Below are 288,358 nucleotides of genomic sequence, written 5' to 3' on the forward strand. Positions count from 1 at the left end.
CTGCTTTTCCCAAGAACTATTTCTGCTTGGTAAAAACATCTTTTTTGTTTGTGGTCAACATATTGTTCTATTCATAAAACCCTCTTCCAACTCAACATTTGCTTTTTTAGTTGTCCAGTAATGACTGGCTCAGCAACTGTCAATTTAGATATCTATTTTCTTCTATATCAAAATTTGTTTCCATCTCTATTCCACTCTCAGGAATTCAGAGAGCTTTCTGCCAAGCATAAATATCTGCTGAAATTTCCATCTTTCAAAACATCCACGCCTGGTCCTGGTGGGCACAGCACAGCCCAGCTGAGCTCCCAGGGATGTGAATGTTCCCAGTGAGCTGCAGGATGTGCAAAATCCGAGCAAGCCAGGGTCTGAACACAAACATCTGAGAGCTCACAGGAACCAACACCTGCACCAGGATGACTCTGCTCCGTTTATTCCCTTCTATTCCATGGTGATTTGATCTTCCTGCTTTTTACCTGGGGCTTTGGGATGGGCTCTGTTGGGGAAGATGAAACAGGAAAGCCTTATAAATATGATTGCCTGGCAAAAGATTTTGAGAATATGGAAACTATAAGGGAGATTGAAATGAAAGCAAGCTTTGAGATCCCTCAGTTACTGAACAACTGGAAAACAATGGCATGGCCAGCTGAAGGTGATCCCCTTTGGATCAAACAATCCCCTCTGCTTGCAGACAGGCCCAAGGCTCAGAGCAGACCCTCCAGCTTGGCAGAAGGGGCCCAAAGAGGAGTTTTTAGGGTTTAAAATGTAACCCAGTGTGGTAATGTAATGATTCTTACAGGCTGTATGGAAATGCTGTAGGATTTGTATCTTGTGCTAGATTGGTTAGTGAGAATGAGAACATTCAACACAGAAGAACGTTTATGGTATTGTAATGGGAACTTCACACTCTTAGCTTTTACCTCTTGTCTCTTAAGTCTTGCCTTTTACTCTCTTACCCCTTTTACTCTCTCACCCTCTCATCCTCTCTCCCCTCTCTCCTCTCAGGCCTGCTCTGAGCCATGGCTGGCAGCTCCCAGCAGGGCCCTGCACCCAGGCCCTTTGCAATAAACCACAAGTTCCAAGACCAGAAGAAGATTTATTGTATTGTAACGGGAACCTCACCCTCTGATCCTCTCTTTTACTCTCTCATTCTCTCTCTTTCCCACTCTCTTTATCTCTCTCTCCCTCTTTGGGGCCTGCTCTGAGCTGTGGCTGGCAGCTCCCAGCAGGGCCCTGCACCCAGGCCCTTTGCAATAAACCACAAATTCCCAGCCCTGGCTGCAGAGATCTCTGGTCTCTGTCCATCCTGACCATCCTACCCCCCTGTCAATCCTACAGGCTGCACACAGCAGGGATGTGAAATGCGTCAGAGCAGCCCTGCAGGATGGGCTCCCATAAGTGACATTCCCTGGGCAGGTTTAATGTTCACATCCAGCTCCTGGTCCTTCCCCAAGCCCCCAACACAGCCCAGCAGAGCTGCAGGAGGGGTCAGTGCACCTGGCAACAGGTGAGCAGCACCTGGGCTCAGGAACTGCCTCCCACCAGGTCTCTGAGGGCTTCACCAAGGAATGAAACCCACAGGGGAGTCAGAGGGAGAATCAGTCAAATGGATGGAAGTGTGGGAGTGGAGTTTAGGTTAAGAAAGGCCAATCTCAAACCTTATTTTTAATTAAATTGGGGGAAGTTCTTAACTGATAAAAACATCTTTAGTTGGACTTAATGGCATTTAGCTGCTTTAATTGGGATGTCTATATTTGGTGTTTGTAGACAGAAACAGATAATAAGGCAACAAAAACAGATCACAGGGGCTTAAAATCCTGGCATTTGCATAACCCAATTGTTCACATTATGAAACGGAAACCCTGTTATCAGCTTGCATAAAACAGCTTGTTTTGGTAGATTGCAAATACTGTGTTTAATTAACCAAGCTTCAGGGACAGTGAATCTTATTGTTACAAGATACCACTCTGTGGAAATAAAGGCATTTTCATTTAAATAAAACAAAAGGGGATGTTTATCAGGATGTTACTTAATTGTCAGCATTGCTAAAGAGTTTTGTTCCTGCTACGATTTATGAACTGGAATTGATCAGTGAAGCAGGGAACCAGACGCCTTTGTCCTGTACAATTACAGTTCTGTCATCTTAAATCCTGGCATTAATGATGCCAGCAGCCAAGAGGAAAGGGGGAAAAATCTGCAAGTGCATTGGAAATCCTGGGTTGGGCATTAAATCCAGTTTTAACCAATTGCCCCCTCAAAGGACCTCAGTAAAATTTACCTCTGGCTCTTCTAGAAAGTTCATTCCAATATCACTGAGGTCCCATCAGGTTCCCCACCAAAGAACAGGGGAGGAAGCTGAGGATATTTGCTGCTGACATATTCTTTGCCACCTCCTCCCTCAGCATTCAGATCCTTATCTGAAATCCAGGAGCAGTCCACGGAGTGAGATGGAAAATAACTGAGCTGCTGTGAAGAGAATGATTGGGTTTTCCTTGCAGAAAACACTGCTGGGAATGGAAAACATTTATTTTGAGCTTAAGACATGATATAAACTAAACATTTCTCTATCTGGATGTATATTCACATTTCCAGTATGTCAGAAATCATTTTTCTTTAGGGGAGGAAAAAAAAACTACTCAGACATCTCCAGAAATGTTGTTTGCTGTGCTGCAGCCTCATTGGGAGCAGCTGTGCCACAGGGGCATGGCAGGAGTGAGAGTAAAAGGTTTTAAAATCATAAAATTCGGGAAATCAGAAAGAAGCTAGACTTAGTGGGGCCCTGGAAAAATGTTAAAAATAGACTCTGAAAATGTTAGGCTTTGTGTTTGCTAGATCATGTGAAATTGCACCTGCGTAAGCAGTATACGATAAATGATACAATTGTTAGATGTGATGATTGTTTAGTAATTAAATATAATTATTGTTTAATCGTAAGAAGAATCATGAGAAACTCTGTTAGAAGTTTGAGGGGGACCATGAGGAGCCTATGCTTGGGTGAAATCTATGTATACAGTAGAACAGTATAAGTTTAATAATTAACATGAAACGACAGAATATAAAAACATGTTCATCCTGAACCCATGTAGGGGTCAGATTTGACACCTAGAGCTCTTCAATAAAAGCACCTGCATATAATCATTCTCATGCTTATGTGTTTCTGAACCCTAACAGGAGCATCCCCACCCTGGGAGCATCCCAAGCTCTGGGAAAAGCAAAGGATGCTGTGTGCACACAGGACAGTGCTGTCCACATTAACACAAATGCAAAGTACCAACCACAGGGTGTTTCTGTGAAATGTGCAATTGTGTTTGAAAGGACACAAAAGCTGCAGTTGCTGAGCTGATTCCAGCAACAAATGTATCCTGTGGCATGAAAAAAAATCTTATTTGTATGCTGTATTTTCCTGTGATTGCTAAATATGCTTATCAGACTGGTCTTGCTGCCATGCAAGGCCACTGAATTGCTTCTGTTCTGACGTGGCAATGTGCAACATCTGATTTCTAACCACAGCCAGACCCCCCAAATACCTGGAGGCGTTGGGGGTTCAGCCAGGGCAGGAGCTGCTGGTGAACCCAGCAAGGCAGAGAACCAAAGAAATGTGCTGGAGTAATTGGAGGGGAGAGCAGATGCTGCTGGCAATAAAAGCCTGTGTGAAACCCAGCTGAGAAGCCAACTGTGAGACCCACAGGGGCAAACTTCCCCGTGCTGGGACAAAAGAGACCCGGTGAGTGAATAGCAGAAAAATCTCTTGCAAGGTGCCCATTATCAGGCAGCAGCCAAGCTGCAAAAAGGAGCAAATTGGATTTGAGGAGAGAAGGGAAACAGGCACCCTGCAGACACAATTACAGAGCCAGCTCAGGAATTGCAGGGTGTGTAAATGCAGGAGCAGCTGATGGGACAGGACTGAGCATGCACTGGGAGCCCTCTCCTCACACGTGCCCAGGAATTGTCAGCTCCTGCTCCTGTCCCTCCACACTGCCCAGTGCCACCAGCTCCTCCCTCTGCCTCTGTCCACACCTGTCACCATCATATTTTCTGAAAAATCCTCTTTGCCCAGGATTCTTCTCCTGGGAAGCCGAGAAGCCTCAGAGAAAAATGAAAACAATATTATCTGATTGCTTCTCCTGTGTTTTGCTGCTTTGGACATTGTTTACCAACTGGTCATTGTTTGATTGGTTTCATGTGAATTGTTTTGACTTAATGACCAATCATGTGTGGCTGTGTCAGGACACTGGAAAGAGTCATGGGTTTTCATTTTCATTCTTTGTAGCCTTCTGTCTGTATCCTTTCTCTATTCTTTAGTATAGTTTTAGTATAGCATAGCATAGCATAATATAATATAATATAATATAATATAATATAATATAATATAATATAATAAAATAATATAATAAATATAATATAATATAATATAATATAATATATAGTATATAATAGTATATAATAGTATATAATAGTATATAATATAATAATAAATTAGCCTTCTAAGAACATGAAGTCAGGTTCATAATTTCCTCCTTCATTCTGGAGACCCAGCAAGTACCCCACACCCCATGGCAGCTCCATCCCCTCCAGTTCTCCAGTGCTGCCAAAGGCCACTGGAGCTGTGCCCCAAGCACAGGAGGTGCCCAGCAGCAGGGCAGGACCCCACCAACACTCTGGGATTCTGCTCCCAGCTGGGATCCAGTGAGGAGAATGTGATGCTGTGACTTCCACTGGAGGAGGATCTTGTAACTGTGGCTGCCAGGGAGGTGTGGGATAAGGGAGTAATTAAAATAAAATAAATCAAATCCTGTCCCATTGCTGACTGCAAAAATCTGCTGGGAAATGAACCCCTGGGCTGTATTTGGGGGGTGAAGGTTTGCAGAGGGTTGCAGGAGGTGGAACAGGGTGCAGAAACACCCTGGTGTTGGTGTGTGAATTACCAGCAGTGCCATTACCTGCCCAGTGAGGTGTGAACACCCAAAATCCCAGATCAGTAAGGTTGGAAAAGCCCTCCCAGGTCACAGAGTCCAAGCTGAGCCCAATCCCCACATTGTCCCCAGCCCAGAGCCCTGAGTGTCACATCCAGACCTCCTTGGACACCTCCAGGGATGAGATTCCAAACCTCCCTGAGCAGCTCCAATCCCTGACCACCCTTTCCATGCAGAAATTCCTCCTGGATCCACTGCACAGCTTTACCCTACCCCAGCGCTGGAACCTCCCAGGAAAACTTCCCAGCAGCCAGGCTGCTCTTGGAAAAGGTGAACCTGCTGCTTGAAAGGCACTGAATCCTTTAATCCCTGCAGCCACTTTAACCCTTGGCCTCCAGAGCCTCGCTGAAGGATCTGAGAGCTTGCTGAAATCCCAGAGTATCACAAGGATCATTGTACATCCTTAAATAAACCTCCTTTCTTTAGCTCTCTCCCTTTGTGAGGATTTGTGCTGCAAGAGGCACAGCTGCTCCTGAGGAAATGGCTTGAGGTTCCAAACCCCCTCCTGGTTTTCACTCCTTGCCTCTGGAGGGTTAACAATCCTGGGGAGAGCACAGCAGCCTGTCTATCCACTTTGGTAATTGAAATCAATTTCTCTGCCTTATCTGTAGGAAACCTATATAGTCAAGACACTAATCTGCTGGCTCTGGCATCTTTTAAATGAAAACCTATTTTAGAAAAGAAAAAAGGTCCTTTCCCTGCCTGCTGGTGCTCCTTCCTTCAGCTTCTGAGGGTGGGGACAGACAAAACTCCAGGGTCTGGATTTATTTTAGGAGCTCACACACTGGCCAAGAAGACACCCAGCTGGAGAAGGATGCCAAGAACATCTGGGAGAGGGGCTTTCAGCTGGATTTCTGCCTGCTGCAGCTCCCTGCAGTTACCCCAGGCTCTGTTCCTGTCACAAAATGGATTGGAGTCACAAAATGCTTGTGGCATCCTGATTTTGTGGCATCCTGATTTTGTGACCCTTCTCCTACTGCATTAGGGTCACAAAATCAGGATGCCACAAGCACAGATGTGAGATAAATCCCCCCAGGCTGCTCTGCTGGGATCAGTGCCTTCCTTCACAAACCTTGTCAATCTCCAGTTACCCAAAACCAATCCAGCAGAGAAAGAGCAGCCCCAAACCATGTTCTCTCCTAATCCTGGTCATTAGGAGTCCAGCCAAGCCAATAGATTTCTATTTTGCAGTCAATCAGGCTTGAAATCCCCGTGGTTTTGATTGTAATTACACAGATCAAGTAATCAATAGAGAATCACACCTTCCTGAGCTTAAAATATGGGAATGAGAACCCTCAGAGCAGGGAAAGTGGGACAAAGCAGAGAACTGGGGCTCCCACAAGGAGCAGAGGTTGAAAAGACCTGAATTATTACTGACCCAAGAGCTTTCTGTGTATTTCTGACCCTTCCCAAACACCCATCCCACTGCTGGCTGCACAAGGCACCAGCTCTCACCATCCTCTAGTGAGAAATGTGCATTTACCAAAAGTTAACAATTTGTACTTTCCTTCAAACTAAGTGCACTTTTTGAGCAAGACAATATAATTAAATGAGGCACATTAATACTGTGAGATAAGCATCACTGACCACATTTATGACAATATTAAAGAAATTCACAGAGAAAAGGGACTTATACCCTATAAATCAAAGCATTTGGGTGCACATAATTTGGGAACACGAGTCTATGAATTGTAATAGAGCATGACAAAGTCTCATCAGCAGAAGTAAATATTAAGCCCCTGATGACAAACAGACACACACATCCTATCTGAATGTTTTTTCAATTTAAAGCAGGTCCCTGATTCTTATTTTCTTAATTGAGGTAATTTGCTTGAAGTGTCCCCTTGCAGCTGAGAAATTACAATTGCCCCTTTAATATTCTGGTAATTCTAACTGCATTTTCCCCATCTGATCCTAATCCTCATGTTCCTCTGAGGAGGAATCCTCTTTGGGTGAAGAAAGCTTGATAAGAGGCCAACATGCACATCAGAAAATGAAATGTCTGTCAGTGATTTGACTGCATAAGGGTAGAGGAGGGAATGGCCATTTCCCTGGCCAGTTATCCATTATGGGAAATTGCCATTATATTCCTTTCAGCTCCCTGAGAAGTCAATAGAACATAATGAAGTTATCACAAGATGCAGCTTCCTGAGCTAATTTGGTGATGGCAATATAAACCAGCTCTGGGTAAAGGTGGGGAAGAGCTTTGTTTGCAGAAGGGAACACGAGAATTGTTGGGGTTATAGAGGACAGAGAGAAGTTTTTTCCATCCTCCTCTCCCTTTCAGACCAGCCCTTCTCACCCAGGGTCCCTGTGCTATTTAGATTATTACTAAATTCTGTGTACAAGCACCCCTGGGAAGTTTTTTCAGCCTCTTGCTGTAGCAAGTCACCAAGGAAGGAGGGTGGTGTTTAGTTTGGGTTTTTGCAAGAAGAATTACCAGAATGAAGGTCAAGGAGCAGCGTGGGCTGACCTGTACAAATGTGGCATTTTTCCTCCTGTCTCCAAGCACCATGATAAACCACTCTGAGCACAAACCTGCCTCAAAATGAATCACCAAGTGCTCCACAGAGCAGGAAATTGCAAAGGGGACATTGGGCATGGAGAACAGATATTCTCTCAGCATTTCTACCAGTTTTCCTTCCCCCTCAAATTTCGATAGGCCATGTCTAATTATTGACTGACACGTGTTCCCCTCACTCACACCAGGGTATTGTCAGACCACGTCACTTGTGTCAGTCCACAGAATTAGCAGCCATAATTGGGCCCTTTTAACAAGGTACACAACACATTTTAAATTAAATTGCATTCCATAAATCAGGTTAACCTTTTCAACGTTGCTCTAAGAAAATTAATTACTCATATCGAAGCACATGACCTTTTCACAGTGCTTGGGATTAGCTTCCACATTTCTTTTATTTTCCCTTCTCTCTGCTCCTCCCTCCAGCCCAGATTTCTTTTTTGACTTAAAAGCATCAAAGCCCAAAAAGCATCAAGGCTGAGCACCTTGCTTCAGCTCTCATAACTCCAGCCTGGCATGATTTAATTGCTTAATCTCCTCTGCTAAGAAAGCTGCCCCTTGTCCCCCTCCCCTCTCTCCTGCCCTGTGCCAACACTCAGTTTTATCATCAGACCCTTCACTTGTGTTTCATGTTTGCTCAAAACACCAGGGAACCTTGTTGTGTGAGGATCTCCATTTCCATCACCAGCAACTGGCAGTGTTTCTGCTTTATTAGCCTCACAGCCGTAAATAAAGTGTGGATGAGTGCCTAAAAAGCTCAGAGGAAAGGAAAGGGAGAAGTGCTTTGTGTTATTAAAGTTTGCCAGAACTTTCCACAACATTTCTGCAGGGTTAAGGGCAATAAATGTCAGCAGAGTCCCATCAGGGCATCCTCCAACCCCGCCAGGTGGGAGAAACCCAAACAGGTACAATCCCATCACCTGCACTTGATCTAACCTGTAGTTTCCATGTGATTTGGGGTCTGGGAGCTTCTTTCCACCTTCCACAGTGAGTTCCAGAGCTGTGTTGCACTTACAGGTAACAAATCTCAGTTTTAGTGGGGAGAATTGGACAAAGCTCTCAGGGAGCAGCTGCAGTTCAGGTGAGCTCAGCCTGTCCACAGCTGAGCAGCTGCCCCAAAATCCTACAAATTCTTATTGGGCTTTCCAGCAGTACTGGGGTATTCAGTGGGAGTTAAATAAACTAAATGCTCACTCTGGAGCACGAGTGAGTGCCTGCATCCCTTCAGCCCTGTGTGTCATCCCAGAATCGCCTTTGGGATAAACCCAGGTGTTGGTGTCTCTGTCCTGTGAGACCCACAATGGTGGGGATTGGTGTCAAACTCCACACAAATGTGTGACTTATGGAAGATCCTCAGTAGTTAAAAACATCTGTTGTGCTGTTTCTCCCCTGAAATAGGATAATCTATGTAGTTTTACTATAGACTGTATTTCCCAGCTGCCTTAATTTCTTTAAATTGCTCTGTGAGTTGCTGAAGTCATCAGCAGAAATGCTGGAGTCAGCTGGATTTTAAACATTTAAAATGATATAGTGCCATTTTCCTTCAGAAAGAATCTTAAAAAATTTAATTATTCTTTTTCTTTTTCCCTATTTCTTTCCTTTTCATTTAATGATGGTGTTGTTGAAACCTCTCATTAAAAGTGCCATAAAATAAAACAGACACAAAAAAGCTTAGAGCAGAATCTTAGAGTGTGACAAAGTTTTGTTGAAAACACCAGGCATTTGCTGCTGCTTTAGTGCCTTTTTTTTACACAGAGAAGCAAGGAATGAGGAGGAGGGGGGTGATTGAAGGTGGCTCCTGTGTTTTATGCTGAAGTTGATGCTTCATATTCAGCCTTGCAGTGTGGTACCTGCTCCTTGGAAAGCAGATATTGAATAGAGAAACGTGTTAATGACCTAAGCACAATTAAAGCAGCTGTTAGAGCCTGGCCAGGCCCATCTGGCCTCAGGGTGAGGATGCTGAGTACTCTGAGCATGTGTAGACCAAAGGATGGTGATGCAGGATTAAATTCTAGCCCCCTTAAACTCATTGGGAAGACTTATTTCTTCCATAATTTCCCAATTAATCAACCTGCTTCAGAGTTTTAAGTTGGAGACAAAGGCAAAACTAAGAGCTGATTTGGAATGAGGAAACAAACACAGGTTTTCCCCTTGTAGTGTGCTTAAACTGTGTTTGTTTTTGTTCCTGTGTACCCAGACACACATTAAAAAGATTGAACATAATAAGTTAATTGTTTGCCTAATCCTTAATGAAGATTGCTATTTCCTCTCCAGAATTGCTGCTTGAAGTAAGATGCATTAAAGCTCCCTTGGAAGCATTGGGAGGTGCTGGAGCTCAGAGGGAGTTTTTGTCTTTATTGCTCAGAGTCCCCTCCCAGCAGGGGGATCCTGTCACTGCTCTGCTCCTCGAAGGCAGATTCCCCAAAAGCTGCACGATTTTTATTCCTGCAAAATCCTGGCAACATTAAAATAGTCCCATCAGCCTCAGTGTCCTGCAGCAATTGTCCAAGATTACCTTGAGGGTCATTTCTGGGCAAATACCTGTAGTAAATGTTTGCTGGTTGGTTGTAACAGTGAGGAGCCCCTGAGGGGTCTGGGGACTCTTTTTTGTCCCTTGTTTCTATAAAAAAATTGAGTTTTTGAGGTTGTTCTGAAGGCCTTTTTCTGTGGTTTCTTCTCTTCTCCGCGGCAGTGCTGGCTACCCCAGGCTTCTTGTCATTTATAATAATTATGATGGTTTTGCTGGAGTGATTTTGCATCAATCCATCCATTCCCTGCCCTCCAGTTGTAATTATGCTTTTTGATGCCATTGAATTGCAAAGATCTGGGGAAAAAAAAGCTTTCAACATCTTTGATAACAAAATGTGATCCATCACTCAGTGGGGCTGGGGCAGTGACTCCTCCAGCTTGCTCTGAGCATTAAATCAGATGTTTTGATGGAAATGTCTCCTTGCAGATAAACTGAGTCCCTCAAATCCAGGAGTTGAAGCCAGAGCCCTGTCCATGACATTGTGGTGCTGATGCCTGAGCAGAGAGTGTGAACTCAAACAACCCAAACCAGCACCAAATCAAATAAAAGCAGATTTGCTTCTAGGAGATGTGTTTTGTCCTAAAGTTCCATTTGCTGCATTTCACTTGTTTCAGATGTTGCTCCAGCAGCTCCTTCATTACAGCAAATCAAATAAACAAATGAAAAATTAAAGCTATTGTTATCCAGCCGTTCCCTGGGGGGGGGTCTGTGGTTCTTTGCATATTTATGATGTTTTTTGGGCTGTGTGTGGGATGAGAACAGATGGCTGATGGCTTCCACTGCCTTACCTGCTCCAGCAAACTGGCAGGTGTCCACACCTCCAGCAAATGCAAACCCACAGAGCAGGTTTGGGAAGAGAAGTACATTGTATTCATTGAAAGCTGCTTCCAATTGCTTATTGTGGTTTTTTTTTCCTTGTGGTCTCTTCTCCTGTGCTGTTCATTAGCCCTTCTGGAATTTAAATGGCACATTTTATGGATGAGAGTTAACTGGGTTTGCCAGATAGAATTGCTGCATTGCCATTGCTTCTGTGCATGAAAATAGAGATGTGGACATTGATAGCAATGCAAGTCCCTCGGAATGTTCTCACTGCTAGAATATTTCTTTTCCCTCCTTATTTAATTTTGCTGTTTGGAGTGAAAGGAACACATTTAAATAATAAAAAAGAACCACAATGTGCCTGCTGCTCTATTCAGGGAGTTTTTCTAATTTCAGTCCTTTCTGCAGAACTGCTATAAATACCCTGACATGAGAATGCCTGAGAAATAGGTCACAAGGAAAACTGCTAATGTGTACATTTGATAGAAGTCCTTCCAAAGTTGATTTCTTTCAGAGTGTTTCATAAAGCAAATAATGTGAAGATTAGGCTGGAGTTTTCAAGAATACCTGCCTGAGGATGGGAACCAGATGAACTCTGCTTCTGTTCACCCCCAGACATGCTCTGAATAAGAGACAGGTGAAACTGCTGCAGGCTGGAGTCCTGCAAGAGCATCAATAAGGTGATCATCTTCTCTTAGGACAGTTTTCTTTTTGAAATGAGCATATTTTGCTTTTTGAAATGACCATTTGGCAGATGCTGCTCCTCCCAGGGCTGGTTACTGGGCTGTCTCCTGCAGGTTGCAGAGCTGGAATGGAGCCCTCTTCTTGGAGTTCTTGTAGCTCTCTTCACTTAGAGAAAACCTTCACCATCTTTGCTCAGAGAAAGAGGTGACAAACAAAGCATCAATGTGCCCAGTGCCAGAATGAGCAGCAGTGGGGAGAAGCCCTGCAGCCCCCAAGCTGAGCAAACCTGGCAGGCAGGGCTGGGGCTGGGCTACCTGGCTGCTGGAGCGTGGGGTTGTGAGGGTCCCCAGGTTGAGGTGAGAGATGAGAATTTGACTCCATGTTTTCAGAAGGCTGATTTACTATTCTATTCTATTCTATTCTATTCTATTCTATTCTATTCTATTCTATTCTATTCTATTCTATTCTATTCTATTCTATTCTATTCTATTCCATTCCATTCCATTCCATTCCATTCCATTCCATTCCATTCCATTTTAAACTATACTAAGGAAAGAGAAAGGATACAGACAGAAGGCTAGACAAGAATGAATAATAAAAACCCATGACTGACCAGCGAGTCTGACACAGCTGGACTGTGATTGGCCATTAAAAAAAACAATTCACATGCTGGGTAAACAGTTCTCCAAATCACATTCCAGAGCAGCAAAACAGGGAGAAGCTGAAGCTTCTCAGGAGAAGAAATCCTGGGAAGGGATTTTTCATAAAATATTCCTGGTGAAGGGATTTTTTCATAAAATATCACGGTGGCACTGGAGCAGGCTTATCTTGTGTCACAGAGGTTCCAGTCCTGTTTTATCAGGTTGTCCCCGTGTGTGTCAGCATGTGGCACCTTCCCCCAGGTGCTGCTGTCACCTCTCTGGGAGGCCCCAACTGCTGGACAGGCTCCTAAACAAAAAAAATCTTCTGGAAATGACTGATTTCTGTAAGCAAAGCAGAAAAAAGGCATTTAAGTCCTCCTTGACTTAATGTGTGACATAATAAAATTCTAAACTGGCTTTGGCATCAGACTAAGCAGAATTTTTGGCTGGGATTCTGGAGGTTTTGGTGTGATGTGAACAGTCAGGCTGGAGCTCCAGAGGAGGGTGCTGGGCACTAACAGGGATCAAAGCCCAGTGTGTTTGCTGCATTTTGGCAAAAGAATTGGAATTCTGAAAATCTCTTTTTAAGCTTTTCTCCCAGGGCCTGGGAGCTGGATCTTTTAAGAGACACAATGCACACTGGGCTCAATCTGATTTATTTTTTTTCCCCACAGCAGTTTGGAGGAACTTCAGATAATCATCAGAATGTGTGGACACTTATTTAAACTGAACAGAACTTCTTTAAGCTGTGGAAAGTTGCTTAGAAAAGCTCTTCTGGGAGGAAGAGTAATCTTAAAAGACAGAATGGAAATATGCATTTTATTTTAAAAAATTCTTTGTGGTCTTCTAAGTATTTTTGATGATAAGGGAATTCATGGGCATGGTTGAACCTGAGTAGAAAATCCAGGCTGAACTTGGGTGTTTTCAGATTATGTATTACGCAAAATCAAATTAAATTTTAGATTTTCATTAAGGTAATCTGTGTATGTTATTTACACTAATATAAATTAACTGCTTTGATCTAAGACAGTTAATAAACCAAATATGTCCTGAGGTTTTCCAAAGGGATAACAAGGCTGGTATGCTTTAGGGGATGCAAATAAATCTGGAAGCATTGAATAAGGGAGGAAAAGGAAAACATGATGCAAGCAGAATACACTGAACATTTCTTGTGGCAGCATAAATAAATGTTTGGAATGTTGGAGCCTGAATTTGAGGCAATAACTGGTAAAAGAAACCAGTAGGAAAAAACCATGCGATAATGGCAGAATGGAAAAGTTAAAATTTCATTCCAGCACCAGAAGCAGAGCTACAACAATGATTATTTTCCATGGATGCTGATCCCCTGGGATGCTGCTGATATTCCCACCAGGATTAGGTGTTATAAATGACCTTTTATACCATACATTAACAGCATGTATTATCCCTACCATACATTACATTAAGGAGGCTGAGGGGTTCCCAGACTGTCTGTTGGCATTTTCTGGGGTCCCCCTGCTCTGCCCAGCCCGAGTGTGCAGAGTGGGCACAGGCATTTGGTGTTTAATTACTGCTCTGCTGCTGTTAATTCTTAATATACTCACAGCAATAAGTGCAAGATGATCTATCCTAGGCTTCCAATGTTTATCATTAATAGAGAATGAACATAAAAGCTTTAAGTATCTCTTTCCCTTTCTGTAGTGAGTAAAAATTTGATTTCCTTAACTAATAGATTGCTGTCGGTGTAACAGGAACTGAGTTTCCAGCCTGTAGTTAAAGAAAAAAAAAATCACTTGCTCCATTTACTTCATAGAGCAAAAAAACCCAACCCCAGAACGCCGAAGAGCTCGTGCTTTGTGTGTGAAAAACCCCGTGTTTTGGAGGCAGGGATGGCATTAACATTCTAATGGTGGCTGCTGAAGTGCAATCAATGTATTGCAGGTGTTGGACAGATCCCGGGCATGGAGCTCTCCTTGTCTGAAGCTGGAATTGGCTGCCTGCCTCCTGCTCTCTGGGGGCTGATTCAGTTTGTCTGTTTGCTCATATTTTACAGTAAATTAGAGACCTGTGACCATCATATTAATACTTAGAACAAAAGCCTTTGAGTGCTTTTATCTTTAGAGTAAATTATACTGACTCGAATTAAGAGACGTTTGGAATTTTCCCGTTGAAACAGGAATGTCAGCAGAAGGAATACGTAAATCTCTTTTGCCATTTTTTTCGGTATCAAAGCCTGACATCCAGCACCAGGTTGGATCTCAGGAGATAGAAAAAGCACCAATGGCTGCTCTGTTGCATCTCTTCGGGGTAATATATATTTTTTATATTGCTTTGGTACAGCATGAGCTGCAGGAGTGCTCCTGGCTGGGCTTTCCTGAGCTGCTCTTACACCAGCACACAGCTCATAAGAATCCAGGTTTGGACAAAGCCAGGAAACTGCTGATCCTCCCCTACCTTGGGGCTGCATTTGCTCAGCAGAAATGGTCCCAGCTGGAGTGAAATGTAGTGACCAGAGTGATACTGGGCTGGGGCACATGGATAAATTATTTATACCAGTGACTGGTGGTGTTTTGTAATTAAAAAAAAAAATTACAAAATTTTTCCAATTTTTACCAAAGAAAAATTTTGTAATTTTTCTCCCTTGGGCACTTGTGGCCTTATTTTCAAGGATGTTGATCCATTTATACAACTAATAATGAAACAGGGTTTTAGAGAGGAAAAGAAAACCAGAATTTCTGTGTAGATTTTAATGATGACCATGTGAGTTTTGGGGTCTGGTGCAGAGCATTCTGCTGTCAAGGGAGTCCTTCAAGTGGCTGATTGGGCAGTAGAGCCACAGAAGAACAAAAATTGGCACAGCAGCAGAGAACCCCCAAATATCTGGGCTCACTGTGGGCACTTAACTGAGGGCAAAGCTTTTGTCAAACTGGGGGTGACTGGGGGGCAGTGGCACCCCCAGGGAAAGGAGAACAGGCATTTTAGAAAATGAATGTGTTCTTTCCAGCCCAATAGTCCCTGTGGACCTGGGGAATGAAGAGCAATCTCATTGTAAAATATTCATAGACAGCTGCTCTATAGCATTTATCCCAGTGTTACTTCAGTCTTGAGCTAGTCTATAATTAAAGCATTTATGTTTCAGATGCTTAACAGGGTGTTTTAAAATGTTTAGGTCTTGTAAATGATGTTTATTTATGGTTAGCTAATTAAGCCAGCAGAGTTCAGCTTGGTCTCCAATGCAGCCCAAAAGACAAGCAGTGACATACAGTGTTATTTCAGAGGCAGCTGATCCAAAAGTGATGCCCAAGGTGATGCCTTAATTTTTAGCTTCATATTTTTCAGATTCTGTGCTGCTTTAGTGTGTAGTTCTGAGCTTCATATTAAGTGTTAGCAAGTTCTCTTCACAGGGTAGGTAGACAAAAATAATCCTTTTCCAGCATGACCGAGGACAACCATTGCAAGCTCCAGGCCCAAAGAAGTATAAACATATAATAAATAATATTATAAATAAACAGTGAATTGAAGAGAGAAAAACAAGAAGGATGGGAGCTCATAACCTAAAGCTGTAACTGGATGATTAACTCCAGTATGCAAATGGAGCAGAACTTAGAAAAGTGAGGGACCCCATGACTGGTTGTGCATTTTGTGACCATTTTGGTTCATCTTGGGTTCATTTTGTGACCATTTTGGTTTATCCTGGCTGCAGCCCTGGCTGGGCTCTTGTGCTGCCCAAGGCGCATCCATTGAGGACTTTAATAAATCCCTGCTTTATTCTTTAGCTCTGCCTGGTCTCTGCTCTAGCTCAGCCTCATCCCTGAGCAAGGGGGGTTTGGTGGCAGCTTTGCTGCTCTTCAGAGAGGTTTTGGTTCTGGGAGGGGAGAGTAAAAGTGTCAGGTGAGTGCTGCTGCTGCCTGGATCAAGGTGAGCTTTGGGACAGTGTCCTGCTGCTGCTTGGCCCTGGCCCATGGCATCCATGGCACCAAATGGAGTTTGGGCTCTTGAAATGGAAGTGAAAGTTTGCAGCCACACCGCTGACAGTGAGTGGGTTTGGGGCCAGCCCTGCCTTGCACAGGGATGCAGAGAGCCCAGCCTTTACTCCCAGCTGCAGGAGCCTGGGGAGAACACTCAGCCTGGAGAGTGTGAAAAATGCATGTGTTTTATGATTGGCTTTTCGCAAATATTAAAATGAATATTATATGGGTTGTGTTAGAAAGTAATGCTGTACTAATTCTCTTAATTACTGTGTTAAATATAGTTTTAAGTTACAAAAATTGTTAAAATAGAAACGATGCTATGGAAGAGAATTTTTTAAAGAAAGGACTTGCAGCGAGATAGCAGCCACAAGACACCTAAATCTTTCAGAGAAAAAGAATTTATTGCCCTCTTATCAGAAGAAACGAACTTCTTCCCACCTCGAAGGTGCTGTTAGGATACAGAGGAAGAAGTTGACACTGACCAGACAGAATCCCGTGTTTGAATGGAATCTATGCATCATGTATGAGGTGTATGAATATGCAATAGTCTATTGCTTTTAAGGGTTAATCCTCTGTTAACGTGGGTCCTTTATGGGGCTCGTGCTGCCCAGAAAAAGGTACCCAGACGTCTGTAACTCTTTGTATTTGTTTACTCATATTGTCCTAATTCAAATGGTCTAAATTATTATTACTCTAATTGTATCACTATTTTTATGACCATTTTATTACTATTAAACTTTTAAAATTTTAAAAACAAGTGATTGGCATTTTTAACAAGAGGAAACCTGGTGCCCGCACTGAGCTGGGTGCTGCGGGCTGGAGCTCACTCTCCAAACGCACTTCAGCGTTTCTCCAGCGAACAGTTAATTATCTTCCCTCTTTTTGTGAGTGTGAACTCCCAGGCTTTCAGGGCAGGAATCCTGTCTCTGCTGCTGGCTGGATGCTGAGCCCTGCTGGCTGCTGTGCGGTCTCGGTGCTATTGTGATGCAAATACCAATAACACGAGGCAACGAGAAGGTAAAGAGCTGCTGGCACCAGCTGGCAAGCTCGGGTGCATTTTGTTTCCACCAGATAATCCTGCAGGGCTCTGATACCCTGTCACTATTTCTCAATTTCTTTTTTTATGCAGTATTACTGTGAGGGGTTGGCCTTTAGCATCCTTAAGTTCTTGCTTTTAATCTTTGACTCCTTCTATTAATGTAATTATTTCCATCCTCTTTCTCCCCACTGTGAAGTTCTGCTTTCAGAAGAATTCTACCTTTAAAGCAGCAACTATATGAGGTCAAAAAGTGCATATATGGAAAGACTATCTTGTCTAAAACATGCCAGTTATGGTTCATCAGCCTCTTGGCTGTGTTCAAGTGGATATTAGCAATAGCATGTGTAACCTCCCGTCGCTTTACTACCCGTGTTTTTTACTTTATGCTTTATCCACCAATGCAAAAGCCTCTGCTCAATGAGATTTGCTGATGGACTGGTCCTATAAAAAAATTCCTGATGGTGATCAAAGCACAGCTCAGACATTGCCCCCGAGGCTGTGATGCCCTGTGTGCTCTTTACAGGGGCCAGATGGTTGCTACGTGTGCCAAATGCCACATAGAAATTCATGGCATCTCCGTGGTGAACCAGTACATTTTAGTTAGTGTAAATCAAAACACAGCCCCAAATTACTTCTTAACCAAATTGTAACACTTTAATGTAACTGCTCCCAGGCCGGCTGGAGTGGGGTTTGCTTTTGTTCATTTCGGGAACCATCTGTGCCTGCGAGCACAGCTCCAGTGCAATAAAAATAACTCCAGAAAGCAGAGTGAACATACAAAGTGGGCTAAATCGGGTTAAATTAGCTTCAATATAAAAACTGGTAGAATTCCTCACTTCAGCGCTGCCTGGAAGAGAAATGTGTTGCCCCCTTGTGCAGGTTCATCCAAATCCTGCTCATTTCAGGTGACCACAGAGGGAGGAGAAATGCAGGTGGGACTGAGCCACATTGAGTGGTTTCACCTTTGTGTCTCCCCCATGAGCTGCCCTGGTGTGGGACAGACAGACTCCACTGCACAGACACCACCAGGGTTATTAACCAGGGATGTATTCTCCAGTGCTGCACAGGAGGGGGAATTCTGGGAGCAATGTAATTCAGATTGGAGCTGTGATTCAGCTCCTGAAATTCATTGAAGCAGCAGGTCTAAAGCTGAACGATTTTACCTGGATCTATGCAAATTTATGGCATAATATAACATGGAAATGTATGTAAATGTTGTCAATTATTGTAAAGCAAAGAAGCACATAGATGGAATATTCCATAAAATGTTTTATACAGCATTTTTTGAATTCCTAAAAGAGAAAACCTGAGAAATAGCAAATGAACTGGAATTGAGTGTGGATGTTCCAAGCCCATTACATTGGGACATTTTCTTTGAACTGCTTATTAATCTCACCTTCCATGTAGGTTTTCAAGAGCTCACTTCTTTCCACTGCTACATTATACCTTTACAAATCAGGGAAATGTCAACTCGTGATTTACTGACAAAGCCGACAACTGACATAATTTATCTCACTTGAGATCAGTTCATCAAACTTGGGAACATCTTGGCTGCTGTAAAATCCAGGCATTTGATACAATCGTGGCTGCTTAAAATGCAAAGGCTAACCTACATTTTTAAAATGCTGTAAAAAGAACAAGAAGTGATGCCAGGATGAAAATTTATGAGGCACGGAGCCGGGATCTGAATTTAGCGTTTGCTGCGTTTGGAGTGTTGTTACTATCTTGTTTGCACAGTTGAAAACGAGTGTTAATGGGAGGATGGAGCTTTAAAATTCGAGTCCAGCACTGGCTGTGACCTGGTGCTATGCAGGAATTTTAAATGCTCATCCTTGATTTAATATTACATTGTTTGATACCAGTGGCTCCTTGTTAGTGAAGCTCTGATTAGAGCAGCACGTTCCGGCAGTTTGAGCACTTGCTGCATTCAAATTCAGAGATAAACCTATGAAAACATAGATGAAAGTGGAGGGATATAGTTTAATATCAACTACTCTGATAATATTAAAATGGAATTAGCTTTTGCTCCTTCTATCAGAAGGTGTTCTGTCTGATGTACCAGCCTTGTAAGGTTTTGGGGGTGTAAGGTTTGTTTTGGGTGTTTGCACAACGAATGCTCTGACAAACAACAGTTCCTGCACTTCTCAGCACCGGGGTGAGAGATTTCCTAGGATATTAAAACACAGAGCTTCAGATTAAAGCCTGATAGCCCCTTTCTGTTATCTCCAAGTGCCTCGGTAATGGCCAAACTATTGGTACAAATTGGTACAGATTCCTCTGTGGGGACTGAGAGCAGAATAACTGCTGTGGGAGATGAGTTCTGGTGTTGTAAAACAACTTCGGGGAGCACTTTGCTCTTAAATATTCATGACCAAGCCATCAACTGATGTGCCAAGAGCCGTGTTGACACAAAACCTGATCCAAGGGTAAGCCAAGGCTCAGTCTCGATGTTTAGCTCAGATTTTGCACCCCAAATGTGTTGGATGCTTCTGATCTCTTTTGAGCCTGGGAAGAGCAGGGCTGGGAGTGTCTGGGGCTTTCTGCAGCTCTGCCCGGTGATGTGTGTCCTGCTGACACCGAGAGAGCTCTGCAGGTTATGAGGAGAAGCAGAGCTCGGGTTAACATTTATCTCAACTGTCATCGCTATTTGCAACACTAAATCTTCCTCATAAATAAGTGCAGAAATCTTCGCTTCAAAGTGAAAAATTCATGCTCCAGTTAAACCTCAATTATATTTCCAAACAATATTTATCAGATTTTCGGATGTGTGCTTAGCGCAGTTCAATTTTGTGCTATCAGTCAGGAGTGGCAGTGCTTGAGAAGGGGGGCTGGGGGTGTTTTTCAGGTGGGAAATGGAGCGTGCAGAGAGGAGGAGGCAGCGCTGCCAGGGCAGGTGAGAGGGGCCCGTGGCTTGGGTCCACTTCTAATGAAATATCAGTGCATTAAAAAAGAAAAAAAAAAAATCTCTGTAATGTTTCTCCCCTTGTAATGTTTCTCCCTGCAGAACAAGGGAAGTGGATCTGAATGTTAAAGTCTGCTCCAGGGGCTTGGAATGGGAAGCTATTGTTTCATCCCATAATTCTGGGGAGGTAAAAACCAAGCACCTCTAATTTCATGACTCTCTGAATTTATTTCACCTAATCTTTTTTTCTACAGCTATTTACCACATTAATTTAGCAAAAAACCTGACAAGTGTGCACATGCAGAACTTAAGCTCTGTCCTTAGGTACACATTAAATAAAGATTTAAGGTTTTAAATATAAGATTAATTCAACTCTTGCTTACAGTTCCATTGCAAAACTGTTGATTATGTAGAAACTCATGTTTCTTGTTCATGTGAATCTGACCATGTGTAATTCATTCTATGTATAGTGCTAACACTTATGATCAGAGAAGCAAAACTCTGGGGCTGAATGGGAATGAAGTGTGTGTGTTTTGAGGCTGCAACATGGAAGTGTTGAACAGATTCTTCTCAAAGTTTTGAGAGGAAACTTGTGGGCTGGAGCTGTGACAGGCTGCATACGTGAGGTGCTGGCTCTCAGCTCGTGTTTTAGGCAGCGTCCCCAGAATCTGGAGCCTCCCTGAATGTTCCTACTCCCACTCACCCACCCATTTACACCTGGAGCTGCTTCTTGAAGTCATTTGTGCTTCTTCCATTGATGTACTAAAATTGGGCTGTTCTCTTTGTTCTAAGGGAGCTTATTCTTTGGTCCTGTCCTCAAGGCAGGAATTAAACATTCATTTCAAAAGGGATTTGCTTTGGGCATGGGTAAATTTGATTCTTCGTAGGTTTGTGGGAGCACAAATTACAGCTCTGTGAAAGGAGGAATGGTAGGATGTTTCAGAAAGTCTCTGAACATGCAAGGCACATATTGTTGTTTATCTTTGATCTGTGCTTCAGAACGGGGCATTTTATATAGAAAAAGGAGGGACTGAGACAAGTGTTGGAAAAAACCACCAGTACCCAGCGACCAGATTCCAAGATTCCCATTTCAGATACATATAAAGAGGGGAGCTATAGCAGTATCATTCAAATGTGACAGCAGTCACTCCAACCTTTGCTATTACGGCACAAAATTACATGTTCTTGCCAGAGAAATAGGAAGGGCTGATAGGGACGACAGCTGGGATTTGCTTTCTTATCTATATTTTACACACATGCTCTTTCATTTCCCTCTCTCTCCCTCTGTTCCAGGATCCAGGCTGGCTCTTAGAGCTGCTGTTAGTTTGCAAACAATGGGACAGCTTTGTATCCTTTCATCCTCAGCCCCATAGATCCAGGTTGAAAATTAAATTACTTAATTCCTGTGCTTTGTAATTGGTAGCATGAAGAGTGAAGCTCTGCCTGCAATGGGCTGTTTGTCCTGAAATGTCTCCAGAGGTCCCTTCCTGAGCTGTGGGTGAGGGATCCAGCTCTGGGGAATCGATGTGTGGTGGGTTTAACTTGGCTGTGAGGAAATGGGAATGGCAATCTCAGCCTGCACTGCTTCATGGCATGTGGAGAGAAAATGCTGAGCTGAAAATCCTCAGCAGAAGAGATTCTGGGAGCTTGCATGACCTTGCTCTGCTGGAGTTAATGGCAGCTATTACTTACTGCTAATAGCTCATCAAAGCACTTTAAATTATCCACCTCTTGGGTGCATATTATAGATTCCATAAGTTGTATGATGTGTAGTACCCTCTTGTCTCTGCCTTCCTGCTTCTTTTCTTGATCTCTGCAGCACCTGCTCGTGTGTTCACCCACCAGTACCATGGAGAAGTCCATTCCCATGTTCCATTAGAGATTATGAGGGATTTTTGCACGGGGAGACCCCTGTGCCAGGGCTGTGCAAACTGAGGGCTGTGGGAAAGATGATCCAGCAGTCACACTGGAGAGGAGTGATTCTGAGCTATATTAAATGTAAAATCAAAGCAAGGCAAGGGGCGCTGATTTGATGGATTAATAGAAAAGTTAATTGGCCTTCCCCAGAATGATTATCATTAACAAAATGCAGCTGCTAACCTGCCAGAACCAATCTGTGCAGACAGGGTTTGGGGCTTTTTGTTGGGCTGGTTTTTATTCTGCTCATGACTACTTGGGATAAAGGTGCTTTTTTCAGTCTTTGCATTCTCTCCTGATGGATCTTGGCGTGGGCAGCTTCAGTGGTGGCTCTGGGAGTGGGTGAGCTGCAGCTCTGAGGATGGCCACGAAGCTGGATCCATGCCTGTGGTTCAGGAAACTTGAACTGACAGGCACTGTGGGCTGGCTGTGCGAATGCAGGGAAGTTTTCTGTGCCAAGTCACTTCCATTAATCTTGGGGCTGTGACATGTCTGTGCTCTTATTGATTTCCCAGCAGGCTGATCATCACCACGCTGATCACGTTAGGAGCCAATATGGAGAAGGCACAGGGGGGAAATGGGGCTGGTGTGTTTATCTCTAGGGCACAGGATGCTCATAATCAATGCCACTTGGAGACAAAGCCAGATGGGCTCAGATAATTGATGAAAAGTGCCTTTAAGTAGGAGAGCTCCTACATAACTTACAGGGAGGGGGAGAAATGTTTTGGTTTTGTATTTTTTTTTAAGGACAGCAGATATCTGTGTAGCCCTGGTAGGCAGAGCTGGTCCAGGGGGCACTGACCACACCTGGCCAGCCCCATAGGCCAGGTGGGCACCAAGTGTGGTTTGTCCTAGGCTGTGCCCATGGGGAAAGTTCCTCTCCTTCAGCTGGACACAGCTGAAAAGGGTAAATAACAAACAGGAGCAGCAAATCTGTCCCATGGTCTGCACAGACACCACCCAGCACCACAGAACCACCCTCAGCTCCTGCAGCACTTGTGCAATTCTCTTGCTGTGCCAAAATCCACAAACTCCCCCCTGAGTCCTTCATTTGGTCTCTGAAACTCTCCTCAAAGTAGTCTCAAAACGTATTTTTCAGGAACTTAATTATTTCTCCTCTACTCAATCAATAATGAGCTATCCCAGTCAAGCCCTACATATTAAGTTGTTTTCTTGTTGTTCTTTAAGACAGCTGCTTGGAATTAAAATAGCTCTTAGGCAAATCTTAGAGAAACAATTAAAAGCCTGGTGCTTGGGAGATTTTTGCAATTATGAACTGATCATGGTTTGGTCCTGGAAACACTTGTGCCTCCGGCAGTAGTGGATGGGAGCTGTGTGCAGAGATAAGCACAGGAATATTTTTTTTCCCCTTGATTGTGGTCTGAATGCAAACTTGGAGTTGCTGTTTGTTTATTTAGTATCACTTAATTTATCTTGTTGTCAGTTTTGCACATCCTGGAGTGGCTTTTGGCCGGGGGAGTGAGGACTGGGACAGGTCAGTCCCTGGCAGAGCTGCCTCAATGATCAGGTGTGCTCTGCAGAGGGCAAGGCTGGTGGTGAATCCTGGCTTTTATCTGCAGAGAAATTACAGCCCAAATCTGAAAATTCTTTCCTTTAAGAGCTCAAGGAGGGTGAGCTTCAGGTGCAGTCCCAGGTGTGCAGTGGCCCAGCAGAACCTCATCTCAAAGGCAGAACTCTGGACCTTTGGCCTTGCAGGGAAGGGAGGAGAGTCAGGCTGTGAGGACCTGAATGGTGCACTTGGAGTTCTTGTCTTGTCTCTCTCCAACTATTATTTAAAGGAAACAAACCTTGAACAGCACCACCAAAAACCAAAACAAACACAAAAAAACCCCAACAAAAAAAAAAACCCAAAAAAACCCCAAAAAAACCACAAAAAAAAAAAAAAGCTCAAAAACCCCCACAAAACCCCAAAAAACAAAACAAAAACACCCCAAAATATTTGTGTATATAGAATCCCAGAATGGTTTGGGTTGTAAGGGACATTAAAGCCCATCCTGTTCTACCCCCTGCCATGGGTAGGGACACCTTCCACTATCCCAGGTGGCTCCAAGCCCCAATGTCCAACCTGGCCTTGGACACTTCCAGGGATGGAGCAGCCACAGCTGCTCTGGGAAATCTGTGTCAGGGCCTCACCACCCTCACAGGGAACAACTTCTAATTATCTTTCTTTTATATATATATATTATTTATATATACCATATATATATGTATATTTGACCTCACCTCGCTGATGGGAGCCAGAAACTTGAAAAAAACCAGAACAGGTTCCATTTTCAAAATTAAATTATTGTCTGGGTGTTATAACAATTTATTGTTTCATGTTTCTGGATATCAAAGAGCTTTTTCTACCTACATAGAGTAGAGGAAAGAAAAATCTAATTTATTTTCTGTAGCTCATAAAAGGAAGCTCCTTTCCCCATGGCAGGACTTCTTCCTGTCAGTTAATAAGCTCCTACAGCCAAACCTATTAGGAGCACTTTTAAGTGCTTGCCAGCATGGTTTAATTTGCAGTGCCCCAGTGTCTGTTCCCACCCTCTGACAACTTCAGGTTGACACAATTGTTAAACCTTTAAGCTGCAAATAATTACAGTTAGTGTCTGATCAGGGACACATTTATATACCATCAATATCAAGAGTCTGTGCCATGGGGAGCTGCTGAGGGAGCTGGAAAGGGGCTCAGGCTGGAGAAAAGGAAGCTCAGGTGGGACCTTCTGGTTTTGCACAACTCCTGACAGGAGGGGGTAGTTTGGCTCTGCTCTCATTGATGCCTTAGGATTTCAGCTTGTATATTTTTAAATCTATTTGTAATCCTGCAGTTCTTTAGTGTATAACTCTAAACTCCACACACAGTGTGAGCTGCTGCTTTCCCATTTTGGGCAGACACAACAATTCCTCTCCAAGCAATCAAGGACACCTCACTGCCTCAGGCCTTGAAAAATGTAAAACAAAAGTGAGTTGGGGGCAGCAAACTTGCGGTAAATGACTTCATTAGCTGAAGCTGTATTTGGAAGATGAACCCCCAAAATGCAAATGGCCCAAATTTATAAAAGTGTGAAAACCTGTGACCCATTGTCTATTTTGGGTGTAACCCCTGGAGGACTTTGTCTGTCCTATATATACCTGAAGGTATTCAATAAATATAACTGAAGGATTCAATAAATAGAACTGCTTTTTATTCCCTTAATTTCATCTGGTCTCTGTTTTTAGGTAGCCCCAAAAAGGAATCCCAGGGAACAGGGACATGAGAAGAGGAAACAGCCTCGAGGGTCAGGCTGGACACCAGTAGGAATTTCCCCATGTAAAGGGGGTCAGACATCGGAATTTTGGAGTCCCCATCCCTGGAGGTGCCCAGGGAGCACCTGAACATGGCACTCAGTGCTCTGGGCTGGAGATCAGGCACAGCTTGGACTCGATGCTCTTGGAGGGCTTTTCCAGCCTTAATGATTCTGTGATTTTTCTGCACCTTGGAGGGAAATAACAGTGTAAATTCTGTCATCCCTATCCAGTGTCAGAGCTTATGAGAGAGAGCTCTGTAATTAATGTATTTCTTTCCCAGCTGTATTTCTTTTCTTTCCCTTTTTATAAAAGACTCTCATTCCCAAGGTGGGCACAGCAAAAGGTGGGCTTATAACGTGTCATTAGAAGCTTTAGACCTTGTGCCTTGCAGGCTGTTATTACTGTTCAGTGTGGGAGAACAGATGCTATTTTACTGGAAAAGCAAAACTGCATTAAATTGACAGCACTTTAATTTTTCATGGTAGTAGCAAGAATCCTTACTTCCCATTTTATTTGCATTTTTATTACTGAGGAGCACGGTGACTGAGCTACCTGGTGGTTTTGTCAGTGCTGCTCATCTAGTCTGGCTCTGACCATCCAAGTAGCAGCTGGACTATGAATATGTATCATTTATTCATGTGACAAAGTTTTGGTACAGGATGCTGAATAGATGGAGGCTTCCTGCAGTTAGTGACCTGTGGAGCAGAGGGCAAAATGAAGCGTTCTGAAGTGGAACACTCCATCAAGGCATTCATTTTTACCTAGAAGTGGTTCTTCTCTTGTTGACATTCTTGCCCAGACCATTATTTGCTGATTTGGAGCAGTGTTCAGGCAGTGTTTGATGTGGGTTATTGAAATCAAAGATGCTGCACTGAAAACCACCAAGATTTTGGTGTTTTTCTGGTATTCTCCAGCCAAGAGTCCTGGTAGGCTTCAGAAAACTCAGGGATTTTACTTTTCCTTTTTAAATATAGCTTACATTAAAAGTTACTAGGGTATCTGATGCCCTCTGACCCCCTTCTACAAGGGACATAACGCTGATTTATATATAAAGGTGATATTGCTGTTGTTCAGTCTGGAAAAGATTGGCTGGAATGTTCTTCAAATGTGCAAAAAACCCCCCAAACAAACCCAAAAAACTCCTCAAACTATAGAGGGAAGAAATTCTCTTGTGTGTTCTAGACTGGGCTAGGAGAAATGGTGTTAAAAAGCAAAGAATAGAGGTTTAATTAATCTTGTGCAAAAGCTGTCCATGATGAACCAAGTGAAGCATGGGCTTGTCATGGCTGGGGAGCACAGGGTGCCTGACACTGGGGGTTCTTTAAGAAAGTTGAGCAGGGATTTGCTTGAAATTTTTCCCTATGAGGGTGGTTACTCTTTCCAGCATGGATATGTTTAGCTGTGTAGTTATTTATAGCCAAAATGTCTGTCCTCCTGTGAAATTGTGACAGGAATCAGTAAAAATAGAAAAAACTTGTGATGCTTCAGGGCTGCATGGAGAAAAAAGTCTGGAAAGCCACGAGTGTGATCCCTCAGTTGGGTGAGCACCATCTGGAAGGGTCAGTCCCACTTCTCCTGATGTGGCTGATGATCCTCTGGGGCATTGCTGACTGGTTTCACTGGAGGGGCAGGTGGGTGAGCTGCAGCAGCCTGGGGTGTGCAGGAGTTCAGAGTAAATAATTGAAATGTCTCATGGCCTTAAACTCTGTGAACCTGTGAAGGATTCACTTTGCTGCTGATGGGAGCACCAGTGCTCTGGAGATGTTCATCCCTGTGCCTGGAGGGTGGCCAGGCAGTTCCAGCCCCTTGGTCTCTTTGCTACAACTATTTATATTTATAAAAAGAGTGAAGTGCCTGCAGCACTTTGCCAAAAATGGTAATAAACACTCCTCAACAATGCAAAAGACTTTCTTTTGATAAGATCATTTTAAAAGGTAACTGCTTATGATAATACAATTTATTCGTAATGGCTTGAGGGCAAGCTAGGATGGAAATGAAGCATGTCTTCCATTAGAACCATACAGAAACAAACTAATAGGCTGCAGAGAGAACCATTTGTAATGTTACTATAATTCACATGATTCATTAAACTGAAATGGAAAATGATAGCATTTCCCCCTGAAAAAAAATCCGTATGGAATTACATGCTGAGATCACTTAGCTGAACTATTTTATTGACTAAGCATCTTGTTGTGCTGATGTGGAGATTATAGAGGCCTGCAGCCATTTATTTTTCTGATTTCTAAAATTAGAACTCCTTTTTCCTATGGGATTGTTGGGATTTGTTTCCTCTCTGGCTGCGGCTGAGGGGCTGCTCTTGGGGCATTTCCTGGCAGTGGGAATTACTGGATCCTTGGAAATGTGCTGCTGGTGCTCACCCTCGCAGGTCACTGCAGGGAAATGAAGGATTGAAGGGCTTTGAGGCAGTAAAAGGCGCACAAGTGATGGGTTTTTAGCAGCCAGAGATAAAAACACAGTTGCTTTCCAGGTGATTCATGTCTTTGGGATCTGGAGAAGTTTCTCTTGACATGCACACTCAGCCCTCCCTAGAATGTCACCCGTGATTAATGTCAGCAAACACGCTGTGCCATTTAAAGGATTTTTGGAAAACAGCACATTGAGCAGGTTTTAATGCTGATTTTTTGACAGCCTTCACGTTTGGCCCTGACATCCTGCAGAGGAGACTCTGTCTTCCACTGGCCATTTATCAGAAGTATCACAGGACAGAGAAAGAATATTTTAAATGAGCTCAGGACGACCTCAGAGTGGATTAATGTATTTGGGAGGACTGATCAACCTGACAATCTCACATTCATCAGTGTGAAATCAATCTGAAAGGTACAATGGATTGTATCTACTTAACTGTTGATAGAGGATGCCAGAACTGACAGAATAACCTGGCACTTGCTATTTATTGCATAGGGATGCAGAATACTTGCCTGTATACATAAACATCTCTTCCCTCTTTTGCAGCACATTGTATGGCAAGAAAAACTAATGGCAGTCTGGGATAACTGGGCATTTTCTGACAGACCCACACATCTCTTCAGTCATCTGTAATTCCAGTGAATTCCCACATCATGCAACAAAGGAAAGCAGGAGCTTTCCTTCATTCCAGTGATGGAATGTAACTCTTGTGCCAGTGTCATTTACATTTTGCTTTATTAGACAAAAGTCAAGTAATTAATCAGTTGATTGCTTAATTCAAAATTCAGTCGATTGCAATTGAGGCTTTATCACTCTGCTTTCCACATGATGAGATCTGGTTGATAAATTTGATTCTGTTTTGGTTGCCTGGCTCTAAATAAAGTGAGTTTGGGTACAGGCAAGCCAGGGGCTTCAGGTTTTGTGTGTGAGTAGAAATTGAAAAATTGGGCTGTGAGCAACATTCCACAGGGAGGCTTTCAGACAACCCAGTTGGATTTCAGAAAGTGCACTCAGGGTTGTGTTTTCAGAAATGCTGAGCTGATGCTGGAGAGAGGGAATCCCATCAATCCACACAAATAACTCCACGGGTGCCAAGAGGATGGTGCCAGACTCTTTTCAGTGGTGCCAGTGACAGGATGAAGAGCAATGGCCATAAACAAAAATACAAGATTTCATCTCAGCATGAGGAAGAGCTTCTCTGCATGGAGTGTGGCTGAGCACTGGAACAGGTGTCCAGGGAAGACATGGAGTCTCCCTTTCCAGAGACATTCCAACCCCACCTGGACACCTGCTCTGGGTTCCTGTGGTTGTGTCTTGGTAGGAGATTGGACTGGGTCATCTTCAGGGGTTCCTTCCAACCCCAACTATTCTGTGATTGTGTTTGCTCCATTTCTTTCAGCTCACTTTGGGTGAATTTACCTGTGAAAGGTCAGATCCTGTGTTTCCAAGTGGGTAAAGCTTCCCTGCTCTAGACAACACCCACACATTATAAAATACACCTGAGCCCCTGTTCAGTCCCACAGGGAGGAATCAGGGCTCTTATCCAGAGCTACTTCTGGGCAGAATTTCTGCCTTTGTGCCAATGCCCAGAGGTGCCTCATGCTGTGAAGGAGAGCACTGGGAGCAGTGGGTGCAGGCAGAGGGGGGAGCATGAGGGGCTGTGAATTCCATGGATGTGCTGGGTCCCTCTCAAATAGTAACTTGGCCATCAGTGCCTCTGAGCAGCCTTGAAGCAAGAGCAATACAGAAGAGACTTAAATTTCTGCTACAGAGGAGACCTAAATTCCTGCTTTTAAGCAAATTGAAGTATGAGTACAAAGAACAACCAAATGTGTGGCTTTGGAGATGCTCAGTTCCCCGTGAAGAATATGCATTCAGTGGTCTCCTACCTGCAAAGTCATAAATCTGCACTCCAGCCTGGATTCCCCCTGTAAGCTCCAGCAAAGCTGTCATTTCTTATTGTCTAAACAATTTACAGCTGCCTTAAAAGGGTGTCTCAGCAATCTTGACATCTCGACTTGATCATAAATTCAGAGCTATCGTTGAAGGAAATGCTTTTCCCTTTAGATAAGCAGGGCAGTGGAAATCTCCCCAGCCTGAGCTGCAGGAGAGTGGCTGTGTCTGCCCCTTCCCTGGGCTCTGCAGTGCCAGGCCCATGGGGTTTGTCCCCTTCCCAGGGCCAGGGGCAGATACAGGGCTGCTGCTCTACCAGCAAGTATTTCATTATCAGCTTGTATTGCTTTAAGAAACTCTCCACAGTGGAATTGTAATCGGGTAAACCTGGGGCCCATGAAATGAGATTTTCAGTTCTGTGAGTTAGCAATAGGTGTGATACATTAAAGCAGATTTACTCCCCAGGTGAGGGAGATTTTTATGAGGAATCTGATAAATTAAGCACAGAGATTTCTGGTACAGAGCACAGCTCACCTGCTGACCCACTACCCTCGTTTGGCTTTTTCATCTGCTGGCTGTGTTTGAGGGAGTGCTCCACAAATAAAATTAGCCATAACATTACTGATACTTTTCTGCAGTGGCAAGGCTGGGAAATTTATTCCTGAAGATGTGTGAGGTTGTAAGAAGGTGAAACTGCAAGGATGTGTTCATTCCAGGGATAAAAATGGGGGTCTGGAGCATCCTGCTGACATCAGGAACATCTGCTCAGGCTGCTTGGCACTGGTAGAGCAATTCATTCTGGATCCCTGGTGCTTCCCCAGCCCTGCCCCTGCTTCCCAGGAGGCAGGAGAGGTGCCAGGTGTGCCAGGGCTGTGGGCTGTGGTGCAGGGAGCAGGTGTGACCTTGCCCTGATGCTGCACTGGGTGTCCTGGGGCAGTGCCAGCCCCTGTGTGGGTGAGTCCCCACTGCCAGCCCCGTCCTGCTGCTCCTGTGGGGACAGCTGGTGCCTTTTCTGGCTACCTAAAAACAGAGGCCAGGCAAAATTAAGACAATAAAAAGCAGTTCTATTTATTGAAGGGCCTTCAGGTACATTTTGGGCAGACAAAGCCCCCCAGGGGCTATACCCAAAATGGACAATGGGTCACAGCTTTTCACACTAAGTTTGGTCCATTTGCATTTTGGTGGTTCATCTTCCAATTACAGCTTCAGCTAATGAAGTCATTTACCCCAAGTTTGCTGCCCCCAACTCACTTTTGTTTCCATCTCTCAGGGCCTGAGGCAGTGAGGTGTCCTTGATTGCCAGGCCTGGAGAGGAATTGTTGTGTCTGCCCAAAATGGGAAAGCAGCAGCTCACAGTGTGTGTGGAGTTTGGAATTAAACACTAAAGAATTACAGGATTCCAAATATATGAAAAATAGGAAAGCTGGAATCCTAAGGCCTCACAGCCAGATACACCTGGCACCAGGACTGGCCCAGTGGGGCATCAGAGAGTGCAAAGGCCCAGTGACATCAGTGAATTTCTGCTCATCATCCAAAAAAACACTGGGCTTTCTGGATTTTCCACAGTTTTCTTTTCTTCTTTCCCTTGCTGTTATTACAAATTTTCTTCTTAATACAATTTTTCTCTCTCTCTTAGCCTTCCTGGGCCCTTGTGCCCTTTGCCAGGTTTCTCCAGCTGTGGCACAGATGGGGTCAGGGGGTTCAGTGTCCAACAGCCAGGGTCAGGCCAAGCCCATCTCTGGTATGACACCATGGAGACAGCTCCAGTGTTCACCTGTCAGCCTGTTTGGCCCTGCAACCACCTGAAATAAAGGGTCAGGAAGAATAAAGTGACTGTTTTGTGCTCTCTGTGCTGCCCTCCTTGCAGGAGGGTGGCTGTCCTGAGGCACTGGCAGAGCTTTGGTGTGGAATTGCTCCATGCAGAGGGAACTGAGCAGGAATCTCCAGCTGCACTGGGTTCCATGCAGCTGAAAAGCATGTTCCTCACAGAGAATAGCTAGAAATTCTATTTCTGTGAGGAGTTTTCACAGCCCTCTGGGTGAGATTCACAGCTGGGGTGGCAGTAAATGCAGATGGAAACAGGATGGTGCAATATTGACCACAGTGACAAGTGTCACTGGAGAGAGCTGGCAGGAGTGTGACCATGGAAAAGTTATGAGGGCCAAAGTTATAGGATTCTTCTTTCTATTCACCATCGGAGGACTAACAGGAATCGTCCTAGCAAACTCCTCACTAGACATCGCCCTACATGACACTTACTACGTAGTAGCCCACTTCCACTACGTCCTGTCTATAGGAGCAGTATTTGCAATCCTGGCAGGCTTCACCCACTGATTCCCCCTATTCACCGGCTACACACTCCACTCCAGAGGCAGCAGGTCATGGAGAATCCTTGCAAGCATTTCTGTGTGATTCCTGAGGGAGAAATGAGCCTTGTGTGTCTGTGAGCTGGGTACAAGGGTACCTGTAATTACCCTGTGCAGGTGGGGCTGTGGCACTGCCCCTCCCAGCTGTGACTGTTTGTGCTCTCTGCACACAGACCACTCCAGCTACGTTCATTTATTCCAAGTTTTTAATAAGATGTAATTGGAAAGGACTTCTACAAGATCTGCATGTGGATTTGACATTTAAGGATATGATTAAGTGAAAGCTGCTGAGGTCATTGCTCGACTAAATTGGCTTAATGAATGTTGATTACACTGTACAAGTTAATTTAATTTAGTGAGATTTTTATCTTCTGGATTGTGTATCACCTTCTGTTCTGTTATTGATTGAAATATGGGAGGATGCCAGGGCTGGTTGTGTCTGAGTTGATGGGTCACTGCAGCCCTGGCTGCTCAGCATGCCTAGGAGCAGGGGCTGTGTGTTCCAGCAGAAAGCCTTTTTCTCTCAAAAAAATTCCTCCAGGACAAGGAAGGGCTGATGCAATGCTCAGATTCTCACAGGAGCTGCCCACGCAGACGTTTTTGGGCTGTGGTTTGTGAGTGTGTCACTGATGTGCTGCTGCCTTTGGACAGCTGTGAGAACAGCCTGGCCAGAGCTGCCTCTGCTCATGGAACTTTCCTGGCTGGTGGGCAGGAATCTGTCTGTACAAGGGAGTGAAGAGAACAAAGTCGCCTCCACAAAAAGGCTGCAGGAAACTTTAGTCATGAGGAGATGAATTTGTCTGAGTGTGTTTTGTGCAAGGCTGTGCTGCCCTGGCCAGAGTTTCAGGGTGCTGAGGCTGGAGCTTTCCTGGCTGACACGTGTCCCTCTGCTGTTTTGGGCACTTCTTTCCCTCCATCTCTTCGCATTCCCATGTTTCTAGAGCCTGCCCTGTCACTCCACACTGTGATAATTCACTTGTGGGGAATTTTGGAGGGAATTTGAGATGAGACCTCTGAATTGTTTTTGATGATGTGGTTTATTTTCTTATCTTCTACATAGGCAGGAAGGGTGAATTCAGCTCACATCTTTACTGCATGGTTCAGAAGGTCTCAAGACCCTTAGTTAAAAGACATTTTAAGGAGTTATTGACCAACAAAACACTGCTAACAAGGATGTTTATGCTTTTGACCCAATCCTTAAATATTCTGTCTTATGGACCCATGCAGTGTAAGCTTTCTTAGCCAATCATGTTATGACCCACAAAGCTACAGTGCTGCATTCTAAGTTTCTTTTTTACCTCTGTAACTACTTTTATTTTTTCTATATCTTAAACTCTAAAACTCTGAACTTTACTTAGCTTAACATGTCTCTCCTTTAAACTATAAATCCACATTCTCACTTCTAGCACCTAAGTTTGGAAGCCTTTTCCAAGGTCTCAGATCAAAATCCTGTGTTTAATTCCAAGCTTTGGCTTCCAGCCCCAAAGTTCTGAGAGTTCCCTGCACTTTGGATTCCAGCACAGCCTGGGATGGCAAAGGAGCCCAGGGAGCCCAGGGTGTCAGGGCTGTGACACTGCCAAGGAGCCCCTGCCCTCAGCACAGTGCTTGGGGAGCTGTGCTGGTGCCTTTGGAGAGAGCAGCTCCTCAGGGAGCCATGCTCCATATGGAATGTTTCAGTGGCATATGCCCTTAATCCTGTGTGCTGAATTATTCAGCACTTTGGAATAATGAATCACTGAACAAAGCCTGCCTGTGCAGCTCCACGGGCCTTGGGCTGCCTGCTGCATCAGTCCTGGCCAGTGCTTCTGGGTGGGACTCTGCTGGAGCTGTGATTCCAGGGAAAAATTTGGATTCCAGTTTTTTGGGCCATTGCTTGTGGCTGCTAGAGCAGCACCTTCCAACTGGCTGCCCAGGAAAGCTCAGAGGAGCAGCTCTGGCTCAGGCTGCTCCTCTCTGCCATGTAGATCTGCTAGAAGGTTGTTTGGTTGGAAAAACCATCCAAGATTGAGCCCCCCTGCACTGCCAGGGCCACCACCAACACACATCCCCTAGTGCGACATCCACATGTTCTAAATCCCTCAAGGATGGGGACTCCAGCTCTGCCCTGGGCAATCTGTGCCAAGGTTTAACAATCCTTTTGTTGAAGAAATTGTCCCCAGTATCCAACCTGAACTTCTGATGGTGCAGCTTGAGGCCATTTGCTCATATCCTGTCCCTTGTCCCCTGGGAGCAGAGCCCAACATCCCCCTGGCTGTCCCCTGTCGCAGACATCTTTTATGGAAAATCCTTTCCTTAGGATTTTTCCTCCTGAGAAGCTGGAGGCCTCAGGAACAAATGTAAACATTGATTATCTGCTGCTGTGGAATGCAACAGGTGCATCTGTGATTGGCTCACGTTAGTTTGTTTGTAATTAATGGCCAATCACAGTCAGCTGGCTTGGACTCTCTGTCCAAGACAGAAGCTTTGTTATCATTCATTCCTTTCTATTCTTAGCTAGCCTTCTGATGAAACTTTTTCTTCTGTTCTTTTAGTATAGTTTTAATGTAATATATATCATAAAATAATAAATCAAGCCTTCTGAAACATGGAGTCAGATGCTTGTCTCTTCCCTCATCCAAGAACCCCTGTGAACACCGTCACAGTCCCCTCCTGTCAGGAGTTGTGCAGAGCCAGAAGGTCCCCCCTGAGCCTCCTTTTCTCCAGGCTGAGCCCCTCGAGCTCTGACCATGTTTTCAGAATATTTTACTCTATGTAAGTATTGCCATTCTTGTGATCTTTTAAGATTCCTGTAGTTGTACTGCTCATGAACTGAATTTGGAATTCCTGCCCACAGGCCAGCACTGGTGTCACAGGCGTGGCGCTGCATGGAACCTCACCATGAATCTTTTGGGTGCTCAGAGGTGCCACAGGATGGATAAGGAGGGCAGGCAGCCCCTGCTGCAGGGTCCCCTGCTCCTCCCCTGCCTCTAAACCATCATGTCCCAGGCCAGGCAGGTGAGGGGTCCCTGAGGAGCAGCCCTGGACAAGCTGGGCAGTGCTGGGCTCTGCAGAGCACAGCAGCCCCTCAACCCAGGCACATTTCCATGCAAATGCAGGCTGACCCCCTGACCAGGCTCTGTGCAGCTGGGCAGGATTATTCTGGATGTGTAAAAACTATCATATAAAACTGTAATACCTTGGGGGGAAACTGCCACCCATTTGTCCTCAAATCCCAGCCTTGGTGGGGCTGCTGAAGCTCAGGGGGAGTTATGCATTTTCTGGCTTCATGTTCCTCTGTCCCTTGCCCTTCATTCTGCTCCTGGAATGGTTTTATTGTGATCTATTTGTGCTCAGAATTCCTTTGCTCACTTGCAGCAGGTCTGAAGTGTGCTCCAGGACAGGCTGGGCACTGCTGGTGCCAGGAGCTGTGCTGGTTCTGCTTCCCCCACACGTGACGCACAGAGCTGAAGGGAAACGCTCAGGGCAAGGATTAAATTTAGATTTTTATCCAAGTGAAAACTTTGTCATCTCAGCAGATGTTATGTGCTCCAAAGCAGTAAAATCGCTGTTATTCATAGGAGAGAAGAAGAAAATGGATCTTCTAATCTCTGTTCAGAGCTCAGCAATACACTTTGTCTTCAGTTAATATCAGGCTAGCTTTCCAGGCAAAAGCAAAACCAAGTTGAATTTGGCTAAAAAGTTGACCTCAAAAGTGTGGACTGCCTTAAAGGTTGAACTCTTTTGCTTTGTTTGACAAAATATTTTTAACAAGTAATTTTGGCATTTTAATAACAAGATTTCTCATTTCAGAAATGTGTTTATTTTGATAGTACTGCATTTTTCCTTTTAATTTCAGTGGCATTTAAAAATTAATGTTAAAAAAAAAATACAGTTCTGCTTAGTATCTTTCCACTTGTTTTCCAAGTTGTTTATCTCCACTCTCCAGAGCATCCAGTGGTTCTGAACTGGTATCAGTTGCTGAACATTAGATTGCTCAGTGTAAAAAATGCTGGAGCTCTCTGGGGTGCTTCAGCAAAAATGTGATCAACACTTAAAAATGCTTAAAGACCAACCACCCTGGAACTTTTTGGGATGATGCTCTGACACTGTCTGACTTCTGCACTGATAGGTCTCATCACCCACCACAAACCCTGACCCTGCAGTCATGGACTGTGTGTGAAACAGAGAGAAAAAAACCCAGAGAATGTAGGGCTACAATTCATAATAACTTCCAAAATAAGTTAAAGTCCCACAGCAACCCATTTAATGAGGAACTGAGCTGAAATACACTACAGTGGAATTGCTGACGTTCTGATGTTGTTCCCACAGAGCCCATTAAACCTCTTTATGTAACATTGCTGCAGCCACACGTTGCTGAAGATTTCCTCATTGTGCATTTTGCTCGATGGTTTCACGGATTTTAATAATTCTTCTTTTTGTCCTTTCAATTTAAAAAAGGGAAAAACACAGTTCAACAACTTAATAAGGGGCAAATGAAATGTCTCATTTCTTTTGAAGGCAAATTCTGGTGTTTCAGGTTTTAGCAGCACAATTCCACCCTAGAAAATAAAAAGCAGTGTTTGTTGCCAGCCCTGAGAAGCTGAGCAATAAGAAAACTGTCAAAAGGAAAACATTCAGCACAGCATTCTCCAGCAAGCCTATGAAAGTTGCCACAGCCTGTTTATTGAAAGGAATGGGTTTAGCTTTGCACTGTTGCATGGGGAAGTGGTGGCCATGGCTCTTTGGGACCAGAGATTTTGAATGGGAAATCGAAGGCCATGCATGCTTAGCAGGGATTTTGGATGGAAAACTGGTGGCTGTGGCTCTTTGGGTGGGATTTTGAAAGGCACAATTACACCAGCCTGGAATTACTGTGGGCTGCTCCCCAAAAGGCTGAAGGGGGAGTGGCTGCTGTGTGGGTGCTCTGCTGCCTTTGAGCACCCCAATAACACGTCTGTGCTGCTGCTGGAGGTGGGGACTGGTGCACAGTTCCTTAATCACTCTCTGACAAACACTGTTAAGCCTCATTAATGCAAATTACTACATGATCTATTTTTGCAGAGTCTCAGTCCCATCACTTGAACTTGCACTACACAGCAACTTTAGAAAAATCAATTTTTAGTCCTTACTACAAATTGATTTATGGTTTCTTCTGCTTGGAGCTGCTGGGACCTTGAGCCCTGATCAACCAGGCTGCATGTTCCCCTGTGTGCCCCTGTGGGGCAGAGGGGGAACAGTGGCATGAGGGAAGTGTCTCTAGAAGAAAAATGAGTCTTGAGAGTTGTTTCTGAAAGGGTGTGTAAAATCTTACAGAATCACAGGGCTGGAAAAGCCCTTTAAGGCCATTGAGTTCAGCTGTTCCTCCAGCACTGCCAAGGCCACCATTGACCCATGTTCCCAAGTGCCACATCCACATGGATTTTAATTCCCCCCAGGAACGGGGACTCCACCACAGCACTTTGGATGAAGAAAAGTTTCCAAATATCCAGATGTGCAAAAAGAAGGAAAGGATTTGTGGTGGTCATATTTGACTACTCTGCAATCCATTCCTTGAAGTGTTAGAGTAAAAATGTTCAGATTAGTGACTTGTTTGGTTACATCCCTGCTGATGCCTCGTGGTTATCTTGGTGACAAGAATCCTCAACTGAAAGCTGGAAATCACAATCACTTCACTTGAAAGTGGTGTGGTCTCCTGGGCTCTGACCAAGTAATTACGTTTCAAACTTGAAATGAAATGTCTTCCTTGAAATGAGAATTTAAATGAATTAGCTGCATCTCTTGGCAGGCACTGGTTTAATTTAAACTCCAGGTATAGTCCTGGCTTGGCACACAGAGCTTAACTGCAACCACTCCTAACAAATCAAAACAAGGGGAGAGCAGAGCCTGGCTGAGGCTGTGCTAGGGTTTGAAGTTTTTTACAACTATTGAAATTGCTCTCTAATTAATTAACCTTGACATAATGGTTTGCCTGTTGAAGGATGTTCACTTGAGCCCACAGATGAATTCTTATTTGCCACTCAAATGTGAACCATCAGGGCAGGGCTGAGGGAGCTCCTGCTGGTTGACAAGGTGGGGTTTGGTCACAGGTTGGACTCAATGATCTTGGAGGTCTTTTCCAACCTGGCGGATTCTGAGAGGCTGCAGAACTCATTGCTGTGGGGGAGACTGTCCTGGTGCTGGTTTTGGGGTGTAAGAGTTGGCATTTCTCCCAGTGAGAGGTGGCAGGAGCCCTGGGATGGCAGCAGGCTTGAGCTGGGTGGTATCTGGGGATGGCTGTCTCTGTGATGGGCAGGGTGGAGTAACTGGGGCAGTGGGAGTCAGCATAAAAATAAGTGCATTGGGAAATGGGAAATGTTTTTAAATGTACTGCACCCCTAAAAGAAAGGGAAGATTATACCCCAAATGCCAAAGCAACAAAAACAATTTCATTACTCCTGACGTGAAATTGTTGGGGGAACACCACGGAGCTTCCCAAAGAGAACTCTTAGCTAATCATGAAGTCATTTGTTGATACACCTCCTAATTTTGCATCTGATATTTATTTAGCAGCCTAAAATGTTTTAGTCACGTCCTGGAAGGCACCTCATTAGCTCTGTTATTTGTCCCATTAGTGCAGTTGATCACACGTTGGCGTTGGCGGCGCGTGCCTCGGAGCACGGGCTGGTGTGGAGGCAGATGTGTTTCACAGGCCTGAGTATGAGCTGGAGCTGGCAAAACAGGGAGTGATTTAATGAAGTTTTGATACAGCTCATCAGATACTGAAATGGGAAGATGCAATATTAATTTAGAAACGCATTATCATTTCAATTGTAGTCGTTCCAAAGAGTATTAATAACAGGGGAGCTTGTGGCGGTTTGGGAGGATGATGTATTATTCTAAAGGCAAAAATATTCTTCAGAATTATGTTTCATTTGACACCTAAACATCTAGCATATTCCTATTATCACTGTGTAATCAATTTTTTTTTGCTGTGTCTTCCGTGCTTACAAACATAATCACTGGAGGCATTTCAGCGCTGCACAGGAGGTTCTGGAGGGGGGAGGCAGGATGAGCTTAAAACACCAGGCTGACAACTTCTATCTTTTAATCCTCAATTCTTCTGTGGATTTAAATGACTTGAAATTCTTTTTGACAGCAGGAAGTCCTTTTGCTGTCACAAGCGAAAGAAAGAGAGAATGCAAATGTCATTTAAAACTTGTTCCATCTGTGTCAGATCAGGCCATGTCCCACGGGAGGGACTGACCACCTCTGAAAGCTTTGATCCTTCTTACATGGAACTTGGTGGATCCTGGGATGAGTGAGGGGTGTCCCAGTCTGCTGAAACAGATTTGGCTCAACCAGAGCACCATTCCTGGCAATGAGAGATATAAAAAACATATCCTGATTTTTCTGACCTCAGGAGATCTGACAAGCCTGATTTGGACAAACCTGAATTAACTGTTGTTTGGTAATCTATGAAACCACTCTCCTTTTTACTGTGACACTTGTTCAGGGCATAGCCCCACTCTAAGTGCCCAGCCTGAAGTCCTCATGGAACCAAAAACTTTGAGGATCATTGAGTCCAACTGTGAATTGTGCAAATGGTGAGCTCAACCTCTGAAGAACAGTCAGGAGGAGCTGGCTGGAAGGGATGTGCTTTAAAAGTCTGCTTGGGGATGTCCCTCCTGCTATGCCTACCCCTGTAGCATGTCCCTGCTCCTCAGCTTTCTGAGATGAGATAAAAAGGAATGTTCTGGAAAATACTTAGATGGAACTGTGCATTGTACTGTTGAAGCATGGAAGCATTTAAGTGGCTCTCACTCTGTCACTAGTAGGAGCCCTGCCATCCTGCATTTGAATAATCCAGATCCTCCTGTGATGTGGGGATGTGACCAAGGCCATCAGTGTCATCTGTTCCTGCTTCCTCTTGGACCCATCCCAGTGTGGCAGCTCTGGAGTTTATGAAGAATCTGGGGTTTCCTCTATGGCTCGGGTTGTAATCAAGGCCTATTCACACCCTGATGGTGCTTTGGGAAAATGTACAGGTTCTCTCCAAAAACCCTGCTCATGGCTTGGGTGAGCTCCAGCCCAAACAACCACTTAATTACCACAGTCTCCTGGCACTTGTGTACGAGCAAATTCCCAGATAACTGCAGAACAAAGCGATATTTTGTGTTCATTTGTAGTCACAACCATTTAATGTGTGAATTCTTGAAAGCCTAAAGCTTCACAATGAATCCCAGCCTGCTGCCTTCCTGCCCAAGATGCAGGGCTGGGTGCTGGGCTGCTCCAGGCTGATCTGGCTCAGAGGGCTCTGGGGGATTGGGGCGGTTGTCCAGCAGCCACACCAGCTCTGCACAGCAGGCACAGCATCCTCGGGCATCCCAAAGGGCTCATCTCACACCACATGTCATCTTCTGTTTCCAGCTGCTCCTGAAGATGCCTTTCTGGCAGTGTCCCAGGAAGTTCCTGAAGATCTTACTGGGTCTCTGGACTTCAGCTTTTCTGCCTGAGTTTTAATAAACCCGTTACTGCTGCCTAGCTGGATGCTTGGCAGCTCTGCTGGGCTCCAGCTGCTCACACTGCAGCGCCTTCCATAATTTTCCTGACACAGGCAGCAAAACAACCTTGGCTGGTTTCTCCCAGCCTGTGGGACCTGTCATTTCCCCAAGAAGGCTCTCAGAGCCTGCTGGCTTTTTTTTTTTTCAGCCAGCCAGAGCTCTGGTGGGGACAGGCAGGTGATGGATGAGCAGTGTTCCCTCAAGTGTGCAAGCAGCAGTGCATCATCTCGGCAGGCAGAGACAGCTGGGCACGAGGCAAAGCCTGTTTGCTCAGAGCACACTCAGGCTCAGAAATATGTTTGCTGGACACTGTTCCCCCAGGGAGAATGCTGGAATTGAGCTTTTCTTAGGGAGCTGTGAGCCTGCTCTTACAGGCAGGGTAAGTCTTTCCTGACACTGGTTTTTAGTGGAAATACCATCTAGTGATTTCCTAGTTCTGAGACTGTCACTGTGGGGGCTCAGCTGCACTGCTGTGCCCAAGGACTGCCATGGTGGGCACTGCTGGTGGCTGGTTTTTGGGAAAGGAAGACATTTCAAACTGAATATTCTAGTAGAATATTAGGAAGAAATTCTTCCCTGTGAGGGTGGTGAGGCCTTGACACAGGGTGCCCAGAGAAGCTGTGGCTACCCCTGGACCCCAAGGCCAGGCTGAATGGGGCTTGGAGAAACCTGAGATAGTGGAAGGTGTCCCTGCCCATGGCAGGGAGTGGAACTGAATTGGATTTAATGTCCTTTCCAACCCAAACCATTCTGGGATTCTCAGTCTGTGCTCAGGCCTGAGGGATTGTGAAGGACAGAGTCACGGGAGGAAGATCTCACACACCTGATCCAGGTGTAGATGAGAAAATTGCTTTGATGGTTTATGCAGAAGTTCAGAGGCAGCAGCCAGACATGTGTTGCTGCCTCCACCACCTCATGGAATGAGAAGGCACCCGTTGGTTAAAAAGAACCAGATGCTCCAACAGCTGCCAGCAGACACCTCCTCCTCCTCTTAGGGTGTCTGCTCTTGGAACAAGGATTTTCCCCTGTTGTGTGCATATATATACAAAAAGCAACCAAGGATGAGCAAAGGTAAATCTGCCACTTCAAATGAAATTACAAAATTCAAATTTAAGGGAATATTTCTGTTAGGTAGAGATTCAGAAAAATAATTTCCTCAGTAATTTCTTTATTTGATTCCCAAACCAGGGCAAAAAAGAGGGGCTCAAACATAGCTTTTACAGTGGTTTTCCTCATTGGAGACTGTGTTGTGCTGCCCTCTGAGTTGGACTTTGAGCCTGACTTGAGTTTCAAATTTTTTGCACATTTGGGTGCTCTGAGAGTGCTGGAGCCTGAGTGTGCTGCAAGAGCCCATCACACAGTGCTGGGCCTGAGGAGTCACCACAGGTCACAGCAGCCTCGGGGACAGCTTTTGGCATGTTCTCATTGAATCGAATCTATAAAAATAAATCTTTGTGTTATACTGCTGGTTTCACAATAATTTAAATCAACAAAGGCCTGAGCTCCCTCTCCAGTGGCTGCTGCTCTTGCCATGTGATGGGGGAAGACAAATAACCAGGCAATATTTTACTCCTCAGGCTCTGCCACTGGCAAACACTTCCAAACATGCTCTGTGAATTTATGCTGCTGGTGGCAGACTTCCCTGGCAATCCTGGTAATTAATCACTCTGTTTAACAATGAGGAACATTTCACTGCTCTGATTAGCACCAGGTGAAGTGATCAGCACAATTAATCAGGTGCAGGCAAGGTCTGGCATTGGATTTGGGCAGAGAAAGTTTCATTTGAAACCAAAGAATTTTCTGTGTCTGGTGTGAGAAGAACCTTGGCACTCAGTTGTCCCCCAGACTGGGGGCAAGGGTAGAATAAAGGGAACAAGGGTAGAACAAAGTGCATCTGGGAAAAAATACCCCAAATATGGCACCAGCTTCATCACTCAGGGAATCTGGGAAGTCCAAGTGACTCACATGAGCTGCTCACAATTATCCATATTTGCACATTCCCCTGCGAAAAACTCCAAAACTTCCACAAGTCCCAAAACACTTCCTAAAAATATATTCTTTAAAGACACTTTTCCTCTTTTTGCTGTTTATAACAGCTTTCCACTGCCTGCTCTTTGACTGTAAGACTCTGGTGAATATTTCATGCGGCTCAGTTGCCAGCAGCTGCTCTGGAGAGCCCTGAAGGAGCCGCTTGTAGCCGTCACTGCGGTGCCAGGTGATGTGACAGTCCCTCCCACGCAGCTCTGCCATCAGTGCCACAGCTCCTGTCCTGTCCTCACCTTCTGAATTCATCCTCGAGCCACAGTGCAGTGTTTGAATTGCAGCTCTGGCCCCTTTCTGTGCCCCACAGAGACTCAAGCTCAAGGTTTTAGGGTTGTAGGATTGAACAGCCTTAGGGAACCACTGTCGGAACCAAGAGGCTCCCGGCGATGATTTGAATCTGTTGGTGAATTACAACATACATTTTTCAGATGTTCCTGTGTTTATCCTTTCCCATGGTGCTGTGTTTCCTTTGGATAGATGTGCTGATGAATTACCATCACAGGACAGCTTTCCTTTGAGCCAGATGATGTGGGCAGCCTTCAGAATCACTGAAAATAACAGAACAACTTGAAAACAAGGAGAAATACCTTGATCTGTGCTTATTCTCTTACCCTGTGCTACCATGAAGCTTTTTTACATGTTCCCAAAGCTGGGCTGGCAGCAGAGGGGTCTGTCAGTGAACATCCAGAGGTGGAATCATAGAATCCTGGAAAAGACCTTTGAGACATCAAATGCAACTATCAACCCATATTCACCACAAAATCATGTCCTCAAGTGCCATATCCACATGGTTTATGAACACTTCTGGGGATGGAGATGCTACCATTGCCCTGAGCTGTCTGTGCCAATGTTTTATGACCTTTTCTGGGAAAAAATGTTTTCTAATATCTCATCTAAACCTCTCCTGGCACAGCTTGGGGCATTTCCTCTCCTGCCTGCAGCTCACGCTCTGCTGAAGCATTGCTGGCTGGGGGTGATTGTCCCCTGGGATTCCTTGCTACCTAAGCAGGGGTTTTCCTTTCTGGGTGGCTGAGGTGGGAGGAAGTTTTTCCTGGTCATGCTCTGCCTGCTCCAAGGATCAGTTCACACCTGACCCACTTTCTGCCTAGCTGTGGCTCCATTGAGTGCAGCAATGGGATTCTGAGGGAGGAAATATTAAAAAAAAATTCAATTAGAATTAGAATTAGAATTAGAATTAGACCTGGTTGTGCCTGTTGCACCCTCTTTGAGGACCTTGAAGCAAGTAAGATACAGACACCCCTTATGGTTTCCTCTTCCTATTCCAAACATTCCATGTTTCCCAAAGGCAGTGGGTGAGCACGTGCAGGATGTGGCAGCACATGCAGTAATTTCTGTTAGGCTGGAGTTTTATTTTTAAGGTTTTCAGTGCATACCAACATCTCCCCATGTTGCTGGTCCCCTCTGGAGTAAGAGGGAGGCTCTCCCAGGAAGAGGCAGCAGCAGCTGCAGAGCTGTGGAGCCTTTGTCAGCAAGTGGCAGAGGGGATCTGAAACATGGACAGGGTGATTAATCTGGATTACGGCAGGAAACATGTTTTCCTGTGTCAGATCCATCTTACAAATCCCAAGGCAGCTGCTGCTCTTCATCAGAGTTCAGTGAATCTTTCACTGAAATTAAACAGTCCAGTGACAGGAGAGATGCATGAAATGGCTCTCATTGCCTTTAAGCTGACTGCTCACATTCCTTGCTGCCTCTGTTTGCCTTTTCCAAAGGTAAGACCAACCATTAATTTAGTAATTTGTGGGCCCGACAGACTCGGAGGCTTTCAAAGGTTATTGCTCGCACAGCCTCGTCTCCCAGCCTTGTGGGACGTGCTCTGTGAAGTGCTGGAAATGGTGCATGATGAGGGGGATGCCCTTTGGAAAAGGTTAAGCCTGCTGCTGGCTGATCAGGGCCCTGGAGCAGGGGGAGGCCGGAGGGAAATCAGGGAGAGCAGAGGGAGGAGGCCGGGACTGAGCTCGGGCCCAGGCGTGCAGGGAGGAATTCAGAGTGATGCCTTGGGATTTCAGCTTTTATAGTCTTCATAAATGTGGAATCCTGGAATTCTTTAGTGTATAACTCCAATCTCCATGTGCAAGGGAAAGAAGAAAACCAAAATGGTGGAAATCCAGGAAGCCCAGTGGTTTTTTGGATGATGAGCAGAAATTCACTGATGTCACTGGGCCTTTGCACTCTCTGATGCTCCACTGGGCCAGTTCTGGTGCCAAGGTATCTGGCTGTGAGGTGTTAGGATTCCAGCTTTTCTATTTTTCATCTATTTGGAATCCTGTAATTCTTTAGTGTATAACTCCAAACTCCACACACACTGTGAGCTGCTGCTTTCCCATTTTGGGCAGACACAACAATTCCCATCCAGGCCTGGCAATCAAGGACACCTCACTGCCTCAGGCCCTGAGAGATGGAAACAAAAGTGAGTTGGGGGCAGCAAACTGGGGGTAAATGACTTCATTAGCTGAAGCTGTAATTGGAAGCTTGAATATGCAAATGGCCCAAAGTTATAAAAGTGTGAAAACCCATGACCCGCCATCCATTTTGGGTGGCCATGGCTTTGTCTGCCTGAAATGTCCCTGAAGACCCTTCAATAAATATAGCTGCTTTTTATTCCCTTAAATTTGTCTGGCCTCAGTTTTAGGTAGCCCCAGAAAAGGCGTCAGGATGGATGGGATCAGATGAACCCTGTGACTGCCCCTGCTGCATTTCAGCCCCTCAGCAGTGTCCTGGTGAGGGGATGCAATGACATTGTGCCAGCAGCTTCTGCAGCCCCCCAGCTCCAATGGGGTTCTGCTGATTTTGGCTCTGTCCTGTTGGTAACCAACAACCAAATACTCTGTCCATGCCAGTGGCTAGGCTTGGTTTATTTTATTTTTTTAATGCAGAAAATCACAGAATTGTTGAGGTTGGAAAAGGCCTCCAAGGTCATCGAGTCCAACCTGTGGCTGATTCCCACCTTGTCCCCAGCCCAGAGCACTCAGTGTCACATTCAACCCTTCTTTGGACACCTCCAGGAGTGGGGACTCCACCCTGAGCAGCCCATTCCACTGTCTCACCACCCTTTCCATGGAGAAATTCTTCCTGCATATACATAATTGTACATTTGCAAGTGAAACAAGCCACAGACATATTTTGGGCAACTGGAAGGAATGAGAACAGGAGCTGATATTTAGCTATTGAAATTTTATACTCCAGCATTGTCTACTTAATAACTTCATTATTGCTGCCCCCAAGCCTCCATTAAACCACAATTGCAAAACTGGTTTTAGTCTGTGTTTTTGGATTAATTCTGATTGTTCCTGTTTCCATCTACTCGGTTTTTCTTTCAAATCAGAGAACTGAAAGCTCCCAGCAGCCAACACAAGGAGAAGGGGAAGAGGGGAGAAGAAGGGGAAGGAGAAGGGGAAGGGGAGAAGAGGAGAAGGAGAAGGGGAAGCCTGAACAGAAAATCCCAGAATTTGCAGCCTCATCCAGGGAGTTGAGCTGGGCTCTGTCACTACTCCCTGTCCCTGCTGTGTCTGCAGAAGGGAATTCTGTGGGTTCCCTCCCCACAACCTGCCCTGGGAGAGAACATTCTGCAGCTTTTTCAGCTCCATTAGGTGGTCCAGCTGAAATGGATGGTGCTAATGAACACGTGCACAAGCTGGATGGTTCAGGAGCTGGAGAGCCTGGGAGCAAGTGAGGCAGAATTAGGCAGGTAAAGAACCTGATTGTTTATCAGGTGATAAAAGATTGGTGTGAATTGCAGGAGACACTGGAAATTTGGAAGATATGTAGATCTAAATGGGTACATTTGTTCCAATTAAATAAGGGTAAGAGAGCAGAATGCCTGTTCAGAAGCATCACAGACTGAGGTTTTCATCTTATTTACTCTGATTCCTGGAAGAACAATTAATGGGAATAGTCCTGTGGCTGGGAAGCCCCAAGGTGCTGGTCAGAGCCTCCCTCACATGTCCTTGAGAAGAGAAGGGATGGCAAACCAAGGTGACATGGAAACCCCTTCTGATAAGTTGTTTTTAGTGAATCTGAACCTTCCGCTTTGTTATGAGGCTTGGTTTCTTCTCTGTAAAGTTTTGTTTGGTTTTGAAAACAATTTTTAATTGGGAATTTTACCAGGTTCATTTCCTAAGCTGGTATTGCTTTTTTTTCCAATTACAAGTGTTCTTCCTGCAGCCTTTGGAAAACACAATATTTCTGTGAAGGTTTTGGGAAGCATCTCAAAGAAAATTTTGATTAAAAACCTGCGAAGTGAAGCATGTGAGAAGTGTGTTGTTACGGGCAGCCTCCCCAAAGTAATCTATTTTTATGAAAAACTGGAATGTGTTCATTTACACCCATTGCCCCGAGGGCACAGATCTCTCTTGGGAGGGGGGGGTAAGGATGTTTCCAGAGGTTTTTGATACAGAGAGAAAACTCAACCCCTTGAATTTCTCTTCTTCATGTCCCATCTTGAAGCTCCTGCTGTTCCTGTCACCCCTGTCCTGTCACAGCTGCTGGTGCTGAATGTAAACACAGAGATTTCCCAACCCCAGAGCCCCCTGGAAAATCTCCTGTCAGGTTCATGCAGCCACTGCTTGGCACCTTCCTCCCATTCAGGGCTCAGGATTACTGTGGCATTGATTGAACAGGAAATTCATGGAGGAAAATTAAGCCTCCAAAAGATACAATAATTTAAATAATTGGCAATTTTTTGTGTGTATGTGAGAACATGAGAAATGCAGCTTGTTCATTCACTGTCAGTTCCTCCAGGACCGCATTACAGGAGCAGATGAATTCTTATGAAACAAAGATTCTATTTTCATGCAAATATCCCTCAGTAATAAAATACCCAGGGAATAAAAATGACAGGAAAATGTATGAGGTACAAGCAGAGCTGTTTCCAGAGCAGTGTGCTGCCCACGGAGCCTCAGTGGCTCCTCACACCCCAGGCTGTGCTGGGACAAGGTGCTGGGCAGGATCAGGCTCTGGGAGCACAAGGCTGCACCTGCTACTCATGGAATCAGGGAACCATTCAGGGAGGAAAAGATGCTGCTTCTGAGCTGCAATTTCTGGGCAGAAATGATCTTTTCTGCTCCCATATTGTGACAGGGAATACCCTTTTGTACAGGGTTAGAAGAGGGTGCCTGAACTACTGTGAAGGGAGATTTTCAGAGTTACAAATGTGAAGTTTTTCTTCCTTCTATTTAAAATAACTTTAAGTTATTCTGTCAAAGCAAAAATCTTTTGTTCAGAATTCCTTTGAATGCCAAAGCTGATAACGAATTCTTAACACCTCTGTTGTGATCCAAGTGTGAGGAATTTACCTGGAATGGCAGCAGAATGGTGGGATGTGGGACAGGCTCAGCCTGTCCATACCTGGGTGGTTCCCAAAGATAATTTCTGCATATTCTTAATTGGTCCTCTCTTCTCTTCCCTTTGGGAATGCCATGTCCATCTCTCAGGCTGCTGGGTGTCCTGTCAGCCTGTTGCAACATTAATCAGTTTATTTCCTGCTGTATCTCCGGCCTTCCAAGCATGGATTTAAACATTAGATGAAACTAAATTAATCAATGTATAAATTAATTACCAAAAATGACTTCGCCTCAGAGGCTGAAGCAGGGATGGGTGAAAGAGAGAAACCTAAATACCCAAATTAAAATCTCGATCAAACTTTAAAAATAATGGATAATTACAGGGCTTTTTTTTTTTTTAATGTTCATATTAAATTGTAAGGAATTATTAGATATTTAACTGACATTTATCCAGATAGCCCACAGCAAGTTAGGTAGCGCTTACATGCTGTAATAAATGTCAGCATTTAAAAATTAATTGCTGTGCTATCTAACTTGCTGTGGGCTGTCTCGTTAAATATTAATGGGATGTCTAAAAATATGTTATGAGCTGAAAGGATTATTTGGATACGAGATTGTGGAGTTCTAAAGCCTAGAGGGGAAAGCTGTGTTTGAGCATCAGCAGTTCCTTGGGATTGCTGTGTGATGAGGCAGAGCTCGGGCTGTGCCCTCTCCAGCAGGAATGGGGTCTGGGAGAGCCCAGGGCTGTGTGGAGAGCTGGGCTGTGGGAGGAATCCTTCCCTGGGAGGGTGGGGAGGCCCTGGAACAGATTCCCAGAGAAGCCCCTGGATCCCTGGGAATGTTCCAGGCCAGGTGGGACAGGGCTTGGAGCAGCCTGGGACAGTGGAAGGTGTCCCTGCCCATGGCAGGAGTGGAATGGGATGGGTTTAAGTTCCTTCCAACCCAAACCTGTCTGGGTTTCTGTGATCCTTCCGCTCCTTTGATTATGCATTAAAGGAAACCAGTCCTGGTAGAGATGGATCAGCTCCTCAGCAAGGAGATAGGATCCCCCTGCTCATCTGGAGGAGAATCAGGAGCTGTGGGTGCCCTGGTGATGCCTCAAGTTTTAACTTTTATATTTTTCAGATTCACTGCTGCTTTAATGTGTACTTCTGAGCTTCATATGAGGGGATGGTGAGCTTTCTTCACAGAGTAGGGAGACAAAACAATTCATTCTCCAGCTGAGGACCAAGGACCAATGATCCAAATCTCAGGCCCAGGAGCAGAAACAACATGGACTGAAGAGAGAAAAACAAGAAGGATGGGACTTCAAGCTGTAATTGAAAAATTAACTCAGAACTTATAAAAGTGAGAGACCTTGTGACCAGTCGTGCATTTTTTGACCATTTTGGTTCATCTTGGTGTGGCCCTGTCTGGGCTCTTGTGCTACCCAAGGTGGATCCATTGAGGGGATCCTTTTAATAAATCCTGGCTTTATTCTTTAACTCTGTCAACTCTTTGTTCTATATCAACCTTCTCAAGGCATCACTGGGACCCTGCTGGAGCAGGAAGAGCCAAGCAGTTCACACCTGACCCAGCTCTGCCTTGCTGTGCTTCCACTGAGTGCAGGAATGAGATTATGAGGGAGGAAATACCAAAAAATTAGAATTTAAGGCCTGGTTTTTCCTGTTGCACCCTCTTTGAGGACCTTGAAGCAAACTCAGGGTTGCTGTTTCACTTCTCTCCTACTCCCACATCTCCAGGGTGGGGATGGCCCTTGAGGTCAGGCTAGGAAGGAGGAGGAGGAGGAAGGGAGAAAGTCTGAGCGTGGCCTCGGCTGCTCCCTGGCAGGAGGAGATAACACACACAGTGGGGAAGACAAAAGAGAAGGAAGGGAGGTCCTGTCCAACACGAGTACTGGTATTTATTATTTATTTTGAGCAAGCCTTGCCAAGTGCTTTGCAGGGAACATACAGTGTGAGGGGTTTGGTTTAAAGAGCAGCACAAGCACCAGGAGGGAAAAGTCTTTTGCAGCTCAGTGAAAAACTGAAGGGATATTTCTGTCCTGAGTCAGTCTCCCCTATGAATTATGCATGCTGGCCTCCCAGAAACACAGGGTAATCAGGAATAGCTGTGCCCATGATAAACACAATGCATGTTGCTGTAATAGAGCTAAAGACCATTCCCAGCCACACTTACTATTACAGCTAAGAAATGTGCAGTGTTTTCCCACTCAGCCACCACTTTAACTCCAATGCTCTGCTATTCCCCAAACACTAATAAAGTGTTTAGAGTGAGTGAGAGTTTCTGCATGCAGAGGAAAGGCTGCTGGATCAGACTGTGGGATGGTTCTTCCTGTGGCTGCAGGGTTTGGAGCCAAGACAGGTATCTGGTGGGGTTCCCTGGTGAGCTCCTCCCTGAGGGTTCACTCACAGAGTGAATTAGCCCTACAACCAAAGAACTCCCAGTCCTGGGATCATTTCTGAGCATTTCTGTCGCCTGAGTCCCCCATGCTCAGGCAGGGAGTGGGGTCAATCCCAGAGGAGGATCTGTGAGTGTCCCAGGTGCTGGTGCTGCAGGGGAGCCACAGCCTGGTGGGGTGAGCTCAGGGGCTGCATCACCTCTCTCTGCCTCATTTCCACTTCTCTTGTTTTTGTCCATATTAAATAAAATCCAGCAAAATTTGGACTTGGTGATCTCGGAGGTCTTTTCCAATCTAAATGGTTCTGTGATTCTCTGATTTTGTAGCCTCTGAGACAAAATCCACCATGATGTAGCTTTGCAGTCAGCTGAAGCACGTGGAACAGATCTACATGGATTTTGGAGAAGTGGCACCTTGGAAATAGAATTGGTGGGATTGCTGAAGGAACACCTGCTGATCCCTCCACCCACCTTGAGCAGGAGAAGACAAAGCATGTCCTGCACAATTTCTGTCCTTTCCAGCCTCAGCCTTTTCCCAACATGCTCTGGAATGCCCACACGAAGTAGAACATTCTCTGCAAACACTCATCCAGCACGTTGATTTGGATTAAAAAAAAACCCAGCAGAGAATTGAATTGAAGATGATTCAGAATTCCCACTGCCTTTCCCCTGAACAGACCAAGGAATGTGATTTCATTCATTGTATACTCAGTTCAAGGCACCATTTACTGCTAAAGGATCGAGCAAATATAATTTAAAGTTCCACTGTGCATGTGACAGATTTAATTAGTGTACTTGGGAGCTCGAAGTAACTCAGAAAGTATTTGTTTGCATAAAACCAGGCTATGTCTGCAATTTAAACTGGAATAAAGTAATGCGGTTATGGAGGATTTAATGAGTTGTTGCGTAAACACCATCCTGGATGGGGAATTAGATTAGGAAATAAAACTGGGTTAGTAAGTGCACCCAAATCCAGCCTGCCATATTCTCCTGCCCACAGAGGCTGTTAATGCCATTCAGCAAACATGGATGGAACTGTGTGGCTGTGGGAGGAGCTGGGGTGAGGATTCCTTGTGTCATTATCCTGTCTGTGCATCCACTGGAGCATCACTCCCCTGGCTGGAGTGACAGTGGTGAAGGCACTGATGGGATCAGCTCCTTGACAGGAGGAAAGTCTCACAGATAACTTCATCCCCTGTGGGCATTGGGAGGTTTGTCCTAAAATACCCCAATGTTTTGTGCAGGGCTGTCAGAAACAGGGTGAGGCAGAGATAGAGCCCAATCTGCTGTTCCTGCCTTGTACAATTCTGTCCATCACACTCACAGGCTGGGCTGGCAGCCTGCTCAGAACCTGCCTGTGAAGCTGGTGAGGATCCAGGCTGGAGGGAAAGGTGATGGCACAGCCCAGATATTGGAACCCTGGGTGCTGAGAATTTGAGACTTTCTGTGTTTTTAGGCGCAGACACTCAAGAGAACACTACATTTGACCTGAGGTCATGGAGAAGGCTTCCAAAATTGAATGGTAGAACTGGGATTGTGGCATTACCCAGATTTATGTGAGGAGCAGAGAAAATGGATCACAGGGGTGGGGAGCAGGGTCACTGGCCGTGGGCAGGATGAGCGATGCTCCGTGAGCCCTCAGGGAGAAACCCTCAGGTATTGATTAAAGCCAGCACGAATTGCAGGAATTGCAGGCAGATGGTTCTCTCTGCCCACTCCCCAAAGGAATTTCCATCCTGAATTTCACATATAAAACCCATTATCTCCTACAGCCCCGAGCTGCAGTGATGAAATTGGGGGAGTGAACTCTCGTTTCCGACTTGGAAACAACTTTCAGTTGTTACCTGGTACCTCTGGAGGTCACTATAACAAAGAAAAATACAGATACTGGAAGAGGGTTTTAAGGTTTTGATTTGACTATTTGCTCTCGAAGTTATTTTTTGTGTTACAGCATGTGCATGTGTGAAACCTGATCAATTAATGTGGCTGTTTCAATTAATTTCTCTGTGGAAAGTTCTTGATCCTGCAAGATTTTGATTTGTTTGTCTGTCCTTGCTACCTACAGCACTCAATGCCTGCTGTGCCTTCCCAGTTTGAAGACTTTCCCGCTGGTCAGAACTGGAAGATCTAACCTGGCACCCCACATCCTGCTAATCTGTGCAGACCCTTCAAAAATCTGAGATGTGAGGAAGGTTTGATGTAATTTAAGGTTTTTCACACTGATGCCAGAATTGCAACATGGGGTTCTTAAGAGACATTGTTTTAAATGGGAATAGCTTTAAGGCAAATTAACTCAAGTAGCACCTAATCCCATGTCCAGCAGGTCATGTTCCACCACTGGAGTGTCAGCTGGCCCTTCTTAATAAAGCAAAAAGCTTTATTAAATAATGAAAAATAAAGGTGGCAAACTGCAGTGGAATTTAATAGCTGCTAATTGTCTTTTTTTGGTGACGTATACCAAACCAATAAAGGACTCAATACAGTCATTATTGTTTCTCTAATGCTTCTCTAAACTGCAAAGTGGTCAAAAAGACCTTTGACAACACAGGAGTAGTAATTTCTCCTTACTCCATCCTGCATCCCGCCTTATTCCATCCCACATCCCTCCTTACCTTGTCCCCCATCCCTCCTGTCCCCTGGAGGTTCTCTGGTGTTTGCTGGAAGCTCAGAGCACAAGCTAAAGGCTCCCACCCTGTAGTACGGCTGCTCTCTCTCCTCTCTCTCCTGAACCCTCTCAAGGAATTTGTTGAAACAAGACTTTGACATCTGCACTCTGCCAGATGTGGCAGAAACAGGCCAGGAAATGAAGGGGTTACTGCAGAAAGAGGGAATGAAAACAGACTCCCCTGAGGCAGTGTTACCCTTTTTCCCTTAGCAGAAAAAAAATAGTACAGAGGACCCTGTAAGGAGCCACCCAGCCCTGGCTCTCATGTCTCTGCTGCTGACAGTGCAAATGGCCTGAAGTTTGGAAAAAAAAAAAAAAAAAGAAAAAGAAATATCCCTGCAAAGGGAATTTTTGTTAATGCCATCATTTAAAACATTGTTTGTTTGAAAGAAAGATGCTGATGGAGCCATTTCCATTGGTTTCTGTTCTTAGTCCTTGCTGGTAGAGATGGGTGCTCATATCAGCAATTTCACACCCTGTGTTGTGTCTTTATTTCAGGGTACACAATTGCAGCATCACTCACAAGATGTGATTTGGGAAGGTTCCAGGAGAAATAAGAATTTTTCATCCTGGTGATATGCAGCATGACCTTCAACTCCCAACACCCTAAAATAAAGTTTGTCTGAACTTTCCCATTGATGTATGCAGGCTGTAGGATAAAGCCTGAAGGTTCCTCCTGCTTGGAAGCTTGTGCTCTCCAGTAGTTTATCACCTGGAAAGTACAATGTCTGTTCCCTGATATGTCAGGATAGAGACACTATTTTTTGTTTGATGGCTCAGCTTGACTTTTCAATGACTAAAATTTACATCGTGGGGTTTCAATCATCTGAGTTAGTTCTCGAAAGCCTTTGATCATTGCCCGTGGGTTAACTGCTCTGAGGAGTCTCAAAACTGTTGGTATTGTTAAACAGACAACATATTTTTCTTTTGATTAGACACCGAGGCCAGCAACACTGTCTGCTGTGCAGAGTTATCTGAGCAGTCTTCTCAAGTGCTGCAAGTTTACCCTTGAATATGACAGATATAAACCACCTTTTCTGTGTCTGTGTATCTTTCAGTCAAGTGATTGATCTGCCACATTAGTGTGAGCTCCAGCTTTGTCACCCTGGCACTTGCAGGCTGAGCTATATATTCTGCAAGGGGAGCTTGCCAAGGACACTCCTAGGATGGAGTAATCACCAGAAGAAACCTTTGCATCATTTGCAAATATATGAATTTGGTTTGTATACTAGCAGGCACAGAATGTCCCTAACAGAAATTGTTTTCAAGGACAAGCACAGAGCCCAGAGAAAATTCTCCTGCAGCTTCCAGCCTCAGTCACATCACTTAACATCTTAACTTTTCAGAGGTGCTACCAACCAGCTGGTTAAAAACCTCTGCTGAAATTATTTCAACAGCTCTGTAAGGACATACAGGAAGGACACGAAGAATGTGGCATGAGCTCTGATTCATAATTTTTCTTTAAATTAATTTTTGGAAATGAATGCAAAAAAGATGAAGATGCATTACAGAACTGGGACAGAGCATGGCAAATTCAATCACTTTATTCAGGACACGGATAATTCCTAATGACAGTAGGCAGGACAGCAAGGCCCTATCAATTAGTGCCAATCAGGTGCTAAGTGTAGCTTCTGTTCCAGGGTAAATGTGGGCAGGAGATGAAGCTCCTTCCTTTTGCTGGAGAAGCTTTTGGAGGAGCTGCACTTTCTCAGTGCTGTCTTGCACAAAAATCACCAGGAAAAAGCCCACAGTGTCATCCCTTGGGGATTCCTGAATTTCAAGGGCTTTAAGTGTGGAGTAACATCCTTTGGTGAGAGCAGGTACAGTTCAGAGTGAACAGGACACATTCAGTGGGGGAGAGGGTGTGCAAAAAAAAGGGAAAAGAGCTCGGTAAGAGTTAAACAACAGTCTTAAAGCCTGCAAAGTTAGGAAACTGTAAGTAGCAATTAAAAAGGATGGGTTTTACAGTGGCTTTGGAAAGTGATTTTTTTGGACATGAACATTTAAGACAAGCAAACTTCTTGTGTGATAATGGAAATGGGATTTTGTACAAGAGTCAGCACCTATGACCTGATGAACTGGGCAGCAGCAGGTCCAGGGTGTCCTTCCCACCCTAAAGGTGACATTCCTTTACGATTTGGGACCTTTCCTCTCCAAGCCTGTTGGTGCCACAGCAGTGGGTGGCATTGACCTGTGGGGAGCTCAGCAGAGTACAAACTGTCAGATGAAGTTGGGGAGAAAAGAACCCTTGGAAGTTTGAATGGCAGCTGTCAAATGTGCAACCTCTGTTTAATTTGCCTCAAGAGATGAGAGATTCCTTGGTGACATTTAGCTCTGTCTCCAGAGGTGTAGAGGTGAGGGGTTCTGGAGACCACTTCTCTGAAGTGCTACAGAATAAGTATTCAGTTCTCTTTTCTTCTAAAAGACTCTGGGCATCTCGTTGAAATACCAAGGAGAGAAAGGTAGAAAGACATAAAAAGGTCATTAGAAAAATTTAAGAAAGTGGCATTTAGCAGATGGAATGGCCCTGTGATGGTTGCAGTGCCAGCCTTCACCCTAATTGTGGCTCAGAAAGATCAGCAGGAATGGTTTTCAGATGAATCTCAGAGAAATGTTCCAAGTCTCATTTGTCAATAGACTTTACTAAGGGACTGTTGATGGAGTATAACAGAAAGCAACACATCCCTCTTCACTGCAGGAGCTAGAAGAAATGATCTCTTAGAAGTTACTGTAGAAATTGCAAACACCAACGGGTTGTACCTCCCAGCTCAGTTTCGGGCAGTCTCAGTGGGGATGTGGAGTCCTACCCTGCTCCTGACCTCCTGGAAGAATGAAAAACTGGACATTCAGTGGAATCACTGAATTGTGGGATGGCCTGGGTTGGAAGGAGATTAAAGATCATGTAATTACACCCTCCTGATATGGGCAGGGACACCTTCCACTAAAACAGGTTGCTGAGAGTCCCCTCCAACCTGGCCTTGAACACTCCTAGGGATGGGGCAGTTCCTGGAAGAACTGGTGGAGATTTGGTCGTTCCTGGGTTGTGTTTGTTTGCTTTCAGAATAATCTCACTGCTGAATTTTTCATTAAGAAACCAAACAGGTATTAAAAGGAATATAGGGTATTTTGGTCTGGTTTTTTTTTTTTTTTTTTTTTAATTAGCATTTTAGCATGAACACCCCCCACCCCATACCAAGTCCAGGCTCTCTATCCAGGGGGGAATATTCCCACACAGGATTATTCCCTGGTGCTGATGTTCTGACTGGCTGGGAGGAAAGCTTGTTAAGAGGATTTTTTTCCCCAGTTCCTCCAGCTCTCCTCGTTGCCTTGTTTGATGTGGGCAATCTGATATGAAGGCAAACACACCTTCAAGTGCTCAGGAAGTGCCAGGATCTGTGGAGATAATGAATTAAAACGCTGCCATGGAGCTTGTTCCACCTCAGATGTGCATGTTTAATTATGTGACAGGTTTTGATAGAAAGTACAATGTTTAAGTGTCTGTAAATTCCAAGCATCCGGTTTGATGAACTGATCTTTATGTATTCCTGCCTCATAAATGGCTTTGAATGCACTTCTAACAAGGGACTGGATTAGGCATAATAGGACAGGGACAGCACGGGGAGAACGTTTCAATTGGCATCTAAAAGGCATCAGTTTCTGTGTGGGGTGAGAGTGTGAAAGTGCCTTTTAGAATAACCCGTGAAAAATGCAGGAGATGAGTTAAATGTGAACCCAGGAGGAAGGTCTTGAAGATTGTGCTTGCAGCAAAAATGTGATCAATGGGGAGCGAGAGCGAAACAATGCGGGGCTGCCGGCGAAGTAGGTCACCCGTTAACGAGGCACTGCCTCACGCAGAGGGAGAATTTAATTTTTAAACACCAGATCCTGCATTTGCCTGAAATAAAACCTAGCTAGAAATTTAGCAGCTGGCCAAATAAGAAAAGAAAAAATAATTATGTTTCATTCTGCTGTGTTCGGTTTTTATTAAATTTACTTATATAGTGGTTTAATAACTTTTAAGTGTTATTAGATGTGACTCCTTTGTGTTGCTGCTCAGGATTCCCATGAACCAGGAGCTGTTGAACGATGGTGGTTGTTGGGGTGGTGCATTTCTTGCACTTATGCTATGGGAAGTTGATAAATTCAAGTTCTTTGTGTGCTGTCTGTTCACAGAAATAATATAAAAATCAATGTGTGGGTATGAAAAGCATGAGGTACCCAACCTTTGAGAAAGCAGCTGCTGTTGGAGTATCCTTTATGTAACTCCAGGGCTGTATAAAGTGTGAGTAAAGTGACATAATTCAGATTAAGGCTTTCCCAGCATATTTGCTCTCCATGAACAGCCCATAATTTAACACATTGCTGTTCCTCCAAGAGCAGCTCCACATTCACTTGAACCCTTCCTGTTGTAATTAGTATTTTATCTTATTGATTAATAGAGAAAGATCTATAAGGCCAGTCTTAAAATCATTTAGCAGTAAAACACTGTGCAATAATAGTGTCTCTGTAATCCCTTTAATAATGACACTAAGGAGTTATTATTTCTTCTCAGGTGTCCACACTGGATTTATTTCAATGAGAGGGAAATTCCTTGTGGGTCAGGGTGGTCACAGGCTGCAGTTTTGGAGTGCAGCTGAGCTGTGTGCAGCCAAGGCTCAGAGTTTAATAAATGCTGATAAACCACTAATCTATAATATTTAACCCTTCTGTCTTCTTTCATCTGCTACAATTTTGTGTTAGTGGAAAAATATCCTGTTTCATGGCCATACATTTTCCGCAGAGCAAAATTTTTTTGAGAATGTTATTTTTAATTGCTGTTTTTGCTGGTTAGCAGAGGGTGTAAGGGAAGGTCCTGGAAAATGCCCAGAGCCCTTTGTCAGGGTGATCTGTTCCAAAACAGCATGCACTGAAGGCAGGATGCTCCACTTTTGGGCACACACCAAGTCACTTTTTATATTTTGGTCCCAACTGAGCTGAGTTAAGCCCACACCATCCCATTTAAAAGAAAGTATAAAATATCCACATGAAGCCATGCCCTGATTTAATGGGAACAGCTCTTGTGAGCTGCAGAATTCTAAATTGCAGCTGGTGACTAAAGGTTGAATTTTTGCCATTGTGCTTGGGCTTCTGCATTATCCAGAGCAACTCATCCTCACGAGGTATTTAAAAGTAGCCTTGAGAAATGAGCACAAATTCTAGACAATGGCCGGCATTCAGCTGGCAGAAAAATGTTTTATGTCTGGAAAATATTTGAAAAAAGAGATTTGAAACTTGCCCAGGCTTCATTAGGGGATGAGCTCCCTGAAGAAAACTTCAGTGGAAGGAATGAAACAGGAATTGGAATAATGATTAAAACAAAAGCAGAGTAATGTCCCCTTCTCACCTAAGAATTCTTTTCCCACAGAGCCAAACCTGCCTGTCTGTCTCCTTGGAGCAATGATGCTCCTTTGGACCGTGGCAAAGGCCTGAAGGAATTGGGGGGGAGTCTCTGTGCCTTCATTTCTGGTGGGTGTTTTTACAACTGTCTGCTCCTAGGCATTGGTCTAACATAATGAAATGCACATGTATTTTTAGAGGTGATATGAATTTTGGATTAATTAAGAATGTAAGTCCCAGGCTCCTTCTTTAGATGTTAGCTCTTATTAATATTTATAAAAAACCAATTCCGTATTAATACATTCATAATACATCAGATATGTGGCACTACCCTGTTTAATAGATTTCTTTTAGAACATCATTGTAACTGTGAGGATGTTCTCCTCTGTCCTTCTCCGAGTTGAAAGAGTATTCATATGGATTTTTCTCCCAATGTTTAGACAGGATTTTTCTGAAAAGCCTCCTTTTTAATTACCTCACCAGTCCATCAATAGAGGCCGTAGGCAACGTAATTTCAGCAGCGAGCAGAGGTATAAACTGCAATGGGAACAGTCAAGGAGCAGAATTGCTGCAGGTGTGGATTGAATCACATCCAATACCTGGCACTGGTGCTGGGGAATGTGAATGGATGTGGGGCTGGGGGGCTTAGCCCTGCTCTGTGGTGTATCCCAGCTGTGTCCCCCTCCTGGTGCCCACTGAGGGGCTGTCCTGGGTCACCCAGGGCCAGGGGCTGCTGTGGGGGCACTGCTGGGGCTGGCACATCACAGGGACCCCACAGGGCACCAGGGGTGTCCAGCTTAAAACTGAAAACTGTGTGTCAGTGTGACCGTGTTCACAGGGGTTCTTGGGCGAGGGAAGAGATGAGGATCTGACTCCATGGTTCAGAAGGCTTGATTTATTATTTTGTGATATATATGACATTAAAACTATACTAAAAGAATAGAAGAAAGGATTTCATCACAAGGCTAGCTAAGAATAGAATAGAAAGGAATGAATAACAAAGGTTTGTGGCTCAGCTCTCTGTCCGAGCTAGCTGACTGTGATTGGCCATTAATTAGAAACAACCACATGAGACCAATCACAGATCCACCTGTTGCATTCCACAGCAGCAGATAATCAATGTTTACATTTTGTTCCTGAGGCGTCTCAGCTTCTCAGGAGGAAAAATCCTAAGGAAAGGATTTTTCATAAAAGATGTCTGTGACATGCCAGAAATTGCTTTAGACTAGGGCTGGGAGCGAGGCACATGGAGGAAGGAGCTGCTGGTTTTGAGTCCTTCACAGAGCTGTAGAGTCATGGAATGGTTTGGGTTGGAAGGCACCTTAAAGATCACCCATTGTACCCCTGTCATGGGCAAGGACAATTTCCACTGTCCCCGGGTGCTCCAAACCCTGTCCAGCCTGGCCTTGGACACTTCCAGGGATCCATGGGCAACCACAGCTGCTCTGGGCACCCTGTGCCAGGGCCTACCCACCCTCACACACCCAGGAATTTCACGCTGGGTTTTTCTAACCCAGGATATTCTAATTCTTTCACCTAACCCTGCCCTGTGGCAGTGTGAAGCCATCACCCCTTGTCCCGTCACTCCAGGCCTTGTAAACTCTCTCCCTCCATCTTTCCTGCAGCTCCCTTCAGCCACAAGGAACTCACAAGGCCACAGTGAGATTACTCCAAAACTTCTCCTCTCCAGGCTGAACAATCCCAACTCTCTGGGCCTTTCCTCATGGCAGAGAAGCTCCAGCCTCTGATCACCTTATATTTAACCATAAATCAGTGAAGGTGGGGCCTTGTGGCACCGTTTCCTTTCTCTTTTGTGCTGCTCCTGGGCTCAACTTCCCCCAGCTCCTTCCCCTGCAGTAATTAGGATTCCATATTTTTTTAAAATCTTTTTAACATTCCTCATTTCAAAGTTAATTTGCTTTGAGAACAACCCAATTAGAGGTGAATCACTCTCTATATGTGCAATTCTGCACTAATTGCTTTATTTGATCATTTTATATTTATAAGCTAAATGCCTTATTTTCTTTAGGAGGGAGCTCTTGCTGCCTCCCACCTCTCACAGCTCAAGGTCTTTTCCATTTGTGGGTGGCTGTTGGCAATAAAGAACAATGTTATTATACCGTTGTTCAGAGAATTATGTCATTTGCAAAAGAATCACAGCTCAGACCGTGTGAGGGGAGCTGCGTGGGGGCTTGGGGGAGCAGCGTGTCCTCCTTGACATCACAGGCTTGGAGGCTTGGCTTGAATCCCTGGCCCAGGAGCTGGAGAAAATACAAAATTTGAGACAGTTTTCTGTGGCACTGGGGGAGATCTGATAGCTCGTCATGCCAACAGTTGCTGAGGGTTCACACTGAAATTTAACCACACATGAGCCTGTGTTCTGGTGATGCCTCAGGATTTCAGCTTTTCTATTTCTCATATATTTGTAATCCTGTAATTTAGTGCATAACTCCAAACTCCACACACACTGTGAGCTGCTGCTTTCCCATTTTGGGCAGACACAACAATTCCTCTGCAGGCCTGGCAATCAAGGACACCTCACTGCCTCAGGCCCTGAGAGATGGGAACAAAAGTGAGTTGGGGGCAGCAAACTTGGGGTAAATGACTTCATTAGCTGAAGATTTAATTGGAAGATGAACCACCAAAATGCAAATGGCCAAACTTTAAAAAGTGTGAAAACTTGTGACCCATTGTCCATTTTGGGTGTAGCCCCTTCTGGGAGGGCTTTGTCTGCCCTAAATGTCCCTGAAGGCCTTCAATAAATAGAACTGCTTTTTATTGCCTTAATTTTGTCAGGCCTCTGTTTTTGGTAGCCCCAAAAAAAGCATCACTGGGACGTTATTTTTTGGGGTTGAAATGGGTGTCTACAAGTTTGTAGTAAAGACAAATCAATAATTATCCTTTGTTTTGTTACATCTATTTAGGATTGATTCTGAATTAATCCACAGTGGTTTTTAATAAAACTAGCTGTAGGACATTTTGCTGCTGTTAGCAGGAGTGTGAAGCCAGGCCTGGGGGAGCCAGCTCAGGGCAGCAGCTCCAGCTGCTCACAGCATTTCCTCAGGCTGGGTTAATGTCCATCAATCCTCACTGCCAGATTAACACCCAACATTTGCAGCTGGGATCTTTATTACCCAAGTTCCAGCAATCTTGTTGGAAATGTGAATTTTCCCAATCCTGGTTTTCCCTTGGAGGGGGTTGTCCTGACTTTGTACCCATCACTGTCATCCAAATCTATAATTTCCAAAAAAGAGTGAGTATGCTGTATGTACAGATCTAGAAATAGAGAAATTCTGAATGTAAAATATTGAGGAGGAGGGTAAAGGTGAGACAGAGAATGGGTAAAATTCCAGAATGAGCAGTGGGAGCAGCTCATGAACCAGGCCTGGCAAGAGCCAGGTGACTGTGCCAATCCCTATTTATGTGGCAATAAATATATTTATCTCCTTTAAAAAACACCCAAAAGACCCCCAAAAACAAAAAACAATAACAAAAAAACAAAAACAAAAAACAAAACAAAAAAACCCCAAGGAAAAAAAAAGGCAAAAAAAAAATAAAAGCAAAGAAAAACCACAGTAAAGGATCATGTTATGTTTTGAAGGTTGGAGAAAATTTTCAACTGAGAGAAAGAAAGTTCTGTTTGTTAGTTTTTTTAATGTAATGAATAAATCAATATTAAGGTGAGTTTCCTGGTGGTATTTACAACACTGACATGTGAACTCTTGGTTTATTTATAATTCCAAGGATCCTGTATCCAACTTAGTAATACAAAGATTGTCACCTTGTCCCATTTCAGAGCTGCAGGCAGCACTCTCCATCCCTATCAGAATCCCATCTACCAGCCCAGCAGCAGGGAAAGAAATTGGCACCAATTCAATTTATTCAGGCTGGAAATAAGATTGGGAAATACCATCACCTTAATTCATTATTATTTTCACTATGTGAGTTGTAATCTTGTCATTATCCTTTCTGCCAGCCTTAAGATCATTCAGTTCTCCAGGGAGTTTCAAATGTTTCTTGCCAGGTAGCAGTCCTGGAACCCCAGCTGGCACTGAGCCCTGGGGGAAATCAGGGGTGCCTGGTGTGGGGCTGGGGAAGGTGCTGTGCCCCTTTGTGCCACCCTGTGTTGTTCCACAGGTGTGTGTTAGACCAGGCTGGTTGTTAATTTGTTAATTCCATTCCTGACAATCACAACTCTGGGCACAGAAAGCCCCGGGGATGTGGTCAGGCCATAAATGTGCTTCCTTACCACTGGCTGTGTTTGAAATGAGGAGCTTTGGTGAGTAATTTCCAAAGCCACTGGACCAAGCAGGCCCAGGGTGAGACCCTGCAGCCTGCACAGCCAGGACAGCTGAGGAACACATTGGGAACACACTGGGGACACATTGGGAACACATGGGGACATGGGCAATGCTGGTTCTTCTGGCCTTGGTCCAGGGAAGTCGTGTGTGTTAAATGGGGTCTGGGACAGAGTTTGTGCCCCTGGCTGGGACAGGAGGAAGGGAGCTCTGTGTGGAACCTGCCTGCCCTGCCCTGAGCAATCCCTGACAGTTCTGCCCTACTTTTGGCATCCTTGGGACTTCTGTCCTGCCCTCAGCACCCTGCCAGTTCTATCTCAGCCCCTGATCAGGCAGACTGTCACAGACATCTTTTATGAAGAATCCTTTACTTAGGATTTTTCCTCCTGAGAAGCTGGGAGGCCTCAGGAACAAAATGTAAACATTGATTATCTGCTGCTGTGGAATGCAACAGGTGGATCTGTGATTGGTCTCATAGACTTGTTTGTAATTAATGGCCAATCACAGCCCAGCTAGCTTGGACTCTCTGTCCAATCCACAAACCTTTGTTATCATTTTTTGCTATTCTTAGCTTAGCCAGCCTTCTGATGAAATCCTTTTATTCTATTCTTTTAGTATAGTTTTAATGCAATATATATCATAAAATAATAAATCCAGCCTTCTGAAACATGTAGTCAGATCCTCATCTCTTCCCTCAACATAAAACCCCTGTGAACACTGTCACAGCAGACTGGACAGCAGGATGGGGAACATGTACTGATATGTAGGACAAAATCACTGTAATGCAGAGGGAAAATAAACCAAGCCCTGAGAGGTGCACAAGGCCCTGTGGGTGCTGCTCCTGAGTCCCCAGCAGCTGCCACAGCCCCAGCAAACACGGAACTCCTGCATCCTGCAGGCTATAAAAACCCATGATGGGAAATATCTGCAGGAGCATCAATCTTCGTGAATGAGGAGAGGAAGGAGCAGGGGAGTCACGAGTGAGTTATCCTGTCACTCCTGACAAATGGAGATAAATGGTGTGACACCAGCTATTTATTTATACACTTTGCTGGCTTTGCATATGGGTGTGAGCAGGAGGAACAGCATGGTGGCACATGTGCCACTGCTGCTGCAAAGGGCTTTGGTCAGGGTGTGTGGATGCCATGGGACACAGAGAGAGAAACAGCAAGCATTTCTCACAGTGGCTTGTGAGAATTTTTAGGGAGTTGTAAGGATGTGATAACTTGTAAAGTATAAACAGTCTACAATCGGTGTTTTTCTGCTTCATCTTTCTGTTCTTCTCAAGAGCAGTATGTGAGAAAAATGTTTTTGTTAGTTAGCCAATCAAATAAAATCTATCATATCACTCTATAAAAACGTCAGTTCTCTTAAATAAAACCTTCTTTGCTCTTTCTACAATCCTACCTCCTGCCTGTTCCTGTGTCATTCTTGGCACAAGAGTAACAAGGGTGAGCTTTGGGAGGTTTTCGCTGTGTGGTCACAGCAGGCAAGGACTGGGCTCCACAGAGAGAGATCAGAGAAGAGCTTTTCCAGCTGATGCTGTCTGGGCTGGATCCCTTTGTTTCCTGAAGCCCAGAGTGCTGCAAAGATTGAAATCTGTAATTTTTAGAGCTCTGTATTGTTGGAACAAGGCCCTGATGGGGGTAATCCCTGATGCTTTGCAGTGCTTGAAGCACAGGTCTGATGGAAGGAGCTGGGAAGCTGTGGGATGTGCATCATGCACTTTGCATTATGCATCTTAGAAAAGCAAATTTATTTTCATCTTAGCCCTCAGCTCAGTGCAATCCTGCTAATCCTTTCACAAAGGCATGAACTGCTAATCCAAGTGCTGCACAGGTCTTGGAGATCTCTGAGCAGTTTCCCAGATTCCTCTCCATGCTGAAAAGGAAATTTGTATTATTTGGATATCAAGAGTGCAGCTGGAATTGGGGGTGAGTTCTGCTTCTCTGGAGAGGTTTCCTGGGAGTGAGCTGGTGTGAAACCTTCCCTCCTTCCAGCTGCCTGAAACAAGGAGCTGCTGCAGCTGAGTCCTGCTTCTCCTGGAACTCCTTCTGATGGAGTTGGACTAACACAAAGTGACAAAGAATCAGACAAACTGACACTGAATTTAGGGGGCTGTGGAAGCCTGTGTTGCCTGTACTTGGCCTTGTTAAGGAACAGGAAATCTGAGTGGGTTTAAATGTGTGTTCATTCAGTGACTGATTCGTGAGCTGGTTTCTGTGCTAAAAAAAACCCCATCATTTTTGTTTTGGAATAAATTCCATACACAAATGTAATCACCCAGAAAAATATTTACTGCGACCAGCACAATCAATTCCCTGACCCCTTTATCTTTATAAAATCCCCCAGCGAGGCTGCTTTATAATTTACTATTGTTTTATTAATTTTATCTCACTGTTCTTTCAGCAATCATTCCTGTCACAGTCAGGGATTTGTGATCCAAGCCAGCCAGCCAAAAACCCAAACCAGTTTGCAAACACCCAAACAGGAACATTAACAGGGCGATGCTGAATGTGCATTGCTGGTGTCTCAACTCTGCTGCCAGCCCCATGGATGCTGGGGGTCCTGCAAGGCTGGACATGCTTCAGTCACCCCTCAGAGCCTCTGATATATTGTGAGTGAGACATTAAAGGTCCCATGAGGTTAGGAAATGCTGCCTTTGGGGAGAGAGGGAAGGAGCCCATTGCCAGCATGACAAAATTGCTGCCCCTCCTGCCACCCTCCCCTCTCTCTGTGCATCAAGAGTTTCTCTAACATTTCTGGCTGGAGGGTGTGTGTGTTCAGATTTCTTTATTTATTTCATATTCCACGGACACATGAGATGAGACCAAGCTGTATAATTTTCTTCCCACTCCCTGTGTGCAGCCACTGAATTCATCTTAATTTCCTGCACCAGTGCCCATGGACTGGGAGCTGCTTTCTGCCCCCCGAAGTGAATGATGCTGTTCAGGAGCTCAGGTGATTAAAACAGGCAGACTCCAGCTAGGCACAGAAAAGGGCATTTGCTCATGTGTGCTCTTGGTGTAATGCAGCAAAAAGCTGAGGGATTGTGGGGTGGTGCAGAGGGATGGAGGGTGCATTGAGGTGCCACCACTCTTTTGGTCTGTCACCACATGGAGTCATGGCAAAGCTGAGCCCCAGAGACCCCCTACAAACCACAGCCTTCCACCCACCCTTGGCTCTACTTGAGTTTTTGATTTTTCAAGCCCTTTTTCCATGTTCTGGTTGTGTATTTGTGGGGACTCCCAGGGTGTTTTGTGTAGGAAGTCAGAACAAGGCTCCTGCAACCCTTGCACACTGTGGAAAGAGGTGCTGGCACGTTGTGGCTCACAGCAGGGCAGGGATAGAGGGAGGTAGGTAGGATATTTCCCATTAAAGGAAATTTTGCTTCCCTCTTCACCCACAGGCTCCTCCTGCCCAAACAGAGCCCCTTGGAATGTCTGGGCCTTGGAAACTGAGCTGCTGTCTCCTGTGTAGAGTTAGAACTTCACAGAACCACAGAATCATGGAATGGCTTGGGTTGGAAGGACCTTATAACTAATTTTCTTCATGGCAGGGACACCTTCCACTATCCCAGGTTGCTCCAAGCCCTGTGAACCTGGCCTGGAACAATTCCAGGGATGAGGCAGCCACATCTTCTCTGGGTAACCTGTGCCAGGGCCTCCCCACACTCACAGGGAAGAATTTCTCCCCAATATCCCATCTAACCCTGCCCATGTCAGTGTGAATTCATTCCCCCTTGTCCTATCACTACATTCTCTTGCAAAAAAATAAAAGATTAATAGAAATAAATAAAGGAAACAAAGAGTATTTCACGGGCAGCTGAAAGGTTGGCAGAGGTCACACCAGATCATTGCTGATTCTCAACCATGCATTTCTGGCTCCTTGTTCATGCCCAGACAGAGAAGCCACAAGTGCAGGAGCTGTGTCTGTGCTGCCCCAGGGCCAGGGCCTGTCCCTGCTGTAACCAGCCAATGCTCCCACCTGCTGCAGGGGATAATTTTTTGTTTATAGAAAAATCCATAAGGTTTGAGTTATCAAAAGCTGTGTGCACTAGTGAGAAGGACACAAAATCAATGCTGAAATATTGTCTTATTTAATGGCCGCTGTAAATAGCTCTGTTCTGATTCTTTAGTAGCAGTGAGTTATAGCAGGGAGTGGGGGGCAGTGGGGTGGGCTGGTGTGCAGCCCAGAGCACCACGAGCCCCACCTGGCCCTGGGGAAGCTGAGGCTGTGACAGAACAGGGGGAATGGCTTCACATGGCCAGAGGGCAGGGATGGATGGGATATTGGGAAGGAATTGTTCCCTGGGAGGGTGGGCATGCCTGGCACAGGGTGCCCAGAGCAGCTGTGTCACTCTAGGACAAGAAATAGAAAGATGTGGACACTGGAATCTCCAAGGTAAAAAAGAGGGCAGTTTAATTTCTGGCTCCAACATTTATAGATTTCCAAAAGTGACAGTGGATTGAAGGGTGAAAGTGCCACCTCTCCAATGATGCTGGACAAACCAACAGTCCATCTAATTTCTCCTCCTCCAGAAAAGAATGCAAAACAATTAATTATTTATATAAAGTCCGTGAGAAAGTTCGTTGCAAGAATGTAAATATCAGAAGGCTTAAAAGAACTCAAAAGAACAGAGCAACAGAGCTGTGGCTGACTCTGGATGCCTGAAAGTGCCCACGGCCAGGTTGGATGGGGCTTGGAGCACCCTGGGACAGTGGAAGGTGTCCCTGCCATGGCAGAATTTGGAACAAAACAGGCTCTAAGGTGTCTTCCAACCCAAGATATTTTGGGATTCTGTGATATCTTAGTTCATGGGTTCATGGGAGTGAATTTAGCAGAATCACAGATGCCACCTGCAGGGGCAGTTTCCACTAGACCAGGCTGTTCCAAGCCCCTCCAACCTGGCCTGGAACAGGGATACCCAAGGGATGTGACATCCATAACTTTTCTGGACAACCTGTGGCAATGTTTCACATGTGTCCTCTCCCCTTCTCCTTTTGTAAGAGCTGTTTTTAGAAACATCACTGGAGCTTATAAATGAGGCTTTTAAAACTGTTTAAATACCTGTCAAATTTATGGTTTGTTTCCATGCCATTGCATGCAATTATCTGCTGGAGAAGTTCTTTCTAGAATATATTCAGGTAATTTGGAAACCACTGGTATTTTCCCCCTTTCTGGAAAGGCCTGAGGTCTGGGTTGGGGATTCTGGAGTAACCCAGCTGTGTTTCCAGCAGCAACAGTAATCACTACAAGTGAGAAGAAAATAATATTGCAGAGTTCTTTGCTTGAAAGTCAGAAGGAATTAGGAAATCCTGCTCAGCACCGCTCCTTGAAGGTCAGGCAGGCATTGCTCAGTCCAATCACATGTGCAAACTCCAGCATCTGAGGGCTCCCAGAAGCTGATAAAGAGTTTTCCCTGAAGTCCTGCCGCAGCCAGCGGGATCGTGCAGGCATCACCTCTGTCAATATTTAACTCTGGGTCAATACAGCTTGATGTTTGGCTTAACAGAACTTAATATCTGCTGAATGTCAGCCAAGTTCTTGCAAGTGCAGGAGCTGCCTGGTTCTGTGGGGAAGGGGTTCCTGGCTGGGGAGTGGTGGGGAAGGAGCCCAGCTCTGCTCACAGGTGAGGGCTGGGGTGGCTCCCGCTCCTCTCCAGCCCAACAGCCAGGGCTGCTAACCCAGGATGGGTTATTGGGCTGTGCAGGGAGCAGGGAGCTGAATTCCAGGGGATGAGCCTGTCACTGGTGCACGGGGCAGTCACCTCCTCAAGGAGCAGCAGCTTCTCAAGGCATCTGCCCCTTTCTGTGTGAGCTGCTCGGGCTCATGGAGCTCCATCTGGCACAGGAGAGAATCATAGAATGGTTTGGGGTAGAAAGAACTTAAAGTCCATCTTGTTCTAACCCCCTTCCACAAGACCAGTTCTTCCACTAGACACCTGGTCCCATCGACATCCCCAACATGTTGTGAGTGCTGCTGTTTCTCCCTGGATCTTTTGTTCTCATGAGTTTTTCCATTCACCTGCCTGGCAGTGATGCCCTGAGGCTGCTGGCACCTGCAGTAAGGCCATGCTGTCCCTCTGCCCTCCCTCATCTTGGCACTGTCCCCTCCTCCCCACAGCCCACGTCTTTGGGCAGCACTTAGCCAGTGCCAGGGGTTTCTTTTTATCATGGTTTTAATATTCATGCCACATGCAAATGAAGGAAAAAGGTAATTGTCCCAATTAAGACTAAATAGGTTTTTCTCACACATCTTGAATAATTCGATGCTTCTGCTTATCTCATAAAAAGTTTCCTGGTGGAGCTGCCTCAGCCTCGGTGTTCCTACAGGAGCCTGCTGAGCCTTGGTAATTAAGCTGTGATTAGCCAGCTATAAATACATGGGGTGGAATTCTACATTGCACTCGTAGGGCACCCGGAGATGCTAATAAAGTGATCAGATCAGTGAGCACCTCAGGTACCGCAGCAGTGCTGGGAGGAAGCTTTTGCTGTTAATGCAGGTCAGCTGCCATGGCTCAGCTCCTCGGGGCTCTGAGCTGTGGCTGAGTGCTGGACCAAGGCTGGTACTTGTCAGAACTCAGCACATCCCTCTGGGTGTCCAGAGTTGCCAAGGACCCCGCCGGGGGGCTCAGAGACCCTGGCACACAGCCCAGAGCACCTGGGGATTTGATTATGACCCCTGGAGCAAGTTACCAGCTTTGTATGAGGACCTGAAAGTCACACAGGTTTGAATAGTGTAATAACAAAATGATCACAGGGTGAAAATGTAGATTTTAGGATTTTCGGTATGGGGGTTATGGGGACAATCAGGGTGTGTCCAGCCTTTCTTCTTCTTCTTCTTCTTGTCCATTTTCTTCAGTGATTTTGGCACTTTGGGATTGGTTTAGAGTAGAAGTGCACTGTCTAACATAGGTGATAGGTATTGGGAATTAAGTGTAAATATGTTATACGTAGTTTGTAGTATAAAAGGACAACACAGAGTGCCTGTGGCTGCCCTGCTGAGCAGATCTCGGCTGGGCAGAAAGAAAATTTTATAGATAAGAATTAATAAACAACCTCAAGACTGAAAAGTGAAGAGTCCAGACTCGTTCTTCAGCCATGTGGGCTGACGCAGAGACATCCTGCACATTTCAGGGCAGCAATGAACAACCAAAACCCGAGAGTGCTGGTGGATCACTTCCACTGGGAGCACCAGCATTTCCTCACAGAAAGGGAGGTCTGTCACCCTGTTCTTCTAAGTTCTTCTAAGCCTTCTAATGTTTACATTTTTGTAATAGAGTTCTCACACACTTTTCATGTAAATAATGATTGTTTTGCATTCCTTTCTAGAGGAGAAAAAAATTGATAAACTGTTAGTTTAACCAGTGTAACTAAAAAAAGTAACAAATTCATCCTCCAATCCAGGGTCACTTTAAAAATTCTCTATATATCAAAGTCAAAAAATAAGCTTTCTTCTTTTTGCCTTAAAAATCGCAGCGTGTGTGTCATTCATTTTGTGTCCTATTGCAACAGAAGTCAGGCATTGGAATGGCTGCCCAAGCAGGTTTGGAGTCCCCATCCCTGGAGGGGATCAAGGAATGAATGGACATGGCACTCAGTGCAGTGAGTGACAAGGTGGGCATGGGGCCACCTGGATGATCCTGGAGGTGTTTTCTGACCTGGGTGATTCTGGGATTCTGTGATTCTCATGAAGGAGACAGTGGTAGTGAATTGGCTTTTTGAGGAGGTGGCTTATTGGGTTCCTCTGCTCCTCCTGCCCACTGGGGTTTGGGCTCCAGAGATGTGATGAGGGGCCCAGTGAATGAGATCCTCCTCCCACCCACAGCAGAGGACAACTCCTGGGCTTGAAACCAAGTGCCACGAGATTGTGCTCATTCAGCCACAGACATGATGGATCTCAGGGCCTCTGGAAGCAACTGCAGCTGTTTGTGATGTCAGGGGACTGCTCTCCAGTGAATTACAGCTGATACTTCATCACACACATTATTCTGTAAGGAACAAACTGGAGGAAGCCAGGACAATTTGGAGAAGAAAGTGAACTGACAGTTCCCCAGTAAACGATTCATTATTCACTCAGCTCTGGCTGCTTATTGCACTTGCCCCGACTCCTGAACAGAAGTTGGCTCGTTTCAAACCCTGCTGCATTCCTATTTCTCTGCTGTGACATGACCTGGCAGCTGAAATGTTCATGAACACATTTATGAATTAAAACTTCTGTCAAACCTGATTCTGTGAACTGCTCACAGGAAATTCATATCAGCTGCTAATTTCCATCCCTTTACGTCTCAAATACCATTTGTGAGCTTTCTAACTCAATGCTATTTCAGTTTTAAAAGCACTTCAGGAAAACAACGTGGGATTATTTGGCAGGAGGCAGTTGTCTAAAGCACTGTCAGAACAAGCACTTTCTCTTTAGCAGCCTCTTTCCTCACCATTACAGCTCCTGCAGGGGCTGCTACAGACTCAGCCCCTTTGGGCCCGGCACTAGAGGAACAACGTGCACAAAATCCTGATGATTTTGTAGAGCTTGACATACTGTCGTGGAACTGTTCCAGTCATGTGAATGAGGAGGCAAACAGGGAAATCTGAAACTTCAGAACACTGTGCAAGAGCAAAGGGTTGGATGCAAAGGAGTGCAGCGCCAGGAAGGGAATGGGCAGAGCTCCTGTGCCCAGGTGAGAGGAGAAACAGAGGTGGAACAGAAAACAGTGAACCAGTTTGTGTAAAATCAGAACCAAAAAAAAATATTCACAAATGTCACTGTCATATTTTCTGAAAAATCCCTTTGCCAGGATTTCTTCTCCTGGGAAGCTGAGAAGCCTCACAGAAAAATGCAAACAATAATTATCTGATTGCTTCTCCTGTGTTTTGCTGCTTTGGAATGTGGTCTGGAGATTGTTTACCGACAGGTCATTGTTTGATTGGTTTCATGTGAATTGTTTTGACTTAATGACCAATTACAGCCAGCTGTGCTGGGACTCTAGAAGAGAGAGTCATGAGTTTTCATTATCATTCTTAAGCTTTCTGTCTATATCCTTTCTCCATTCTTTTGTATTGTTTTAGTATAGTATTCTTTAATATAATATAATAACATAAAATAATAAACAAGCCTTCTAAGAACATGAAGTCAGAGTCATCATTCCTGCTTTGTCCTGGGGACCCAGCAAATTCAACACACAAAGAAGATCCCAAGCAAAATATTCAGAGAGAGAAAAATAAAGGCTCAGCCAGGGGCCTGCACTCTGGACTGTCTTAGGAAAATTAATCCACAAACACCAGAAGTTTATGTCCAAAAAGGAGACAGGGGAGTCCTTTATTCCAATAAAGGCAGAGGCCATGGGGCATTCCCCCTGGGATGTCTCCAATTTTTGGAGGACGCAGCCTCCTTTTTATGCCAATTTCCCAGCTGCATTTCCCTTCTTTCTCTCCCCATTTCTGAGGTACCTGAGAGGTTCAGACTTCCCAATGCACCCGATTCCAAAGATTCCCCTCTAATGTACAACCCTGCTTTTTAATTTTTAATTCCTATGGAATTTAGGGGTTTTTCTTCCCCATTGTTTCTTTCATCTTTCAATGTCTAATTTCATTTATCAGTAAACCTAAAGCTAATTTGTAAAAGCAAATATCTTTTTCCATTCACCAATCAGTGGAATCCTTCCCATTGTTTCTTTTATCACCCAGTGCTGGTTTTATCTCCCAGCAGACCCACAGCTGGTTTGGAAAGACAAATCTGCTATTCCTCTCAACCCTGATGTGTGGGTGGATGTGGTGTTTTCCACATCCAGCCAGCCCTGGATGTGAATGCAGATACCTGTGAGCATGAGATCCAAGCTGCCAGCAGGAACCTTCATGCAGAGGGCTGTGAATGCATCCCACGTCATCCCACACCTCTGCTCGCTGTTCTAGCCCCAGGCAGTGTTAGAATAACCACAGAGAGCTTCGGTTTGGGCTGTTTGGCACAAAGCACCGTGTCCCTGTACGTGCTCATTCAGGCTGGGAGGGGAGATGGAAGCGCTGCCTTTCATTGCTGATTTCTCCATCTGTTTTGTGTCTCTGCTTTGTTCGCCTGCAGCGCTGCGTGGGTGCTTGTTGGGGAAGGGCGTTCCGGAGCCCTTGCACAGTTTTCCTGGTAAACACGGTTTGATAGTCACTTCAAGTGTGGCTTTTGCAGTGCTCTCACATTTCATTCCTTTATGCTCTGCCAACCCGAGTCCTGCTGCTCCTTTTGTCCCTCTGCTATTCCAGCCCAGCCCTGCCCCCAGCCATGAATGCAGCCAGAAGTATTTTTTCCAATTTAACGCTGACCAATTTTTATGTGTAGCTGTAAGTGGGTCCATTAGCGCCGGTCAGAGGAAAGCTGAAGAACATTTGGCAGATAATTGGGCCTGGATCCATCAGAAGGTCCTGATGTGGAGCCTGCATCTCTCTGTGCTGGTGAAACATCTGTGTAAAGAGCTCTGCAGCTGAGGCTTCGTTAGAACTGCCCGTCACCACAGTCCTCTTAAAGCTCTCAATACACCAGGGACTCCTCTGGGTCTACCCAAAATAGCAACTCTCCACTTAGGCAGCCGTGTGTGAAACAGGAGTCGTCTCATTTCAATGTTCCCGGCTGCAGGCACGACCTGAGCCTCTTTGTGGGATGTGCTGAGCTATCAAAGCCTCACTCTTCACAGCTCCGGAGGACGTGGGGCTGGAGATGGCACCCAGCTGTGTCCCTGAGCTGAATGTGTAATTTTCCAGCCACATCTGGAAAGGGGCAGATGTGTAATTGCATGCAAATGGTCATTTGTCACAGTGAAACTGTCTTTTCTAGTAGGATTATCCTCGAAAAGAAGGCTGTACCTTAGGATGAGGAGATAATTGTAGTGTTTATGGAACTGAGTGACAGTCACATAAAATCTGGGCCACTTTTCTGTTAAAATTCTGCTCATTCTCAGCCTGGCACATCCTGCTGCTGCTCTGGGCCCCTTGGCACTGTCTCATGCCTGAGCCTTGCATTTTCCAGCTGTACCTGTGCCCACATCTGCTGGGACCTGCTGCTGGCTCGGGACCTTCTGCACCTCAGCCCTTGTCCATGGCACAGCGCTCAGGGTGTGCCTCCAAAACCAACATAAAGTTCATTTAAGTGACTGTCAGGGGATCACAGTGTTATCTGGACCAACAAAACGAATCTTCCATGAGTCTCTTATTCAACACTGACAGAAGATGCAGAATGGACCCAGCACATCTCTGCATCTCTTGCACAGGGCGTGATGAGCTCCTCCAGAGTCTCCAGTCTGTTACACCCTGACTGATAAAAATGAGAGCACACTCCTGGTACTAAAGTGATTTCAGCATTTATTATAATAAAAGAAAGGCCTAAAGCAAGAAGTACTAAAAGTGATTTCAGCATTTATTATAATTAAATAAAGGCCTAAAGCAGAGGTCTGGGCTGAGCAGCAGCGTTCCTGTCGAGGATGGAGCAGCGCTGGTGCTGGGGCTGCTCAGCAGTGATGGCCCCGATGGTCCAGGGGGAGCAGCACAGCTTCCCTGGGTCAGATCCCCCTTTTTATCCTGTTTTTTGTCCCTCTGGATTGGTTTCTGTTTGGATCTTTCATTTGCATGAAGTTTTAAGGCCTTGATTGGCCCATTACAGCTCTGTCCAGGCTGGCTTGTGGTGCACTTTACTGAGGTGTGTTAAGGTACATTGAGTACCTTATTTCTTATAACTCCCCTTCTAACCCCTTTTACAATATAACAACCAAACTAACAGTACATGATTAACGACCTATTAACTATTTAACAACAGTTTCTAACCTATTTTTAACACTGTTCATCTCAACTGTCCTGGGATCCTCCAAAAGCCCTTTAGAGTCATCCACCAGCTGTTCTGTTCTGCTGCCTGCATTCCTGCCCTCTCCATCAGCACAGGGCAGTGTGCCATGCTGATGGGTCCCACCTCCTTGTCCTGCTGATTAATCCGGAAGAGACATTATTTAAGATTATTGTTGCACCACTGAGATGGAGTCAGAGGATGCTGTTGGCTTGCTGGCATGTGGGATGGCTTCGTGCAGGATGAGCACGCACCCAGGGTGATGCTGTGCGGGATGAAAGCCAGCAGAGCAGGGAGTTTTCAGACATGCAGATTTGTTTTGTGGATCATCATCTGTTCCTTCTGTGTGCTACTTAAACTGGCTGTTGTTATGCAAATCCTGTAATGTATTTAGGAGTGCTCTCCAGAGATTTTAAATGGCATCTAATCTGGTTAGCAGATCCATTCTGCTAGAGACCTGGCTAATGTGTTCAGCTAAAGATGAGATATTGGTATTTTATGCATGTGACTAGCACAGAGGCTGTTTTATCCCATTCACCAAGCACTTACAGCACTCTGACTGACCCAAAACCCGTGTAACTGCCAGGGAGAAGAATAAACACACCAATAATGTGAACAAGCAAGTACAACGTATTTACAGCTCCTGACAGTACCTCGGAGTCGCTGCAAACTCGAACTTGCCTGTTCTGAGTTAAACAAGGCTGGGCTGAGTCTGTACCTGGATGGGAAATCCAGGAGCTCCCAGAGCTCCTGATCTTGCCCTGCCTATGTCACTGTCACTTCAGGCCCCAGTGCCCCTTCCCTCTGCTCCCTGGATTTAGTTGTTACCAGTTTGATTTGCAAACAACCAGGGAATTTTTTGTGCCTCCAGACTGATGAAAGTTCCACGCCCAAGCTTCTTCCTGGTGTCCTTCTCTCTATCCTTGGGCTGTGGGATGTCCAACAGGAGATTCTTGTCAAATCTGTTTTTAATGCAATTATTTTCATGCAAATAAGTGTTTCTATTTTACTGATTGAACTTAAAAACTGTGTGTATCCTCTTGGAATGTTCCAATGAAACCACTTCTTTCTAGCCCAAATGACAACCCAGACTTTTTGACCAAATGTCACTTTACTTTCTGCTAGTTAAAACAAATGTTTCTGATTTTTCTTTAAATGCTACATTAGAATTGGATCGAGATAAATCAGCTCGAAAGTACCTCATTGAAATAAAAAATGCTAATTGAAAAAGTTTTTACTCAAAATTTAAATTTAAAAGGCAAATGCCTTCAACAAAGCAACGTGAACGATCAAATAATTTGGACGTACATGAAACACTTTATCAAATTAATCTTTCATTTGAAGATTATAAATACATTAACATTCACATTTGTGTATGCTGAACACGCAGGGTTTGGTGGAGTTCTTGTTCCTGGTTCCATGTAGCTCTGGGCTGGCTCCTCATTCCCTTCTCCACCATCTGCTCCGTGTCTCCTACCCCAGAACTGTCCCACGTGCCACTGTAATGTTCCTTGTCAGATGACAGATTTCGGGGAGCTTTGGTAATTAGGAACTCCACTCTCATCAAGGAAAATAATTAGTGTGAATGCTTGTGGTTTACTAAAGCAGCTCAATTAAAGAGAGTAACAAGCTTTTTACAGCAACAAAGGAGGGACTAAGCAGGCCTTGGTGAGTAAATAAAGCTGTAATCAGTGTGATTAATTTAAAGTCTTAGGAAGGCAGGAATTGGATTGATATTCCAAAAGTTTCACGTGTCTCATGAGATCTCAGAAGAAATCATTCCACATTTTAGGGCTAACATGAGGCCTCGCTAATTGTGAACAAGAAGTGGTAAAAACCTGACAAATGTAATTTGCTATTAATTTCCTCTGAAATGAGTGTTTTCATGGGGCTCCTAAGAAATTCTGTGTATATTTCCTGGCTAAAATAAATTCAAGAAAGGTTTAGGAAGGGACTGGATTTTAACCAGGATCCTTGCATTTTTCCTCCCTGGCACTATCATGGGGACTCCCTTGTGCTGTTTTTGTTTTCAAGAAATCACTGCTACTGCTCCTTCTCTTCCACCTGAAATTTGGCATCCCTCCACAGTTTATTTAGGGATACAACAAACCCTAAACATCTGGACAGGAACTGGGTCTGTAAATTGTAACCAGCTTTAATTTCATTCATTTCCCACTGGTGACTGATGGTTTTATGGTGCTTTACTGCACTTCATAATAATTTAAAGCAGATATTTAGTATGTCTATAAAATCTCTTTCACGAGCTTCTGGGGTAGGGAAGGGAAATACTCTGAAGGTTTTTGTTTGAGTTACAAACTGTTGACAAGCCAATCTACAAAATAAGTCATTCCTGGGGGTGGAGGAGTTACTGAACCCCTTTGCTTACAGGAACCTGTTTATGGGGGATTCTCAGCTTTTCTGATTAAATCCAGACAGGCTTAATGCTGAAATCAGTCTTTGAGCCTGGGAAACATCCTGATAATGCTTCAGTCTAGAAATGTCATCTCAGACAATTCTTGGGTCTTGTTTTGCTACAGAACAGAAGGATTGAATAATTTCCTTTGATAAGTATTTTCAATTCTTTCTCATTTTTCTAGTGTTTCCAGCATTCTCAAATTTTCTCCTCAGCGTTTTTTAGTGGAGAAAGAAAAATCCTTAGAGTGTCTTATAACTGACGATTTCCATGACAATTATCTGAGAATAAGCACCTCTGATTGATGGCTGGGTCTTTCCCTTTGTAAAAGGGAGGTTCTGAGTGATTTAGCACAAATCCAGCAGCCCTGACAGTGAAACCCTGGGTGCACCCGGCTGGGTAGTGAGGTGAAATCTCCTTTTCGAATTACAGCTCGGGTGCTGCTCATTCAGTTGTATTTTTCTGAGTTTTCTCCTGCTGAAAGTGGTGAAATTGTGTCTCAGCTGATGAAAATAAACACTCCAGCGCTGTGTCAGTCTGCTGTGGCACCCTGAGAGGGATGTGGCATTTCCAGCAGACAAAGCAAAACAGACCCTGACTGAGACTGCAGCTGGATGAGGACAGCCCTGATGTGCTCCTGGCAGCCCCTGGAGATGTGGAAATGAGGAGGGTCAGCCCCTGCATGAGCACAGGCAGGAGTGATGGTAATGACAGGGCTTGGGTGTTCTCTGGAGAGACTCTGGTCACACCAAGGTCAGCCTCCAGTGGGATAAAAACCTGCAGAAGAAGCATAATTCTCTATGCTAATTCTAAAATTTATTAAGCTGTCATGATACTTTAAGTTTTAACTTCTGTATTTTTCAGATTCTTTGCTGCTTTAGTGTGTGGGTCTGAGCTTCACATTAGGGGATGGTGAGCTCTGTGCACAGAGCAGGGAGACAAAACAATTCCTTCTCTAGCTGGGCACCAAGGCCAAATGATCCAAATCTCAGGCCCAAGAGCACAAACAACGTGGACTGAAAAGAATAAAACAAGAAGGATGGGACTGCATAAGCTAAAGCTGTTATTGGACAATTAACTGCAAGATGCAAATGGACCAGAACTTTTAAAAGCAAGAGATTCCATGACCATCTGTCCATTTTTGTGACCATTTTGGTTCATCTTGGGTGCAGCCCTGGCTGGGCTCTTTTGGTGCCCAAGGTGCATCCATTGAGTACTTTAATAAATCCCTGCTTTATTTAATTCTGTCCAGTCTCTGTTCTAGCTCAGCCTTCTCAAGGCCTCAGCCACTTTGCAGGGTTTTCTGGGCTGGCTGTGGCTCCTGAGAGCATCCTGCCCATGTATTGCCAGCTCATCCTCCATGGATGGACCCAGGGCATCCCCACGCTGCCACTTGCCCTCCCTGGCACGTTCCTGAAATCACATCCTCCTTGAGAGGGAATTTCATTTGCAAGTCTCCAGGTTTTGGATTATCCTTCCCAATCCCCTGCAGTATTATGAATTATTTTCGAATTTAACTCGAGTGTTTCTGTGAACCCTGCCCGTGAACTCTGCAGTAATTTGTATTGTAATGGGAAGGGCAGCACGGCATGGAAAGAACCTTTCCATAAATAAATGCTGAGTGCTGGGGAGCACCTGCAGCAGGAATGAAAAATCAGAGGCGATGGGGCTATTTCAGCAAGTTCAAATTCCAACCAACCTCCTTTCAGCAGAGGAAAATACCATTCCAATACCTGCCCTGGTGTTCATTTGCACTGGAGAAGGATCAGCTTTTGCATTAGGTTCTCCAAATTTTGATAACCTCATTTCCCCTGAGGGAGTTTTTGGGCAGGATAATGTATAGCCCCATGTTGTGTGTTCCGAATTCCATTTGTGAGAGATCAGGATTTTATTGCCAGAGCAGCATTTAAAAATTGCTCTCTCTTTTCTTGGCTTTGTGGGAATTTGCAGGCCCAGAGCGGAAAGAAAAGGATTTTTTGATAAGATGTAGGCTTGATTTTTATTTATTACTTTTGATGGGAATCTTTACCCCATGGATGAATCTTGCTAGTTATAAAAAGCAGTTGCTGAAAATGCCCAGCTCCTTCCTGCAGTGGTGTTGGAGCTGCCAGTGCAGGAAGGACTGGTCTGGAGCTGGAACACCTGGTGGTCTGGGTGCCCAGCCACCAGCATTGCCAGGCAGGCAGCTCCAAGAGTGAATTCTCAGCTTTTCCTAAAAATAGGACTTCTTTGAGGTGTTTTAAGTCTTTTTTCCTTTTTTCTTGCCTTTATGCCGTCGCTGAGCAGCTGCTGGGGCAGCTGAGTTGTGCTCTGATACCTCCCTGCAGCTGCTTGGATTTCTGCAGCCCCTCCTGCTTCTCCTGCAGAGAGATGAGTGCCTCAGTGGCTGGAGCAATCCCCTTCTTCTTCTCCTCCTTTTTACCCTTTTCCTCCTCCTCCTCTTCCTCACCCCAAGTGCTCTCCTGCCTCCCTGCTCCCTTTTCCCTGGGATGCCCAATTTTAGGGAGCAGGTTTGATCTAGGAATTGGCACCTGTGCCTCAGTGAGGCTGGAGGTGTCATAGACACTGTCCAGATCATGCTGAGCTCCTGATCCAGCCCAGATCCATTCTGGGGTTCAGGAGATGTGACAGACACTGTCCTGTGCATGCTAGGCTCCTGTTCCAACCCAGATCCATTTTGGGGGACAAGAGATGTCACAGACACTGTGCTGTGCTTGCTGAGCTCCTGCTCCAGCCCAGATCCATTTTGGGGGTCAGGAGGTGTCATAGACACTCTCCAGTGTAGGAATGTTTCCTCTGTTGACATTCTCTCCTTTGTCTCCTTAAAAAGGAAATAAGCCCAGAAGTTTCTCTCCTCAATTAGGTAAAAAGACACCTCATAGGACTTGAGGGACTTCGCCTCAAACTTAAGGATAGTCAATTGAACAGAAGCTAAAAAGTCTTGCCTAAGCAATTTACTAGAAAAAGAAGAGAACCAAAAAAACTATTTGCTTTTGTGAGGTGTTTTACAAAGAGCAAAAACCTTTTGCACCTAGCTCAGTTTTTCTCTACAAAGAGTTCTGTTATTTTGCCTTTTATTAAAACTTTTTTGTTTCCAACTCTACCAGAGAAGCCCTCCTGCTTATTTTATGCCTTCTAAAGTAGCTGAGCTATCTTAAGTGTGATATAGATCTCCAAAAGCTTATGAGACCTGACTTAAAAGACCAAATATCAGTCCAGTGCTTGCTGAGCTCCTGCTCCAGGCCAGATCCATTTTGGGGTGTCTGGCTGCTCCCCATTGCTGGGTCAGCTCTGTCTCCAAGCTTGGAATGTGCAGCGACTTTCCCCACTGAGTTTTCCACTTGTTTTTTATTTAATTGAGCATCTCTCAGCGTGTCTCCTGCTTGACTGGGCTCCTGAAGGACTGAGGCATTGATGCAGATCATGGGAATTATTCCTGGGACAGTGGTTTGGGCTGTTCCACTCCAACCCAGCTACGGGCTGAGATCCTTTAAATGCACATATTCCTTTCCTGAAGCATTAGCAGAGGAACTCATTAATTCCTAATTGCTGCTAATTAATCCTCTGTATGGTTTCTCATGTTTATGAGCAGATGAAGTAGAACCTTCCCTCATCGACGCCTTGAGAACATTTAAGCTTTTTGTGTGGCTTGTTAAATCATCACATTTCAAACTTCCCAGTTCCCAAAGCAGTCAGTAATTAATTGATATCCCCGTGGTATGAGGTAACTGTATGTTGGTTTTCTAGTCCTGCTTTACTTTGTGTATTTTCATGTCATACGGCAAATTAACTTCCAAATTTTTCTCTGAACACTTTCAGGGCCATGGTCCCTGTGAGGCTGCTCTCTGAGGTCCCTTTGCCCACACAGGTGACCTTTTAAGAAGTCTTTATTCCAACCCTTCTCCCCTCAAAGCTCCATTCTTCTAACCCAGCCAAAGAACAGCAGCACTGGCTCCACAAATCTCATCCAACTTGTTGCTTCTTGGTAGCAACTGGAGGTAAATGGATATTCCCTTCCCTCTGGGGGTAATGATGGTTTGAAACTCCCTGTCCTGCCTCCACTTCCTTCATTTGGCATGTCTTTGGGAGTTTATATAATCTGGCACTGATCCTCCGTCTAAACCCTGTCCAGCATTTCATGCAATAAACTTAATGAACTTTTCCATCTTGGAACAGCTGAATTCTTTCAGAGCAGCTGCTCTGGTTTATTGATGGGCTCATTAGAGCACTGCCACTGGCCCAGGAGGGGCTCTGTGCACATCCCAGTGTGGAACATAAACTGGGCATTTCCAGATGATGCTGCTTGAAGGCTGGGAGGGCTGGGATTGATGTTTGGGACTGCAGGAGCTCAGACAGGGAGCTGAGATGGAACTGGGAGTGCAGGGAAAGCCAGAGGGAGTGTGCTGAGCCCTGGCTGGCTGGCAGGATGCTGTTCCACAATTTTCTGTGGGATTTGTGTCTTTTTAGGGTAGGAGATTGCATTGAGAGACTGAGCTGTGGGTCCCCACAGCCCTGCCAGGGAAAGCGGCACTGCTCTCACTACTACATTTGGAGAAAATCTAAACAATTTGAGATTGTTTTTAAATTTTCTTTGGAGGGTTTGTAATGAAAGTGATTCCTCCCCAAGCAAGAACATTGCCCTTTCCACACAGCTCTGTTGTTTACTTCATCCATCATCCTTGCTCGGGAGCTCAATTCATAGGAGTGCCCTGACTGCTTGCCTGGGTGTGAAAATTGAAATTTCAGTTCTTGTCCTTGTCTACAGAAGCCACCTGGCCTGTGTCCATCTGTGAGCTGGTCCAGGCCGTCTCATCAGACCTCAGATTTCAATGGAATAAAAATTCCAGCTTTATTTTATTTTATTTTTATGGGAATAAAAATTCCAGCTTTGTTTTCTGAGACTGTTCTGCAGCATCCACCTCAATCACGCTGCGGTAGAAAACATTCAGGATTGTTTACAGGGCCTTTCTAGTGATCAGCATTTCCTGAGAAAAAAGCCTCAAAGGAGTAAAAATAAACCCAAAGGGTTTCCAGATCTTGTATTTAACATTCATGATAATTTTAATTGTTCTTTAGGTTCTTTAGACCTGCAGAACAGCCCTGTCTTGCTGAGCTGGAGGAGATGAGAGAGAGAGGAAAAGCCTCAAGCAGCCAGTCTGGAAGGGACAGGTCCTCTGAGGAGCATTTGGAGCACAGGCTTTAGGATAATTAGGCTTTTGTTTGGGTGAGCAGGTGCCAAAGGCTGCTCTGTCCAAACTGCCCCTAACTCAGACCACCGTGTGCTGTAAATCCTGTTGGAAATAAATAACTGAGCCCACAAAGCGGTGATTGAGCCCTCAGAACCTCAGACGGTTTTGTTTGTGTTATTTCCATTTGCCTGGGTAATCGAATTTGTTGGAATTAGGGGTTTGTGCAGATAATAAGGTTTTTCTCCCCCTCTGGCAGGGGAGGGGGATGTGGTGAATGCTGGATTGGAATAAACTGGCCCTTGATAGCATCAATTACCCACTCCTGATGGATGGCTGAGTGCAGGCTGCCAGCTTTGGATTGCACAGGATCAGCCACATTTCTCTCTGATGGAAATGCTCTGAAAAAAATGCAATTGCAGCATCGGTGGAGACTGTGTGGGGGGACCCCACAGCCATGCTGGGGACGAGGACTATCACAACATTTCTCTTCACAGAGGAAAGCAAGGCACAATTCAGCCCAAGAACATTTCTGGATTTCACATTCTCTGAGCCTCAGACAAAGGAAAAATAATTCTTATCATTTGCTGTGCCTGTGTTTGTGCAAAAGTAGAATGAAATATGGAGATTGCTCACCCACAGTGATGGGGTTTTGGTTCCTTGGCCTGTCAGGGCCAGGTGTGTGTGTGTGTGTCAGGACTGTTGGGTGACAGTCACGAGATTCTGTGCAGTGTGAGCAGAGTTGAGTTCTTGGCAGATTCAGTTTAGATGCAATGTAATATCATATAATATAGTATAATTTAGTAATGATAGTGTAATATAGTGTGACGGTGTTCACAGGGGTCCCAGGATGAGGAAAGAGATGAGGATCTGACTCCATGTTTCAGAAGGCTTGATTTATTATTTTATGATATATATTACATTAAAACTATACTAAAAGAATAGAAGAAAAGGTTCTCATCAGAAGGCTAGCTAAAAATAGAATAGGAAAGAATGATAACAAAGGTTTGTGGCTTGGGCTCTCTGTCCGAGCCAGCTGACTGTGATTGGCCATTAATTAGAAACAACCAACATGGGCCAATCACAGATGCACCTGTTGCATTCCACAGCAGCAGATAATCGATGTTTGCATTTTGTTCCTGAGGCATCTCAGCTTCTCAGGAGGAAAAATCCTAAAGAAAGGATTTTCTATAAGAGATGTCTGTGACACTATAGTGATATAGTATAATACAGTATAGAAAAATACAGTATAATAAAGTAATTAATTTGCCTTCTGATATCAATGGAGTCCTCCTCATAATTTCCTCCCTGCCATGGGGGTTGTCTTGATTCAATACAAGGACAGCCTGGCATCCCTTAGTGTCTGTGGGCCCTGGACTGTGGCAGCCTGGCCAAACCCACACTGGTGACACTGGTGACACTGGTGAGTTTTCTGCTGCACTCTGTGCCAGGCCACTCAGAAATTGTCCCTTTGCTGGTGTTCCATGGGATTGCTGGAGCCAGGCCCTGGCAGAGCTGTGGTGACAGTGACAGGAGCACCGGGGATGGCTTGTGGAGCACTCAGAGGCTGTTCTCTATCACCGGCCAGGGTCTCTGTACAAATCACAAACAGGATGGGACTGCTGGGGAAGGCACCTGGAGCTGTTTTATTTTCCAGCATCAGTCTCATTACATGATTATGACAAGGGGATAGCTGATAACAGCTATTGAATGTCCCTGCATGGCTGATAAGAACTACAGCATCCCAGAGGGAGGAGCCAAGCATTCCTACCCGGATAGAATCTGGAGATTCTGGAACACCAGCACGGCTTCTGCACTGGATTGCCCAGAGGAACAGCAGCTGCCTCTGCCCCTGGATCTCCAGAGGCAGAGACTGCACCTTTCTCCAGGATCCCTGCTCCAGCAGAACCAGCCCTGACACTGCAGGAGGGCTGAGCCACAATTCCAATGGGACTGCTGCCAACAGCCTGACCCACAGGGTGTCAGGCTGGGTTCTGACTCTGGCAGTGTTGGTTTAGTTCACTGCATTGTTTATTTTATCCTTTTATTTTCTTCCCTATTAAAGAACTGTTATTTCCTGCTCCCATATTTTTGCCTGAGAGCCCCTTAATTTAAAATTTATAGCAACTTGGAGTGGTGGGGAGGGTTTACAGTCTCCATTTCAGGGGATGCTCCTGCCTTCCTTACAGACTCCTGGCTTTCCAAACCAAGACACTGCACACAAGAGAAACTATCCCACTTGTATTACCTTTGGTAGCTGCATGATCTGCAGGATGGATTGGGATTAGTGTTGTAGCACCAACCTGCTGAGCAGCCCCTTTTCCTCCAGCCTCTCTAACACTGCTGTGAGCCAAAGGAGCTGTGTGTGTCCCCATGCTCTGCTCCTGTGAGGAGACAAGAGTGGCAAAGCCATTAGCTTGGAGCACATTCCTTAATGTGGCATAAGCAGCTAAAGAAGACGTATTTATGCTCCTTCATTTGCAATTGATAATCTCAAGAGTGAGAACTGGTAATAAATTCCCTCACTGGGGCTCCTCTCCCTCCAGCCCCGCCACAGAGGGGAAGAGCAGCTCATTTGCATGAGATAATGAAACTGCAGTGAAATAGTAAAATTGCAAAGCAACTTTGTTTTAATAATGACAGATGCTTCTTAAACACTTCAATTATGTCTCCCTGAATTGTTTTAGCAAGGCCACAGAAAGGGAGAGCAGTATTCCTGAAATACTTGGAATAAATCTCATTCCCTTTCCACAGCTTCTCTGTGAAAAACGCCAATCACTTGTTTTTAAAATTTTAAAAGTTTAATAGTAAAATGGTTATAAAAACAGTAACACAATTAGAGTAATAATAATTTGGACCATTTGAATTAGGACAATATGAGACAATAGAAACAAAGAGTTATGGACAGTCCTGGTACCTTTTTCTGGGCAGCACGAGCCTGAAAAAGGACATCCGTTAACAAAGGATTAACCCTTAAAAGCAATAGCCTGTTGCATATTCATACACTTCATACAAGATGCATAAATTCCATTCAAACACAGGATTCTCTCTGGTCATTATCAACTTCTTCCTCTGAATCCTAACAGCGCCTTGGAGGCATGAAGAAGTTCGTTTCTGCTGATAAGGGAGCAATAAATTCTTTTACTCTGAAAGATTTCAGGTGTCCTGTGGCTGCTATCTCACTGCAAGTCCTTTCTTTAAAGAAAAGTATCCTACATAGCATCGTTTCTATTTTAACAATTTTTATAACCTAAAACTATATTTAACACACTACTTAAGGGAATTAATATAGCATTACTTTCTAACACAACACATATAATATTCATTTGAATATTTGCGAAAAAGCCAATCATAAAATACATGCATTTTTCACAATCTCCAAGTGGAAACTTTTCCCCTTTGTTCAAATGAAAGCATTTGGCTTTTTCCTGGCTCAGGGCTTGGCTGTTTCAGGTCCTGAGAGGGGACAGGTGAGTGATGCCAGGCAGGTCACTCTCCCCAAGGTGTGGGCTGTAGGCCCTGGGGTGCTGGGAATTACATTTCCTTGTGCTGTCCCTATGGGAATTGTAAAAATGGTGCCAATTTCCACAGTTCACGACCCTTCAGTGACACAGCGTCAGCACCAGCCTCAACTTCCCCCAGCAGAACCGGCTCCCGAGGTGCTGCAGACACTTTGCCATAAAGAAGCAGCAAATGGTGCATCCAACAAAGCACAGGGAGCAAAGATAAACACATTAATGGAAAAAAAGCCATTATGGGAGCACGCAGCGTGCATGGAGAACAGGGAGAGAGATTCTGGGCAGCAGGGGAGGGTGATGAAAATCAGACAACAAGTGCTGAAGGGTAAAAAGCCTGAGAAACAGGGATGCTCTGTGCCTGAAATCTTTCTGCAGCACGATTTTGTGTTTTCTGCAGTGATTCTCCAGCCTGCTCTCTGCTGTGTGCCCCTTCCCTCCTCTAATGGTGCCCTTTTCCTTTCTGCTGGGGGCTGTGCTCTGCTCCCTCCTGCCTCCCTTTCAAGCCCATGAAAAGAAACCTCTTCAGTCCCGCTCCTCCCCTGAGCCCGAGCAGCTCCGAGGTGTTACCTGTGTCACATCACTTTGCTAATTTACGACAACCATTTCAAGGCACATTATACCCAGAGCCCATATGTCACCTCGGCGCTGCCAAAAGAGTTCTTGTTTACTAAGCCGATGCTTTTCAGCGTGCTCAGAGTGTGCTAAATAGCACCATCGATACTACTTAAAATAAAAGGTGTCAGCACCTTGTCTGCCCCTGCAGATTGCTCGGAGCTCTCAGCTCTGAAACGTCCCTGAGGCTGCGCTGCTCCTGCTCTGCTCCTGCCCCATCCCTGCAGCTCTGCCCTGCCCCAGCTCCCCACCAGCAGCTCCAGGGCTGTGACAGGAGGGCAGCTCTTGGTTTGGGGCAGGATCACACACTTTTGGTGTTTTTAATGTTTGGGGTTCCCAAGGAAAGCCAGGGAACCCCAAACAGCTGATGGTGCTGTCCAGCTGTAGCAGAGGAGGAATCCTGGGGTGTGCAGAGCCTGTCCCTGTCCCTGTCCCTGTCCCTGTGCCTGTCCCTGTCCCTGTCCCTGTCCCTGTCCCTGTCCCTGTGCCTGTCCCTGTCCCTGTCCCTGTCCCCCAGTGCATCTGCATCCCTGGGATGTTCCCCAGTTCCCAGCACAGTCCTGACAGGAATAGTGGATTTGTCTTTACAAACCAGCTGTGGGTCTGCTGGTAGATAAAACCAGCACTGGGAGATAAAAGAAACCATCGGAAGGATTCCACTGACTGGTGAATGGAAAAAGATATTTGCTTTTACAAATAAACTGCAGGTTTGCTGCTACACGAAATTAGACATTGAGAGATGAAAGAAATAGTGGGGAAGAAAAACCCCTAAATTCCATAAGAATTAAAAATTAAAAGGGAGGGTTGTACATTAGAGGGGAATCTTTGGGATCAGGTGTTCTGGGAAGTCTGAACCTCTCAAGTACCTCAGAAATGGGGAAAGAGAGAAGGGAAATGCAGCTGGGAAATTGGGATAAAAAGGAGGCTGAGTCCTCTAAAAATGGGAGACACTCCAAGGGAATGCCCCATGGCCTCTGCCTTGATTGGAATAAAGTTCCAGGACTCCTCTGTCTCCATTTTGGACACAAACCTCTGGTGTTTGTGGATGAATTTTCCTAACATGGTTGTGCTGCAAGTCACTTCAGTTTCTCATCTGTGGAGCCAGAGATGGAGGTGGCATGAGCTGGGATCAACCTGTCATGCTCAGTAAGCTGGGCTGGGATGAGATAATGCCATTTGTGAAAATCTCAGGAAGATCCTGGTGCTGGACAGACAAGAGTGTTATTAAATGGAAAGTTATTATATGCAGGTGCTGCTCCCCATTTCCATGGTTGTTTGGGCTTTGTGATAGTGATGCAAACACAGTTTTTATACCAAGCAGGGACTGTCCTGCCCAACCCATTCTGGCAGGCACTAGAGGAGACAATGGATTTCCTGCTGCCATCATTCTCTCTGTTCCATCCCCAAATTTCCATTAAGGAAATCAAGTGTAATTTACCTGTGAAAACATACAGATCCAAACTTGCCTGAGTGACAGAGATTTTGTGTGGTTTGGTTTGTGGAGAAGGAAGGAATTGGTGCTCACAGAGAGCAAGAGGGCGCAGAGGGGTCGTGGTGGCCCATGTCAGCTGCCTGTGAGAGGGCACAGGGATGGATCAGAGCATTGACACCCAGGGTCAGCAAAACACCTGCTCACAGATGTACAATTACTGCTTTGAAATGGGATTTTGCTGGAAGAAATCCAGGATAAAAATTATTCTCTGCTGAGCCGACAATCTAAAACGTCTGAAGGTGCATGGCTGGGTGGTGGGAGGGTGGGCAGACACCACTCACCATTCCCTGATTTTCTCCATATTTTGCCCAGAGGGATTAATTGATGCTTCAAGGGAAAGGGAACCGCTGTTTTATGAGTGAAATCTGTTGTCTCATTCATTATTCATTGGGAGGTGATTGGCAGCTCGCAGGCCGTGGGTCACAGGCACTAAAGGGTGAGCTGCTGACTGACAAGGTTAATTGCTGCCTGCCGTTAATGCTGATAACGATTTATGTTGACAATTCCTGGTGTTCCTGGCGCAGCCGGAGGTTTGTCATGCGGGGTCAGCCCCTGCTGGCCCTGCTGTCCCCTGCTGTCCCCGCAGCTGGGAGCTCCCATTCCCTCAGCACGAGGGAAGGGAATTCATTCCCTGAGAAGGTCTCTGTGAAAAATGCATGTATTTTATGATTGGCTTTTTCGCAAATATTCAAATGAATATTATATGTGTTGTATTAGAAAGTGATGCTGTATTACTCTCTTAAGTAGTGTTTTAAATATAGTTTTAGGTTATAAAAATTGTTAAAATATAAATGATGCTATGCAAGATACTTTTCTAAAGAAAGGACTTGCAGTGAGATAGCAGCCACAGGACACCTGAAATCTTTCAGAGTAAAAGAATTTATTGCCCTCTTATCAGAAGAAACAAACTTCTTCCCGCCTCGAAGGCGCTGTTAGGATTCAGAGGAAGAAGTTGACACTGCCCAGAGAGAATCCTGTGTTTGAATGGAATTTATGCATCATGTATGAAATGTATGAATATGCAACAGGCTATTGCTTTTAAGGGTTAATCCTTTGTTAACGGGTGTTCTTTTTCAGGCTCGTGCTGCCCAGAAAAAGGTACCAGGACTGTCCATAACTCTTTGTTTCTATTGTCTCATTTTGTCCTAATTCAAATTGTCCAAATTATTATTACTCTAATTGTATTACTATTTTTATAACCATTTTATTACTATTAAACTTTTAAAATTTTAAAAGCAAGTGATTGGCGTTTTTCACAGTCTCTCATGCTAAGTGATGCAGAAGCAGCTTTGCAAAGGCATCTGCTGCTTTTACCTTTTTCCCTTCTTCTTTTTTCGCTGTGTTCTTTGCATATTGATCAGGGTTCAGAGCATAAAAGTGAGGCTGGGCTTGGCTCTGCTGATCCCCCTCAGCACCAGCCTCAAAGCTTTGCTTTTCTGGGGGCTCAAGCGAATAGAGATGTGAAAGATTTTTGAGGGTGACCCTTAAAAATGCTTTAAAAACGAGAAGGAGTTGTCTTTATTTCTCAGTGTGCAGAGTGGGCTGTGCCACTGAAGCCCAGAGCCGCCCCTGGGGCTGTGCCTGCACTTTTTGGGGTTTGTTTTATCTCTGTAGAAAGGGCACAGCTCCAACAGCACTCCCTGCTTCCATCCCAGGAACCACAGATGTTTCCTCCCTGCCTGGATATAACAAAGCGGAGCCATAAAGATTCAGACTAATAAACACTGGCCTTTAGGGTGCTCTCAGCTTTTATGGGGCTAATAAGATTTTTGACTTACATGGGAGGGAAGAGGCAAACAGAGCCTTTATGAACCTGGAGGCCTTGCTGGGGCTCCTGCACCTCTCTGTGATGAAAAGCTGAGGCAGCCTGCAGGCAAAGCACGGCAGAGAGAGCTCCTGTGGATGGATGGCTCTAATGGAATATCCAGGTTTAATTACCTGTCTGATACCAAGCTGTGAGGGCAGGGAGAACTGCTCTGTCTGAGCCTCATTGTCTCTTCCCTCCCTCTGGCCAAAATTGGGACCTTCCCTTCCTCTCCTGAGACCATCACCACTGCCCCAAATGTGCCTCAACCCCCTTGGTGAGCACCTTGGAAACAGCATTTCCCAGGTGTTTGGGTGCAGTTGGGAACCGGTTTTATCATCACTGGCTGATAAAGTTGGGATGTTGTTAAACAGTGGGAGTCTGGGACAGAATCTGAGCAAGAAGGGACATGTTAAGTATAAACAGGCACAAACTTCATTATTTTCTAGAAATTATTTATTTAAAATTTAAAACCATATTACTTCATACAGCAAACTGTGCACTTTGATATATCACAGTGTCTTAAAAAGGAAAATAATCAGAATTTTTTCTTTTTTTTTTTTTATTTTTTGGAAATTGTATTTACATCGGCCTAGAATGATCAGCAAGTAACACAGTTACTATGAAACCAAAATTGTTACAAAATGTTTACAAAAAACTATATTCATAGAAATTCTGCATGTCCACAAAGGAAAATCCCCTGAATGTCACGGAGAATATTTTTTCCTTTTTCCCACTCTTTTCTGTTTATTTTTTTTTTTAATTTTTATTTTATTTTTTTTTTGTTTTTTGAGAAACATGTCAAAGTAAGGTACAGAGCAGAGGGCTCATGATGCCAATGCCTGGGGATGCCCCTGCCCTGCCAGCCCCGAGCTGGATGCTGGGGTGAGCACTGGGTGAAGCCACCAGGCCCCACAATGTCCCTTTGCTGTCCCCTTCCTGGAGAGCCTCTGTGCTGGCACCCAGGTGGAGCAGTGGGTGCCCAGAGCTGGCTCCCCTTTGCATATTCCATCTCTCTGTGGGTCTGTCCCCTCCACACCAGACCTGGCACGTGCTGTTGGTTGACTCCAAACAGAAATTCCACCCCGGGGAAGCTGCTGGCCATCCCTGCTCTGTCTCACAGGAGAGTTGGAGGGAAAAAGCAAGTGATAAGGGGATGGTGAGCCGAGGTGACGACAGTTTAGATACAGTTTAATAACCCAAACCTGCTTTTTCTGTATTCCTGCTCAGTTTTCCAAGCGAAGGAAGGAACAGCGTTGGAAGTCCGATGATTCCAGACTGAGTTGTCGCCAGTCACGGACGCGCTCACGGAAGGCTTTGAGGCTTTGTCATTGTGTCTGTCCCTTCCCAAGCCTCCAAGGACGTGGCTGTGAGGCCCTGGGCTGGCTGCTCCTCCTCTGGCATGACCAGAAATGGCTTTGGAGCACACGGGGAGGCTCTGGGAGCTCTCCTGGCCAAGCTGCCCCCGGTCCCGCAGGAAGGCTGGGGCTGAAATCCTGCATTTCCCCTCGGGTCACAGTGAGCGGGGCCAGGGGCAAGGCTCTGCACCAGCCTGGGGTCCCTCTGCATTTTTTGGGTGCTGCAGAACATTCCCTTGTTGGATGTCAAGCGTTCCAAGAGATCAGCACAAAGCCGTGGTGTAGATGCAGGAATTTGGCTGCAGTTCGCGGCTGATTTAGGGGTGTAGGGATGGGAGGAAAAAGGGTTTGTACACCAGTAATTCCAGATGCTCACCTGTTACATTTGTGAGTAAAATCAAATCAGGCTGGTGTCAATAAATAAATGGGGTTTGTGGTGTTAGCAATATTTATTTATTTTTTAAAAAATCTGCCAAGAAGCAAAACGAATGCTGATTTCTGTGGTATTTTACTCTCTGGACATTTAAAGCCAGTTTCAGGCTTTGTTTGCATCTCTGCTATTTTTTTTTTTTAGAGCTTAGAAATCCGCAAGGAAAACATAAAATCTACTGCTCTGAGAAGCCTAAGGATTTGCAAAGGAATACAGAAAGCATGTCATTAGCTTTGGGAAGCTGCCCCACACTTCAGCTTGTCCTCTGCTCAAGGTATTTGTGCAGCAAACTGGTAAGAATCTGATGCCCATTGCATTGGCAACTTTCATCCCTAATTTTTCATGTTTTTTGTGAAAAGGTGAAAATGAATGTAAATTCTTTGCATATCTTTACTTGAGTCAAAATATGACAAATCACCTGGCTTTTCTTGGGGTCACTCTGTTGTTTCTTTACATCATGGAAGAAGCAAAATAAGGACAAACTGTGCTCCATGGTGGGGTGGGGGAACAGCTCTTCCCCCTTGAGCTGATCTGCTAATTCTGCTCAGCTGGAGACAACCTTCCCAACTGAGCATGGAGAGGGAGAGGTGGGGAAAAATCCAAAATCAGTCAGGTTTTGTCCTTTGGGCAAGGATAAACTTTCCAGAATGGCTGTGAGCTCAGGAGGGCTGTGGTGGCCTCAGCACCCTCTGAGCCAGGGCTCGGGCACTGCTCCATCCCTGCCCTCCACACAGGTGGGGTCCTGCAGGGTCTCTGTCCCTCTTACCCCTGCAGGGGAAGGGTGTTGCTGTTTTCTACACCACCAGTGGTTAAACCAGAGCCTTTAAGCACCTTTGCATCACATGTGTGACATCCTGGGTTAAGGTGGGCAGAGGAATTTCCGTTTGTTTGATTTTGTGAATGAATCCCACTGGCTGCCAGGTCCCCTGGCAGGGATGGAGCTGAGGGAAGTAACTCGAGTGTTACCTTAGGTCAGCAGAGGGGTCTTTGGTAATTCTGCCTAAATTCATCTGCAGGACCAACCTTCTGGGTTAAGCAACCTGAAAATAAGAAGTCAATTCATGGAAGATTTCCTAAAAACAATTTAGTGTGTGTTTGCTTAAATCCCATGGAGAGGCTGCCTGAGGGGTGGCAGTTCGTGGTCAGAGCAGGAGGAATCCCAGGCTTGGCTCTGCTTCTCCCAGGTCAGCTTTGGCTGAGATTCATCTTTCAGGTCCTTGATGCCATGGAGAGCACTTAGTCCTCAACCAGGCCCACAGTCCCTCCCAGTGTGGAGCTGCAGTTCAGCACTGCTGAATTTCATGGAAATCGGTATTTTTGGCTCTTGGAAGCAGCTCTGCTCCTGCTGCTGCTGCTGGAGCCTGTGGACATGGTTGCTTCCCATGCTTCTCTGCAGGAGAGACTGAGCTTTGCAGGAAGAGCAGAGGCAGAGCTGAGAACCTGGAGATCATGGTGTCACCCTGGGCTGCAGCTTGGCTTGGGGAGCGTGGTTGCTGTCACTCGGAGGTGCAGGATGTCCTGTGCATGCCACGCTGTGCCCTCCCTGGCCCAGAGCTTGGGTACATTTCAGGCTCACCTTCCCCTTCCCAGCCAGCTGCCCTGGGTCTGCTGAGGAGCTTGTGTCACCTTGTGCCACCACGCTGCTGCCACGTGGCTGTCCCGCTCCGGGGGGCTGCGGCCAGCACAGCCGCGAGGTGAGGGCCACCGCCAGCTGCTCTGGGGCAAGCACAGCCTCCCCCATCCTGGGGCTTCCCAGATGCCTCTCCCATTCCAAAAATGTGCTGTGTGTGTCGGTGTGGGCCAGGTGCTCACACCTGACCGAGTGTTCCTGTTTATTGCCGTGCTGATGGAGCCACGCTCGCGGCTCCTCCTCACCCGCTCGGGGTTGGCTCAATTCTGCTTCACCTCCGCCTGTTTGCAGTGTGTAAACATCAGACTCCTGGGTGGTGGTTGGACTCCATGAGGCCTGGAGGATCGAAGCATTAAAAAAAAAAAAAAAGGAATGAAAAGTAACAAAACAAATGCAAAAAGCCCCAAGACCCATGTTACTGTCCGTGCTTGGAAGTTCTGGCTCCTCTGCGGTGATGGATGCAGCTGGCTTGCAAAGGCCTTGTTCTCGAAATGAACAAACCAGGCTTTTTTTTTTCTTTTTTTTTCTCTCATGTTTTTTAATCCATTCTTCCCTAGTTCAGGGTGCATCCAGCCGTGTCTGCCGCCATTCCTTCCCTCCCACCCGCCCCAGTGCCATTCCCTAGGGGAACACAGGTGCCAGTCCGGTGTTGCAGGTCATGCTGTCCTTGCCGGGCAGCCGGCGGTCGTTGAAGGTGTGCATGTTGATCACGGCGTCCGTCTTCACCATCACGGGGGGCTGGGGCTTGTGCTTGACCCGGCGCTGGCAGGTGAGAGACAGCCGGATCTCGTCGGCCATGGCGCTGCAGAAGGAGCGCTGGGGACAGTGGGGGTGATGCCTTAGCATTTCAGCTTTTATCATTTGCTTTTGTAATCCTGCAACTTGTTAGCGTGGAACTGTAACGCTCATCAGCCACTGTTCTCCCACTTTACTGGGGACAGTGAGGGTAATGCCTTAATGCCTTAGCATTTCAGCTCTTATATTTTTCAGATATTTGTAATCCTGCAGTTTGTTAGGGTGGAACTGTAAAGCGCCTCTCAGCCACTCTTCTCCCATTTTATTTGGGACAGTGGGGGTGATGCCTTAGCATTTCAGCTTTTATCATTATTTTTTTGTAATCCTGAAATTCATTACTATGGAACTGTAAAGTGCCTGTCAGCCACCTTTCTCCCATTTTATTTGGGATAGTGGGAGTGATGCCTTAGCATTTCAGCTCTTACATTTTTCAGATATTTGAAGTCCTGCAATTTGTTAGAGTGGAACTGTAAAGCATCTCTCAGCCACTCTTCTCCCATTTTATTTGGGATAGTGGGAGTGATGCCTTAGCATTTCAGCTTTTATCTTTTTTTTTGTAATCCTGCAATTCGTTAGGGTGGAACTGTAAAGCTCATCAGCCACTGTTCTCCCATTTCGTTTGGGACAGTGGGAGTGATGCCTTAGCATTTTAGCTCTTATATTTTTCAGCAATTTGTTAATGTGTAACTGTAAAGCTCCATAGCCTGTCAGCCACTGTTCTCCCATTTTATTTGGGACCGTGGGGGTGATGCCTTAGCATTTCAGCTTTTATCATTTTCAGATATTTGTAATTCTGCTATTTGTTAGTGTGGAACTGTAAAGCTCCATAGCCTGTCAGCCACTGTTCTCCCATTTTACTAGGGACAGTGAGGGTGATGCTGAGACATAAACTTTAAGGAATTTAGAGATTTTAGAGGAACTCCTGCTACTGGGCAGCTTTCCTTTCTCTGTCCAGTCCATCATGAGGGCAGCTCGCCTTGGTTTCTGGTCATGCACACAAGTGCACGTTCCACTTACTGCACTGGGACACCCAGGGCAGGAGAAGGACATAAAAGCAGTTCTGTTTTTTCCTGAACACTGATCAGCAATGATGGGCTGTGTCTGTGAGTGTGGCTGAGTTGTGAGACAGTGTGAGGCTTCCTGGTGAGCCCTGACTTGTTCCTCTTTGAACAGAACTGGGGAGAAGGCATGTATAGTCACACCTGGAACGTGCAAGGTGATTTCAAGAGGGTGCAACAGCTGAGAAACACCCCTCCTAGGGACTTCTGCCTATGTTTCAATGATTTATTTGTCAGCTTGCTCTAAACCACCCTACCAATGTGTCCTGCTCTGGCTGCAGCAGCAGCAGCAGACTCTGATCAGAGCAGATGTGACTTTGCCCCGAGTGGAGGCCATCAGAGGGATAGCCCAGTGAGCCTGTGGGGATGGCATTTTATGGGTGCCAGGCTGGATCCCTCTGCCCTCTCCCTGCCTGTCTCTGGGGTCAGCATGCACACCTGGGCTAAGGGGACACAGAGAATCAGGGGAATCAGTCAGTACCTGCTCTCGCTCCGCCGTTTTGCGCAGCTTGTAGATGAACTCCACCATGGCCACAAAGACAGACAGCACCAGGCCTGCTGCCAGGACAATGAAGATGCCCCCAATGTTCTGCACGCCCAGAGCACTGGCCTCCTTGTTCTCATCCTCAGGGCAGCCATTCCCCCGCCACCACTTCTCCTTCATGACGTGCAGCTTGTCCTCCTCCTGGAGCTGCAGGATGGCGATGGTGATCTTGTCCCTGTATGGTGACCCTGGGGGTGGGGACAGCGTTAAACACAGAGGGAAAGGGGGACAAAAATCCCACCCAGCAGGGAAAGTGTCCGTGTTAAGCAGTGCAGTTCAGACCTCTCTTCAACGGGCAGACAGTGGTATTTGGAAATTTGCTGCTGGGAGTGAATTATCTTAATCACTTATTGGAATATTTACCAATATAGCCAGACGGGACGTGCCTGAGCTTGTCTGGCCCTTGCTGCTTGACCAAATAGTGGCAGCTGTCGTGTTTTCACCCCACAGACACTTTGGGCTGGCTGGGTGTGTGGTGTTTCACCCCACAGACACTTTTGCCTGCCTGGGTGCTGCAGTTGGCATGTGAAGACAAGGCCAGGCCTGCAGGAGCTCTGGTGGTGCTGGGATGGAGCTTCCCCCCATAACAGGGGCTGCTCCTCAGGTTTCCCTCTGGCAGAGAAGCTTTAAGGCGATGGTGAAGGAAAGGAGTCGGTTCTGATGGAGGGTTTGGATGCAGAGCTTTATTCTGGCCCACAGGCCTCTGAATGCAGCAGCAGCTCCAACAGAACTCCCTGAGCCCGTGGTTGCTGCTCCTTTGAACCCCGGGGAGAGGGGCAGGGAAGGGGCAGGGAGCCACCAAGCAGGGACAGGAGGGGAGGGACAAAGGGACAAAGGACACTTGGATGGCCCAATGCCCCCCAGGGGTAGAGGGCATCCTTTGAATCTGCCAATCACTCGGGGCCCTTCTGAAATGCCAGGAGTGACAGACAGTGCTGGGAGGGCAAAGGTGAGGTGACTGACACACCTGGGAGGGAATCATCAGGGGAGGAACTGAGTTTCTGAGGTAAATGCTGAAATCACAATGCAACAATCACCTGCGTTGTGTTTGTGGTGACCAGCTCCCCTCAGGGTCACTGCAGGACTGTCACTTACCCATGGGTGTCCCAATGCCATAGCCTTTGGTGTCGATGAGCCCTCCGATCTGGGTGAGGTTGCAGTTCCTCTGGGTGATGTACTCGATGGTGGTGGATTCCATCAGCAGAGCATAATCAGCGGTCAGGGTTCGCTGGATCCCCTCCTCGTTGTTCTTCACCAGGGCTGTGGGTTTGCTGCTCATGAATGCCCACATTTTTTCAAACGTGGAGATTTTGGATTTCTGGAAAAACGATACCCCCCCCATCATCAAAATAAGAATGAATTCTCCATTTGCAGAAAGCTGATAACTTTTCATTAAATAATAATAATAGTAATAGTGATAGTAATAGTAATAGTAATAGTAATAATAATAATAATAATAATAACAATAATAATAGTTGAGAGCAGATCACACAATGGAGCAACCATGAATTTTACTTTGTCTTAAATCCCTTCACCTCCCAGCATTGTTTGGATTTATGTTGCCTTAAAGAGACACAAGGGTGGCAGCAAACACCCCACTGTGCATGTGCTTCAGGTCCTGAGGTGGAACTGAACCTGCCCAAAGCCCTGCAGCCCCCTTAACTCCCAGGCCATTGGCTTAAACGTATTCACTTACATCTGCTTAAATGTGTTCACTTCCTACCCAGCATTTGTTTACCCTGTAATGTTTCTGCATGCAGAAAGAACAGAGAGTTTTGGAGGATGTGGTTTTCTCTACACACACTCTGATATTTTTGTCTTTCCTCAAGCATGGCAAGGAAACGAGTCTCCTCTGAGATATGTGCAACTGCCAAACAGATTTAACGTACCCACGTAAACAGAAGCACAGAGATATTCAAGAAGATTGTCTTACGGCTAAAAATAAACATGGATATTCTTCCACTATCAGCAGACATTCTGTTGCAAAGGATGGAATATGTTTTCTAGCTTGCTATTCATGTGAATGTTTTTTTTTCTTACAGAAAATGTGTTGAGTGAGAAGAAATATGGTTATTTTATGTCTTGCCATAACATTTGAAAAGTACCATTTATCTACGAGCACCTTCTGAGTTGTCCCTGTCAGTCATCACAAAAGGCACAGATCTCAGAATCACAGAATGGTTTGAGCTGGGAAAAAAGCTCATCCTTAAAGCTCATCCTGTCCCCCCCTGCCATGGGCAGGGACACCTCCCACTAGACCAGATTATGGTCAGAACTGGCTTTAGTTCAGGAACATTTCCCAGACAGGCAGAGCAGTGTTCTCTTGCCCTTTGCTGGTCCCAGTGCTCCTGTGGGTCAGTGCTTCTCCCTCAGACCAGCCCTGGGACAACACTTGGATATTCAGGCTTGTGTTCCCACTGCTGCCAGCTCCTTTATGCACCGTTCTTCTTTCCTGCCCCATTTCTTGTTTTACCTGGATCTGTTTTTGCCTTCTTATTTCATAAGAGGCAGCTTAGGCAGGCAAACCTCTTCATCCCCTGTACTGCTCGGTGAGCCTGGAGCTGGCTGATAAGTCAGGGGGCAGATAATTCCCTGTGCTGCGTCTGGAATCAGGGTGGCCTCTCAGTGGCTGCTGCAGAGCTGTGATTTCAGCCTCGTTTATCTCGCCACAGGTCTCTGTCCTTCCATGAGAAAGCAGGAGATGGAGCCCAAGCCCAGCCCAACTGCTGCCGCCACAGCTCCCCATCATTTTGTCAGTATCACCCAAAATGTGCCAGCACGGGTTCTTCTGATAAAACCATAATAAATAATGGTGAGGCAGCTGAAAGTCCCTTGTAATGCTTCGTTTTCCATGTGCTTTGCCCATCCACCTCCTTTATTCCAGCGTGTTTAGCCAAAGTTAAACAAAAGCTCATCACCCCGAAGCTGGGTAGTGCAGTGCTGTTCAAACAAAGGCTGTTCCTCTGCCTTTAACCCTGTGGGCCCCTTCTACTGACTGAAATACTCAGGGATTCATTTCTTCTCCATTAAAGCTTGTGCTCGTTATAATCCACTTGATGAATGCTCAGCAGTGGATGTGCTGGAGCAAACTTCATTCAAGAGGCAGGATAATCTCCCTCGCCTGAAAACCTGGACCAGTGCCTGTAAGGTAGATTTGTGGCATCTATCAAACCTCAAAGAGCAGCAAGAAATGTAGCCTCCAAAAGGATTATTAAATATCTGTACATTACAATGGGTAATTGAAATGAATCGTGTGCTCGGTTGGCTGATAAGGACTTGTTTAACATTTATATAGTTCACATCAGAGGCCTCTGGATTCCTTGGCTCTCCCTCTCTCTTCTTCTCTTTCTGCATTTAATGCTCCTTGAGTGTTGACACAGAGCTTTTAACATCAGTGTTCTCCCAGTTTAGAGCACAGAGCAAAATAAACTGGCAAAAAATCAATAGGCTGCATTTAGTGAAGCAAATGGGACTTGCATGAGGCACTGGACCTCTTCAGGCAACTGAAATTACACGAGACAGGGCTCCCTGGAAGAGAAAAACCACTTTTCTCTTCTTCTCTTAAATCACTACTCCTGACCAGCTTGAAGGGACTTAATTGTGTTTGGGATGCCAGGAAGAGCTCAGGTTTGTCACTTGTGGCTGTGCTGCTTTGAGCCCAGCTCAGCCCTGCCAGGGGTGGAGCACACCTGCAGCAGCTGGGGCACACCTGGGAAGGGCTGGCAGGGAGGATGGAGCTGCTGCCACTGCTGCCACTGCTGTCACTGCTGTCACTGCTGTCACTGCTGTCACTGCTCACTGTGCCCAAAGAGAGCGGGGACAGAGATCTGGGCTCGGGGCTGAGACCTGTGACCGCGTTCACAGGGGTCTCAGGATGAGGGAAGAGATGAGGATTTCACTCCATGTTTCAGAAGACTGATTTATTATTTTATGATATATATTACATTAAAACTATACTAAAAGAATAGAAGAAAAGGTTTCATCAGAAGGCTAGCTAAGAATAGAAAGGAATGATAACAAAAGCTTCTGTCTTGGACAGAGTCTAAGCCAGCTGACTGTGATTGGCCATTAATTAGAAACAACTCTATGAGACCAATCACAGATGCACCTGTTGCATTCCACAGCAGCAGATAATCAATGTTTACATTTTGTTCCTGAGGCATCTCAGCTTCTCAGGAGGAAAAATCCTAAGGAAAGGATTTTCCATAAAAGTTGTCTGTGACAGAGACCCAGCAGGGCAGAGGAGCTGGGGGTCCCTCCAGGAGGCCATTTGGTGCTGCCAGGGCAGCTCACACCCAGCCCTGCTCAGGGCAGCCTCAGGCTCTCAAACCTGATGAGAAAACTGCTTTTCCAAGGGAAAATTGCCCAGCTGTAATTCCCAGCCCAGCCCTCACAGAGTGATGGTTTGCTACAAACCCAGAAGCAGCTGTGGGAGTGATGTTGGTCATCAATCCCCAATCACAGGAGCAGCGAGGGCAGGAGTGGCCCGGCTCCAGCTCACACACAATTAAGCCACAGAACATGTTTAGTAGTTTTTAAGGAAAAGTTCATTTCTCCCCTTCCTCCTCTCAAATACTTGGGGCACACTTCAAAGCTCTTGCTTATTGATGGGAATTTGGATGTTGTCAGCCAGGACTGCAGCGCAGAAATAAGCAAAACCATCTTAGTAGTAATTTAGTAATAAGGAATGACTTAAATTGTATTTATTTTGCTGATGTTTTTTCTGTATTCTTTATTTGTGTGTACATTTAATTTTGCTACACCCCTGGTTTTACCATAGTTTAACTTTAATAACTGGAATTAGTTACTGGTCTGATGTGGTATTTGCTGTGCTGTGGCTGGGTGCTAATTTCTTCTCAAGAGATTCACCATTTACTTATTTGTGGGCTCATAAAAGAAGCATATCTCATGATTGTGGGTAAAGGGACCCTCCTCTGCCCTCACATCCTCTGAGATGTCCCCAGGTCCCACTCAGTGACAGCTTTGCTGCCAAAGGTAGATGAGGAGCTGCTTGGGTGCTCTGAAGCATTAAGACAAATGATCTGACACTGGCAGAGAAGTTCCTGTGTCAGGAGCCCTGAGATGTTGGGAATGATGGAGATATTGCTAATTATCAAGGGCTGCTGCTGCTGCAGCCGTGGCTTGTCACAGACATCTTTTATGAAAAATCCTCTCCTTCGGATTTTTTCCTCCTGACAAGCTGAGAGGCCTCAGGAACAAAGTGTAGGCAATGGTTATCTGCTGCTGTGGAATGCAACAGGTGGATTTGTGATTGGCCCATGTTGGATGTTTGTAATTAATGGCCAGTCACAGTCAGCTGGCTTGCACAGAGAGCAGAGCCACAAACCTTTGTTATCTATCCTTCTTATTCTATTCTTAGCTAATCTTTTGATGAAATCCTTTCTTCTATTCTTTTAGTATAGTTTTAATGTAATATATATAAAATAAAATAATAAATCAGCCTTCTGAAACATGGAGTCAGATCCCCATCTCTTCCCTCATCCAAGAACCCCTGTGAACACGGTCACAGTGGCTCACACGGCGGGCTCGAGTCTCACTCCTGTTCACACGAGTGGAGCTTCTCCTTGATTTATTCAGGATAAATAACACCAGAATCTGCTCTGTTGTGCTCTGCATCTTAATCAGCCCGTGTTGGAGCTAAATGAGATGTGTGTGTGAAAGCAGAGTGCCAGCCCCTGCGAAGGCAGCGACGCCGAGAACGCCTCCGAGTTCATTCTTCAGAGTCACAGCTCAGGAGCCACCTTTAATAAGCAGTTCTGCAGGGCCAGCCACCCAAATCAATTAATGGAATCGTTTAGAGGAGCCCCTACCAGGCATCTTGCCAAGACATATACGCTTTTTTATCAGCCAAATTGGCAAGAAAGGAACTTTCAGGCTTAAGATTTTCAATTCCAGCCTGTATGAAAAAAATAAATTGATTTCCACCAAGTGAAGATACTTAGTCTTGAGGATTTAACATTTCTCTATGAGTATCTGTGTACACACACTCACAGCCAGACTCCAAACTGCACATGAGATCTGGCTTTCCATTCAGAGAGGCAGCATCCTCTGCAGGGTGGGAAGGATTTATGAGTTATAATGAACTCTAGATGCTGTTCCTAAATTAATTGATCAGTGTTTATTCCTGTAACCCAATCTGCATTGCCAGGGAGTAAAGAGCTTCTCAAAAGTTCTTTCCATGAAGTCAGAATGTGCCAATAAAGCTCTCTCTTCTTCCATCTCTTGGTTTGCTTGGCTGCATGGGGCCAAATTTTGTGGGAGCAGAATCCCTCACTGTGGGGCTGTTCCAGAGGGGTCTTGGTTCCATTTGGAACTTCTATTTGGAACTTCTATTTGGAACTTGCATTTAGAACCTCCATTTGGAACTTCTGCAGTGTCCCTGGTGAGCTCTGCACAAGCTCTCAGGCCTGAGCACAGGTCAGTGCTTTGGGATCCATCTCATGGAACAGCATGCAAGGCTTCTGCCTTCCTCTTCCTCCCGTTGTCCATTCTCAGGGTCAGGGTGCTGCTCTCCTCCTGCACTCCTGGGGGGATCCAGCATGGTCAGGATGGGCTCTGACAGAGGGGCTGCAGGGCCCAGGCATGCTCAGGGCTGGTGTGTGCAGCTTGCAGCTGATTGAACAGGGAGAAAGGAAGAAGTGAGACCCTGCTGTGAGGGTAATGAATTTGGGGAACAGCCACACTAAGAGCCAGGCAGCAATTTGGGCCAAGTATAGCTAAATATACTAAAATATATAGGTAAATAAAATATACTAAAATATATAGGTAAATAATATAATAAATATACGAAAGTGTACTAAATATATAGGTAATCCACAGAGCAGGTAAGATCCTCATGGGTGTGCTGCCATCAGTCCTTTGTCCCAGCAGTGACAGGGTGTTCAGAGCTGCTGGGATGGTGTGTTCAGAGCTGGGATGGTGTGTCCAGAGTTGCTGGGATGCTCAGGCTCTCCAGGAATGATTCAGGAGCCCTGGCTGATGTGGGCTGTCTGTGCTGGAACCCCTGGAGCAGGGCAGAGGAAGGCAGGGAAGCCAGGTGCTGTTCTTCCAGTGGGAGGGTGGATGCTCAGCTGGCACCTGGAGCTCTGTGTGTGACAGTGTCCCCATGGAGGTGGCACTGACAGAGCAGCTGAGCCAAACCCACCACAGGAATGACCCAGGTGAGAACAAAGCCCTTGCTGGAGCTGGGAGAAATCCTGTCTGTCCCAAATCCCTCTGTACAGGAAGGACCAGTGAGCAGAGCTCCCCACGTGGGAGCTCCCACTGCTCCAGTAATGGAAATGCTTGTCAGGAGGGACATTCCTGAGAATTCATCTCCATACAACAGTGATAATAAAAAGGGAAAGGAAAATGCTCTGCATCAATAAACCATGCCAAGGCAGTTAGAAGCCTGAAGTATGATTCTGATGGATAATGATATGAAGCAATAAATATACTGTGTCCTGATGATTGTTAAAAGAGACAGTTTCCTTTTATTCCCATATAAAACTCGTATTGGAAGGCACAGTTAAAGCACACAGTTACAGCCCTGCTGGTTGTTCCAGGGTTATTTGGCTTTGGAAAACACCACCACACATCTGCCTATGCCATGGACAGAACTGCAGCTCCATGGCAGGAGGCAAACTGGGCATTTCCAGAACCACTGAAGATCAAACCACCCCTTCTGTGGCTCTTTGTCAACTGCAAACCACCCCCCCTGTGGCTCTTTATCCACCTCTGCTGCTGCCTGTCAGAGTCAGGACACACATCAGGGAGGACAGTGCCTTCTCAGCCAGATCAGAGTCAGAAGTTGCATGGGAACAATGCTCCCTCTATTATTAAAATCCAGCACATTGCCTTCCTTTAATGAGTCTTGCCAATTAAACTGCTGAGGCCTCATCAAGCGGCCATCGCCGTGTGCCTGCTCAGATTTTGCATCACAAACTGCTTGGTAAAGGCTGAACTGTGCTAATCACATGGATTTCCTTCTGCATTAGGGTGGTGGAGGGGGAAGGAGCCAGAGGTGAGGGGGGGAGCCAGCTCCCATTCCTGAGCCAAAGCCTGGGATCTTCCTTCGGGCCTCTTTCCTTGCCAGGGTGATAATTCCTTAATCACCCTTCATTTCTATCCCTTTATTCTCTCTCTTTTCAAACTGGGTTTTTACAGGCCAGCAGTGGTTTTAAAGGTCATTTTACATCTCTCAGTTTCTTTCTATTTTTGAGGCTACGGTGGAATCTGACTGACTTCTGAATTTAATTATGCTTTAAATAGACGAAATTAATGCAATTGGATTGTGATGCACTGGTAGTGTTACCTTGCCCTGGATCTCAGAGGTTAATAAAACTGGATTACATTGATATGAATACCTGAAGGACAAGGAAGATATTTCAGCTGTAAAAAATACAGGTCAGGGAGGGCACTTTGCAACATCTGTCCAGCTGTGGGTTTCATTTGGGCTCTCCTCTGTCCCTGAAGCCTGGCTGGCTCAGCCTGGGGGCTCCATGGGGCAAGGAAGGAGCTGGATGGGTCAGATGTGGAAATTGTGAAGATGCTTTAAAGAATGTAAGATCTTTCTGCAGGGTTTTAATAGAAGCTGCACTTTGGCACATGCTGCATTTTAGGGTGTCAGAGCCAATATTGGGTAGAGCCTGCAAAAGTGTAAAATCAGTTTAATTTTGTACCTGTGACTTCAGTTAACAACAGGGAGGGGGATTTAGCCTTGGTGGGACTCAGGTGAGTGACAGTCTCAGTCTGGGCAAGATGTGAGACTGAAAGAAGCTGCAAGAAGGAGCAGCAGGGGTGGCTTGGGAGGATTTCTGTCTTTGGATCTTTGTCCTGGCTCCCGTTGGCATCTCTGCCTGGAAGGCAGAAAGCCTCTGCCTGGTCTCACCTTGAAGAAGGTCATGGTAGCTCCATCCTTCACTGCTCCATACTCTATTTTTGTCTGCTTTGCCAAGTCATCTGCCGAGTCGATGGGGGACTCCATCCTCTCCACGGTCAGGAAGGCGGCGAGGTTGGCCGTGTAGGACGAGATGATAATGAGGGTGAAGAACCACCATATGCCACCAATGATCCGTGTAGACAGGGCTTTGGGCATCAGCTCCGAGCCTGGGGGACAGGGGAAGGAGGACAGAGGAAATAGAGGGAAAAAACCAATTTTATATATCCATATGTACATTTTATATACATACATACATACACACACACACACACACACACACACACACACACACACACATATATATATATATATGGTCGGATTTCACTGTCAAAACTGTTACAGCCATGCAATTAAAGCCAACTGGTTTTGAGGCAAATTATCCAGACATCTTACATGCAAGGACATCAGTGGGGTTTTTGTAGTATTTGCAGAAAAACCCTCTTCCTTGATTACTGACCTTGGGTACAGTGCCCAATTTACAGGAAACATCCAAACTGAAGTAATTAACTGGGCTGCTTTTATGAGATTTAAATAGCAAGCTATTTATGAACTTTTATGAGTGTTTTATTCTGCCATTTAAAAAGGGCTTTGCTTTTATACAGATTATTTTCAAAAGACTCACTCTGGGGAGTGTGTTCAAATACACAAGGTTTTAAAAAAATCAAACACCAAGAGAAAGGCACTATCAGGGTCCAGGGCTTTGAATGCCAGTCAGAAATGGGGAAGCAGGAGATGTTGCAGCATAAAAGGTGTAGTGGGTCTGGAATGACTTTTATTGAGCAGACATGAAGGGCTAAATGGGTTGTGCTATTTTTGTAATCACCCAAAACACCTTTTAAAGCCAGGCAAGAGCTTTGGGTTTGAAACAGCTGTGCTCAGAGGATTTATCAGCCTGGAAAGTGCAACAAAGATTGGGCTTTGCAAAGCAATTTTAGGCAGTGTGGCATCAAAGCAGAGCATGGGGTGTAGTTTTCCTCCCTTCAGAGTGCAGCAAGGAGACACCAGGAAGAGGAGGAGTCCTGGATATTGAGGGTGCTTTGGTTCTCCTCAAGATCCTTCTTCTTCCCTCTTCCATCTCCGGCCCTTTGATGCATTGGATGCTGTGACATCAGTCTGGCTTTGAAATATTTTTCTTCTCAGATGCAGAATTGAGTTAAAAAGAATATAGCTCTTTTCATTTATCAGCATCTGATAAGAGGGATGATTCATGCTGCTAAACCGCCTTGCTGGGAACTGTCACTGTCCACGAGGGCAGCTGAGATCCAGGAGGAATCTCTATTACAGGCAGCAGCGGAGCTCAGAGCAGCCCTGTGCCTGCCACTGAGCCAAGGCTGTGCTTCTTTTGCTCTCTGGATGTAACCACTGGTACATGGTAAATTAAAGTGTGACAAATGTTTGACATTTTCCACTTATTTCTATTCCTGGATTTTCTGCAATTAGATCGCAGCTGAATTTCGTTCCTTATTCAGAGCGGCTCCCTGCTGCCTTCTGAACAGATCTATTCTGTTCATTGCATCTCTCTATTCCATTCACACACATAGGGGTGTAATCCCACCCCTGCCCCATTTCTGGGCTCCCTGTGGCCACTGGAAGCTCTCCTGAGGGGCTGATGGGCACAGGCTCCCAGGGCAGCTCCTCCAGACTTAGGGAGCTTCAGGGCATCTCACACTGCTCAGAATGACCAGGGGAAGGGAAAAATGTGGATGGAGCAGAGGGCAAGGCACCCTGTCTGCTGGAAAAGTAGATTTAGAACAGACAGAGAGCCAGGTCAGAGATCCTGAAACTGAACAACATTTCCACAGCTGTGTTCCCCCACACAAGGATGTCGTCAATATACTATAGGTGTTCTGGAGCCTCAACCTTTTCTAGTGCCCCACATTGGGCGCCAAATTTAGTCCTGGTTTACGACAAATTTGGGAGAGAATCTCCAAAGTGGGGCTCCATCAAAAAAGCAAATCCGCGTGGCCCCTCTGCTCAACTGGTTCGGGAAGAAATGGTTGGAATTAACAGAAATAGGAATTTGCAGTCTGTGGGATGTGGCGGAATGAAGCAGCTGAGGGAGATGAAGGCAGTGTTCCTCCTTGGAGCTGCAGGGGCCAGGAGGTGCTGGGAGGTTGTATCCAAACCAAATTTTGAATTTAAAAAGCCCTAAGAGCAGGTGGGTGGCCTTACCTTGCTGCATCAGTGCTCCCATCCCAAACCAGAAGCTGTTCAGGAGGGTGAAGTTGTTCTCTATGATGTCCGAGCCCGGGTTGCAGGGGTGGAAGGTTGCCACACAAAACAAATTCTTGGGGTTGAAGAATAGTCATTAAGAGAATAAGGGGGATGTTTAAACCTTCTGATCACCCTCCAGCCAAACCAGGAACCTGGTTCAGGAGGGTGAAGTTGTTCTCCACGATGTCCGAGCCTGGGTTGCAGGGGTGGGCATCATACCACTCATATGGGCTGAACCTGCAGCACAAAGGGAAACAGAGCTACTGATGGTGCCTTGGAGGGGCTCCCTAGGACAGACACTAGTCAGGATTAAAATAAGAGTAGGTATTTATTAAAGGCCTTCAATAGATACACCCTGGCCAGCCAAAGCCTCTGAGGCTACACCCAAAATGGTCACGAGTTTTTCATTCAGTTATGAGTTTGGTCCATTTGCATATCAGGGGTTAATCCTTAATTACAGCTACAGGTAATGAAGTAAAATACCCCCAGTTTGCTCCTCACATTTTGCTTTACCTTATATTTTTCAGGCCCTGAGGCTGTAGGGTGTCCTTGGATGTCAGGCCTTGAGACCAAACGTGAAGATAGTTAGCCAACACTTCTCTATGGAGTTATGGACTAATGCAGCACAGGATTTGAAAAATATAAAGGCTAAAATATTAAGGTGTCAGTTAGTTGGGATGTGGCAGGACAAGACCCTCAAGAAGCTGGAAAAAAGGAGTCTCAATGCCTCTGGTGTGCAGGGGCTGCCGACCTGGTGCACAGCTTTGTAGAGAAAAAGGCAAATTCAGCCCAAGTCACCCACACAGCTGTAAGTCTGTGTCCTGCATTCTGGAGAGCAGAGACCTGGGAAGCCAAGTCCTCCTGAGGTGTCTCAGATGGCTTCCCCAGAGCCCTTGGTCACTTTGGATCATTTTGTCAATACTATGTCCTACAACAGCATCCAGAGCATGTGATGGTGGGATGGGATGGGATGGGATGGGATGGGATCCAGACACATAACTTCTTGTATGTAACAGTTTGAAAATGTGGGGGGAAATGACATTTTTGATTGATTAAGGAGAAGCCTTGATCATTCTGCAGTAGTAGCAGGGACAAACTGGTATTTTAGGAGATTCTCCCACCAATGCACATGGGAATTGGTGGGATTTAGGTCACCGAGAAGCAGAACCTTCCATCATCCTGACAAGCAGGAGTTTGGCCCTGTCAGGGCACTGGCAGAACACTGGAATGTGGTGGCAGTTTGCTGTGGACAAACTTATTCCCTGTGGGGATGATTTTCCATGGATAGCCCTGCAGTTCTTGAGCAAGACTGAGGGAATTTCCAAGGAATATCTCTGCAAATTCTGCCCAAGATTGGCAGGCAAGCACTGCTGGGAATGAGCTCGTTTAGCCAGGATCTGGGGAGGATGCTAAACAGGAGAGATGTTAATATTTTTAGAGCTGTTTATTTACATTTTTCTGAGAGTCCCAAATTTTGCAGAGATTAAATTAAAAACATAATTGGTATAATTGCTTTTGAACCAGGCATTAATTATCATCTCCGCTTCCTTCTGGAATCCCTGGAGATTCACAACAGCCCCTTCTCAGAGCCCAGCCCACAGCCTCTATCAGGAGATGCTTCCCTCTGTAATTCCCCACCAGATGTGCCACCACCCAAGTAGAGAGTTCGTGGCTCCATTCCAGGGTGGCCTCGCTCAGACAGTTGGATTTGTTTGGAGAAGGGCCTCAGATCCCTGCCAGGAACCTCCTGGCACTGAAACCTGCCCTGGGCACATGGCAGTGCAGAGCTGGGGTCCTGGCAGTGCCAAGAATGGGAGGGATCTGGGGGAAAACCATCCCTGAGGATGGACAAAACACAGCCCACACTCCTGTGGCTTTACAAAAGGTTACCCTGAGCACAGCTGTGCCACCTTTTGCTTCTGTTTTCCATCTCCAAGGTACAGTCCAATGAGCTCTCCTTTCCTCTCTGGTTTTTCTCACCTTCCTGCAGCTGTTCCCTGGGCTGGGTTTGGGGTGTGGAACCTGCTCAGGCTGCACCCTGGCATTGCCGCTTGTTCATCCAGGTTGGGCTCTCCTTGCTGCTCACCCTCCTCTGCTCTCTAAATCAGAGGAAATCAGCAAGAACCAGGCTGAACTCAGACCTGGCTTTACATGCTGCTTATGCCTTGGAACTTGCTATAGATTCACACCAGAGGAGGATAAAGGATGGTGTCTTGGTCCTTTCTGTCAGATAAAGCCAGAGTTCAGGAATTAGATTAAAACTTTCTTGGGCTGCCAATGAAAGATTATGAAAAAAAGAAAGGGAACGGGTGAGATCAATGAGCCTGGCAAGATGACACGCTGGAGAACTTCAAGGCCTGAGCAAAAACCTACTGGTGCAGCTCAAATGACAGAGAAATATTCAGAAATCTGCAAAGCAGCCACAGCCTCCAGAGCAGAGAAACCATTAGTGGAAGCAAGAGGTAACGAAGGAAGGAGGGAGAGGAGCTCATTGACCCCAGAGCTCAAATCAATTGGGGAATTCAGGATCCTCTGTGGCTGGCTTCCCTCATCCTCACATGCACTCTGAGCTCTGAGAAATATTTCATCAAACCCTAGCATCATTCTCCTGCCTCTTTCAGCTTTTTGGGCGGGAAATTGAAGCATTTGGAAGAAATTTGAATGATCTAACACAAAATACTTTTGAGTCTAAATTGTGTCTCCAGAGAAATATTCAATGGATGACCCAGGCTATTTTATTTGCAGGGAATGCCCTGATGAAGGCAGGAATATGCATCTGACTCCATGAAGAGCTAATTTTATTTTTTGACTCCAGAAGGCTAATTTATATTTATAATATAGTATTAAAATAATATAACATAGTACAATATAGTATTCTAAAATATTATTATTTTAGAATACTATATTATATTAGAGAATACTATACTATACTATACTAAAGAATGCAGAAAAGATACTGAATGCTAAAAAGATAATAATAAAAACTCATGACTCTTTCCAGAGTCTCTACACAGCTTGGCCCCAATTGGCCAAAGAGCCAAAACAACTCACAGCAGAATCCAATTGAACAATCACCTGTGGGTAAACAATCTCCAAACACATTCACATGACAACACAGAAAAGCAATGAGATAGAATGTCTCTTTTAAATATTCACATGAGCACAACACAGGAGAAGCAAATGAGATAAGAATTGGTTTCCTTTTTCTCTGAGGCCTCTCAGCTTCCCAGGAGAAAAACCCTGGATGAAGGGATTTTTTCAGAGAATGTGAATGCCACACCAGACCTTGCTGCAATAATTAGGATAAAGATTAAACCCACCCACTCACCCTGCCATGCAGCCAAAGGGGTTTGGTGTAATTTGGAGGCTGTGTGAGCCCAAGAACTGGCACCAGAGCCTCCAGACACAGCATCCCATGGAGCTGTGGGGACAAACCAGTGTTTGTGGCTCTCTGGGGGCTGGGAGCTCCATCAATAGTGAAGAAAGGCTGATTAAAATGACAGATGAACCAAATCCATCCTTTGCCTGCCTCTAAATAGTTCCTGAGTCTGTTTTAAGTGGCATTGACCTATGGTTATGGCATGAACAGAGGACTCCGGTGCCTAGTTCAGAAGAGTCATGTCTCTGAATTAAGGCTTTTCTATTTTGATTGTGGTTTTCTGCTGAGAATTGGATTTCAGAGGCCTTGCTGGGGTCAAAAGCAGATATTGTTTCCATTACTTCTGAATGCAATAAATATTTTCCCTGTGAAATCTCTTGCCTTCCATCTCTATGTGTTAAACAAAGATCATTCCAGCAGAATTTTAATTACCCTGAATACTTGGTGTTATTTGAAAAATAGGATGACAGAAGAAATGTCAGGAGCAAAATGTAAAAAAGGAACTGTAATTGCAATATTTTATGTGTTGAATTTAGTCCAAAAAAATAGCCTGATAGGGAAAAATTGTTCTACAACATTAAATTGATGTGATGGAGTGAGATGCTGAGGTTCATGTCAAAATAAAACCTGAGACAAAGCCACAGTTCTTCAGGTTTTCAGCCAAAAGCCAGGCAATGCTGCCATGCTTGGACAGACATCCCTGTTTGTGCAACGTGGTGACTGAGGGGTCTGCCCCAGCATTTCCTTCAGCCTTTCTGCAGCATTTCACATGCAGATACAATTTGCACATTTAACATGCTTTGAAAGTGGAATCTGGACAATTTGGGCTGGATTTGGTCATTATGAGCTGAGAAAAATAAGCTCCAAAATGTAAAATTTTGTTTGGATTGTGACTGCAGGCCACAGGAACAGGCTGTGCCATCAAAGCCCACTCAGCTGTGCCCTGCCTGGATGGCAGGGGCAGACAGACAAGGACAGACAGACAAGGGCTGTCTGTCAGCCACCACAGGATTTTCCTTCTCTTGGTTACCTTGCACATCCTCAGAGGAGAGTCCTGTGATGCTGAGAGCCCTGGTTATCCCTGACAGGTTGGATGGGGAGGGAAGGCAAAGACAAGGCAGGAGGGTGATTGCAGGATCTGGATCAGGGAGGGCCCTCCATGTCCTCTGAGAGGAAAACTGTGGATGCTGACAGTCTGGTCAGGGAGAAAGCCAGATAAACTTGCCCAGGCATTGCTCTGAGGGAGCTTTGAGAAAGCTCAGAGAAAGAATTAAAATAATCTTTAATCTTTGCAGCTGGTGTTGTGAACTTGTTGTTTACTTGTAAGATGTGTACAAGAAAGGTGTTCCTAATTAGCCAGCGAGGTGAGGGGTGTTGATTGAGGACCAATCAGGCTCAGCTTTCTTGGAACAGTCTATAAAATAATGTGGAATTTAATAAACTTCTGAGAAGACCTTGTGTTGCTTCATTAAGCTGTCCCTAATACAAAAGTGACAGAAAACAAATGTCCAGCTCTGCCCCTGTGCAGAGGAGGGGCCAGAGGATGTACCTGCCTCACCATGCATGTTTAACATGCTTTGAAAGTGGGATCTGGACAATGTGGGCTGGATCTGGCCATTATGAGCTGGAAAAAACAAGCTCTTAATGTGAGCCCTGCAGGTGCTCACAGCACTCGTGCCCAGCTCACTCTGCTGTTCTGTGTAATTAGGATATGACAGAGTGAATGCTGGAAATGTGCTCTAAATGCCCCCCTGGACTGAGGGATGCTGAAAATTGTAGATTTGTTGTACCATCAGGGTTAATGGAGTCTGTTTGCTCCAGCTTTGTGTCTGATCTTTCCTGTGAGTCTCTAATGCCAGTGGATGAGGGGGGAATGTTTCTGATGGAAGCTCCCAGGGAGGTGCAGCACAGCAGGCCTTGGGGAAAAGGGTCTGCATGGACCCCCAGACCAAAACAGGGAGGGTTCTGAAATCCCCACAGGTATAAATTCAACTGGGAATAATGAGAAATGAGCGTGAAACTGCAGAGTGGGCTGAGGACTCTTTCCTGGACGAGGTTTTTATGCAAAATATCCCATTGAGGGCTGTGTGTGGTCATGGAGGGCACCTGCCTGCAGGAGGGGCAAAGTGCTTTGTTTTGATTTGAAAAGGTGGGATCGTGGATTGAGAGCAACCCTGGACTGTGTCTCATCAAAGGCCCTGTGGAATTAACAAGACATGCAAATGTATGCAAATTCTGCCTTTAAACATAGAGGATTTAAACATGCTAATTAGATGCATATTAATTTTGTAAACAGACACAATGTCTGATCCGTAGCAAAGGCATCTCCATTCTTTTGGTAGAGGGAAAGGTTTGTGTGAGCTTTACAGAGACAGAAGTGGGAAATGGTGGGGGAGATGGGAGCTCAGGTCCCAGCAGAGGCTGGGAAGGGTGTGAGCAGAGAGCATGAATGGACAATGATACAGAAATACATCTCTTCATACACCAGGAGGTGCTGACAGAAAAGCTGCAAAACTCCTGAAATCTTTAAATTCTTCCATGCTGTGAGTGTGTGAAAGTGAGCAGCCAGCCCATGGTGATGGACCAGGGGGCATCTCAGGGGTGACAACGGTTTTCATCAGAAAATGCCAATTCTTATCTCCAAGTTCTCAGTTATCTGGGAGACGTGGCCTGTGGGCCAGGACAGCTTTTGATGCTGTAGCTGCCAGCAGGGAGCCCTTACCTGGCTATGACAAAGAGCACACAGCTGACCCCCAGGTAGGCCAGCAGGATGTACATCCAGATGTCAGGAGAGAGAGGGTTGAGGAAGGAGAACACGCTGGGGTTGGTCCCGTTGGGCTTCCTGTAGAGGATGCTGACCCCCAGGGTCATGAAGGGCTTGGAGAAGTCGATGGCTTTCTCCCGGACGTGAGTGATGGTCAGAGGAGCCACGGCCAGGTCAGCTTTCTGCAAAGAGGGAGGGGAAACAGGCAGGGAGAAAGGAGGAGTCACAAACCGAGGTGTTTCCATCCCCTTGGAGACACCACAGCTCTCACACAGCAGAAACAGGCCAAGAACCCCCAAAGTGCAGCCCTGAGGTTCCCCCAGGGGGAACATGTGGTACATATTTGGTATGAAATACAGGTGTTGGAGATACAGTGCTGTGAAGTACAGATATTGGGGGTACAGTGTTTGCAGTGAAATACAGATGTTGGGTGTATAATGTTCACTGTAAAATACAGATGTTGGGGCACAGTGTTTGCTGTGAAATACAGATGTTGGGGGTACAATGTTCAATGTAAAATACAGATGTTGGGGTACAATATTCACTGTAAAATACAGATGTTGGGGTACAGTGTTCACTGTAAACTACAGCCCAACCAAATGGATTTGGTCCAACCAAATTTCAGCTGAGCATATTCCTTATCCTGACAGCTTGTATGAATTTTGTTTGTTTCTATTATTTCTGTTGTTTACTAATTTGTGTGTTAATTCAACAAGCAGCCACATTCACCCTCTTTCTGTTGGTTAAGAGCTGCATTCATTCCTCTCACTAAACATTCATCCAGGTTCTCAAAAGCCACAAGTAAACACATCCAAGGTTTCCTCAATATCACCCTCCTTGCCTGAGCTTAGCAAATCATTCTTTGGGATTGTGAACTCAAAGAAACACAGACACATAAATTACAGCTCTGAAGCTGAGCAGAACCTCCCCCCATGCCAGGAGCCCGGGCGAGATTTATTTAACATCTGGTTCTGAAAATTAAAATTCTAAATTACCCATGGGTGATAATTACCTTGAGATACAGTAGATTTGTCATTATTCATGGACTTTAAATCAATACTGGCTGGAACATACTTTGCTTCAGCAGGAACTGTAGGAACCAGAGCAGGCCTGTGCTGGGGGTAAAGGTTGTACTAAAGGTTTCATTCAACCTTGCCAATCTGTGATCAAGTCAGTGCAATATTTATAAATAAAGGAATTTGGGTCTTTTATTGTAGCAAGAATCTTTACATGAGCTTTTGTCCATTTGTATGTGTATGTGTGTAAGGGACCCCCTCCTATAAGTGCAGCCTTAGAGCTCCTGAACAGAGGCCTTCAGGAATGATGTAACAAGGGCAAAAATGATGTGGTTTTGTTCTAACATGGCTCTCCAGCTGCTCCCTGGTTTTCCTTCCTTCTCACTTTGCAGATGGAAATTCATTTTTACGTCAGAGCTCGTTTCAGTCACTGCCATTTGTCAAAACCTGTGGAAAATGGGGACAATATTTTCCCAGTGAGCCCATTGTGCCAGCTGTGCTTGTGGTGACATGGACAGAAGCTGAAGGGGGTTGGAGGTGGCATTGGTGTTCTGCATCCTGGGGACCATCCTGGCAGCTTTGGAGCTTGGCTGCTCCCACCACCTCACAGCACACCTGGAAATTTTGGCTTAGCACTCCACACAGTCACAAGGCAGAAATGGCAAAAGAAATGCAGCATTTTCCCTCCTCCATCACTCCTGTGTGGGTGTCCTGACTCACCAGGGAAAGGCAAAGAAGATGTGGAAGGATTTGGCTATGGGTTTTTCTGAAGGAGGCAGCAAATGTTCTGTGGTCAGAGCTCGCTGGCAATGGCCAGGCTGGGGGAACCTCAGCCAAATTTGTCAGAACAATGCAGTGAGCTAAAGAACAGCCTGGAGTTTGTGCTTTGCCACAGAAAATGAAGAGAGAGAGCTCTGCATGGATGCCCAGGGATCCAACTGCTTTTAGCACAGAAATAAAATTTTACTGTGTGTCTCCAGCAGCTCCTGTGATGTGCTCCCAGCCCCGTGTCCTTGCAGGGAATGTCACATTCAGGCAGGACAGAGCAGGGATCCTGGAGCCTGGGCTGGGGTGTGTTCTGAGCAATTAGAGGCAGCACAGGGCTGCACTTCCACATCCTTTTTATCAATGCAGATTTTTCTGAAGGTGGCCTCTAATTAAGGCTTTGCTGACAGAGAGGATCTAAATCAAACCCACCAAGGGTGAAGCTTTGATTTGTCGTGCTCTGACATTCCAAACTGGGCAGTCAATTACCAGACTCTGGCTGCTTCCTTTACTCAGCCCTGGCTCGTGTGCTGTTGCACAGTCAGGTGGGTTTTATTAAAGATGAGGAATTAGAGCAAGTGCCAGTGGCTTAAAGACCCTTGTCCAGCAAAACCACTTAAGCCTGCACCTCTGTTTTACTGGAGCTCACACGTCTTCCAAGTCTTGTGCCTGTTCTTAAGTGTTCTGCTGAATTGAGGCCAAAAAGATGAATTCTGCCAAGGCACATCAAACACAGACACTTCTCCTACACACCTCCAAGGGTTTGGATCTCCTCATTCACCTAGTTCCAGCATTTCACTTGGCTGGAACAGCTGTGAGTTCACCACAGGGTGTTCAGCACAGGGATGACTGTATTTGCTGCAGAGATATTTGGTTTTCATCAGAAAATGCCAATTCTTATCTCCAAGTTCTCACTTATCAGGGAGATGTGGCCTGTGGGTCAGAACAGCTCTTGTGCAGCCGTGGTCACTGTGGGAATCCTGCAGTGCCTGACCTCAGCCAGAGCCAAGTTGCAGGCAGTGGCTGGTCATGGCAGAGCCCACCAACAGCATAAGCACCAAGATAAATATTTATTCAGGAAAAGAAGCTGCCTCTGTGCTTATTTTGCCAATCTGCGTTAGGTATTTACATAAACTAATCATGTGTGTGTTGCCTGAGAGACAGAAATAGTGTGTGTGTGTGTTTTACTGATTTAATTGTTACCCAGGTCTGGCACTGTCATCCCTCGGTGTCTCTTGCCACTGCCAGCACTGGGGCTTCTGCCTTGGGCCCTGCCTCTGCTCCCTACTCTCCTTGCCTGGCTGCTGTGTCCTGCTCCTGCTCCATTCTCAGGTTTCTGTGGTTGAGATGACCTCTGAGCTATCAGAAAGTCTATTTTTCCCAGCCCCATGACTGAAGAAGAAGAGATTTGTCAGTTCTGCTTTTCAAGGTTGTTTATTTTCTCTTATCTATAACATTCTCTCTCTGACCTGCTGAGGTCTGTCTGGCAGGTCAGTTTGTGGCACAGTCCCTGCCCTTGGGGTGGTGTTGGCTTTTTATACTAAGAACTACATGTACTTTATTTATAATAATTTTCCAATACCCATCACCTATGTTAGACAGTCTGTCTCTAGTCTAAACCAATCCAGAAGTGCCACCATCACTGCAGAAGATGGAGGGCAAGAAGAAGGAGAAGAAGGACAGGACATGCCGAGATTCCTCCATCTTGCCCTCTTGAACCCCCATTCTAAAAACCCCAAAATTCTACATTTTCACCCAGTGACAAATTAACTATCATTCTACTCAAACCCTTGTGGCTTCACACAAAGTTGGTAGTTTTTTCCATGGGCTAAAATGGAAGGCACAGGTGTTTGTGACTCTGTGCCAAGGTCTCTGAGCCCCCTGCCAGGGTCTGGAGTCACCCAGGGCAGCCACAGGAATTTCCTGGGTTCTGACACTGCCTGTCCCAGGGTGTGCTGGGCTCACACCTGCCCAGCAGCAGAGCATGGCTCAGAAAGGAGGGGCTGCTCCTGCTGGGGCAGTGGTGGGGGTCTCAGAGCCCTTTGCCTGCCCAGGGGCAGGGGAGCACTCTCAGAGGATGCTCAAGGAGAGCAGGGTCAGTGCCAAGTGTCTGACTCCTGCTCTTAATGGCTGCTCTTTCAGTCTCAGTCCTAACTAGACATCATTTTTGTCAATGGATTTATTCAATATTGGGGTGAGTTAAGATCAGATGTTAGCTGGAAAAACCCAGCTGTGAGCTGAAAAGAAGGAATGAGTGCCATGAGGTCCTGTTGGGGCTTTTGTAATCTTCACTTCAAGGAAGATCTCCCAAGTTGGAACTGCCATTAATTGTTCCTGAGGGATGTGAAGAATGGAGGACTCAGGTGAGAATGGCCCTGCTGTGAGAAACAAGCCCCGTCCTAAGGATTCCTGACAGGTGAACCAACCAGCAAAGGGCAGGGACACCTGCAGAGCACACAGAGAACCTGAAATCCCAATACACTGATCCTTCACCTGGATCTCTAAGCATGACCCAATCATGAATCCACCCAATAATGATCTGAGCACAAAAGGAAAAGCTCTTCTGGTTTATTTCCATCCTGTGACCGTGTTCACAGGAGTCTTAGGATGAGGGAAGACATGAGGATCTGACTCCATGTTTCAGAAGGCTTGATTTATTATTTTATGATATATATTATATTAAAACTGTACTAAAAGAATAGAAGAAAGGATTTCATTAGAAGGCTAGCTAAGAATAGAAAAAGAAAGAATGATAACAAAGGCTTGAGGCTCAGACTCTCTGTGCGAGCCAGCTGACTGTGACTGGCCATTAATTAGAAACAACCACATGAGCCCAATCACAGATGCACCTGTTGCATTCCACAGCAGCAGATAATCAATGTTTACATTTTGTTCCTGAGGCGTCTCAGCTTCTCAGGAGGAAAAATCCTAAGGAAAGGCTTTTTCATAAAAGACGTCTGTGACACCATCCTGTCCCTAACACTGAGGTCCTGCAGTGTCTAAAAGGTGGAGAACACATCCAATTAAATTATTTGCTCCCTATCCCTGGCCCAATGACATCCAAATGAAGCCCCAGTTCATGACAAGTGAGATAAAACATCCACCAGTGTAGGAGCATTAATGGGGAGCTGGCAGTGTGGTGCCATATGTATTTCTGCCAGAATTTACTGTCAGAAAATGCCCACTTATTGTGGAATTGTTAAATCAACTGTCAAGAATAGTCCCTAAGGATGGATATTACAAGTCCTCCACAGTTGCCATTGGCAGGGATTTCCATCAGAAACCCCAGTATTTGCCACATCTCTTTTATTCCCACCTGAAGTTTCAGATTGAATGGCAATGTGATGTGCACTGTCGCAGCAGAAGACAAGTTTTATTTGTGAACAAGTTTGTGCAAAATGTCCAGAACAACTCATTCTGCTGGTTTTATGGGATTCTGCCCACAAACAATAGGGAAGATTTGCAGACATTGCTTTGCCAGACAACTGGAATTTATAAATCAGAACGGATGGGCCACGGTGTGCAGTGGAGCTTTGCTTGTATCAGTAATAATTTCTATGAATAAACATCAATAGCAGCTCACTGTTGCTGAAAGGAGGAGGTTTGGCAGTTGTCAGGCTCCCTGTTTGTTATGAATAAAGGGCTCAGGAGCTTCTCTGCATCACCTGGGTTGCCCAGACCTCCCTGAATACCTGAGTTCAGCTCTCGTGGCCCTTCTGATCAAGGCTCCTCTGCGGGAATGGCCAGAGGGGTGACAATAAGCAGTGGGCTGAGGTTACTTCTCCAGGGAATGAACTGAACTCCTCAAAACAGGGACTTTTTGTGCTGGGGATGAGCAGCAGATGAAAGGCAGCAGGGCAGGGCTGTTGCACGAGGCTGCATGAGGCTGTTGTCTCTGGATCTGCTACTGGGGACCTGTCAGAGACAGGGTCGTGCTGTGGCTGCTCTGATTGCTGTTGCTTTTCCTGTTTATGCTTAAGGCCAGACTAGAAACACAGGGATTTTACAAAGGATCATAGCCTGAGGCATCCCTGCCTGTGGCCAGGCACGTCTGGATCAGAGGGAGAGGAGGGGGAGGATTCGTGACTGCAGCCAGCTCACTGTGTAAACACCTGTCCCAGAACATCCAGCACATTATTCACCTTTGGGGTGCCAACTTCTGGGGATTTACCCCTTTGGTGACAGCACCTTTGTCTCCCAGACACTGCTGTCCTGCACCTACCCAGCTCCTCTGATGCCATCTCCAGCCCAGGGAACAGGTGCCCCTTGCTTCTCCTCTCCAAATTTCAGCCTCAGCTGAGTTGGCTGATTCCTGGGATGCAGAATCTGCTGATTCCTGGTATTCAGAATCTGCTGCTCCCACAGCTCCCAGGCCCTCTGAGCAACAATAATCACCATTTTAGCCTCTCACCTCACCCCCTGCTCTGCCCAGGTCATTCAGGGAGCCCACACCAGCTCAGCCCACCTGTGTCACAGCAGCCCAGGGGGCTAAGTGGGTCTTCAGCAAGGCAATGGCTTTCTGCACTGAATTAATCCTGACCTGAGTATTTAGACCTCACAAAATCCTGCCTGCTTTATGCTCCCACCTGAATGATTCCAATTTATATATGAGAAGCAGACACAGAGGAACACCAACTCAGATAACAAACTCTGGATGTGGGCAGCCCTGTTTCCATCACCACCACTCGATTTGAATGCTGCCTCTAACACTTTTCCTCCTGGGTGTGAAATAAGCTCGCTCTGGCCTGTTGCAGTGTCCATGGGTTGTGCCTTTCCCCACACCAGGGGAAGATGCTGCTCAGGAAGGGCCCATCTGGCTGCCATTTCACTTCTGAAGGCTTTACATAAACACTGCTATAAAAAGCAATGGCATGCAGATAAAGGAGCTAATGGCTTCATGTGGGGCCTGGGCAGTGTCCCTGCAGGCACAAACTCAGCCATGCAGGACAGAGCACAGAGCTGCATCTCAGAGCTAAGAACTCAACTTGCCTTGGAAGAGGATGTTTGGCCCTTTCCTGCTGCTGTGTGTTGGTTTGCTTTGTAGATAGTTACCCAAGAAATGTTACAATGCAGGTTTGACCATGAATTTTGTGTTATTTAATGAGATTGCTCCTCAAATCTCCTTCTTGTCTATCTCAGGTAGCTGACCACAGCTTTGGGAATGGCTGAAGCCTCCTGAGGGCCTTGTGGTGTCTTGCAGGACACTGGAAGTGACATGGTTTGGGCTGAATGATTGTCTGGCTTCTACTCCCTTGGGAGGGATTTGTTCCTTGTGAGCTCTGCAGTGCAGTGAGAGCTCCAGAGCCCAATCCCAGCACTGAGAGAGCTCCAGAGACTGCTCCCAGCAGTGGGTGAGCTCCAGAACCCATTTTCCACAGTGGGAGAGCTCCAGAGGCTGCTCCCAGCACGGAGAGAGCTCCAGAGCCCATTCCCGGAACTGAGAAAGCTCCAGAGAGCATTCCCAGCAGTGAGTGAGCTCCCGAGGCTGCTCCCAGCACTGAGAGAGCTCCAGAGGCTGCTCCCAGCACTGAGAGAGCTCCAAAGGTTGCTCCCAGCACTGAGAGAGCTCCAGAGGCTCCCAGCAGCAGGGCCAGGCAGAGGAGCTGTGTCCCAGGGGGCTCTGCCGAGGGGCACAGCTGCCACTCGGTGTCAGCTCTGATCTGTGTCACTCACATCACTCGGAGCAGCAGAGCTTCCACTGGGACACTGCCACTCGTCTAACTCGGCAGGGCTGTTGTGTAAGAGGCTCTAAAATCTGTGGTTTGAGCTGCACGGAGTTTTCCAGAAGGAAAAGCACCGAGGCAGGTTTGCAGAGCTCCCACATGCGATGGAGTCCTGCTCCCCAGGGCTGTCCTTGCCTGCCCTTGCTGCTCTCCTGCTCCCTGGGCCAGGCCAGCCCAGGGCTGCAGCGCTTGTCATAAACTGATTAAGCATCACTCTGTCCCTATAAAGGGACATAATAATTATCATCTGCATTTTACAGATGGAGGAAGCAGTGCACAGAAGCAACTTGTCCAATGTCATTTAGGGCAGAGAGAGCAGATTGGAAGCCCAGCCCAGCTCCTGAGCCACTCATCAGTCCCAGCCAGTGCTTGACTCTCCACACACCACAGTGACTCACCCAGCAAACTCATTCTTCTCCCATGAATGGTAAGAGCATCACAGCTCTACAGGGGATTATTTTTGTGTTTTTGCTGCTTGGGCTGTGGATTCAGAATGTAGCCAGGACCTGGGGGTGATCAAGGGCTGCCCCACTTGAGCAGGATGCTCAGGAGGAGAGCACTCTGCACTGCCTGCGCTGCTGCCTGTGCTGCAGAGAGCAGCATTCTTTTTGTCCTTAGCTTTTCTTCCAGAGGCCTTCTCTGGGAATCAGATATTCATAAAAACACCAGCTTTCCTCACCTCCATAACTGGGCCCTTGGGATCACAGGATGTGCTGGAGGCAAGATATCTAATTAGCAAACTGAGCAAGCTCTGGCCGCGAGTGGCCGTTTCAGAGGCGGTGGCGCTTTGGCGGCTGCGGGAGCAAAGCTGCTGCTCCAACAGGTTCCCTGGGGCTTAAAGAGCTCCTGGAAGTGGCCATGGAAGGAGAAGCACAGCTGCTGTGTGGCAGAGGGAGCTCTGTGTCCCAGGAGAATTTAGTAAATAAGTTGCTCTTATAGAAAATAAAAAATGAAACTGTCCAGGGCACACCTGCTCTGGATGTCTGGATGTCTCCTCTGGGCTGGGCTGTGTCTGGGACATGCCTGGGCTGCCCAGGCTGCACTGGTGCTGTGCCCTTGCCTGTGTTTGTCCTCAGGGGTGAGAGCAGCTCCTGCTGCCAGCCCAGGACACCCCATGTGCCCCAGGCCCAGGGGAAGGCTCTTCCCTGTCCCCACACCCAGCCTGATTCCCACTGTGGGACAGGCTCTGCCTGGAGCCACTGAGCCCATTTCTGTGCTGGGAGAACAGCCCTTTTCAGGAATTTCAAATTAATATTTGGAAGAGCCAGACACAGGGGAATTCTGGCAAGCAGTGTGACAAGGAGCAAAGCAGGGTCAGGAGCTCGCTGTGGGTATTCTGGGTCACCAAGAAATTCACCTGTCCCACCTCAGAGAGCCAGCCCAGGGATGTTGGGAAGGATGAAAATTTGACAATAAAGCCTCACAGATATGTGTGCTTGGTAGAAAGATTTTTGACTGTAGAATCTGAAGGAGAAATTGAAATGAAAGCAAGTTTTGATATAGAAGTAAAGAATTGCTGAGCCAATCTTACTGGATAACCAAGGAGACAATGGGTGTGTTAGTTAGAAGGGGTTTTCATGGCTTAGAGCAAAGGATAAACCCACCCCAAACAAGAAGATGTTTTTACCAAGCAGAAAGAGAGCACAGGCAAACAAGTCAGCAAATATGGCAAGTAGAAAAAAGGTCTCAGAATTTTCCACTGCAAGAAAACTGAAAACCAACTTCTAGCTTAAACTGTAATGTACTGACTTTTAGTGATTGGAGAACAGTAACATGAATATGGTAATTATAGTAGTTATGATAGGCTATAGATAAAAGTTAAGGTATAGATCAGTTCCACTGTATAAAGGTGCTCAGCAAAGAAAAGTAAATAATGCATTGTGACCAAAAGAAAAGTATATAATGCATTGTAACCTAAACTAAGGGTCTCCAGGCCTGCCTGCAGCTGGAGCTGACAGCTGTAGGCACAGGCTCTGTCACCCACTATTCTGGACTCCTGTAACATCTTGAGTGTAATAAACTGAATTTTGGAGAGCAGTCCTGCATCCCTCATTCAGGCTCTTACAGTGGCAGGCACTGCCTGGCACAACCAACCCTCAGCAGCCACCCATGGGCTCACTCACGTGGTCGATGAGCTCCTTGATCATGCCATTCCACTGGCCCTTCTCATCCTGGGCCCCGTATTTGCCGTCCTCCACCAGGCGGATCTCGTAGGAGAAGCCCAGGATGATGGCCAGCTCCTTCAGGAGGTCGATGCAGTAGCCCTCGAAGCGGTCATTCCCAAACAGCGCCGTGTCAGATTTACGGAACATCACAAAAGGCTCCTCCTGCCCAGGGAAAGCAAAAAGTCCCAGTTCAGGGTCAGCTGGAGGCAAGGCCACCTCTGCAGGTCAGCCCGAGCCGCCAGGCACCAGCTCTCCAGGCAGGGCTGGCACTGTGACATGTTGGGAATAAATTAACTTTGCACAGCGCATCAGCTAATTAGCAACCTTGTTTACCCCACAAAATTTAATTTTGTCTCTTCTGAGCAGCCAACTGTTTTCCATTTGGTAGGATTTCAGGGAGAAAAATAACCATTTCATGCTCTGAAAATGAAGTGTTAGAAACAGCAAAAGAGGGGGAGGACAAACACCCCTGCGCCCTGCGCACGGTACCTGCCATTCACCACAGGATTGTGGTGGAAATTCAGGGTTTGAGAGCTGTGCATGGCTGGGGCCACCCCAAAACCTCCCCATTGAGCTCACTCTGTGCTGGCACTGCCTGATGGACACTGCCCAGCTGCTGCCCAGGGAAACTTTGTGCTGTGTGCTGCTCTTCTGGCTGCCTGGGAGAGCTGGGGGTGTGTGACCCATAGCAGAGCTCCAGCCCAGGGGACAGGAGCTAAAGCACCTGTGGATCCCTCCCCTCGAGCAGGGGCTGGCAGGTGGAGTTGAAATGGACACAAAGAGAAGTCCAGCATCCTTTGGTGCCTCTCAGGCTTGGGCAGCCACCGAGGACGAGCAACACTGGGGAGCCTGAGGGAAAAACGTGTGGAGGACAGATGGAAATGGAAAAGGTGGTGGGCAGCAGGCGAGAGCTGGAAGGCAAGAGGAGGTGAGGTACCTCCAGCGAGTCCCTGGCTCAAACTGGGGGAGTCTGCAGGGCTTCTGTCCTTGCTGTGGGGTGGCCAGAGAGGGAGGGTGAGGCAGGACTATGCTTTGTGCTGGAAAACACCCTCTGTGATTTTGGCCAGGCATGGGGGCTCTTGAAGAGGTGGGAGGGCAGGTGTGCAGCCATCATTAGAGCCCTGTCACAGTGCCTGGTTTGGGGTGGGGTGCTCTGAGGAGGGGGCTCAGGTGATGCTTGTCTTTGCCCACCTGCCAGCCCCAGCTCTGCCCTGGGGCTCTGTGCTCCCACAGAAGGACAGGGGATGCTCCTTTGACCCAGCAGCAGGGTCAGGAGGGGACGTGGCAGCACACGGAGCCCCATTTGCAGAGTTCTAAAGCCCAGCTGATCACATCACGCCCATGGAGTTTAGCTTGGCACGCGCAGCTCGGCTCAATGCTGCGCTCCCCCGCCGCCTCCTCGGCTTTCTGCTCTGGAATTAGTGCTTTGTTTGTGAATCAGCTGAATCTATGGATCTCGATATAAATCCATGGCTCCAGAGCAGCCATAAAGCACTATTAATTTTGGGAAGCGCTGTAGGGATTACATACATATTTAACAGCCGAAGCACTGAACATTAGGACGCCGCTCGCTTCAGTAATGTATCTCCAGGTCTCAAACATTTCCTAGGGGGTAATTCTGAACTCTGTGAACCACTTATTCACGGACTATTTCACAATTTATTACTGAAAATAGCCAGACATCCAATTCACAAGCTCTCTCAGTTTGCTAATCGATTTCTCAGTGAAGGTGCCCTCAATTTCATAACTTCACAGTTCCCATATTGCTTGGGGAGAGCGGCACTGGCTGCTGGGGTAATATTTCTCTTCCAACAAGTCACTGCAATATGAGCAAAAGGGGAAAAAATAGCCTTTCATGCTTTTTCTTTTAAAGGCTCCTCCTATGGCTCTTCTCTCGTCATTTACAGCAGTGCAGAACTACAAAGGGGTGTTGCAAATGCAAATAACATCCAGGGCTCTATTTTATGTTTCAGACTCCGGCATACGCAGTGCAATCACTGCAGAACTCAGGTCTGAGCGCATTCCCTCCTCCCCTGGGCACAGGGATCCAGGACAGCCCCAGTTCCAAGGTGGAAACCCCCTGGCACGTGTGCAGGCCCATGGAGTGGCACAATTAATGGGAACTGATATCACCCCGTGCCTTATGTAATTCCTACGTGCTCGCAGAGCTCGAGATGGAAATGTTGCCTGAAAAAAAGCCTGTCAAAGGCAGATGGCTGACAGTCCCCTCCTGGCTCCATCATTTTGCATTATGCCATGGCCTTTGAGGTATGGTGGGAACCATGGCCTGGACCCAGATAATTCCACAGCCATGGAAATGTTTAATGGGAAAAAATGTCATGTGGTGGATGGGAAGTTCGTCAGGAGGAGTGGCTGATTTGCAAGGAAAGCTGCTGCAGCATCTGTCTTTGGCTTATGTTCAGCTTCCACCCTGCTAACCCCTTGCTGAGGGATACAAGACCTTTGGTTCCATCCCTTCTGCTCTAGACCAGGTGTCCCCTGTCTCTGTTCCCCTCTGGGCACCTTGGTCCCGTCCTGTTATGATACAAATCCACACTATATCCAGTCCCATCCTTTTAAAAGGCACTGGGGTGCTGTGAGCTTTCAGAGACATTGGGGGTCCCTGGGATATCCCTGGGGTTGTGGGGAAGGACAGTGACAGGCTGGCAGTGCCCTACCAGCACCGTGGTGACAATCAGAGATCTGTTGCTCAGCGAGTCCGTGACATTGGGCCCTCGTCCTTTGGAGATTTCTGTGATGTTCAAACCATCTGAAGGGCTCCATGCTCCAACCTGAGAGGAAGCAAAGCAACACAGTGAATCCCCCATCTCCAATTCCTCAATCCCTTCCTGCATTCCTTAATTCCTACCTTGCATTCCTCACTTGCTCCCAGCATCCTACTGGCCTGGAAAAGAGAACTTCCTTCTTTTCTCTGCAGCAAACAGCAGCAAAACTGGAATTACCATGAATTAACCCTTCAGCTGCAGGTCAGTCCATGTTCCACACGTGGCACATGTTCCACAGCCCCTGTGCTGCTGCAGTGGATGAAGACTGTGGGGGCTGGAATTTAGGGGCTGAATGAATGAACAATTTGCAAATGCACCGCATAGAGCAACAATCAAACCACGCTAAAGAGTCAAATCTGGGCAAGGATAAAGCACAGCGAAAGAAAAATAACCACAAATCAGAGTCCATTTTCTTTCTTTTCCATTTCCCCACCAATTTGCTTTGGTGGGGGGGATTAAAAAGGCTCGACCAGCTCTGCAGATCCCTGATAGGGCCCATTCCTGCTCTCTGTGCCGTGGCAAATCAGCTGGAGGTTTCTAACACATCTCTAGGTGTGCCCTGGGCCCCCCTTTGGGAAATCCCTGCAATAGGGGAGTCTCAATCCTGGCTACAAACCTGGAGGAGGGGGTGGCACAGCCATGTCAGCTCTACTTCAGGTGCTCTGTTTTCTCAAGCTGTCAAATGTAATAAATTATTAGACTTCAATGAAGTCTATTGATCCAGAAATGGCAAAGCATGTCTCTGTTTAAGGAAGTCATCTGGGCGAGGCTAAGCCTGTTAACCTGATCTCCACGGTGCAGGGGAGCCTTTGGGACAAACTTTGAAGGCAGGAGTGGCTAAAGGACTGTGACAGAGAGATAAAATGTCAGGAAAGCTGCAGGAATGTGGGAGTGCTGCCAGAAAATGGAGCAGGGTGGCCATGGAGCCAGCCTGGCAGGGAGAAAAAAACAAACCCCACCTGGAAATGGGAACAGAACGATCCATCTGTAGGGTCAAACTGCAAGGTGGGACTCGGAGAGAAGCCAAAGGCAGGCAGCTCAATCCACCCGGGAGCCAGCAGCTTCCCATCTTTTATTTATTGCTGTTTTTAAGATTCTTCAGCCTCTTCAGCAGTCCAAGGGGAGAACTTGGTTTTACTGCATCCCCAAAAAGAGACTTTGTAATGAGCAATGCTGCCTGGCAAAAAAAAAATTGTCATAAATTCTGGAAGAGTTTCCGTGAACTTTGTGAAAGGTTTTAAATATTTCAGGTAAAACTGAAGCGATCCCCCATCTCTGCCTTGGATCACACAACAGCTGCAATGTCAAAAATTATTATTATTGTGGATGGGAAAAAAGCAAGCCTGAGAGGCCCCAGTTTGCTGCACTGCAGCCCAACTCACTTCTGCCTTGCCACGTTTTCTTTAAGAAAATTAAATGCATGGCACTTAAGACTGAATTAATCAGTTTAAAATATTAAAAAAGGAAGAAAAAGGAAAAAGTGCTTTAAGAGAACTGTGTGAGTCAGATAGTCAAACTATATGTAATTAGGATTTGGTAATACTCCTGTAATCCCTGGAACATCCAGGAGGTATGAGGATCAGGGGGTTCAATCCTAAAGCTCAACAAACATAAGCTGTGATACATAAAGCACAATCCAGCTGGGATTTGTTTGTAGTTTGGTGTTTTGTTAGTTCAGATTAACTATTGACAGAATTCTGGCTTCAACAGAGATTTGACATCGATACTTTAAAACCCCTCTGGAGCTGACACGAAGCTTTCAGAAGAATAATGGTGGGAACTGTGAAATCTCTGAATTATTGGCGACAAAAGTTGATGGGGTGTGCAGGGGACATGTCGAGGTTTGGCAGCTTCCAGTGGGCTTGATGTGACAGAGAACTGCAATAACTCCAGCTGGTGCCAGCTCTGCTCAGCCCACCTGAGAGGTGCTGGTTTGACAGGTGATTCTGTGGCTGTGCTTAAACATTTGGATTCATGTGGTACAAAAAGCTGGAATGTTTTCTATTATCTGCCCAGCACAGCTCTCCAGCAGTGCCTCGGTGCTGCTGGACTTCAAAAAGATGTGTTGTTATTTTTGGGTTAGGCTCTATAAACAAAATATTTTGTGAGGAAATAAGGCTACAAAAGTCAGCTGCTGCTCAGTTCTTGCGAGCACCAGCACCTTCCCCAGCTCTGTGAGACTGAAGGTCACTGGGTTGATTTGAAACATTTCCTTTATTCCTTATTTGACACCAAAATCTCCCCAGCAGGAGAGAGCTGTGGTGACCTTGAGCTGTGTTACCTGAGGCACAGAGCTGCTGCTGTGGTGGGGAAATGTGGCTGCCATTCATTTCAAATCCCAGGAAAACCAAACGGTGAGGAAAGGGGATGTGGCACGGGAGCCTCCCCTCCAAACAGAGAATGGATCCATGGATGCCTCCAGCCCTGGGGCTGCCTCCCTGTGCTGAGTGATTAAATTGAAATCCCTCCCTGCTGCCAGCCAGGTGTCCTGTGGGTTCAGAACCTGTCCCCCTGCCCAGAGGGACAGAGCCAACAGGCTCAGAACCTGTCCCCCTGCCCAGAGGGACAGAGCCAGCGCCGTGCCCGGCTGCCACGGGCACCTGGTACCTGTCTCAAAGCAGACTCTGCTCTAGAAAGTGCCTTGCTGCCCTGCCAAATTCCTCCCGCACAGGTGATAGACACCTGTAGCAGGACAGGGACGCAGAGCTGCTCACAGAGTAGTCAGAATCATGGAATTTCCTGGAAATCACAGCTCCCTGTGTTGCAGCCACCCGCTGCTCTGTTTGTCATCAGCTGATCTCACCTTGAAACCTGCATTCTAAGGGTTTTAAGGCTGTCTGTGTTGCCTTTTTATTTCAAGTTTGCTTTTTTTAAGTAATTGAAGAGAAGGAAATTAAGTCCCCAGGCACACCTGGGATCAGATTTGCACATCAGCATGGTTTTACTGTGCCCAGAGGAGATCTGCACTAATTTGGAGGACCTAAGGCTGCAGACTTCATGCTCTTGACCCTCATGACACCCCCAGCCAGCCAGGCAAGGACACACTTCTCTTTTTTCCTTATTGTCCCTTAGATAATAAACAAAATACCCAGTGCATTGTCCTGCAGATTCCAGGCTGTAATAAAATGGGGCTGTTCCCAGCCTTGGGCAATTTCATAGTGGGAAATTACTCCAGATGATGATCTCCAGTGCTGAGAAGAGGAGAAGAACTGAGGAGCCAGGCCAGCAATAGGGAGTGGGACAGGCATCATTCCTGCCTGCTCAGGACAGGGAGGGGTTAATGGATGCTCAGAAAGTTTCTTTTGCCTCCACTATCCCAGGAAAAGTGCCACAAGCACTTCTGCAATCTGTAATCCCACGCACTGGCTTCAGGGCGAGTGAGTCATGGTTGAGCATGGAAAAGGATCTGAGAAATCCCACAAAGTGAATATCCTTTTATATAAACCCCAGAAACCTGGAATCAATACAGCACCAACCATCTCTCTGTTGCTGAGCACCAGCGTTATCCTCAGCCACATGCAGATAAAACAAACCCTGCCTACCTTTTCAAGGCCGTCTTCTTTGAGACTGATGATATCCAAATCAAAATCTGTCCGTAAACCACTGGTTTTATTAAAGACAATGCGTCCCGTTAATCCTTCCCATTGGGCCTGTGGAAGGGAGAAAAAGTAGCAGGGCTGTTACTCAGTATCATAAATAATCTTTTGCCCTCCACTGTATGTTCTTTTAATTAGTCCTTATGCTGGTTCTTTCTCCCTAAAGAGCCTGATTAATTAATAATCCCTCCGCTGCTGCTCAGACTGCAGACAGAGCTGGAGATTTCCTTCCCTCTCTTGCAGTCCTTGCTACAATTTCTGTTCGCACCTTTTGTGCTCACCAGCTGTTGCAGGACGTGATGACTCAGTAGAAAACGACTTGCATTTATCACAGCATCCTTGTGAGCTGCCTTCATCCTTGTGGTGCTGATAAACACCGGCTCTGGGGCAGCTCCAGCCAGGAGAAATCCCTTTGTGCACCAGCTTGCTGCTGCTTCCAAGGTGTGTGGAAGCTTAAATGATGGGGATGCTTCCCTCTGTCCTTCCAGAGGAAGAATGGAGAAGAAGAGGCCAAGAATGTGTTCATGCAAGCAAGCTCTGAGGTTTGGAAACAGGCACAGGAGTCTGGGGCCATGTGCTGCTGGTGCCTTGCTTCATTTTTTGGCAGCATAAGGATGGGAAGGTGCTCACTGGGACTGGGGACATCCCATTCCCAGAGATTTTTCAGTGCTTGGCTGACTGAGGTCCTGAACAACCTGGTCTGACTGAGACCAGGAGCAGAAGCTTGGGGTAAAGATGCCTCAATTCAATTCCACAAAAAATCCTCTATGTAATTTGATTTCTTTCCCACTGTTCACTTTGCAGCACCCCTAGAATGAATCTCTCTGATTTAGGAGGTGATAGAACCCCCAGTGCCAGGTGTTCTGTGCCAGCAGAGCAGGAGCTAGGGGACAGTGAGGTGTCCAATGCCTGGGGACACTGCTGGATGTGCTGTGGCATTGTCCTGAGGAGGATGCTCCTGCAGGAATGCCAGGCTGCTGCTCAGCATCACATCCCAGCAGTGGGGAGCTGAGCCTGGGGATCTCTCCCCTGAGCAGGCTGCTCACTGAGAAATGTGTTTATTTTATGGGTGGGGGAGCTTGAAATATTCCAGTGTGATCAAGGTGGCATAATGTATTCTCAGGGGGAGTAACTGGCGTTTCTCCCAGTAAACACGCTCCTCTGGCTCTCCCTCATTAATTCCTGAGGAGCAGTGACAGCCTGCTCCCAGCCTTGCCACCCTGGAGTCCTGGGGAGGCTCTGTTTGCTCATTTGGGCGTGCAGGTGGTTTGCCTGTGGGATGTGCAGCCCTCGGAGCCCCCCGGGAGCCAGGGAAAACACGGAATGTTTGAGGAGCCCAGCTGGAGCACACACAGCTGCATGCTGAGCCCCGCAGCTCCCGCGGGGCTGGTGCCTTTCTGGGCTACCTAAAAACAGAGGCCAGACAACATTAAGGCAATAAAAAAGGTTGTATTTGTTGAAGGATCTTCAGGTACATTTTGGGCAGATGAAGGGACTAAACTCAAAAAATGGATGATAGGTTTTCACGCTTTTATAAGTTTGGTCCATTTGCATATTGGTGGTTCATCCTCCAGTTACAGCTTCAGGTCATGAAGTCATTTTACCCCAAGTTTGCTGCCCCCAACTCACTTTTGTTTCCATCTCTCAGGGTCTGAGGCAGTGAAGTGTCCCTGATTGCCAGGCCTGGAGAGGAATTGTTGTGTCGGCCCAAAATGGGAAATATGTCATTTTATGAAAAATCCTTTCATTAGGATCTTTTCTCCTGAGAAGCTTCAACTTCTCCATGTTTTGCTGCTTTGGAATGTGATTTGGACAACTGTTTACCCAGCATGTGAAGTTGTTTTTACTCAATGATCAATGACAGCCACCTGTGTCGAGGCTGTGAGCAGTCACAAGATTTTATTATCATTCCTTTTCTATTCCTTGCTAGCCTTGTGATGAAATCCTTTCTTCTATTCTTTTACTACATAATTTTCTTTTAATATAATATAACATAAATATATATAATAAAATAATAATATATAATAGAACAACACGATACATATAATATGTATAAGTATTATAATTATACATAATTGTTATATATTATATATAGTTATAATTATATGTATTATTATTATAATTAATATATGTAACATAAAATAATAAATCAGTCTTCTGAAACATGGAGTCAAGATTCTCATCTCTTCCCTGGTCCTGGGACCACCACAGCAGCTCACACTGCATATGGAGCCTAGAGTTCTACACTAAAGACAGGATTACAAATAGATGAAAAAAAGATATAAAATAGATATAAAAGCTTAAATCCTAAGGCATCAGTGGGAGCACTGAGGGACTGCACAACTCCCGGTCCAGGGAGTTTTCCACCGCTGGACCTACCAAGCCTCTACCACCAACCCCCAGGAACCTGCTCCTCAGGGGGAATAATGTTTATAGTCAATTAAAACCACATTTTTACCTCTTTTATGAAGTTCATGAAGCGGCCGCCGAACCTCCAGGCCTTGTGGCGGTGGCACTGCAGGGAGTTGACGGTCATCTGCGGCGCGCGCTGGTAGCACACGGACACCACGTGCACCGCGTCGTACAGCAGGGCAGCGTCTGTCTAAAGGGAAGGGGGACAGCGTTGGTGGATTGCAGTGTGAAAAATGCCTATTTTGTGATTGGTTTTTTTGTAAATATTCAAATGAATATTGCATGTGTTGTGTTAGAAAGTGATGCTGTATTTATTCTCTTAAGTAGTGTGTTAAATATAGTTTTAGGTTGTAACAAAATGTTAAAATAGAAACTATGCTATGTAGGATACTTTTTTTCTAAAGAAAGGACTCACACCAAGATAGCAGTTACAGGACACCTAAATCTTTCAGAGAAAGAGAAATTATTGCTCCATTATCAGGAGAAACGAACTTGTTCCCGCCTCACTCAGGTAGGATGACGCCGTTAGGATTATGAGGAAAAAGTTGACACTGACCAGACAGAATCCTGTGCTTGAATGAAATTTATGCATCATGTATGAGGTGTATGAATGTGCAACAGGTTATTGTTTTTAAGGGTTAATCCTCTGTTAATGTGGGTCGTTTTTTGGGCTTATGCTGCCCAGAAAAGGTACCCGGACATCCATAACTCTTTGTTTCTATTGTCTCTAATTAAATGGTCTAAATTATTATTACTCTAATTATATTACTATTTTAAAACCCATTTTATTACTATTAAACTTTAAAAATTTTAAAAACATGTGATTGGCATTTTTCACAGTAGGAAAAGGTGGAACCTGCTCTGAGTTACCCCCGCCAGCCCCAGGGTTTCTCTGCCTGTGCTCCCTGGTGGTTCCTTGGTTGTTTAGATCAAAAGCTTGGGGTTTTGTCTAAAATCAGCGATTCTGGAAGTGCCGTTTGTCTGTTCGGGTTGTTTCTTGCACATTTCCTGCTGTGGTGTCAAAGAGGGAGGCAACGGCTTCTAAATGTGGAAGGTAGTAACAGAGTTTTCTTATTGAGTCTGTTTTGTCTGAGTGTAAAAAAAAAATTATATGAGAACATATTTTCTACACTCTTTTATACATGGGAAAATAAGAAACAGAGATGTTTGTGGGCACACAGTTTTCCAAAAATGACACAAGCTGTCACCAAAATCAGGACCTCATAGCTTTGTAACATATTTTAGCATTTCAGTGATCTGAACTAGGGAGCACTTTTTTCCCCCCATATAATGTGATGATTTTAGATTCAATTTGAGATGCCCCATCTTACATCCAAACACTGATCAAGAGAATTGGATTTATTTTTCACTCTGATGTGGTAAGACCTCCTAGTGAAAATACATTATTTGCTGGCTTCACGGAGCCACGAAACAGATGTGAGTGTAGCAGCAGCGTAATAAACCACAATAAAACAAAATAATACAGCAAATAACTGAGCAAACATCTCACAGGACGTAGCCATGGAGAAAATCCTCCAGCCTTGGCAGCCATCCCTGTGACCTTCCCTTCCCTCAGCAACCAAGCATGAAGAGCAGGAGCCCCACCTGCATCCGTGGGCGGGTATGGACAACAGCAGGGACAGGTTTGGGAATTTGGGGCTGGAGGAAAGGGGGGGCAAGGATATATCCATGCAATTTCATGGTGAATTACAGACTGTAATGCCCAGCTGAGTCCAGGCCCCAGTGGATAGACACCTGGCAAAGAGGAATCAAAGGCAGGATCCCTCTGAGAGAGCAAAGAGGGGATGGGGGCTGAGTTGTGCTGCAGGCACAGGGGGGCTCAACCTGGGGAGAGGCAGGAGCCTGCAGGAGAATGGGGGTCTCTCCCCGAACAACAAACACAGCAGCAGGGATCTGAGGAGCCACTTCAAGGTGAAAGTCTGGGAGGCTTTGCCACTTTCTGGCAGATCTAAGGGGAAGGGAAGGAGGGAGGCAGTCAGCAGTTCTGGGGGTCGGAGACAGCCTGGCAGGGAAGACAGATGGGCGAGCAGGTGCTGTACCTTCCCAGCAGTAACTCAGCAGAGCAGACCTGCCATCAGGCCCTAAAAGGAGTCATCAAATCTGCAGCTCAGCCCATCTCTGCCCATTGCTTTGGCTCTTTCCCCTGCCTCAATCTCTGCAAATTGCCTGGTCCAGCCTGGCCGTGTGCTGTGCTCCCAGCCCTGGGTGCTGGTGTCCCTTTGCTCTTGGGGCTGAAAGCAAAGCCAAAAGGGGTTTGAGGGCTCAAAGCTGGAGCCCTCTGGGACACATCCTGGCTACCTGCCTTGTCTGGTGGCAATCTGTTGGCAGCTGGGCCCAAGCAGGCGGATTACCACAGCAGTGGGATGTGGGCTTCACCCCAGACTCCGAGGGACTGTTGTTAAAGAATCTGTGTCCCTCTGCTCTAGGGGGCAGCTGGAGCTCTTCGGGACATGTCCTGGCTTGTCTGGTGACAATCTGTTAGCAGATAGCCCCACAGCAGTGGGATGTGGGCTTCACCCCAGACTTTGAGGGACACTTGCTAGAGAACGCAAGAAAGCGCCTCAGGGCAGACACCTGGAATGAGTTGTTACTGGTACAAAAACCAATAGAAGTAACATTTAGGCCTCAATGACTGTCCCAGCCTTCCTGCCCTGCTCCCCAGACCCCCGTGCCCTGTTTGGACTGCCCGTACCATCATCACACCATCCAGGAGCCCCAGTTCGGCCTTGGGCGCTGACTGCAGCCTCTCCATGGACCACTTCTCAATGATGGAGGACACGTGGGGGTTCTCCACGTTGAGGATCCGGAAGCCGGTCAGGTTCACCCCAGAGTAGCGATATGGTTCTAGGTCTAATGCATAAAGATCCTTAAAAGAGAGAAACCGGTTTTAAACATTTTGCTTAGCTTTGTTTTGTTTGAGTTTTCTGCGTCGGTTGGTGTGTCTGTGTTTGGAGCGAGACAGCAGAGCCCACAGGAGGTGGGAGGGAGTACAGTGTCACAGACATCTTTTATGGAAAATCCTTTCCTTAGGATTTTTCCTCCTGAAAAGCGGAGAGACCTCAGGAACAAAATGTAAACAATGATTATCTGCTGCTGTGGAATGCAACAGGTGGATCTTTGATTGGGCCTTGTTGGTTGTTTCTAATTAATGGCCAATCACAATCAGCTGGTTCAGACTCTCTCTCTGAACCACAAACCTTTGTTATCATTCTTTCCTATTCTATTCTTAGCTAGCCTTCTGATGAAATCCTTTCTTCTATTCTTTTAGTACAGTTTTAATGTAATATATATCATAAAAAAATAAATCAGCCTTCTGAAACATGGAGTCAGATCCTTGTCCCTTCCCTCATCCTGTGAACACGATCACAGTACAGATCCCTCAGGAATTCAGAGGATTCTCAGAGGATTGTGATGCCTGCTGCCGTCAGTGTCTGCTTGCAGAGGCCTGGAGGTGTTGGTGCAATTTGGGTGCCGTATGTGCATGTTCCCCCACACACAACAGAAGGAAACTCCTGCCAAAGAGCCAAAGAACCTGCTCTCAGCATGAAAGAGAGTGGATTGTGGGGAGAAAACTGCCTGTGACCCTGAAAAAGAGATTTGTGACCCAGGGAGGGGGGACAAGGCAGAGTTCTGTGTCTGGAGCTCCCTTGGGCCTTTCCACGGAGGATCTGTTGGCAGTGCCGAGGCCCACAGGGTGCTGTGGATGACAGAGTCACTCTGAATGCAAAACACCAATTTGCAGACTATCAAAGAGGAACTAAGACGCATTTCTTGACATTCTGGCCAGCCTACACAGTCTGCAGATGAATGAGGGTGCCCTTTATGGGATGTGAAAAACAGAGCCAGGCAGTGCTCAGCTCTGCTGGCTGCCAGCATGGCTTGGCAAGGGCCACTGGGGCTACTGGGGGGCACTGGGGGAGCACTGCTGTGGGGCAGCTCTTGGCTCTCCACGTGTCTGAATATCAGTTTCAGTGCTCAGGAAGGAGTTTGGGGTTAGACAGCACATCAGGAGCATGTGGCAGCTGATCTGCCCCCCAAAGCCAGCTCACCCGAGGGGGGAGTGAGGGAGTGTCAGGGGTGAACCATTTGTTGGATGGGATATATTTCATCAGCATTTATCCTGAACAGCTTCTGCAAGGGTTTCCTGGCAGTTTAAATGTGGGGATGTGGAAAGGCAACACCACAAGTCTGCAATGGAGCGTGGGGGCGAAGATGTGACATTCCCTGCTCTCACAAGGGCTTCTCAAAAATGAGCTTCAGTATGGGAGGAGCTGCTGGGGCTGTGCTGGGGCTGTTGTGTGCTGTGGCTGTGTCTGTTCTGTGCTGTGCTGGGGCTGTGCTGGTGGGACACAGCCACACTGTGGGGCCACCCATCTGCAGCCCCTATCTGCCCACAGGGGGCTGGCAAAGTCCCCCATGTGCTGCCCTAAGCAAAGCAGGACAGCAGCAGCACTTGCCAGCAACTGAGACATCATTCTCTGTGGGGGAGTGAGGGTTTTATGGCTGCTTTGCTTTAACAAGCTTTGGGGGTTTGATCTTTTCTGTAAGCCTGGCCCCAGCCTCTGCAGCCCCAGGGCTCACTGCTGATGGATGCAGTGCTCAAACCTGCAGGTGCAGCAGGGACCAAACCATTAATCACCCTACAATGGCAGTTGGGACTTGGGTTTTTGGGCTGTTTTTTAACCCTGAAAAATTGCAAGTGCAAACCTGCACGTTCTGTTAAAGGGCACTGTGAAGAACAGGCCACAATGTTGACTTTTAAATGACTTAAGGGAGCTAAGGGCAAATACAGTGGTTTGACCTCAGACAGGTGCTCATGTCTCTGGCTGGGAGGGGGACAGCAGTTCTGTGCCTGACCTGCTGGAATGGCTCTGTTTTTTCAAGATTCATTTTTAATCAAACACTTCAGTTTGTATTCCAGAAATTGTTGTGAGGAAATAATTTTTGGTTGCAAAATCTGATGATTTTCCCCATAGAATGTGATAAATCAGATCCCTGAGCTCCAGACCCCATGGTCCCTGCTGCCCATCTGTCAAACCATCGCCCCTGGCCCCCTCTCAGATCCCACTGGTATTCTGGGTGCTGTCCCTGCCCTGCTGCACCCCACTGACCCTTCCTTTCAACAAGTTCCTATAGAAACCAACCTCCCATCAGATCCCTCTTTGATTCCAATTTAAATCTCAGCTGCAGCCTGATTTATCACCTCCTGGAATCAGAGGATAATTCAGAATACCAGCTGAGTGTCAGCACGTGGCGAGGTGTGGATGGGAATCATCAGATCAGTTTCTTCTGGATTTTCTGCTCCTGCACAGCCACAAATTGAAACATCTGGTTCTATTTTCCACCTCATCTGCATTCCCTTTCACTCATTATTTTCTGTACTGCAGATTAATTCTTCCCTACACAATTTTGCTCTCAGTGCTGTTGTGATGCTCTCCCCCTTCCCCAGTTTGCCCAGTTTGGGCTCTTTGGTGGCAGCAATGCTGGGGACTGACCCTTAGTGATGCCACATCCTCAGAGGGAGGCTGGAAAAGTGGCCCAGGATGGGTGAGGTGTCCCCACATCTCTGCCCTGGGACCTAGCAGGGCTTGGCTGTGGCTGCAAAGCCCCATTTTACAGATTGCTGAGTCTTTGTTTATTTTTCTCATTGCAATTTTGCATTATCTCACTTCAAAAATGTCAAAGAATTAGCAGACTCAAATACAGAACAAAACAGAAAAAAGTGTTAAGATATAGCTGAGTCTATGTGTAGGAATGCCAGGGTATAAGAGTTTCACCAGGGCTTTGAAAAGTGTTGATAAAGGTGTAGTTCCATCTCCAGAAAAAGGCTTTATTTTCTACCAAAAAAATGAAAAATATAGAAATTGCAAAAATACTTTCTGTAATATTGGCTTAAAATGTGGAGTATTCAAAGAATTCTTCCTGAAAGAAGAGGGACAGAGAACTGCAAGGTGACTGATGATACCAAACACAAAATTAAAAAAAAATCTTATTTTTTGCTTCCCATTAAGATTTTAACACCTGGTTTCCCATGTTCTGACTGCAAAAGGAAAGACCCTTTCTACTTCACCAAAATGTCACATTTGGACCAGCATTTTCCATGTGTTTTGAGACTAAACCTGTAATGCAGCTTTTAGATCTGCATAGCTCATCCAAAGCCCCCACAAGGGTGGAGATCTGGGGTGTTCCCTGCAGGGCTTTGGATGTAAAATCTGCATGTATCTGGATGTAAAATTTGGATGTAAAAATGTGACAGGGACCAGTGCTCATCAAAGATCCTCCTCCTGTGGTGGAAAAGGCTGATGGGGCTCTTCTTGCTGGAGTCAGTGAACTGTAGTCGTGCTGCCGAGCAAAGTGTTGAAGCATTTCATGCCAAGTGTTGATACACTGTGCTCAGTATTGACTGGGGACCTTTTAGAAACATTCAGTATAACATAATAGACTAATTCATTAGCACCCCATGGGTCTCGTACTGGGGAAGCTGAAGCACAGGCATTGCAAGCTAGGAAAACATTGCCTTAAGGAATGACAGATTAAAATATCTTTCCCATGATATAACTGTTATTTCAGGAAAGTGGCATTAATTGTGATTGCTTATCTATTAATTTATTATAATTCCTCTTTTCCCACCTCCAGGCTGTACCTACACATGAAATGTACTCCAGGCTCAGCTGGGGCTGATTAATAGGAGGTTATCTGGGAAATGCTTAAAGCTGCCTGGAATAGATAATGGCAGCAGGGGTAATTAAAATGTCTTTTGCATTTGAAAAATAAATTTTGTAGTTTTTAAGGGTTAGTTTCGTCTGTTTCCTTCCTAAAGGCAAAAAAAGATAAATTGGATTTTCAAAATTGCACAAAATTCAACAGTAGACTAGACAATAGCATCTTAAATGGAGACAAAAGTGACCCTGCCATGAAAGCCAAATGCCTCCCAGAGGCAGAGAGGACTGGCCCATGTTTAACAGAGTGGAGGTAATGTCAGGCTGAGCTCCCCTCCTGCAAAATAAACCTGCAGGGCTGAAGCCTGAGCCACAGCAGGGCTGCTCCTGGCTCCAGAGGGGTCCTGGGTGCTCATCCCCAGCTCCTGCTCAATCAGGGTCCCAGCAAATCCTGGGTGGGAACTGTAGCCTTGCACTCTCCCTGTGCTCACTGTCAGTGTGTGGGGAGCTACACTGAAATCAAAGTGGCTGGGAGGGAAAATAAAGCCAGAACCCACATTTGTGCACTCCAAAGGAGGGAGTGCCCCAAAATTCCTGAAATTCAGTCCCAAAATTCTGTCCCAAAATTCATGATCCAGGAATGGGGAGGCATTCTGCAGAAAAGAAGTGGGAATTCCCAAAATTCCTGGAATTCCCAGAATGAATTCCCAAAAATTCCCAGCATTCCTGAAATTCAGTCCCAAAATTCCTGAAATTAATACCCCAAAATTCCCCAAATTCCTCATCCAAGAGAGGGGAGCCATCCTGCAGGAAAAGGTGGGATTGACAACTCTCAGGCAATGCTGCAGAGCAGAGTTAGAGCCTGAGGGTCTGACCCTGACCTGCAGCCAGCTCCAGCTCCTGCCCTGCCCTCTCCTCTGGCAGGGTCCCACCCCATTGCAGTGCAGCGCACGCCAGGATCAAACACCCATCCCACCCACATCCCAGCCCCATCAGTGTGCACACGTTGTTTTCTGTTTCCTCACACCCCCATCAGTGTGCACAGGTTGTTTTCTGTGTTTTTTCACATCCCACACCCATCAGTGCATACAAGGTGTGTGCACAGCCAGATACTTTACCAGAGTGGTGAAGATGAAGTGGTAATATTCTGTCATCATCCCCATCGCCATAGCCTTAAGGAGAGGAGGGAAAAGGGGTTAGTAAAGGGATACAAGAACATAACAGCAGCCATGCAACATAAAACTCAGAGCTCGTAGGTAAATGTGTCAGGAGAGACCCAGAAACACCAGGTTTGGATTCAGGACTGAGGCCATGGAGCAGTGAAGAAATTGGAAACACCAGGTTTGGGTTCAGGATTGAGGCCATGGAGCAGTTAAGCCAGGCTCATCAGCAAGAGGTACATGCTCAAGCTGAGCTGAGCAGACCTGTGGTCCTCAAACCATTCTGAAACTGTGGCAAAGCCTCAGTGTGCAGCTGCCATGAGGGCTGGTGGCATTTCTGGGTGACACTGGGTGTCCCTGGCTGCGCCAGGGTATAGGAATGTGCTCTCTATTGATGGAGTGACAAAACTATCCTTTGTCCCCATAAAAAGGAAATGAACCCAGAAGTTTCTCTCCTCAATTAGGTGAAAAGACACCTCATAGGACCTTGAGAACTTCCCCTCAAACTTAAGGATAGTTAATTGGACAGGAGCCTAAAAGTCCTGCCTGAGCAATTTACTAAAAAAGAAGAGAACAAAGAAACTAATTGCTTTTGTGAGGTGTTTTACCAGGAGCAAATACAATATGGGTCAGTGAAGGTTAGGCACAAGGATGGGGAGCGGGAATATCCCCTGTCCCTCAGCTTTTGGGGATCAGGGCCCTGAGTGCCCTTGGCCAGCACAACTTGAGATTCCCTGCCAGCCCCTACACGCAGGATGGCTCCTGCAGATTGCTGGGATTTGCATAACTGAGCACTGGAGAGAACAGACTGTCCTGGAAGCTCTTTCAGAGGACAACCATGGGCTGAAGGGGCTTTGGCTGGATGACCATGTCCAGACCCTTCACAACATGGGGAGAGCACATTTTGGTCAATGAGAAAGGTCACCTTGAAGCTGGTGGCTGGCGACAGGAAGATTCCTGTGGGTTTGGCTGGGATGCTGACTGTGTGAGCATGTTTGCTGGAGAAAACACATGCAAGAGCACTTTAAAATCCCCACTGATGGGAAAGTGACTTCGAGTCCCCCCAGGAAATGTTTGCTTCCCTTGGTTTTTTGCTAAAATTACTAGGGCGGAATTTACCTCCGAGGAAGGAAGTGACAGTCTGAAAAGAAGTGAGATGTCAAAAAAACAAGGGAAAAGAAAAGGATCTGGATTGCAAGCCTAGATATTGTCACTCTGGAGTGTGATTTCACCCCAGGTTTCCTGCTCTGGAAGCAGCTTTTAGAGAGTCTGGGGGCTGTCCCTATGACCATTCCTGTCCCCCAGTCTGGTCAGTGGGTCCAGGGGGCTGCAGTGGAGCTCTCTCCATCCTGCCCAACTGGTTCAAAGAACTGAAGCAGGGAATGGCTCCTCAGTGTGGGAAGCACCAGTTACTGATGGGAAACCAATCTGGAGCAAATAATGAGATCCCAGTTCATGTTCTACATCTGGATCACTCTGGCCACAGCTGAGGAACCCAAACCTGCTGTCAGAAGGAAGCTGCAGCTTCCCAGCCCTGGCAGCCTGGGGCAGGATGCATCTGGGTTTGTGGGGAAATGAATAAATGATCATCCTGGTGGATAAGCCACAGGCAGTGGCTGGGATGAGAGCAGGAGCTCTGTCAGAGCTGACAGGCCCAGCTGTGCCCTGTGGAGCACAGAGGCTGCTCAGGACAGCCTGGGAACAGGCCTGGAGTGACAGCAAGGGACCAAAACTGAGGGAGGCTGGAGAATCTGGGGAAAGCCTCACAAGCACTTTGTCACTTTGTGACAGGTTTCTACAATTTGTTTTCCAAGAGGGCAAAAAAATGGATGGTTTGATGTCTGGTCAGTCCAAGGGACCCAGGCTGGAGCAGCAGGTGACAGTCCCATCTGTATAGCTGGTTCATGTGGTGTTACTCATGGATTACTAATCCATGCATTTTTTACTACGCCAATTTCAAAACCTGTCCAGATGATCAGTGCTGGGCTGATCATGGAACCTTGAATCTCTGGGGAGCAAGATCCTGACTGGCACAATGGTGTGTGCATTGCTCAGCCAGCACAGGCTGTAGGTGCTCAAACCTTCTGTGTCTTCTGAAGATGTGCAATGAAATTCAATGTCAAGGAGTGGAAATTTTAGCAAGGTTCTTGTGAGAACCTTGTGCCATCCAATGGGGGTGGCAGCAGGGCCAAGAGACTCCAGGGATTCCATCCAGCCAAATGTCTGCAGAGCCGACTGGTGTAATGACCAAAATGTTACAAAAGACACATAATAGCAATAAAATATTAATATTACTGATTCTGCCATAAACAGAATGCTGGGCCTTCCTCAAATTTTTTTTGTTTTAGTCCATTATTTATTCTGTGCATTGTTCTGCTGCTGTGAAGGGAAGCAGACTCCCCTCCTCCAGGAGATGGCTTTGTCTAGCTTGTACTTTCAGTGGAAAAGAAATGAAAGAGGCACCTCTAGGCATACATTTCTTGCTACAGGTAGAAAAGTGAGGAAAATATGAGGTTTTTACACCTCCTAGTCTTCAGCAGATGCAGGTGACCTGCAGGTCGTGGTGCACGGCTCTGAACCTGCCTGATGTTACACACCAGAGTGGCCAGGCATGCAGAGAGCAGTCAGGCTGTGGTTTGGGTTTGTGCAACTTCCCAGACTCTGAAAATACATCAGTATTTCCCTGAGTAAAAATACACTGTCTTTTATTGCTAAGCTGAAATCCATGGCTTCAGGTCCTGACAAAACCCCGACACACACACAAACCCAGCCAGAAGGACTTAGAGACTTGTCTCCCCTGGTCTCCCCTCTCCTCCATCTTCCTCACTCTGCACCAGCGGTGATGAGCTGAGCAGATGGCACAATAAACTATAATAAACTGCATAATAAGTGAGCAGCACCAAACACAACCAGCACGGGAAAATAACTGGCAGGAGACAATGAGCCCCTTCTATTGCTTCCCATAATAATCCCTCCCAGGCTTTCCAAGTTCTCTGAGCACTTCCCTTCATTTTGCATCAAGCAGGCTGCAGGAGAAGGCTCTTGCCTTGTGCTTGCTTTCTCAGCCCTTCAGGGATTTATTTAATCTGTGTGGTGGTGTTGTGCTGGGCTGATAGGAGCAACACTTCCACCAGCTGGTTTTTAGCATCTCTGTGAGAGCCTTTTCCTCTGCCTCATATTGATCCTGAAACCCAAAGGCACTCGGGAATGAGGAGGAGCTGGGGTGAGCTGCAAGAATTCCAGTGGAGGAAGAAAGGAGGGAGCCCAAATGAGTGGAAAATCACTGACATCTGGCTTAAAGTCCAAGAATTGCAGACACTGCTGGGGAAGGGACAGGGGATGCAGTCCCTCCTGGCTGGGAGAGCCAGCCTGAATGAAGGGAGAAGGGGGAAGAGGGAAGAAGACTGGGGCTGTGCAGCTGCAGGGACAGCCATGGAATTGTCCAGCACCAGCCTGGGCTGGGCACTGCATTCAGCACAGCCCCTTCTCTTCCTGTAACATTTGTTTGTTCTCACCCACAGCCACTTTTGGTACTTCCAGTTTTTCAGTGAAAACACCATTTTCTGTAGAAATCCAGCAGTGTCCTTGGAGGATGGACATGCTGTAGCTCTTTGTGCGGCTGTGGATTGCGGCCAAGGGAAAGCTGCACCCAGAGCGGTGCCACTCTTCATCACAGCCACCCCACACCCTTGGGATCCTGGGCAGCCACTCTGCTGTCCTGCTGGCCCCCTGCTCACCTGCTTGAGGATCTGAGCTGCCATCAGGTGGCTGCAGTCGAAGATGATGCGGAATTCCCGGCCCCGCTTCATCTCCTTGAGCAGCGGCCGCGCGTCGTCGGTGTCCAGCGGGAGCTGGCGGATCTTGAGGCGGATGTTGTAGCGGGACGGGGCCATGATGAGCTCCTGCAGCCGTATCAGGCCTTCAGGTGTCACACAGAGACAAACCCACAGCGTTACAGGGCTGCCTTCCTCACTGCTGGGCCACAGCGGCTCAGTGCTTCCCCCGTTCTCCGCAGAATGGGATCAGGACTGATATCCATCCATCCATCCATCCATCCATCCATCCATCCATCCATCCATCCATCCATCCATCCATCCATTCCTCCTTCAAATCTCCGTTGCCAAATCAAAGCCAAGGGGCCACACATCAACTATTGACCCCAGAGGAGCTGTTCTAGGACAGCTTTTCCTGGTGCTTCCCTGCCACCACTGCAGCCAGTACAGCTGGATGAGTCCCTGCACTGGGTAGGAAGGGGAGGACAGCAAGTTGGTCCTAACCTCACAACCTCTGGGATCACAAAAGATTTCCTTAAGCAGATGTGCCCTTGAGAAAGGACAGGATGTGGTAATCAGCTGCACAACAAATTAAAATCTGCATATTTACCATGCACAGTAGCAAAAGGCAAAAATGAATATGCGCGTGGATTTATGAGTCGCGGAGATCGTAACGGTCACTTAATCACAACTCATAACTTCCTACTACCCTCAGAATTCATTTCTGGTTCCTGCACAAGGCAAAGAGCCACAGTGGACTCAGCTGAGCAGGAATTACTGGAATCTGAAGTTGCAAGGAGAATTTCAGCAGATGCCTATTGCAAGGGAGAAGAGAGGAGTGTGTCCCTCTGCACAGAAGAAACACATTAGAATATGCCACAAAGGGAACATACTGTGACCCACATTTGCAAAACAGGAATGTCAAACTGTGTTTTCATCAGCCCTCCCCTAAAGAAACCATTTGGTTTAGTGAAATTAGGTTGGACAGGCTATCCACTGTGGCTTTTGTTTTTTTGGGGGGTCTATATCTAGAGCTGTGCAGCACTTTGCTTTGTTTAACTGTCAACAGCTTTCCTTACATGAAGAACTTTGCTAGCTCTGTGTTCAAAAGAATTATCCAGAAAACAAAAAAACTCTCCAGAACTGCTTTTGGTTTTAGCTGGGAACTGCTCCCTCCATGGCAGCTTTTCTGTTGCAGAGGGGCACCACAGTGCCAAAAGAGCCAGGCTGAGATGGTTACCCCGTGCCAATGAACCCCTCCATGCCAGCTCATGGCCCCACTTGCTCAGAGCTTTGAGAATGAAATGCTTAGAAAGCTCCCCAGCACTGTGTAGAACTCCTGGGAACCCATCACTGCGCAGGGCGTCATTTGTCTCTCAAGAGGGTTCATTGGAAAAGCTCCCACAGAGTCCCAGGACAGAAAATCTCCAGGATTCCTTCCCTGAGCCCCTCCTTACCCACCTGTGCTGTCGTCGTACACCACGGTGGCCGACCTCCACTTCAGGTACTGCACCAGGTCCAGGATGGCGTGGCTCAGGGAAGCATAGTCAGGATACAGGTTGACATAGAAAGTGTCCTTGTTATCCAAAGGGTGATGCTTCCACCGGAGCTGAATGTGGGGCACTTCCAGGGCATTGCAGATAGACTGGACAGCGTTGGTGCAGGAGCCTTGGGAAGGTCCAAATATTGCAACGACCCCCAGAGCGAGCTGGTCACAAGCTGGAGGGGGAAGGCAGGGATGTCAGCAAAGCCTGGGGGGGCTAAGCATGGGGCAGCTGTGGGTACAGCCATGGGTACAACCCAGACACTTGTGGGCACTGACCCAGCACTGATATTGGGTAATTACAGCAGTGATTGGGCACAGAGAGAACGATTTATGCCAGGTGGGTATAGACCAGTGGGTAGATGTGCAGAGGAGTCCCAAGCTCCTCTGAGATATTCTCCTCCACAAAACATTCAGAAAAGGGACTGGGTAGAGGCACAGAGGAGTGCCAGGCTCCTCTGAGGGAGCCCCCTCCACAAACCCATCTGAAAATGGACTGGGTAGAGGTGCAGGGGAGGCCAAGCTCCTCTGAGGGAGCCTCCAGCACAAAACCATCTGAAAAGGGACAGGGGGTCACTGGGCTGGCTGGGAGATGATAGCTGCTGCTCCCTCCTGCTGATGTCCTCCAATAGCTGCCAGCTCAGGCAGCAGGTTTCCTTTCTCCCCAGCCAGAATCAAACTCCACGAGCCCTCAGGTCACCAGCTCGCAGCCTTTGCTGTGCAGTCCCTCCCCTTCAGCAATTCAAGTGTGCTGCTGTTATCCAGTAATCAAAAGTGACTGTTGTGAAGAGAACAGAACATCCACGCGATGGATGTGAGCACTGCCAGGGATGCAGCGACACAAACACAGGCATGGCCTCCAGACCTTTGCTCAGGATTAGAGCAAACCTGAAAGGAGTTTTCTGAGGTTTCAGAGGCAAAAAAAGGTAGTTGTTCCCCTTGTATTAAAATGCCTCTGGAAGGTCAGCTCCAGCAGGAGCTCTCATCCAGATCACTGGTGAGAGCAGGACAGAACAAGCTGCTGGTCTGGAAACCAGACCTTTCTTCTGCTGAATAAATGGCCACAAAGCTGCTCAGAAGTTTGCTCTGCTCTTACCTTTCTTAGTTGCTTCAAAGCTGTCGTGGAAGTGTATCCTCTGGATGTCATAGGTGAGGGTTGTGTTGGGCAGCAAAGTTCTGTTCCTGTTAATGATGTTGGCGGAGAATCTGAAGGCTTGTTCCTCAGCACTCATCACCTGCGTGTTGGGGCCATCTGCGTACTCAAAGATTCCTCCTGCAAGACAAAAAAATCCATATTTGAGCCACAGCTTGTTTCACAAACTCACACAGCAAGGATGAGAAAACTCTTGGAATGTTTTCAGGTGGAGCAGAGCTTGCTTGAGTACCTGTCCTGCACTGAAATAAAGATATGAAAACTCAGGATTTTTCTTATATCCTGGTCTATGAGAATGTTCAGGGTGGCAGCTTTGTGGGGCAGTAACAAGTGGTTTAAAGTCTTGGAATATTTTTACGAGTGAGATAAGTGGTTTTCCATAAAACTTTAGGACCAGACCATGGTCTGTGCTCTGAGGAGTCGCTGGGTACAAAACTGACACTGCCGTCCTCTTGAAATCCTCCTGCTTCAACACATGCTGAAGTTTATCATTTCAGGTTGACTTTGTTTACATAGATATTTGTCTCTGGAAACCATTTTATGCCATGTTTGAGGGGCCTTTGGTGCAGTGGGATCTGAGACTGGGAGTCAGCCTTGTAGGAGATGCCTCACACAAGGTGTTGATGAAGGCTTTCAACCCTTATCACTTATTTTACATCTGGTCCTTGCACAGCAGACAGGCAGGGCAATGCTGCTGCTGGCTATTTTCAGTGCCATTTTCAATCCCCTTCTCCTTTTTTATTGTTCCTCATATTTAGTCCTCCAAGTTTTTAATTCAGACCAGCAGAGACTTCTGGATTTGCCTACCCTACAGCTCCTCTGCTCAGTAATGCACATCTCAGATGCAGCTTTCCTGTGTTCAAAAGTTGTTAATGCCATTACACCTCCCCAAGGGCAACAAGCTCATGTCACAACATGGCTGGGTTTCTTGGCTCTGTGTCTGTGAGTCTTGTCCTCAGTTCCCACTGACAGCCACTCTAATTGGAGTGACTTGGTGCAGGCATGGGTTATGTAATGGAGTGTCCTTGTCTCTCAGATGCAGGAGCCACCCTGAGCCCCTCACAGAACCACAGAATGACACAATCCTTGCTCGTATTTTATTCAAAAGTAAACCAAAATAATTAATGGATGAGCGAAATAAGCAAGTACAATTGGTAACAGATGGTCTCAGGGTTCATTAGCAGAAGGAAAAACCTTCCTCTTCAATTTAAGATAGTCCTCAAATGTTTTCTTGTAGACAACAGATGTCTGCTCAGCCCTGCTGGCTTTCAGGCAATGCCATGAATCCTCCTCCAGCAGCCTGAGCACATTTTCTATAGTTTTGTGGCAGTTTGGTGCTGGCCAGGAGTTCCAGTTTGGCCAGAGCCAAGCTGACAACTTCACTGATGGCCAAGTGTCCTCCTGGAAACGTGACCAGAGCCATGGACTGGGTGAAGCACAGGAGTGATGGTTGGAGATGTTCTCAGCAAGGAAACAGAAGGATTTGCAAAACCCCTCTGACTTTCTGCTCCCCTTGATTGTGACAAGTCCCTTTCCTCCTCTTCCTCTGCAGTCTTTGTGCATCCTGTCCCCAGTTGTGAAGTGAGTGTGGGAATTAATTTACATTCATAGACGTAAAATAAGTTTGAGCTGTTTCCTGCATGCCTCTGCTACAAAAAAAACACTGAGCTCAGTGCTAATTTTGGTAATAGGCAGAAGAATAAAGAAAAAAGAGGCTGAATGCTCATTCTGGAGTGTCATTTCAGTCTCACGTGATTTTCAGCCAGTCACTCATGGGCAGGTTTTCAATCCAGAGTGCTGAGCAGCGTAGGCAGGAGTGTAGCAGAATTGTCCACGTGCCTCATTCTCACTGGATTGTGCCAAAACATTTGGGTTTTGACTGGTGCAAAGAAAATTATTCATCCACATCAAAGCTTGCATATGCTGGCAGCTCAACTTAAGTTTCTTAGGGCAGAAGAAAGTTCATCTACAACATTAAATCACACACAATAAACAAATCTAAAGTGAGTGTGAGATTCACCCCATCTCTCTGTTCAAAGCTTCACTGTCCAGGCTGTTTAGCCAGGGATTTTTTGTTTTCTAGCATTGTCCTGAAGTGATAACTGGTAAATGTTACATTGATTATCCACTAGCTGGCATTAGTCTTTCTCCCAGCCCAGCACTTTCAAAGTTGCTTTGGAGCATGTCTTATTATGAGATAATACAGAAGGGCTGGGAATGTGGATTATTGGTGTTTGATCCTAAATAAATTCCTGTTCCAGACATCCAGCTGGATATAATAGGCTTTTTGGCAGGAAAGAGTTTTCTGTGCAGCCACCCAGCACCTTGAGCTCAGGGCCAGGCAATGAGAGAGCTGACAGGCAGCAGGGATGTATTTCTGTGCATTTCCCACTGCTGGGAGCACACCAGGAATACTCTGGGACATTGAGAATCTCTCTGAGGTGGTGACGGCAGCCGTGGCATGCCCAGTTTGGTGGTGTCTCAGAAACTGGTGAGACTGGGAGCACCTGATGGTGCTGGAAGTACTCTGGGAATACTGGAAGTACTCTGGCGTCACTGTGATATTTTTTGAAAAATCCCTTTGCCAGGATTTTTCTCTTGAGAAGCTGAGAAGCCTCAGCTTCTTCCTGTTTTATTGCTTTGGAATGTGATTTGGAGATTGTTTATCCAGCATGTGAATTGTTTTTACTCAATGACCAATCACAGCCAGCTGTGTCAGGACTCTTTCTAGAGTCACAGGTTTTTATTATTCATTCTTGTTAAACCTTCTGATCTATCCTTTTCTCTATTATTTAGTATACTTTTAGTATAGCGTTCTTTTAATAGAATATGTATAATAAAATAATAAATCAACCTTCTGAGAACATAGAGTCAAATTCATTCTTCACTCATCCTAGAAACCTCACAAAAACCACACTCTGGAAATACTGGGAGTACTCTGGGACATTGGGAATCTCCCTGAGGTGCTGAGGGCAGCCACAGCATGGCCCAGCTTCGTGTTTGCTCAGAAACTGGGGAGACTGGGAGCCCCTGGTGTCAGATCTGTGCCTGGCACACCCCTGTGGATCCTCACATCCCTCTTGGCTGCGCGCCGCTCCTTCAGAGACGTTCACTCCCATCATTATTTAAAGAGCCTAATAACTGGCTTGAAACAGCTGATTAATGCATAATCTTCATCATGATTACACAGCATAACTGGCATTAATTTGCAAAGCCAGCTAATTATGAAAATAATTGTTGCAGTTCTTCCATTTGAGCAAAATGGAGACACTCGGCTCGTGGCGTTGAGAGCACGAGGGGTGTGACATCAGCTGGCTGATGGCCAGGCTGGGGGACCCCAGGGGACCCCTGAAAGCCTCAGCAGGAGAGATGAAGGAGCAGGGCTGGACAGCCGTGGGCAGCTCAAGCTGATCCCACAGAGACCTTGGGCAGAAACCTCGCCCAGCTTCACTCTCAGAGATGAGAGGCAATGGGTGTGAAAATCTCACAACAAAGTCTCCACTTTCATACACCTCATATCAACAAATCCCACCCAAGAGAGTTAAACTGGAGCTCCTTTAGTGCTGTGTCCCTCTCTAAACCTATTTTGGCAGCTAGATCCCATGTCCTGGAGATCACTGGATGCTCTGTTGTGCTCCTGGCCTTTCCCACTCTTTCCTGTCTCTGCAGGTCTCAGCTCCTCATTCCTTCTTTCTTCCCCTCCTGTGGCTTGGCAGAGAGATAAAAGATGGCTGTGACAAGGTCAGTCATGCCTTGTGACATCCTCCTGAGGTTCATGAGAGGATTTGCTGCCTGATTTATGCATGGTGCTCCTTCACCAGTCAATAGAGCCCGAGGACTCCCCACTGCAGCACCAGGTGCTGTTCAACACACACTGAAGTTTATCAATCCAGGTTGGCTTTGTTTGCATAGGTATTTTTCTCTGGAAACCTTTTTATGCCATGTTTGGGGGGCCTTTGGTGCAGTGGGATCTGGGACTGGGAGCCAGCCTTGTAGGAGATGCCTCACACAAGCTGCTGATGAAAGCTTTAAACCCTTATCACTTATTTTACATATTTTTTGATGAAGCAATCCATTATTATATCTGACTTCTTGGATTTTAAAATCAATCCCAGGCAGGTTAAATAATTATTCAGTTGTCTTTTACTCTTAAAGCAGACTAATTGCTCCCTGGAGAATGTCAGCCAGCGTATGGGAAAACACACTAATTACAATCAGCTTCATGTCTGACTGCTTTATGCTATTTTATTTGATGACCTCGACATCACTGCTAAGGTGAGGAGTTTTCAAAATCTGAAATGAGATCCCAGAGGAAATGCTTGAAACTCCCTTAGGATTTAGTCCAGAGGAGCAGTAGTGGAGCTGGGCAGGCAGAAGGAGCCTGGCCTGGCACAAGGGGAAGTTTGGCTGAAAACCACAGAGGCTCTCACTCAGAGCAGCAGAACCTGAATCTCTCTTCAGGGTAAAACTGGATCCCACAGAACACCTAAAATCCCATTGATGGCAATCACAACAAGCCCAGCTCTGTCTGCATCCACAAAACTGCACTGCATCCTTCTGTCCCCAGGGATGGTGCTGGAAAACCTCGGGAATGGTTCCAGGAATGAGCCAGAAAGAGACCTGGACAATGTGCTGGGAACCCTCCTTCACTGCCCCAGTGATCCCAGGACACGGCTGCATGGGCTCAGTGCCAGTGCAGTTATTTTTAGCTTTGTCAAGAGCTAAGTCAAGAAAGTCAAAGTATTTTAGGTTTTTATTTCTCCCCTCTTTTGCTTTTTACCAAAACAAACAGCTTTCATTCTCAGAAAGAAAATTCCAGCAGCCCTCAGCGTGCAGTGTGATCTCTTATCTTCTACTCCTTATAAATCACGGAGTTATTTAGCTTTGAAGAACAACTATTTCTGATAACACTTTTCTCTCCCCCGCTGACAGTGTTGTTCACACATTTAGACAGCTCTGACAGCCTCTTTCCCTGTGACATCCAGGAAGAAATACCTGGTTTGAGGCAGCTCTTACCCAGGATGGAGCTGGCAGAGCTCCTCAGGGACATGGGAGCTCCCCTTCTCTCACAGCCCTTCCATGCCCTGAGCTGTGGTTTTTGTGGTTTTTTTTCTCTGAGGTTATAAAATGTTTTTGCTGTTGTCTTCTGAGGCATGGGATTTGTCCTCTTCTGAGGACAAATCACTCTATTTTGGGGACAGTATTAGCAAATGGGCCAATGAGGACAGGTACACAGAATTTAGTGTGTATTAAATTTCCAGCAGGATGCTGCTCTCTCCCTGAGGCAGAGAGTGGAGAATCTATGCAGAGTCTTCCTCACACAGCTGCCACCCTGGGAAGGCTTGGAGAACCTGACACTGCTGCTTGGCTGAGAAATCCAGTGGGGAGAATCTCACTGTCATGGCCCAGGTCCCCTGAGAGCTGCTGTTTATACAGCAGCATTATATAGAAAATGAGATAAAAATGAAAGAAAGTTCCCTGGAGCACGAGGTTGTGCCTGGGAAGGGAGCTTCAACTCCCAGAGCCTGCCCATGCTGGGGGACTGTGGCAGTCTCAGGTGCAATAATAAAGATGCAGAGAGGGAAATCCAGAGGGCAATAAACACCAGCAAAACAAAAAGGGAAAGCTGTTGGGGAAGATGAAACAGGAAAGCCTTATAAATATGATTGCCTGGAAAAAGATTTTGAGAATATGGAAACTATAAGTAAGATTGAAATGAAAGCAAGCTTTGAGATCCCTCAGTTACTGAACAACTGGAAAACAATGGCATGGCCAGCTGAAGGTGATCCCCTTTGGATCAAACAATCCCCTCTGCTTGCAGACAGGCCCAAGGCTCAGAGCAGACCCTGCCAGCTTGGCAGAAGGGGCCCAAAGAGGAGTTTTTAGGGTTTAAAATGTAACACAATATGGTAATGTAATGATTCTTATAGGCTGTTTGTAAATGCTGTAGGATTTGTATCTTGGACTAGATTGGTTAGTGAAAATGAGAATATTCAGCACAGAAGATGATTTATGGTATTGTAATGGGAACCTTGCTCTTTTAGCCTTTTTTACTTCCTTATGCTCTTACCCTCTTACTCTCTCACCCTCTCATCCTCACTCCCCCTCTCTTCTCTCAGGCCTGCTCTGAGCTGTGGCTGGCAGCTCCCAGCAGGGCCCTGCACCCAGGCCCTTTGCAATAAACCACAAGTTCCAATCCCTGTCTTCAGAGATCTCTGCTCTCTGTCCGTTCCGACCATCCTACCCCCATCACTCCTACAGAAAGCAACGACATTTTATTCAGAAGAAATCTCTCCTTGCACCTTCCCCCGAGGAGCTGCTGCACTGAAATGCTCCAAGGAGTGTGCCCCAAGGAGCTGTGGGTGTGAAATGCTCCAAGAGTGTGCTCCAAGGAGCTGTGGCAGTGAAAAGCTGCAGGACTGTGCTCCAAGGATCTGATCCTGTGCTCAGCCCAGCATGGAGCAGAGCCCCCAGGTCTGGTGTTGATGCCAGCTGGGCCCCAAACAGAAACAACCTATAAACTGATGAGTGAGGAAAGCAATGCCAGGAACTCTGGGGGCTCCCACCCCTCCAAAACCCTTATTACTCCTGGGCAGCCCTTGCTGGCAGAGAGGTGCAGTGGATCCCTGCCCCAGCCCTCCACAGGCTCCCATCCAGCCCTGCGTGTCAGAGGCAGCATCCTGGGATGTGCCCTGCAGCAGGACCACGGAGCTGCTCCACGCCAAGGCAGCGAGCACAACTTGTGAACTGATTGAGACAAACCTTCTGGGAAGGAGCTGAAAATAATTCCCGTGTTCTGTCAGTGGGTTCTGGGTTTTGACAGAGCGGCAGGATCTGAGTCCCTGTCCCCTTCAACTGCTGCTGATCATGCACTGGCCCTGTCACTTCAGCGTGGCACTGCTTAATGTGATGCAGCACAGCCACGGATCCAAAGCAATTTCAGGCTTCATCAACGCGCATCACGCAAGAGAGCCCCGGCTCGGGGCTGAGCTGGCCCTGCCCACGGGAGCTCCTCGCTCTGGATGCTGATTGCTAAAAACCCAGGAGCAGGAGCTGCCTGGGATGTGGGGAGGGATTAACCTCAGAGCCGGTGTGTCTGCATCGCTGGCGCTCACACGCTGCCTGCCTTCGCTCTGCGTCTCTTTTGTGTGAATTTAAAAGGCACCAGCCTGTCCCTGAGCTGCTCCCACCCTGGCAGCTTCCCTGGCTCTCAGATCCAAGGCATTTCCACCTGCTTTTGCTGAGTTTCATGGGGCTGATGAAGCCCAAAATGTACCTGCCCACCCAGGAGCTTTCCCTGTGCCCTCGATGCCCTGCAGAGAAATGGAGTAAAGCAGGGTCTGAGCACAGGACCCTGGGCTTGGGTCTGGGTGTTTCTGAACTCCCCAGCACACCTGGCTGGATTTGCTGCTGGATATCCCTGGGAAGAGGCAGGACTGGAGCTTGAATCCCCCGTTGTTGGGGAAGATGAAACAGGAAAGCCTTATAAATATGATTGCCTGGCAAAAGATTTTAAGAATATGGAAACTATAAGTGAGATTGAAATGAAAGCAAGCTTTGAGATCCCTCAGTTACTGAACAACTGGAAAACAATGGCATGGCCAGCTGAAGGTGATCCCCTTTGGATCAAACAATCCCCTCTGCTTGCAGACAGGCCCAAGGCTCAGAGCAGACCCTGCCAGCTTGGCAGAAGGGGCCCAAAGAGGAGTTTTTAGGGTTTAAAATGTAACCCAGTGTGGTAATGTAATGATTCTTCTAGGCTGTATGGAAATGCTGTAGGATTTGTATCTTGGACTAGATTGGTTAGTGAGAAATACAATATTCAGCACAGAAGAAGATTTATGGTATTGTAACGGGAACCTCGCTCTCTTACCCCTTTTACTCTCTTACGCTTTTGCTCTCTTGCCTCTCTTACTCCCTTACCCTCTCATCCTCACTCCCCCTTTCTTCTCTCAGGCCTGCTCTGAGCTGTGGCTGGCAGCTCCCAGCAGGGCCCTGCACCCAGGCCCTTTGCAATAAACCACAAGTTCCAGCCCTGGCTGCAGAGATCTCTGGTCTCTGTCCATCCCCACCATCCTACCCCCATCACTCCTACACCCCCTGAGCTCAGAGGAGAGACAGGCACAGTGGGGTGGGCAGGACACCCCCAGTATCCAGGAGCTTGCTGTCCCCAAATGTGACCAGGAGTGTTTCTATTTCAGCTGCTATGTCCCTGCATCATGCAGCCAAACTTGAGTGGGAGCAGTCCTGCTGTCACCTCCCTGCCCCAGCCCCACATTCTCGTCACTTTGGGGGTGTCCCTGGGACCCCAGGTTGGCTGGTGCAGGAGCTGATGGACAGAGATTCATTCCCAGTGCCTCTGGTTCCACCACCTGGTGCAGCAGGAGGCAGAGCCAGGTACTTGCTGAGTAATGCCAAGGAAATGAATTCAACCAGAAAATCAGATACACAAAGTGAGAGTGTGTCCCACGAGGAGGGATTTCCCACCTGCCAGGACAGAAATCCCATCACAGCAGGCTGAGCCATTCCCAGGAGACGGTGTCTCCTTCTTTTCTCATTTTTGTATTGAATATGCAAAATCCTATTTCATTTGCTCTGAATTAGGCACTTCATGTCACAGGGGGTGACATTCTTCTATGTATAAGCTGCTTAACAGATGAGCAGTCAAGTGGCAAAGCAATACATTATTAATGCTTCTGGTTAAATTAACTGATTAAAACCACTGGAGCTAAAATGTATGTATCAGCACTTTACTCTCACTAAATGAGGAATTAATGGAACATGGCAGGTTGTGTTTTTAATGAACAGCAGATAGGGAAGGTCTGGAAAGGTTTGTCACTGCTCCTGGGGGTGACCTGTTGCATTCTCAGCTGGATGCTGGCACTGCTCGTCCCCACAGGTTGGAGTGTCACCCTGATTTTTTAGGATTTTCTAAGCCTTCTGATGTTTACATTCTTGTAACGAACTTTCTCACACACTTTCTTTAAATAACTCATTGTTTTGCATTCTTTTATGGAGGAGGAGAAATTTCACAGACTGTTGGTTTGTCCAGTGTCATTGGAGAGGAGGCACTGTCACCCTCCAATCCACTGTCACTTTTGGAAATCTATAAATGTTGGAGTCAGAAAATAAACTTCCCTTTTTTCACCTTGAGAACAGCAGTGTGTGCACATTGTGTTGTTTTGTGTCCTATAGTGACACCAGGGCATGGCCAGCACAGAACAGGCTGTGGTGTCACCATGATATTTTCTGAAAAATCCCTTCACCAGGATTTCTTCTCCTGAGAAGTTGAGAATCCTCAGAAAAAAAATATAAATAATAATTATCTGATCCTCTTCTCCTGTGTTTGCTGCTTTAGAATGTGGCCTAGAAGTCGTTTACCAACAGATGCATCTTTGATTGGTTTCATATTAATTATTCTTACTTAATGACCGACCAATGAAACCCAGCTGTAAGTCACTCTCTGAGGAGTCATGAGTTTTTATTATTCATTTTTTTCTAGCTTCTAGCCTTTGGATATATCCTTTCTCTTTCTTTAGTGTAGTTTTAGCATATAATTTCTTTTAATATATTATGATGATATGGTATGATATGATTGTTATGATGAGATGTGATGTAATGTAATATAATATAATATATTAGAAGATAATAGAATACAATATAATGTAATATAATATTATGTGGTGTTGTATAATACAATATGATGTTATATAATGTAATGTAATCATTAAGAAATCTGTTGCTTACTTAATTTATTTCTGCTGTAGCAGCATGGAAGGCTTTTGATCTGAGATTAGGAATAGAATAGAATAGAATAGAATAGAATAGAATAGAATAGAATAGAATAATACAATATAATGTAATGCAATATAATATTATGTAATATAATATGATATGTATTATATAATACAATATGATATTATATATTATACAATATGATATGATATAATGTAATGTAATATAATATCATATCAATCATAATATAATAAATCATCCTTCTAAGAATACAGAGCCAGCTTCATCCCTTCCCTCATCCTCAAACCCCACACTGTGGGTGCTGGGTGCTGTTTCTGAGGGTCCCCTCTCAAACACCACACTGCGGCTCCTAGAAACAAATTCTCCTTGCAAACCCTCCTCGTTTGGCCTAATTGGCAGCGTTTCCTGTGCCTTGCTCTGAACAAGCTGTTCTGGTGTTGCACGTTTGACATCTGAGCGTTCGCGTTCGTTGCGGCGTCACCCCGGCCAAGGGAGCGGATCAAAGCGCTAATCTCAGATCAAAAGCCTTCCGTGCTGCTACAGCAGAAATAAATTAAGTTAGCAACAGATTCCTTAATGATATTTAAATTTCTAATTTGCATAACACATGATTAAAATGAAATGGGCTTGCTTGCTTTTTTTTTTTTTTTTTTTTTTTAAAGCGGCTCAATTAATTGAAAAAAAAAAAAGAAAGCGGCATCATAATCTCAGAGGAACAGATTTCCTATCAAGATAAAGGCAAGGAAAATGCCACGAATCTTTTAATTTACACAATATTCAGCTCAGAGGAAATGCAAATCTCCCAAAGTGGCCGTGGGGTTGCAGCCTCAGAACTCCCCTAGGGGCTGACACCACATCCCACCATTGCCCTCCTTGCTGGGAAAGGCTCCCACAGGCTCTAAGTGGTTTATTTCTCTGCAAAATTATTTCTCTGGCAGCTTTGGGCTCCTTGTGCTTGTTTTGTTCCCACTATGGGACACCTCACCAGGTATCTGGGCTCCCTGGCTTTATTTACCTGCTCAGATTTGTGAATGAGCTGCCCAGAATTCAACCATGGTGTTAATTCCAGCCTCCACTCTCTGCCACCCCACTGCCAGCTGGACTGGACTGTGCCATCAGTCCCCCCATGCCCAACCCTCTCCTCCCATTTCTTAATTTTCAAAACCTCACTGGAACAGCCTAAACTCAGCAGATGTGTCCTGGCAATCACTGAGGCTGGATAAATCAGGCACACTCAAATGTCACTTTTATGGCAGTGCTTTGAGCTGACAGCACGTGTTACCCTGTAATATATGGGGGGGAAAAAGGGGTTGAAATCTTCAAATTATTGTAGATGTGTAATCCAGGGTTGAGGTGGCATGGCTGGGAGTGTATTTTCTGTGGGGTTTTATTGCCCTGTGGAGGGGTCTGGGGTGTCCATTGGGGTGAGGTAAAGAGCAGGGAGTGAGGCCACACTGAAACATAAATCCCACCTTGTGCAGGGCTTCAAATAAAGCTGCAGGGTGATAAAATACTCTGGATTTCTCTTTACAGTGTGCTGGCCCCATGTCCCCCTGCTCACAATCCCCACTTGGGGGAGCAGAGCTTCCTCTGAGCAGGTGACATTCTTCCCATTTATCCCAGTGCAAACTGGGTCCAACTGGTTCATTTATGAAAATTCACTGTAAACTGAATACAGGGTGCTGGAAACCAAACCCTCTTCTTTTGGGAAAAAAAAAAAATTGTCTTCCCAGGTAAACTGGATTTTGCAAATCTTTGAGCTCTGCACTGGGAGACCCCATTGGCTGCACATAGACTTGCCAACCTAAATTAAAATGCCAATTATTGCATGTTAATTAAATTTTTCTCCAATATTCATTGCTAAGACGCAGCTAATAAATGTTAATACCCAACTGGTATGTAGCATATATTAGGCACAAGAAACCTGCATTAGATCCTGTTTTCCATTCACAGTGTAGCCAAACACCAACAGTCAACTTGTTTCTCACTCTTGCATTGATGCTTCCAAAAACTGGGGCCTTGACTGAGACAAGGCATTGAATGGCAAATGCAGTTCTGCAAATATTATGACACATTGTTTGTCATCTGCCCTAAATATTTAACAGTTCCATTTTGCAAGATTTTTTTGCCACATGCTGAGTATTTGCTCCTGATAGAAGCTAAATTTGACTGATGGAATGGATTCCATTCAGGAGCTGACAGCCCCAAAACCTTGTGAGGATCTTTGTCGTTGGCATCCTCTGTTTAAAAGAAAGCACAGAAGGGGGGGAAAAAAACCCCACAGAGTGCTCTGGGAAAATTTTTCCTGCTTAATCCCATCTCCACTCCTCAGAAAATCCTTTTTGTAGGAAGAGATCAAAGGTCTGTAATAGATTTCAACAGGTCTCCAGGACGTGTGGGATGCAGAGGGAGTGTGGAGCTCTGCAGGATTGACCTGGCCCTGCTGCTGGTGCTTGTGGCAACCAAAGGTGTAATTGGGAGATTCAGAGACTGATTTTGCCTTTTCCTCTTCCTATTTTAATGTTTTAGTGTTGTTAAGCAGAGGGAAAAAACTGATTTTGCCAGGATGTGGCACTTGATGGGTACAGGAGGTGGGGGCAGCACAGGGGCCCACACTAGGACCTGTGAGAATAAAAGCTCACAATTTTATACAAATTCCTTCCCAATCTGTATGGACTTAAATCTTTTATGGTGGGAAAGGTCTGCCTGAGGAGGGCATTTTTGAAACCTACAATCTTCAATATATTTTATGAATGGCTATTTTCCCTCTCTTTGTTTTAACCATTTCTTAATTTTCAGTTCTGAATGCCCAGGCTAATTACAGCTGAAAGATTTGCTGGCTTAAAAACAGCACTTTATTCCAGGGAATGAAAGAAAAAAAAAAGGGAATGACAAAAGGGTCTGCTGTGAAAAATGCTTTCATTATTTTCCTGTCATCTGTACTCTTGGTTTACAAACAGCCACACACAGACCAGGGGATGTGAGGGGACGTGCTGGACCTGCCTGACAGCAGGGCTCCAAAAGGATTCCACATCCCCTAAATGATCAAAACTGTTGGGGAAGATGAAACAGGAAAGCCTTATAAATATGATTGCCTGGCAAAAGATTTTGAGAATATAGAAACTGTAAGTGAGATTGAAATGAAAGCAAGCTTTGAGATCCCTCAGTTACTGAACAACTGGAAAACAATGGCATGGCCAGCTGAAGGTGATCCCCTTTTGATCAAACAATCCCTTCTGCTTGCAGACAGGCCCAAGGCTCAGAGCAGACCCTGCCAGCTTGGCAGAAGGGCCCAAAAGGAGTTTTTAGGGTTTAAAATGTAACCCAGTGTGGTAATGTAATGATTCTTATAGGCTGTATGGAAATGCTGTAGGATTTGTATCTTGTACTAGATTGGTTAGTGAGAATGAGAATATTCAACACAGAAGAGGATTTATGGTATTCTAATGGGAACTTCACTCTCTCACCCTCTCTTTTACTTTCTCATCCTCTTTACCATGCTCCTGCCTTCTTTCTCTTTACCTCTCTCTCCCTCTTTGGGCCTGCTCTGAGCTGTGGCTGGCAGCTCCCAGCAGGGCCCTGCACCCAGGCTCTTTGCTATAAGCCACAAATTCCAAGCCCTGGCTTCAAAAATCTCTCATCTCTGTCCATCCTCACCATCCTACCCCTGTCACTCCTACACAAAACCCGCTTTTAAACCCTCATGGAGGGTGGCTGGGTGTCCCTGTCACCGTGGTGGGTGCCCTGCCACCTCCCAGCCTGCCCTGGCGGTGGGTTTATGCTGCTCCTGCCCCTCTGCCCAGGGTCAGGGCTTGGCATGTGCCCGTGCAGAGCTGGGTGCTCAGAGCAGAACGGGGTCCTGCTCCTGTCTGGGCTGAGCTTTTCCCTGGGAAAAGGGATTTGCATGGTGCCATGGGAGGGAACTGCACCCAAACACAGCCCAGGGCTGAGCTTGAGGGAGGGCGGCACCTGCTGTGGGCACCCTGCTGAGGGAGGTGATGGGCACCGAGTGCCATCAGTGCCATGTCAGTGCTGTGGGCACTGTGTCAGCGCCATGGGCACAGCATCAGTGTCATGGGCACTGCCATGGGCACAAGTGTCACTGTCATGTGTACAGTGTCAATGCCATGGGAACAGCATCAGTGCCATGGGTACAGTGTCACTGCCATGGGTACAGCATCAATGCCATGGGAACAGCATCAGTGCCATGGGCACCACATCAGTGCCATCAGCACCACGTCAGTGTCATGGGTACACTGTCATTGCCGTGGGCACAGTGTCAATGCCATGGGAACAGCATCAGTGCCATGGGTACAGTGTCACTGACGTGGGCACAACATCAGTGCCATGGGCACCATGTCACTGCCATGGGCACAGCATCAGTGCCATGGGCACCACATCAGTGTCATGGGCACCACATCAGTGTCATGGGCACCACATCAATGCCATCATCACTGTGTCAGTGCCATGGACACTGTGTCACTGCCATGGGCACAGCATCAGTGCCATGGGCACCACATCAGTGTCATGGGCACCACATCAGTGTCATGGGCACCACATCAATGCCATCATCACTGTGTCAGTGCCATGGACACTGTGTCATTGCCATGGGCTCAGTGTCAGTGCCATGGGCACAGCATCAATGCCATGGGTACCACGTCAGTGTCATGGGTACCACATCAATGCCATCAGCACTGTGTCAGTGCCATGGACACTGTGTCAGTGCCATCAGCACCGTGTCCCTACAGAACTGGGAGCCATTGCTCCAAAGGGAGATCCTGCTGTCACAGGATCCACTGCCAGTGACCCCACTCTGAGAAGGATCCAATGTCAGTGACCCCACTGCCAAAAAGATTCACTTTCAGTGACCTCACTGCCAAAAGGATTCACTGCCAGTGACCCCACTGCCAAAAGGACTCACTTTCAGTGACCCCACTCCCAGAGGGATCTGCTGCCAATGATCCAGCTGCCACCCTGGCAGAGCTGAGTGTCTCAGTAGGAACTGAACCAAATATCTGCTAATGAAGCTGAATATTCATTATTATGACTAAACACAGTGAATCACAAATTAAAATGGGTAAATTATTAGTTGGTGGATCAGAAAATGGGGAATTAGAAAAGCATTCCAATTCTAGAGGAGGTGGAAGAGGAAAGCTTTATTAAGAGATCCAAATCCAGTTAAAACTGAGTGTTAGTCACTGTGCAGTGCTTCACACAGCCCTTTGTCACTCGAGACAGAGGATGTCACTGTGCCACTGGCAGCTCAGCACTGACCTGACCCTGGAAATGCTCACACCAACCCTGCAGCCCTGATGTTCTGTGGAATTCTGAGATTCATCATCATGATGACTGTTTATTTAGTGCTGAGGACACTGTTTCCTCTGCTCCAGAGTTATGAATTACCAAGGATTATGTGTTCAGTGGCTTCCATTGATTCATGCAGAGCTAATTAATGGGATACATCAACCTATCATAAACATGAGCAATAACTCATGCCTCGTTAGCACCAATGAGCAAACTGCTCCAGGGAGCAGGCAGGTCTCTGGAAGGGTTAATGGATCTACTGATTGAAGTGAAACTTCTTTTTTTTTTTTCCTGGAACAGGTTTTTTTCTGCCATTTTTTACATTTTAAGTGTGTCTCCTTTGTAATGGTGTAAACTGGGAGCTGTAAACTGGGAGCAGCATTAATTCAATGGAAAAGTGGTTTGAAGAAGTTTGAGAAAAAGGGATACTGGTGAGTGGGAGCTGCAAAAGGAGCTGAGCATGCAGTTGAGCTGAATTTGACTTTAATTAAAAAGCATATTGAAGGAAGAAATTTCTGACAGGAAAGCTGAGGAGTGAAGGGTTCCTATTTCCCACCCTATTTATAAATCAGTGAACACGAGCTGGCATCCTTCTCTCACAGGGGCTGTACAGTAAGCAGATTGTCTGGGGGGAAACCACATGAAATTGGGCAAAACAATCCTCCTCCTCTTCCTCCTGTGTGTGGGATGAGCTGCAGGAACAGCCCCAAGGGGGTCACTGCTCTGTGCCTGGACCATGGAATGAATTGGGGACAGCATCCCTGAATTTCCTCTCCTTTACAGATAGCTGCTGCAGAACTTGAGTGATATCCTCAGTTTCAGAGTTAAGTGACAAAAAGCAAGATTAATAAGTAGAGCTGCCCATGTGAAAGCAAATGCAGAGAGGATGCAGCAGACACCCCCCACTGCAGCACCCAGCCAGTTCCTGCAGCACTTTCTTCTTGAGGCGTGTAATATATTTAAAAGCTATTTGGAAAAGATGCTTCTAGCATCTTCTGGCCCAGCAGTAAGTGGGGCTGTGCTGGGCAGCAGCACGTGAATCTGATTAGATGAAGTGTCGGGTCACTGCCACTTGTCCTCTGCAATATTCAGAATTAAGCTGCTGCATATCAGAACCCAGGACATCTCTCTGGCTGTCCTGGATGGCTCCAGCCCCTGCCAGGGGGCTCAGAGACCCTGGCAGAGAGCCCAGGACCCCTGTGCATTTGACTTTGACCCATGGAAAAAATTACCAATCTTATATGAGGAATTACAAGCCATGAAAGTTTAAGTAGAATGATAGTGAATTTATCACAGGGTGAAATGTAGAATTTTAGGGGTTTTAGGATGGGGGTTCAGGGGTCAAGATGGAGGAATCTGGGTGTGTCCAGCCTTTCTCCTTCTTCCTATTATCCTCCATCTTCTGCTGGGATGGTGGCACTTTTGGATTGGTTTAGAGTAGAGACAGACTGTCTAACATAGGTGATAGGTATTGGGAAGTTATTGTAAATAAAGTACATGTAGTTCTTAGTATAAAAGCTATCACCACCCCAAGGGCAGGGACTGTGCCACAAACTGACCTGTCAGACAGATCTCAGCAGGTCAGAGAGAGAATGTTGTAGATTACAAAATATAAACAACCTTGGAAACAAGAACAGAAGAATCCTGACTCCTTCTTCAGTTGCCAGGCTGGGAAAAGAGACTCTGACACATCTCAGGGTCAGCCAGGAGTGCAGAGACTCCAAGACTGCAAACATGTGAGTCCTAGTAAAATCCCAGCAAGAGGGATGGATGGGGGCACAGGGCTTTCAGGTTGCATCCTCTTGCCCTGATCTGTGCTCTCCTACAGCTGCTCTTGACCTTGGCTGCTCTGCCAGGCTGAGTGTGTGAGTTCTCCTGCTTTGTGGGATTCCCTTAGCTAAAATCCACTAGTAACATGTTGGGGCTGCAATGATGCCTTGGGATTTTAGCTTTTATATTTTTCAAAACCTGTACTGCACTAGGGTGTAAATAAACACACTCTATACTCCATATAGAATGATAGTTACTGTCTTCACATTGTGCTCAGACAATGCAATGCTTCTAGGCCTGATCCAGGGATACCCTCTGCCTCAGTCCCAAAAAAGCATGATCCTTTCCCATTTGCAGTGATAAAATGCTTCTACTCCAATAAACAGGAGTTCATTTCAGTGCATTCGAACTCTTTGTTCAGTTTTCTGGATTTGGGAGGTTCTTCCCAAAGCATTCATGCTGAACTAACAAATTTTTATTAATGCTTTCAAATGGAGATGAAAATTATGTGTTATCTCAGAGATGTCAGGCTTGATGAAACCAAAAATCCTACAGCTACAACTTGTGTTCCTCCTGCTTTGTTTAGCTGAGCCTTAATGCAGTGATGATCCTGCAGTCCCCTAGGAGATGAAGACAGAAACTCTGACTGGATTAACATGTGGAACTGTTTATTCCAACTGGGTTTTTTTTGCTTGCAGGAGCTGCTCTGAGCTTCATTCATTAATGTGCTGCTAAAACAACTGAATGGGTTTCAGACATGAGTTTCATGACATTTCTTTCCTTTTTCCTCTCACCTAAGGAAACCCCCAACTCCTCATTTCTTCTACTAGAGTAATCCAGACACAAGGGTGTCCCAAGTTAATCTCTTTGGCAGCTGCAGCTGGTCAATAGAATCCCCTGGCAGTGTGAATATTGCAGTTGGTCAGAGAGAACCCCATCCTCATCCCCTTGTCTCTCAGTGAGGGATGGATGGCAGCACTCCCAGCTCATTCTGGCAGCACAGGGGTTTGGGGACAGGTGGCTTTGGCTGCCAAGGATGCCACAGCTCCTGTGTCACACACCTGGCTTTGGCTGCTGTTGAAGATTACAAGGCAAGATGTTTTCAATTACCATCTGTATGGCAGATTACCTTTGTCAAGTGGGCAGTTTGCCTTATCTCTCTCTCTGAGTGACCACATTCACACCCCTCTTGGGAGGGGACATCTGCTGATAACAACTATTGAATGTCCCTGCATGGCTGATAAGAACTACAGCATCCCATTGGGAGATGGGAGCCCAGAGGGAGGAGCCAAGCATTCCTACCCGGATAGAATCTGGAGATTCTGGAACACCAGCACAGCTTCTGCACTGGATTGCCCAGAGGAACAGCAGCTGCCTCTGCCCCTGGATCTTCAGAGGAAGAGACTGCACCTCTCTCCAGGATCCCTGCTCCAGCAGAACCAGCCCTGACACTGCAGGAGGGCTGAGCCACAATTCCAATGGGACTGCTGCCAACAGCCTGACCCACAGGGTGTCAGGTTGGGTTCTGGCTCTGGCAGTGTTGTTCTAGTGTACTGCATTGTTTATTTTATCCTTTTATTTTTTTTATTTTCCCTATTAAAGAACTGTTATTTCCTTCTCCCATATTTTTGCCTGAAAGCCCCTTAATTTAAAATTGATAGCAATTCAGAGGAGTGGAGAAAGTTTACATTCTCCATTTCAGGGGAAGCTCCTGCCTTCCTTAGCAGACTCCTGTCTTTCCAATTCAAGACAGCTGCTGAGGATGTTGTGGCTTTCCTGGGGACACCAGGACATGTCCCAACAGGCTGGTGGCTCTGCTCAGTCACAGTGATGGGCCATGGGCCATGGTCATCAGTGCAGCCATGTGTGTTGCTTTGTCCTTCACAGATTTTACTGTTAATAATGTTATTTTCAGCTTTCCCTCCCAGAACTCATCCAAGCAGAGGTTGTTCATCTTGCTCAAGTGTATTTTGAAACATATTCTTACAGGGTATATTGCATGAATATTAGAAACTTATTTTTTCCTTGGGTGTTCTTCAAATAATCTCTGCTTTGAAATGCTGAAACAAAGACACACAAAGGTCTGGCTCTGCAGGACGAGTGCAAGTGAAAGGTCACAGAGGAACAAGGGGGTTGTCTGAGGAGCTAAAGGGATAAACACAAATGCCTTTCTGAACTTTCCTCCTGCTGCTCATCCGCCCCCACTGGAAACACTTTTCCAAAGGAAGGGGGGGGGAGACTTTTCTCTCTTCTGAATCTTTCTGCAAATTTTCATTTTTTAAAGTGGAATCAGATAGTAATAACTGTGCATTTTCCTGGATTAATACAAGGAATCTTCCCAATGTCAAAGCAGTATTAGAACCGATGGGGCCAATTCACTCCCTGGGTTTTCCTGTGACCTTTCAAGTCTGCACAGAGCTACACTTTGTATAAATAGACTGAAATAATAGTGAAGGATGTGGGTTGGTTCTTTAGTTTAGAAACAAAAAAGGCTTTGCTTAGATAAACATGGCAATCCTATGCAGAAAGGTCAGAAACTGAGCCCCATGGGCAGTGCAGGGCTTGGAACTAAAACCTGCATTGTCCCTTGGAGTCAGCTCCCCACACCAGAGCTGCCCTGGGCTGCATTTTGACTGCAGCAGAGCCAGCACCCAACATCTTGTAGGTTTGAACCTGATGCCTTTAAACTTGTGGGAGACAAAGTGGAGGCTTGTACCTGGAGCTGTCACAGGGAGCTGTAAGAGGAGCCAAGAGCAGCCCTGTGGATCTCATCCCCCAGGGGAATGCTGTGCCAGAGCATTATCCTGCCTGCAAACCCATTGGAATGGGGTTTGCTGTGGCTCTTGGGGGCCAGTCAGGGCAGTGCCCAGGGCAGTTCAACCCTCCAGGTGTGCAGGGCAGGTACTCAAGGTCTCCAGGTGTGCAGAGCAATCCTGCTCTCAGGTGCCCAGGGCAGGTACTCAAGGTCTCCATGTGTGCAGGGCAGTTCAGCTCTCAGGTGTGCAGAGCAGTGCCCAGGGCAGGTACTCAAGGTGTCCCTGCTCACCCCACGCCAGGCTGGCAGTGCCCAGCCAGGAGAGCCCTCTGCCAGGGCACAGCTGTGTCCTACTTGTGTCCCTGCTGCCCTGCCTATTAATGAGCAGGTATTTTAGGGCAGAGCACCGGGGAGTTGGTTTAATTAGCAGGTGACAGGGTATTTGTGCTTAAATTAACTTTGGCTCTGTTTTCCTTCCATTGCACAGACTCAGTTAAAACAGAAGTTACTGGTTCAGGGTCCAACCAGAGGCTGGACTGAAGGCTGTGATGTGACATTCTCTATGGGTGTATAAAAATAAACACATGCAATGGCCTTTCAGTAATTCTGTGCAGGGTTTGGGCATGGGGACAGAGCATAAACACGGCCATAAAATCACTGCAACATCACACTGCTCAATGACAATATCTTGTCTAATTATGGAAAGCTCAGAGACATCCTCAAGAAGATATAAAATGGAAATAAGTCTGTGGATGGATCCAGGATGAATCCTGAGTAAAAGAAGTGGGTATTAATGAGTAGTGCAGACACATGGACTCGAGGAAATTCAACTATAAAAAGATGGGGAAAAGGGATTGTCTGTATAACCAGGAAACAGCTAAAACAACAGACCAAAAGGGAGGCATAAAGCTGGAAATTGGGTAATAAATCTCTGCCCTCATCAAAGAAGAGACAGTTCTATTGGAAAATAAAAATAACATTCTAGAACACAACAAAGTGGAATTTATAGTCCAATTAAAAATGCACGACTGAAAAAAAACCCCAAACCTCAAATACTTTTCTTCCTACTTTAGGTAGAACACAGTGAGAACACAGCATATGGTGGGGGCTGATCAGAAGCTGCAAGGAAAGAATAGCTGGGATGTAAAATTGACTCAGGGCTTCTCTCTGCCTTGGAGGTGGTTTGCAGAGTCACAGACTATCCCAGAGCTGCTGCCTCCCCCAGTCCTGGGAGTCATTTGCTCTCCATCAGCTGAAAGTCTGGCTCTGGTGCTCCAAGAGGAGTTCGGGAAGGGTTTGCAGGGGATGGCTGTGCTGTTTATGACAGGACAGTGTGTGGAGTATCAGTTGTGGGTTTCTCTGGGTCTGCATTGAAGGCATTGAGACAGTAATTCATATTCAGACTCAGGTGTTTATTATTTCTTATCAGTAAAACAGTTGAGTTGGGCAGCTTTTCATTAGAAAGCACAAAATGGCCAACAATCGCTTGTTACAAGGTCTTTGATGACTAAGCTGTCCAATTAGGAACTGACACCTGGATTATTTTCCCTTTTAACCCAATAACTGATCCCAATGCAGACTTTTCTGCCCAATTACAGAATGCCACCCAAACCCATGGAGAAGGAGGAAGAAGAAGGATTAAGAAGAAACCCAGGACAGCACCCTGTGCCCTCCACCTTGCTTCCATCCACAACATCCTAAAAATCCCCAAACCTCAATTTCTCACCAAGTGATTCACCTACACTACTCTCTATAATCTATTTCACACTTTTGTGGATTCCAGTCTATTCTGGAGTTTAGGAAACTTTCTCCATGAATGAGGGTCAAAGTCAGAGCTCCCCTGGGGGTCAGGGCACCCCAGAGCAGACAGAGAAATATTTCCTGATGCCTTGGGTTCCCACAACTCTGTGGGGATCTTGTAGGTTTTAACCTGATGCCTTTGCACTTGTGGGGCACAGGGTGGAGGCTTGTGCCTGGTGCTGTCACAGGGAATTGTAACAGGAGCCAGGAGCTGCCCTGTGGATCTCATCCCCCAGGGAAATGCTGTGCCAGAGCATTATCCTGCCTACAAACCCGCTGGAACAGCCTGATGACAACAGATTGTCTCATTATAGAGCCCACAAAAACATCTTTAAGCATCATAAAAAACAGAAGTGCAGGTTTGAGGACGAGCCTGTGACTCCCAAACGACACGGAAAAGGGGGAGGAACAGCAATGTGCTGCACAGGGACAGCAGGTCCCTCCTGTCCAGGGCTGGTGGTGGCACTGGGGAGGACAGAGGGGGGAGAATCCCCCTGTCAGTGCAGGGAGGAAGAGAGGAAAGCAAAGCCTGCTGCCATCATCACAACCACTCCTGAAAACACAGGGCAGCTTTTGCATGAGCAACAAAAGCCACACTGGCCACACAAACCATCTGGAGCTCCCTGTGGGGATTCAATAAACTCCTGCAAATTGCTTCAGACATTTCCCACTCTCTCCACTCAGTTTATGTGCAGAGTTCAGCGAGACGCTGTTTCCTATTCAAACAACACTTGTCACTTACATTTGGGTCGTTTTTCTTCTCTCTGGCAGCTCTTTGCTTTTCTGGCTCTTTGGTTTCCTGCGTGCCCTCAGTGTGGAGGGGCTGTGAGCCTTGGCAGGGCTCAGGGCAGGGCACAGCAGCCCCAGTGTGGGTGGTGCCTTTCCCTCAGTCCTAAAATTACCAGCCAGGCACAGTTAAGGGATAAAGGGTTTTTATCTTGGTATTTAATAAGGATCTTTATGGTGCACTGTGACTGTGTTCACAGGAGTCTTAGGATGAGGGAAGAGATGAGGATCTGACTCCATGTTTCAGAAGGCTGATTTATTATTTTGTGATATATATTATATTAAAACTATACTAAAAGAATAGAAGAAAGGATTTCATCAGAAGGCTGGCTAAGAATAGAATAGGAAAGAATGAAAACAAAGGTTTGTGGCTCGGCTCTCTGTCCAAGCCAGGTCACTGTGATTGGCCATTAATTAGAAATAACCAACATGGGCTAATCAAAGATCCACCTGTTGCATTCCACAGCAGCAGATAATCAATGTTTACATTTTGTTCCTGAGGCCTCCAGCTTCTCAGGAGGAAAAATCCTAAGGAAAGGATTTTTCATAAAAGATGTCTGTGACAGTGCACCACTTTGCCAAGGTGGAGCGTGCTGAAATGCACACACATGATAGATCGCGTACGTAATTTAATTTACCTTGCAAATTAGCATATCTAACGAAGATCCCCCAATGAGAGGCTTGAATGGAAAGTGTAGCATCCTCCTATTTCAAAGTATTCCTCCCTGGATGGGCCAAACCCTGGTTTATAGGATGCATTTTAGAGGGGACCTTGGTTTTTCAAGATAGTACAGGACTTGCCAGCCTCCAACTGCGAGGCCTTTAGCATGTTTGATCTTCTAGCCTAACAGAATATTAGGACTATGTTAAGTTATTAGATTTAAGGAATCACAAATATGCATAATAAGGGCATGTTACTGAGAATTCATCCAAGGTATATAAAAGAAAAGGCAAAAAAATCATCACTGCATTGTGTGGTTCAGCAGTGTGGGGTCCAGAACCATCCACAGTGACACTAGTTGTGCTCTGGGGCTCAGTGCCTGCCCCTCCCCTCCTCTCCCACAGAATTGCTGTGGTTTCCCCTTCTGTCCTCTCCAGCCCTGCTGCAGTGCAGGCAGCCGTGCCAGCAGCACCAGCTGGTCACCACGTCCTGCCTGCCTGCTGCTTATCAGGAGTCCAGCCACAGACACTCACACTCCAGCAGAGAATTATGATATAAAAATAAGCCCAGGCCTGATTATTCCCTTTGTCTGCTTTTTGCAGACAGATGCTCCATTATTTGTCGAGCCTGTTCTCAAACTCCATCAACACGTTCGTGGTGTGGGGTGTCTTAGATTTGCAAGCACTTTCATGTCTTCATTTTTAAAGTGCCTTCTTTAAAATGCCCTGCAGATGCATATTTTGTGTGGTGTGATTGAGTGACCCTGTGCCCCAGGACAGTGCAGGCAGCAGTGACCAAAGGCCAGAGGAGCTTTGCTTCCCAGCCCCATCAGAGATGTAGATCCCACCAAAGGCTTGATCTGGAGAAAGCATGTGGGCATCTACCACAGGCTGTTCCAGACTGCAATGCAAGATGTGTTCTATTACCATCTGTATGGCAGATTATCTTTTGTCAAGTTGGCAGTTTGCCTTATCTCTCTCTTTGAGTGACCACAATCACAGTTCCTCCTTCTGATAACAGCTATTGAATGTCCCTGCATGGCTGATAAGAACTACAGCATCCCATTGGGAGATGGGAGCCCAGAGGGAGGAGCCAAGCATTCCTACCCAGATATAATCTGGAGATTCTGGAACACCAGCACGGCTTCTGCACTGGATTGCCCAGAGGAACAGCAGCTGCCTCTGCCCCTGGATCTCAGAGGCAGAGACTGCACCTTTCTCCAGGATCCCTGCTCCAGCAGAACCAGCCCTGACACTGCAGGAGGGCTGAGCCACAATTCCAATGGGACTGCTGCCAACAGCCTGACCCACAGGGTGTCAGGTTGGGTTCTGACTCTGGCACTGTTGTTCTAGTGTACTGCATTGTTTATTTTATCCTTTTATTTTTCTTCTCTGTTAAAGAACGGTTATTTCCTGCTCCCATATTTTTGCCTGAGAGCCCCTTAATTTAAAATTTATAGCAATTCATAAGGGTGGGGAGGGTTTACATTCTCCATTTCAGGGGAGGCTCCTGCCTTTCTTAGCAGCCTCCTCTCTTTCCAAACCAAGACGAGGCTCATCTGCAGGAAGGAGAAACTTTGTTGTGCTGACTCAGAGTCAGTTTTCTGCTGGACAGTGTGGGAATGTGCTGAAGGAGTGGTCACTGACCCCTGGTTGTGTCATCTCATGACACACAGAAGGCTGAACTCTTCAGAAGTTGCCCAGTGCATGTTCTCTGCTCTACTGAATGACCAAATAGGTATTTTTGGGGCCTGCCTGCACTTAATTTGCTCAGCTGCAGGTTGTCTGTGAATATAGGAGCTCACACGATGAAGAATTATTACCTTGTGTTGAGCACATTATCCCTTATCTATCTGCATGGCATATACATGGCAAGCAGATTAGTTAAAAAAAAAAAGAGTTTTACATTGAGGATATTTGAAAATGTTGGGCCTACCAGGGTTGTTATGCACATGGTGGATAGAAAAGAGCCCCTGCCTGCTCATGGTGTTGCTTGTGACATTCTCAAATCTCAGCCCTGTCCCATCTACCTATGCTGCAAGAGTGTGTCCTGAATAAGGGGATTTGGTGGAGCTCTGCAGCACTCAGCAATTTCAGCTCCCAGGGATATAGAGGAGCAATTTCCCTCATCCTCCTTGCCATTTCAGGTTTCATTTCCAAAGAAACTTAAAGGAAAATTCAGCCCAAATTACTCTGTATTTGCCTCCCATCAGAGCAAAATTGTATGATAGCTTTTACTCGATTTCTGCATGAAACCCCGGGTCTTTGTTGAGTTCTTTTTGGATGGATCCAGCTAAATAAGAAAGAAATGCAGGTGTTTGAAAGTGTAAAACCCAGGCTTGAATCACTCTCAGCAAGCCTGACTCACTGCAGCTCTCCAGCCAGGGAAAATGAGGGAGAAAATCTCTTTTCTAAAGTCCTTTCAGCTCCAGTGAAAACTTGTCCTGAAGTGAGTTCCTCTCTGGGTACCTGGAGCCCCTCAGCATTTGGCAGTGCTGGGATGGATTCCTGTGGGAATGGAAAAAGCCCAGGCAAGAAACACTGACCTGGGCCAGGCTCTCTGCTGCTGGTGCCAAATCTGTTTGTTCTGCTTCTAAAATAATAATAGAACAAATTTTCTGAGCATCTTGGCGCCAGACTTCTCTTGCCTGGGTGCTTCAAAGGAAAGAGCTCCTTTTTTCAGCCCTGGCTGAGGTCACTGAGGCTGCAGCACAACAGCACTCCATGGCTTTCAAAAGCATTTTCAATTAACACAAAAATCTAATGAAAGCACGTAATCACAGGTGCTCAGCTGCCACGGGACTCATCGGAGACGCCGACTTCAAATGCCTCGTCTACAGAAACTCTTCTAAAAAAGGCTTTTTATGCCTGTTAGTCTGAGTGAGACTTGTGCCTTCAGCCAGAGGGGGTGGTATTTACTTCATTCTGACAGAAGGAAAAACCACTTTGCCCTGCAGGGGCTCAGGCTGGTCCCAGCCAGCAGCAGCCCAGTGCTGAGCAGTGCCAGGTCCTGCTTGGTGCTGCCCAGCCCAGAGGCACTCCTGGTCATCATCATCATCCCTTGGGAGGTATGGCAGCATCTCCTGGGTTCCTGCCTTTGTTCTGAAACAGTTTGTCTTCTATACACCAAACTGAAGCCTTCTAAATGATGTGCAGATGTGCAAGGCTGTGTGGCTGAGTGGAGCACTCCAGCTCCTCCAAATAGCCACAAATTGCTCAAGTTGGGCCTCTTGGTTCCTTTTGATAGGGAAAAATCTAGTGTAAATTTAATAGTAACCAGACTGGTCCCAGCCAGCATCAGCCCAGTGCTGAGCAGGGCCAGGTCCTGCTTGGTGCTGCCTAGCCCAAAGCCACCCCTGGTCATCATCATCATCCCTTGGGAGGTCTGGGAGCATCTCCTGGGTTCCTGCCTTTGGTCTGAGTTTGACTTCTATAAACCACATTGAAGCCTTCTAAATGATGTGCAGATGTGCATGGCTGTGTTGGCTGAGAGAAGGAACTTCAGCTCCTCCAAACAGCCACAAATTGCTCAAGTTGGGCCACTCTGTTTCTTTTGATAGCCAGAAAAAAAAGGCAGTGTAAATTCAATAGCGACCAGAGTTAGACAGTCATGTATTAGATTTGTGCCCTGGAAAAGCAAGTGAAAGGAACTTTTATTATTAAGTGTCCCTACAGCACAGAATATCTGAGCATGAATTCACCAGGCTGATTCAATTGGAAATAATGTTTTCAAAAAACAAGATGCATCTGTTCTCACCTCCCCTAATGCGATTATTTAGTGCCCTACTGTTATAGTGTTGCAAGAAATAAGATTCACTGCATGCTAAAAATGACACCAAAAATTGATTCAGGCAGAGGAAGTGTGCCTGGAGCACCAGTGGTGACCCGAGCAGCTGTGCCACACTAGCACACTTCATGGGAAGTGCTTTTTATAGCAGCACCAGTAAGTGCCTCACAAATGGGCTGTGTTTTGTTCACAGCCCTCCAAACACAGCACATTGTTTGGAGTTCTTGGTGCAGGGACACATGGGATGTGTTACTTCCCAGCAGTGGGAACAGTTGGGGTGAGGGGAGGAAGGATTAAACAACATAAAGCGGAGAAGAAATAGCCCTTGAGTGCCTTTTCTGCCAGAATACTGTGATGTTGTGAGGTCCCCAGGATGAGGTGAGAGATGAGAATTTGACTCCACGTTCTCAGAAGGCTGATTTATTATTCTATTCTATTCTATTCTATTCTATTCTATTCTATTCTATTCTATTCTATTCTATTCTATTCTATTCTATTCCATTCCATTCCATTCCATTCCATTCCATTCCATATATACTAAAACTATACTAAAGAAAAATAAAGGATACATCAGAAGTCTAGAAAAGAATGATTCATAAAACCCCCTGACTCAGAGAGTCTGACACAGCTGGCCTTGATTGGCCATTAATTAAAAACAATTCACATGTTTGGATAAACAATTTCCAGACCACATTCCAGAGGAGCAAAACATGGAAAAGCTGAGGCTTCTTATCTTGCCAGGTGAAGAAATCCTAGCAAAGAGATTTTTCAGAAAATATCACAGTGACAGAATACAATTTCTTGTTCTAGGGTACAAAGCCATGGGTGGTGCTGGCACTTTTTTCCTGCTCTAAAAACCAGAGGCATCACCCTTGCTCCCAGAATTGTGTGAGTTCTCCACCTGGGCTGCTCCAAGGTGATATTGTTTCTAAGGAGGATTCAGAGATAGTGGTACAGTGATTTTTTTTTCCCCTTAAAATTAGACAGGAAAACAAGAAATGCAGATTTGCCCCTTAAGACCCCTCCAGAGGCACCTCACCAGTTTCTGTGCCTTTCCCCATCCTCCCAAACAGCTCCTCACACCAATTTATGCCACCAGGCTCATTCAACACTGAACTCCAGCACTGGATAAGAGAGGCTGCATCACCCCAGTCCCAAACCTCCTCAGAGAGCAGAGTCAGATTCATTTGACAACTGTTTTCCATGGAAATGTGTGCAGCAGCATTATACCACTGCTAACTGCCCCAGTAATTGACTTTGCTGTCAGCTCTGCCAAGCCTGCATTAATGGGTTTGTCCTGCTCTCCCCTCCCTCACACCAACCACTCTCTCCCAACTTCTTGATCTCCCCAAATCTTACACATTTTGTTGGAATTAGCCCTTCTGCACCCAGAGCTGCTCCAGGGCATCTCCCAGGCCTTGGGGCAGCTGTTGGGATTTTAGTTTCTCCTTAAAATTTGCCTGGGCTCTCTCTCTTCAATACCCACAGGGAGAAAAGCACTTCATTCCCTCAGTGGCACTAGATGCCACTTTTCTTTCCATGTAAAGATCAGGAAATCTGTTTGAATATTCTCCTGGCTGCCTCTGCACTGGTAAGAACAATTACATCATATTCCTCTAACAATCAGTTCAATAATTTCATAGGGTTTCACATATTCTCCTCTGCCCTGCTGATCATGGATATTCTATCAGGATGCCCTTAGATTTTCTTATCAATTTTTTGCTTCACATTTATCTTTATTGCTACCAATTTGCCACTTTTCCTTTTCCTCGACAATGCTTTTTTGTGCTTTGTTTCTGCCTTTTAATTTCATTGCTGGCTCCCATTCAGGGTGGGCTCCCAGCCAAAGCTCTCTTCCTCTGTGATTTGCTGAATAAAATTTATCTCCATATTCTGGTACATTCCCTGAGGCTGGGGGTGCAGTGGCTGGGAGCTGCTGGCCAGGGCTGTGGTGCCAGTGCTCCAGAAAGTGTGCAGGACCAGAAAGTTACTTAGAAAGATTCCTCAGCTTGAGGAGCTGCACCTCAGCCTCAGGGAATGTACTTCACAGAGCCTCTGGGATGTTTAAATGAGAGAATCTGGGTGCTGCACTCCAAGTTCTCAGAAGGCTGATTTATTATTCTATTCTATTCTATTCTATTCTATTCTATTCTATTCTATTCTATTCTATGAGGAAAAAGGTTTCCAATTCCCTGAGGGCAAAGTATTTTCCTGGTGTGCTCATCCCTGACCCCAGAGCCCAAACTCAGCTCAGGGCAGTAGAGAGATGCTTTTGGCTGGCACAGTTGTCTCTGTGGCTCTGCAGCACCTTATCCAGAGAGTTTTGAGCAGGTTCTTCCTTTAGCCAGGCAGGGATTGAGCCCTGTCCTTGCTCATGGGTGTCTGATCAGTTCACCTGTGTGCTCTGCCTGTGTCTGGATGGAACCCACAGAGCACATTTGCCCTGTGCCCATGGAGCAGGCAGCCCTTGATACCTTTTAGGGCTACCTAAAAACAGAGGCCAGGCAAAATTAAGGCAATAAAAAGCAGTTCTATTTATTGAAGGGCCTTCAGGGACATTTAGGGCAGACAAAGCCCCCCAGGGGCTGCACCCAAAATGGACAATGGGTCACAGCTTTTCACACTTTTATAAGTTTGGTCCATTTGGATATTGGGGGTTCATCTTCCAATTAAAGCTTCAGGTAATTAGGTAATTTAACCCAAGTTTGCTGCCCCCAACTCACTTTTGTTTCCATCTCTCAGGCCTGAGGCAGTGAGGTGTCCTTGATTGCCAGGCCTGGAGAGGAATTGTTGTGTCTGCCCAAAACGGGGAAGCAGCAGCTCACACTGTGTGTGGAGTTTGGAGTTACACACTAAAGAACTGCAGGATTACAAATAGATGGAAACTATAAAAGCTGAAATCCTGAGGCATCACCCTGTGGATGGGGAGGAGGCAGCTGTCAGAGCTGCTGGCAGACCCTGACTCAGGGGACAGGGACAGTGCACAGAGTACCCATGGGCTGGCAGCTCAGTGCTCCCACCCCAGTGTGTGCCCTCTGCCACCTGGCTCAGGATGGTTTTTCCTAATGGGAATTATGGGTTCTTTCATCTGCACTGCTGCAGGAGCTGCTGCACGACCCCACCACCCTGCAGGATCCCCAGTGCAGCCTGGAGGGGACACAGACCCAGCTGTGAAACTCTGCCCTGTGCATTTCCAATGGGCTCCTTTCTCCTGGGCCCCCTCCAGCTCCAGTCCTGGGTTAGCCCAGAGCAGTGGAACACCTCTGAGAGCCTGCAAAAGCATCTGCTGGGCTCCAATTTCTCTTTTATACCTCCTCCAGCATTTCCTGCCGTTTAGTGGGAGCTGCAGAAAGCTTTCAACAACCATGGAAAATTCAGAGTATTGGGATTTAAAACCAGTGGTCACAGGGGTCCTGATGGACCTGGCTGAGAGAAGGCTCCATTTGCTTTGCTCTCTGCAAGCCCACTCCAGCAGTGCTGTTCTGAACAACACACCAGTTCCTGGAATCTCAGACACAGCCCGAGATTGCAGTGTTTTTAAGACATAATGAAAAAGGTAATTTTCCAGCCTCCCTGCAATCTTCATCATTGGGGAGGTATTTTGTGCAATTTTCAGTCCTGGCTATAATCATGCTCCCAGAGATGATAGCGTGCTGCTGTGACACTGGGGGTCCTTTGAAACCTGCCATGCTTTGGACCCCTAAGTAAATGGAAGAAAAAGGGAGTGCAGCCACTGAGGTGCCATCCCTGCTGGGGCTGCCTGTGTACAAACCAGCACAGGGCAAAGGCTGGCAGAACACCCAGATCTGGCTCTCTGCTCACAGGGGGAGATGTTAAAATAGCTCAAAGGTGAATGGACCCCTCAAATGTGTTGGCACACAGGCCTGAGATCCCATAAAGGGAGCACTGACCTGTCCCTGGTGTGGTCTGTTGTTCCAGGGGGAGCACCCAGAGCTCTGAAATTGTGGCAATCATCATCATCATCATCATCATTTTGGCAGGATTAGTTGCTATGCAATGAAAGGGACATGCAGTCCTTGTGATGTCCAGCACCTTTGAACACATAATGGGGCTTAGAAAAGCTCCTTGCTTGCCAGGCACTCTGCAGCCTTGGCTTTGTCTGGGATGGATCTGCTGAAGCTGAAGGCAGAGGGGGAGCAGAACAGGATTTGTGGGGGGGATGAAGGCTAGGGTACAAGGTGTATTGGAATATTACCATTATAGCTTGATGGGACATGCCTGAGCTTGTCTGGCCCTTGGTGCTGAACTAAATAGCAGCAACTGTTGTGTTTCACCCCACAGACACTTTTGGCTGGCTGGGTGTGTGGTGTTTCTCCCCACAGACACTTTGGGCTGGCTCGGTGTTGGTGTTTCACCAGCACTTGGCTGTGGGTGCTGCAGTGGGCCCGTGGGGACAAGGCCAGGCCTGCAGGAGCTCTGGTGGTGCTGGGATGGAGCTTCCCCCATACAGGGGCTGCTCCTCAGGTTTCCATCTGGCAGAGAAGCTTTAAGCGATGGTGAAGGAAAGGAGTCAGTTCTGATGGAGGGTTTGGATGCAGAGCTTTATTCTGGCCTACAGGCCTCTGAATGCAGCAGCAGCTCCAACAGAACTCCCTGAGCCCGTGGTTGCTGCTCCTTTGAACCCCGGGGAGAGGGGCAGGGAAGGGGACCACCAAGCAGGGACAGGAGGGGAGGGACAAAGGACACCTGGATGGCCCAATGCCCCCAGGGGTAGAGGGCATCCTTTGAATCTGCCAATCACTCTATGCCCTTCTAGAATGCCAGGAGTGACAGACAGTGCTGGGAGGGGAAAGGAGAGGGGACTGACACACCTGGGAGGGAATTATCAGGGGAGGGATGCAGGATTCTGGGGTAAACCCTGAAATCATAACACAACAAAGGTGCAGCTCTGAGGGCACCCGCATGGGTGCTGTTTTGGCTCCCACCCTGGCAGTCCCTGGGCAGGATTTGGGTTGGGGAGGCACAGGAGCAGTGCTGGGGCTGCCACCTCCAGTGGCACAAGGCACAGAGCTGCCCTCAGCCCACAGCTGGGTCTGTCACATCCACAGCCTCCGGTGGAACAGCGTGTTCCAGAGCTGTGGGACAAGGCCTGGGAAGAGCTGTGAGGAGCAGCTTGCTAATGCCTGAATATGTAAATGTGTGGAGTATTAATAACAGAACAGCAGCTCTTTAGTCAGGAGCTCCCAGCAGAGAGGCTGCCTGGCATGGGCTCCATCTCCTGATAACTCCTGGTGAGGCTGCATTTCACTCCCCTGTGGCATTCACATTCTCTGGAAAAATCCCTTCACTCAGGATTGTTCTCCTGGGAAGCTGCGAAGCCTCAGAGAAAAGGAAAACAATTCTTATCTCATTTGCTTCTCCTGTGTTGTGCTCATGTGGAATGTGTTTGGAGATTGTTTCATTGGATTCTGCTGTGAGTTGTTTTCACTCTTTGGCCAATTGGGGCCAACCTGTGTTGAGACTCTGGAAAGTGTCACGAGTTTTCATTATTATCTTTTAGCATTATATTTTATTATTGTATTTTAGGATTATTATGTTTGGAAAGAGTCACAAGTTTTTATTATTATATTTTATGATTATATTTTAGCTGTGTCAGGACTTTGGAAAGAGTCACAAGTTTTTATTATTATATTTTAGCATTGAGTAAGTATCCTTTCTGTATTCTTTAGTATAGTATAGTTTACTATTCTTTAATATAATATAGTAATATAATAGAGTATCCTAGTATAATATAGTCTTTAATATAATATAGTATTCTTTAATATAATATAGTGTCATAGTATAATATAGTATATTTAATATATTATAATATAGTGCAGTATAGTAATAGTAATATTACTATAGTAATATTAATATAGTAGTATAGTATAGTAATAGTATAATTACGAATCATAATATTAGTATATTATAATTATATATATGATATTATTATATATAATTGTAATTATATATTATAATATAATTAGTAATAATTAGTAATAGTAGAGTATAATTATAGTATATAATTATAGTATATAATATAGTGTAATATAGTATATAATATATTCTTTAATATAATAAAGTATTACAAAGTAATAAATTAGCCTTCTGAGAACATGGAGTAAGATGCCTCATTCCTGCCACGGGGGTACCCTGCAAATACAATACTCCCCAACTGTTTGCACCCACAAATGAGATGCTGAGGGGTAACAGAGCAGCACAGGGTCTGTGATGCCCTTGCAGCAGCATCAGCTGATGGGAGAAAAGTGCAAAGTTGTGTTCCTGGCAGAGCAGAGCCCAGGAGCCCTGGCAGCAGCCTCGGAGCGCTCATAAAATAAAAACAGGCCCTTGTGCTACCTGCCAGGAGCCATTAGCCAGAGAGCAAATGATCTACAGAATGGTCTGTGAGGAGAGCAGAGCTCGGAGAGGGGCTGCAGCAGCTCATCTGCCATCCTTCACTTCATCAGGACATCTCTGTCACAGCCTCATGCCTCGTGCTTGCAGTGTGAGGGCTTGTGATAGAAATTCGCAGGCAACAGGATGCAAACAGGCTGTAATGCTCAATCAGATGATGTTAAGGGTTTCAAGGAAAACAGAAATGAAAATGTCAAACCTGTTAAGCTGTGGAGTGCTTTCAGCAGAACGTGGGCAGAGGGACTCCAGGAGGGTGTTTAAAGCAGGAGCCAGGGGAGATTGCTCTCACAATGGCACCATTCTGGTGCCAAAGCCCCGCTGGGGCACGATGCACTCTGCTTTTTATAGATCTCTAAAGGAAAAAGTAAACCATGTGATGCTGAATTTATGAACCCACTCAAAAAGCAGGGGCTCCAAACTTGGCTGTCATCTCAAGTTCAGCCTTGATAGCGTCTGTGTCATCGTTCTGAGAGCCTGAACAAAGAGACAGACAGGGGAGGTGAGGCACAGGCTGCCACATCCACAGCTGGGGCCTCTTAGCATTGTTTTTAGGACACTGACACCTTGGAAAGGTGGCATCTTGCACCTTTTTTGCAGCTCTTGAGTACAGATTTCCACTTCAGAGCACAGAGAACTGTAGGCCAGCTGCCTGTGCTCAGCTCACGGGGGCTGCTCAGTTCTCTGGAGCTGCCTCTCAGCTAAAGCACAGCATGGGTGAGAAGCTGCTGAATCGGCTGAAAGCATGGCAGGAGGAAATAATACCAGAAATCTCAGCAACTTTCCATGTTAAGGTACAGTTTCTCCTCCATGAGGGCACTGAGCACTGAAGAGATCAGGAATGGTCACTGAGTGGGGTTTTGCAGTTTAAGACTCATTCCCTGTGTAACTCAGACCTTTGCTCAACTAAAATATGCAGATGTGATAGCAAAGGCTTTCCTCATGTTTATTTACATGCAGAGCTTTTGCTTGTGCTGTGCTGAAGAGGAGAGGCATTACTACAAATCTGTTTGTTAATGAAACCAGAGCACTGGGAAAGGGGAAAGGGAGGATTCTCCCCTCATCTCCTGCCCCAGCTGTGACCTTACAGGACCCCACAGAGTCCCCAGCACTGGGACCAGCCCATGGTCACACCCAGCATCTCTGAGGTGTCACAGGAGCTCAGGAAGGTTTTCTTTAGCAGCTCTTTCAGGCCACCAGGGTTCCCTAATGGCTACAGCTGCTCTGCTAACATAAAAGTGATTTGTTCTAAGTCTACAGATACAGAAACATTTTGCCTACCCCATTTTTCTTCTTGCCTGAGAGGAGAGCAGGCAAATACATCATCACCAGGTCTGCAAGCAGCATCACAGCCAGAACTGATGTGTGAAAATGCTCTGAATCCTCTCGCTATGGGTCAAACCACAGGCTGGGGACTCTGAGTGTCCCTGCCCTGCCTGAACGAGGTTCCTGCCACGCAGGACAGAGCTGAGGGCTCTGTGTAAGTAAGGAGGGATGTGCCCAGCTCCCTCTGTGCTGAACTGAGAGCTGGAATGCTGTGCTTTGGGAGAGAAGGAGGGATTTGTATTGTGCCATATGCTGTCCCTTGGTAACCACGCTCCAGCCACTCTTCCCTCCATCTGCATGACAAGGCTCCCACCCTCCCTCTCCTTCCCTGTCTCTCCTTTTTCTCTCTCAGATATTTACAGCCCCAGAAGCTCCTCACAGCCACGGCTGCCTTTTGCCTGCGTTTGTAGGGCCCCTCTGGGACAGGTCCTTTTGCTGTCAGAGCCTCTCACTGTCCCTGTGCTGAAGGCAGGGACATTGTCAGGACCCAGGACATTCCTCTGGCTGCCCTGGGTGACTCCAGACCCTGGTAGGGGGCTGAGAGACCTTGGCATGGAGTCAAAACCACCTGTGCCTTTGATTTTAGCCCATGGAAACAATTACCAACTTTGTGTGAAGATTTGCAAGCCACAAGAGTTTGAGTAGAATGATAGTGAATTTGTCACAGGGTGAAAATGTAGAATTTTGGGGATTTAGAATGGGGGTTCAGGAGGCAAGATGGAGGAGTCTGGGTGTGTCCTGTCCTTCTTCTTCTTCTTCTTGCCCTCCATCTTCTGCTGTGATGGTGACTTTTGGATTGGTTTAGAGTAGAGACAGACTGTCTAACATAGGTGATACGTATTGGAAAATTATTATAAATAAAGTACATGTAGTTCTTAGTATAAAAAGCCAACACCACCCCAAGGGCAGGGACTGTGCCACAAACTGACCTGCCAGACAGACCTCAGCAGGTCAGAGAGAGAATGTTATAGATAAGGAAAAATAAACAACCTTTGAAAGCAGAACTGACAAATCTCAATTTCTTCTTCGGTCGTGGGGCTGGGAAAAAAGAGATTTTCTGATACCTGGGGGTCATGTCAACCACAAAAACCTGAGAGGACATCTCTGTGGTGGATCTGCCATGGGTGTCAGTGCTCAATTAGATAATTTAGTCTTAAAAGACCTTGTAACAAGAGGTTGTTGGCCATTTTATGGTGCTTTTCCAGAGCTCTGCGCCTGGTGTGGACAGCCTGCAGGACTTTAGATAAGATAACAATAAACAAGAACCTGAAGACTGAAAAAGTTTTGTGTGTCTCCTTTTTCCAGGCACGGAACTGCTACAGGAGGATTTCCACCATCCATGGAACCCCCCAGAAAACAAACATCAATAACTGGTGCCCTGACAGTGCAGATGTCAGCCCCTCTCAGAGCTGTGCAGGGAAATGGAAAGGAAGCTGTGAATCCCCCAGGGCTGGGATGGGCTCCATGCTCTGGGAGGGAGAGACACAGAACTGCTACAGGAGGGTTTCCCCCATCCAGGGAGCCCACAGAAGGGCCCAACATAAAGGAAATATCAATAAGTGGTGCCCTGACAGTGCAGATGTCAGCCCCTCTCAGAGCTGTGCAGGGAAATGGAAAGGAAGCTGCGATTCCCCCAGGGCTGGGATGGGCTCTGTGCTCTGGGAGAGAGAGGTGAGGAAACAAAAACTTCAGTCCCATAAAAAGTCGTAACGTTCACCTTATAAAACACACAAACTCAGTGATTTAAAGGGGGGAAAACTACTATTTGTTTCCAAATTTACAGGCAATAACACTTGATTTAGATCCCTGTCTGCCTCCTGTATAGACTGCAGTATAATTTAAAGGACAATAAAGTCTGAGGCCGTAACACCATCACCACAATAAATCAGGGCAGCTACCACCACTCAGAACAGAAATTATTAATCTGGGTTCCAAATGATATGCCTGCATATTGCTTATTTGAGCTGTTTATGCAGCAAGCTGAGATAGCACTTTCCCTCGTTATTATTTTTTACTTTTGCAATGAAATACCATCTCCTCCTACCAAGGGGGCATTTATTACCCAGTATATATGGGGGCAGCCAAGTGTGCTGTGCAGAGCATCCAGCATCCATAGCACTGCCCAGAGTCCACATTCTGGGATGTTCTCAGGGCTGAGGGCACTAAGTCAGCCCCAGCCAGGGGATGTGGCACTGCTGTGCCCTGGGCAGGGCTGCCAGGGCTGCCATGTGCTGGGGAAAGGATGGTGCTGATGCCTTTTTAGGTCTTACTTGGAAACAGAGGCCAGACAAAGTTAAAAGAGTGAAAGATGATATATTTTTATATTCATTTAATATATATTTATATTTTATATACATTTATATATTATATATTATATATATTTATATACTTTTATATATTTTATATATTTATATATTTATAAAATTTCATATTTTTATATTTTTGTATATTTATCTATTTATATTTTATAATTTTATATATTTATGCTTGTATATTTGTGTATTTATAAAGGTATACATTTGTATATTTGTGCATATATATTTATATATATTTTATATTATTTTATATTTTAGATTATTTTATATATATTTATATGCTTATATACTTATATATTAATATAATTTTATATATTTATATATTTGTATATTTCTATATTATATATTTTTATATATTGAATATATTTATATATTTATTATAAGAGCCTTCAAGTATATTTAGGGCAGATAAAGCCGCCCCAAGGGGCTACACCCATGCTGGATCATGGTCACAAGTTTTTTAGACAATTATAAATTTGGTCCATTTACATATCAGAGGTTAATTCTCCAGTTACAGCTTCAGGTAATGAAGTCACATACCCCCAGTTTGCTTCCCCCAATTCACTTTTGTTTATTTTGGGGGCCTGAGGCTGTAGGGCATCCTTGGATCTCAGACATGGAGGAATTTTTTTGCCTGACCAAAATATAAAGACAATAACTAACACTTTATATGGAGTTTAGAGTTATGCACTAATGTAGAATAGGATTTGAAAAACAGAAAGTCTAAAATCTTAAAGCATTGGTGCTCCCAGCATCAGAAGTTCCTGCTGGAACCGCAGGACCCCCAGACCTGCTCTCCTCTCCCATCTGTGGCACCTCTGAGAGGGCTCAGAGCCCCGGGAGTGTTTGTGTCCTCTGCACCTACAGACCATCAGTGGGTTTGGGCGAAGTATGTTTGAGATTCAAACTTTAAAAATTCACATTTGAGGGGATTTTTAAGGCTACAGGGGAGGCAGGAAAGACTGTTACATTTTGAGGGAGAAAGCAACTTTTCATGAAAAAGTACAGAGAGAAGTTTGCAGGAGGCTGATCTCCCTCTTCACATCATTCCCCAGTAACTGAAGGAATGGACTGAAAATAGTGGTTTTTTCCTAGGCTTGGGTACTATTCTACATCTTTACTGAGATTTGATTGTGCAAGGTCCACCCTCCTCTAATAAAAAACATCATTGGAATCATATTTTCTGTTCAGGAATGATGAGTCCAGCCTGGAGCAAAGACCACCCCACCAGGGGTCTTCATCTGAATGCAAAATATTCACGTTTAAAATTAGCAGAAGTGCCAACTCTCCTGAAATTGCAGGGATTTCCTGCGAGGAGGAAGTGCTGCTGTCATAGGCAAACCCACTCACAGCTGCACTCAGGATTTTGTCTGCATTACCCAGGGATTAGCATCATTTCCATTCATGGGAATGATCTGCTTTCATCTAGTGTAAAACATGAAGATGTTAACATGGATTTTAACACGCTCCCCAGGACGACTTCAAAATTTGTGTTTTTAATAAAGTAAAAATTTATTTGCTAAACAAACAGCATTTAAAAAAAAATATTGCCACCTCCCACATTTTCTGCAAATCCCCTTCTGTCTGAAGCAAAGGGCTGCGAGTTCCATTTGTACATCATGAAACATTCAGCACTCAAATTGTCCCCAGGAATGTATCCATCTGCTGCTAGCTTTCTCTTCAGCTAATTATTAAATAGATCAGAACAGAAATAAATAATAGATTTCCTTTAAAGAACCATTAGTAAAATTTAATGAGCGTTTTTGGTGTCAGGATGTGTTTTTCCCTCTGAAATTGCAGTCCCTTAACACATCCTGAGCCATCCTGGGACAGCACACCCAGACTCCCTTTGGCCACATGCTTTTGCTCTTTTTCCATTTGTCATCCAGCCCTTTTCCAAACCCAGTTCTCAGCTAAAAAATGCCATTTTTTGTTCTCAAGTAGACTGCAAGACCTCCTGCCCCAGTTGCCCCCGGCAAACCCAGACTGGAAGAGCTCCAGTTGCCTCCATCATTTCCCTTCCTGTTAAGTGAATTTCTGGAAGTTTTATCCAGGAATAAGGGATTGTTTCTGTTGCAAATCATCTCACAGTATTATGTCCTTTCTTTTAAAATGTGATGTGCAGCATTAGGTATAATTATTTATATTGCATCACTTAATGCTGCAGGCAGGGCCAGGGCGGAGGCAGCAACACCAAAAGCCCAAAAAGCCCAAACAGCCCAAAATTCCTGGTCCTGTTTTCACTGATTTTTAAACTCCTGGGAAATCTTTACTGAGCACAAGGAGCCTGAAGTTCCTCTTGGTGGAGCACAACAGTGTTGGGTGTTGTGAGAGATGTGATTCAGAGCAAGGCTCCTCTGGAGTGTTGTGGGGAAGGTGTTTTCTTCCCTCACATCAAAAATGTAGTGGAATCACTAAGAAACATGAAGGAATGACAGAGTTGTACTACAGACACAGGAAATGCGGGGGAAAGAATGAGAAAAAATTTATTTCCCCTCAGAGTATTTATTGACATGCCTCTAGAAATGCTGCCTGAGAATAACTCTGTGCTGAGGGAGCCACTGCTACACCAGGCCTGGATGTGTCCAACCTGATTTGTGGGGTTCTTGGCCTGTTTGGTCATAATTTATTGGATTACCTAAAAACACAGGCCAGACAAAATTAAGATAATAAAAAGAAGTTATATTTTTTCAAGGGCCTTCAGGGACATTTAGAGCAGGGGCCTGCACCCAAAATGGACAATGGGTCACAGGTTTTCACACTTTTATATGTTTGGGCCATTTGCATATTGTGGGTTAATTAATTCCAATTATAGCTTCAGCTAATAAAGTAATTTACCCCAAGTTTGCTCCCCCCAATCCACTTTTGTTTTACATTTTTCAAGGCCTGAGGCAGTGAGGTGTCCTTGATTGCCAGGCCTGGAGAGGAATTGTTGTGTCTGCTCAAAATGGGAAAGCAGCAGCTCACACTGTGTGTGGAGTTTGGAGTTATACACTAAAGAATTAAAAATATATGGAAAATATAAAAGCTAAAGGCATCAGAGGGACCCAATGATGAGGTGTTTGCCCAGAGATCTCCATCTCCAGGCCTGCAGCCTGTGGGAGGCCCTGGCTGCTGACACCATCCTTACACTGCACACTGGTATATTTTCTCTCCTTACACTCCACACTGGTACATTTTCTCTCCATTTACTGAAAGCAAATGTGTCCCTAATAGTGCAAATTGCTGCAGAAGTGTTAATGAAACACATTGCAGCTGTAAAGGCAGAAGAAATCTGTTACTATAAACTGCATTTCCATTTCCTTGTTTCCAGTCAGACTCAGGGAGTCGAGCGGGTCATGTTTGTGTACAGCTCATCAAGGAGAAGATTCACAGCTAAAATACCAGGAGGAAGAGTTGTTTAATTGTTTAATGTGACATTTTTGAGGGAAGGCATGGAAGGGTCTGATTGGGATGCAGCTGCATGTCTGTGGACTCATCATCAGGGATTTTCTTTCCCCAAAATCCTAAATATTCCTTCTCTTAAATGAGGAACCTCTTCCAGCAATTACATATTCTTACCTCTAGCAAGATTTTCTTAATCCATTATTTATATCCCATGTGTTTCATGTTTTAGGGTGGTTTTAAAAATCTACAGAAGGGTGTCTTGTTGATGACAAATGTTGAAGTACAAATCCTGTTTGCAGCTTCCCCCCTTCTGCCACAGGAACTTCCCAGGGAGGAAAAATGAAAGCCACAAATGTTAAGATAAAAGATCTCTATAAATAAGGTTTGATTCATCTTTCCATCATTTCTGGAAGAAATTAAATTAAGTGTACCAGAGTTCATGAGGTACCTGTGCAACTGTACCTGTTCATGAGGCTTTCAGATGAAATCCTAAACCACTTTAAATCTGTTTGTTTCTGGTAGAAACTACAGGTCAGATGGATATGACGAAGAAGATTTTTTGGGTTTATCACATGGACAAAAAGCTCCTTTGATTTTAAGAAAATTCCATATTCCTGCTCTGGAGATGAGCATTAACTGTGGGGTAAAACAGTTTGGGATCCCCAGCAGGCAAGGTCTGTCTGTGTGTCAGTCTCCCACCACCTGATGCCAGTGGAGATGAAATCTTTGTCTTCTCCCATGCTGGAATATCTCATTGCTCCTCACATCTGTTTTTCCCAATTTATTCTAGATGACAGTGGGATTAACATATATAATGGCAAGGAAAATCTGATTTAAAATGCTTTCCATGAATTTTATGTCCAAAAAAACTCAGCTGTGTCCCTTCCAAGTGGCTTTTTGGTTTTCTCTGGGGTAATTGCAGAGCTGTCACTGTGGTAGTCCATGGTACAACAGGGAGGAGACTGAGGCAGCAGCCAAAGGCTGTGAATTATTCAGAAATGTGCATTTCTCCAGGGGACCCAGGTGATTTCTGTTCATGCCCAAGACCTCAGAAGACCCAGAGGAAGCTTGGGAGCTGGTGCAAGCCTTTCAAGATGTCCCAGTCAGAGTCCATTAGCAGGTCCCTGTCCCTGTGCCCTGGCAGGAACATCCCAGACACACACACCTGGCACTTCATTACATTTAAAAGCTGCTTCTCTGCACCTTTCCTCTTGCCCTGAGCCCAAACCTGCTGGTGCTGCCCCCTTCCCCTGCTCAGCTTGGAGCTGCAGCTGCTCTCAGGCTCCACAGCTCATCTCTGGAGGACAGTGTTGGTGGCTCTGGGGACATGGGACAGGAGCTGTGGTGACCCCCAGGGTCAGGCCCACAGGTTGTCACCAAGCCCAGGACACTGCCCAGCCCACTGACACATACCAGTACAGAATTCCAGAATCACTGAGGCTGGAAAAGCTCTCCAAGTCCAGCCTGTGACTGATCCCCACCTTGTCACCCAGCCCAGAGCACTCAGTGCCACTTCCAGTCATTCCTTGGACATCTCCAGGGATGGGGACTCCAAACTTCCCTGGGCAGCCCCTCCCAAGGCTTGGTCACCCTTTCCAGGAAGAAATTCTTCCTGATGCCCAACCTGACTCTCCCCTGGAGCAGCTTGAGGCCGTTTCCACTCATCCTGTCCATTGTCCCCTGAGAGATGAGCCTGATCCCACCTGGCCCCACCCTCCTGCCAGAGAGTTTTAGAGAGCCAGATCCCCCCTGAGCTTCCTTTTCTCCAGGCTGAGCCCCCCCAGCTCCTTCAGCTGCTGCTCATCAGACTTGAAGTGAACCAGAGGATCCAAACTCACCTGAGAGGGCAGAGCAGGCAGGGGGAGCTGGGACAGGAGGGACAAAGGCAGGGACGGGAGGGAAAAGGGCTGGGATGGGTGTGACAAGGGCAAGGGCAAGTACAGGAGGGAGAAGAGAAGGGACAGGAGGGACACGGATAGGAAGGGAGAGAGAAGAGCAAAGACAGGAGGGAGAAGGGCAGGGAAGGGAGGGACAAGTGAGGGACAGGAGGGAAAGGGGCTGGGAAGGGAGGAAGAAGGGCAGGGACAGAAGGGACAAGGGCAGGGAAGGAGGGACAAGGCAGGAACAGGAGAGGAGCTGCGCAGGGATGGGAGGCAGAAGGACAAGGTCAGGAGGAAGAAGGGCAGAGGAGGGAAAGAGAAGGTCAGGGACAGGAGGAACAAGTCAGGTACAGGAGGGAGAAGGGCAGGGACAGGAAGGACAAGGGCTGGGACAGGAGAGACAAAGGCTGGGAAGGGAGGGAGAAGAGCAAGGACAGGAGGGAGAAGGGCTGGAACAGGAAGGAGTAAGCCTGGGACAGGAGGGACAAGGGCAGGGACAGGAGAGAAGTGCAGGGAAGGGAGGGAGAGGAGCTGGGAAGGGAGGAAAACAGGCTGGGACAGGAGGGAGAAGGGCAGGGACAGGAGAGACGAGGCAAGGGCAGAAGGGAAAAAGTCAGGGAAAGGAGGGATAAGAGCAAGGACAGGAGGGAGAAGGGCTGGGAGGGAGGGACAAGGGTAGGGAAGGGAGGGAGAAGGGCTGGGACAGAAGGGAGAAGGGCAGAGAAGAAAGGACAAGGCAGGAACAGGAGAGAATTGCAGGGAAGGGAGGGAGAGGAGCTCGGAAGGGAGGAAGAAGGGCTGGGACAGGAGGGAGAAGAGCAGGGAAGGAAGGACAAGGACAGGGACAGGAGAGGAGCCGCGCAGGGATGGGAGGCAGAAGAGCAGGGCCAGGAGGAGCCGCAGCTCCAGCCGGGGGCTGTGCCCGTCCCGTGGCCGGTTTGGGAGCACTCCCAGCCCCACCTTTCACGGGTCAATGTTCCCTATCGCGGCACAAACTCGCCTTGTGTCTTTGTTATGCTAATGTCCCAGTGCCGCACAATTTAAATAGCACTTCCAGAAAAATTAAGTATGTTCATTGACACAGTGAAATGTTTTCACCCTCCATGTAACCTTCACAGTTTCTGTACAAAATCTATCAGTCAGTAAACTATTCATCTGCGAATGCTTACCAATTATTATGCTAATGCATTACAATACATTACAGTGAATTCTTTTTAAATGCCAGGAAATGCAGCTGTCTGGCATCCTACCTCGCCTGTATTATGGAGCTATCAATAAACAGCAGAGCATTTGCAACTGGATTTTGACTGCTTTGTCAGAACTCTGCAAAAAAGAAAAAAAAAATTCTTATCATTTAATATTATGAAGAAATTCTGGAATTAAAGTGGTGTAATGTATTCTTCAGGCAGGGACTCACTCCGAAGCTGAGGCTGTTGGAGGGGTGTGCACTGAGGCAGAGTGTGCAGGACATGGGGTGTGTGGCCCATGGCATTTACAGCACGTTCAGATATGTAACTGTTCCCCAATTCTTGTCCCTTTTTGTCACTGAATGACACCAAAACTTTGACTAGAATATCTAGACTGCAAGTGCAGATACCAGGTTATATATGGAGTGTGGCATATTAGTAGTTCACACTGAGATTTTTTTCCCCAGATCGTGGGAAGTGCTTCCAGGTACCAAAAAGAACTCTCTCTTTTGTTGCCTGAGAGAGGAAATATTCAATATTAATATAAATCTGGCTGTTCTCTAAATCATCCAGGGATCATATGATAAAAATCCCAATTTATTATCTAGATTTAATATTGCTTGTTGGAAAGACGAAATTGCTTAGTCTGTGTATTTTAGATTTCATTGCATTTTTAGTGCCCTGCCTGTGCTGAGTGTGTGCAGAGCACTGAGCAGCAGAGCCTGCATTCCCAGCAGCACTTTCCCTGTTCCATTCCCTGGGAACATGTGCCAATCCCCATCCAGCCCCTCACAGGGCTGTGTAGGCTCCCAGAAATGTACGTACTTGGTATTTTTAAACATTTGCAATTGCATAATTCTTTAATGAATTCATTTATTCCTCCGTAGCACGACACAGAATATAGGAGAGAGACTGAGCATACATTAGTGCCACAGAAAGCTCCTGGGCTCCAAGGAGCCCTGACCACCAGGCTTTGCATCCCTGGAGAGCAGCAGCTGTCCTGTAGGACAAGCTAAGCCTGGCTGCACTCAGGGCTCTGTCAGATGCAATAATCACATCCTTGAGGCGGAGAAAATCTCCATTTTCTCAGAGGAGGTGATGCTTGGGGCCAGGAGGTGCTGCCAGAGCCTGGTGTCCCACAGAGCTGAGCTGGCTGGGCTCAGACCTGGCTGCAGCCAGACCTGCCAGGCATTGACTGGCAGGAGGTGGTGGCCCCAGAGGGCAGAGCAGGAGCACTGGCACTGCCACACCAACAATCACTCTGCAAGTACCAGCTCCACCTTTCCAGCAGCTCTGTGTCCCCTGCAGGATGCCCAGCCCCGGCAAGGGGCTCAGAGACCTTGGCACAGAGTGAAAAACACCTGTGCCTTCAATTTTAACCCATGGAAACAATCACCAACTTTGTGTGAAGAGTTACAAGCCACAAGAGTTTGAGTAGAATGATAGCTAATTTGTCACAGGGTGAAAAAGTAGAATTTTGGGCTTTTTTGATGCAGGGGCAGTCAGGGTGCTCCCCACTCCTCAGTCCTGGGGTGCTCAGTCTTCTGCAGCTGCAAAGGAAGATATTCTGCAGGAGTTTATTCTGGATATTCTGCAGGAGTACATTGTGGATATTCTGCAGGAGTTTATTGTGGATATTCTGCAGGAGTACATTGCGAATATTCTGCAGGAGTATATTGTGGATATTCTGCAGGAGTATATTGTGGATATTCTGCAGGAGTACATTGTGAATATTCTGCAGGAGTTTATTGTGGATATTCTGCAGGAGGATATTGTGGATATTCTGCAGGAGTATATTGTGGATATTCTGCAGGAGTTTATTGTGGATATTCTGCAGGAGTACATTGTGGATTTTCTGCAGGAGTTTTTTGTGGATATTCTGCAGGAGCCCCTCTTGCCACCAGCCCCATGGCTCCAGCCCTACCTCCCCCTTTCAGATTGTGGGAAGTTGCCTCAGCGTGGAAGATGTTTGGGAGTTTTAAATCAAAAATGCAAAGTAAAAAAATGCAGCTAGAGGCATCCATCAAAACTTCTCTGGTTCCTCTATTTGTCTTTTCTCGGAAGCTAATATCCATGAATTTGGTTATTAGAGTCATAATGTTATAATTATTTCATTTAATACTCTAATTATCCCTTGTGATTAATCCTGACCATAACAGGGATATCTGTGAGTCTGGAAGGCATGTTCCAATGGCTTCTGCATTATGAATGTTAATTTGAGTTAACAAGTATGAGAGCCAGAGGAAAAGAAACCAAAGAGCACGAGGATTCTTTGCTTACAAGCAAGTGCAGGGCTTCTCCTGCCTGATTTTGGTGGTAACTGGGCCAGCAGCCCCAGAGATTTCTGGGGCCTTTATATTCTCACCACTGAAACAGTCTCTGAGGAATCAGGAATCCCAAAGTGTTGGGGAAGATGAAACAAGAAAGCCTTATAAATATGATTGCCTGGCAAAAGATTGTGAGAATATAGGAACTATAAGTGAGATTGAAATGAAAGCAAGCTTTGAGATCCCTCAGTTACTGAACAACTGGAAAACAATGGCATGGCCAGCTGAAGGTGATCCCCTTTGGATCAAACAATCCCCTCTGCTTGCAGACAGGCCCAAGGCTCAGAGCAGACCCTGCCAGCTTGGCAGAAGGGGCCCAAAGAGGAGTTTTTAGGGTTTAAAATGTAACCCAGTGTGGGAATGTAATGATTCTTATAGGCTGTATGGAAATGCTGTAGGATTTGTATCTTGTACTAGATTGGTTAGTGAGAAGGAGAATATTCAGCACAGAAGAAGATTTATTGTATTGTAATGGGAACCTTGCTCTCTTACCCTTTTACGCTCTTACCCTCTCATCCTCTCGGGCCTGCTCTGAGCTGTGGCTGGCAGCTCCCAGCAGGGCCCTGCACCCAGGCCCTTTGCAATAAACCCCAATTCCCAGCCCTGGCTGTAGAGATCTCTGGTCTCCATCCATCCTGACCATCCTTCCCCCTGATGCTCCTACACAAAAGATGATTCTCCTGCTGTAAGTACCTTAGCCTGTCTTGGAGCTCCAGTGTTTTCCTGTCCCCACTGAGGCTTTTGGTTCTTACTGGTGTTTTTTGGCAGCCCGTAGCCTGGTGAGAGCCCTGCAGGACCAGGTTCCTGCTCTACCTGGGGACAAGGAGCTCTCACTCTCTGACATGCTACTGCTTAGAAACCATCACTGCTCAGAGGGAAGGAAAAGTCCCTAGTGGGGAACTGCTTTGTCCTGCCTGTGTTTCATCAGCTGCACAGCTCTGAATCCATTTGCTTCATTTGTTCCCAAAATGAGCTGCATTGTTTTGCAAAGCAAGTTTACCAGGGATAGACAAATTACCAAAATTTACTAACTAGCATAAACCACCTGCGTACACAAACTTACTTTTCCTCTAAATAAAGGAACACCTGGCACTGTCTGGCTTCCAGGGGTCTGCAAATGTTGTTCTTTAAATATTTCTTCATGTGCTCGCAGACGTTTGCACATCGACCTCCCTGGAGCTGGGAACTCCAGGAGTGCAGGGATGGAGCACAGGCTCTAATTTTAGGTACAGAAATGTGAAAGATTGAGCTAAATGTGGCAAAGCCTCCTGTACAGCCTGAGGTGGGAAGTGAGGCTCAGGAGAAGCTCCTGAGGGATTCCTGTGCCCCTGGATGGCTGAGGGCAAACAGGGAATTGCCCCAGGGCTGGATTATAGATAGGAAAATAAATGTTACCTGGTTTCTTCTCTACTAATCCCTGACCCTCATTTTTGTTCCCAGTTTAGTTCCCATTGTAGTAAGCCCACAGGATTTGGGCTGTGGCAAACTGGATCTCTGTGCCTTTATGGACAGGGAAAATAAATGTATGGACAAAGGGAGTGGGTGCTGCTGGCACAGACCCACGGGGCTCTGGGATCCTGGAGAGAGGCTTTGCCTCTTTCCAATAGTATGGTGTAAAAACCAGCCAGTGCTACCTCATGGGCTGAGACAGTGGCTGTAAACACAGCTCAGGGTGCAAAATGAGGGTGTAGGAAAGGTTCTGACCTTGTCTCCTACGTGCAGGGGTTGGACAGAGCCAACTTGGCCCCTGTCACCATGTGCTGCTGCCCCGCTGGCTGCACTAAGCCCAGATTGCTGCACATCTGCTCACTGCAGGCTCCTGACCTTCCCCTCCCACCTCCTGCAGCATTTCAGGTTTCCAGAGCTGCCCACAGCCCTCTCCTGGAGACAAACACATATCAGCAGGGCAGAGCTCCTGGCTGGAGCATCTGTGCCCTGCCCAGTGACCCATGGAGGAGAAGCTGGAGCAGGTCTGGGTGCTCAGGCTGTGCTGCCATCACCTCCTTAGCATGGACAGAGCCAGACAGAGATCCAGATGTTGAGCAGCTGCAGAGGGCACACACAGAAGGCTGGCTGGTGGGAAGAGACTCTTCTGCAGGGGCACACAGGTGGCTCCTGATCCCTCCCAAGTTCTCCAAAGCAGCTGCCCAGGACTGCCAGCACACAGCAGGGCTGCAGCCCTCAGCTGCTGGAAAGACAATCCCAATTCCACTGAAAAGTTCATTGTCACAGACATCTTTGATGAAAAATCCTTTCCTTAGGATTTTTCCTCCTGAGTAGCTGAGAGGCCTCAGGAGCACAATGTAAACATTGATTATCTGGTGCTGTGGAATGCAACAGGTGCATCTGTGATTGGTCTCATGTGGTTGTTTCTAATTATTGGCCAATCACAGTCCAGCTGTCTTGGACTCTCTGTCCGAGCCACAAACTTTTGTTATCATTCTTTCTTTTTCTATTCTTAGCCAGCCTTCTGATTAAATCCTTTCTTCTATTCTTTTAGTATAGTTTTAATATAATATATATCATAAAATAATAAATCAGCCTTCTGAAACATGGAGTCAAGATTCTCATCTCTTCCCTTGTCCTGGGTACCCTCAAACACCACCACACAGGAGAAGCATGGGGAGCCTGGCAGTGCCCACACAGGAGCTGCCCACAGGCTGGCCATGCCCTCATTTGATTAATTAGCACACGGATTTGGCTCCAGCACCAGCCCCTGTACAGAGCAGCCAGGCTGGGGGAAGCCAAGTCCCCTTTTCTGTGTCTCTGGCAGCCAATTACTCATTTCCAGTGCGACAGTCTGTTCCTAATTTGGCCAGTCAGGGGTTGTTGAAGGAAATAATGCAGCAATGTCCTCTCAGAGGGAGTCTCAGAAACAATATTCTAAGAGACAAGAGCAAATTAATGCAAGTCTGTAATGTTTACCAGCCCCTGTCACTGCCCATGCCTGAAGGACTGACTATTAACACCTGGTCAAGAAGAAAATCTTTCTCTGCAGATTTTTTTTAAAAGGCATCAGGGATGATATTGAGGTGCATGAAAATAATCTGATTAGTATGATGTCTCCTTGAAACATTTCTGAAATGTGTGAAGTGTTACTTTTACTGCAGGGTTCTTTTCCTTCACATTGTGGAAATCGAAGTGCAGAACAAGACAAAAAGCAGAGATCCTTACCACACAGAATAATGAGGCCATAAAACCAAACAATAAACTTAAATAATTTACCATAAATATCGAAAGCTCTGAAATTATTCTCTACATTAACTGCCTATGTTTCAAATGATCTTTGCATTCACCATGTCACAGATGGCAACATCAGACAAGAGAGTCCTTGACAAAATCTCGCTGTAATTATTCTTTCCACAGCTGCAGTTATTTTAATGCCTTTTCAGTTAAGCTGAAAGAGACGCACACGTTTTATAAATAAGGGCTTTTAACCAGTTTGACAATGAAGCATTTGAAACGTAGTGTGAAGAAGAAAAAAAAAAAGAAAAACCAACCCAAAAACTTTCACTGCATCTTGAAACCTGGGAGAGCAACTGTGAGGACTTGGAGCAGAAAGACAACCAGTCTTTCTACAGCAATACTTAGCAATTAAGACCAAAATTATGTTGATTGTGATGGTCTGAGATAGCTGTTACTGGCAACTTTCAGACTTGCTCAGACACAATGCAACAATTAGGTTTATTTTGGCTGGCAGCTCCGAGGAGTCTTTTCTCCATTGACAAACTGCCCCTCAAGGACAGGCAGGGACTGACTCAGGAGGAAAATACAGCTTGGGTGAGGCCAAGGTTACACACTGCTCAACACCAAAGTGTCCAGCTGCAGTCTAGGTTTGGATGGCTTTGCTTGCATGTTCTGGCTTTTTCCAACGTGCTTTAAACCATTGTGGAGGGTCCTTCTCCTCAAAGAGCACCACAAACCCATGGCCATTGTGGAGGTCCCTCTTCCCAAACAGCACCACAAGCCCTGGTATGCTTCAGCACCTCAGGAAAAGCAAACTCCCTTTGGAGCTGTCCTGAATCACAGAATCACAGAATGACCCAGGTTAGAAAATACGTTTAATATCACCCAGCCCAACCCATGCCCTAACACCTCCCCATCAGCTAAACCCTGGCACTCAGTGCCACCTCCAGTCTGTTTTTAAACTCCTCCAGGGATGGTGACTCCATGCCTCCCTGGGCAGACAATTCTATTTCCCAGTCACTCTTTCAGTCAGGAATTTCTTTATAACATCTCACCTAAACTTCCCTTGGTGCAGCTTAAGGCTATGTCCTCTCCTTCTGTCACTCCCATGCACTCAGAGCAGCTGGGGAGTTTGGGATATATCAAACAGCACAGCTGAAGACTCCAACAGGGATAAAAAGTTGAGCTGAAGCACCAAAATTCATTTCCCATGGGAGTTTGTGGAAGTGTAGCCAAGCACAGCAGCCATTGGGGCTCTGGGGGATCTTCATTCCTGCTCCCAGCTCTCTGGAGAGCCTGCAAACACCTCTGCCCTGAATCCATGTTTCAGGAGCCTGAATGAGTGGCCTTATTTTTTAAAGCTCTGAGCACTCAACAGCTCTTGTGGAAAACAAAAGGAGCTGAATCCTCTGGAAGTGAAGTTCCCCCGCTCCCAACAAGTTGCAGCTGCTTCTCCTTCCCACCATAAGCTGTCAGTTAGTTTAAAAGAAACGTGTGGAGATGCAGCTAAAGCAGTGGGAGCTGTACTGGGAGGCTATTTTCCTGTTTAAACCAAAAAAAAAGAAGAAATGAAAGAGCGGGAGATCGGTGGGAGGTTTTTCACTCTGGAATCCTGGCAAGCTTTGGTGTACAAAGAGGACGTGGCAGTCTCCAAGGCTTGTGGACTGGGGAGGCCTGATTAATGGGGGTTATTGTCAGGGAGGCCTGGCTTTTATGCTCAACACTGAAAGGCACCAACCCTCAAAGTATTCAACATCACACAATGTCAGATTGTGTGCAGTTAGCCTCAGAAAACAAACGTGTTCTCTCTCTATAGGATTATAGAGCATCCATCAGTGGCTGGCATTAAATACCACCCAAGTGTATGTAATTACTGATACGTGAAATCTAAACATCATTTTAAAGCTGTTGGAACAACAAAAAACACCTGGAGGTTTCTGTTTCCCTTTCACTTTGAAACATCCTTCCTTTCCTAACCAAAATGCCAGGCAACAGCCTTCCCTGGCCCATGTATCCTGGATTTCTGACATGTGGCTGCATCAGCCACCACACCCAGGACTGGGACCATTCCCTGCCAAAACCTCCCTTGATCCTCTTGTTAGATTCAGACTGCAAACAAAATAAAACTGCAGAGCTGAGAGGGTGTGGGAAATGGATTTGTAGAGAATGTAGAGAGGTGGAGAGCACCTCTCAATTACCTCATCTCTAAATCAAAAAAAACCCTTAATCCAACAAGAGAGGGACACAGGATTTTTATGAGATGCTATGCACTGAGTTCTTGGGCAGCTCATAAACCTGGGCTGGCCTAAAAATCCCCTGTAAAACCCAAAGAGCTGCTACACACAGATCACTCTGTCCTTGTTATATCAGTTCTCTGTGGGAGAAGGGTTTGGCTCACTCTGGGGCCTGGACAGTGACCCAGGGAGCAGAGGGATCTCCTATCCTGCCTTCCTTGCACTGCACTGCAGGATCAGCCACACAATTAAGAGCTATATTTAAGCACTTGAACAAACAAGCTCCACTCCTGAAAGATTCAGGCATGCCTCATGGGGTCCCTGTGTTCCTCAGTTTGGAATCTCAGGCTGATAAATTAAAAGCAAAAGAATCACTTATACAAATTAACTTCACATCCCGCCACGGAGCGAGCACAAAGCTGCTGTCACTTCTGATTTCAAACAGCCTTGAATTAAAGGGGGCTTGGATTATTATTTTTTATTTGAGAGAAGCAGAGCAGCCACTTGGTGGGATGGCAAGCAGCTGGCTGTGGACAGATGTCTGAGAGCTCTTGCACAGAGCCAGCCTGGCACGGGGCAGGGTGACCACACCAGCACGGCACTGTGTGCCAGGTTTATGATTCCCAGCAGGGCACTGTGATTTATGATTTATAGTTCCCAGCATGGCACCGTGTGCCAGGTTTGTGATTTCCAGCTGTGGAGAGGCCAGGGCAGAGCAGGGCAGGCCGTGTGATGCTCAGGCACAGAGCAGGATTCCCAAGGTTCCCATGAACATCACGCAGCTTTCTGGCCTTGGTGCAGCTTCCAAGGCCGCCCTTCCACATCAGAACTTGCTGCCCTTCCACATCAGAGCTTGTGGCCAAAGCTGGAGGTGGCTCCTGCAGGGCAGGGCCTGCTGCTGATTCCCATGGCAGTGCTGAAGCCAGAGCTGCTGGGATGGGCAGCTGCCTCTGAAGAGCACCCTTGAGCTGGGACATTCCAGTCCTTGGAATCCAGAATCATAAAGTGTCCATGGTCCAAACTCTCTCCCAGAGAGGAGGAGAAGATTGAAGCCATCCCATAAGGAGTGGGAGAGATTCCCCAGGGCCTGAGAGCCCTGTGGGGTCAAGGCCCTGCTGATCCAGCCTCACAAAAATCCAGCCTCACACAGACTCAGCTCCATGGGCCCACAGACCCAGCCACAATGAACTCAGCCCGATGACCAAGTCCACATGGCCAGCCCACACAGAACTGGCCCCAATGGACCCAACCCCAAAGAGATCAGCCCCACATGAACCGGCTCCACACAGACCCAACCCCAAATGGACCAGCTTCAAATGGACCCAGCCCATACACACAAACCAGCCCCAAATAGACCCAGTCCCAAATGGATCAGACCCACACAGACCCAGCCCCAAAGAGATCAGCCCCACATGAACCAGCCCCACACAGCCCCAACCCCAAATGGATCAGCTTCAAATGGACCCAGCCCCAAATAGACCAGCCCCAAACAGATCCAGCCTCACACAGACCAGCCCCACACAAACCCAACCCCAAACGGACCCAACCTCACATGGAACCAGCCCCACACAGAACCAGCCCCAAATAGACCAGCCCCAAATGAACCAGCCCACACAAACCCAGCCCCGAAGGGACCAGCCTCACACAGACCCAGCTCCATGTGGAACCAGTCCCAAATGGACCAGCCTCACAAAAATCCAGCCCCAAATGGACCCAAGTCCAAACTGAAGAGCCCCACACATACCTAGCCCCAAATGGACCCAGGCCCAGGCTCACATGCAGCAGCTCCCACGCTGCCACTGTGTCATTCCAGGATGAGCCTGGCACCACTGACAGGCAGAATCCTCCATCGTGTGGGTCTGGCTGAGGAGCCAAACAATTGGGAGCTCATTACAGCCTCCCTTTTAATTAAGTGCCTCAAATAGGATGTAATTGCAATGTAATAGCACACGCTATTGTACATTAGTTAAATACAAAGGGATTATTAAGAGTATGTTTTAAAGGCTTTCCAGTACTGGATTGAGTAAACAGTTGCTAAATTTCGATAAATAACTTTTAAAATCTACATTAAATAAGCAGTTAAGTGTATTTAGGATACTCTTTTATTTTTTATTCCCCAGAATTGCTCCTGTCAGATAGTCCTGGGTTATAATCTCAGTATTTCACTGGTAATAGGGCTGTGCCTGCTCAAATCTGTTTGCTCTGCCTCAAAGATCCTGCTGGGTGTGGCAAGCTCAGCTACTGACATCTGCAGGCTCTAAACCCTTCCCATCCCCACAGCCCAGAGGAGCTGCTGGTGTGCTCAGCCCTATTTTACAAGTACAGAATTAAGGAAAAGAAGAGCAAAGCCATTTGTTCAAAGCCATGCAGGGAGTCTGTAATAGAGCAGAAGAGGAGCCAACAACAGATCAAAAACGATTCCTCTAAAAATAAGGCTTTGAAAATCCATAAAGGAAACGTGGCTCTAACAAAACTCTCTGTTACGATCAAAAATGCAATTAGTCATTAGTGACTTTGGTAATGAATGTACAAATGTCCCATGACCCACAAAATCTAACAAACATCTCCATCCATTTGCTGCTTGTACCCAGGGGATGCCAGCTGGGCTGACAGCAGTGGGTGGGCAGCACTGAGTGGTCCCTGGGGGCAGATTTTGCCTCTTTTGCACCAGAAAAGGCTGTCCAAGGTTGCACATCACAAAAAAGGAGGTGTCATCACCCTGGGAGCCATGGCCAGGAATAATTTAGAGCTCCCTTAACCTTTGTAAGGCTGATCTTGAGCTCCCTGCTGCTCTCTACAGCCGGGGTGTTCCTGCTGGGAGTGACTGGAGCATCCCTAGGAGGAAAAGGGTAAAAGCTGCTGTCCTGTCAAGTTGCATAGAGGCCCTGGTGGCATTTGGGGACAGGACACAATGAGGGGCACAGCTGAACTGTCAGGGAGGGTGCAGGAGCAGTGATGGCTGCAGAGGGACCCCTCAGTGTCTCGGGGTCTCCTCTGCTCACAGTGACCCCAAGATGTGTTAGAAAGTCTCTTTTCTCAGCCTGGTGCTCAAAGAAGGAGTCAGAACTCTTCAGTTCATGGTCTCAAGTTCTTTATTGTTTCTTATCTATAGAATTCTTTCTCCTGTCCAACCAAGGTCCACTCAGCAAGACAGACAGAGGCACGGCACTCTGCCTGCCCCCAGGGCAGTGTTGTTATCTTTTTATATAAAGAAACTACATGTACAATATTTACAGTTACTTTCCAGTGCCTATCACCTATGTTAGACAGTAAGCTTCTACTCTAAACCAATCCAAAAGTGCCACCATCACAACAGAAGATGGAGGCCAGGAAGAAGAAGGAGAAAGGCTGGACATGCCCAGATTCCTCCATCTTGTTCCCTGAACCCCCATTCTAAAAACCCCAAAAATCTATTTTTTCACCCTGTGAGAAAACACTTAAACTGTTTTGGCTTGCAAATCCTCATATAAGGTTGGTAACTTTTTCCATGGGTCATAATCAAAGTCACAGGGGCATTTCGGGCTCTGTGCCAGGGTCTCTGAGCCCCCTGGCAGGGTCCTGGCAGTCCAGGATAGCCAGAGGGATGTTCTGAATTCCAACATCAGTGATGCTGAAAAGCCACCATGTGCTGGGGCTGGGACAGCTGCACTGCCCTGGAGGGCTCCAGGGTGGCTCAGCACAGGCAACCAGCCCTGGGTGATGGGAGTGTGAAAAATGTGTATTTTATGATTGGCTTTTCGCAAATATTCAACTGAATATTATATGTGTTGTGTTAGAAAGTGATGATGCATTAATTCTCTTAAGTAGTGTGTTAAATATAGTTTTAGGTTATAACATAATATTAAAATAGAAACTAAGCTATGTAAGATGCTTTTTTTTAGAGAGGGCTCGCACCAAATAGCAGCCACAGGACACCTGAATCTTTCAAAGAAAGGGAATTTATTGCACCATTATCAGCAGAAACGAACTTCTTCCTGCCGTGCTCAGCTCTGAAGATGCCATCAGGATTCAGAGGAAGAAGCTGACACTGACCAGACAGAATCCTGTGCTTGAATGGGATTTATGCATCATGTATGAGGTCTATGAATATGCAACAGGCTGTTGTTTTTAAGGGTTAATCCCCTGTTAACCTCGGTCCTTTTTTGAGTTTATTTTGCCCAGAAAAGGTACCCAGTCTGTCCATAACTCTTTGTTTCTATTGTATTGTCTTAAATCCCAATTGTCCAAATTTTTATTACTCTAATTATATTACTATTTTTATAACCATTTTATTACTATCAAACTTTTAAAATTCTAAAAAGAAGTGATTAGCATTTTTCACAGGAGCCACCAGGCAGGCTCGGGCCACTGAGCCCCTGCTGGGGAGGTTAAAACCTCCCTAAAACCTCTTTAAAACCTCTCTCAAACTCTCTAAATCTTGCCCCTGCTCCCATCTCCATGTCCAGAGCTTCCTGCTGCTGTTCTCCCCCTGCAAAACAGAAATCTCCTTTCAGAAGTGTCACCTCCCCCTGTTGCACGCTGCTGAACAGGTAACACTAATGAAGGAGCAGAGAAGTCAGAACTCTTCAAGCAAGTGCTCTGAAAAATTAATGAGAAGCAGCAGAAGAACATAAATAATCCGTGCTCCCCATTAGAGGTGGTTAGCACCTTTCCAGTGATCCAGGGAAAACCTGCCCAGGCACCACCATTCCCCTTTGGAATCACTGCCCTGTGGATTTTGTCAGCTGGAGTCAAAGGACAGTTAACCCTTTAACACCTGAGCTATTTTGAAATAATTATTGTTAATCTAAATCAAAAGTGACAGCTTAACTGGTGGCAGAAATGGATATATATATATAAACCAAAATGAAGTTGCATAGCCTCAGAGGAAAAATCATTAGCTCCCTGGTGGGTTTACAAGTAATTTGCCAGCAATAAAAATGCAAAAACACATTTTGGTGCGCAATGATCATAAATAATCCTCGGACAAGATTTCTTTCCAGGACTCACAAGTCCACTCCCTTAATGGCAAGTTTTATTACCCTGGTTTCTCTGTGTTCTGTTACAAAATGTTGCTGTCAGAACAATTTACGAATTACAGCCCTGTTGGTATCAACTTCCATAATTCATATGGAAATTGGTTTCCCCACAAACCCTCACAGAGCACAAAGAGTCGTGTAACCACATAGAATGACCTTAATAACACAGAATATAGAGACCTATAACACAAAATATAGAGGTGCCTGGGCCAGCATTAAATATCCATGGTCACCAGGCTGGAGGGAAACTTCCCTTTAAATCATGTGCACATAGTGGTGGGGTCAGTGTGGGTGCTGAGTGTCACCCGTGCTGTCACCCGGGCTGGTGGCACCTCACAGCATCTTTAGGAAGCCAGGAACATTCTGGGGGTGAAGTGAAAAATTCTCTTCCAGCTGCTGAGGAAACTCTGAATTTTCTTAAAATTCAGCATTTTCTTAAAATACCAGGAAGTACAGCTTGTTCAGGATTTCAGCTGTGCTCATCTCTCTTCCCTCCACTTTTGAGGCCTGGGGATGAGGAGCAGCTGAGATGAAAGTCACAGAGGGAGTGGCTGTGCCAGGGGCACCAAGTGTGTCTGTGATCCTTGGAGTAGGAGAGAGAAGCAAAGGGAGTGACAGTCAATTAAGTGGGAATTGCCTCAGAAAAATTCTAAAATAAATGCAAATCCAAAGTGTAAAGAGAGGGATCTGCAGCTCAGGTTGGATTTTGGGTGTTCTGAGCCATTGCTCTCCCTTCAACAGGAGGAAATGGATGCAGCAACTGAAATTGCCACATTTCATAGATAAAGTTGCACTGCAGAAAAGAAAACCACTTAAATAGAAAACACTGCATTAATGTCCAAGAAAATTAGGTAAAGATGGTTCTAACTATTTTATTTACTGATCCTTTATAAATACATGGGCACACACCCAAAGTCAGTTCTGGCTATTGCAATACACCACAGGGTAGAAGGCAGCTGCTCAAAGAACTGAGCATTTCTTGTATTCAACACCTCATTTGTAACTTTAACCTAAAGGAAATTTGATAAACTGTGCAGGGACAAGCCCTCCATTTTAAAAAATATTATCAGCTTCATCTAAGATTTTGCAACACCCGTTCTGGACGACCCTTTTGCCATCACATAGATGAATAGGAGAGAAAACTGCAGATCCTATTTCCATTCAAATATTATGAGCCAAGCTGAGATGCCACCCTGAAGCAAAACATCCAGGGTCTTACTTTGAATTTTGTCTAAGCAAAGATGACAAAAACTGCTTTTGCAAGAAGAAAAGTGCATAAAATGAGGAAGAAAATGGTTTTCTTTCCCTATAAAGAAGCAGCAGGTCCTTAAGATTTTATAGACCAGAGATTTAAACCAAGAACACCCTTTTTACAGGTCCCTGGTTCAGCTTAAAATGGTAATGGCCTTGCTGCTGAAAGAAGCAGCACCTGGAGCTGCAGGAGGTGCTGGGCTCTGCAGAGCTGCTTGGATGGGAGGGAAATGGATTCAGAGGATTCTCCTGCAGGTTCTTTTCTCTTCTCCTCCCATCCCAGGGACATTCTGGAGAGCTGCTGTCACCAAGGGAAGCAGGACAGCAGCACCAGATCCTACTCATGGGAGCTCCATGGGGCTCTGCCACACCACGAGGTTTTCAGTCTGTTAAATTCTCAACTTTTGAAGAGATGGTTCAAATCAGGAAAATCCCATCTCTGTGCCAGACAGTTAAAACTGAAAGTAATTAAGGCAAAAATCTTTTCCTGCACAGAAAGTACCTAACATGTGGCAATAGCAAAATCATCAGCATTTCTGCCATCCTAAGCCCAAAAAACAAATTGGATTTTGAATGGAACAATGACATTTGTGTACAACTTATCTTGACCTCTGAAAGTAATGGCATTTTGTCCCCAATTCTACTGCTAATTGCAAATGCTGGATTCTGAATATTCACATTTGAGAGGGATTCATGGCTTGCTTGTTTCAGAAATCTGAATGCCCCCGAGGAGAAGTTCCCATCCTGCAGGAACAGTGTGAGCTGAAGTTCCCAGACCCATTCTCAGAACTGTTTCCTACCCAGCCCCAACCCCAGCATGAACACCCAGACTGTGGGAGGCTGAACCCAGGCTCCTCTTTCCCAACTAAACCACCCATCAGCTCCAGACTTGGCAGCTGTGACTCCTCTTATTCCCTCCTACAGCTCCTTCCCCAGCTCAGCCCTTTCCCGACTCACACATCAAATTCCACGTACCCCATTTGTGAAAAATGCCCATTTTATGATTGGCTTTTCACAAATATTAAAATGAATATTATATGTGTTATGTTAGAAAGTTCTGCTGTATTAATCTTTTTAAGCAGTGCGTTAAATATAGTTTTAGGCTACAACATAATATTAAAATAGAAACTATGAGATGTAAGATACTTTTCTAACTAGCTCAAGGAATGGATAAGATTATCAAGAAATTCTTTGCACAGAGATAACAGCAAAAAGACATTAAAATCCCAAAGAGAAGAAATATTGCAGAAAGAACCAGGCTCCTTCTACCTCCTATCAGCCCCTATGGAGCCAAACCATGATTTACAAGATGAAGGGGGAGAAATTGACAATAAACAGAAAAATCCCTAGTTTGAAAGGAATGTTTGCATCACGTATGAGATGTAGAAATGTGCAACAGGCTGTTGCTTTTAAGGGTTAATCCTTTGTTAGCAGACCTGCTTTTCTGAGGAAGGTATCCAAAGGTTTGTAATTCTTTGGTTTTTTATTGTCTTCTATTGTCCTAACTGTGATTGTCCAAATTCTTATTGTTCTAATGTATGTATATACATAATATACACATTTATTGATACATTTATATTTATACAATATAGATTTATATGTTTATATTTATATAGTGTACATTATACATTTATATAATATATCTTTGAGATATTAATTTTTAAATATTTATATATATTTTTTTTTATATATATATATATATATATGTTTTTCTAACCATTTTATTACTATTAAATTTTTTAAAAATTTAAAACAAATGATTGGTATTTTTCACACCAGCACAGCACCAATGTACCCCCTTGGCCATGGGGAATAGCACCCCACCTGGGCTGAGCCCCCTCTGCTGGGCCAGGACACAGCTCCAAACCAGCACAGAGACCCCAAAGCAGATTAAGAGCAGTTAAAGCAGCCAATAATGCAGAGAAGAGCAGAGACCAGAGCACGAGTGACCTGAAGCATGATTTGCAGTGAATGTCTTTCCCTCTCATAAATAGGAGAGACACAGTGGGACGATTATCCACCCAGATTTATCTCCTCAGCTCTGTGTATATCCTTCTGTGCTTAAAAATGTCTCACTGCCCTTTGCGTTATTGCATTGCCCTTTACATTCATAGCACATAAACCTCTCAAGTACTGTAAAACTTACAAGGTGTAATATAACGTTGGGGGGTTTCTTTTACACATCATAAACAGAAGTCACTGGGAAAGGAAAGGAGCAAAGAAAGGGAGACATTACTTGGCCTGACAACAGCACAGGAGGAAAATATATATACAAGTATACATATATACACTTAAAATCCCGAGCTGGATTGATTATCTGGCGTTGATGGATCACCTGAATGTGTTACGTAGATAAGGAAATTGATTGTTCAATAAATCACTGTCTGCACTAAGAATCCTGTGTTAGAAAAGAAAGGGGAAATATTATAAATCTGTCTCGCACGGGCAATGAAAAAGCTTAAGCTTTTAAGGCTAATCATGATGTACCTTTTGCTGCACATCTGATAAAAGAATATCATCTCAGAGTTCTGCAGTGCTAAAGGACTGGTGTCTGTCCCAAGGCTCTGCAGGGAGGGAACCTCCTTGGCATGGCTGAGGGGCTGTTCTTGGTGCCAGCAGTGGGCAGGGTGATCTGACAGAGCCCTGCTGTCACCCTGATTTTTTAAGATTTTCTAAGCCTTCTGATGTTTCCTTTCTTGTAACAAACTTTCTCCACGTTTCTGTAAATAACTTGTTGTTTTGCATTCTTTTATAGAAGAAGAGAGATTGGATGGGCTGTTGGTGTGTCCAGTGTCATTGGAGAGGTGGCACTCTCACCCTCCAATCCACTGTCACTTTTGGAAATCTATAAATGTTGGAGTCTGAAATTAAACTCCCCTTTTTACCTTAAGAACAACAGTGTGTGTGCATTGTTTTATTTCGTGTCCTATAGTGACAGAGCCCCAGGGGTGCATCAGCCCCATCCCTGGCAGTGTCGAGGGCATGTTGGACAGGGCTTGGAGCAACCTGGGACAGTGGAAGGTGTCCTGCCATGGCAAGGGGGTAGAATGAGATGATCTTTGATGTCCCTTCCAACCCAAAGCATTCTGAGGTTGTGGGCTGAGCTGAGTTTTCATGTCCCTTCCAACCCAAAGCATTCTGAGATTCTGACATCCAGCCTTGTCTCCTCTGCAGAGCAAGTGTTGAGGCTTTTTGTTCCATTCAGAACAGAATCCACCCCGTTCCCAGCACAAAACTTCTGCTGCAGGCAGGAAAAATCCCCGTCAGCCCAGGCAGGCACGGTGTCTCGCAGGGGGTGGAATTTCAAATCACTGCGGTGACTTCCCTCAGAGCGCTTCGGATTCACTGCAAAACTAACCAACGAGTCTAACACCTCAGTCCCCACAGACAGCCGTAACTCAGCTAAATTTGTGGGTTATACCAGATTTTATTTACTGCTTCATCCTGGGAGAAGAGTGCGAGCTGACAGCCGTCTATTCATTAGAGTGGGGGAGCCGCCCACGGCGCCGCCGGCTCTCTCCCCGTACATTCCACGGCTCTAATCGAGTTTGGGCTCTGCAGAACCAGCTCTGTTATTTTGGGAATGATGTACCTTCCTACTCACCTGGGAGCTGGGGAGTTCAGAGATCTGCTCTGTTCACCCCCAAGTCCCCAGTGGGAACAAAGGAAATATCAAAACCATCAGATGTCATTACGAGTTAATGAGTGCCAGGGCAGGCAGTGGCCTCATCCCAGTTCTTACTGGAGGCAGGGACCACCATTTCCACCCAAGTTGCTGCTTGCAGGTGCCAAGGAGAAATTGGACTTTGTCACAAAAGCCTGTGTAACACTGAGTGCTCCAGTCCCAGGGGAGCTGGGTACCCCTTAGAGGGGATCCCCAGTGCCCAATTTCCACAGCAATGAGCAAAGTGCAAAGCCCAAATTCACTAATTTATCTGAACACTTATGTAATTTTAAGTCTTTGTTTTATGCCTTTGGTTTATCTGTCTGTTTAAAAACTTCTCCCAATGTCCCCACAGGATCCGTGCCTTTGGAAGCCCAGTCCCTCCTGCTGCTTTCCAGGTCACACTGCTGTGCTGAATGTCCCAGGCACAACAAGCTGACACAGAATGTGCCAGTTGTTCCCTTATTACTTCCCAATACTTATTTTTATTCTCTGAATCTGACCCCACACTGGGGAGTGCAGCTTGTTGGCTGGGGCACAGCAAAAAAGCCGAACTCTAACGAGGTCCCTGGACTGAAGTATTGAATAATAGAGATACTGTGTGGTGCCCAAGGCTGGTGCCTGCTCTCCTCTCTTCCTGCCAGTGCTGCAGAGCTGAGCAGCGTGGGGGAAGCTCAGAGCAGCTCTGGGGTTGCCTCTGACGCAGGGGTACCCCACGCTCTCCTCAGCCGCTTGCAGCTGAACCGCGTTTGGCTGATGATCTTCCCTGCCAGAAATAACAGAGCAGTCACATCCGTATTTGTGTGTTCATGCTCAGTCTCGCTGCAGATTTAAAGCACAAGGAGCCAGGTAATGCTGGTGAGGTGAGAGTCTCACAGTGCAAACCTGAGCACTGGAGCTGTGGGTTCCCCGGGGGCAGCACAGCAAAGGGGGGTGAGAGGAGGCAGAAGGGTTAACAAATGCGACCACAAAGAAAAGCTGGTGCAGGAGCAATGACAAAGCAATGAGCTGAGCCCTCCACCTGCTTTAAGAGCTCTCACTTGTGCTAAGGACCTGCATCTGTTTTAGTCTTTATCACAAGTGGTAAATAGCAGCACATCACCCCTGTTTTCACTGTCAATAACACGAATCGATGTATCAATGCATGAACCCCCATCCCACTGAAATCCCCTCTGCACCGGCCCACACTGCGACAATCCCTGCCTGGCAAACCGAGCTGGGGCACAGCACTCCTGTTCCTGCCATGGAGCAGCTCTGATCCTCTCGTTCAGCCCTCAGCTCCTCTCAGCCTTCCCCTCTATCCCCACTCCGTGGCTCCGGTGCTTTCAGCTCGCTATCTGCCATTCCCAGAGACTCTGCTGTGCACAGGGAGCAGCCCAGACATCATCGCGGTGAAGCTGCAGCCGAGAGGAGGCGAAGGAGATTGCGAAACTGGTGGAGACACACATTACACCGGATTAGGAGGCTTAATGCTGGCTACAAACACCGCGCCGGGCGGATTTGCCACCGTGTCTCCTCCACGAGAGACTCCAGCATCCCCAGCATCACTGCTGGCACAGCTCGGCGCGAGCGCTGGAGTTCTGTGCTGCTCCGGGAGGAGACTCCAGCATCTCCACAGCTCGGGTGGCACAGCTCTGTGTGAGAGCTGGAGATCTGTGCTGTTTCGGGAGGAGAGACTCCAGCATCTCTGCTGGCACAGCTCGGTTCGAGCGCTGGAGATCTGCTCTGCTCCGGGAGGAGACTCCAGCACCTCCAGCACTTCCAGCATCTCCAGCAGTTCAGCTGGCACAGCTGGCACAGGTCTGTTCGAGCACTGGAGATCCGCTCTGCTCCGGGAGGAGACTCCAACATCCCCAGCATGTCTGCTGGCACAGTTCGGTGTGAGAGCTGGAGATCTGTGCTGTTTTGGGAGGAGAGACTCCAACATCTCCACAGCTCGGTGCGAGCGCTGGAGATCCGCCCTGCCCCGGCAGGAGACTCCAGCATCACATCTGTGCTAGCACAGCTTGGTTCGAGCGCTGGAGATCTGCTCTGCTCTGGGAGGAGGGACTCCAGCATTTTCAGCACTCTGCTGGTATGGCTCGGTGGGAGCGCTGGAGATCCACTCTGCCCTGGGAAGAGAGACTCCAGCATCTCCAGCATCTCTGCTGGCACAGATGCTGGAGATGCTGGAGTCTCCAGCTCTCGCACAGAGAGAGCTGTGCGAGAACTGGAGATTCGTGCTGTTTTGGGAGGAGAGACTCCAGCATTTCCAGCATCTCTGCTGGCACAGTTCTGTTCAAGCGCTGGAGATCCACTCTGCCCCGTGAGGAGACTCCAGCATCTCCAGCAGCTCTGCTGGCACAGCTCCGTGTGAGAGCTGGAGATCTGTGCTGTTTTGAGAGGAGAGACTCCAACATCCCCAGCATCTCCAGCATCTCTGCTGGCACAGCTCTTCGAGCGCTGGAGCTCCGCTCAGCCCCGGCAGGAGACTCCAGCATCTCCAGCATCTCTGCTGATCCAGCTCGGTTTGAGCGCTGGAAATCCGCTCTGCCCCGGGAGGAGGGACTCCAGCACCGCAGCTCTGCTGGCACAACTGGCACAGCTCCGTGCGAGCGCTGGACATCAGCTCTGCCTCGGCAGGAGACTCCAGCATCTCCAGTATCTCTGCCGGCACAGCTCCGTGCGAGCGCTGTGGAACCACGCTGCCCCAGGAGGAGATTCCAGCATCCCCAGCATCTCCAGCATCTGTGCCGGCACAGCTCGGTGTGAGCGCTGTGGATCCGTGCTGTTTTGGGAGGAGACTCCAGCACCGCATCCCTGCCGGCACAGCTCGGTGCGGGCGCTGTGGATCCGCGCTGCTCCGCGGAGGGTGCGGAGCCGCGGCGGGGCACTGCCCTCTGCCGATGCGGGGCCCGGCTGGGCGCCAGCGCGTATCGCGACAGGCGGGGATGCTGGGTGTCAGTCAGGAGCGCTGATTCCCTGCAAGCGCTGCTCTGTACCCAAGGAGAGCCTCATTGCCCGGGGAAAGGGAGCCAGCTCAGAATGAGTTCAGCGTCGCTTCGGCCAGGCTCTACAGGAACCTTCTCCCAACATCAGCCTCTGCCTGGTTTCATTAATAAATACACCCGAGATGCAGAGATTCGGGTCAGAGAGGGGGATTTGCACCTGCTGGGGGTAAAACCAGAGGTGACACTGCAGTATGAAAGGAGGTGCCACAGGCACGTGTGTCACTGTGTCCCAGGGTGTCAGTGTGTCCCAGTAAGTGTCACAGTGTCCGAGGTGTGTCATTGTGTCATGGTGTCATGGTGTCCCACTGAGTGTCAGTGTGTCCTGGCGTGTGTTTGTGTGTCCCAGGGTGTGCCAGTGTGTCCTGATGAGTGTCAGGGGGTCCAAGGTGTGCCAGTGTGTCCTGGTGTGTGTCAGTGTGTCCCAGGGTGTGTCAGTGTGTCCTGGTGAGTGTCAGGGGGTCCAAGGTGTGCCAGTGTGTCCTGGTGAGTGTCAGTGTGTCCCAGGGTGTGTCAGTGTGTCCTAGTGAGTGTCAGTGTGTCCTGGTGTGTCTCACAGTGTCCCAGTGTCAGGACATGTGCAGCCCCCTCTCTCCACTCACCACCAGCCCCCCAAGGCTCCCTCACCCCTCAAGCCATGCCCACCCCTGCTGCCCCCAGCCCGAGGGTGCCCAAGTGCCCCAAGGTATCAGCCCAGCACGGAGCTGTCTGCTCTGGTATCACTCCTGCCTCGTGATAAATGAGAATCTATTCTTTCCTGCTATGTGGTTTGATCTTAATTTCCTGTATGAAGTTCTCGAGAGAATGCCAAGATCAAATAATTAGACTATTCTGCGATAAAGAGTTAACATTGTTATTCAAATGTATTCAGAATTCATTTACCACCAAACAATTTACACTGCCGCCCTCCTATCCTGCTGAAATTACCAGAATGTGTTATCTGACACACAAAGCGTCTCGTGACCTGAAATAACTTTATCAACCATGAAATGCTTGAGCAGTGGGTGCACGGTCACAGAAATGCCCAAGGGAATGCAGCAGAAGCTGCAAAGGCAATAAGTGATTTAAAACCACCCCGCTGCCATCCCCAAAGTACTCTGGCCACTCTGGTCACCAGGCAGAAAAACCCTGGAGCTGCCTTGCTGAGGATTCCCACTCCAGCATTCGTGTCCCCCATGGATGTGCAGCTCAGAGCCCTTGGGTGCTGCCTTTTCAGCCTGGAAAAGCCTGTTTCTGCTTTATTTTTAAAAATACAACTTCATTTGCAGAGTGTGGGAAGGTGGTTTCAAAATAAAATTCCTGACAGGCATAATAAGACTCAGAAAAGCCAATCACACAGAGCAGGATAATTATCCCCAGAATTTGTTTTCTGTGTATTTGTGTAAAATAATCAATGATATTTTTCTCACACGGATTCCAATTTGATTGTATTTTTCTGTGTTACTTGCAAATCATACAAACAATCAATGCTCTGACCCCTTCTCTATGCAAACACAGCTTCGAAAGACACTACAAGAAATAAAATCCGATAAATTCCTCACACAGGGTTGTTTGTTTAAAAGCTTTGCTGGAGACTGATCCTGCTCACAGTGACTTCAGAGATACAGGAGTGGGACTGTCAGACATGCTTGAGGTGGGATTATTGCCACAAATATCAGCAGGAATAGAATCTCTGTAAAATCCTGGCACAAAAGTGAGGACCCAGACGTGGAGGTGATGCCTTTTATAAGGAATAAGGAAAATGAGCCCATTTTCTGGCCTGGCACACTCCTCCTGCAGAGGGGCACACAGCTGGGCTTGAGGTCACCCAAGGGAAGAGTGGGATCCTTCCTGTCCCCTTGCCCACACAGGGGGCACATCAGGGGCACTCCTGGCTGGAGTGGGGTGGCCAAGGGCAATGATGGCAGCAGGGCAGCGTGGTGTCACCTCCTCAGCAGCACCTGAGTGCAAACCCACTCAGGATCCCTGAATCCAGTTCCTGAATGCAAACCAACTCAGGACCTCCCAAATCCAGCAGCACCTGAGTGCAAACCCAGTCAGGAACCCCTGAATCCAGCTCCTGAGTGCAAATCCAGCTCCTGAGTGCAAATCCAGCTCCTGAGTGCAAACCCACTCAGGACACCCCCAAATCCAGCTCCTGAATGTAGGGCCCCCCAAATCTATCTCCTGAATACAAACCCACTCAGGACACCTCAAATCCAGCTTCTGAGTGCAAACCAACTCAGGACTCCCCAAATCCATCTCCTGAGTGCAAACCCACTCAGGACCCCCTCCAAACCCAGCTCCTGAATGCAAACCAACTCAGGATCCCCCAAACCCAGCTCCTGAGTGCAAACCCACTCAGGATACCCCAGATCCAAATCCTGAATGCAAACCCACTCAGGACCCCCTCCAAACTCAGCTCCTGAGTGCAAACCCACCCAGGCCCCCCCAGATCCAGCCCCTGAGTGCAAACCCATTCAGGACCCCCTGAATCCAGCTCCTGAGTGCAAACCCACTCAGGACACCCCCCAAATCCAGCTCCTGAATGCAAACCCACTTAGGACACCTCAAATCCAAATCCTGAGAGCAAACCCACTCAGGACACTCCAAATCCAGCTCCTGGGTTTAAACTCACTGAGGATCCCCCAAACCCAGCTCCTGAGTGCAAACCCACTCAGGACCTCCTCGATCCAGCTCCTGAATGCAAACCCACTCAGGAGCCCCCAAATCCAGCTCCTGCTGCCTGCCCAGTGCCAGGGGTCTGTTCCTTACAACACATCATCCCTCAAAAGCATCACTCGGAGGAATTCCTGATGATGCTTCAGCCACAAAATGGGTCTGCTGGAGCCGCCAGTCCTGCTCCACCTATCCCAGCCATGCCGCCCTGCTTTGTTAGGGACGGTGCCACCAGCTCTGCAAAATGGCATCGGGCTCTGTCTGTGTGCTGCTGTTTAATCCGAGTGCAGGGTTAGACAAAGGGGCTCTGCACGTCCCACAAGCCCCTCCTGGCACTGCTTTAGCTGCCACAGTGCAAATGCTCAGCAGCTCCTGGTGCCAGGTGTGAAGCGCCGGGCTCAGCCGCAGTGAGGGCGGGCAGCAGCGCAGCATCCCTCAGCGGGGTGAGCACGGGCAGCTCCTCTCTCTCACCACCACCCTCCTCTTCCTCTGCTCCAGGGCACCTCGGAGCTGAATCGAGCACCCGGGTGGTGTTTTCTGATACGGCGTTTTCAAATATTTAACAGATTGCGTAATAACCGAGCAGCTGTTGAAGGAGCTTCAGATATAAAGTCCTGCTTTAAAAACCCATCCTGCAACAAGGCACAGATTTTCTTTGTACATGTGCATGTATAGATTATGTTTAGATGTGTAGATTAAATATTTATATTTTACTGAGGAGAGAAAGAGTGCTTTTGGCTTTTTCTTCCCTTTCTTAGATATCTCTCCCTGTATTTATTTTAATAGTCAGCTTCACAGGGGAAAAAAGAGAGCTTTGAGAAGTTACCTGCTTTCTCTCTGGTTTGATTTTCAGTGCTAAACCAATAGTTACTTAAGTGCTCTGCACTTCTTGGTATAACCTAATAATTAAAATAATTACTTGAAAGCCAGGGCATCTTTGCACAAATTAATGCAGGGCAAGAAGCTGCAGTTTTCCAGTGTGCTGAAAAAGAGGTCACAAAATGATGCCAGTTTTAGCTGAGAGAGAAGGTAAACACAGATCTCCCTGCAGCCCCGATTAAAGCCTTTTCCTGATCTTTTAAGTTTCTTACTTTAGTGATCAAGAAGGTGGCTCGATGAGGGGCCGGCTGTTGTGGGATTTCTCAGCAGGTAAAGGGAAATTGTTCCTGTGGAAGGTACGGCAGTGCTGGCAGTGGCACAGCTGTGCTCCTGCAGTGGGCAACGCTTCCTCCCTTCCTGCCTGCCTGCCTTCATCCCTCCATCCCTCCCTGCCTCCATCCCTCTTTGCCTCCTCCATCTCTCCATCCCTCCCTCCCTACCTTCATCCCTCCCTCCTTGCCTCCATCCCTCACTGCCTCCATCCCTCCCTGCCTGCCTCCATCTCTTCCTCCTTGCCTTCATCTCTCCCTCCCTGCCTTTATTTCTCTCTCCTTTCCTTCATCCCTCTCTCCCAGCCTCCATCCCTCCCTCCCTGCCCGGTGAAGGGGAGCAGAGCTGCAGCAGACCCAAGTGTTTTCGTGGAGGGCTGGCAGCAGTCTCTGCATTGAAATCTCCTCTGTCCTTTTGTGCAATTGCTTTGAGCCTCGAAAATCCATTTTCAGGACAACTGAGGCACTGAGAGTCGAGACTAAACATCTCCACAGAGCCCCCAGGGATACTCCTGAGTATCCTGAATATTCCCATGAGCCAGGCGAGCGTTCCTTGGAGCCTCAGCAGCCGCCAGCCCTAGCGGCCCCAGCCCATTTCCCCACCAGCATCTGCCACATCTGCAGCCGCCCCTGGCCGCCTCCTCGGAGCTCCATCCTGGCAGCAGCCGGCTCTGGGCACCGAGAATCAGCCTCAGCCCCGCTGCTGCCAAGCCCGAAGCAGGAGGAGCTGCCAGCCCGGCAGCCCAGCTGCCACAGCCCCCCTGCACACACAGCTCATGGTCCCAAAGGGGATCAGAGCCCTGGGACCTGCTGGGGAGGGAAACTCTGCCACTCTGCCTGTCCCCCAGCTGGCCGTGGGGACAGGCTGGTGACACAGGAGGGGGTGTCTCACAGCAGGACTGATGCCTCCTCCCCACTCCTGCAGAGCCCTGTCAGCAACCACAACCAGCGTTCCTGGGAGTGGGTTTGTGTGGCACAAAACATTTCCAGCTGTTTCAGGAGGAGGCTGAGCATACTAAACAGCTTGGCTCTGGTGAAAGTTCAGCAGCCGCCAGGGCCCCAGGCCCGGAGGCAGATCCATTAACCTTTTCCACCGATATTCCTGGCACCACAATGTGCAAGGGGGAACATCTGCCTGGAGCACCCCAGTCACGGAAGTCTGGGGGATACCAGATGCTCACCCTGCAGGAATCAAGCCCTTGTCCATGACACGATCTGGGCCATGCAGCCACTTCAAGCCGTGCTGGAGGTGACAGTGTTTCACTTCAAAAAGCACCTGTCCCTCAGGAGCAGCATTTTTCTCTTTCTGGCTTTCACATTGCTGCTGTGCAGTTGCACTGGCTTGAGTAAGACACATTTTTTTCCCCCCAGTTAAAATGATTCACAAATCTATTCAATTTTCACTGGTTTCTCTGAGTTAAAATTTGAACTGTCAAAAGGCAGGTAAACCTGTCCTTGTAATTTTTAGTGGGCAGACAGCAAATCCCCGGGAATGTGTACCAATGGCAAAGTGCATGGGATGTAACAGAAATCAGCGCCGTTCTTTACATGACATGATTAAAACAAGTATCTCGTTTAATTAGAAAAAGAAAGATCGCAGACTCATTCCCAGGATGTTATCTGTGCAATTACTTTATGTAACATTATTAAAAATTAATTTTCCCCAGAACCTCAGCAATTTAATGAAACACGCCCGGTCCTCAGCAGCAGCTGCAGCGGAGCCAGCCCACTGGCATCCTCCAGGCAGCGGCACTCGGTCCCCCCGGGCTGTCTGTCCCTTGCTTTGGGCACATCCAGCCCTGGGTCAAAGCAGCCCTGCACAGCACCCTATTGCCGCAGGCTCAACAGCTCTCCTCGCACCGGGTACCGCAAGCAACCGCATCCCCCTCTCCGGGGGCTCGGCATCCCGCATCTCTGTGAGCAAAAATCCTTTTTCTCCAAGGAATCAGCATCCCCTCTCTCGGCATCCCCCGTCTTTGCGGGCTCAGCATCCTCCCTCTCCAGAGGCAAAACATTCCTCCTCGCTGGGAGCAAAGCGTTCCCTTTCCCCGGGGAAAGGGACAGAGGGACAGCACTCTCCTCTCCTATTCGCAAGGTGCCCGGGGCGGCTGCTGGCACCGGGAGCGCTTCCCGCTCCGTTCCGGGACACAGCCCCCGCCTCGCCGCCGGCACCTTCCACTCCGGCACCCGGCAGCGCGCCCTCAGCCCCGGACAGCGCATCCTTCCCCCCGGCACCGGACAGCGCATCCTTGGCCAGTGGAACCTCCGCCCCGGCTCCGGACAGCGCATCCCCCGGGCAGCGCGCTCTCCGCCCGTTCCCGAAGTTCTCCCGCAGCCCTTACCGATCCGGATGACATGCGGCATCCCGTGCGAGCTCTGTCCCCAGAAGCCGCCGACCAGGAGCGCTGCCCAGTATTCCCAGAGGACGCGGCGGAGCGCCGGCCAGAGATGGGGCATCGTTGGGTCGGGCTCGGGCCGGGGCGGCCCTACGGCCCCAGGGGCAGCGGGGACAGGAGCGGCTGCTGCTGCCCGGGGCTCAGGAGCGGCCGCTCGGCGCCAGGGCCGGGCGGCTCATGGCACATCTTAGAGCGGCCGCGCCGGCCCGTCCCGCGGCTGCCACAGCTCCGGCCGCTCCCTTCCGCTCCCTGCCGAGCCGAGCCGAGGCGGGCTGTGCCGGGCCGAGCCGTGCGGTGCCGGTGCCGGTCGGGCGGCACCTGCGGAGCCGGGGCTGCCGGTGCGCCCCAGGAGCGGCTCTGTCCCCTCCTACCGCTGATGCGCGGCTCGCGCAAAGCCCCGGAGTGGAGCGTGCACACACCGACACACTCACACCCCCCGACACACACCCTGACACACTCACTCACACCCCCCGACACACTCACACCCCCCGACACACTCACACCCACCGACACACTCCCCCTGACACACTCACACCCCTGACACACTCACAGCCCCCGACAGACACACACACCGACACACTCACACCCCCCGACACACTCATACCCCTGACAGACTCAGACCCCTGACACACTCACAGCCCCTGACACACTCGCACCCCCCGACCCACACCCCGACACACAGCCCCTGACACACACCCCAACACACAGACACACACCCCGACACTGACACACAGCTGGTCCCCCGGGTCGGGATGCCTCGGCGGGCACTGCGGGGCGGGGGGCGATGGCAAAGGGGTCCGGGGGGTCCCGGCAGCGCCTCTGCTCCCTCTGCCCCCGATGGAGCCCTGTCCCGCAGATCGTGTCCCCCAAGCGCTCAGGGCTCCCTTATGCGCCCGGGGTCGCGGTGTCCGCGCCGGTGGGCACCGGGAGAGGCCGGGCAGGGCGATTTGGGGCTGGGGGCGGCATCCCGGGGCCGGGGCCGCTGCAGCAGCGGTGGGAGCGCCCGGGCCGCGCTCCGCAGCCGGAGTATAATGACCTCGGTGACAGAGACAAAGGGATGCCCGTGCCGCGGACCGGGAGCTGCTTTGTCAACGTGCTGGGCCAGGCTAGGGTGAATTTCTTTTTCTTTTTTTGTTTCTCATTTAAATAATTTGATCTATTCCATCATTTCCAATCGTTCCCATTTGCCAGCTGTCTGCTCACTCCAGCCTGGAACAGCTGAAGAGCAAATCTTTAATTTTCTTGCAAACATACTATCACTCTGTATCGGCTCATCTTTTTAATTTTCCTCAGCAAGCTCGGCATGCTGAAACGCCGATCTCCAGAGCCCCATCCCGGAGGAGGTTTTGGGAGCCGGGGTGTGTGGACTGGAGGAGGAACACTGCAATAATACAAGCCATTATTGATGTACAACTCAAAGAGAAGTTGGTGGCTGTCACCTCTGCGGGGAGGTGGACACGCAGGGAATTCCCCATTGCAGTGGTGTTTGGGCTCTGGCTGACGGGACAGCAGCAGTGGGGGATCAGCCAGGGAGTGTGACAACCATCATCAGCACGGAATCATACAGAAAAACTGGAAAAATCCCTGGCTACATGGCCAGGGTAGGACCAGCCCCTCGCAGAGATGCGATGGGAAGGTGCAGCTGATGTTTCATCACTGTATTGTGGAGGAGGGAAGGTCTCACTCCTTGCTCACCCCCGAGCAGAGAGGCAGAGGGGCTGCTCAGCCCCCTCCAGGCTCGGAGGAGGGGGATGTTGGTGTTGATTGTGGGCAGGGCCGAGGCTCCAGCTCCCAGCCCGAACCTTCCTGCCTGTGCCAAATTGGTTACAGAAAAGAGTGGCTTGTGTTAAGGATATTTTTATCCCTCCTGACACCAGCCATGGATAAGATTTAGCAAAAGGGCATGGAAGAAAATTTCTTTAAATACTGCTTAAGTGAAGGACAGCTGTTTCTGTGAACTTGTTATAAAATTAAATGTCACAACCTGGTGACTCTTTGCACCTGCAGATAAAAAAGCCCCACAAAGCTGTTGGGAGGGAGCAGGTAAAAAGGGCTGTGGCTGTTCTTTGCTCTTTGCAGACTCCAGCACACGGAGCAGAGGTTTGATTTTGTGGAGTGTTTAAATCAAACTGTAGCTGGGAGGAAATATTCTGTTAGTTTGGGATGCTGCTTCCTGCCTTTCTGTCAGCACCAGGCACTGATAATGCTCTGGATCCTACTGCAGAGCCAGCACAAACAGTTTATTTTGTATTAAATTATTTGATTAGTGGCAGATGGGTGTGTGGAGGTCACGGACAGACCTCATCTCCTGCGTGTAGGTCAGAGAGGGCAGGACTGAAATAATCCTGTACCAGAAATTACCACAGCATCGAGCTTGGGCACAGGCAGAGGAGCACTCCAGGGCTGCTCATGGGCTTTCATGGCTTGTCCTTCCCAAAACAACCTGAGGGCATTCAGCAGAGCCACATGGCTGTGTCACCTTTCCTTTGTGTCCTCACACTGTCCCCATCCCACCATGGCTGTGTCGCTCTCCCTTTGTGTTTCTCGCTGTCCCCAGCCCACCATGGCTGTGTCTCCCTCCCTTTTTGCTCCCACACTGTCCCCATCCCATCCCCCTCTTGTGATTTGGCAATTCTCCTCTCTCTGGGCAGCACCCAGGGCTATTCTCTGGCAGGATTACAAAGAGGGCACTTTGGAAACTTCTCTCAGGTGTTGCTGCTTGGGGTTTTTCCCCCATACAAAGACTCAGTTTTCACCCCACTCAATTTCCTTCCTTCTGCCTGGACCCAGACCTGTGAGCAATGACCTTCAGCAGCCAGGCCAGATTTCCCCTGGAGCCAGAGCCAGGCTGTGAAGGACAATTGCAGCACAGACAGGATGAAAGAAGGAAGATCCTGGGAGGTTGATAGAGCTCCTCATGGGCCCAGAACTCTGGTTTGGTGCTGCTGCACAGGCGAGTGCTGCCCAGTGGGATGCTGGCCTGGGGAACAGGATTTATTTATTAAATTTCATTTATCACCAAGCTGAGTCAGGATTTTCCTCAGAAATCTTTGGCCATGCCTTGAGGACAGCCAAAGGTAGCAGAAAGGCTTTGGATGACTTCTTACAGCAATGCTAAAAATACAAGATATTTGCCCAGTTCATAAGTGCTGTGAAAATAGCTTTAATGTGGTAATTCATCATTTAAGAGTGTATCAATTAATGCAAACTCTGGTGTATTTATAACTTGTGAACATAGTGTACCAGTGAGGAGAAGTCGATTGGTTATTTTGAGTTTGTTGAGAAGATATTTGGATATTATTTATTTCGTGCTGCTGTTTTTACTATGAATATGTGTGGTATTTAGAGCTCCAGGTATTACAAAGGTCAGATTTAAAATTGTGTACATCTTATGGGGTTTTTTTTATACACAAAAATTCAGCCCTCTCACCTACAAATAAAGCTGTAGGTTTAAGGATATTCTCAAGACACTGATTTAAGACTTCTTATTTTTGAGTATGAAAGGGAACCACTTGCAAAAGTGGGAAATAGTGTTGAGGTTATTAATATCTAGAGGAAAATGCTGATTGAAGAAAGACATTTTCAAATCAGACTAATGCTTTAGAGCAGCGGCAGAACTATGAACCTGGCAGAAAGAGACATAAGCATTTCTATAGCCATAGCATTTTTCAATACTAATGAAGAAAAAGAGGCTTCTCTTTATTTCTGTAATGGTATCTAAACGGGTTCGTTGGAATTAGCTCCATCCACATGTGTTTTGTTTAGATTTATATGCATCAGGTCTAATAGAACCACCATCAATCTGAGTTATGAGGCTCAGTGCTCGCATTACCGAGATTCATGTGCCGGAGTCGGCTCCTAAAACATCGGAGAGGGAAAATACCTGGGAAATGCTGATTTCTGGGACTTGAGTGCCCTCTACTGAAACCGTCCCGGCTCCGGCCCTTAGCTGTGGCACCCGCAGCGTGATTGATGGTTTGCTAAATTGAATTGAAGCCTGCGGTTCGCAGATCCATTATGGAGCATCCCTCCTTTCCTTCCTCCCTGTGTCACCCCGCACTCCAACACTCTGGTTAATCCTGGCTCCTGCAGCTGTGCCACGGCAGATTTGCTGGTTTTAATGGCAAGTTTAGATAGTGAAAGGAGAATTCCTTTGGGTGTGTTAGGAAAATTAATCCACAAACACCAGAGGTTTATGTCCAAAAAGGAGACAGAGGAGTCCTGGAACTTTATTCCAATAAAGGGAGACGCCATGGGGCATTCCCCTGAGATGTCTCACATTTTTGGAAGATGCAGCTTCCTTTTTATCCCAATTTCCCAGCTACATTTCCCTTCTCTCTTTCCCCATTTCTGAGGTACTTGAGAGGTTCAGACTTCCCAGAACACCTGATCCCAAGGATTTCCCTCTAATGTACAACCTTCCTTTTTAATTTTTAATTCTTACAGAATTTAGGGGTTTTTCTTCCCCATTGTTTCTTTCATCTTTCAATGTCCAATTTCATTTATCACCAAACCTACAGTTTATTTCTAAAAACAAATATCTTTTTCCATTCACCAATCTGTGGAATCCTCCCCATTGTTTCTTTTATCTCCCAGTGCTGGTTTTACCTACCAGCAGTCCCACAGCTTGTTTGGAAAGACAAATCCACTGTTCCTCTCAGGTGTAACCATGTGGGAGCTGTGCTGGCACTGAGGAATGCTGAGGCTGGGCATGGTGATGCTGCAGGAGAAGCTGGCTCTGCCCGAGGAGTTTGGGTCTGGTCAGTGCCTCTTCTGGGAGAGGTTTAACTTTGTACCTCGATGCCTTTTTCTGGGAGAGGTTTAACTCTGTGCCTCGATGCCTTTTTCTGGGAGACGCTTTAACTCAGTGCCTCTCCTGAGAGAGGTTTAACTTCATGCCTTGGTGCCTCTTCTGGGAGAGGTTTAACTCCATGCCTTGGTGTTTCTTTTAGGAGAGGTTTAACTCCGTGCCTCGGTGTTTCTTTTAGGAGAGGTTTAACTCCGTGCCTCGGTGTTTCTTTTGGGAGAGGCTTTAAGTCTGTGCCTCTTCTGAGAGAGGTTTAACTCGATGCCTTGATGCCTCTTCTGGTCCAGGTTTTAACTCCATGCCTCGGTGCCTCTTTTAGGAGAGGTTTTAACTCCATTTCTTGGTGCCTCTTTTGGGAGAGGCTCTAACTCTGTGCCTTTTCTGGGATAGGCTTTATCTCCATGCCCTGGTGCCTCTTTGGGAAAAGGCTTTATCTCTGTGCCTTTTCTGGTCCAGGCTTTAACTCTGTGCCTCTTTTAGGAGAGGTTTAACTCCGTGCCAGCAGTCAGGATGAGGTGATGCTGCCACCCACGCTCCAGCAGCTCCTGCAAAAGTAAACCCCAGCTCCCCGCCTTTCCCCCCACCCCAAACTCACTGCGATTTGTGTCACATTTGGCTTGTTGTGGGGCGGAGGGAAGAGGGAAAATTCCCACTTCCTACTCGGTGTTCCATCTGGAAGGGAGAGGCATTGTGTTTGTTTTGTGAGCAGGGTTTGTGTGCTTGGGATGGAGGCAGGTGGGGCTGGGGCAGAGAGAAGTTCTGCCAATTCCTGTGTTGTGCTGCTGGGCAGCTGATCCTAAAATGGTTTGTTTCCTCTAGCCCCACATTTCTCTTCACAGAGAAAAGCAAGGCACAATTCTGCTCAAGAATATTTCTGAGTTTCGCATCCTCTGAACCTCAGAGAAAGAAAACACAATTCTTATCATTTGCTGTGCCTGTGCTTGTGCAAAGTAGAATGCAGTATGGAGATTGTTCACCCAAAGTCACGAGTTGGGGTGCAGTTCTGTGCAGTTGTGTGCAGAGTTGGGTGCTCGGCAGATTCAGTTTAGATGTAATGTAATATAATAAAGTAATTAATTTGCCATATATGTGTGTGTATATATACATACATACATACATATATATATACATACATACATACACACATTTACATACATATATACACACACATATATACATATATACATATATACATACATATATACATATATACATATACATATACATATATACATACATATATATATATTAATAATGGGGTCCTCCTCATCATTCTCTCCCCTCATTGTGGTTCCCTGCCAATGCTATGGTTTCCCATTTAGATTTTTCTGAGGTTTGTTCTCCAATCAATTCCCGTGGTGAAGGTGTGGCTGCTCTGTCCGGGGCAGGCAGTGCGGGGCTCCTGCAGCCTGTGCGGTGCTCACGGAATTGTTGCTTCGCTACACTGCATACATTTGTGTTGGAACATACCGCGGTATAATAGCTGGTTTGAAATGTATCCAGTTCTGCTGAATACATTATTGTGAAAGTCAGGAGAACGCGCTGGGAGAAGGCGAGCTCCTGTCAGACGCAGAGCAGCGACGCCCCGCAGGAACTGGGAGGGTGGGAAGGGGCTGGGAGCGAGTGCTGCACTCCCTCCTTGGCTGGGCTGGCTGCTGAGCTCGGATCAGAGCCCTGCGTGGTGCCTGAGCACATCAAAAGGCTCTTGGTACTCTCTGATGTGGTTGGCATCACCTTCACTGTGCAAACCCACCCGCAGCAGAGGGAGCAGCCTTCCTTCCTTCCTTCCTTCCTTCCTTCCTTCCTTCCTTCCTTCCTTCCTTCCTTCCTTCCTTCCCTTCCTTCGCCCTTCCGCCACTTCCGCCACTTCCGCCCTTCCGCCACTTCCTTCCTTCTTCCGACACTTCCTTCCTTCCTTCCGCATTCCTTCCCTTCCTTCCGACACTTCCTTCCTTCCGACACTTCCTTCCTTCCGATCACTTCCTTCCTTCCGACACTTCCTTCTGACACTTCCTTCCGACACTTCCTCCCTCCCGCTGGGAGTGCACAATGACCCTTCAAACAATGGCCACAGAGGTTTCCCCAACTTTCCTGCCTGGAGCTGGTGTAGCTGAGGCTAAGGGAACCTCTTTAAATGAGACAATAACAAAGGGTGTGAATCTCATTATTATTTTTAATCAGTTTTGCTGCAGTTTCCCCTGTCCCAAGGTGCCCTGCAGGCTCAGAGTGCCACACACCTGGCACAGACCCAGCAGGGTCTCTGCACCAGGGATGCCAGACCTGGCAGGGCACAGTGGGGCTGTGGCATCACACAAAGGGTGTGAATCTTGTTAATTTTAATCAGTTTTGCTGCAGTTTGCCCTGTCTGAGGGTGCCCTGCACGCTCTCTGCACCAGACCTGGCAGGCTACATTGGGGCTGTGCCACCCTTGGGTGGCATGGGCAGGTAGGAGTTTTGGAGATGGTTCAGCCAACCTGGCTCTGGTGCTGGGGCAGCTCCACCCATGCTCATGCATGGACCCTGTGCAGCCAATGCCCACTGGGCACCCCTGGCAGGGCCCCTTTGCTCAGCCCCTGCCTTTGAGGGCATCTTGGTGCTCTGGGAGTCAGCACCAGACACTTCCCAATGGAGCCACCCCAGGAAGGTGAGCAAGGTGGGATGCAGAGACCTGCCTGGCCTTTCTGGATGTGATGTGGTGGCTGTGAGCAGGGACAGAGCTGTCCTGGCACCTGAGAGGTGACAGATCCCCCAGGGCTTGTGGAATGGAGCCACGTGCATCCCGGCTGATTGTCAGCCCCGTGCAGCAGCAGCTGAATTTGTACAATTGCAGCGTGTCAAACAGGCTGAAAAGGGCAACAGGGAGCAAATGACTAAGTAAGACCAGTTCAAATTATTGTCTTTATCACCCCCTGTGCTCGTGTCTGACAGAAGAAGCTGTTTTGGCCAGTTGGTTCCATCAAGGTCTCCTGTTTCTGGGCTGCAAGATGATCTCTTTGAACTAGCTGAGTGAAAATATATATTTGTGTCAGACAGCCTTTGCGTGTGTTTTTCATCCTCTTTCTGCAGAGGTAGGAAATCATCTTTTTTTTGGTTTTTTTTCCTCCCTTAAAAAAAAAAGAAAAAAGTCCTCTATCTTTAGGATTGGTGGGAGAAGCCATTTGCAACTGATGGGTGTAAATTATGCCTGCTTAGTCAGACAAGAAAATTAGAGACTGCAGCATTAGCCTCTGCTCGCTATTATCTTTGCATGGAACCAGTTTACAAAGAGACTTGGTATGCTCCATGGCATTCTGCTCCACTCTTCACGTGACCTGCTTGTGACCTGCCAGCCCCAGCACGTGCCCATTGTACACACCCAGCTCCTTTTTCTCCTCAACAAAGGTACCAACTGGCACAGCAGAAGGTTGGGCACCTGCCAGCCTGGGGAGTGCACAGGGCTCTGCTCCCCACATGGCTAATTACCCATGCAAAGACTGGGAATGAGTTGTTAATACCTTTTTTTTTCCCTTTTCCTTCTACACATGCAAAGGGCAAGAAAAGATCACGTTATTTCAAATGCCTGATAAATTCCACTTCAGTGGAATTAGGCTGGGAATTAATTTGGCCAGCTGCAGCCAGTTGTTTTGCCCAATCCCTGCAAATTCCGGCCCATTTCCAATTCACAGCAAATTTCTTGGTTGTTCCAGCACGTCCAGAGGAAGTTTGAATGTTGGGTGAGAACTGTGGGTGGATCTGGCTGTACCCACTGGCCTGATGTGTGGGGACAAGGGGATCCCTGCCCTGGGAAGGGAGAGGGGGGCTGGAGGGAGCAGGGGGTGCTGCCCACAGGAGATGCTGTGGAATGTTAAATGAGGAGTGTTAAATGTGTGGAGGCAAAAATTATCTGCCTGCCAGAGGAAAATGAGCTGACCCTGAGCTGTGGAGGGATCCCACCTTTGGGCAGGGCTGTGAGAGGGCACAGGGGGTGCCAGGTCCTGCCCTGAGGTGCCTCAGGGGCTGGGATGATCCTTGTGCTCACCTGGCACCTCTCAGCCAAACTCCTACCTGCAACCACCCCAAGCATCTCCCACAATTTCAGCCTGTGTGAGATTTGCAGAGCCCACTCTTCCCCATGTCCTGCCTGGATAATGAAACAGCAATTCCCAGTGTCCTGCCTGCTCCTGGCTGCGTCCTGCTGCAGTGGGCAGTGCCAAGCCCAGCACCCACAGCTCTGATGGACATCAGGGCTAGGGATAGTGCAGAAAATCCCCCTTAAATACATCTCTGTTTGGTTTTTCAAGGCTTGTCTGTGTCCACTGAAAACTATGGAGGGAGAACCTCTCTGTCAGGCACCACCACCAGCTCTTCCCTCCCAGCTCAGATAGTGGGATGTCAGGAGCTGTCCTGGATTGCAAAGTAAATGGTGTTTTATTTGCCATCTGTATGGCAGTTGTCTCCTGTTCATTGGGCAGTTTGCCTTATCTCTTCCACACCCACTCCTCCCTCCGGGGAGACACCTGCTGATAACAGCTATTGAATGTCCCTGCATGGCTGATAAGAACTACAGCATCCCATTGGGAGATGGGAGCCCAGAGGGAGGAGCCAAGCATTCCTACCCGGATAGAATCTGGAGATTCTGGAACACCAGCACGGCTTCTGCACTGGATTGCCCAGAGGAACAGCAGCTGCCTCTGCCCCTGGATCTTCAGAGGCAGAGACTGCACCTTTCTCCAGGATCCCTGCTCCAGCAGAACCAGCCCTGACACTGCAGGAGGGCTGAGCCACAATTCCAATGGGACTGCTGCCAACAGCCTGACCCACAGGGTGTCAGGTTGGGTTCTGACTCTGGCAGTGTTGGTTTAGTTCACTGCATTGTTTATTTTATCCTTTTATTTTCTTCCCTATTAAAGAACTGTTATTTCCTCTCCCATATTTTTGCCTGAGAGCCCCTTAATTTAAAACTTACAGCAATTCATGGGGGGGGGGTTTACATTCTCCATTTCAGGGGAGGCTCCTGCCTTCCTTAGCAGACTCCTGGCTTTCCAAACCAAAACAAGACCCTCTGGATCAGGGATTTCCAGTGGCCATGTTTTAAGCTGCTGTGAGACTCCTCCTAAACCAGGCCATTGTATCAGTTCAATCCCTTTTATTCCAGTTGCCAGTGTCTGGGTTAAATTTTGGCACTTTTCAGCTTAGCAATGAACGGGTTCGGGTTCTTTCCCAAGGGAAGGAGATTGTGCAGCAAGTGGGGATTTGTAGATTAAAATGGGAGTGTGGGAGGTTTCCAGTGTGTATTACTATTCACAGGAAGAAAGAAATACTGCTTTATATATATATATATATATATTTAATTTTTTAAAATCTGATGTTTATTTGGCATTTTAACAGTGGTAAGAAAACAGAGAAAATTAATTTCAAGAGATGGAAAACAAACCAGGTTTTTAAAAATGTGCTGCACTCTGGTTTTCCTGCTTCTCCCAAATCCCAGCAGTGATGCTGGGCATGGCTGCTGCTGCTGGGAGACACCTTTCCCTCCAGCCCAGCCTGGTGCCACTGAGCACCTTGGGCAGCTGCTGCCATCCCCGTGGAGGAGGATGGAAGATGATGTGCCTCAGGCCAAGCTGTGGGTGGCTTTTTTTGGAAACCTTTTCCAGACGGTTCCTTATGGCAGTGCAGCAGATGCAGGGCTCCAAGATCCCCCAGCAGAGGCTCTGGAGGTGCCTCATACAGGACATTTTCTTCTCGTGGCTCTAAATTGGAGCTAAATCCCTTTAATTTAATTTTGCTGCCGTTTCTGTGTGTTGTTTCTGCTCGGTGATGAGGCAGGAGAATAATACATTTAAGCAGCTCTTAGCACAAGCAAAATGAAGCTGAAGTGGCTTTATTTTACACAGTGTACACAAAATCTTCACTAGATTGTATCTGTGCACAGTCCTCCATGGTGGGAGCGTGACTTGCATATTGAAACTTGGTGTGAAAACCCCTTGGAAAAATAACAAGCCTCCCTTCCTACTTTATTTCCATAATTTTTCCATGGGAAGCATTTGCTTTTTCCAAATGTAAAGGAAAAGCCAGAACTGTGTCCAGTAAGCATCTGACATTTAAAGTATTTGTACACAGAGAAGCACTCTGTGTTGGCTTTTTACAGTGTAAAACAAAACAAAAAAATGCATAATTTTGCATAACTATTTTTGGTTTATAAACATTCCCTGGGGGACGGGAGAGGAAGGTCTTGCCAAAATTATGTGTTCTGCACAATTTTAATTTTACATTTTTTATCCCCAAAGCATTTAATTGTATCCAAGATGCAGCTGGGGGTGTGATGCCCACTCTGCCCGGGATGGGGGGAGGCTGATGCTGGACTGGGCTGTGAGGTTGTTTTTCAATAAATGAAAGGCAAAATCACATGTAATAGATCTGTTAACATTTATTTCTACATCCCACCAGGGGAGTCAGATGCCTTTCTGCTCTGACTGGAAGCAAATACATCTCTTTCCAGGAAAGCCATCACAATCCTCATATAATATTTCAGTGTGTGGGGGCAAGCAAAATATCCCAGCTCTGCCCTCCTGGGGCTCAGCCACTTCCAGTGGGCAGATGTGGCCTGGAGAGAGGCAATTACACACCCTCATGTAGCAGTTTAAAGGTCAAGTACAGAGTAGTTTGACTAGAGATTAAATATAAAGATACCCATTTATGAATTGGGAAAAGAGAAGGAAAAACCCTGTGAGTAGATTAAAGTCTTGCAGAGCTGACTAATAAATCAGCGGCTGGCGGAGCGTGGCAGCCTCAGCTGCCACTCTGGAGTGACTGAGGATGAGTTTAATAAGGCTTTGCACTTCAGAGGCTAAATGAAGAGCAGGCAGAGAGAGAGCAGCACACCCAATGGCTCAGGGTGGTGGAGAGGGACTCAGAAGGGGCAGGAGACTTGGCTGGGGGGCTCCAGGGCTCCCTGTGATGCCTCAGGATTTTAGCTTTTATATTTTTATATTTTATATACTTTATATTTTTATTTTAGCTGTTATATTTTCCACATATTTGTAATCCTGTAATTCCTTAGTGTATAACTCTAAACTCCATATGCAGTGTGAGCTGCTGCTTCCCCATTTTGGGCAGACACAACAATTCCTCTCCAGGCCTGGCAATCAAGGCCTAGAGGGTGTGTATTAATATTCAGAGGAAAAAAAGAAATGCTGCTTTTAATTTTTTTTAATCTGATGTTTATTTGGCATTTTAATGGTGGTAGGAAAACAGAGAAAATTAATTTCAAGGGGTGGAAAATAAACTGGTTTTTAAAAATGTACTGCACTCTGGTGCAGCAGATCTCACTGTCTCAGTGAGGTGCAGACCTCTCTGTCTCAGGCCCTGAGAGATGGAAACAAAAGTGAGTTGGGGGCAGCAAACTGGGGGTCAATGACTTCATTAGATGAAGCTGTAATTGGAAGATGAACCCCCAATATGCAAATGGACCAAACTTATAAAAGTGTGAAAACCTGTGACCCATTGTCCATTTTGGGTGGCCCTTGGGGGGCTTTGACTGCCCTAAATGTGCCTGAAGGCTCTTCAATAAATATAACTGATTTTTTTGCCTTAATTTTGTCTGGCCTCTGTTTTTATGTTGTCCCCAAAAGGCGTCACCATCATGTAGGCCCAGCCTTTCCCATGGTTTCTTTCATCTCTCAGTGCTGCTTTTATCTACCAGCAGACCCAGAGCTGGCTTGTAAAGACAAATCCCTCATTCCTCTCACCATGGTGGGAGATGGACCTCACAGGGCAGGTTCAATGGCACCAGGTGAGCAGGAATTCACTCCAGCACAGCCCCTTGCTTTCCCTGAGTGCTCACTTCTAACAGGGATGTTCAATGGCACCAGGTGAGGCAGGAATTCGCCCCAGCAGCATCCTGTTGCTTTTCTTGAGTGCACATTCCCAGCAGAGCAGATTCAATAGCACCAGGTGAGCAGGAATCCACCCCAGCAGCAGCCCCTTGCTTTCCCTGAGTGCTCACTCCTAACAGAGCAGATTCAATAGCACCAGGTGAGGCAGGAATTCACCCCAGCAGCATCCTGTTGCTTTTCTTGAGAGCACATTCCCAACAGAGCAGATTCAATAGCACCAGGTGAGCAGGAATCCACCCCAGCAGCAGCCCCTTGCTTTCCCTGAGTGCTCACTCCCAAGCAGGCAGCCTCAGGGGCCAGCAGCCTGCAGGATTGATTGCTGGCTCAGGCAGTGAGCAGCTCTAGGTGAAGTCAAGGGTGATCAGCCTCAGCCAGACAGTCAGCTCCCAGGAGATGCTGTGTGCCAAGGGTACCTCTGGCTATAAATTGCTTTGGATGTTTGAATATAGACCTCTTGTAAAGCCAGGCACTGCACAGGACACTTGTGTCCTCACTCTGCCATCACACTCTCAATCACTGCCTGTTATTCAAGGTCATAAGAGCCTGTAGTGATCCAGAATTAAATCAAATTGGTTTGACTGCTGTATTTTTTTTGTCTTGTCTTTGCACACAGTTTGCACACGTTCCTGTTCACAGGTAAGAGCCCCGTGCAATGCCAAACAAGCTGGTCTGCACTGGGGACAGGCTTGGGAAGCACATCTTACCCCTGTCAGGAAAATTAATCCATAAACATCAGAGGTTTATGTCCAAAAATTAATCCACAAACATCAGATGTTTATGTCCATCACAGGAGTCCTTTAACTTTATTGGAATTGGAATTTTCCCACTTTTCTGAGGGCTTTGCAGTTGTGTCCTGTGGGGAGCTCCCAGATCCAGCTCAGTGCTGATGCATCAGGCTCCTCCTGAGCAGCCACAACTGGATTATTTCTGCAGGGTGCTCTCAGGATCTGCTCCAAGAGGGAGCACGGTGCTGAGAGCCTCTGGCAAGCAAAGCACTCAGGCCCCCATTAAAAACAAGCAGAACAAGTTTAATCTCTGGATGGCAGGGAAGTTTGCATCGTCAGCAGGGTTTGATCCAAGTTTTCAAGGCAAAATTGAAATCGTTCTTCACCAGGCTCAACACATTGATCTTTAGAAAAGAGCACTTGTAAATAAGCTCCTTGAGACTGTGTCACCCTCTTTCTCCTCCAAAGCTACTCCTCTGTGAGAAGGGCAATCCCTGAGGATGCTCCAAAAGCAAGAATGAGGATAAGCAGAAACGGCTTCAGGGAATTTCTCTCTCTCATCCCTTCTCCATCCCACCACTGCATGCACACATCACATGCTCCAGATCACAAGCCATTAATGAGGAAAAGCACTGATGCTCGTTTCCCCTCTCCCAAGAAGGGCTGAGTTACTTTCCTAAGCAGTTCATCCTCTCTGCTGTCAGAGCAGGCTCAGGGCAGGACTCACTGCACATCCTTGGGTCTTCTGTGGATACCAGGGTGTCAAAAACTGCATTGATTGGGTTCTGCAGGAGCTTTCTCCCCCAGCATCCCTGCTGTTCCTCTCCTTAGGGCCACGGTTTTCCATGTCCTCTCTCAGTGAGGAATCCTTCAGGCTCCCTGGAACTTGCAGAAACCTCCTTGTTCGTGCTGCTGCTGGCTGAGGCTCCTCTCAGTGCACAGGTGCCTGCAGGCAGCCCCCAGGGCTCTGCTCATCCTCCCTTATCCACATCAAGAATTTATTTTTTCCACCTGGCAAAGCACAGAGGCCAAAGAACCACCTCCCACTTTTTTTGGCAATTATTGGAAATTACAAAGCACTAACTAAAGTCCCATCAGCACTTCCCCTCTACCTTCTCCAAGCCACCACCGCTTATTCTCCAAATCTCTTTTCTTTTTGTACACCCCAAAAAAAGGAGGAAACCCAGCCCATGGGAGGCACATCCCTGGGGTGCTGTGCTGCAAATCAGAGGCAATGGAAGGGCTGCATTCTCCTGCCTTTGGGCATGGTGCTGTGGGAGCTGGATGCAGGTTCACCTTCCCTCAGTGCTCATCCCATCCCCTCTCTGGGCTGCTTCAGTACAGCCTTTGGGGCACAATGAATGATCCTCTTAGGATCCATCAGATGTTTTTAGGAATATTTTCAGTTGAAAGGAGGAGCAGCTAATGTTAGACTTGCTCTAAGCATGAGATTTCCCTGGCAGGGCTGGATATATTTAGGGCATCTGAATGCCAGAGAATTATAAAGTGGTTTTGGTTTTTTTTTTTTCTTCCTCACAAAATGAAACACAGTGATCCCTTCCAGCATATTGTAAATTGCACTTGAAAAATGGCAAAGTTTCCTGTTTGGAGACTTAAATTTTTTATTTTTTAATTATCTCCTGGTAAAGCTTGAGATGGCTCAAGGTTGAAAACCCTGCACAGTGTAACTGGTGTGACTGGTGTGGCTGCCACCAATGTCTGTTGGAATAACTTTGCCTCTTGTGTGGGATGTGATGGTGCAAAATGCTGAGCACTTCAGATCTGATCTTCAAGTATCTTTTGACTTCTCTAAGCTGATTCATTAGTGTCAAGTTAAGAACATGTTTAAATGATTTGCAGAATTGAGCCCAGCCAATGTGATTTGCAAATTAGATACATTTCCACGGGTCTTTTTCCTTAGACTTATTGGATTTTAAATGGGTTTGAAGGGATTCTGTGGCAGTTGCTGTGACCTACTTCAGAGCAGAGGCTGGTGAGTCTATCCCATAGCTCTGTGCTGACTGACAGTGTTCTCTCTAAATTCAGACCTGGCCATTTAAATGAAATTTTTCTGTTAGGGGGAAAAAGAATAATCAGGGTGTAAATGGGGCAAAATCACAGGAAAAGCATTACACTTAAATGTAATTTTCCTATTAGGGGAAAAAAATAATCAGAGTAAAAAAGTGGGGCAAAATCACAGGAAAATAATCAGGGTAAAAAAATGGGGTAAAATCACAGGAAAAGCCTTTTTTAAGACTGGCAGGCATCAAACCCCGGTTCCACACTGAAGAAGGAGGATTTTCCCTCTCCCTCCCTCCTCATCTTATGTGGACAAATCTGCCTGACCAGGGACAGAGCCAGGACTGTGCTGACCAAGCATCTCAGTGGTGACACGCAGCATTTGATTGTGTGTTGTTCCAAAGTAATGTATTCCAAATTTCCTGTTAGTCCAGAAGGGCTGGCTGAGGTGGATTGGGCGTTGGAGGATATTCCTATTGGGGGAAAACAACTCTATTTTTTTTTTTTTTTTTGGAAGCAAAGCTGTGTCTGTGCTGAAAGTGAAAATGGCCATGATGCATTTTTCAGAGACAGTCTCAGTGGAAGATGCAGCAATGCCAGTGTGGGAGAGGCCACAGAGCTCCCACTGGGGCTGGGATGGCTCTGGGCACACTGGGCTTCCCAGGAGGAGGAAAAAGGGTTTTTTGAGCTGGGTTGGCATCAGGATTGTGGGTGCTCTGAGGCTGTGGGTGCTGCCTTGTGCAGCCCCTAATTTGTGGTGTCAGGGGCAGCTGGAGCAGAGCCAAAAGCTGCTGGGATGTGCCCAAGGCAGAGCCTGATCAAACCTGGCCAGCACTGGAACCTCAGTGGGTCTGCCAGGACACAGGGCCAGGAGAACCTCTGGTGGTTGTGGAAACTCAGGGTACTGGGAATATTTCTCCGTCTGCTCTGGGGTGCCCTGACCTCTAGGAGAGCACTGACTTTGACCCTCATTCATGGAGAAAGTTTCCTAAACTCCAGAATAGACTGGAATCCACAAAAGTGTGAAATAGATTATAAGGAGAAGTGTAGGTGTATCGCTTAGGTGGGAAATTGAGGTTTTGGGATTTTTAGTATGTTGTGGATGGAAGCAAGATGGAAGGCACAAGGTGTCATCCTGGGTTTCTTAAGACTTTTTCTTCCTCCTTCTTCATGGGTTTGGGTGGCATTTTGTAATTGGGCAGAAAAGTCCCCACTGGGGGCTCTTTGGGATCAGTTATTGGGTTAAAAGGGAAATAATCTGGGTGTCAGTTCTTAATTGGATAGTTTAGCTTTAAAAGACCTTGTACCAGAGATTGTTGGCCATTTTTGTGGTGCTTTTCCAGCGCGCTGAGCCTGGTGTGGACAGCATGCAAAACTCTAGATAAGATAACAATAAACCAGTCTCAGAATCTCTGATCAGAGTGAGCCCGAGATCCATACAAGCCTCTTTTTCCCAGCCCAGCAGTCAAATAAGGAGGCAGGATTCTTCTGTTCTTGTTCTCAAGGTTGTTTATTGTTTCTTATTTATAACATTCTTTCTCTGACCCGCCATAGGTCTGTCAGGCAGGTTGGGCTGAGGCACACTGGTGTTATCTTCTTGTACCAAAATCTACAGGTACAATGTTTACAATAACTTCCCAATACCTATCACCTATGTTAGACAGTGAGCTTCTACCTTAAACCAATCCAAAAGTGCCACCATCACAGCAGAAGATGGAGGCTAAAAAGAAGAAGAAGGAGAAAGGCTGGACATGCCCAGATTTCTTCATCCTGCCCCCTGAACCCCCATTCTAAAAACCCCAAAATTCTACATTTTCACCCTGTGATAAATTCACTATCACTCTACTTTAACTTTCTTGACTTGTAATTCATCATATAAAGGTGATAATTTGTTCCATGGGTCAAAATCAAAGGCACAGAGGTCTTGGACTGTGTGCCAAGGTTGGGGCTTCAGCCATCCAAGACAGCCAGAGGGATGTTTTGGCTTCTGACAAACCAGAACCTAAAGATTGAAAAGATGCAGCGTGTCTCTCTTTCCTGACACAAAACCACTCCAGGAGGGTCTTCCCCAACAGGGGAGGGCCCATCCAGAGTCCCAAAGTCCCAGAAATTGGGGAATCAGCAACAGGAACCCAACAGGTGGTTCTGGAAACCTTGAGGAGAAAGGAGCTGTGGGTCTGGGGAAGCGCAGGCAGGAGGGGAGAGAGAACAATGCATTGTTTGGAAATGAAATGAAGTCATCTTTAATGAGGCACTTCAAAAATAGCTTTGTCACTTTTACTCACAAAGGGAAGTCATTGTGGTGAAATTACCTGCTCATCTCGTGCTGGCTTCCCACCACGCTGTGCCTCCAGTGGAAAAGGACTCAAAAAACTCTGTTTTTTGTTTTTTTTCTTTCGTGGAAAGCCAATGCTGTGTGGGGGTGTGTTTGTAATCAATGGGGGCTGGTAGCTAATGGATTCGAAAAGTTTAGAAGCCAGCAACAAACTGAAGGCATTAATAACTGTTGCTTTCAAGTCAATGGGATTGATTAGCAAATTCCCTTTATATCTGAATGATCATTGCAGAAAAGTGGAGAGCAAACCAATAGTGAGAGATGTACCTGCAAGCAATAACACATGATTGCCGAGCCTGGGCTGGTGACACAACAGATCATTCATAATTGTCAGCCAAATTACCCAGCTGGTATTGAGCTTTAAAAAATGAACCATAAGAAGAATTTCAGATTGATTTTTGTTTCATTAGAAACAATATAAGGCTGCCTTAAAGAACTGAGAACAGACAGCAATTGATTCTTTTTCCTTTTGAGCAAATTCTAGTAGAATTTGATATTCGTTATTAATGGAGGATTTATGAATGCTTTTCCTCCCTTTTTCACATCTCTGTTGCTGTAGGAGAGATTTGAAGGAACAGGACCTGAACTAGAACTTTAGGAAAATTGGTGCCATAGGACACAAAGTGCCTTGAGAGTGGAAATTTCACTGATCTTGTAGAGAAGGGTAAAAAATTAAATCCAGACTCCAATAGAAATCTTCCAGGCCAGAGACTACTGATTCCTGGCAGGTAGGGAGGATGTGCTGCTGCCAGCTCTGCAGTTCATTTCTGCTTCTCTGCCAAATATTGGGATTATCACCAGCTCCTCCTCACTGCCCTTCCTCTGCTGTAAAGGTGCTGCCATTAAACCATTTATTTATGAAATATTAGGCCTGTATTTGCAAACAGAGAGTTCAGATGTCCAGTTCCTAAATAGTTGTTAGGCTTTAAAGTGAAAATGCCCTTTCTGTGACTCTCAGATGTTGGTTCCATGGGGGTTTCTGAGTCCTCAGCCCACCAGGGCTCTTTCCTGAGGCAGACAGAGACATTCCCTCCCCAGAACCAAAAAATTACATCCCTGCATCCTCAGTGTGTGTGGGATTCAGCCCCCCTGCTTCCTTCCAAACAGATCCGTTTGCTCTTCCATTCCCCCACAATAAATACACAGCCCCTCATCCATGAAGGTTACACATCCATCCTTCCTCCTCGGAGGCAAAGCCTGTAAGACCTAATGTTATTTAAGGTCCTCCTTACATGAAAATGAGATGTAATCACCCTTCACAGGTGAGGTGTTCTGAGGGGGTTCATTCCACATAATTCTGCATTAAGGTGGCTCAGTGAGGGTGGTTTGTGCTGGCTGTGAGGAGGGGGAGGATGGGTGGGGTCTGGCCAGGTGGGCTGAGCCAGGTGAGGTCTGGCCAGGTACCTGTGGCTGAGCATTTTCCCTTTTTGAGCTTCCTGCTGTGAGGCTATGCACAGCACTGGTGTTTGAGGTAAACAAAACCAAAGCAACCAGTTAGCTTAGTCATGCTGGAAGTGTTTATGTTTTTCCTTTAAAATACTTCCCTGCTGCCAATGGCAATATGATGTGAAAACAGATATTATTTTTCCTCTGCTGGCATCACCTTGAGGGTGATGTGGCCCTGTTTGAGGGGAGCCACTTGCATCTGCCATTGTGCTGGAGATCAAAAACAATTTTTTGGGCTAGGATGTTCATTACCTGGTGTGATGTCCACAGCCAGTCCTTGGCAGGGTCTGGCTGGGGGTGTCAAATTCCAAATTCTAAATTAACATCTGCGTGTTTCTGATTTCCTGGAATACCAGATGTGCTTCAGCTCAGCCCTTGGAGCATCAGCTTCTGCAAGAGCACTGCTTTGTAGGGGCTGGTTATTCACACCCTCCTGTTAATGGTGAAGATTTAAAACTGCCAAAATTAATCACAGGATCAACATTACTCACAGACACATCAAGGCCTGAAGCTGCTGCAAGCTGGTCAGATTTACACAGATCATATGGCTAAATAATTGGAGTTGAGCAGATTAGTGTGTTATGCATCTGATGAAATGATCCCTGAATGTGCCACGGCCTCGTGCCAGGGCATTATGAGAGGTGGAAAATCTGTGTTTGCTGCCGGTGACATTCAAGTGACAATGAAAGCTGTTGCATTTACAGATGCTAAAAACCAAAAAATTAAAATGTAAGACTCTTATCAGGAGCTCAGGAAGAAAAAACATGTCAGGAAAAATACAAATCTCACATTTTTGTGCATTTGTGCAATGTTTTTGGCTCTAGGAAGGGCGTGTGTGAACTGGAGCAGCTTGAGGGGGGGACAGGACTCAGAGCATGGCAGCAGCAAGGCTCTGCTCGCCATCTCAGGCTGGTGCAGATGTACTGATGTTCCCGTGGTTATCGTGGCTCTGGCATCTCCACAGATCCAGAGATGCACACAGCATCAGCACAGAAATCTATTAGCATAAATTACTGACAAATTCACCTCAAAAGACAAGCCCCATCTCCACAATTAAAAATAGTGACAGAACTTCAAAGGGGCAATAGGCATGATTTATTTTTAAGATAATGTGAATAATTTCAAGTACCAAAGGAAATGCTTATGCTGCTTTCTGTAGTGTTCTGCATAATCTGCTGTGTCCAGCTAAGATTAGATAAAAGTCAACGCAGGATCTTTTTTCCCTTCCACATTAACTCTTTGACTTTATCCAGAGATGAGCTTGCAGAGCTTCACATGCAGGATGTTCTGGGCCCTGATTGCAGATAAAACTTTTGGGGAGGTTTGTTGTTTAGTTTTTTGTTTTTTTGGTTTTTTCCTGCCTATGCTGCTCGTGGCTGGCCCTGTGATTTCTGAGGGTTGGGAGAGGCACAGGATGGTTTGAGTTGGAAGGGACTGGAGGGATCATCCAGTCACAGTGATGATGCCATGGAGTGGCTCCCTGGAACAGAGTTAGGAGAAGAAAGTGGGGATTTATTAAAGGCTTTCCATAGATACACCTTGGGCAGCCAAAGTCTCCCAGAAGCTACACCCAAAATGACCCAGACTACTGTATTTGGGTTGCCCCTAGATGAAGGCAGGAATGATGAATCTGACTCCATGTTCTCAGAAGGCTAATTTATTATTTTATGATACTACATTATATTAAAGAATACTGTACTAAAGAATACAGAAAGGATACTTACAGAAGGCAAAAAAGATAATAATCAAAACTTGTGACTCTTTCCAGAGTCCCAGCACAGGTTGGCCCCAATTGGCCAAAGAGTGAGAACAACTCACAGCAGAATCCAATGGAACAATCACCTGTGGGTAAACAATCTCCAAACACATTCCACATGAGCAAAACACAGGAGAAGCAAATCAGATAAGAATTGTTTTCCTTTTTCTCTGAGGCTTCTCAGCTTTCCAGGAGGAAAATCCAGGGCAAACGGATTTTTCAGAGAATGTGAATGCTACAACTGATGAGTTTTTGAGAGAGAAATGTTTGTTTACACATCAGGGGTTAATACTCTACTTGCACCCTCAGGTAATGACGTCACATATCCCCAGTTCCCCCCTGCCCTCCAATTCACTTTTCTTTATCTTTTTTGGGTCCTGAGGCTGTAGGGTGTCCTTGGATCTCAGGCCTGGAGGAATTGTTCTGTCAGACAAAATGTGAAGACAGTAACTAACACTTTATGTGGAGTTTAGAGTCATGCACTAACGCAGTTACGATTTAAAAAATGGAAAGGCTAATATCTTAAGGCATCAACAGGCCCCAGCCGTGTCTGTGGTATTTGGGGTGTGTGGTCACATCCCTGCTGGCCAAGGGCCATCCAGCTTCATCTTCCCTGCCTGTTTTCATCCAAAACATTTTATTTACTCACACTGGGTGCAAATGAGCCTTCCACACAACCATCAGCAAAGCTCATTTGCAGTGTGCCAGGCATCTTTAAAAGTCCATTTTGTTTCATCAGGCCTTTAATTCTTTGCAAATTACTCAGGCTCAAAAGGGAGTGAACGCTTCTGTAAAACTGACGTGATCTGGCATCTCTTTTCCTGCACTTAATCTACTTTTGGTTCAAATATCATGGCAATCTTTCTTGTTTCAGGAGCTCCTGGAACACACTGGTGAGTCTGTTCCCACATCAGAAACCTCCTCCAGGCCACAGCAACTGTGCAACATTGGGACAACACGAATTAATTTCCAAGTTTCTCCAGGATGGGATTCAGTGCGGATGAACTGGTCTCTACCTGCACTCTTGTTTTATCCACCAATTTTGTTTTATCCCGTTTGTATGGCAGAATTCTTCCAAACAAAGCAAAAAGAACTCTCAGGACCAATCCAAGCCCAGCCAAGAGAATTCTCTTGCCTCTCAGCCATGCAGGCAGCCCAGCCTGTCCCAGAGTTGAGCCCTCCTCATCCTTCCACTCTTTCTCTTTGCTGTTGTTAGTGGCAGCAGAGGGAGGATCGATGCCTTTGGTGTCAGGGCATGACAATAGCTGTGTGTTCTGGCCATGATATTGACAGCTCTGCTGCTTTTCTTGTGTTGTCTCTGCTTCATTTGTGAAAAGTACCACAATTATCCCCTGGTAGTCATTTCGGGAATGGCAACAGCTTGAAAAGAAAGCACAATGGGTACACCTGATTGAAAGAAAACACTTTAAATATTGAACAATTTTTTCTAAATGGTTCAATATTTCCAGTTTTGTTCAATTTTCTATCTGCCTCAGCACTTAGCATGTGCACAACTGTTTTGTATGAGCCTTAACAATGGACATTTTACATCGAGGGCATTCAGAGCAGCAAAAACGCAGAAAGGTTCATCCTCCCCACCCCTTCTCACTGCTCTGCATCTCTCTTTCCATGTGCTCTCAGGCAATTACTAAAGCCTTAAATCTGCCTTTCCCCCCCATCCATGCAGTTCTGCCCAGCCTAATTGTCAGTCTGTCTTTCATTAAGCCAACTGCAGACTTTTGATCTACTCCTTTGGAAGAGCTTTTGTGCTCAGCATTTGAACGAACCAGTCCCCTGTTTACAAGATTTACATCAAAATAAGGTTTCTGGAAAAGAAAATGCAGCTTAGCAAAATAAAAAATTGTGCAAAGCCCCGAGAGAACTAATTCATCTGCATCTCAGCAATAATAGTAATAATAAAAAATAGCATGAGACAGGCTGGCTTGGCAGCGAGGAGCTGCAGTAGGGATGGGGTGTTGTCTGTTCTCCAGTTTTTGGGTGCTTGTTGAAAGAGCTGCAAGTCTGTGGGATCAAGGTGCTGCACCCCTGTACCTCTTTTTATTTGGAAAATGTGTCTGATATCAGCTCTGTGGGCTTTGTACTCAGGTAAGTCCCAAGAGCTCTGAGCTGGACAGGGGCAGGGGTTCCCAGCCCTGCTTTGGGATAACTCTGCTCCCTGGGGATGTGATCAGCTCTGGAGTGAGGAAGAGCTCCTTGTGCCCTTGCTCTAGACACGCACCCTGTCACTTAGGGAAAAATCAATTTAGGAGCTGACAAAAGCTGAGGGAAGCTGCAGCAGTTAATTAATGGCCCCGTGTCTCGCACAGTTGGCTCCAACAGCAGACGCCGGTGTCGGAGCTAATTGGGAAGTCAGGCCAGATCCTATCCTACAGAACAAGTTCATGTTAATAAGTGATTTCTGTATTCAAGGGTAGTTTTTATTCAATTTCCAGTACTTTATTTTGACTAGCAAGTCAAATATTCTTGAAGTATCAAAACAATCTTTGTAGCTGTGGAAGAGGAGCGTGGCTGTGTCATTAAAACCCAGCCCAGCTCGAGCTGGATGCTGGCAAAACAACTTCAAAAGTATCCCAGTTACTCCAGGGGGAAGGCAACTGTGTTCTCTCAGGATGAAAGGACCCACAGGAGAATAGTTTAGAGGGATCCTGCCTGGAACCAGCCTGGGAATCTGAGGGTGGACTTTGGAGAGCCTCTAAGGGCTGGGGGCAGCCCCTGAGGTCACACAGACCTGGGAAGGAGACGGGGAGCAGCAATATTCTGTGCAGAGGATTTGCTGTAAAACAGAGCGAAATGTTTGTTTTCAGAGCATGGAGGGCTTTGGTACTGGATGCTGTGGAGGACCATGAATGGGAAAGGAGGGCATGAGGGATGTCCTTGGGTGGCAGAAAATCAAGAAATCCTGACACTTCACCAGAGCTGGAAGTACAGAGTGGGAAATTTCACTCTGCACATACATCCTTTTAGGTTTTTTTTTTTTTTTACATTCACTTCTGCTGTTGTTCAAATCAGGAATGACAAGACTCAGTTTACCTCAATCTTTAATTTTTTTATTTTTCCTTTTTCTGTTAAAGTTGTGAAAATGTTACTAATGATGAGAGACAAGGAAATGCTGGAGGAGTCTTTGGAGAGTCCTTGTTACATCATTCAAAGCTGTGTGCCTCAGGGTTTGACAGAGCAGCCAACAAGTAGAACAAAAAAATTAATTTTGTATTGGTTATGGAGGCTGGGATTCTCTGCATTCCCTCCTTGCTTTGGGATTTATGCTTGGTTTTCTTCCTGGATTGTCCCTTGGATTTAAGGAATAGCAGGGCTGTTATTTAGTGGCTTCCCTTGTCCCAGCAGAGAAAAGGAATGTCAGACAGGTTAATTCAACAGCCCTGTGGGATGAGACTCTTCACTGAAAAATTATTGAGGAATTTGGGCTTAAATTTCCTCATCTGGTAACATTCCTGTATCCTTATAGAGCCCAGCAGGTACCTCTGGGATCCCTCTCCCACACCAGCTTCAGACAAACATGGCTAATTTTGGGGTTGAGGCATTACAAGGAGGTCAGGATGGAGACTGTTACAGGTCAACAAAACCTTTGTTTATGAGACACAGAGGTGTGAGAAGTCGGTGCAGAATCTACATTTTCCCCAATATTTCTCTCGCCACTGTAAAACCTTGTTCACATCAGCCACGAACAGTCCTGCCAGAAGGTCACTGTGCAGTGAATGTGCAACACAAACTATTTCTGCATATTAACAACAAAAAAAAGAGAGAGAGAGAGATTTTTCTTTTTTGCATGCAATTTTTAAGAAGCAGAGAGCAAAGAGCCATAAAGTTTCCTTTTATAGATGGAGGAGACAGCAGCGGAATGCGCTAAAGGGAGCGAGGAAAACCCAAGGTGACACATAATTTTAGTGATAATAAGCAGTGGCAAAACTCCTCTTGTTAAAGACCTAAGGCAAAACTGTGCAGAGTGTGTGAATTCTGGAGCTGAGAACCACAGGGAGGGAAGGGAGACGGGGTGAGACACCTTGAGCAGGATTCAAAGAGCCAGGCTTTAATTTTAGGGATGAAGAATTTGAATATCTCTGCCGAGCAATGAATGAATAATGCCTGTCACAGTGGGATGAGCTGTTCTGCTCCTCAGCTTCACACAAAGGGAATTCTCTGGGTGAGGTGAGGCTGCTGCTGGGGCTGGGCTGGGCTGCAGCCCCTAGCACGAGGTTCTGCAGTTCATGGCCCCTGAGCATCCCTGTGTGAGCCATTGGAGGAAATTTCCAGTGTTGGAAAGGCTGGCAGGGAGCTGCTGGCTGTGCCTGCAGCATTGAAGGGGCCAGCCCTGCTCAGGTGCTGCTTTTTGGCTCCAGACAGAGATGGGTCTTGAGGGCCAAGTCCAGCCAAATTATCCTCCAGGCTTCAGGAGACAGAAGCTGCCACCTCTCATCCCGAAACCCTGCAGCCTGTGCATTAGGGGAGCAGCTGGGTCAGAATTGGAGCTGACAGGTAGAAGGCATGCAGAGGGAGGTGTTTTCTTTAGCAGGTGACCAGCTAGCCGGTCTGTGTCCCACCTCAGCCTCGTTTGGCAGAAATGCCCATTGAAACCTCAGTTGCAGGGCATTAAGAGACAGAATTTCTTTGTTTTTACGGGCTTAGGGGTGAAGCATCATAATTCCCATTTTGTGGTCAGCTCCAGCACACAGGGGTGCATTCTCTGGGGCTGGGGGCTGTTGCTGGAGTGGGGGATAACTCCTAACAAATCAGTTTGCTGGGGGCACAGAGCCCTGGCTGCCTCGTGCTGCAATCCTCCCCAGTTTCCCTTCTCTCACTGTAAATCCTCCTGACTGAACGTCTCCAGAGGGACCAGGGCTCCTAGCACAGGGCTCTCTGCAGATGCTGATTCCCAGTGGCAGCTCTGTCTGCAGATAATTGCCCAACACCTATCTTGGCAGCACTTCCTAGAGAAGAATTAATAAACCCTAATAAGGCACTTAGAGAGTCTTGCAGCTCTGCTGGCTGCCTGTTAGCAGCGGGATTTCGAGTGTCTGCTGCTCCCAGGGCTGCTGGTGCCTCCCTGAGCTGCTCCTCTGGCCATGGCACTTCTGGAGGGGTGGCCCACAGCAGGGATTGCCAGGGAGCTCCAGGTGTGTTTGTTAGACCCACTTGGATGGAAAATAGACCTAAGAGCCCTGTGTGGCTGCTGCATGGGGAGGAATTTGCAGTTTTACCCTCTCTGTGCCTGTTCTGCTGTTGAGTGGTCCTGAGATAGTGCAGGATTTTGTGCTGAGCTTTGGGTCATGATTCCAAGTCTGGTTCATTTCTGTTTGGTGCATGAGTGCACAGGAACTCACAGTGCCCTTCAGAAGAGGCAGGAAGATGTTTGTAATGCCCATAAAAACTCACCTGCACAGAAATCACCATCTCTAATGTGTGAGATGGGTGCTTGAACACCAAACAGCTGCTCCCAGGTGCTGCCTGTGGCTGTTTCCTCCCTGGAGCTCTGTGCACAGGCACGGAGAGGGGCTGTGCTCAGCCCTCAGTCCCATCACAGTGATCTTTGTTCAGCTCTGTGGCTGCAGAGAAACTGGGGATGATGCCTTGAAGTGGCTCCCTAGAGCAGAGGCTAGCCAGAGTGAGGAGCATAAAGTGGGGATTTGTAAAAAATACACCTTGGCAGTCAAAACCTTCCAGAGATGGACACCGGTCATGAGTTTTTCAATTATAAGTTTGATCCATTTACATATCAGGGGGTTGATCCTTAATTACAGCTTCAGGTAATGAAGTCATTTATTCCAAGTTTGTTTCTCTTCTCCCAGTTCACTTTTGTTTGTACTTTTTGGGGCTGTAGGGTGTCCTTGGATCTCAGGCCTAGAAGGATTGTATTGTCTGACCACAATGTGAAGACAGTAGCTAACACTCTATATGGAGTTTAGATTTATGCACTAATGCAGTATTGAAAATATAAATTTGAAAAATATAAAGGATTTGAAAAATAAAAAGGTTAAAAACCTAAGGCATCAGTGACATCCCCATTGCTCAGAGTCTCCAGCTGTGCAGGTGTAACCCCTGTGTTCACCTCAGGTGTGTCCATGCCCAGGTATTGTATTTATATTGCCCCCAGATGGAGGAAAGAATGATGAATCTGACTCCATGTTCTCAGAAGGCTAATTTATTATTTTATGATACTATATCATAGTAAAGAATACTATACTATACTAAAGCTATACTAAAGCTATACTAAAGAATACTATACTAATCTATACTAAAGAATACAGAAAGGATACTCACTAAATGCTAAAAATAATGAAAACTCAGGACTCTCTCTAGAATCCTGACACAGCTTGGTCCTGATTGGCCAATGAGTGAAAATAACCCACAGCAGAAACCAATCAAGCAATCACCTGTGGGTAAACAATCTCCAAACACTTTCTAAAGGAGCAAAACACAGAAGAAGCAAATCAGATAATTATTGTTTTCCTTTTCCCTGAGGCTTCTCAGCTTCCCAGGAGAACAATCCTGGGCAAAAGGATTTTTCCAGAAAATGTGAATGTGACATCCAGAAGCATTTTGGACTCACTGTCCCAGCCCCACGAGGCTGCTGGGGAAGGACCTGGCTCCTTCTGGGGGGGCAGAAATGGATGGGGCAGCAGGGCGTGACCTGAAACTTCCCCAAGGGAAGCATTTCCTTCCCTTCTGCATCTGCAGGGGAAAGGAGGCAGGCTGGACTGACAGCTCCTGCCAGGAGGGAACAGGACTGGGAGATCAATCACTCCCAAATCCATTCCTGCCCCTCTGCCTCTCTCCTCCAGCTGGATCAAAGCAGGGCTGCCTGGCCCAGACCTTGGCTCTGAGTTTCTGACGTTAAGCTGCTTTATAGCAAGTGTGTGAAGGTGAGCAGAAGGCAGCAAGAAGGGGCATCCTGCTGACCAGCAGCTGCTGAGCCCTCAGCTGGCTGCAGAGCCAGCCCTGTGAGGACAGGGGTATAAATAGCCGTGGAGCTGAGGGGATGAGTGGGTTACACAATGAACCTCAGCACTCTCAGAGCCAAAAATACCTGCAGCAATGATGGGCAGCTTGAATGGCACTCACAGAACTCTGCTAATGGCAAAAAATTGCTGCCACATAGAGCAGAGTCCCTGTCACAGAGTGACTCATCCTGTCCTGCCTGTGCGAGCCTCACACCCCGAGCTCACTGTGCACTCCCTGCTCAATTCTGCCCAGGGAGGGACAGGGAGCAGCACACCAAAGGGTTCCAGAGCTTCATGGCACGCTCAGCCCCACAGCTCAGGTTTCAGGTCAATGTTATTTTCCTTTTCCATTTTGCAGAATGACAGGAGGACTGATTGTGCTCACCTTGGCAAGGCAGCGAATCCTCCCTTTGTTGCTGGATAATAAGGGACAATAATTCTCAGAGAGTGAGCAGGAGACAGAGTTTTTGTGAAATGCTCCCATTTTGTATATAAACCTGTCTCTATTTTTCAATCCTAAATGGCCCTTGAATTGAAATCCCAGTGTCAGAGCTGTCTCCATTCAGTGGGAAAGCTGCAAAGAAATGAAAACTGTCCCGAGCTGCTCAGCCTCTGGAGAGGGGATGTGCTTCTCACTGGATGTCTGTAACTGTGTCTTTTCTGTGAAACTGCAGTGATTTTATGCTTATGATGTTGGGACAAAGGGTATTGAGCCCATTCTCTGGCTTTGGGCACCCTCTGACAGCTGTGGGGTCACCCCTGCAGGGTCCTGGGTGCAGAATGGGGACCTGCCCTCAGGTGGGTCAGGGCAGCCCCTGCAGCTGGATGGCCCTGGGCAGAAAATGGGCTGTTCCTCCCCTCTCTTCACCTGGATCATGGCTCCTCTTGGCTGTTTCTTGGCTATGGGAGCTGAGATTCCAGCAGGACCTCGGGAATGGGTTGTTAAATGAGGTGTGCTGCAGGTTCTCCTGACTCTGGGAGGGTTGGGGGCTGGCTGGCACCACAGGGCTGAGCTGTGCTGAAAACAAACAGTGAAGTCCAAAGCTCCTTTCCAACACAGATTCGAGAGCATTCTCCAAAAATCCTAAACCAAAAATAAGGATGGAAATTTCCATCTGTCTTACAAGGAGGGAGTGCCCAGTTAAAACTCCCTTCTTCAAACTCCACCCTGTGGGATTTCAATATTCTGTTTACCTTCCTCTAATTTCAATATTCTGTTTATTTCCCTCTGTCTGGAGTGGTGAAATGCTCCTTTGCTCCTGCCTGTACCTCTGCCTGAGCTCCTTCAACCAGCACCGTGTCCCTGCCTGCTCCCAACCTTTGGATCCTCTAGACATATATTAGTAGTTGCATGACTCAATTGTATGAGTTGTTGCATTAAATTACACGGTGCTACTCAAAAAGAATGCTAATTTAGTTTCCCCACAACCGTGTTCAACTTAATTTTTAATCAGATCTGACAGCAAAAATTTAAATCAAGTGCTGCATCTTGGCTCAGAGAGGGCCGAGTACATCATGAAGGCACTGGAGAGATCAGGACAGTTTGCAACACTGATACTCACTAGATGTAGGCTGCCTGCTGTGTGGGAGGCAGAAATTATCCCTTTCCTCCCACCAGGCTTCAGGGAGGAGCAGCTCTGGGGCTGGGAAGGCACAACCAGGGATGTTCAGACCCCAATGGACACAGCAGCTGGAGCAGGGGCTGCCTGCACAGGGCTGGCAGCAAACATAAAGCAAAAGTAGATTGGAAATCAGGCTTCAATCTTTGTCCTTTTGGAATTTGAACAGTGCTGCAGGCCAGGGAGGGAGGAACCAAAAGCAATTTGCAGCCCAGAGGAGTGTGTGACTGCAGGAATGGAGGTGACAGGGAGGTCTCTGGGCATCACTGAACTGCTCCAGGGGCAGGAGCATCTCCCCAAAGGAGCAGCTTGGTGTCTGCTCAGCACTTCCTGCTCTGCACTCAGGAGATCAGGTGCTGCAGATAAAGAATGACTGATTCATTAGGTGTGGTTGGCTAATTAAAGAAAAAATAAACCACTAAACCCCTAGCAAGCCAGTGGCCTGTTAATCATAGTAATGTTCTGGGGGGAATTCAGGGAGATGTGCAAGTCCTTAAAAATCCTGACAGAAAGACTACACTGCTCTTCTTTTCTTTCTATGTTGAGATCATGGCATTTAAAGTGCCTTAATCTGCTGAAAATACCCATGGTCGCTTGTCCAGCTGCATGGGTAGGGGCAAATGTGGCCTTGTATGTCACTGTGATATTTTCTGAAAAATCCCTTTACCAGGATTTCTTCTCCTGGCAAGACGAGAAGTCTCAGCTTTTCCATGTTTTGCTCCTCTGCAAAGTGGTCTGGAGATTGTTTATCCAAACATGTGAATTGTTTTTAATTAATGGCCAATCACAGCCAGCTGTGTCAGACTCTCTGTCACAGGCTTTTATTATTCTTTTCTAGCCTTCTGATGTATCTTTTCTGAATAGAATAGAATAGAATAGAATAGAATAGAATAGAATAGAATAGAATAGAATAGAATAGAATAGAATAGAATAGAATAGGATAATAAATCAGCCTTCTGAGAACCTGGAGTCAAATTCTCATCTCTCACCTCATCCTTGGGACCTCAACACCACACTTGTGCTCTGGGATTCTGTCTTTGTTCCATCAGAGGCAGGAAAGGGTTTTCTCTTTCTGGAATCAGGCTGCATCACTGCGTGTCTTCTAATAAAAAAAGCAAGATCTGTATAAATTCATAATGGCTGCAGTAATCTTTCTTCCTCGTGAAAAGCTGGTATTAATCAGGAGTGTCACAAACTATGAATTTTATTGTGGTGATATTCATTATATGTGATGTACAGAGGGAAAACGTGCTGCAGAAAGTGCAATGAATTGCATTTGTTGCAATGACTAGAGCTAAGTGGAAATAAATTAAGCGTGATGTGTTTTAGGAGGTTCTGTGCTCTGTGGCAGGTATAAAAAACTGTCCAAAAATGTTGATATAGAAAAGATTTCTAAGGTGTAAACAGAGCTACAAACAGAAAAATAGCTACAAAAGAAAAATAAATTCATTTTGATGCACACAGACATATCCTTTGCTGTGCACTTAACAGAGGGCTGCAGAAAGCAAATATTCTTTCTATTCTAGAAATTTCCAGAACCAGGATAATTGCTACCTGTGGTTGCTGTGGGAACCAGAACTTTCTGATTCCAGATTTTAAGAGCATGAAGTCTCTGCCAAAATGTGCCCTGTCAGGGTGACTGCTGCCACATTAAAGAAAATTGGGCAGTTTGTGGTAAACATAAACATATTGAGGAAAAGAGGATTTTGTCAGAGTTGTTGGCTGGTGTTTTTATCTGGAGAAAACCTGGGGTCTGGCAGCTGGATGGAGCCACAGGCTTTGTTCTAAGGCAGAGCTGTTTGACCCCAAATTGCATTTTTTGTCCTGGAAGGAGGGAGAGGAGCCAGGGGCAACACAGTGGAGGAGCAGATCCCTCCAGAAGAGCAGAACCAGCCTGTGGGATGCATGCTTCAGGAGGTCACAAGACTCTCAGTTACAAGACCTTTTAAGGGTTTACTGACTAATAAAATACTGCCAACAAGGATATTTATGTTTTTGACCCTATCATTAAATATTTCATCTTATGGACCCATGCTGCAGTGTAAGCTTCCTTAGCCAATCATGTTATGACACACAAACCTACAGTGTTGCATTCTAATTTTCTTGTTTAGCTCTGGAACTACTTTTATTATTTTCTATATCCCAAACTTCAAAACTCTAAATCTTCCTCTTCCTAACTTAACGTGTCTCTGCTTTAAACTATAAATCCACATTCTTGATTATAGCACCTAAGGTTGGAAGCCTTTTCCAAGGTCTCAGATCAAATCCTGGGTTTAATTCTAAGCTAAGTTCTGAGAGTTCCCTGCATTTTGGACTCCAACAAGCCATCACAAATACACCTCTGCTTCCAGTGCCACTGCCCTGGCAGTGTTGGATTTTCAAGGGACAGTGATACCCTCACCAAGGCAGAGTGAGAGCAGCAGGATGGAGCAGGGGAGGCTGGGCAGCAGCTGGAATCCCCAGTAACGAGGCCCTGGTGAGAATCTCCACAGGAAACATCACCTGAACTCAGAGTGGAGGAAAGGATGCTCCAGCTTGCATCCGTCTGCAGCGAAATTTTATTGATTGTGTGAAACCCTTCAGGCAATGCTGCTTGCACCTGCGAAGGAGATTTGGGATTGTTCCCCAGGATGCTGTTGTTTCCTGGCTGCCACACTGCCTGGAATAGTCCTCCTGATTTCTTTTGTGCTGCAAGCTGCTGGAATAATCACTTTAAAATTCACATTTCTAGAAGCAGCTAGAAGGAACAGAGCTGTTCAGCTAAAGCCAGGCTTTCTTCAGCAGTGTTGCATTTCCAGCTTCTTTAAGCTCTGCTCAGAGTTTGCTGTGTTGGCACATTTAGGCTGGGTTTTAGCAACTGGCACTCAAATATTCCTGTGGAAAAAACTTATCCTGGTGAGTACACAGTGACTTGTGCTTCTTCAGTCTCAAAGGGTGTTGCTAAGTGCAGTAGGAATAACAATTATTGTGCACAAATACCACAAATTAGAGGGAACACTTGAAACTCCAGCACAGCAGCTAAGTGACATTTAAAGTAGAAGTGAAGAGGGTCCTGTGTCAGCACAGCAAGTCTTGATGCTCAGGAATAAAACTGGAAAGAAATACATAAATTTGGAGATAAAAAATATGGAATAAATGAATTTGGAAGAAATACCATGTGTTATTTTCTGTTCTGTATAATAAGGGTTAAAAAGTGCGGCACATCTGTTGAATTTGGGGGTTATTGCTTGCAGAGCTTTGCTAGAGATGGTTTATAGAGACAGTGGAATAGAAACCCACGGGCTGGTTGATGTTTCTTTCAGTCCAACCAGAGGTTTCTAGGGAATTTGGGGCACCTGGTGTGCACATCTGGCACGGGGTGGGTGAGGGTGTTTGGGCACATCTGGCACTGAGAGCTGGTGTGTGCACAGCTGGCACTGAGGGCAGTGTGTTCACAGCTGGGCATATCTGCAGGCTGATGTGTGCACATCTGGCACTGAGGGATGTGTGCACATCTGGCACTGCAGGCTGGGCTCTCTCAGGCCATTGCTGGAATTGCTTCTCTGAGCTGCTGGTTTGGTAACCAGTTCAGAATCCTGTTCCCACCTTCAGGGCAATGCCTTGGACTGGATTAAACAGGAAGATTTTAGGCTTGTAAGTTCATAAACAGACAATGGAAATACCCAGAGCCTCAGCCATACATCAGTGTTTGCATAAAGAGCAGGAGTTACTCTCCTAAAAAAGCAATTTCTGTGCTCAGCCCCCTGCTAGGTAAAGGGGGTTTTTACTCACTCTGAATAAATGTTCTCATTTTAAAAGGAAATAAATCCATGAATTTTTATTGTTATTTTGAACGATCTTATAGCACAATTAAAATACTGGGGTTGGTGTAATCTTATTGGGAAACAAAGGATTGTTTATGGAGTAAAGGAAATAACAAGCTTGCTCTTCTTCTTATTTGAGAATTCTCCTTTCCAGGGAAGGAACAAACCTGCTCCTGCACTGGAAATGGAAAGTAAAGATTTATCCTGAGCCTGGAAGTCAGACAAGTTGAATCAAAATGGCTTTTTCATTTTGAACATCTTTACTGCAGAATTTTAAGATACTCAAACTTGATGTTTCCTTTAACACTTTCGTTAAACACTTTCCTTAAAAACAAGGTTTGGGCCAAAGCAATGGAACCAGCTTGGGATTGGAAATTTCGTTTGAGTTTTAAACCCATGATAGTATAACACTTTCCAAATTCCAATTAACTAGATTATTTTTCTTTGCCTTTTTTCTCCATAAGCCTCTATTCTTTATGCATTTTTAATAAGCTTTATCCTGGGAAAACATGAGGGCGCTGACTGCAAGTGAAAAGAATAAAAGCAGTTGTTGGATCACTCTGAAAATCTGAGAAGTGCTGGCAAGCTTGGAGGGAGAAGTAAAGCAATGAGGAAATCTGAGCTCTGGTTTTATTAGAAACTGTGAATGGAGATAAAACCTTTCACAAACCCTGTTTAGCTGAAAGAGGAAAAAACAGCAGATTAACAGCAGCAGATAAACCTGTGGCAGGGCTCACAGGTGTGCTGATAGCAGAATCAACACAAGGAGACCTCCCTGTTCTTTTTCTCTCCCTAAATCTCAGAGCTCTGAGTTTGGGACTCGCTGGTCCCTCCCTGAGGAGGAGGGGAAGATGTCCCAGGACAGGGTGAAACACGCAGAGGAGGAATCTCTCCCAAACCCAGATCTTTAAGGAGAGAGCAGTGATAGAGATGGTGCCTCCAGAATGTACCATTTGCATTTCTGTTTTCCTTTCAGGAGAATAGATAGGCCCAGGGTGCTCAGCAGATGGGTTTGTCTGCAGTGTGTGCTCTGGGGCTGCTGGGCAGGGAGTCACTGGGAGCAGAGCAGAGGTGGCTGTCAAGGGGATAAGCTCATCCCTCCCCTTCCCACCTGTGGCATTCACATTCTCTGAAAAATCCCTTCACCCAGGATTTTTCTCCTAGGAAGCTGAGAAGCCTCAGAGAAAAGGAAAACAATTCTTATCTCATGGGTTTCTCCTGTGTTGTGCTCATGTGGAATAGGTTTGGGGATTGTTCACCCACAGGTGATCGTTCCATTGGATTCTGCTGTGAGTTGTTTTCACTCATTGGCCAATCAGTGCCACGAGTTTTCATTATCATCTTTTTAGCATTCAGTAAGTAACTTTTCTGTATTCTTTTGTTTAGTATTGTTTTCTTTAATATAATATAGTATAATAAAGTAATAAATTAGCCTTCTGAGAACATGGAGTCAGATGCATCATTCCTGCCTTTGTTGGGACATTCCCTGCAAACACAACACCCACCAGGCTGTGCATCCATGAGGATCACTAGGCTAGAGGCCAGGAACCATGGTGAGGGCTTAGCCCCTGTTTGATGCCTTGTGGGGCTACCTAAAAACAGAGACAAGACAACATTAAGGCAATAAAAAGCAGTTCTATTTATTGAAGGGCCTTCCGGGACATTTAGGGCAGACAAAGGCCCCCAGGGGTTACACTCAAAATGGACAATGGGTCACAGGTTTTCACACTTTTATAAGTTTGGGCCATTTGCCTATTGGGGGTTCATCTTCCAATTACAGCTTCAACTAATGAAGTCATTGACCCCAAGTTTGCTACCCCCAACTCACTTTTGTTTCCATCTCTCAGGGCCTGAGGCAGTGAGGTGTCCTTGATTGCCAGGCCTGCAGAGGAATTGTTGTGTCTGCCCAGACTGGGAAAGCAGCAGCTCACACTGTGTGTGGAATTTGGAGTTATACACTAAAGAAGTGCAGGATTACAAACATATGAAAAATATAAAAGCTGAAATCCTGAGAGGTCATTCCCAGGATGGGAGTGAGGAGCAGGACCGCCCAGGAGGGCTGTGAGGACAGACAGGCTCTCTCAGGCTGCCCAGTGCTTGCTGCCATGTGTTCCTTCCCACCTGTTTGTGTTTTGTAAACACTAAGAAATAATATTTAGCTCTTTACATGAAACAGACTCCTGATTTGAGACTAATCACTTGTAGTGGGTGGCTGGAGCCTCCAGAGCTGCTGCTCGATGTTTGCTGCTCCCTGGCACGTGGCAGGTTCCTTTCTTTAACAGAAATGACACAAGCCCAGAAGTTCCCCCTGAATTGTGCCTGCTGTTTGCTGCTGTTCCCTTATAGTGCCTGCTGTCCTGAGGGTACCACAACCTCTGGTGGAATGTGGGGTGCTGGAGCCAGTTATATATATATATATATATATATCTCACTAATATCAAATATTATGCTAAGAGAAGTTTTATAATGTATAGTTATGTTTTACTGTGAGACATGAGCAATGCTATGGCTGATTCTCGCAAGTAAAAGACAAATACCATCTATGATTATATATTATATATTATATAGTGTATATTATATATTATATATTATATAGTGTATATTATAATATAGATAGTGTATATTATAATATATATATATATATCTATCACTAATACCAAATATTATGTTAAGAGAAGTTTTTTAGATGTATAGTTATGTTTTACCCTCTTGTGTTTTTATCAGTGTTGCCCTGGGTTTGGGACATTTGGGAGGGTCATTCATTACTATAGCAACAGCTGGCCTTCAATCAAGATTTTTAAAAGTGATCTCCATCACTGGACAGAGAAGGAGGAGTTGATGGACAGAACTTTGGGAGGGGCCAAAGGGTTAAAAGGTGAAACCTCCATGTTGTGGGTGAGCACATGGTGGGGAAAATCCTCTGCTCCTGGAGCTGTAATATTTTCTCCATTCAGTCTTCTGTTGTATTTTTTATAAGGTTTTAATAAACCTTTAAAATTTTGTCAGTGAATATCATTTCTCACACGTGGGTGGGTGCACGATGCTGCAGGTGGCTCCTGCTCACCTCCTTGGTGGTCCCACAGCCCCCCAGCCCCAGGCAGGGGAGCAGCCTCAGTGGGAAAGCTGCAGCCCAGCCCTTTCCCCGTCAGAACTAATCAGCATCACAGCAGCTAATGGGGAGCACAAAACCTATTTAAAAGCTACATTTACCACTTGGCTGATTCCATTAGGTCGTGTAATAACCAGGTGTCACATTTCCTCTCCAAATGCCGATTTTAATGCTTCCCTGGCCTGCTGGGCTCAGCCCTGTGACGGGGTCCTCCCCCTGTCCTTCTTCTGCCCCAGGATCCAGCAGTGGCAGGAGGAGAGGGGCTCTGGGGGTGGCAAAGGGCTATGTGGGTCAAGAGGGTGCTTGGATGGGTGCTCCAGAGCTGGGGATGGTGTTGCAGTAGCTGAGATGGATGTGAAGCTGCCAGAAATGAGTCCCAACAGCCCCAGGGAGCTGATGGAGGAGGTTCTGAAGTCTCACAGGTTTCCAAGGCTTTCCCTGGTCCTGCTCCACAAGCTGATGGCCTCAGCTCCCCATGGCAAAGCTTTCTTGCAAGGGAGCATCCCCTGGGTGATTCCTGAGATCTGAGGGCTGAGCACATTTGGTTTGAAGTGTCTGTGTAGCCTCCCTTATCACTGAATTATGCATGGTCCCCTGGGAGCTGGAATGCAATTTAAGTTATCTGCATTTGTTGTTTTCAAGGGGACACGTGTTCCCACCTTTCCCCACTGTAACACACAAACTGTGGCTTTCTGCCTGCTCTGTCAGCCCAGCAGGGACAGGGACAGCTGAGGCCACCCAGAGGGGTGCATGGGGTTGGCTTGGTGTTCCCTTGTGGCATTCACATTCTCTGAAAAAAATCCCTTTGCTCAGGATTTTTCTCCTGGGAAGCTGAAAGGCAGCGAGAGAGGCCTCAGAGAAAAGGAAAACAATTCTTATCTCATTTGCTTCTCCTGTGTTGTGCTCATGTGGAATGTGTTTAGAGATTATCTACCCACAGGTGATTGTTTCATTGGATTCTGGTGTGAGTTGTTTTCACTTATTGGCCAGTTAGGGCCAAGCTGTTGTGTCTTACCAAAATGGGAAAGCAGCACCTCACACTGTGTATGGAGTTTGGAGTTGCACACTAAAGAATTACAGGATTACAAACATATGAAAAATAGAAAAGCTACAATACTGGAAAGAGTCACGAGTTTTCGTTATTATCTTTTTAGCATTCAGTTAGTATCTTTTCTGTATTCTTTAGTATAGATAGTATAGTATTCTTTAATAGAATATAGTATAATAAAGTAATAAATTATTCTTCTGAGAACATGGAGTCAGGTCCATCGTTGTCTCCCATTGTTGGTGGACCTGCTTTTACAATATCCACCCAAGCAGTGCTGCCCTTCCCATCAGAGCTCCAGAACTCTGCAATCACCTGCAACATCAATCCCTATTTTGCAGTAATTCTTGTTTTACAGCAGATATTTTTACAAGGATTCAGGTGCTTAGTGAAAAGTAAATATCACTGGGGTTGCTCACCTGGGTTCCCACAGGGCTGTGTCAGGAGCAACTGCACACAAGCCCCAAAGAACAACACTCATGCCAAACAAGTTCTGCTGTGGGATTGGGATAGACCTTGTAATACTAAAGTGAGATTTTTAAATCCCAGACAGAGCTTCCAGCGTGCTGGATTTCTCCCAAGGTGAGAACTGTTTTTTCAGCAAAGCAAATGACATAACTCCTTCAGCTTCATCCTTTCCCTGTACTGATGAAGCCGGAATTCCTTTCCTAGCTTTTGCTTTTCTTCTGTTTTCCTTTCCCTTTGGGCCCTGAAATCTCACAGATCTCTGCTTGTCTTAGTAAGTGTATCCAGAATTAGAAGAAAACCTTATCTTCAGGCCTCGCTGATACTTTCTGTTCTTGGTACACAAGTGCCAGAAAAAAGCCCGTGAGTTTGCAGCTTGCACTTGAGCTGTCTTAGAGGGATCTGAAGTTCCTGGGAGTTCTGAAGCTCCTTTCTAGGAGCCTTAAGTCAAGCATCAAAGATCAGTTGTCATTTTTTCCTCTCTTGTTTGTGTTCGTGCTCTGCTATGTGTTACTCGTGGTGGTTTTTATCTGTAGCTACAGTTTCACAGAACAAGATTAGGGATGTAATTGCCTGCTTTGATTCTTAACGAGATCAAACAGAGCGACAGGAACACCAGTAAAAGGTTTGGTAAACTGCTCAGCTTTGGGAGCAGCTGAAGGGCTGGGGATGCTCTGCTGGAAAGGAGAGGCTGCAGCCCCAAATTTGTGCTGCCCAAACACCAATTTGGGCACAGCAGGGTTATTGTATTTGTGGGGTACCCAGATGAAGGAAGGAATGTTGAATCTCACTCCGTGTTCTCAGAAGGATAATTTATTATTTTATGATACTATATTATATTAAAGAATACTATACTAAAGAACCCAGAAAGGATACTTACAGAAGGCAAAAAAGATAATAATGAAAACTCGTGACTCTTTCCAGAATCCTGACACAGCTTGTCCCTGATTGGCCATTAAGTCAAAACAATTCACATGAAACCAATGAAACAATCACCTGTTGGATAAACAATCTCCAAACACATTCCAAAGCAGCAAAACACAGGAGAAGCAAATGAGATAATTATTGTTTTCCTTTTTCTCTGAGGCTTCTAAGCTTCCCAGGAGAAGAATCCTGGGCAAAGGGATTTTTCCAGAAAATATGACTGTGACACAAGGCTATGGGTGCTGTGGTGCCTTTTTGGGGCATACCCAGAAACAGAGACCAGACAAAGGTAAAAGAATAAAAGCAGAGATATTTATTGAAGGGCTTTCAGTTATGTTAAGGGCCGATGAACCCTCTCAAACCCTTCCAAAATGGAAGATGGTAACGAGTTTTTCATACAAATAAAAGTTTGATCCATTTACATATCAGGGGTTAATTCTCCAATTACAGCTTTGGGTAAGTAAGTCAAATATCCCCAGTTTGCCCCCCCCCAGTTCTCTTTTGTTTGTAATTTTTGGGGCCTGAGGCTGTGGGATGTCCTTGGATCTCAGGCCTGGAGGGATTGTTTTGACAGATCAAAATGGGAAGACAGTAACTAACACTTTATATAAAGTTTAGAGTTATGCACTAATGCAGTAGAGGATTTGAAAAATATAAAGGCTAAAATCTTAAGGCATCAGGGAGCCCTCACGCTGCCCTGTGATGTAACCTTGTGTTCTATGTGATCCTGTTCTGCTGTTGAGATCGTCAATGGTTAAATACAGGGACCTCTCCATTAGTCTGTGATGAAAGGGGAATTTGAGGAGAATTCAGCCACGTGCAGGCAGAGGAGCCTGGAGCTGTTCAGGGATGTCCATGCCATGGCCATGTCCAGAGCATGGATATGCATCCTCTAGAGAAGGACAGGAGGATTGAGGGTGGTAGTGAGGATAAAAAATGCAGTTTAGCATTTGGGGTTTTAGAAAAAACCTCTTTGGGTCCTCTTAAGGTTGCTTTGTGTATGTGCTGTTGTGAACTCTACGTGAAGGTACTGACAAATATTCAGGAGGAATGCAACCACAGTGTCATATTTTGCACACCCTAAACACAGGTATTCAAATGAACAGAAGAGGAGGAGTATGACAAATGGATGTAGAAGGAAGCGTTCCGGGTGCAGGTGCAGAAATAAAGAGAAGGGAAGTCACAGGATTTTGTTTTCCTCTTTGAATTATCCTTTGCTCCTCTGAGATATGGGAGTGATAAGTCTTTGAGAAAGAAAAACCTTCCTCTCAGTGACCTTATGGATTTAAGATCTATTTCTAAACCAAATTTTCATAAAAAACCTGCCACACACAATCTCCAGATTAAACCTCATTTTATTTTCAGACAGACATGACCTTTCCCAGCTTTGGATATTAAATATCACAAAACCTGCTGCAATTTAAGCTGAGGATTTTCCATTCAAATAAATGTAACTTCAAATCAAAAGTAACTTCTCTGCAGCACATAGGGGACCACAGGGCTGGGAGGGGGAAGCACTTCCCCCTCTCCCAGGGAGGATTTCACATTCCATGCCCTGCAGTGGACTCTGCACCCTCTCCAGCCTCTGGGACAGCATTTTTAGCTTGAAAAAAGGAATTTTCTGTGCTGTCAGTGCCTGTGGGCACTGTAGGAAGGGGAGAAGGCATCCAGGGAATCCTTCCCAGTGCTGCTGGGATGGCCAGGGCCAGCACAGGGTCATCAGCAGAGCCTGGAGGGACAGGCTGTGCAAAGAGGGAAGAGAAACCCCCCCCGATGTGAGAACTCTGGGTTTGCTCTGCTCATCCTCCCCAAAAGCTGCCTCATTATCAGGGGAATATGCACCAGCATCAGCAGATTCTGTCTCTCCCTGCTGGAGAGCGTGTTCTCAGCTGTAAACCAAAGTTTGGCTAATTTGCAAAAACTCTCAACTTCAGCAGGGTTTTTCCCTCCTCCCCTTTCAGCTGGAAATGCTGTTCAGGTAACAAATGTTTTGTGACAACAAATCAATGCTGTTCTCTGTAACAGAATTAGCTTGACTCGCTCAGCTTTGGTCTCTGTCAGTGTCTGAGCTCTCAGGGGTGAAAGGAGGGCTCTGAGCTCCTTAGCACCTGCTGAGCTGAACCAGAGTCATCCTCAGGAGGAAGGGAAATGTGGCATTCACATTGTCTGAAAAATCCCTTTGCCCAGGATTCTTCTCCTGGGAAGCTGAGAAGCCTCAGAGAAAAACAAAAACAATTCTTATCTCATTTGCTTCTCCTGTGTTTTGCTCCTTTGGAATGTGTTGGGAGATTGTTTACCCACAGGTGATTGTTTCGTTGGATTCTGTTGTGAGTTGTTTTCACTCTTTGGCCAATCAGGGCCAAGCTGTGTTGGGACTCTGGAAAGAATCACGAGTTTCATTATTTTCTTTTTAGCATTCGGTAAATATCCTTCCTGTATTCTTGAGTATAGTTTAGTATAGTATTCTTTAATATAATACAGTATCATAAAATAATAAATTAGCCTTCTGAGAACATGGAGTCAGATTCATCATTCCTCCCTTTGTTGGGGCACCCCACGAGTACAATAATGGGGGACTGCTCCAGTTGCAGGGAGCAGCAGGAGGGAGGGAAGAAGGTGAAATGTTGAAAAGGGGATGTGGAGCATCAAATGGAATATTTCCACCCAGCTGGGCCCATGCTGCAGGTAGAGAGCAGCACTCAGCCAGGTTCTGTGGGGTGTGGTGGGGGATGAAGGTGAGAAGGAGAAGGGCCCTTGGTGCACCCACACCCCTCAGAATCACAGAATCACAGAATAATGAGGTTGGAATGGACCTCTAAGATCATCGAGTCCAACCTATGCCCTCACACTTCACCTAGACTGTAGCACCAAGTGCCATGTCCAGTCTTTTGTTAAACACATGTAGAGATGATGATTCCGCCACCTCCCTGGGAAGAGCATCCCAGTGCTTTATTATTTTTTGGTGAAAATTTCTTCCTAATATCCAACCTATACCTTCCCTGACTCCTGGCACTGTAGTGTAGCCTGGAGGGACAACTCCCTGGCTCCTTCAGACCATCCTCCCATTTACCCAGCCCTGAACTGGAGTCTCTGTCTGGGATTTGACAGGAGGCTGCTCATCCCTGCCCCGTCCCACCTATGAAGCCAGTCGTGTCCCTGACACACCTCCCTGCTTCCAAGCCTGCAAACCTGATTCACCTGGACAATTCCAGCAGAAACAGTGATGTTGGAAACCCACAGGCCCCACACTGCTCCCCTGCCCACCTTCCCTACCCTCACAGATGTGGGGGCAAGTTCTGAGCAAACCAAACCCCCCTGAAAGTCCAGGAGAACCCCAAATTTATGGGAAATTTATGGGTAATTCCAACAGAAATAGTGGCGCTGGCAACCCACGGGCCCCACATGAAAACCCCCCTGAAAGTCCAGAAGAACCCCAAATTTATGGGTAATTTATGAGTAATTCCAACAGAAACAGTGATGTTGAAACCCACAGACCCTGCACTGCTCCCCTGCCCACCTTCCCTACCCTCACAGCTGTAGGGGCAAGCTCTGAGCAAAACAAACCCCCCTGAAGGTCCAGGAGAACCCCAAATTTCCTGACACTCCTATTCAGGCCACATATGCGAGTTGCCATGGAGATGTGCTGAGCACAGGCACGATGCTCCAGCGATGGAGCCTCACAGCCAGAGGCATCTGTTAATCTTATTTTTATCAATTTTTAAAGAGGGTATGATGGTGGTATCTCCCCCATCTTCCCCCTCATCTCTTGCAAAGTTTGGCATTTGCACTCGCTGGGAGCACGGGCTGCAGCCACTTTGAAAATGAACCTTAACGAACACGGAGCACTAGAGAGGGGAAGGTGTGCTCTGAGGGGTGGAATTTAGTAGCAGGGAGCTGCCACCTTTGACATCCAGCTCCAGCTTTAATGAGAGAGAGATTGACAGCCCAGCACAGGTAAAAGGAAGAAGAGTCTTTGCCTCTGCCTCGGGGGGTCATGGCTAAGCTGGGGCCCGTGGCCAGGTCAGGAGGAGGAAATGGAGCTTTTATTTATGAAACTCTGAGTCAGTGTCCATCTGAAAGCAGAGCTTTTAATTGGATTTTCTTTCTTCTTGTCCTGAGTTCCTGGCTCTAGCCAGTGCCGTGTTCCAGAGGGGATAGGCTGGTGGGTCCTGGGTGAGTGCCTGGCTCAGCTGGAGCATCCCAGGCTGTGCAAAAAGGGGGACACTGCTGCCTGTGTCTCTGCCTAAAAACAGAGACAAGACAAAATTAAGAGGAAAAAAATTATTGAAGGGCCTTCAGGTACATTTAGGGCAGGCAAAGCCCCCCGCCAAGGGCCTGCACACAAAATGGACAATGGGTCACAGATTTTCACACTTTTATAAGTTTAGTCCATTTGCATATTGGAGGTTCATCTCCCAATTACAGCTTCAACTAATGAAGTCATTGACCCCAGGTTTGCTGCCCCCAACTCACTTTTGTTTCCATCTCTGGGGCCTGAGGCAGTGAGGTTGCCAGGCCTGGAAAGGAATTGTTGTGTCTGCCCAAAATGGGAAAGCAGCAGCTCACAGTGTGTGTGGAGTTTGGAGTTACACACTAAAGAGCTGCAGGAATACAAATAGATGAAAAACATAAAAGCTGAAATCTTAAGGCATCAACACAATCACCCCCAGAGATCCTCCTGCTCTGACCCTGTGGAGGCAAAAGGCCTGGTTGGGGCCTGGCCATGGTTCTGCTGCCCTGCTGAATTCCTGGGGCAGGATTTTGTTTTCCTCTTTGAATTATTTGGGTCCTCTTTGACCAACCCTTGCCAGGCAGGATGGGACCCCACAGCAGGCAGGGGTTGGGCACCAGAATTCCTCTGGAATCACCCAGGGATGTCCATCCAGGGTGTGTCTGGTTTAGCTCCTCAGCAGAGGCTCTGAACACACAGCAGCCTTTGGAGTCCTCACACAGCAGCCACCGCAGGAGAATGGAAATGCTGACTACCAACAGTGTTCTGAGGAAGAAATAATTGTTTAATACAAAGAGAATATCTGTGTTTTCCTCTTTTCCCACATGATTTTATTTAGCTAAGTGCCATCAAGTCTCAACAATGGGAACATTTCCACTTCAGCTCTGACAAAAGCCAGCCTGTCTCTGGCAGTAAATCACACTCCCTCCACTGAGGCTGTTAGAAATCACTATAAAAATGACACAAAGAACCACACAGGGCGTGAGCCAAAGCCAGCAGGGAGAGGGGGAAATAAAGCAGTTTTAGCTCTTATCACCACAAAGTACACTTTCCAAAGAGATTCCCAAGAAGAATAGCCTGGACTGTCTTGCTGCAAGCCAGACAGTGATGATGTGAGGATGTTTCTGCTCTTAGAGTGCCCAGATTTTCTGCATCTTGGTGGTGCTTGAGGCCATTGATGAGGCCTTGACCTTGTTAAACTCTGCAGCCATGTGAGGAAAGGCTGCTCTCCTGGAAATGTCCATCCCCTGAGCTGAGCAGGGTGGCTCTGAGCCCAGTGGGCAACACGGACAGGATGGGTGCTGATGCCATGGGAGGTGACATTATCAAACTAGAAAGTGATGCTCCTCTAATTAGCACAAGCTGAACCCTAATGAGTGTTCTCCAGAATAAAATAACCTCAGGTTATTGTTTTATTGAGATCACCTTCCCTCCTGGGGCTGGGTCATGTCCACACCTGTGCTGTGCCCGCTCCAGTCCTGCCCACCTCAGACTCCTCCTGGAGGGACGCAGTTATTCCTGTGTCCTTGCATGCAGCTGTGTGCAGAAGTGTTTCTGGAAGCCAACAGGATAGCACATAACACAGAATTATGAGAGTTGTTTGCCTGAGTATTATCTAATCTTGGAGCCAAACTGAGGTCTGTGCTGATGTGGGCACATTTTCTACATGAGTAACCTGCAAAGAAGAGGCTCGAGATAAATGCCACCTGATTTTGCTTGGATTTAATCCTCTTTATTTATTGCACCCGTTTATTATTTTGTACTGTTCTGTTGTACCTGTTTTTGTACAGGTTGTGTTGTCCCTGTTTATTATTTTCAGTTTCTCTTCTGGCATTTTACCTCACAGCACCTGTGGTGTTTTACCTGGGTGAGGGCAGCACAGCTCCTCCGTGTCATTCCCTGCCTAGATGAGAGAGTAACAGAGGAAATGCAGAGAAAATAGATGCCAAAATAACTGTACCTTCCAAAAATAGTGCCACAGCTCCTCACAGTGCTGGCAGGGAGGACTCTGGGGGCAGCCACCCGCTCTGCACCAGCTCGGGGTCAGAGCCAGCGTGGGCTCCGTCTCCCTGCCTGTGTGTGCCCTTGGTCCCAGCCCAGGGCTGTGATGTCTTAGGATTTTAGATTTTATCTTTTTCAGATCCTGTACTGCATTAGTGTATAACTGAACTCCATATAGAGTGTTAGTAAGGTCTCTTCATATTTTGGTCAGACAGAACAATCCTTCCAGGCCTGAGAACCAAGGACACTCTCTGCCTCAGTATATAAAAACTATAAACAAAACAAAACAAACAAAAATGATATAGAATTATATGTGTATATATATATATATATATATTTATATATAAAACAAAAGTATAAACAAAGTGAACTGGGGGGAGCAAACTGGGGGTAATTGACTTAATTGACTTTATTACCTGAAGCTGTAATTGGAGGATTAACCCCTGATATGTAAATGAACCAAACTTATAATTGTCTGAAAAACCCATGACCATTGTCCAGCTTGGGTGTAGCCCCTCTCAGAGGCTTCTGACTTTCCAAGGTGTCAGAAGGCCTTTAATAAATACCCACTATTGAATAAATACCCATCTATTGAAGGACTTTAATAAATACTCACTATTGAATAAATACCCACCTATTGAAGGTTGTATTTAATAAATACCCACTTTATTCTCTCAACTCTGTCTAGCCCCTGTTCTAGGGAGCCACTCCAAGGCATCAGCATCTGCCCCCCAGCCTGACCTGGCTCCCCCAGGCTGGTCCCACTCTGCTCCAGCCCCAGCAGCACCCTGCAATGGGGATGGGGGCTTTAAAGTGCTGCCCAGGGTGTCCCAGTGTAGCCCCAGGCCAGCCCTGCCAGGAGTTCTGGTCTCAGAGAGGTTGGGGACTCATCCAGCCACCCCTTCTCTGGGCAAGAGAACGCTCTGGATTCTCCCTCTGGAGCACAGAGGTAGCTCCTGCTGAGCTGTCACGTTTTTGTACAGGTTCTGTTTATTATTCTTTGTTATTTATAGGTTATATTATTTACAGGTTCTGTTGTCCCTGTTTATTATTTTATTATTATCAGACATTATTATGGCAATTAGCCCCCACACCAGGCTCCAGCTTCAGGCAGGCTTCCCCACCTGGCAGTGAATCTCTGCTGGGCAGAGGAGCTCAGCCCTTTCTCTGAGATTATTGCAGAAAAATCAGCCTGGTCAGGCACTGCTGTTTAGCACAGCTGGGCACAGTTTGGGTACAAAGGCCTTGGTTTGTGGCTGGTTAGGTGCCCTGCTCAGCAGGACTGGCATCAATCCTCATTCAAACCAAAGCCCCTTCCACACATGCTCCAGTGAAGTGGAATTTTTTGCAGAATAAGGTGTTATTAAGCCAGGTCTGCACTTCCAAGGGAGGAATGAGCCCTGCCACTGAAACCATTCCTCACCAGTGAACCCTGTTAAACAGCAATTATCAGAGCTTCCAGCGCAGGCAAAGGCAAACCTCTGACCTTTCCAGCTCTCAGCTCCAGTGGCTTTTAAGGCATATTTTCTATTTCTCTTCACAGAATTCCAAAAAAAGCTGATTTTTACAGCTTTTCACATCAGGTCATTGTTTTTTCCACCTCTCTGTTTCAGTTTCCTTCTCCTCTCCCTCTTGCTCTCAGCTCTTCTGGCACAGGCTGGAGGGAGAGCAGTGGGGAAATGAGAAGGGACACCCTGGAGCTCAGGGACACCCTGGAGCTCAGGGACACTTGGCAGAGGTCACATCCTCACCCTCCCAAGGGACCTTGGATTCCTGGCAGTGCTGTGGCTTCCACCAGGGGAGCAGAACGAGCAGCCAAAACGGCAAAACCTTTAGGGAGCTGCTGAGATTTGGGATGGGAATGGCCAAACACCCCCAAACACCCATATCTGTCTGTGAAAGAACAGCCCCAGGCTGTTTCATGTGGGTTTGATTGGTTCCAGCTGACCTGAACTTGTGCTTTTTTCACACAGAAAATTCCCAGCAGCCCTGGCAGAGGGAAGTGGTGTCAGCTCAGGTACCAGAGCTTTTTCTTGGGGATAAGCTCTTACATCAGTGCAAAGAGCTAACAGCTGTAATTATTAGCTTTAGAAATGCTCAAAGTTTGAAATGAAAAGAAAGTTTCAGCATAAAGCAGAAATCTCTGTTATAGGTATTGACACAGTCCTCACCCGCGTGCGTTGTCATAAACAAGGACATGATAATTAGATATTTTTAACAGACAAAATTATTTTATTTGCTTCCCTGCCAGTTTCCATGAGCCCATCAGTCATCCCCTTCATAGACAAGATTTCTTATGTTCCCTGACAGGATAAATTATATGGTTCTCATCCAGCAAATCAGCTTTACTGTGCAACATTATCTCTGGCAAAGCGATGGCTGAAAAAATCATAAATTCTGTCCAGGTTTATTAGATCTGTCTTTTATTCATATATTTATTTTATTCCAAGCTGAGGTGCATTTTTTTCCATAATTAATGGCATTTATAGAGGAGAGAATGTAGCTTTTGTTAAGCCAAATCCAGGGCAGTGATGCTCAGGTCATGATGGATTTTGGTCAGAGGGTACAATGAGGTCTGAGCCTGAGAAATGGTTGAGACCTTCCAGAATCAGAGTTAAGTGTTTTAGAAAATCTAAATTATTGGAATAACTTAATAATTACAGGCTTCCACGTTTTCCCTGGTGAGCTCCCTGACAGAACTCCAAAAAGGAGTGGTGCAGCAGGAGGGGAATTTCTCCCTGCCAGCCTCTTGATTATCAGGGGAATTAGTGAATCCCAGCTCTGATCACCTCAGAATTCCAAATTAAATGAGGGTGTTATGGGTTGGGACATGGCAGAACTGTAAATGTGAGTCAAGGACCTACTGTAATGTGAAGTGTGGTATTTTCTGAGACCCCTGTCAAAGGGGGGAAATGATGAATCTGACTCCATGTTCTTAGAAGGCTAATTTATTATTTTATGATCTATATTATATAAAAGAATACTATACTAAGGAATAGAGAAAGGATTCAGACAGAAGGCTAAAAGATAATAATGGAAAATGTGTGACTCCTTCCAGAGTCCCAACACAGCCTGACCATGACTGGTCATTAATTCAAAACAATTTACATGAAACCAATCAAGCAATCACCTGTTGGTAAACAATCTACAAACCACATTCCAAAGCAGCAAAACACAGGAGAAGCAAATGAGATAATATTGTTTTCCTTTTTCTCTAAGGCTTCTCAGCTTCTCAGGAGAAGAATCCTGGGCAAGGGGATTTTTCAGAAAATATGATGGTGACAGTGAAGAGCTTGAAAACAGAACAGAAAAGGAAATCAGGAGCATGACTGGCATTCAGAGATGATGACCCTCATCCCCAGCCCAGACATGTGGGCCCTCCTGGCACCCCTGGCCATCCCTTCCCACCACACACCTGCTCTTAGGAAGGCAATGGTGCTTTCCAGGTCTGATGTGGCCCTGGCAAGAAGCAGAAACCAGATTCAGAAATTCAGATTCAGAAATTCACCCTCAAATCCAGAAGTGCTGAATTTATCGACCATGGGAGCAGCTGGGTGCCAGGGGCTGAGGCATTTTTCACATCACTTGTGTGTAATATGGTCGCTGTAATTCCACATCCTTTTATTCTCCAGGGCTCGTCAAAAGCACTGAGAAATGAGGCTGGAAACGTGGGCTGGGGTGAGTGAGGCTGAGTTATTGTGGAAGTTATTGATTGAAGAGTGGGAGCAATAGCATTAGAGCCTGCATCTCATACTATTCTGGTAGTGAGAGGAAACAACATTTTCTTAAACTGTAAGTCGATAAATAACTGTTTGTGGCTGTTTTTTACCTTTTCTGATGATGGTTTTATGTAGCTCTGAGGCGTTTGGGGAAGGAGCAGAGCTTTCTTGGCCTGCGGAGCAGTGAAATCCATCACATTATCTGGCTGGTTCATGTGAAAAGGAGGAGCCTGGGTGCCTTAAAGAAAACCAAATCTCTAAGCAGCCACAGAGGACAGGAGTGACAGGAACCCATGACCTGATTCTGGAGTCCTCACCCAGTTTCTGCCAGGGCTCTGTGTTGAGGTGTGCTCTCCACCCTCAGAAATACCAAAGGAACCTCCAAACCAGTATTTAAAAGAGAAGCAATATGCAAGGTGTCGTTTATCCAGCAAATTAAAGTTTTCCTCCATAGAGATTTCTCTGAAGGAGCAGGTAATTGACTCCTTTGTTCAGTCACATTGAGCTGATGAGTAAAGAGCAGGAGCAAGGTTTTCATTTTATTTGGCACTTGCCATTGTGGGCTAGGTTCTGGGACTGGCAGCCCAGGGGATGTTTCTCTGCCATGGCTGCTCTCCTGACACTTTTAAGGAAGCCCTGCATCTTCCAGTACAAGAGAGTTTAATCTTGTAATTAAATTAAACTTTCATTATGAGCCAAAAATTTGCTTTTCAAGAATGTAATTCAGAAAAGAACTGAATTCTCTTATTTCATCAGCTCCCCCAAAGTGAGCAGTGGAGGCATTTTCTGAGATTAAATTAATCACCGAGCAGAAATTTGCGTGTAATTGGCTGCCACCAGAGCAGTCACTAATGATTTTAAACATTTTACTCTCAGGGTCAGTGATTCCTCACCCTTTTGGGGATGGGATGAAGGGGCTGCCAGGCTTCCTGTAGAGAAATCTCATTTGTTAAAGATGGGGGGTTGAGGGGTGCTGGAGTTGTAACAGGTTGGAAGTGTTTAGCAGTGAGGAGCTGGGGATGGGTGGGATAGTGCTGCGGGGCATGGAGGGGTTGTTCAGGAAAATTAATCCTCTAACACCTGAGGTTTGTGTCCAAAAAGGAGACAGAGGAGTCCTGGAACTTTATTCCAATAAAGGGAGAGGCCATGGGGCATCCCCTGGGGTCTCTCAAGTTCTTAGAGAACACAGCCTCCTTTTTATCCCAATTTCCTGGCTGCATTTCCCTGTCTCTTTCCCCACTGGCTGGAGTACTTCAGAGGTACAAACTTCCCCAAACAGACAAACATCCCCTACTACAGACTCCCTTCTAATGTACACCCCCCTTTTTCTGTTCCTTGTGCCAATCAGTGGAATTTCTATGGAATTTATGGTTTTTCCCATTGTTTCCTTCATCTCTCAGTATCCAGTTTTATTTATCAGCAGACCTACAGTAGATGTGTAGAGACAAATCCCTCTCATTCTGTTCATCAATCAGTAGAATCCTTCCCATTGTTTCTTTTATCTCTCAGTGCTGGTTTTATCTACCCACAGTTTGTTTGTAAAGACAAATCCCTCATTTCTTTCAGTGTGAAGGGCACAGAGGGTGAAGGGCATGGAGGGTAAAGGGTGTTAGGAAAATTAATCCACAAACACCAGAGGTTTATGGCAGGAGACAGAGAAGTCCTGGAATTTTATTCCAATGAAGGGAGAGGCCATGGGGCATTTCCCAAGGGGTCTCTCAAATTTTTGGAGGGTGCAGCCTCCCTTTTTATCCCAATTTCCCATCTGCATTTCCCTTCTCTCTTTCCTCATTGGCTGAGGTACTTAAGATGTTCAGACTTCCCAGAACAACTGATCCCAAAGATTTTCATCTAATGTATAACCCTCCCTTTTAATTTTTAATTCCTATGGAATTTAGGGTTTTCCCCATTGTTTCTTTCATCTTTCAATGTCCAATTTCATTTATCAGCCAACCTAAAGTTTTATTTGTAAAAGCAAATATCTTTTTCCATTCATCAATCAGTGGAATCCTTCCCATGGTTTCTTTTATCTCCCAGTGCTGGTTTTACCTACCAGGAGACCCAGAGATGGTTTGGAAAGACAAATCTGCCATTGCTCTCAAGGACACAGAGAGGTGAAGGGCACAAAGTGGTGAAGGGCACAGAGGATGAAGGGCATGGAGAATGAAGAACACAGAGAGGTGAAGGGCACAGAGGGGTGCCTGGCTATGCTGAGGGGTGCAAGAAAGGCAGGATAAGGCATGCAAATCCCAGGCACAGCTGTTTAGCAGCTCCCCACAGGGCTGGGATGCATCCCCCGGGCAGCTCTCTCCCGTGCTGTTAACATGAGCCACACACAGAGACCTGTCATCTGCTTTCAAGGAATAATGTTCTCCTGCTTCTTCTAAGTGGCAGTGTGGGAGATGAAACTGTTTCTCAGAAACAGGCACAAGATTTGAATCGACATTCCCTGAGAAAATGAAATCTGTGGCTAATTTCCCAGAGCGCAGGTTGAGCTGAGCACTCAGTGAATGATCCTCACGCAGAGCCCGGGTGTTCATTAAGCTCCAGCTTCAGCTGCTCTGTTCCTGCCGTGGTCTGACTGCACAAAACTTTGGCCTTGGAGGCTGTGAAAAACTACAATCACTTGTTTTTAAAATGTAAAAGTTTAATAGTAATAAAATAGTTATAAAAATAGTAATATAATTACAGTAATAATAATTTGGACAATTTGGATTAGGACAATATAAGACAATAGAAATAAAGAGTTATGGACAGTCCAGGTACCTTTTCTGGGCAAAATAAGCCTGAAAAAGGACCCACATTAACAGAGGATTAACCCTTAAAAGCAACAGCCTGTTGCATAGTCATACACCTCATACATGATGCATAAATTCCATTCAAACACAGGATTCCGTCTGGTCAGTGTCAGCTTCTTCCTGTGAATCCTGACGGTGTCTTCAGGGCTGAGTGAGGTGGGAAGAAGTTCGTTTCTCCTGATAATGGAGCAATAAATTCTCTTTCTCTGAAAGATTTAGGTGTCCTGGGCTGCTATCTCAGTGCGAGTCCTTTCTTTAAAAAGGTATCTTACATAGCACAGTTTCTATTTTAACATTATGTTATAATTTAAAACTATAATCAACACACTACAAAAAAAATTAATACAGCATCACTTTTTAAAATAACACATCTAATATTCATTTGAATATTTGTGAAAAGCCAATGATAAAATACACATTTTTCACAGGGTCCCAGCACCCAGAGGGACTGGAGTGGCTTTTTGGAAACACAAACTGGTTTGCTTTTGTGAGAAATGATCCTCACTTCTGAAAAAATGGAAAAGGTTTGTTAAAACCTTACCAAAACTACAGCAGAAGACTGAATAGAGAAAATATTACAGTACCAGGAGCTGAGGATTTTTCCCACCACGTGCTCACCCACACCATGGAGGTTTCACCTTTTAACCCTTTAGCCCTCCCAAAGTTCTGTCCATCCGCTCCTCCTCCCTGTCCAGTGCTGGAGATCACTTTTTAAAATCTTGATTGGAGGCCAACTGTTGCCATGGTAACGAGCCAACCCTTCCAAATGTCCCCTGATAACAACACAAGGAGGTAAAACACAACTCTAAATCTATAAAATTTCTATACATGATATTTGTCCTTTAATTATGAGAGTCAACCATGGCATTACTCACCTATCACAATTTTTGTGGGCACATTTACCAAGACCCCAGATATTTTTAAACCAAAACGTTTTTGAGGCAGAGGAGGCAGACATGGGTTTTGCCCAACTCCAATGCCTCGCAAAAAGAAAAGAAAGAAAATTTTCAAAAAAGAAAAATTTTTGATCAGCTGAGTTCACAGAGAGGTGCTGGGGAGGTGATCATCTCACAGCGAGCCTGTGAGCTACAGAAATCACTTCACTGAGTCTCTCGTTATACATTTGCGTGATTGACAATAAAAATAATTATTTTAAAGCAACTAAGCAATCATTAAATCTCTGGATACCAATAGTGAGGAATTAACTTGGCATTAATGGGAATGCAATGTGCTATTATCGAGGGTAGAGAAGTAAGTCACTAAATAAAGAATGAGATGGGTGTAGAGGCTGTACTGAAAGGAAGCAGCTGGATATTGATGCATTTGAAACAGGGAAATCCTTCAGAGCTATTGACAGAAATTCCAGCCAAGGTGTTTCCCAGAGCCCCAAAAGCCGAGGTTTGGTGATTTCAGACACATTTCTGTATAGGCTCTCTTTGTCCTGGTCAAGTCCATACCTCAAGTGAAAGGGAACTGGCTGGAGGAGAAATTGCTTCTGGACCTGGGGATTTGCACCCTGGAAAGTGCCCGCAGTGAGAAAGCAGCTTGCTGCTTTGTCAGGCAAATAATCCTTTATTTCCATCCTGATGCAAAGCTCACCTGGATTCCTCCCCGGAGTCTCTCATCATCATGTTCTCTCATTGTGCTGGAGCACAATCAGGGTTTCAAAGGGCTCGATGAAGCCATGGGAGCTGGATGGGGGATGTTTTTCTCCCCAACAATAGGCGTTGTTAAGGCTTTTGTGTGCAGCTCCTGAGCACCGAGCGGGTAATCTTCGCCAAAGGAAAGGGAAAATCCATAAAGACCATTCCGGCCCCGAAGATTGCTTCATTCCTCGGGGGGTGCAGAGTAAATTCTGTCTCCTGGTGACAGACAGGGCACAGACAGGGGTCCCACAGCCCGAGGAGGGGGATGCTCAGGGAGGGGAGGAGGAAGCTCACTGCCACTCTGTCACAGACATATTTTATGAAAAATCCTTTCATTAGGATCTTTTCTCCTGAGAAGCTGGGAAGTTTCAGCCTCTCCTCGTTTTGCTGCTTTGGAATGTGATTTGGAGAATTGTTCACCCAGCATGTGAAATTGTTTTTACTTGATGACCAATGACAGCCAGCTGTGTCGAGGCTGTGAGCAGTCACAAGATTTTATTATCATTCATTCATTTTCTATTCCTTTCAAGCCTTCTGATGAAATATTTTCTTCTACTCTTTTAGTGTGGTTTTAATATATCATTTTCTTTTAATATCATATACATCATAAAATAATAAATCAGCCTTCTGAAACATGGAGTCAAAATTCTCATCTCTTCCCCTGTCCTGGGACCCCTGTGAACACCACCTCATTTGGTGACCCCAAGTGAAGAAAAATTCCACATTCGGTGACCCTGAGTGAGGAACATTCCCACACCACTCCATGCTGGCAATGTCAGGAGCACGCAGGGAAGATGTTGAAAAGTTCTGCTCTTCCTCTGGGCTGTGAGATGCTCTTGGAGCATCTGATGGAGTCTCCTCCCCTAAAGCATTTTGCAGACTCTGAACGTGTTGGGTGTCAGCAATCCAAAATCCTATTTAATGATCCTTAAATTTCAATGGCCTCTCTTGAGGCCCAACATGAAGTCTTAAAAGGTGAATGATTTGAGAGGATAACTGGGATGGGATGGGATGGGATGGGATGGGATGGGATGGGATGGGATGGGATGGGATGGGATGGGATGGGATGGGATGGGATGGGATACGATGGGATGGGATACGATGGGATGGGATGGGATGGGATGGGATGCGATGGGGTAGGGTGGGATAAGGATGTGGGCTTCTGTTTTACCTTTAGATTACCTTTAGAAACAATGGAAAACTACAGCCTGAATGTTTCTTAGGAAGGTTGAGTTATTTAAAGGTACTGCCAAGTGATGCCATTTCACTGGGCTGCTTAGGTAACAGGTAAATGGTCAAAAATATAGGTTTGAAATAAAATACTTATGTCAAATTAATAAAACCTGAGAAAGAAAGAAAATTTTGATAGAATGTGGTCATTTTGATAGAATTATTTAATAAAAATGAGAAAACAGTGGAAAGACCAGTTCATAAGCTTTTTTTCCCTAAAGCTTTATATAAGTAGCACAGAGTTTTCTTTCTTTCTGTTTATATTTAGATCAACCTCCTGCATCAGAGGTAAAATAATTTTGCTTAATTTTAGAAGCCCCTTATTTTTTCATTACTTCAGAAGCATTCCTCCCCATCCCCACGGCCTTCAAGCCCAAGACAGTTGCCTAAAGACAAATTAGAGCCCGCGCTTCCTTTGTCTGCTCTAATGAGTGGCTGCCATTAGCCTTGCGATGCTTCCAGGACTGTGAGCTCTTAAATGCCTCTTTTCAATAAAGGAAGATATAATTTTAGTTTTGAGTGTTTAAAGTTTAATTACACACTAGCCCCTCTGCAAATCCTCCTTCCCCTTGTTTGCAGGTCTGTGATTTAAAATAGCTGAGGCGGGGATGAGCTGGCTTGTCCCACCTGGGTGACCTGGGGACAGCAGGGGACAATGTTTGTGGCCAGGTTCTTCTTTGGGCAGCTCCCAGAGCCCTGCATCTTGTGGTTTTGATGCCTTAGGATTTTAGCTTTTATATTTTTCAATATATTTATATATATATAATATATATATAAATATATATGTTTTACTGTATAGAAAAATGTAGATTTCAATATAAATATATATAAAAATATATTTTTATACATTTTATATATATAAAATACTCTATTTTAGAGTATTTTATCTATCATATAAGATTATATATTAAAATATATATATATTTTATATATAAATATAAATATACTCTACTGCTTTAGAGTATGGCTCTAAACCCCAATATAGAGTGTTAGTTACTGTCTTCACATTTTGGTCAGACAAAACAATTCCTCCAGGCCTGAGATCCAAGAATGCCCTAGAGCCTCAGGACTCTAAAAGTATAAATAAAAATGAACTGGAAGGAGCAAACTGACTTCACTACTTGAAGCTGTAATTGGAGAATTAACCCCTGATATGTAAATAAATCAAATTTATATCTGTCTGAAAAACTCATGGCCATTGTCCAGCTTGGGTGTAGCCCCTTGGGGAGATTTCATCTACCCTTAATTTACCTGAAAGCCCTTCAATAAATATATCCTCTCTTATTATTTTAATTCTGTCTGACCTCTGCTTTTAGGTAAGCCCAAAAAAGACCACGGTTTTCAAAGTGTCTGGATGCCAAAAACTTCCCTCCCTGGCTCTTCCCTGATCCCAATCACAGCAAACCCCCCAGCAGTGCAAGCTTGGGCTCAAGAGGGTTTCACAAGGCAAACAATCCATGTTAAAACGTGCCAGCACGATGTGTGTTAATAGAAGCAATTTTAATGCTGAAGTTGGTGCATTTTTTAACAGTTATTTTTAAAATACTAATGCTTTCCATTAGGCAACCTGCAGGTCCCTCCTGGATCTCGTATTTCCCACTGGTTGATTGATTTCAGCAATTTCCCTATTACAGTAAACCCAGGACGTTCACATTGTGTTCCCTGCATGTTTGTGGCATGAAAAAAAAGCAACTCTGATTTTCAAAAATGATTCTACGCATTCCTTTATGACCGACCAGCTGCAATGGAATATTTTAAATCAAAATAATGAGATTTTTACAAGTGGGTTCTCCTCCCTGTGCTTTCAGTGAGAAGCAGCAGAGACATCCATGCTGCTCCGGGCCCATCCTTGCTGGATTCACTCCCAGAATTTCAGGGAATGCAAATGGGAAGTGAGTTACCAGCAGATTCCCCTTGGGCAGGGGCAGCTCTGGTGCAGGGACCTGAGTGGGATTTTCTGGAGCAATCTCAGATTCCTGCTACTGAGACGATTGAGGGATTTGTCTTTCCAAACAAGCTCTGAGTCTGCTGGTAGATAAAACCAACACTGGGAGATAAAAGAAACCATGGGAAGGATTCCACTGATTGATGAATGGAAAAAAAAAATGCTTTTACAAATAAACATTAGGTTTGCTTATAAATGAAGTTGGACATTGAAACGTGAAAGAAACAATGGGGAAAATCCTAAATTCCATAGGAATTAAAAATTAAAAGGAGGGTTATACATTAGAGGGGAATCTTTGGGGTCAGGTGTTCTGGGAAGTCTGAACCTCTCAAGTACCTCAGAAATGGGGAAAGAGAGAAGGGAAATGCAGCTGGGAAATTGGTATAAAAAGGAGGATGTGTCCTCCAAAAATTTGAGAGACCCCAGGGAAATGCCCCATGGCCTCTGCCTTTATTGGAATAAAGTTCCAGGTCTCCTCTGTCTCCTTTTTTGGCCATAAACCTCTGATGTTTATGGATTAATTTTCCTGACACTACCTACAGTAATGAATTAATAGAAGGAACAGATCCTGGAAACCCTCGGTGCTGTGACCTTCCTCCTCCAGCTGCAGGAGCAATTAAATGTCACTCAGAAGGGGCAGGTCCTTCCTGGGGAAAAGCAAGCAGCTGGAAGGGAGAATTGCAGCTTTCTGCAGATAGACCAACCAGTCTTCAGAGGCTTCAGATGCTGCTTCTGTCTCTTCCTTCCCTGCAGAAAAAGCTCTTCCCAGCAGTGGCAATGGCACCACAGCCACGAGCTGCAGCTGGTGTGAGCTGGCCCCTCACTGCCAGAGGGTTCATTGGCCCAGCTGAGCCCTCCTCTCCCTCTGTGTGTGCCCAGGTGTGCCTGGTGTGAGCAGGAGGTGCTGTGGCAGCTCATCCAGAAGAAAACACTCCCTACAAGGCTAAAAATAGGAAACATCTCTCCCTCTGTGCTGTTGCATTAAGAGCAAAGACACAAACAGGACATGAACTGCTCTGTTTGCAGCTGCAGGTGATGGGGCAGCAGCAGGATGAGGAAGGGGAAGGAGCCCAGCTGCTCCTGAGCTGGAGGGGCTGAGGTTGAGCAGTGTGAAAAAATGCCAATCACTTGTTTTTTAAAATTTTAGAACTTTAATGATAATAAAATGGCTATTAAAATAGCAATATAATTAGAGTAATAATAATTTGGACAATTTGGATTAGGACAATATGAGACAATAGAAACAAAGAGTTATGGACAGTCCAGGTACCTTTTCTGGACAAAATAAGCCCAAAAAAGGACTCACATTAACAGAGGATTAACCCTTAAAAGCAACAGCCTGTTGCATATTCGTACACCTCATACATGATGCATAAATTCCATTCAAACACAGGATTCTGTCTGGTCAGTGCCAACTTCTTCCTCTGAATCCTGACGAGGTCTTCAGGGCTGAGTGAGGCAGGAAGAAGTTCGTCCCTTCTGATAAGAGAGCAATAAATTCTCTTTCTCTGAAAGATTCAGGTGTCCTGTGGCTGCTATCTGGTGTGAGTCCTTTCTTTAGAAAAAAAGTATCCTACATAGCATAGTTTCTATTTTAACATTTTGTTATAACCTAAAACTATATTTAACACACTACTTAAGAATATTAATCTAGCGTCACTTTCTAACACAACACATATAATATTCATTTGAATATTTGTAAAAAGTCAGTCATAAAATAGGCATTTTTCACAGAGGCCCAGCGTCGAGGGACTGGAGTGGCTATTTGGGAACACATGGACCTGCAGACTGGTTTGCTTTTGTGAGAAATGATCCTCACTTGAAAAAAAATGTAAAAGGCTTATTATTTATACTATTTATTATTTATTTCAGTTTATTACAGCATAACTTTCTAACATAACACATATAATATTAATTTTTAATATTTTCAAAAAGCCAATCATTAAATAGGCATTTTTCACAAGCAGGAAGGAGCCCAGCTGCTCCTTGGGCTGGGCTGGAGGGGCTGAGGTTGAGCAGGATGCTGAGGTTGAGCAGGATGCTGAGGTTGCTGATCAGGATGGACCTGCCAACCTGAAATTGTTCCAAGGGCATCACCTGGAGGCAGCAGCCCTGAGTCTGTCCATGCAGGGATGCAGCAGACACAGACACACACCACCTCCCACTGCTCACAGTGCTCAGGGATGTTAAACCCACACAGTTTGGGTTCACTCCTCCTTTGCGCTGGGTTTCTTATTGAGGATGTCCAGGAACTTGGGCTGTAATAAAACACCAAAGCTGCAGAACAAAGTGCACAACATGGTGAAATAACCATCCCAGAAAATCCAACCCAATGCTGATAGGACAGGCTATGCTTTGAAACAGTGGCATGAACCCTTCACCTGAGGAAGCCACCAGAGACCTAGCAATGGTTATGAAATACATTTCAAATACTTCATCATTTCTTATGTTCAGCCTTCAAAAATGGAGCCATTATGATGTTTCTATAGTAGCATACATTTTCATATAAAGTTTAATTAAAAAATGCTAAATGAAATAGCAACAGCCTTCAGCTTTCTAAAATTAATTCTACATTTTTGTAAATATAAATGGATGGTCAAACTGAGTTCAGAGTTCACATACTTGGGAGAGAAAAAGAATGAAGGGCACAGGTGCCACTGCACCACTGTGCTGGCTCTGCCCTCTGGGCTTTTAAATCCAGCTCAGGAAGGGGCAGACAGGGTTGGATGTACAAATACCTGGAGCTGCAGGCAAGGCAAGTAATAGATGTGATTATTTTTATGAATGATGGGCAGGAGCCTTGATTTCCATGGGTGAAACTGTGCAAGCTGCCAATTCCTGCAAACCCACCAAATAAATCTGCGTTTTGTGTACAACTTAATTTCAACTTCCCAGCTCAAATGTCTGTGTTTATTCCTGGCAGTAAGCACTGCTTGTAGTTCCCACACAATGCAGCTCATAATTTTTTCACACCTCCCAGCACAGGTGACAGCTTGTGAGCAGAGCCCAATCCATTCTCACACTGAGCACTAAGTTGCAGTTTTTAATGCACCACAAACATCAAAACAATCCCACAGACAGATCATCCCCAATCCCAAACCACCCTCTCTGTGTCCAGTGAGGCCACAACCAGCCCAGCACTGTGAGACTTCATAATTTCTTGTGCCAGGCTCCTTTTTAATGAATCCCAGGAGGCCTTGTTACGCCAATTGTTGTTTTGCACTGAGTTAATTTCACAGTGTTGGGCTCTAAATGAATCTCCCCAGGCCATGAGACACCATGGGATGGCTCTTTGGCTCCTGTGACCCCCTCCATCCCCCTGGTGCCCCTGGATGCTGTCACTGAGCATCACCAAGCATTCCTGCCCCCTGATGAAGGTCACTTCTCCCTCCATCTGGGTGCAGGGAGCCAAAGCCAGGAATTCAGGATCCTTGCTGAGAAGTCTTTGAAGCCCCTTAAGCTGTAAAATTCTTTGATGTGCCATAATTGCATTTAGTCAAGTTTTAGGTGTATTGTAATGGTATTGATTGTTAATAACAAAGCTGTGGCTGCTTAATGCCAGAAGATGATTCATTTTCAGTGGGAGCAGAAAGTCCGGGGGCAAAGTATTATTTTTGACATACAGTAATTTCTTCTAGCAGGATTATTTTTCATTTTTTTCTCACCAGCTCTGTGTTCTGGAGGCCGATGAGTGAGGGGGCTCCTGAGCAGGGTGGGCTGTGTGTTCCCAAGGGACAGGGAGTGCCTGTGGGGCCCCAAGGGCACCTCTGGTGAGGGGTTTAACCCTCCAGATTTAGAAAATAGGTTGTAGCCAGGTGGGGTTGAGTCTCCTCCCAGGCAGCCAGCAGGAGGATGTGAGGAAACAGCCTCAATCTGCTCCAGAGGATGTTCAGGTTGGATATTAGGAGGAATTTTTTAAAGGAAGTGGTGGTGAGGCATTGGAAGGGGCTGCTCAGGGAGGTTTGGAGTCCCTGTCCTTGGAGGTGTCCAAGGAAGAGCTGGAGGTGGCACTCAGTGCTCTGGGCTGGGTGGGGTTTGGTCAAAGCTTCGACTTGATGGTCTTGGAGAGCTTTTCCAGCCTCAGAGATTCTGTGAATGGGAAAACACTGCAGAACACGGGCTGGGATGGACCCACCAGTCTGGGGCTGTGGGAGGGAGGAGGAAAGAGGGACAAGCTGCTCCCACCTGGAAAGGGCCTTTGTGCTTTTGGTGGAAAGCCCCAGGAAGTAGCAGGGGCAGCCCTGGGAATGGCAGCTGGGTTAGGATGTTGGGATATTGGGATATTGGGAAAGATGTTGGGATGTTGAGATGATGGGATTTTGGAATCTTGGGATGTTGGGATGTTGGAATGTTGGGATGATGGGATTTTGGAATGTTGGGATGTTGGGATCCTTGAATGTTGGGATGATGGGATTTTGGGATGTTGGGATGTGGGAATTTTGGGATGTTGGGATGCTGGGACATTGGGACGCTGGGATGTTGGGATGTTGGGATTTGGGGATGTTGGGATGCTGGGATGTTGGCATGTTGGGATTTTGGGATGTTGGGATGTTGGGATGCTGAGATGTTGAGATGTTGGGAAAGATGTTGGAACATTGGGATGCTGGGAATGATGTTTGGATGTTGGGATATTGGGATGTTGGGATTTTGGGATGTTGGGAAAGATGTCGGGCTGTGGAGCAGCTTTCGGCTCCTGGATGAACTTGGGGCCACACTGGTCTGTACATCCACAGGGAGGTGTGATGAGCGAGGCCTCGTGGGGATGTGTCACATAAATAACAAGGAGAAAACCCAGCAGTTTCCTCGTTCTGAAATTCCCCACACACATCCCCTTTATTGGTTAATCCTCGCAGTTAACAAAATAGAAGTTCCTGATTAGCTTTTAACTCCCAGATTACTTCTGTGCAATGCAAAGTGTATTAAAATGTAGTATACTTTTTAAAATTAGATTTTTTTGGTGATAATCCATTCAGCTGTAAATGCATTTCAGTCACAGTGAGAAGATGAAAGAGCCTGAGCCACGGCATTACTGTAAGTAATCAGGCTGGAGGCTAAGGGGGGGCTTTCTTTTAGCTGACAAATGGAAAGAATAAATAACCTGGACACTAAAAGTTGCATTAGGCAAATAAACATTTCCACAAGAATTATGCGTGACATTCAAGGGAAGGCAAATAAACCTTGACTTATGGAAAGCTATCAAAGCTCTCAGAGAATTAAATAACAGGAGATCATTATGTAGCATTTGCAGCAGCTACTGGAGACTGTCTTTTCTTTGGGTACTACTGGAAATTTGGGGTGGTCAGCTGGTACCTGGTTCTGAGCAGAATGAATGATTTGCTTTCAACTGAAACACTTTTTATTTATGAGAAAGGAGTTTTCCTTTCTCTGTACCTTTGCCTTTCTGTGATGTTAGTGCTCCTGTCCCTGTGGAACCATTTCAGGTGTGATGGAGATTTTCCTACAGGGCTTGGCGCACAGACAGGGCTGATGGCAACAACAATGCCAATCCTGCCCTGGGGTGGGAACAGCCCCATTGGGGATTGCATGGGCCTCAGAGCAGGGCACACAGTGAAAACAGCTTCAGCTTGGAACCAAACCCCAGCTAGACACCAGCACATGGAGCTCTGCCAGAGATGCAACAACCAACATAAATACACCAGCACTGCAGCCCGGCAGCCCCTGTGCCTCCCAAGGCAAATCGCGCTTTTCCACCATGCTCAGACTTTGCTTCAAATACCAACATGAGCCAATCACAGATCCACCTGTTGCATCCCACAGCAGCAGATAATCAATGTTTACATTTTGTTCCTGAGGCCTCTCAGCTTCTCAGGAGGAAAAATCGTGAGGAAAGGATTTTCCATAAAAGATGTCTACAACACGGGCCTTCAGATTAAATCCTTTCTTCTCTTCTTTTAATAAAGTTTTAATATAATATATATATCATAAAATAATAAATCAAGCCTTCTGAAACATGGATTCAAATCCTCATCTCTTCCCTGGTCCTGGGACCCCTGTGAAAACACCGTCACACCCAGGGAGATGGGACCTGCAGGCTGCCAGGTGTGCCAGGACCTTCCCTGGCCTGGCAGTGGGCAAAGAACAAGAGGATCTGTGCCACAGAATGTGGCTCTAGAGATGGCTTTAAATTAATCAATTAGGGAAAAACGAGCTGTGCCATGTAAAATGTCCTTACTCCATGCGAGTCTTTTGAACTATTAGTTCTCTCGAGGAGATTAATTATGAGCGTACAGAGCTAATGCCCTCTTAATGGAATCAGTTATTCAGTTTAAGGAGTGCTGGGTACTGAGCAGGCAGGCATTAGATATTCATTGTGTAAGTTCCAGATCAAACAGGAGAGGATCAAGCTGATCAGGGCTCTTTACTCTGCTCAGCTGAGCCACACGTGCTGATCTGAGGCGAGCCACAGGCTGGGAGTTGCTCTAATTGTCTCTCCTCCGTATGTAATCCCAGAAACTGCCTTTTAACCTGCAGTAAAAGGGTTATTTACAAAGTGCATACATTTGCATCTCAACTACCTCTCCTCAGCTTGCTGAAACTTGGAGATGAGCTCTTGGCTTCTCCTGGCTGCTGGGTTGCAGACAGATTCTTCCCCACAACCTTTTTCTGCTTCTCATTCTGACCTGAATTATCCATTTTTAGTGTCCCTGCTTTTAGATGCCCGTTTTAAGGTAGGAAAGAACCTGAGCTCACATGGCTCTCAGCAGCCTCATTAGTAATTGGAACAATTAAGGATGCAATGTGCAGACACTCCAAATTGCAACACGAAGAGCAAATTCACTTATTCAGCAGCAAATTGCACATGGGGAATTGAAAGCAGCAATCTTTGAGAGAGAATTCTAGAGGAAAGAAGAAGATCTTCCCAGAATACCTAAAGCCCCTCTAGGACTCCTTCAAAAGGGCATCTTTGGGGCAAAAAGGGTTTGTTAGCTGGGGTGAGAGGGCAGGAAGGGCTGTGAACCTGGCAATCTGATTAAAGAGACATGTTTTTTTAATAGATTTAACCCAGAAAGCTTGTCTGCAGTCTGGCCCCAAACACAGGCTTCCCAGAGAGGCACTATCTATTTTTTTGTAGGCCAGCCCAGTCAGACATATCAATTATGGATCTGACTGGTAGTGCAGTGTTCCCACTATGGCAGCCAGATCCATCTCCAGTGTTATTCTTTTTCCATGGTAGAAACAAAACATTTGCTAAACCGAGGAACATTCATTAGCACACAATGGAAACGACTCAGTATTTTGGTTTCCCACTTGTCTAATTAGTTTTTGCAGATTAGCAAGTAGAACAGCTGAACAATCAATTGGACATATTAATCAGGCCTATTTTGGAAGCTTTAAATAGAGAATATGTTTCATCTCTTCTTTCATTTAGGATATAATGGCTGGTAAATGGACACACACAACATAAATTACACCCTCTAACAGGATGAGGGGAGGAAATGGTGAAGTTTAAATAGGGAAAGATGGAGGATTTATTGTCAACTCATTGAGCTTCAGCCTCTCAAGCTGATGAGCAAGGGGGGTGCTGAGCCCCAGCCCCACCACATTTCCCAGCTCCATCCTCTCTTTTCTTCTTGGACCCACTGGTGAGGGCTCTTCTGATGGACCAAAAGCTCCATCTCCCTCACAGGGCATGTGACAACAGGTAGGGAAAAGACCCAGCAGGGAACAAAAAAATGGGATGGGATGGGATGGGATGGGATGGGATGGGATGGGATGGGATGGGATGGGATGGGATGGGATGGGATGGGATGGGATGGGATGGGATGGGATGGGATGGGAGGTCTGAAAAACCATTCCAGGAGCAGCTCTGGCAGAAACATCCCAGCCAGTGCCTCCTGCTCTGCACAGGGATGAATTTCCATGCGGGATCCCAGCTAGAGCTACTCCCACCTCCTTCCTTGGAGGCTGACGAACAGGCAGCCGTGGCTCACATTTCTTTGATGCATTTCTTAGGAAAAAAGGGAGTGTATCCAGCTGGGGTTGCTGGCAGGTACAAGTGGGGAGGAGGTTTGAGGTCCTTTGTTCTTCAGGTGGTCGTGACACCAGCAGAGCCTTCTCTGAATGACAGAATGGGAGAGCAGGGTGGCCTGGTGGTCACTGAGCAGCTCAAAGTTAAACTTGAGAGTGAGGAGCCTGGCTTAGGTGGGAGGGAGGGGAAGCAGAGGCTGTCTGTGTGCCCACAACTGCTGGGAGAGCTCTGGCTATCAAAGGAACAAGGTCAGATGAGAGAGAAAGCTTTTGTATCTGCAAACCTCTGCCATCAGATCCCGAGCGCTGCAGCTGACTCATACCTGAGCAGTGCTGCTGTCTGTAGGTGTGAGGCAGACACAGAGATATGTTTGATACATTATTCCTATTTGCAAAGGTTCAATAAAAAACGTGTGGGTTGTTGCAAATTATTTCTCCCATCCTTCTTGCAATGAAGTTAACAGCTGAGCGCATTCAAATGCATCAGTTGTATAAATTCGTAGGGCATTTTCATGTTTCAATCTAGTTATGTATTTCTAGTTGACCAAACATGTTCAAATTACCATTAACTGCAATCCTATCACTTGGTTCACTGAGCAGAAAGGCAATATCTGTGTTTAACCCCTGCAGAGCTGAGGCTGGAGATGGAGAGAAAGGCGGGGAAGGAGGAAGGGGGTGCACAGGTCTGATCTCCCTCCCATAATTGGGAATAAGCCCCAAAATCCAATTAAGGGGAGAATGAGGGTCTGTAGGGCGAGCCCTGCCAGAGAGGGGGCAGGACCAAAGGAATGGAGGCAGCAAATCCTGGGAATGGGCTGCTGGGGTGGTCTCTGCAGGGCAGACCTTCAGCAGGTTTGGTATCTTTTTGGGCTACCTAAAAACAGAGGCCAGGCTAAATTGAGGAATAAAAAGCACTTCTATTTATTGAAGGGCCTTCAGGTACATTTAAGGCAGGAGTTACACCCAAAATGGACAATGGGTCACAGGTTTTCACACTTTTATGAGCTTGGTCCATTTGCATATTGGGGGTTCATCTTCCAATTACAGCTTCAGCTAATGAAGTCATTTTACCCCAAGTTTTCTGCCCCCAACTCACTTTTGTTTCCATCTCTCAGGGCCTGAGGCAGTGAGGTGTCCTTGATTGCCAGGCCTGGATGGGAATTGTTGTGTCTGCCCAAAATGGAAAAGCAGCAGCTCACACTGTGTGTGGAGTTTGGAGTTATCCACTAAAGAACTGCAGGATTACAAATATATGGAAAATATAAAAGTTAAAATCCTGAGGCATCAGGTTCAGTGCCATGTCTGGCTCCAGCAATGTGGGGACACTGTCCCTGTATCCCCCTGCCTGCTGAGGGCTCTGAGTGTTTTTTCAATGGCCTCATTTCCTCTGTCCTTCCAAGGGGTCTCCCTGCACTGCTGGGTGCTCTGGGAATTATTTAATGTCCCACTTCGGTTTTTAATGTTGCTGCATCCCACATGAGCTGAGCTTAAATGAGGCTCTGCCAGGAAGAAATGTCTCTGCAGAGCCAGGGCTGGCTGTCAGACTGGTTTAACCCCCTGATTAAACCAGTCTGATGGATCTGGCCAACACCAGCTGTTTAACCTGCCTGTCCCCCATGTCATGTCCTCACTGAGGATGTCCCTCCCTGGGGTGACCCTGTGGCAGCACCACGCAGGCAGGGACTAAATTTGGGCACAGATTATGGTGCAAGAGTCCCCCAGTGACTCCCCCAGCGCTGCAGCAGCCCCAGCCTGACCCATGTACACATTTCCCAGGGAAATGGAATCCAGGAGTTTTCACTGGTGGAGCAGCTGTGCTGGTGTGCAATGCAGCCTGTGACACAGAACAGACATTCCTGACCCTTTCTAAGCCCCACAAGGCAAAAGAAAAGAAAGAGAAATGGATGGAAATGAATGCTAAAATCTCAGTGTGTAGCCCACTGGAGATCTGTCTGAATGCTGCTGCAAGGAAAATGAGGCATGGTCTGAAGTCAGCATGAATGACACTGGAATTACCTTTAAAATTCACCATATTTTAATCACTGTGATGCAGGAGAAGTGTTTTCCACCTGCAGTTTGGCACTGCTGCCCTGCTCTGCAGGAGCAGCTCAGCTCTGTTGCTGGTAGTCCATGGGGCATCAGTCATTGCAGAGAGCAATTTCTGGGCAAATTATAAATCAAAATTCTCTTTTCATTGATAATGCCATTTGATGCCGAGCAGAAGAGGTCTGCTCAGCTCAGCCAGGGCTCCCTCAATGCAAACCAAACCCCATTCTTGCAGCATGAGGAATGTGCAGTGTCTGGGGTCTGGCTCTGGCAGGAAAGATGGGGACAGCAGGGAGGTCCCTGGGGTGCTCAGGGAGATCCTGGGAGATTTGTGCCTGTGGATGTTGACCCTGAGGATAACAGAGGTGAGGCAAGGCAGAGCAGACCCACTCATGTGTTCCTAAATGCCCCATAAAGGTTTGGGGTATGGGAATCGTCAGCAGGCAGCAGGAACTGATAACAGCTCTGGCTATTGCATGTGTCAGCTGGGACTCAAAAAGCTGGAGCAATAAAAAATAGATAAAGGAACCATTCCAGCCTGCTGCAAACCCCCTAAATTGCACTCCTGACTTTTAACACCCATCTGCCTGGTGCTAAAAAATCAATTTAGTGCAGGTGGTGACGGGATGTGAGTCTGGAGGAGCCACCAGTCCTGGCTCAGCCCTGCCAGGACACACCATGGTCCAGGAGGGCAGGGCACTGCCAGTTCTGGGGGCACAGCAGGGCTGCCAAGGGGGCAGGTCAGAGCTGCCAAGCTGCTGGAGGCAGGCCAGCCCCACAGCTTGTTGCAGCTCCTTTGGAGGAGCAGGAGCAGGCTGATGAGCTCGCTGTTTGATGTGAGATTTAACCTCGGGTCAGCTGGAAGCTTTCCTGCACCTGGCTGAGGCTCTGCAGCATGAAAGATGCTCATCAGAAAGCATTTCACCTTGATGATATCCTCTTGTCTCTCTTCTGGCAACCAGCTAAGACACACCATTATGGTTATTTTGAGAGAGAAGTCAGTCTAACACAGGCTTTTCTCTCACTTGGTGAATCCCTCCCACGAGACTCTGCCTGCCTCGCAGGGACCAGGCTCAGGCTCTTCATGTATTAGTCATTAGCCAAGAAGAAGCTATAAATCTAATGAACATGCCAATGTTTCTTCAAGGTACCAGTAGGTACTTTCAGAAAAATTAATTCTCCGTAAAAATCAGATCAAATAAATAACGCTCGCCTGGAATGTCTGGCACAATTCATCATTTCAGAGCTCAGGACTGGGGAGGAGCACTGGATCGTGTCTCTCACCTCGTTTAGAATGTGGTTCATCACACACAGTGTCTGTGAGGATCTGGCCCTTGTCTGCGGGACTGAAGCCAAGCTTTGGGGTTGGGCTGGGCTGGGCTCCTCTCCCAGCCATGGAGAGCACTCCCCCTCTGTCTTGGTTTGGAAAGCCAGGAGTCTGCTAAGGAAGGCAGGAGCCTCCCTTGAAATGGAGAATGTAAACCCTCCCCACCCCTCCAAATTGCTATAAATTTAAAACTAAGGGGCTCTCAGACAAAAAGATGGGAGGAGGAAATAACAGTTCTTTAATAGGGAAAAGGAAAAAAAAAGGATAAAATAAAAAATGCAGTAACTAGAACAACACTGCCAGAGTCAGAACCCAACCTGACACCCTGTGGGTCAGGCTGTTGGCAGCAGTCCCATTGGAATTGTGGCTCAGCCCTCCTGCAGTGTCAGGGCTGGTTCTGCTGGAGCAGGGATCCTGGAGAAAGGTGCAGTTTCTTCCTCTGAAGATCCAGGGGCAGAGGCAGCTGCTGTTCCTCTGGGCAATCCAGTGCAGAAGCCGTGCTGGTGTTCCAGAATCTCCAGATTCTATCCGGGTAGGAATGCTTGGCTCCTCCCTCTGGGCTCCCATCTCCCAATGGGATGCTGTAGTTCTTATCAGCCATGCAAGGACATTCAATAGCTGTTATCAGCAGGTGTCCCCTCCCGAGGGAGGTGTGAATGTGGTCACTCAAAGAGAGACATAAGGCAAACTGCCCACTTGACAAAGATACTCTGCCATACAGATGGTAATGGAAAACAACTTGTGTTGCAATCTTCAACACCTTCCCTGGCAGAGCATTCATCTGCTCTAAGGACATCTCTCTCTTCCGCCTGATGGGAGCATTTTGTCCAATTCTCCTTCCATCTCCCCACTTGTTTTGCAGGTGTTGCCCAGGAACTGCTGGCCCCACTGGCAGGTGAGTGTTAAATCCAGAGAATAGGTGGAAAAAGCCACTTGTAGTGGTCATTGCTACAGAGTCTCACCTTTGGAGAAAGGGGAAAAGGCCTCACAGCATTTCCCTTAATTAGTGTCTAGTCTCTGTGCAACTTGACATCTCCATTTAATTTTGTTTGCAATATACATGCAGGGGAGAATGATAATGTAATACTGTGATGATCGTTCCTGAGACAGTCACTTATTCAAAATATTACTCCTGTTTAATCAGTGCAGCCAAGTGATTTATTGCCTTGCATAACCAATCTTGCTTGGCTGTAATTAAAACAACGACGTTCCCTGAGTCCATCACACGCAGTAAATTGTAAAGAGCCATGTCAGGGCCACATTAATGCTGATGATTCACAGGGTGACAGTCAAGGCCCTCCCAGCTGGGCTCATCCTCCTCCCTCTGCTGAGGATGGCAGGTCAGGCAAGGAGCTCAGGGAGTGTGGAGTCCTGGCAGGTAACAGGGACAAGCTGGATGCTTTGGTTGTGTCCAGAGAAGGGGCATTGTGGGGGTACCAGTTGTGGGTTTCTCTGTATCTACAGTAGTTCATGTTTGGACTCAAGTGTTTATTATTTCTGATCAGTAAAACAGTCTGAATGCGTTGAGTTCGGCAGCTTTTCATTAAAAGGCATAAAATGGCCAACAATCTCTGGTTACAAGGTCTTTGAAGACTAAACTGTCCAATTAAGAACTGACACCTGGATTATTTTCCCTTTTAACCCAATAACTGATCCCAAAGAGCCCACAATGGGGACTTTTCCACCCAATTACAAAATGCCACCCAAACCCATGGAGAGGGAGGAAGAAGAAACCCAGGACAACACCCTGTGCCCTCCATCTTGCTTTCATCCACAACACCCTAAAAATCCTAAAACCTAAATTTCCCTAAATTATCCCTAAATTATTTCCCTATTTTCCTTATTTCCCTAATTTTCCCTAAACCTAAATTATCACCTAAGTGATGCATCTACACTATTCTCTATAATCTATTTCACACTTTTGTGGATTCCAGTCTATCTTGAAGTCTGGGAAACTTTATCCATGAATGAGGGTCAAAGTCAGTGGGGCACCCCAGAGCAGACAGAGAAATATTCCCAGTGCCCTGGGTTCCCACAGGCATTTAGGGCTTTTCCCAGGAGTGCTGTGGGGGAATAAGTCTGTTTTTATCAGGCGAGGTCTGATACCTTTTCAATTTATGGTCAGTGTGAGGAGAAGCTCAGGGATGCTCTGGACCAGAGGAGACCCCAAAGCTGGGGAATGAACTGAGAGCTCTGAGTGAGCTGCTCACTTCTTTCCAGGCCTTGGCAGGAGTGAATGAATTTGCAGCCCTGGAGGCAGAAGGCAATGGTGGCACAAGTGTTTGAAATGCCATGAGTAAATCTGGTGCTCCTGGCTGTGAAGAATGGCAAGGTCACACTCTGTCCCCCATTCTCCTTCCTGAGATCTCCCAGCAGCTCCCATCACATCAGATCATCCTGACCACTGATAATTTCACTTTTATTACTGGAGAGTTTGTGAAAATCAGTTTCTTTTTTTTCTCGAGTCAAATTCCAACAACCAAAACTCAGATATTCTAAAAAAAAAAAAAAAGTAGTGGAAGATGTCAGCTTGTCATTGAGAAAAGAACAACTGTCAAAACCCAAAGATTTTCTGCCAAAACCCACTGAAAAATGTTGGCTGAAAACTGCAGAGCATGAGAAGCCAGTCCAAGAGAGTCAGTTTGGGTGTTGTCAGCCTTTTTTTGACAAAAATTCTAAATATTTGGAAGAAAGGGGGCAGCTTCCAGGAATTTCTGTTTTCAGCAGCTCCACATTCCATAGGTTCTGACCCAGAATTCCCCAATGGGAGCCACACTGGTGCCTGCTACCACAGAAACCAGGGGGAGAAGATAATTATTTCAGTGATGGTGGCTCCTTGCTGCCCCCTGACCCTCCCCAGGAAGGGAGAGGTCAGGTGGGGATTGGAGAAGACAGAGTGCCTTCAGTCCTGCTTCTTTTGCTGGTTTTTTATTGGTATGGCAATGCCCTGCCTGGGAAGGATGCTCAGAACTGTCCCCAGCATCAACCACACCAGCCCCTCACTCCTGGGCAGGATGGAGAGGTCTGGGGGAGGCAAAGGAGACAAAATTCCTGTGTGCAGTTCTGGCCCCTCAGTTTGGGAAGGATGTTGAGATGTTTGAGCCCATCCAGAGTGGGCAACAAGGCTGGAGAGGGGAACACAAACCCTGTGAGGAGCCCTGAGGGAGCTGGGGGTGCTCAGCCTGGAGCAAAGGAGACTCAGGGCTGCCCCCATCACTCTCTGCAGCTCCTGAAAGGTGCCTGTGCTCAGCTGGGGCTGGGCTCTGTCTCCAGGCACTGACAGAACCAGAGCACACAGCCTCGAGCTGCACCCAGGGAAATACAGGTTGGATATTAGGAAAATTATTTTTATGGAAAGAGTGATAAAGTTCTGGAATGTTCTGCCCGGAGAGGTGGTGGAGTCACCATCCCTGGGGGTGTTTAACAAAGCCTGGATGTGGCACTGGGTGCCAGGGTTGAGTTGGGGTGTTGGGGCTGGGTTGGACTCGATGAGCTTGAAGGTCTCTTCCAACCCAGTGATTCTGTGAAATTCCTGCTGTGGAAATGGAAAGCAGAGGGCAGCAGCCTGCAGTGAAACCATCAGCCCCAGGCAGTCAGCTTGGAGAGGGCTGGGGAGAGGCAGGGAAAGGACAGGAGGTGCTGCAGGGCAGGGAAAACCATCTGGATGACTCTTGACTCTCACCCGAGGCTCTTGTCCATGTGCTGGAGAGCTGTGAGGCTGTTTAAACCCACAAAAGGATTTACTTGGCAGCTCCCACCTGCTTTGGCTGCTCAGGCTGGGCTGGCAGGGCTGTAACAGCTGGTGTGGGGTCTCCACTTCCAGCACAGACAGCCCCAGGAGGGCTGGGGTGTCACACTGTCCCCAGGGGTGGTGTGGGTGCCTCAGCACCTTTCCAACACCAGCTCTGGGTCTGCTGGTAGATAAAACCAGCACTGTGAGATAAAAGAAACCATGGGAAGGATTACACTGGTTGATGAATGGAAAAAAGATATTTGCCTTTACAAATAAACTGTAGGTTTGCTGATAAATGAAATTAAACATTGAGAGATGAAAGAAACAGTGGGAAGAAAAACCCCTAAATTCCATAGGAATTAAAAATTAAAAGGGAGGGTTGTACATTAGGGGGGAATCTGGGATCAGGCGTATTGGGGAGTCTGAACCTCTCAAGTACCTCAGAAATGGGGAAAAACCCCTAAATTCCATAAGAATTAAAAACTAAAAGGGAGGGTTGTACATTAGAGGGGAATCTTTGGGATCAGGTGTTCTGGGAAGTCTGAACCTCTCAAGTACCTCAGAAATGGGGAAAAAGAGAAGGGAAATGCAGCTGGGAAATTGGGATAAAAAGGAGGCTATGTCCTTCAAAACTTGGAGAGACCCCAGGGGAATGCCCCATGGCCTCTGCCTTTATTGGAATAAAGTTTCAGGACTCCTCTGTCTCCTTTTTGGACACAAACTTCTGGTGTTTGTGGGTTAATTTTCCTGACAGATGTGAGCAAGGGAAAGGGAGGCTCTGTGCAGCCCCTTCCCCAGTGCTCGGGCAGAGCCTGCAGACGGAGCTTTCTCCTCCTCCCGCGGCAAGATGCGATTGCCACCTACAGTTCTGCTGGCACAGACAGCACAGACAGTGCCACAGCTCCTGCTCCAGGGCTGCACTCCGGGCACTGCTTCAGCTCCTCCCAAAGAACCCCCTTCACCAGGACGTGGGAATTTTCCTTCTCCCAGGCATGGGAATTTTCCTTCTCCCAGGCATTGGAATTCTCCTTCTCCCAGACATGGGAATTCTCCTTCTCCCAGACATGGGAATTTTCCCTCTCTCGGGCATGGAAATTCTCACTCTCCCAGGCACGGGAATTTTCCTTCTCTCAGGCATGGGAATTTTCCCTTTTCTGGGAATGGGAATTTTCCTCTCCCAGACATGGGAATTTTCCTTCTCCTGGGAATAGGAATTTTCCTCTCCCAGCCATGGGAATTTTCCTTCTCCCAGACATGGGAATTTTCCCTCTCCAGGGCATGGGAATTCTCCTCCTGGATGCATTGGGCATTTTCCTCCCGGCGCAATCCCCCGCTCCTGGCTCCATCCACGGTGCCTGTGCTCCTCCTCCAGCCCAACAGCACAGCCCCATCCCCATCTGTGATTACAAATTAGCAGCCTAATCCTAAATATCTCTTTTGCCTGGAGATGCTTGTCTGAATCTGATTTTTAATCTGTCTTTACCAGCTGCTCCTGCTGCCGCCCTTTGCAAT

General features: G+C 46.4%; 1 protein-coding gene across 3 annotated transcripts; it reads right to left on the reverse strand.

The window, feature by feature from the left end:
- Positions 1-90,148: 90,148 nt before the first annotated feature.
- On the reverse strand, positions 90,149-215,760 carry GRIK3 (glutamate ionotropic receptor kainate type subunit 3). 3 transcript variants are annotated; one of them, XM_064731846.1, is made up of 17 exons: positions 215,227-215,759; positions 145,231-145,407; positions 144,053-144,310; positions 142,556-142,737; positions 138,777-138,830; positions 133,692-133,865; positions 131,025-131,168; positions 128,513-128,620; positions 124,863-124,976; positions 122,143-122,346; positions 112,474-112,697; positions 106,528-106,609; positions 106,331-106,367; positions 104,108-104,325; positions 96,313-96,535; positions 95,155-95,405; positions 90,149-93,156 (listed from the first exon to the last, which is right to left on the reverse strand). In XM_064731846.1, the coding sequence occupies exons 1-17, from the start codon at positions 215,339-215,341 to the stop codon at positions 92,638-92,640; spliced, it is 3,084 nt and encodes a 1,027-aa protein (XP_064587916.1). In that variant the 5' UTR covers positions 215,342-215,759; the 3' UTR covers positions 90,149-92,637. The 3 variants fall into 3 exon arrangements, with proteins under 3 accessions (XP_064587916.1, XP_064587918.1, XP_064587917.1); XM_064731848.1 differs by lacking the exon at positions 90,149-93,156 and adding an exon at positions 93,408-93,636 and having other exon boundaries at positions 106,331-106,397; positions 106,558-106,609; positions 215,227-215,760; XM_064731847.1 differs by lacking the exon at positions 90,149-93,156 and adding an exon at positions 93,408-93,636 and having other exon boundaries at positions 215,227-215,758.
- Positions 215,761-288,358: the final 72,598 nt, after the last annotated feature.

Source organism: Zonotrichia leucophrys, chromosome 23 (genome assembly GCF_028769735.1).
Source record: "Zonotrichia leucophrys gambelii isolate GWCS_2022_RI chromosome 23, RI_Zleu_2.0, whole genome shotgun sequence".
NCBI classification, from domain to species: Eukaryota; Metazoa; Chordata; class Aves; order Passeriformes; family Passerellidae; genus Zonotrichia; species Zonotrichia leucophrys.

Excerpts from the sequence above, each read along its gene's own strand:
- GRIK3 (XM_064731846.1), bottom strand. The coding sequence starts at position 215,341 with ATGCCCCATCTCTGGCCGGCGCTCCGCCGCGTCCTCTGGGAATACTGG. Across the intron at positions 142,738-144,052 it reads GGTGTACGACGACAGCACAG|GCCTGATACGGCTGCAGGAG; the intron begins GTGGGTAAGGAG and ends TGACACCTGAAG. Across the intron at positions 106,610-112,473 it reads GTGCTCTTTGTCATAGCCAG|GTTCAGCCCATATGAGTGGT; the intron begins GTAAGGGCTCCC and ends TTTGTGCTGCAG.